Here is a 264,889-nt window from a genome sequence, read left to right as displayed (position 1 = left end):
TCCCAGGTTTGGGCTCTGGCCAGAAGTAAATGTTTGTGTGTGAAAATTTAAATCTCTTCAGCCATTTCAGGTATGAGAGCACCAAAGAATCATACTTTCCTCACTGTAATTATATTGTTGCCCCTCTATCTCCCAGTAGCAGATTCTGGAGCCTTGAAGGTTGGGATCCTGTTGGAGGAGAAATCAATGATCTAGAATGTGGGTATGGTTTACATGTAAGTTTGTTTTATTTACATGCACATACAGGTCCTGGAACAGAAGGTGTCAAATAGCATGCAGGGCAATCCCTTCTTCCAAGAATCTCAGCCTGCTTCCCAGGGATTAACTCTGCATCATGAATTGACTCCAATCAGAACAAACTTTCCTGTACTCACACAGCTCCCTCTAGTCAGAACCTTACATAACAAAGTGGCATTGGCCACTGTGGGGAGACAGGGCACTGGGCTATATGGACTATTGGTCTGACCCAGGGTGGCCATTCTTACATTAACAATGCACAGCACCAGCTTGTCTTCTTCAAATAGATGCAGCCGTGTATTCCACTTAGGTGTGTGCGTGCTCCACTGAGCACCAGAGCCAGAGAAATTGCCTAGCAGCACCTGTAGGAGGTGACGCTCGGACCTCATGACTGTGACCTGTCCCCTGGCTGTATGAGGCAGCACCACCCCAAACCCCCTCAGTACCTTCCTACCGCCTCTGGCTGGAATCAGAGCTCTGTGGTTGTAGCCTCACAACCTTGCAAATAATTTAGTTTTCTTGTTGTATATAGTTAGAAGTGCCTGTAGAATAAGTTGTAGTAGTTTGTTTCCCCTGGAGATGCCCTCACCAGGGCTTAAACATTGTCCTTCATGTGGAGGAGCAATTCCCACATGCGGTGCTTGCTCTGTCTTGGCAAGGTCCACCTCAAGAATCAGTTAAGAAATGGATTCAAGTGGCTCGAGACCTTCACCTGAAGCAGCATCTGCTCAAACAGGCCATGCAGCCTGCCTTAGTACTGAGGCCTTCATTGGGTTGGAGATCACCCTTGGGCTCCAAGAGCGCTGCTGCTTCACGTTCAGGAGCAGGGGCCTCTCCAAGAAATGGAAGAGCTGTTCCCTCTTGTGAACCAAGTGAACCAAGGAAAAGGTCACATAAGACCAATTGAGTCCACTCCAGGTCTTGGGGTGACTCTTCTGCCTCCCCCAGGAAAGGCGCAGACCAGCACAGAGCGGGTGCCAGTGCGCAGAATGGCATGATACCGCTAAACCTTCCCCGGTAACTAGTAGGGAGGTTAGAAACCCTGTACCATTGACTTCAGTTCTGGCCTCCAGGCGTCTGTCGAGTCCAGTACCAATGAGGGAGATGCTGGTACCAACAGTTTCCACATCGGTGGCATACCAGGCAGCCACAGACCACCTCTGCCTTTTGATTCTGATCTCTCCTTTGGTCCAGGACTTTGTCAGGGCTGTGCCAATCATAACCCCTCTGACTGAGCAAGCTGCTGAATCATCAAGTCTGTCAGCATCGCACCCCAATGCTCTCTGTAGTGAGGTGGAATGGTCTCACTTTGAGCCAAGGAGGAGGAACCGCTCTGCCTCTTGGTGAGCAGAGCCAGGCTGGGCCCACTCCTCACACCGGAAGCTGAGAGGCAGGACAGGACATATAAGAGGCAGGGCCTCCAGCTCAGTTGGGTGGGAACCAGGGAAGGAGTCTGATGCGTCTGCCTTGCTGCTGGGCCCTAGGCCACAGATCAAGCTGCACCAACCCCTGCTCCCGAGGAGCTGCCAGGGCTGCTGGCTGCCAGGGCTGCTGGCTGCTGGCTGCCCAAGGAGATGGAGGACCCTTGGACTGTGGTAGGAAGTAGCCCAGGGAAATCAGACTTTAATCCGGTTTTGCTGTCAGAGTATGAGTCAGCATGTTTCAGCAGGATCCCCACTGACACACTGGCAAGTCCCCACCACTGTTAGGGCCCCGGGCTGGGCCCCAGTGGAGTAGGGTAAGCCTAGGTCCCCCTATCCCCTGCTGCCAACACCACCTCTGGAGTGGCAGCCTCCCCACCTTAGGCTGAATGGCCTGTGTTTTTCTGCCATCTGCCCAGCCAGGGAACTGGGTTGTAGACTGTTACTGCCCTGCCCTGAGGACCAGGGTCCTAGCCCACTGATTTGCTAATTCTCCTGCTACTTAACTTTGATAGCTGTGAGGTAGTGAGGCAGAGTGACCTCCCTCTGAGCCAGAGGGGGAGGGACAACCACCAACCGACTACACTTGGTGGAGAACGCAGAGATGCTACCCCTGCAATAAGGGGTCAAGCACAACACCATGCCCAAACCATCCTTGAACCCAGGATGGAGCTGAAACAGCTCATCAAGTGGCTGGCTGAGAGCCAGCAGCAGCTGATGCAACAACTGGGGGCCCAGCAGCAGCAACTGCTCTGGGATCTGGTGGCCCAGTATCTTTAATAGCAACAGCAGTGCCTTCAGCAGCTCAGGCCCTGCTGCCTGGCCCCCACTCCGGAAGAGCAATGGCTCCTGTCGTCCCCATGATGCCAATACAGCTGTCTAAGATGGGCCTGACGATGACCTGGAGGCTTTCTTCGTGATCTTTGAACAAGTCACTTCGGTTGCTCGGTGGCCACCAATCAGTGGGTCACCCTCTTAGCCCCATACCTGACGGGTGGCTCAAGCGGCCTATCAGAGATTTCCAAGTGACCAGGCCCAAGACTATGGACGGATGAAGGCAGCCATCCTGGACACTCTGAATATTACTCCAGAAATCTTCTGGCATTAGTTCCAGAGAAAGGTCTACCCACAGGGCACCCAGCCCTGGGTTGTGGCCCAGAAACTAAAGGACGGGCCTGTTGACAGTGGCTACAACCCAAATGGCAATCTGGGACCAATGTGACCAAGCAAATCACCATGGAGCAGTTCGTCCATATCCCCCCACCCTGAGGGAGGGCCTGGGTCCTCTGACACTGACCTGCAATACTGAGTGTGGCGGTTGACTTGATGGAAGACTTCTTGGCCGTGGAGAGCCCTGTCAGGCCAGGAGCCCAGAACACTATGGGACCAGAGAGAAATTCCAGGCCGAGGCCAATTTGCAACTCAGACCCAGGGGTCATGATGGCTGAGGGAGCAGCACTCTTTGCCAGCCTGAATCAGCAGTTTGGGGAGCCACTGGACGCCCCAACAAGAGAGGGAGGCTTCATAACTGGAACCCGCCTACACACCCGACTAAAATGGGTTCAGCCAGGGCGCCTGGAACTGAGGCCCTGCTTTTCGTGTGGCCCCTTTGGACATGCACAATGGGAGTGCCCAGATATGGACTGCAGCTTTTGCTGGATCTACACTGGGGAATCCCACACCCACAGACAGCCCGCTAGAAGCTAATGATCCCTAAGGATATAGGAAGGATATGGGTCACCGGCCTCATAGACTCAGGCTGTGGGCAAAACCTTGTCCACCAAAAGATCGCCCTGACTCCGACGCAGCACTTAGAGAGATAAGGCTCCAGTGTATTCATGGGGACATGAATTCATATCCCAGTGCCCAGATCCCCCTGACCATAAACAGAGTGACCCAGGTGATGATGGTGGGATTGGTCCCAATGCTTGCCTACCCTGTCATTCTTGGACAAGACTGTCTGGAGATTGCAGAAGTGCTTCGGGCCGTGAATCTTGGCCGTGAATCCCGTACGCAGGTGGATGACCTCGAGGATGACCTCCTCGAGGAAAACAACAAGGGGCCCAGGAGACAGGACCCCAACAATCCATCTATTCCGACACCGAGCTGGAACCGTCCAGAGGAAGAGACCACATGGACATCGCCAGCAGACTTTAACCATAACCAAAGAGAGGACCCCACCCTCAGCTGGGCCTACAAATAGCTAGCCCGTGTCAACATAGAAGTGACCGAGCCCCAGCAGGCAGCCCAGTGGCCCTGGTTTGAGTTGACTGGCAACTTCCTCTACCACATCAACCAGGATCCCTGGATCCAAGAGACCCGAACCCAGTTAGTCATCCCCCAGGGCCACCAGAAAATTTGCCCATGACATGCCTGCAGCAAGCCATTTGGGGTAATGGAAAATCCTGGCTGGGGTCTTGGCTTGCTTTTTCTGGCCGGGAGTATATCAGGATGTGAAAGATTACTGCAAATCATGTCCTGAATGTCAGCTTGTGGCCGCACTGGGCGTGCGGAAGCCCCCCCTGGTCTCCTTGCCCATAGTCGAGACTCCCTTTGAGCGGGTCACTATGGACTTGGTGGGACCCCTCCCAGAGAGCAGTGCTGAGTTCCAATACTTCCTCATCCTTATGGATTATGCCACTCGCTTTCCCAAGGTCATTCCATTATGGAACACCACTGCCTGCACCATCGCAGCAGAACTCCTAAAGGTCTTCACCTGGGTTGGACTCCCCTGGGAGATACTGACCAAACTGTACCAAATTCACATCCAGACTGCTTCATCAGGTGTGTGCTCTGCGTCTATCACCCCCAGACAGATGGGCTGGTCAAACGCTTCAACAAGACACTAAAGGAGATGCTCCATATGTTTTCATAGGAGCTCCGCCAGTGGGATTAGCTGATCCTGCCCTTACTGTTGGCCATTAGGGAGGTGCTCTAGTCCTCCACAAAGTTCTCCTCTTTCAAACTACTGTATGGTTGAAAACTCCGAGGACTGTTAGACCTAATGAGGGAAGCCTAGGAACATGCTGTCACCAGCCCAGGGGCTCATACAATATGTCCTGCAGTTAGAGGGACGCCTGGCCCATGCTGGAGATCTGGCAAAGGAGAACCTGCGAACTGCCTAGAAGGCACAAAAGCAGACCTACAACCAGGGAACCTGGACTCACATCTTCGAGCCCCGTGATCAGGTGTTCCTCCTACTCACTTCAGAGGAGTCAAAGCTCCTGGCCCACTGACAAGGCCCCTATGAGGTAATTTGCCAAATGGGCCCGGTTACATATGAGATCAGACAACCAGAACAATGCTAGGGAAAAAAAATCTGTTATGTGAACCTCCTGAAGCCATGTCGAGAACGGGAAGGGCTGCTGATCACCTCAAATCATAGAATATTAGAGTTGGAAGGGACCTCAGGAGGTCATCTAGTCCAAGCCCCTGCTCAAAGCAGGACTAACCTCAGCTAAATCATCCCAGCCAGGACTTTGGCAAGCCACAGCTTAAAACCCTCTAAAGATGGAGATTCCACCACCTCCCTAGGTAACCCATTCTAGTGCTTCACCACCCTCCTAGTGAAAAACTTTTTCCTAATATCCAACCTAGACCTCCCCCACTGCAACTTGAGACCATTTATCCTTGTTCTGTCATCTGTCACCACCGAGAACAGCCTAGCTCCATCCTCCCTGGAACCCCCTTTCAGGTAGTTAAAGGCTGCTATCAAATTCCGCCTCATTCTTCTCTTTTGCACACTAAACAAACCTAGTTCCCTCAGCCTCTCCTCAAAAGTCTTGTGCTCCAGCCCCCTAATCATTTTTGTTGCCCTCCGCTGTACTCTCTCCAACTTGTTCACTTCCTTTTTGTAGTGGGGGGCCCAAAACTGGAGACAATACTCCAAATGTGATCTCACCAATGCCAAATAGAGGGGAATAATCACTTCTTTTGATCCGCTAGCAATGCTCCTACTAATGCAACCAGGGCACACTGCTGACTCATATCCAGCTTCTTATCCACTATAACCCCCACGTCCTTTTCTGCAGAACTGCTGCCTAACTCATCGGTCCCCAGTCTGCTGCTGTGCATGGGATTCTTCCATCCTAAGTGGAGGACTCTGCACTTGTCCTTGTTGAACCTCATCAGATTTCTTTTGGCCTAATCCTCCAATTTGTCTAGGTCGCTCTATATCCTATCCCTACCTTCCAGTGTATATACCACTCCCCCTAGCTTAGTGTCATCTGCAAACTTGCTGAGGGTGCAATCTACCCCATCCTCCAGATCATTAATGAAGATGTTAAACAAAACCGGCCCCAGGACTGGTCCCTGGGGCACTCTGCTTGTGACTGGCTGCCAGCTAGACATGGAGCCATTGATCACTACCCATTGAGCCCGAGGATCTAGCCAGTTCTCTATCCATTTTATAGACCATTCATCCAACCCATACTTCTTTAACTTGCTATTAAGAATACTGTGGGAGACTGTATCAAAAGCTTCGCTAAAGTCCTCTGGGTTGTCTTCACAGCATGGGGCATTTCCACAATTGACCTGTTCGCTACAATGGAGACCTGTTCTGCTCTTGGGGGTGGGGAGGCACCTCAGTCCGGGCTCCCTCTCTGATGACTGGCAACTGCGATGGCAGGCGACTCTCTTATACCCCAATGCCAATCATCTCTTAGTCATCCTCAAGCTCAAGGCAGATCGGGCCAAGCTCATTCTCATTGCCCCAGTGACAGTGCTGGCTGTGACAGTGCTGGTTCTCTGACTTTCTCATGCTGTCGATTCAGCCTTCCATACCAGTTCCTCCCCATCCGAACCTGCTCACTTGCATCCTGCACTCAGCTGCCTGCATCTCCTGGTATGGCTGCCACGTTGCTGAATAAAGAAGAGCACAAGTCCTGCTCAACAGTAGGAAGTCCTCTACCAGAATGGCCTACATAGCGAAATGGAAGAGGTTTTTGATGTAGTCTTGGCTCATGGGATCCAAATGATGTGGACTTCTATCCAGGACCTGCTGCACCTTCAGAGGCTTGTGCTTAGCTCATTGAGAGTGCATCTGGCAGCAGTCTTCTCTAATGCCATGGTGACAAGATTCCTAAAAGGGCACCCCAGTTTACATCTTCCAGTCCAAGAGCTGGTTCCCTTGAGGGGTCCTCCTTTTGAGCCCTACTGTCTCTTCCACTGCCCCTCTTGTGTCAGAAACTTTGCTGGTTGCGATTCCATCTGCCAGGAGGGTGTGAGAGATGAAGGTTCTGATGGCAGAACCTCCTTACACACAGTTCTCCCAAGAAAAGGTAACTTTACAACCACACACAAAACATTTTTCTAAAGTGGTCTCTCTGTTTCATTTGAACTAGGTGGTATATTTACCTGTGTTTTTTCCTAAGCCACATTCATCTCCGGAGGAGCAACATCTCCATACGTTAGATGTCAGGCAATGTCTAGCCTTCTCTCTGGACAGGAGTAAACCATTTCTTGCTTCACCTTGTCTGTTTGTGTCATATGCAAACTGCATGAAGGGGCAGGCGGTCTCTTCACAGACCATCTCTAAATGGGTAACATCCTGTATCAAGACTATATGTGAGATAGTTTCGGCTATGCCCCCTCAGCAAATATGGGCTTATTCAACAAAAATGCAAGCAACATCAGTTGTGCACCTCAGTGACATCTCCATTTTGGACATTTGCAGAGGTGCTACGTGGTCATCCACACATACATTGATGAACCATTGCGCCATTACCATACCATACCCTCCAGAGTGGATGCAAACTTCAGAAGGGCGGCTCTGCAATCCTTATTTAGACGGACACTGAGCCCACCTCCTGGGCAGGGTCACTGCTTGTGAGTTACCTCTGGAATACACGGATGCGTCTACTCGAAGAAGAAGCGGCTACTTACGGTAACTGTGGTCCTTTGAGATGTGATGTGGACATGTGTTCCAAGACCCATACTCCGTCCCTTCTGCATCATGGGCATTTGATGCAAAGAAACTGAGAGGGGTAAGGGCAGCACCATCTCCTATAGCCAGGGGATGGGTGTGGCCACAGGGCGCGAGCACTGCCCTCTGCGGGTACTGTTAGGCAGTTTCTCCAGCTCAGGCACACTGGGTGCGCACACATCTAAGTGGAATACTCGTCTGCATCACACTGCAAAGAACCACAGTTACAGTAAGTAACAGTTTCTTTCCAAGAATGTTTTTGAGGAAGAATAATAATTCTAATGGAGGGAATGTTCCATTGTAGGTGCAGTGGACAGCCTTAAAAATGTGGTTCTGAATTACAGAAGTGCTGAACCTCTCCCATGCCAGCTTGTGGGCAGATGTGTGTGAGGCAGAGACCTCAGAGAGGTCTTGATGTCAGCCCGTGAAGATAGAGATGGAGATCTCGGAGAGGCCTGTGCCCTGACATCTGTTCTGAGGCAGGATACATGTGGGTGAGCAAGCACCGTCCAAAAGTCTAAGAACGATGGTTGAGTGGCCAGAGCACTGGACTAGGCCTCAAGAGATCTGGGTCCATTCCTAGCTCAACCATAGATTTCTGTCAGATCTCAGGAAAGTCATTTACTCTCTCTGCTTCAGCTCCCTGTCTGTAAAGGGATAATAATTCTTCCCTGTCTTGCAGGAGTGCTGGGGGGATAAATGTGGTAAAGAGGGTGAGGTGCACAGAAGGCCATGTAAGTGCCTATGTGAAAAGGCCTGTGAATCAACTCAGCCCCTCAGAAGGGGAGGCAGGGAGTAGAATCCCGCAAGTGGGGAGAGTCACACTCATGTGCTTAGCCTGTCTTCGGCTCGATAACCATTTATATGGGCTTCTATGCTCCCTTCTTGAGTCACGTCCCTGCTTAGTCAGGGGCTCCCAGCCCTCCCTGCCTGAAGAGCTTCCTACCTAGCTCTCATTCCAGCTCTGTCCCCAGCTGGTCAGAGCTTTGTTATAAAGGGCAGTTGAACCTAGGGGGATGAGACCTGGAAGTACCTCAGAGCATGAGCCTCTGTTGCCTGAACTAAAGAAAAGCTTTCTTCATTGGCAGGATGTAGCAGACTCTCAAACGCTGAGTGCTCCAGCCCCGCCAGGAGGGACAAAGAGCCAGCGTGGGTTACACAAGCACTGAGTGTATCTGTGGGATGAAAGGACCAGTCCGGTGAGTTCTCCGCCCCTAAGGGGAGGACGCTGTTCCTTGAGGCAGTATGCCTCTGGGCTGGACAAAGACTCCCACCAGGCTTGCGGAGACCTCCTAGCTAGCCCGAGGAGGCAGGATTTCATCAAGGCTAGGATGCTGGGGAAGACTCAGACACCCAGTTCATCCCTGGCCATCTGTCCTGCAGGGGCCATGCACACGGGAGCCCAAGGCAAGGTGCTTCTCCCATGAGAAAAGAACTGATTTCGCTTCAGGAGCGAAGCAGCCCAATTTATGTGTTAGTCTGTTGATCCAGTAATGAGTCACTATAATAACTACCATAGCGACCCGACTTAGGATGCTGTGTAAAAGGCACAAGTTTAACCTTGTGGCCAGGTGTGACATTGCAGTTCTCTTATGTGGCTAGCACCACTGCCAACAGTCACTGGTAATGTGGCAATTTCTCTGCCCCATAACTCAGCCCTCCAGCCAGGTCACCATCGTAGTCCACCCCTTCCGAGGTCACAGTTATCCAAACTACAAGTCTAAAAATGCCTTTAACAGAAGAGAAATCTTTCCATCTTCGCTGGGCTGCTCCTCAGCCTGCCTTCGGCTCGATAACCATTTATATGGGCTTCTATGGTCCCTTCCTGAGTCACGTCCCTGGTTAGTCAGGGGCTCCCAACCCTCCCTGCCTGAAGAGCTTCCTACCTAGCTCTCATTCCAACTCTGTCCCCAGCTGGGCTTTGTCACCCCTTAAGCCTGGCCCTGTAAGGAATTGCCTGATTCCCGGGGGGCGGAGGGGGTCACTGAGCAAGCCACCCTGTTACGTACACCCACCCACTTACCCCCTTGCCCACCCTAGGGGCGAGTTCCCCTGCTGGCCAAGCCTCATTCCTTGTCATCTCATTAGTGTTGCCAGCTGCATGCTTGCCTGAGCATCTCCAGTCCCCATCAAGCTCACCCACCATAATTAGGAGGAGATCCTCATTAACAGCTGCTTGCACAGCCTATTCTGAAGCCACTAGCTTCTCCTGAAGCCTTTTTGCTTTTGCTGCTGCATTCCTGAGAGACTTTTCCATAAGGTCTGAGGACCCCCTTGTATTTGTCTCTACTTTGGCCTGCTTCATCTCTATGCCAACCATTCATCCTTCAGCTGCCTGCAACATCTTCTGGGGGGGACGTTGATTTAGTGTCTGCAAGGTCCACAGCTGTCACCACCACCTCCAACTTGCCTACCTCAAGAGTATTTGTGCCACAGGACATCTTTTTTCTCTACCTTCTTAGGGCCCCACCCCTCCTTTTGCCATCCTGCAGTTTCCTAAGGGGGCAGTGTCTTTTTATATGGCCTGCTTCTCTGCACCAAAGACAAATAACTCTTGTCCCCATCTTGGCACGAGGCCATGCTTGTACAGGTTCTCATGCCCTGCTCTCTTGGGTTAACCTCAGCACAGTTCATGCAGGGCCTTGCTCTTGTTATGTTTTTATCCGCAGGCATGGCTGACCGTACATTGTGCTCTGGCCTCTTAGCCCCTGAACAGCCTTTTCTTTCACAGCCCTTGTGACCACAGATGCTTTCCCTTTGCAGGATCTCTAACAGGTATTGCTGCTGCTCCTCCAACATTGCCAGGAACCTTTGTAGATCAACCTGCATTTCTCACTGCTTCTGTTCATTCTCTAGGAGCTGCTGGAGAACCACCTGGACCTGGTTTGTCTACTTAACATCCATCTGGACTTGAAGTGGAAACTCAGAGCAGCTCTGTCCTTCCACATACCCACTTGGGGGATGGACTTTTCTTCAGCAAACACAGCTTCTGCATATTTTGGCTCCATCACCCTTCCTTGATGGGAGGTGATCACAGATCCTGCCAACTATGTGAGTTTACAGAGTTGCCAGCACCCCATTATGGCCAGAGGTCAAAGTATGGCCCCTTGCCTCTGTTTTCCACTTCTCCAGGGACCTTAAATAAGCTCAACACCGTCCACAGGAAATTAAAACATTCCCTACATGGGGTCCAATTTTTCAGTCCTCAAGTGCACACTGGCTTCTGTTCCCTGATCATTTCTGTCCCCACCAGCTTCCTGCTGCCTTTTGTATTGGAATCACCTGATCCCTCTCAGGTGGGGCTGATCTTGTAATGAAGCTGCTTTAGTCCCAGGCCCTCCAGCCGTGAGCAAGCTCCCCTGTTACACTTACCCTACCTCATCTCACATCAAGAGAGGCTCTTGCAGAGTAGAGCAGAGGTAAGTGTCTTAGGTGTACAAACCTGGCCTCACTAACATCCCTGTTCAGATGGCACTTCTCAGAGACAGACTCAGAGGGGAGAGTGAGGACAGCCTGGGTAATGTCAAATGTGACACTTACAGATTTTGAAGATGAGCAGAAAAAGCAAGAGCTCCTCACAGAGAAGGATGGAGCCTGAGGTTACAGTTTGCATGTCGTCAATTTACTACAGAGGTGTAGGATGGGTTCTTTAACCTGAAGATGATCCTTTCCACACCACCATTTGGTAGCATCTCCTTTCCTCTGAGCATGTCGAGTATCGTGTACATACTGATCTGACAGCTGAGTGGACTGGCAGACCTTATTTGTGACATACAAGCATATTCTTTGTTGCTTGTTCTTTCAGCAAAAACCTCCTGCTCCACCTGGGCAGCCTTTGCTTGGACAAACAAAGAGGAATGATCCCCAGAGACAGAGCTGAAACTTGACCCATTTTAAGAATGCTGATGATGTTGCAGTGTTCTCTGGGAGAGGCTGCCACACTGTGGTCAACCTAACCTTACTTAACTGCTTTTGACATGCATGTGAAATTAAAGTAACCCTAAACACTAATGCTAACCCTTAATCCTGAATGCTAAATCCTAACATAAAAGTTAAAAACACAGTGAAAATATTGTATGATTATTTCAAAAATTCCCCCCCTAATTACTGAAACTGAAAAATCTTCAACTTTGCATTTGAAAATGTAGGTTTTTCCTTTTTGAGGTCTCAGAAATAGTAATATTTAGAAATGCTATTTTCACAGAGAAGATGAGAATGCGGGACATATATTCTCATGGAAAACAATGTGAAATCAGGTAATGTTTTGATTTTTTTCATTTTAAAAAATTCTCCAGTGAAACTTAGTTCAGTTAAAAACATAGATTTTATAAATCAACTTTTAAAATACCATAGTAAAATGTTCAGCTGAATAAAAAAATCTTAATTTACAAAAATCTATGATTATATGTGAAATTTTGGGTGATTTTTAGTTGTTTCTAAGCCTTCTTCCTCATTTCCCTGAACACTTGCAATGTTAAAAACATAGGTGAGGTTTTCAAAGACATTTCAGGAGATCTGGACTCCTACTGGGCATTCAGATCACTAGGGCAGCTTTGACAACTGCAGCTATCACAACTGGAGGTTGTGTCTACCTGTTAGGACAATATTTTCTCAAAGTGTTAATTCTAAAAAGGATTGATTCCCTAATAAATCTGTTATCACCACCCAGTCTCTAACTCTTCTTGGACACTCTCTTTTCATTTCCAGAAATAAGATGGGTAGCACTCTTTGCCCAAAAGTAGGTTTGTGAAGTCAAATGTTTGACTACTGGATGTCATGCAAGCTCCATCAAACATAAACAAAACATTAAAAGTGGGGATCTACAGTCCAGCTCTGTTCTTAATTCACCGCTTGCCCCTCTCCCACACATGAGCCCCTGATGAGCCCAGGTTTTATGGTGAGCTTTCCTTAAAAAGCTTCTGGTAAAATCTCACTAATGACAACTTCTGTAAAATTTTTTGGTTATGTTATAATTCAACATGCATTTCACAAATTACTGGGAACAACCACCAGCTTTGTTTTATTAAATGGGCATTAAACACATGGGGTGAGATGTCTTTCTGTGTTTCTAAGAGCTGCAGCACAGAATTTGCAGCCCAGGAGGAAGGGAAACTAAAATACCTTTACACGATCTTTGCACCCTCCCGATCCCATGTTGCTCCAGGATCTGGAGCAGTTCCTGCTGTAATTCAGCCAGCCCTAGGGTCTGTCTAAATTACAGCTACATGGCTGGGTTGCCCTGAGGTGCTGCTGAATCCTGCTCCTGACACCCCCCTCTCACCCTGAGCCTCACCCTGAGCCCCACCCCAGAACAATGCTTTGCAAGAAGTCCACAGAGAGCAGCCTTGTAGTGGTTTCCCTCAGTGGATGCACTGGGAGAAACCTCCCTAGCCAGAACTGTTTGATGATTTTAGCTCATTTTTGGACCCTACCATGGAAAAAATTAACCAAGGAAACACAACTGTTTGCCCTCCATCACAAAGTTGGGACTGTAATATAGTTGGCACCTGTTGCAAGACAGGACCACTATCAGTACAGAGTACTCCCCTTCAGCCTTTCATCGGCCCCTAGAGTATTCTCCAAGGTCATCTTGGTGGTGGCAGCCCACCTACCTTCTCAAGGCATCATGATTTATCCTTACCTGGATGATTGCCTCCTCAGGGTTCGATCCTTCGTGGATGCCCAATGAGACACTCAGGTCACTTTGGACCTGTTTCAGAGTCTGGGCCTGCAGGTCAACAATCAGAAATCAACACTGATACTGGTAGAGAGGCTGGAATTCTTTGTAGCAGATCTCGACTTTGTTCAAGCAAGAGAACTCCTACCTCACCACAGATTCCTGAGTTCCTCTTCATTGATAGAGGCAATACAATCCAGCCCCCAAACATCAGACAAGTGATGCCTCCAGCTCTTGTGGCACATGGCTGCAGGGACATCAGTGATAGCCCATGCCAGGCTACGCATGAGATGCTTGCAAGCATGGTTCGGGTCAGTTTACAGACTGACCAGGACAGCGTAAACAAATTAATGTCAATAACCGCCATGATCAAGCAATCATTGAACTGGTGGAAGAATTCAATAAATGTCTGTGCCAGAGTTCCATTTACCCAGCCTTCCCCATCTTTGCTCCTGACCATGGATGCATCCCTCATAGGGTGGGGCGCACATCTCAATGGCAATATGATTCAGGGCAAATGGCCCTCAAGCGAGATGTGTCTACAATCAATCTTATCCTCACCTGTCACAGATGGCACTTTGCTCACCAATGACTCTTCCGACCACTCTGGGTCTTCTATCACAGACAAGAGATGCACTCTCCATCCCAGTCTATGAGTCCTTCAGCTCAAAGCATGGCTCCTTCATGATTTCAGCACATAGGGACATCCTGCTTGGAGGAGTGCAGGAAGTGTTGTTACACAGCAGAAAAGGTAGTATGCACCATACCTATCTGGAGAATTGGAAGCAATTCCAAATGTGGAATCAACCTAAAGGTATCACCCCCAAATATAGATCCACCTTACGTATGGTCCTGGACTACATGCTAGCCCTCAAGAAATTGGGGCTCTCTGTGAGCTCACTAAAAGTCCACTTGGGAGTACTCTCAGCCTTCCACCAACTGGTGGATGGATACCCCATCTTCTCCCTCCCAACCCACAAAGAGGTTCCTTAAGGACATTGTGAACCTCTTCCCACAGCCCAGACTCCCTACCCCTCAATGGGATCTTAATCTGATGCTAAAAGTGTTAAAAATAATCAAACAGGTTGTTCCGGGGGTGGACTGGGGAGACGGAACCCTTTATTGCCTGCTTGTTCCACCTCAACACCGCGAGTGAGCAACGAGGGGGTTACTTTACAATTCTTTTATCCATAACAGTATGTAAATGTATACATTTTCAGCAATTCCCCATAGACCCTCATTTGGTTACATTCACACCTATAAAATGAATATTAACAACTACATAATTAATTATACCCACCCCTGTTTGTTGTTTACAGGATTACCATACAGAGGTCAGGCACATCACCTTAAAACCTACGCTTAAATTTTACACTAACATCCTTTGAAGTAAAGGCATGCCAGGGGGAGAAGGAAGATAATGCTTTCTTCCCACCAAAAGACCTTGCACAGAAATGGCGATAGACTCATCCCTTGCGCAGATGGCCAGGAAGGGAGGAGAAGAAGAAAGATAACAGACTAACTAAAATTCACACCAATTAACAGAAACAAGGTTTGCCTTTGCCTTCACCCCGTTCCCTGTAATTTAGGCCTGACCACTTGTCCAGCTTTTAACTCTTTACTCTCCTCCAAAAGGTTTTACAAGACCATCATTTGAATCTATGGTGACATGTTATTTAACTTACTTGTCCATTAAGATGGCATTGCTCATTGCCATCACCTCGATGAGACGAATTGGGGACATAGCAGCCCTGATGGCACATTCTCCCCTTCATGGTGTTCTTCCCTGATAAGGTCATGCTTCAGTCCCATCCGAAGTACATTCCCAAGATGACTTCTGCATTTCATATGAACCAGCTTATTCAGCTTCCAGCCTTCTATCCCAAACAATCTGGGGATGATAAAGAAGCTATTCTCCATACACTCAGTGTAAGGAGAGCTTTGGCCTTCTACCTGGATAAGACAAAGATGTTTAGAAAATCCCCCAGACTTTTCCTATCTATTGCTGATAGGTCAAAGGGAACAGCTATTTCAGCTCAAAGGCTGTCCAAATGGGTTTCAGGATGTATCAAACTCTGTTACCAACTGTATAATGCAACCCTCTCCCCTCCCCCCCTTGCAATACACATGTGCTCTACAAGGTCGATCTCCTCGTCAGTCACCGTCTTGAGAGGCATCCTGATATCAGAAATATGTAGAGCAGCTACCTGGGCATCTGCACATACATTTGCAGAATACTATGCAGCCACGGATGCTAAGTTTGGCGTCCAGTGCTATCATCCATAACACAATTGACTCCAAAGTCCCAGACTTCAGAAATGGGCACTGCTCAGGAGTCACATACCATGAAACACCCATAGGGACACTACTTGAAGAAGTAGTTACTCACCTCGTGTAGTAACGATGGTTCTTCGTGATGTGTCCCCCTGTGAGTGCTTCACAACCCATCCTCCTCCCCTCTACTTCGGAGCTTGATTAGTCAGTTCTTCAGTAGAGAAGGAAGTGAGGAGGGAATGCCCACACGCACTGCTAGCCTCCTGGCTGCTGGCGCAGGTGGTATGGACTGCTACCGAAAATCTCTGATCAGCAGCATGGGAGCACGGACATACCTATGGTGGAACACCCATAGTGGGACACATTTTGAAGAACCATCGTTCCTGCAAAGGTAAGTAACTTCTTCTTTTCTGTTCCTACACTTTTCTGCCTCTTTGAGGGACACACGGGAATTCTGCACATTTGGCCCCATAAGCAATTGGAGGGAGCCTGCATGAAATTCTTCCAGCTGGACAGAATAGAGGAGCTGGCAGGAGTACATTGACCTCTGTTCGGAGGTCTGTATTGGCCACTCAAGCCCCTCCTTGTAGAAACAGTTGAAAAATTGTGTTTTGTGGAAAAATTTGAAAATTACACATTTTTTTGAAGACAGAACACACAAATGTTTAGATTTCTGAAACTGAAAACTTTTTTCCAGTATTTGGTTTTTTGAGTTAATTGTTTCTTCCCATGCCCCTTATTTTAATCATTTTCATGGGGGGAAAAAGTTGGAGTTTTTGCTTTTTTTCAATTAAAATATCTGAACATTTTTTAGAAAACCAAACATTTTCCATAAAAACTTTTGTTTTTGAAAAAAAAATCCCTTTGATTGGGATAAATTGTTGAACAACGTTTCTGCTCTACATCCTAGGTTGGACAGAGGGTGACCTCTGCTGACCTTGGAACTAAGAACTAATTCCAAACTCTCTCTCTTGAGGAGGATCTGTCTGTCTTAGGTGTCCCCCTGTACAGGATCTTTAAAAGGAGGAGGACAAAACCAAGCTAACAAACAAAACCATGTCCCCTTTAAGAAGGCCTCCAAACCAACCCTAAGCAGCAGAGTTCCTAGTTCTCTTATTGTTCTAGGAGTCAGGCTGGTGAAGGAGCAGCTTAACCCACTTCATAAGGCTATTATCTCAGAACCCCGAGTCAGAGCAACCAAACTTATAGTCAGAAAACAGAATCTCTAAGGCCAAGGTTAGGCTAGTGCCCTGGAGCCTGAGGGGGCATACAATACATAGCAGCCAGCATGGCTTCTTGTCCCTCCCCCAGGCTCAGCTTCCTTTTCCTGTTTATATAGCACAGCCCCATGGTGAGGCAAGGTTCTCCTTGATTGTGCCTAGGCTCATTTGGCTGCAAGCTCCACACTGTCACTTAAAGGGGTAGTAAACCCTGCCACACACACACACACACCCTTTGAGGGGACCCATCAGTGCAATTACTGAGCATCCCTTCATCTTCCTCAGTCTGAGAAAATAAATCTGTTCTGATAGGACTTTCTGGGATGGTGTCCTAATTGGAACCTAAGTGACTGCACTGTTAAATACCATCAGGTGATGCAGCATTTGAGTCTTTTACCATGTGGCACCAGCACAGAGCCACATGATGGGTGACCAAGACAAATGGGATGCCAAATAGAATCATAGAAGATTAGAGTTGGAAGGGATCTCAGGAGGTCATCTAGTCCAACCCCCTGCTCAAAGCAGGACTAACCTCAGCTAAATCATCCCGGCCAGGGCTTTGTCAAGCCGCAGCTTAAAAACATCTAAAGATGGAGATTCCACCACCTCTCTAGGTAACCCATTCAAGTGCTTCACCACCCTCCTAGTGAAAAACTTTTTCCTAATATCCAACCTAGACGTCCCCCACTGCCACTTGCAATAGGTAGTATCTGAGAGCCTTCATGGCCCAGTGGATGGCCAAGCCTTCCTTTTCTAGGACTCATGTAGCAAATGGGGTGTTCATGGTCTTGGAACTTTTGGGAAAGAGCAGCACCCAGCTTAGTGTGAGGAATTAGTCTGTAAATCAAATGCTTGCATGAAGTCAGGGCTGTGGAACTGGTTTATTGCAGAGAATTTGTTGAATCTCCTGAAATGCCTAGTCACTATGGGGTGACTTCACGATCTGCCATGGGGCTGACTTTTTGATAAGCTCTGTGAGAGGTGCTGCCAATGAAGCAAGATTCGACACAAACTGTCTGTAATATCTTGGTATGCACAAGAAGAGCCACCCCTGTTTTTTCAAGCCTTGGGGTGAATATATTGATCAACACTCCCACCTTATCAACGAGAGATTGTACCCTTCCTTTCCTACCAGATACCCTAAGACTTGTTTATGTACTTAATCTCCTGCTTCCTTGTACTAAGAACTTCCTGCTTTCTTGCTATTTCTTGAGTTTACTGTCAGATTGGCCTCTTGTTGTGATTGCAGGGCTGTGACCAGGTTCCGGAGATGGTATGATGGGTTGTATATGCCACAATGGCTCTGAAAGCATTAACTGGAGAACTCAATTAGGGTACCTGAATGCCCTGGAAAGTGGGCTAGGCTCAGTTAAAGATGAGTCTCAACTGGGCAGGAGCTGGGTGGCTATAGTATGGGGAGGAACCCCAGAGTACAAGGGCTTCTGAGAGACAAGGAACAAACTCTGTAGTCCCTCTCTTGGCACTAGTGAGTAGAGAGACCAGCTGGGTTTAAGAGGAAGCCCAAGGGAAGCATTGGCCCTGAGAGCCTCTCTGTAGTAGAGCACTCTGGCATGAGGCCAGGAGAGAGAGATGGCAAGGCCGCCATGGTGAAGCAAGCTCCAGAGATGAGTCCTGACCTCCAGCGAGGAAGTCCAGAGAGGCATTCAGATGAGGAACAGCCCAAAGGGGACACTTAAGAAAGACACAAACTGGAGCCTGAGAAGGGCAAAGGTGGTTTAAGTTTGTATTTTCATTCTGGAATTGTTGGATGACATGGTGGGGGGGAGGGAAAGGAAATACTGCCGGCTCCTCCCCTGAAAGAAGAGTGAATCTGAGAACCTGTGGAGCCTGGGAAGACTGAGAAGTCAGGATGCCCCAAGACAAGGGTCATAAGGACCCTGAGGCCAGAGTCAGGGGCTGAAGATCTGACACAAGATCTTGGAACTATGTGTTGGACTTTTGTTTGTTGAACATTCTGTTACCTCAGCAGGGCCATGATATAAATGATCTGGCCAGAGGGTTGAGTCCCCAAGAAGAGGCAGACCACTGCAGAGCAAGCTGTCATTTGGGGGCTGTAGATGAGGCAATCCTGATACATCATGCCTAGCTATGTGGGGGCATGCCAGCTGGAAGTCCACTCTTCTACAGATGAATAACCCCGTCCCAAATGGAGGCCACAAATCATCTAAATAAGCTTCCATGTAGTGATGGTGATTATGTAATATCCAATCCATCAACCTCTGGAAGGTGGCCAGTGCCACACGTAACCCAAAGGGCATCTTGACAAAGTGGAACAAGCCTACCACGATAGCAAAAGCTGTTTTTTCCACTGGAGTCAAGAGAAAGAGGAATTTGCCCACCGCCCTTGGCCAAATTGAATGTGGCAATATTGGGTTTGGCTAAGGGAATCCAGCAAATCATCCACTCAGGGCATTGGGTATGTGTCAACAGGGGAGATGGCATTTGCCTGCCTGAAATCTACACAGAAACAGATGGCCTCCTTGGATTTTGGCACAAGGACCAGCGGACTACACCAAAGACTGGGAGTCCTCAATCACTCCCAGCAATAGCAACTTCCTACTTCCTGAATCAGTATTTCACGGATCTAATAGGACTTCTGTACAAGTTTGGCCCCTGGCTCGATGTGGAGCTAATATCCCACAAGAGAGGTCCATCCTGGTACGAGGAAGAATATATCATTGTAGGTTTCAGGTGATTACCCATTTGCCTGCACTGTTTGCTAGTTAGCCCCTCCCCCAGCAGCACTTTAAGAGTTTAGGCACCAGGAGCTGGTATCGGAGCTCCTTGGTTTGAGGATGTCTCCACCTAGCACAGCACCTCATTACACAACTCAGAAGAGGAGAAACTGTGTGCTGTGCAGTCTTTTGTGAGCACTCCACTGACAGCCACCCCCTGGCTAAGACCCTCCCAAAGGGTCTGGATTCCCTCAGTCAAGTCCAATATTGCCACCATGCGTTGGGCCACCATGACATCAAAAGCATCACTTGGGACGCTGTGATCTAGATCAGGAACTTGGTCTGTTGTGCCCCTTCCCTAGGTGTAAGGGGGTTTTGGCTGTTGGGAGGTCTCTCTCCAGGGTCCACACCCAGGGAACAGTCTCCTTTTGGCTCTGGGGAGTCATCTCCAACATAGGTGCAGAGTGGACCGGCCTTCCCAGCCCTCTGTCACTGGTTCCACGACTTTTGAGCCTTAAGTGAAATTTCCCAAAGTCTGACTGGATGACAGGGAACAGATCCCAGGCATCTTCTGTGTGCACTCCTCCTTGCCCTTCCAGGGTTTCAGGGAAAGATAGGATGGATACTCCTCCCAAATAATGTGTTTGTGTAAGCAGGGTGCCTTGCTAAAGACCATGAGTGTCAGCCAAATGGGACAAGGATGGTCTAGTCTTGTGGTCAGAGTAGGCGTCAGACCTAGTGGTCAGAACAGGCATCAGGAAGCAATGACTAGGTTGAGAGCTGGAGTCAGTAATTGGAAGTTGGAGCCAAGTGTCAAACTGGAGAGCAGCAATTGGATACCAGAGCTGACGGTCAAGCTGGAGTCAATAGTCAGAAGCCAGAGCCATAGGCCAAGCCAGAGATCAGCAAGGAGGGATTCAATGCAGGGACCAGACCGAGGCAAGGTTAGGTATAAGTCAGGTGTGACACACTGTACCTCATGTACACCCTTATAGTGTGATTTATGTATCATTCATGTTCACTCTTGTAGTGTAACTGTGTATTGTCTAATGCAAAGTATGTCCTGTAAGATGTTTTTGGAATGCTCATGACATACTAAACTGTTATGGTAGCATGTTTCCTGCAATGTCATGCGTATGTACAGATATGAAACTCTGCTATGTCATATCCCCAAATGTGTGTCTCACATGGCTTGAATAGATGCAGACAATCACAAAGCTGAGGTTCTACACCCCGCAGAGGCATGCATACAGGAACAATGGACTGGCCTAAGCACCTTTGAGCACTTTGGCTCAAGTGGAAGAAATCATGCCCATTGCCAGACATGGCCAATCACCTGACCGAGGGTTAGGAAACTTGTTAAAAGAAAAAGGCATCTTTGTCTCAAGGCTTTCCCCTGGAATCCATCTTCTAAACAACATCAAGGACTGGCAACTACCCATGGGGGTGGAGTGGTGAGGGGCCTGATTGCTAAAGGCTTCGCAGCCAGCTGTGGGCAAGCTAACATCACAGACTGAAAAGCTACTGAAATATTAATCTTAGTTTAGGATGCTAGTTACCTTTTAGTTGATTGTGATCAACTCCTTGACGCATTATTAATCTCTTGTTTTATATTAATCTGATTTATATTCACTTAAAATCTTGCCGTAGTCAATACACTTATTTCTTTGTTTTATCTAAAACAGTGCATGGGGTTTGAGTGTGTGTAAAGACTGCTTGGAGTGACAGAGCTGGTGCATATCAATTTCTTTGATAAACTGACAGACAAATGTAAATGAGCTTGCAGGGTGCAGTGTACCACACTGAACCCTGCCAGATGGCATTTCCCAGGGTTGCATCTGGGGCTGGAGGTATTTGCTGGGAGTCCATTCCATGAGCGGTTGGCCAGAAGCGCTCCTTCACTAGGCCAGGGACTGACTACTCGCAGGAGGTTGGATGTGGGCTGACCCAGGAGTGGGTGGTTCACACAGCAAAGTGGAGCAAGTCAGGGTACAGGAGTGAGGAATTGGAGTGACACAGCTACACACCAGTCCAGATTGCAGGAGTGGAATGTCACATCAGGAACAGCAGGACCAAGGTAACACGGGAGAAGTCACAGTGGTGGGCATGAGCATTGAGCAGCCAGCCAATCACATAGCATGGCCAATCAGGCAGCCTGTTGCAGGCTAGCTGTGCTGATGAAGCTATCTGAAGACTAGCTCTGCTGCAGGCCCTGATTCCTGACAGTACTGTCCCTTGAGGACATACTCTAGAGACCTTGGAGCCTGGTTTCTTGGGATAAGCATGGTGAAAGGCATTCAGGAGATCAGGGATATGGATGTGTTCTGCAGATTCCCATGAACATTTGTCTGGGCTGCACATGTTCCAGTCATTTAGATATTGTAGTTTTCTTCAGACCTTGTGATGGGACACTCACCTCTTGTGAGCGTGTCCTGTCAGTTGAGTGCAAATCTGAACACGCTCTCTGCTTCCAGCACCCCCTGTCGGCTGTTAGCCTCGTTGGGTGGGTTTTCAGTGGCCCAGATCACACATAGTCAATATGTGAACAAATAAACCCCTTCCAGGGTAAAAGGACCACCAGGGCCTATCATAGTGCCCTTGGTGGTATCTGCAGCCCTGTTTCTGGGCTCAGTTCTCAGCCCCTTCTGGGCTAGCTTTTCAAGTCCGTGTCTGCCCTGGTATAGAGCAGTGCCCCCAGGACTTTCTCCCTGGACACTCTAATTCCTGCCCTTCACTTGGGCCTCTTTAGCTTTATCCCCTTCTTGGGGCTTTAGGCAGCCCTGACAGTGGCTGGTGGGGGGACCTGGGCCCATCTACTAGTCTGGGTCCTGACCCAGTGACCCTATAAATAGCAGCCACATGCTGCTTTCTGTAATACTTGCTGTTGGTATTCCCAGGGCTACGTCCCACATAGCCCCTTCATCTTCAGCCTTACCTCAGGGCTGTCTATCTGTTCCCTACTTGAGCAGAGTCTTTCCCAGCCCTTCTCATCTGGACAGTCTAACAGCCTTCCAGTCCTTCCTCACCTGTCTGGTCCCAGCCAGCAACTGATATGGGCGGGCCCCACAGCTCCTTTTAACTGGGACTGCTGTGTTCTGATTGGCTACTTCCATGCAGCTTTCCTAGGCAGGCCTGGAGGACCCACCTTTACTGCTCCTTTTCCTGGGGCGGGGTGTGGTAGGACTATAAGGCCTCCTGCAGGGGGGCCTCAAGGGGCCTGGTACACCCATCACAGACCTGATAAGAATCTAGAATCTGCCGAACCACTTCGTGGCCCCGAACAATTATAGATGGTGGAGGGGAAGTAGTAATGAGTGGGAAGGGATTCTTGACTAGGGGTTTTAGAAGGGAGATGTGGAAGATAGGGTGTATCTTGAGGGAATTGATAGCTGTAATTTGACTGTAACTGGGTTAATCTGTTTTGTGATCTAGAAAGACCCCCAGGTACTTATGGTCCAGCTTTGCAGAGGGGGGAGTTGATAGCAGATTCTGGGTGTACAACCACACCTTATCCCCTCTCCCAAAGCCAGGATTTGTTTGGCAGGACCAGTTGGCATACCATCTGCTCTCCTGTTCTTTGTCCCCAGCCTGTGGGTGACCACAAACTTAAATCATGCAAAGAGGGACCAATGTGCCTGCTGCTGGTTCAGGTGCCTGGCTGTTTTCGGTTTTTATGATCCATCAGAACTTGGACCACGATCCTGCCCTCTCCAAAAGATGGTGCCATTCTTCAAAGGCTGCTTTGATGGTCAGCAGTTCTTTGTCCAGGATGTCATAATTCATCTTAGTGGAAGTCAGGTTTCATGAGTAAAAAGCGCATGGGTGTAGCTGATCATTGAGAGCAGCAGTTTGGGAAAGGACTGACCCTACCATGAAGTTTGAAGCATCTGCTTCCACCATACACAATTTGGTGGGATCTGTGTGGATCAAGATGGGAGTTATGATGGATCTCTGTTTCAAATTATCAAAGGCAGCCTGTGCTTGTGGGGACCATGAAAACTAGACTCCCTTTCACAGCAAGAGGAAGCCTTTGAGGGAACTGGCCAAAACAGAGAATCCTGGGATAAATCATCTATAAAAATAAGCAAAACCCAAGAAACATTGGATTCTGCGGACATCCTTCAGTGCCTCCCAATCCATGATGGCTGTCACCTTGCAGGAGTCCTTTGCCAGTCCCTTGGGTGAAATAATATATCCAAGAAAATCAGGGGTGTCCCAGTCAAATTCATATTCTTCTTGGTCAGATGACTAGGGAGGATTATAAAAACACTGCTCGAACATGCAGGAACACTTAGGAAGGAAGAATCCCATGCACAGCTATAGACTGGGGACCAACGAACTGGGCAGCAGCTCTGCAGAAAGAGACCTGGGGGTAACGGTGGATAAAAAGCTGGATATGAGTCAGCAGTGTGCCCTGGTTGTCAAGAAGGCTAATGGCATATTGGGCTGCATTAGGAGGGGCATTGCCAGCAGGTCACGGGAAGTGATTATTTCCCTCTATTCGGCATTGGTGAGGCCGCATTTAGAATATTGTGTCCAGTTTTGGGCCCCCCACTACAAAAAGGATGTGGACAAGTTGGAGAGAGTGCAGCGGAGGGCAATAAAAATGATTAGGGGGCTGGAGCACAGGACTTATGAGGAGAGTCTGAGGGAACTGGGCTTGTTTGGTCTGCAAAAAAAAGAGTGAGGGGGGATTTGATAGCGGCCTTTAACTACCTGAAAGGGGGTTCCAGGGAGGATGGGGCTAGGCTGTTCTCGGTGGTGGCAGATGACAGAACAAGGAGCAACGGTCTCAAGTTGCAGGGCGGGAGGTCTAGGTTGGACATCAGGAAAAAGTTTTTTATTTGGAGGGTGGTGAAGCACTGGAATAGGTTACCTAGGGAGGCGGTGGAATCTCCATTTTAGAGGTTTTTAAGTTGAGGCTTGACAAAGCCCTGGTTGGGATGATATAGCTGAGGTTAGTCCTGCTTTGAGCAGGGGGTTGGACTTGATGACCTCCTGAGGTCCCTTCCAACTCTAATATTCTATGATTCTATGAAATCAGGAAGGCCAAAGCACAACTGGAGTTGCAGCTAGCAAGGGACGTGAAGGGGAACAAGAAGGGTTTCTACAGACATGTTGCCAACAACAGGAAGATTAGGGAAAGTGTGGGCCCCTTAGAAAATGAGGGAGGCAACCTAGTGACGGAGGATGTGGAGAAAGATGAGGTACTCAATGCTTTTTTGCCTCTGTCTTCACAGACAAGATCAGCTCCCAGACTACTGTAAAGGGTGGCACAGAATGGGAAGGAGGCGAACATCCCGCAGTGCTGAAGAAACAGATCCAAGACTATTTAGAAGGATTAGACATTCACAAGTCCATGGGGCCGGATGCAATGCACCCGAGGGTGCTGAGGGAGTTGGCTGAGGTGATTTCAGAGCCATTACCCATTATCTTTGAAAGCTTGTGGCAACAGGGGGAGGTCCCTGAGGACTGGAAAAAAGCAAATATAGTGCCCATCTTCAAAAAAGGGAGGAAAGAGGATCCAGGGAACTACAGACCGGTCAGCCTCACTTCAATCCCTGGAAAAATCATGGAGCAGGTCCTTAAGGAATCCATTTTAAGGCACTTGGAAGAGAGGAAGGTGATCAGGAACAGTCAACACGGATTCACTAAGAGAAAGTCATGCCTGACCAACCTGATTGCTTTCTATGTTAAGGTGACTGGCTCTGTGGATGTAGGGAAGGCGGTGGATGTGATATACCTTGACTTTAGCAAAGCTTTTGATACTGTCTCTCACAGTATTCTTATCAGCAAGTTAAAGAAGTATGGGTTGGATGAATGGACTATAAAATGGATAGAGAACTGGCTAGAGCATAGGGCTCAACGTGTAGTGATCAATGGCTCCATGTCTAGCTGGCAACTGGTCACAAGCGGAGTTCCCCAGGGGTCGGTCCTGGGGCCGGTTTTGTTCAGCATCTTTATTAATGATCTGGAGGATGGGGTAGATTGCACCCTCAGCAAGTTTGTGGATGACACTAAGCTGGGGGGAGTGGTAGATACCCTGGAAGGTAGGAATAGGATACAGAGTGACCTAAACAAACTAGAGGATTGGGCCAAAAGTAATCTAATGAGGTTCAACAAAGAAAAGTGCAGAGTCCTCCACTTAGGAAGGAAGAATCCCATGCACAGCTATAGACTGGGGACCGATGAGCTAGGCAGCAGCTCTGCAGAAAAGGACCTGGGGGTAACAGTGGATAAAAAGCTGGATATGAGTCAGCAGTGTGCCCTGGTTGTCAAGAAGGCTAATAGCATATTGGGCTGCATTAGGAGGGGCATTGCCAGCAGGTCTCAGGAAGTGATTATTCCCCTCTATTCGGCATTGGTGAGGCCCCATTTAGAGTATTGTGTCCAGTTTTGGGCCCCCCCACTACAAAAAGGATGTGGACAAGTTGGAGAGAGTACAGCGGAGGGCAACCAAAATGATTAGGGGGCTGGAGCACAGGACTTATGAGGAGAGGCTGAGGAAACTGGGCTTGTTTAGTCTGCAAAAGAGAAGAATTAGGGGGATTTGATAGCGGCCTTTCACTACCTGAAAGGGGTTTCCAGGGAGGATGGGGCTAGGCTGTTCTCGGTGGTGACAGATGACAGAACAAGGAGCAACAGTCTCAAGTTGCAGGGCGGGAGGTCTAGGTTGGACATTAGGAAAAAGTTTTTGACTAGGAGGGTGGTGAAGCACTGGAATGGGCTACCTAGAGAGGTGGTGGAATCTCCATCTTTAGAGGTTTTTAAGATGAGGCTTGACAAAGCTCTGGCTGGGATGATATAGCTGAAGTTAGTCCTGCTTTGAGCAGGGGTTGGACTAGATGACCTCCTGAGGTCCCTTCCAACTCTAATATTCTATGATTCTGGCGTGGCAAATAGATAATTCCGGTGCAGTCTTTCAAGACTACATGTGCTGGTTATGAAGAGCTGGGTCTTCAGAGAAAATCAGAATGTTGTCAAGGTAGCTAATGTGACAAAGTGGTGGTGCAGCATAGTTCAGAGTTCATAAAAAGTTGAAAGCTGGCTGGAGCATTACATAGGCTAAATGGTATGACTAGCTAGTCATAGTGGCTGTATTGAGCATAAAAGGCAGTTTTCTACTGCATTTAAAAGAGAGTGATTCAGCTCAGTCTGGGCTGACCATGGAGGAGAGCAGTCAAATGCAGCAGCCTCTGCCACCAAGGCTCCATGCCACCAGGTCTGAGCCTCAAAGCCAAGCTGCTGGAAGCCCATCGACCAGGGGAACTGAATGCGATGACTCAGCATTGCCAGCGGAGCAGACTCGAGAGAAAGATCAGCAGGAAACACAGGAGGGATGTCAAGTCCAGCCTGAGACACCACCAGAGGGATTAAAACAAGGGTAGGCTGTGTAGGGAGTGCATTTATGGGTATCAGGCACTAGACCCTATACAAGGGCTACGATCCTGGGCTGGAATCCAGTGGTGTAGGATGGGTTCAGGTTTCCCTACTTCTCTCACTCTCATCAGTGGCTGACACTACCCTGATCTATTGCTTCTAGACAAGGCAGCACTTGGACTCTCACCAGTGGGCAACATTGCCATGAGCTGTTGCTGCTAGGCAAATTAGCCTTTGGACTCTTGCCAGTGGATGACACTACTCTGAGCCATAATTGCCAGAGAAACCAAACCATAGACTCTCACAATTAGGCATTATGCCCCAGATACTGCTGGCCCAGAGCACAGAACACCTCAACAGATCTCCTTCTGCCAACAAATGTGGGGATAATGAGTGGTAAAACAGGGCATACCTTGGATTAATCAGGGCCCCCTATGCTCCCATCATCCTAATTAGAGGGTTTACTGATGCCCCCAGAGGGTGATAATCATTACTGGCAAGGTCTGGTGGGTTATTGGTCCTGAAGAGAGAAGAGACCAATTAATAGTCTTGACTTCAACTGAAGAGTCCTTGTGTATGGTGGGAACCACATGGGCCTTAGCAAAATTCAAATCAATAAAGTTACCTGAGGCCACCAAGTTGACTAGGGCCTTTATGTGAATCTCAGAGCTTACTGGTAGTCAAATCAATAGAAGTATTTGGAGTTGCGACAGAAACTGACATGGGGAGGATGGGGGGAGGGGAGTCCTGCTGTGCCAACTGTGGCCTGTGGGTGCTAGGAACTACAGGAGGAGATAGAAGACCAGCTATGCCCAGACCTGCTCCTCAGGGCTGGGGACCTGGTGTTTCCCAGTCCCAGTTCCAACCAAGTCTTTGCTGGACATGTCAAGGCAAGATGGCCAGGTTTCCCTGAACATAAGCACAAGCCTAAAGCAAGGTGTCAGAGAGAGGCAAGCGAACCTGCTGGCTTGCAAGAGCTCTGCTGCCAGGGAAGACCTGCGTGGTTAAGGTGTCATGGGCAGGGTGGCTGGTGACCTTCAGAGAACTGAGATATGCTTGTGACACAATTCCATGAAGCAATCATTGATTCTAATGTACAAGTCAATCAGATCTTCAGACCTTACGGTGTCCCTGTTGTAAGGTCTGAAGGCTTGTCTCTGCAGTCCACATATGGTTGGGGTCATTAAAGATACTGGACATAGTTTGAATGAATTCCTCTAACACAGGAGCAGTCACCGTGATGGACATGAGCACTGAACACCCAGCAAGCTTCTGCTGCTGGCTTAAGAGCTCACCTGCTGGTTCCTGCAGCCAGTCAGGTGGCATGGTCAACCAGACAGCATAGTGCAGGCCTGTTGTACTGATGAGGCTTTCTGGAGACTAGCTTTGCTGAAAGCCCTGATTCCTGACAACCTTGGAGCGTTGATCAGTGCCTTACTAAAGGCCATGAGGCTCTAACCCTTGGAGCTTTGATCAGCCCAACAGTTTGAAGTCTTTGAATGGGTAATCAGTCCCTGGTGGTGATTGGCAGAGCTGAGCTAAGTAAGGAAGACTTGGTTATAAAAAGTTACTTGCAAGTTGAACTTGAGAGTTGTGTTCAGAGGCAGCTAACAGGAGAGTTTCAGAGTTGAGAGAGGGAATGTGAGTGGCTTTTCTTCCAGGTTCAGCACTACATTTGATATCAAAATGGCCAGCAATGGAACAGTGACCTGCAACAGATGTGCCATATTCTCTTTCCTGCGTGAAGATAGAAGGGATTTCATGAAGTGCAAATTGTGGCTGTTCTGGAGAAGAAGATTCTTGGATTGGAAGGGCAAGTAGAGACACTACTGAGGATCACAGAAGCTGAAAAGTTCTTAGATAGCCAGGTTTGGAAAACAACAGTTCCTAGGTTCAAAGAAGAATGGAGTTGGCCATGAAAATGGAAAGAGAGCAAGTCAGAGAGGAGGCCTGGGAGTTCATAACCACCAAATGCAAAAGGTCAAGGTGGGTTTCTACATGGTTGGAGACAAATGAGGAGAGGCAGGCTACGGAAGCCGACCATACAACTAGAAGTTTCAGATAGATACTGTTAGACCTGAAGCAGTTTTCAGCCCAATCGAAACCCACAATAGTTAACAGGCATGCATAACAAAACCCCAAGGACAAAGGCTAGTGTAAATGCTTGATAACTCAAAGACCAGATGCCCACTTAGTGATTCTCTCTTTCCATGAGAACAGCACATTCCTTACACCCCTGCCTCCACCCCCCTTGTGGTGTACCCTCTTATCTGTAAAGATTCCACCCATTTACCCCCCCCCCCAAGATAGTCAGAAATCCTTTGAGTAGAGTGTCTCTGCACGTATGTTTCTTTATCACCCCTGTTCTTTCTGAAAGGAAGAAGGTCTGTATTTGTAAGTAAATAGATAAAAGAAATGTAAATGAATTGTTTAAGTGAAAAAACCCCATATATAAGTGATCTTTGTAACACCATGAAGCTGAAGCTGATTTATCAGACTTCCCGGTATCCAGTATTATTGGGCTGCCTGATTCTTGGAGAAAATAATCCTTCGTGCTTTACAATACCATGTCCTCAGTGTGAAAACCATGGAAGATACCTCTGAAGAGCCACAAGTCCAAAAAAATGGAGAGATGTAAAGGACACACACATGGATGGTGGATGGTAGCTCAGCCCAATGTGTAAGAAAAATCAACCTTCCCAGCAAACCATGCAAGGAAGACAGACAATGCTTGTTGGAGATTCAATACATAGAAGAATTGAGAGAATATTTTGCAAGGGACAGGCAGACAACAGGACAGTGTACTGCTTTCCCAGAGGCAAGACATGAGATGTCACTCTCAGAATGTATGGGTTTCTGATGTCAATGGGAAAGGAAAGGTGATGGTTCATATCATTCATATCACTAATGACACTGCATCTCAACATATCTTGTAGATAGTAGATGACTTTAGGGAACTTGGAAGCATGCTGAAGAATGTCCAAGCAATCTTCTCTGAGATCCTTCCTGTCCCACAAGCAAAGGAAGACAGAAGATTCTGGACATGAATTATTGGCTAGGTAAGTGGTGTAGGGGTTTGGTTTTGTGGAACATTGGTCCACCTTCAATGGAGAAAGGAGGATGTATAGCTTGGATGGTCTCCACCTCAGTAGAATGGGGACCAATCTCCTCGGGGAAAGGATGGCTAATAGCAAAAGAGGAGGGTAAAAAGAGGAAAGAGATGAGCACTGAGCACAAAATCAACATGTGCTCAGAACAAAATGAATCAAGGAACCAAAGGACATGAAGAAAAGAAAATCTTGACTTGCCGATGGACCAATACTAGGAGCCTGGATAACAAATAAGAGGAATTGGATTTGCACATTTATGAGCATAAACATGGTCTAGTTGATATTACTAAAACCTAGTTGGATGATTTGCATTATTGGGATGTTAAAATCAATGGTTATATCCTATTTAGGAAGGATTGGATTAGCAAAAGGGTTGGGGAGTGGTACTCCATGTCAAAAATGGCATTACCTGTTGTGGAAGGAACAGTTTTATATACTCCATTTTTGTATCCTACTTTTATACTTAGTTATATATTCTATTTTATATTAAGCTTTTACGACTCCATCTTGTATGCTAAAGATTCCATCTTGGATTTTTAGTAGCTTTCTTAGCCTTGAAACAGATACATTTTGCAGATGTTGCAGGTTTTTGCAGCTCTCAGTAGATAACGGGGCATTGCTAGCTAGCTCTAAGAGATAGTTGTTATAGTAACCTGGTGCCCTGTTCAATTAGCAACATGAAGGAATTTCTTAGTATACCTTAATGAAGAAAAGGTTGAGCTAATGGAAATGTACCATAATACATCATCTTTTTCTTTGTTCTCTTCCGTCCGAATACTGTATAAAACTTAGTGATGTGAGTCTGTAAGGCAGAAGTCCTCGGGAGCCTTAGGGTGACCGACATGTCTCCGAGCTGCTCGTAATAAACTGCCTCAAAGAACTATGCACTCAAGTCTTTATTTAGGAGGGCCCTGAGCTTTCGTATGACACTATTTTCAAGTCATTGATAATATGAAAGAAAATGATCTTGAATGCTTATGGCTCAAAGTCCTAATAGATAAAGCACAAGATGGGGTATCAGTTGGTGTCTGCTGTAGACCCCCAAACTACTCTAGGGAACAGGACAACTAATTCCTTATGCACCTATCTACAATATGTAGGGGGAAAAAGCTGCATGATCATGGGGAACTCCAATTTGAGGGACTGGAGGTCTCAGGCACCTTCCCAGAAACTGATCACAGATCTAAAAATCAATGGTAGTTTAGGTATAAGTGATCATGACTTGATCACATTTATTAAATGCAAGCATAATAAAGTCCAGACCAGTGATATATATATATGTAACCCTTCTGCCAGACCGAGTCGGCAGCAGCAAGGGCCGGGTTCTATATCTAGGGGTCCCTCTTAATGATGCAACACCAAACTGGCTCGAGCCCACACCCAGTCACCTGGGAAATTACACACTATTCTCTGGGTGCCCCCCAAAGGGCAATACTTCCCCTCTTGCAAGCACAGAGACTGAGTGTAGAAAGAAGCCTTTTAATAGCAAAAGAGAGGTAACACAGCATTGGTTTGGGAAAACAGTGCAAACAGAGTTCATGAACTCAATGAGCCAAACCCCTCCCAGAGTACGGGGCGTGTCCTTCGCCTCTCCCTTCCTTCTTCCCCCTGTACTGACCGGCGTAGTTGCAATGTCCACCTCTTGGGTGTGGCTCCACCCCCTATGCCGCTCCTGTCTGACACAGGCTTGACCAGGCCCCCTCTGCTGCTGTCTCCTACCGCCTTCGGGCCTCGCTGAGTCCCCGACCGCTGGCAGCGACTATGCCTGTTTCCCACTGACTGCTGGCTCCAACCACACCTGGCTCCCACTGACTGCACCGGGCTGGCACCGACTGTGCCGGCCCCTCTGCCAACCTCCGACCGCACCGGCCCCGACTGTGCCAGGCTCTCTGCCAACCACACCGGCCCTGACTGTGCCGGCCTCTCTGCTGACCACACCGGCACCGACTGTGCTGGCCTCTCTGCTGACCGCTGGCCACACCAGGCTGGCACCGACTGTCCTAGCCTCTCTGCCGACCACACTGGCACCGACTGCCAGCCTCCCACCAGAGTTGCCTGGTTGCATTCTATGATGAGAAGTAGGAAGTGAGTTATAGAATCATAGAAGATTAGGGTAGGAAGGGCCCTCAAGAGGGCACCTAGTCCAACCCCAACTAAAATCATCCCAGTCAGGGCTTTGTCAAGCTGCAGCTTAAAAGCCTTGAAGGCTGGAGATCCCACCATCTCCCTAGGTAACCCATTCCAGTGCTTCACCACCCTCCTAGTGAAAAACTTTTTCCTAATGTCCAACCTAGACCTCCCCCACTGCAACTTGAAACTGTTGCTCCTTTTTCTGTCATCTGCCACCACAGAGAACAGCCTAGCCCCATCCTCCCTGGAAACCCCTTTCAGGTAGTGAAAGGCCGCTATCAAATCCCCCCTCATTCTTCTCTTTTGCAGACTAAACAAGCCCAGTTTCCTCAGCCTCTCCTCATAAGTCCTGTGCTCCAGCCCCCTGATCATTTTTGTTGCCCTCCACTGTACTCTCTCCAACTTGTCTACATCCTTTTTGTAGTGGGGGGCCCAAAACTGGACACAATACTCTAAATGCGGCCTCACCAATGCCGAATAGAGGGGAATAATCACTTCCCGTGATCTGCTGGCAATGCCCCTCCTAATGTGGCCCAATATGCTATTAGACTTCTTGACAACCAGGGCACACTGCTGACTCATATCCAGCTTTTTATCCACTGTTACCCCCAGGTCCTTTTCTGCAGAACTGCTGCCTAGCTCGTTGGTCCCCAGTCTGTAGCTATGCATGGGAGTCTTCCATCCTAAGTGGAGGACTCTGCACTTTTCTTTGTTGAACCTCATTAGATTTCTTTTGGCCCAATCCTCTAGTTTGTTTAGGTCACTCTGTATCCTATCCCTACCTTGCAGGGTATCTACCACTCCCCCCAGCTTAGTGTCATCCGCAAACTTGCTGAGGGTGCAATCTACCCCATCCTCCAGATCATTAAATAAAGATGTTGAACAAAACCGGCCCCAGGACCGACCCCTGGGGAACTCCACTTGTGACCGGTTGCCAGCTAGACGTGGAGCCATTGATCACTACGTGTTGAGCCCTATGCTCTAGCCAGTTCTCTATCCATTTTATAGTCCATTCATCCAACCCATACTTCTTTAACTTGCTGATAATAATACTGTGAGAGACAGTATCAAAAGCTTTGCTAAAGTCAAGGTATATCACATCCACCACCTTCCCTACATCCACAGAGCCAGTCACTTCATCAATCAGGTTGGTCAGGCATGTCTTTCCCTTGGTGAATCCGTGTTGACTGTTCCTGATCACCTTCCTCTCTTCCAAGTGCCTTAAAATGGATTCCTTGAGGACTTGCTCCATGATTTTTCCAGGGATTGAAGTGAGGCTGACCAGTCTGTAGTTCCCTGGAACCTCTTTCCTCCCTTTTTTGAAGATGGGCACTATATTTGCTTTTTTCCAGTCCTCAGGGACATCCCCCAGTTGCCACAAGCTTTCAAAGATGATAGCCAATGGCTCTGAAATCACCTCAACCAACTCCCTCAGATGTATTGCATCTGGCTCCACACCCCAGTCATCCACAAACTTGACCCTTTACCAGTGCAATCAGAATAGAAGACTACTCCACCTCCCATCTGTTACCAGGCTGGAACATCTGTCTGCCACCTTTGTGGAACTCTGTTTAGTTTAGGGTGCAGATTTTATCATAACAGACTAAGCACAGTTTTGCTGACATCTGTTCATACAATCGAAGGACAACATTTCATTACCCCAGCAGTTAACACAAAAGTGGTTTGTAGCCCAAAACCAGCCCTGCTAACCATTTCCCATTATGCTCAGCACCTAGGTAAGTTATGCTAAATATTTAATTGTATTCATGCAGATACAAAGCCCATGCATGATTGGAATAACTGAGACTTGGTGGAATAACTCTCATGATTGGAGCGCTGTCATAGATGGGTATAAACTGTTCAGGAAGGACAGGCCGGGGCGAAAGGGGGGAGGAGTTGCACTGTATGTAAGAGAGCACTATGACTGCTCTGAGCTCCAGTATGAAACTGGAGATAAGTCAGGTGAGTGTCTCTGGGTTAAGCTTAGAAGCAAGAACAATAAGCGTGATGTCCTGGTGGGTGTCTGTTACAGACCATCAGACCAGGAGGAAAAGGTGGATGAGGCTTTCTTTACTCAACTAGGGAAAGTTTCCAGTTCACAGGCCCTGATTCTCATGGGAGACTTCAATCACCCTGACATCTCCTGGAAGAGCAATACAGCAGAGCACAAACAATCCAGGAAGTTTTTGGAGAGTGTTGCAGACAATTTCCTGGTGCAAGTGCTGGAGCAACCAACTAGGGGCCGTGCTTTTCTTGACCGGCTGCTCACAAACAGGGAAGATTTGGTAGGGGAAGTACAAGTGGGTGGCAACCTAGGCAGCAGTGACCATGAGATGGTCGAGTTCAGGATCCTGAAGAAAGGAGAGCAGCAGGATATGGACCATGGACTTCAGAAAAGCGGACTTTGACTCCCACAGGGAATTGATGGGCAGGATTCCCTGGGAGGCTAATATGAGAGGGAAAGGAACCCAAGAGAGCTGGCTGTAATTTAAAGAGACCTTATTGAGGGCACAAGAGCAAACCATCCCGATGTGCAGAAAGAATAGCAAATATGGTAGGCGTCCAGCTTGGCTTAACAAAGATGTCCTTGGCGAACTTAAACACAAAAAAGAAGCTTACAAGAAGTGGAAGCTTGGTCAGATGACTAGGGAGGATTATATAAACACTGCTCGAACGTGCAGGAATGAAATCAGGAAGGCCAAAGCACAATTGGAGTTGCAGCTAGCAAGGGACGTGAAGGGGAACAAGAAGGGTTTCTAAAGGCATGTTGCCAACAACAGGAAGATTAGGGAAAGTGTGGGCCCCTTAGAGAATGAGGGAGGCAACCTAGTGACGGAGGATGTGGAGAAAGCTGAGGTACTCAATGCCTTTTTTGCCTCTGTCTTCACAGACAAGATCAGCTCTCAGACTTCTGCACTGGGTGGCACAGAATGGGAAGGAGGCGAACATCCCGCAGTGCTGAAGGAACGGGTCCAAGATTATTTAGAAGGATTAGACATTCACAAGTCCATGGGGCCGGATGCAATGCACCCGAGGGAGTTGGCTGAGGTGATTTCAGAGCCATTGGCTATTATCTTTGAAAGCTTGTGGCAACAGGGGGAGGTCCCTGAGGACTGGAAAAAAGCAAATATAGTGCCCATCTTCAAAAAAGGGAGGAAAGAGGATCCAGGGAACTACAGACCGGTCAGCCTCACCTCAATCCCTGGAAAAATCATGGAGCAGGTCCTTAAGGAATCCATTTTAAGGCACTTGGAGGAGAGGAAGGTGATCAGGAACAGTCAACACGGATTCACTAAGGGAAAGTCATGCCTGACCAACCTGATTGCTTTCTATGATAAGGTGACTGGCTCTGTGGATGTAGGAAAGGCGGTGGATGTGATATACCTTGACTTTAGCAAAGCTTTTGATACTGTCTCACACAGTATTCTTATCAGCAAGTTAAAGAAGTATGGGTTGGATGAATGGACTATAAAATGGATAGAGAACTGGCTAGAGCATAGGGCTCAACGTGTAGTGATCAATGGCTCCATGTCTAGCTGGCAACCAGTCACAAGCGGAGTTCCCCAGGGGTCGGTCCTGGGGCCAGTTTTGTTCAACATCTTTATTAATGATCTGGAGGATGGGGTAGATTGCACCCTCAGCAAGTTTGTGGATGACACTAAGCTGGGGGGAGTGGTAGATACCCTGGAAGGTAGGGATAGGATACAGAGTGACCTAAACAAACTGGAGGATTGGTCCAAAAGAAATTTAATGAGGTTCAACAAGGACAAGTGCAGAGTCCTCCACTTAGGAAGGAAGAATCCCATGCACAGCTATAGACTGGGGACCGACGAGCTGGGCAGCAGCTCTGCAGAAAAGGACCTGGGGGTAACAGTGGATAAAAAGCTGGATATGAGTCAGCAGTGTGCCCTGGTTGGCAAGAAGGCTAATGGCATGTTGGGCTGCATTAGGAGGGGCATTGCCAGCAGGTCATGGGAAGTGATTATTCCCCTCTATTCGGCATTGGTGAGGCCGCATTTAGAATATTGTGTCCAGTTTTGGGCCCCCCACTACAAAAAGGATGTGGACAAGTTAGAGACAGTGCAGTGGAGGGCAACCAAAATGATTAGGGGGCTGGAGCACAGGACTTATGAGGAGAGGCTGAGGGAACTGGGCTTGTTTAGTCTGCAAAAGAGAAGATTGAGGGGGGATTTGATAGCGGCCTTTAACTACCTGAAAGGGGTTTCCAGGGAGGATGGGGCTAGGCTGTTCTCAGTGGTGGCAGATGACAGAACAAGGAGCAACGGTCTCAAGTTGCAGGGCGGGAGGTCTAGGTTGGACATTAGGAAAAAGTTTTTTACTAGGAGGGTGGTGAAGCACTGGAATGGGTTACCTAGGGAGGTGGTGGAATCTCCATCCTTAGAGGTTTTTAAGCTGAGGTTTGACAAAGCCCTGGTTGGGATGATATAGCTGAGGTTAGTCCTGCTTTGAGCAGGGGGTTGGACTAGATGACCTCCTGAGGTCCCTTCCAACTCTAATATTCTATGAAAGTGCCCCCCCTTTCAGCTGCTGAGCAGGGAGAGTGCCACTGAGACACTCAGACCTGGCTTACATCTACTTGGTTCTTTAACAGGGCCAATTTCAAAAAGCTTAAACCAATTATGAACGAGATCAGCTGGGAGAAAGAATTTTATCACAAGAGTATGAATGGTAATAGGAAAACATTTAAGAACAACTTACTAAAGTGCAAAAAGCCACAATCCCACAGTTGAGGAAGAAGGCCATTATGATTAAAAAATTGACTTGGTTTAGAGGGGAGGTGAAGGCAGGTATAAAAAATGAAAAAAATAATATATAACAAATGGGAAGAAAGGGGAAGTTGATAGTAATAGCTATAAATCACCATAGCAATCAGGTTCCAGAGACCCCAAGGGTAAAACAGAGGGTCTGAGTCCGCACAGAATAAACTGCTTGTATGCAATGTTTCTGTGTATAAAAATATGTAAGGTAATGTTTTTTATGAAAGCTTGTAATGTTCTGAACTTGATGGTCGTTATGAGATATATGTATGAACTATGAATTTATGAATTTATATATTTTTTGTAAATATAAAAGTTTGCTCATAATTTGTGCTGAAACAATCAGCTCCATCTCACATCAGGGAGATGGTCAGCCAAACGGAGGGCTGCCTCCCCAAACAACCAAGATTAACTCAAAGCATCTAATATTGTCTAACCCAATAAAAGACAAGTGATGGTCTATTAAAGTTAATGGGAAAACAATGAAACAACTTGAAACTGAAGAGAAAACCCCAGTCTTGGGCTATGTCTACACCGCTGTGGGAAGTTGACTTTGTTTAATTCGACTGTCAGCAGGCAATTTTTAGAAATCGCAGCAGAGTGTACACACTACGCTGTTTGTGCTGGTCTCTTGCGTTCACACTGGCCAGCCTTAATTCAAATTAGAAAGCAATGCAATATGGGTAGCTATCCCACAGTGCAACTAGCCATGGTGGCTGTTGGGACGAGTGTCATTGTCCCAGGATGCAACACTGCTTCCCCACCTCTTTTATTCTCCCCCCCCCCCCCCCCAAACAAAGAGGAAAAGTATTTTTGCACCATTTTTTTACTCCCCGTGATCGCCATTGCTTCAGAGACATGGAGCCAACTCAACTCTGAACTATAATTGTGTGCGTGACAAGTACATCACGGCTTATCATCGATTATTTTAGAAATAGAGCAAGAAGGCGAAACAGAGACAACACCGATGCCACCGAGGCTACCCTGGTACAAACCATTGAGCAGAACAATTCCCAATTGCTGCAGGCTGTAACGTGTCATCTGCAGTCTGTGGAGCACAGGTTCTGGTGCAAGGAAACAGGCACAGACTGGTGAGACAGCATCGTTATGCAGCTGTGGGATGATGATCAGTGGCTGCAAAACTTTCGTATGCGAAAGGCAACTTTCCTTGAACTGTGCTCAGAGCTGGCACCATCCCTGAAGCGCGTGAACACTGGCTTGAGACAAGCTATGATGGTGGAGAAGAGAGTCGCCATCACTCTCTGGAAGCTGGCAACCCCCGACTGTTACCGCTCGGTTGGGAATCAATTTGGCGTCGGTAAATCTACAGTGGGCATAGCTGTGAATCAAGTGTGCAGTGCCATAAATAGACTTCTGCTACAAAGGCTAGTGACTTTGGGAAATGTGCAGGACATAGTGGAGGGGTTTGCTACAATGGGCTTCCCAAACTGTGGGTGGGGGGGGGCATTGATGGGACGCACATCCTCATCTTAGTGCCTGCACACTTAGCAACTGAGTACATAAACCGCCAGGGGTACTTTTCCATGGTCCTGCAGGGGCTTGTGGATCACAGGAGTCATTTCACAAACATCTATGTGGGGTGGTCTGGGAAGGTGCATGACGCTCATGTATTTTGTAACTCAGGGCTGTTCTCTAAGATGCAGGCGGGAACCTTATTCCCTGACCAAAAAATTCAGATTGGGGGTGTGGAAATGCCCATAGTGATCCTGGGGGATCCTGCTTACCCCTTGCTCCATGAAGCCGTACACCGGGCACCTTGACAGTGACAAGGAGTGTTTTAATAATAGATAAAGCAGTTGTAGAATGGTTGTAGAATGAGCCTTTGGGCATTTAAAGGGCAGATGGAGGAGTCTCCTCACTAGGCTGGACATGAGTGAGAAGTATCTCCCTTCTGTGATATTTGCTTGCTGTGTTCTTCATAATGTGTGTGAAGTGAAGGGTGAGTGGTTCCCCCAGGGTTGGGTTGTGGAGGCAGAAAGACTGGCCGCCAATTATGAGCAGCCAGATGCCAGCACTACGCTGAGAGCTAACTGCAGAGCATTTTGCATTAGGGAAGCTTTGAAAAGCAGGTTCTGCAATGAGATGTTGGACAGATTTCTATTCCTGTATGTTTTTTGCCTTTGGTGTACCCCTCCTCCCCCCCAATGATATCTGTGCCCCCCAAATCCCTCCTAAACAAGATATGATTGAATAAAGAAATGTGTTGAAATGATGCAAAACTTTATTTCTGAACATTCAAGTCATGGGGGAAGGGTATCCATTCACTCTATCAAGGGGTGGGGTGATAGCTTGCTGGCCAGCTATCAGCGTGGCCGCCACTGCTTTCTGCTTGCCTCCAACAGGGTGGAGGAGAGCACATACTGCATCCTGAACAATCTCCTCTGAGACCTCTTGGGACGGGGGAGGGTGGCAAAGTCCTCAGTTGAGGAGCATTATGGAGGGGCTGCAGCAGGGCTCTATCCTGTCTCTGCTCCTCCTGAAGCTCCACAAGCCGCAGGAGCATGTCTGCCTGATTCGCATGATTTCCTGCGTGGTGCTGTGATCATGCTCCATCATTTCTCCCTGACTCTCCCTGACCCTGTCCATGTTCTGTGACAAGGTCAGCCTCCATGCTCTTTGCTCTGTCTCTGTGGCTGCTGAGGCTGCAAACATGTCGTCTCTGCTTTTTTTTTTTTTTTTTTTCCTCTTCCTAATCTGAGACAGTCTGTCCGCAGCATTTCTTAAGGGTCAGTCCAGTGCTGAGGTGTCTACAGAATGAAAGAAAAGTAACAAGGTAGCCACAGTTAGCGTAGTGAAGAAAATGATACAAATGTAACAATTTAGATAATGATCCCATGATACAATGTAGCAAAGGATTTCCTCTCTCTGCTTGTATTTTAAACCCTTACAGAGAAGAACTGCGAACGGCATGGTGGTGGTGAAATCTCTGCTTGTATTGCAAACCCTTACAGAGGGGAACTGCAAATGGTGTGGTGGTGGTGGGGAAATCTTTGCTTGTATTTAAACCAAGACAGAGAGGAACTGCAGATACCATGGGGGGGCGGAGGGGAGGCTATGATTAAAACACAGATTTGCTGGAAGCAGCAGGGTACCAGCAGTGTTCCACCATGATGCTGGCTACCTTGATTGCTGCAAAGAATCCTACCGTGGAGGGAGGAACAAGGCAGCTCTCCCCTGAAAATTTTTTCCAGGGATATCAGATTACATACATTACATTTTACATGAGATATCAACTGATGAAAAACGTAGCATTTCTCATCACATAAAAAAACTGATCCCTGGGTAACCCCCCAGATCATTCACTGAAACGCCTGAGATCCCCTACATGCCCCACCACCCAATGTACAAGGACAGAAATGCTAATAAGAAAGAAAACTCACCAGATGTGCCTTCCCCGGGATCATTTGTGCTGTCCTGTGTGCTGGTGGATTGCTCGGGGGTCAGGAATAAGTTCTGACTTTTGGGGAGAACGGACAACCCGCTCTTCTGCACCCTGCTCTTCTCAGCTTCCTCCTCCATGGAGTCCTCATCGTTGATCATGGACTGTGACTTAGCAGAGGTATCGATATTGCGGGAGGCACCGTGGTGGGATGCCCATCTAGAATTGCGTGCACCTCATCATAGAACCTGCATATTTTGGGTGATGAGCCAGAACAGCTGTTAGCTTCCCTGGCTTTCTGATACAACTGGCGCAGCTTCTTTATCTTCACGAAGCACTGCTAAGCGTCCCTCTGGTGTCCCTTCTCCAGCATGCCCTGGGATATCTTCCCATAAACGTCCAGATTCCTTTTGCTGGCTCTGAGCTGAGAATGGACTCCTTGCCTCACAGCATGATGAGATCTAAGACCTCTGGTCGACTCCATGCTGGAGCGCATTTAGGCTTTACAGTAGCCATGCGGAGAACAGTCAGTGGCAAAGCTCTCTCCACGCTGGCTGCACAGGAAATGAAAATTCAATCTTCCTGGGTATTGAGGGGAGGGTACTTTTCCTGCTAGTGTGACCACTGAGCAGCACAGCACGACTGTCCAGAGCGGTCAAAACGGGGCATTGTGGGATACAGTCCGGAGGTCAATTAATTTGAATTAATTTCCTTTGCGTCTACACTGACACTAAATCGATTTAACAAATTCGAATTAGGCGCTACGTCACTTGCAGAGGTGGTCTTAAGTCAATTTTACAGGGACCTTAATTCGAATTAAGAGTGGTGCCAGAGTAGACGCGGGTGTAATCAAGGCAACTTAAGTGACTTTAAGTCAACCTAAGTCACCAGTGTAGACCAGGCCTTGGAAAACTAAGAAAGGAAGGAATTTTCCCCACCATGAATCACCATAGTCTGAGAGAAAGAAAGAAAAAACCCTTCAAACCCTGTTATAAGGAAATGGGTTTGAAATGAAGGCTATCCAAAAATTGAAAGCTATCATCTAGGTAGGGTGCTGTCTGTGAAATGCTGAATCCCCTCTGTGACAAAGGTCACTGGGAAACTGAGCAAATGCAACAGGTAACTTGTATTAGAAAAGAGATTTTTATTTAATATATGTGTAAAATCTGAGGTTGTGTCTTTATCTTTATTTTCTATATAACTTTTGTATTTGCTTCCCCTTACTATTTCATTTTTGAATCTGTGGTTTGTCTATTACATAATCCTTTTGTTCAGGGATTCCCATATGCCCCTCCTGAATTTCCCTATCACCCTCCCCAATGGTCAAACCAACCAACATGATGAACATATGAAGGATCAAGAATACACCAACCTGCCATCTGAAAGTTCAAGTGGTGTATCTACATCTGAATAGCCCAAAGCACAAATACAGCTATCTACTGAAAAAACAGTGTCTCCACAATCTAAAGGCAGTTCCTGATGTTTGTTGGTCAAAATTTTCCCATTTATTGAAGTTACAAAAGTTGGCTACTAGTGCATCTCTTGTAAAAATGATTAAGAAGGAAAGCTTCCTACCGCTACAATTGGTAAAACTGGAGGTGCTTGGTTTGCCAGACCAATCAGCAAAGCCAGTGCTGACATACTACATGAAAAGGCTGCAAAACACCAAGCCCCTGGACTGCATCAACCTGTAGAAAGCCTTATAAACCAGTCACTGTCCAAGCTAATTTTAGAAGTAATTAATAAGGCTGTTAAGAATGCTGGAGACACAACACAATTTATGCAAACATGGCTGTGACATCCAGAACTGGATTTACATCTTATCCGTCCCTCGGAACAGCATCTTCAGCCCCCCCTCACACAGCTGGCCTTCGTGTTTTCCACATGGGGGTGGGGAGGTGATGGAGGAGAGAGGGATTGGCCAGGCGCGGGAGAGAGTGGCTGTGGTGACTGCCTTGGCCAGTTTCAGGTGGGGGGAATATGCTCATCCTTGAGCTGCAGCTTCTGGCCTGGCCAAGGGGTGGGGCTTCAGGGAAAGAGGAGGATCAGGGCATTGGGGCCCTAGGAGAGAGGCATAGGAGCAGGGGGCAGGGCCAGAGTTCCAGTGCTCATGCAGGGCTCCCAAATTGGCTGGGGATTCCTGGGCACGGGCCCCATTGGCCTGTGCCGTAATCCACCACTGTTTAGGTACCCCTAGAACACCAGTGCTCCTAGGCACATGCCTACTGTACCTAATTGGAAATCCAGCCCTGATCACATCATACTTTCTATTTAAACAAGACATATTGCACATTACAAATTGGAGGCATATGTTAAGTTCATTGTCATTTGTTAATCCTGAAGTTGGACACTGGTTCTGAAGAAGATCAGCAAATTCTCGCTATCTTTCTGCAAGAAACTCAACTGACTGTTTGGAAGAATGTGGTGCAACAGTGAAAGACTCAGAAATTGAAAAAGTGTGCATACATGGCTAATGAATGTACCAATGCAAATGGGTGTCAAGTCATTGTGTATGTTATCTTGATGTCAGTGGTAGGCAAATAGATGCAGTTCTAGATCTTCAGGTTATAGAAGACACATTGGCTACATCTGTGAAAACCCACATCTTAGAAATGTTAAATGCTTGTAAATTGGCCCCCAAACAGATGGCTGCTTGTGTGTTTGATGAAGCTGCAAACTTCTCTGGAAGACATGATGGAGTACAAGCTTTGCTGAGAGAAAAGTGTAACCCTAATCTCTCCTATACACACTGCAAAGGCCATCTTACCTTCAGTACCCAGAAAAATAATGGAACAAATAATTAAGCAATCAATTAGCAAAAACTTAGAAGATAATAAGTTGATAAGTAACAGTCAGCATGGATTTGTCAAGAACAAATCATGTCAAACCAACCTAATAGCTGTCTTTGACAGGCTAACAAGCCTGTGGATGGGGAGAAGTGGTAAATGTGGAATATCTTGACTTTCTAGTAAGAGTTTTGATACTGTCTCGCATGACCTGCTCATAAACAAACTATGGAAATATAACCTAGATGGAATTACTATAAAGTGGGTGCATAAATCTTTGGAAAACCATTCCCAGAGAGCAGTTATCAATGGTTCACAGTGTGGAAGAAACGAGGCTTCACCCTGCGTTTTAGTTGAGGCTCATCAGAGATCTGAGACTCTTTTATTATTATAAAAGCACAAGCATATGCAAGGAGAGAGCCACTGACAGTCAGTAAGTGTCTCTACCTTCAGGCAGATTTTAACATATATTTATAACAGTGTTAGAATTACAGCATTCATTCTTCTTATCATTAGTCAGGTTACAGACATAAGCAAACTGCAGTACAAACATTTTCAGCTAAGACAGTTGATATTTTTCAGCACTGTTTACATTCTTTTCTTCTGCACTGTCTCACTCTCTGTTTTACCCCCTCACTTTACCCATAAGACATACTTTTCTTGACCAAAATTTAAGGCCTAAGCATTTTACTTCAACAACAGTTAAGCTAGAAGGGCATATTGAGTGGGGTCCCTTAGGGATTGGTTCTGGGTCTGGTTCTGTTCAATATCTTCATCAATGATTTAGATAATGCCATAGAGTTATACACTTATAAAGTTTGCAGACAATACCAAGCTGGATAGGGTTGAAAGTGCTTTGGAGGATAGGATTATAAACTGTTCAGGAAGGAGAGGCAGGGGCGAAAGGGTGGAGGAATTGCACTGTATGTAAGAGAACACTATGATTGATTGCTCTGAACTCCTGGAAGAAACTGGAGCTAAGCCAGTTGAGAGTCTCTGGGTTAAGCATAGAAGCAAGAACAATAAGGGTGATGTCGTGGTGGGTGTCTGTTATAGACCACCAGACCAGGAGGATGAGGTAGATGAGGCTTTCCTCAGTCAATTAGGGAAAGTTTCCAGTTCACAGAACTTGGTTCTCATGGGGGACTTCAATCACCCTGACATCTCCTGGAAGAGCAATACAGCAGAGCACAGACAATTCAGGAAGTTTTTGGAGAGTGTTGCGGACAACTTCCTGCATGTGCTGGAGCAACTAAATAGGGGCCGTGCTCCTCTTGACCTGCTGCTCACAAACAAGGAAGATTTGGTAGGGGGAGTACAAGTGGATGGCAACCTAGGCAGCAGTGACCATGAGATGGTCAAGTTCAGGATCCTGACATAAGGAAGAAAGGAGAACAGCAGGACACGTACCAGGGACTTCAGAAAAGCAGACTTTGAGTCCCTCAGGGAACTGATGGGCAGGATCCCCTGGGTGGCTAATATGAGGGGGAAAGGAATCCAAGACAGCTGGCTGTATTTTAAAGAAACCTTATTGAGGGCGCAGGAACAAACCATCCCAATGTGCAGAAAGAATAGCAAATATGGTAGGCACCCAGCTTGGCTTAATAAAGAAGACTTTGGTGAACTTAAACGCAAAAAAGAAGCTTACAAGAAGTGGAAGCTTGGTCAGATGACTAGGGAGGATTATAAAAACACTGCTCGAACATGCAACAATGAAATCAGGAAGGCCAAAGCACAATTGGAGTTGCAGCTAGCAAGGAACATGAAAGGGAACAAGAAGGGTTTCTACAGGTATGTTACCAAAAAGAGGAAGATTAGGGAAAATGTGGACCCCTTAAAGAATGGGGGAGGCAACCTAGTGACAGAGGATGTGGAGAAAGCTGAGGTACTCAATGCCTTTTTTGCCTCTGTCTTCACAGACAAGGTCAGCTCCCAGACTACTGCACTGGGCAGCACAGAATGTGGAGGAGGTGAACATCCCTCAGTGCTGAAGGAACAGGTTCAGGACTATTTAGAGAGATTGGACATACACAAGTCCATGGGGCCAGATGCAATGGCATCCAAGTGTGCTGAGGGAGTTTGCTGAGGTGATTTCAGAGCCATTGGCTATTATCTTTGAAAGCTGCTGGCAACAGGGGGAGGTCCCTGATAATTGGAAAAAGGCAAATATAGTGCCCATCTTCAAAAAAGGGAAGAAAGAGGATTCAGGGAACTACAAACCGGTCAGCCTCACTTCAATCCCTGGAAAAATCATGGAGCAGGTACTTAAGAAATCCATTTTAAGGCACTTGGAAGAGAGGAAGGTGATCAGGAACAGTCAACATGGATTCACCAAGGGAAAGTCATGCCTGACCAACCAGATTGCTTTCTATGAAGAGGTGGTTGGCTCTGTGGATGCGGGGAAGTAGTGGATGTGATATACCTTGACTTTAGCAAAGCTTTTGATACTGTCTCCCACAGTATTCTTATCAGCAAGTTAAAGAAGTATGGGTTGGATGAATGGACTATAAAATGGATAGGGTGCTGGCTAGATCATCGGGTCAACGGGTAGTGATTAATGGCTCCATGTCATAGCAGCCTTTAACTATCTGAAAGAGGGTTTCAGGGAGGATGGAGCTAGGCTGGTCTCAGTGGTAGTAGATGGCAGAACAAGGAACAATGGTCTCAAGTTGCAGTGGGGGAGGTCAAGATTGGATATTAAGAAAATCTTTTTCACTAGGAGGGTGGTGAAGCACTGGAATGGGTTACCTAGGGAGGTGGTGGAATCTCCATCTTTAGAGGTTTTTAAGCTGCAGCTTGACAAAAGCCCTGGCTGGGATGATTTAGCTGAGGTTAGTCCTGCTTTGAGCAGGGGGTTGGACTAGATGACCTCCTGAAATCCCTTCCAACTCTAATATTCTATGATTCTATGATTAAAATCCAGAATGATCTGGGGAAATGGTCTAAAGTAAATAGGATGAAGTTCAATAAGGACAAACGCAAAGTACTCCACTTAGGAAGGAACAATCAGTTGCACACATACAAAATGGGAAATGACTGCCCAGTAAGGAGTACTGCAGAAAGGGATCAGGGGATCACAGTGGATCACAAGCAAAATATGAGTCAATAGTGTAACTGTTGCAAAAAAGCAAATGTTATTCTTGGATGTCTTAGCAGGTGTGTTGTAAGCAAAATATGAGAAGTAATTCTTCTGCTCTACTCCATGCTGATTAGGCCTCACCTGGAGTATTGCATCCAGTTCTGGCAGTCACATTTCAGGAAAGCTCTGGACAAGTTGGAGGAAGTCCAGAGGCGAGCAACCAAAATGATTAAAGGTCTAGAAAATATGACCTGTGAGGAAAGATGGAAAGAATTGGGTATTGTGGTTGATGGCCGGCTTCCCCCTAGTGGGTCTCGCGCTCTCCGGCTTGTAGTGGCCCAGGAAGCTGCCCATCACCCCGTCTTCCCAGGGGAGGAGGTAGGGACCCGGGCCCACCCGCTCTTCCGGATTCCAGCCCAGGGGCCCTATGAAGAGCAGCTATGTGCTGCTGGTACTGTTTTCCAGACTGCACGCTCTTCCCCTGGGCTACTTTTCCCCCTCCTTCAGTCCTTCTGGCTTCTTGAGCCGGTACCTCCCTCCTGGCTGCTCCACAACAAGACTCTGCTCTCCAGTCCTCTATACAGCTTCACACTGCTCTGGTCAGCTCTGCTCAGCATGGCACTCCTACTTCCTCCAGCTCATGCACTGACTGTTTGGAGCAGAGGGCTTTTATGGAGCACCTGGCTAGTCCTTAATCAACCTCAGCTGCTCCTAATTGCCCCCTAATGGCTCAGTTAGGCTGTAGGAAACAAGGCCCTGAGCATTCTGGGACTCACATATCTCCCATCCACCATTCTCCTGCTGCCCTCCGCCTTCGCTATCTCACACATCCCCCCCCCGCTCAACACCATGGGGTTGGGCTACTTGGGACGTAAGGCAGTGCTGGCGTGACAGGGCGTCAGCGTTGCCATGTTGGCTTCCGGCCCTATGCTGCACCCGGAAGTCGAAAGGCTGCAGGGAGAGGAACCATCGGGTCACACGTGCATTCTTCTCCTTGTTGGTGTGCATCCACCGGAGCGGGGCGTGGTCTGTCACCAAGGTGAAACGTCTCCCCAGGAGATAGTACCTGAGGGTTTCCATGGCCCACTTAATCGCCAGACACTCTTTTTCGACCACCGCATACCTCTGTTCTCTGGGGAGGAGTTTCCTGCTGAGATACAGGATCGGGTGCTCCTCACCACCGATCAGTTGTGTGAGCACAGCCCCTAGCCCTGTCTCTGAGGCATCCGTTTGGAGGATGAAGTCCTTTTCAAAGTCTGGGGTTATCAGTACCGGGTGGCTACAAAGGGCTGACCTTAGGTCCAGGAATGCTCTTTCAGCCGCGTCGGTCCACTTCACTACATCTGGGCCCCGGGCTTTTATCAAGTCAGTCAAGGGCCCTGCTCTAGCGGCAAAGTGGGAAATAAACCTCCTATAATACCCCACGATCCCTAAGAATGCACTGACCTGTTTCTTGCAGACTGGTCGGGGCCAGGCCCGGATGGCCTCCACCTTGTCCCACTGGGGCTTTACCAGGCCTCTCCCTACCACATAGCCCAGGTATTTGGCCTCAGCCAGTCCTACTGCGCACTTAGGCGGGTTTGCGGTGAGGCCAGCCTTCCGGAGGGAGTCGAGCACCGCCTCCACTTTCCCCAGGTGCGTTTCCCAGTCGGGGCTATGGATGACCACATCGTCCAGATAGGCAGCCGCATATTTAGTGTGGGGCACCAGTAGGTGGTCCAACAACCTCTGAAAGGTTGCGGGGGCCCCGTGGAGTCCGAAGGGGAGGACGGTATATTGAAATAGGCCGTCGGGCGTGGAGAAGGCGGTCTTCTCCCTGGCATCTTTGGCTAGGGGGATCTGCCAGTAGCCTTTTGTCAGGTCCAGGGTGGTCAGGTAGCGGGCCTTTCCCAACTGCTCTACTAGCTCATCAATACGGGGGATTGGGTAGGCATCGAATTTAGATACTTCATTTAGCTTTCTGAAGTCATTGCAGAAGCGCAGGGTACCGTCGGGCTTGGGGTCTAGGACTATTGGGCTGGACCACTGGCTGTGGGATTCTTCAATCACCCCGAGCTCCAACATCCTTCTTACCTCCTTCCTAATCTCTTCCCTCTTGGCCTCTGGGATCCGGTATGGTCTTATCGTCACCTGCACCCCAGGGTCAGTGATGATGTGATGGTGGACCGCCGTTGTCCGACCGGGCTGCTTGGAGAAAACGTCCTGGTTCCGCTGGATCATGTCGATAGCTTCGGTCCGCGCTCAGGGGTTAATTCAGGGGATATTCTAACCTCCCCCTGTAGAGCATCTGTCTGGGGGGTCGCTTCCCGGGTGACCAGGCATGCTTCCCGGTCCCGCCAGGGCTTCAGTAGGTTAATGTGGTACAGCTGTACCGGCTTCCGGCGGTCTGGCTGTCTCACCTTATAGTTCAGGTCTCCAACTGCTTCTACAATCTCATATGGACCTTGCCAGCTAGCCAGGAGCTTGCTCTCGGCTGTTGGCACCAGCACCATCACACGGTCCCCTGGCTGAAACCTCCGTGCCTTGGCCCGTTGGTCATAGTAGGTCCGCTGGGTCTCCTGGGCCTTCTCCAGGTGATCCCGCACAATGGGAGTCACCCGGGCTATCCACTCTCGCATCTTTGCCATGTGCTCGATGATGTTTCTTCCCGAGTTGAGCTGCTCCTCCCAGTCTTCCTTGGCTATATCCAATATACCCCATGGGTGATGACCATATAATAGCTCGAAGAGTGAGAACCCAGTGGATGCCTGAGGGACCTCCCGTATTGCAAATATCAGGTAGGGTAATAGGGCATCCCAATCCTTCCCGTCCTGTGCCACTACCTTTCTTATCATGCTCTTGAGGGTGCGATTAAACCTCTCGACCAGGCCATCCGTTTGCGGATGATATACTGAGGTCTGCAGGGCCTGGATTCGGAGCAAGGTACAAAGGTCTTTCATTAACCTGGACATAAAGGGGGTCCCTTGGTCTGTCAAGATTTCCTTGGGGATGCCCACCCTAGCGAAGACCTGGAGTAACTCCTTCGCAATTGCTTTGGAGGTGGGGTTCCTTAATGGAATGGCTTCAGGGTACCAGGTGGCATAGTCCAAAATGACGAGCACGTTTCGATGGCCCCGCGCCGATCGTTCTAGTGGTCCCACCAGGTCCATAACTATTCTCTTGAAAGGAACTTCAATGATGGGTAGGGGCACTAATGGGGCTCACAGGTGAGGACGGGGGCTGTGTAGCTGGCAGTCCGGGCAGGAGAGGCAGTATCTTTGGACCTCCACCCGTATTCCTGGCCAGTAAAACCTTCTCAGAATTCGGTCAAGGGTCTTATCTACCCCTAAGTGCCCCCCGAATAAATGGCTATGGGCCAGCTCCAATACTGCCCTGGTATGTTTTCGGGTTACCAAGAGCTGCTCCACCTCCTCCTCACGTATCTGCGTCACCCGGTATAGCAGGTCGCGTTTCAGGATATAATACGGCCCTGGGCCCTTGCTCCGGCCCTCCAAGGGCATGCCGTCTATTTCCACTACCTCCCCCCTCACGTTCACATATAGTGGGTCGTTGGCCTGGTCCTGCCCAAAATTTTCCCGCAGGGGCCCCAACTGGCCCTCCCCTAGGGGCCCAACCTCTCCTTCGTCCCCAGGGCCGCTCCTGCTGGCACTGGGACCTGCCTCTAGGTCCTTGCTAGTTTGGGCAGTCTCCTGGCCTGCTGAACAGGTTCGCCTATTTGCCAGGGCAGCTTTCGGGGTCCCAGCCAGTATTCGTGTCCCTAGGCTTTTAGCGGCCCTTCTTTCCCGCTGGGATTTCCGGGGTCTCCCAGGGGGAGCAAATACCTCAGGAGCAAATTCGGCAAAAGCGGGGGCAGGGCCGGCTGCCTGTGCCTCGGTCTCCGTCAGGGGTCTGCCCTCCACCCCGGGCTCTACTGGGGGAAGTAGGTTCTTGAACCCAGGGAAATCTCTCCCAATCAAGACCGGATAGGGGAGCTTAGGGACCACCCCTGCTGTCACCCGGGTAACGTTCCCCTGGATCTCAATTTTCACGGGGACCGAAGGGTAGAAATTTACAGTCCCGTGCACAAAGGTTATCCCCGTGTGCTTGGTCCGAGTCATCTGGTCTCGCACCACCAACTTCCCAGAGACCAGTGTGACCGCACTCCCTGAATCTACCAGGGCAATGGTTTTGATGCCATTCATTCTTACCAGCCTGGTGTACCCATGGGGGGCCTCTACCACCCCTACCAGGCCGATGAGACTGCAACCCTCTCCGGGACCTCCAAGATTGCACTGCATGGGTTCGTCCCTGTTGGGGCACTGGGCTGCTATGTGACCCAGTTCCCCGCATCCATAACACCGGTATGACTAGTTAGTGACCCTCCTCTGTCCTGGGCTATTTGGTCGGCCACCCCCATCCTCGCCTCCTGTGTTCCCCAGTCCCCTTCGAACCTCTGGCCGGTCCTCAATGACTCGGCGTTCGGGTCCCGTCCTCTTGGATCTCCTGATCGTCCCAGAACTGGGGTTGGGGCTCGGTTTCTGGGCCTGCCATGTCTTCTCCCGGGGAGCTAGGGACAATTCACGGGCCGCCAACTATCTCTCCACCAGGGCGACCAGTTTGTCATAGGTAGAGGGGTCATTCTGACCCACCCAGGCTCGGAGGGCTGATGGTAACCCCCTCATGTACTGGTCTACCACTAGGAGTTCCACCATCTTCTCGGTGCTGAGGGCCTCAGGGCGTAGCCACTTCCGAGTCAGGTGGATTAAATCGAACAGCTGGGACCGGGGTGCTTTGTCCTCCTGGTACCGCCATTCATGGAACCTCTTGGCTTGCATCGCCACCGTCACCCCAGATCGGGCCAGGATCTCAGCCTTCAGCTGGGAGTAGTCCGCAGCAGCTTCCACTGCCATGTCATAGTAGGCTTTCTGGGCCTCCCCCCCTAGAAAAGGGGGAAGGAGACTGGCCCACTGGTCTCGGGGCCAGGCCTCCCGCAGGGCTGTCCTTTCAAAGGCCAGAAGATTTGCCTCCACATCATCCTCCCGTGTCATTTTCTGAAGATAGTTGCTGGCCCGTATAGCCTGCACCCCATCTGGGCTGCCCCCTCGCTCCACCAGGACTTTCAACTGGCCTACCACCTCTTGGAGTAGGGCCCAGTCCTGGGCAGCCTGGCTCATCAGAAGGCGGTTGGTCTCCTGCTGCAGTTGTACAGCCTCCCGCTGGGCCACCGCCTGGACCCGGGTAGCTTCCTGCTGGGCAGCTGTGGCTTGCACCAGGGCTTTCACCACACTCCCCAAAGCCTCCTTTCTCCAAGAATATTTCAGAATTAATACATTCTCATGACAACTCTGTGCAGTAAATAGGTGTTATTTTCTCCAGTTTACAGACAGAATAACAGAAGCACAAAGAGGGTTAGAGACTTGCCACAAATCTGTGCACAGTTGGGAATAGGACCTAGCATCCTGGGTTAAGCTTAGAAGCAAGAACAATAAGCGTGATGTCGTGGTGGGTGTCTGTTACAGACCACCAGACCAGGAGGATGAGGTAGATGAGGCTTTCTTTACTCAACTGGGCAAAGTTTCCAGTTCACAGGGCCTGATTCTCATGGGAGACTTCAATCACCCTGACATCTGCTGGAAGAGCAATACAGCAGAGCACAAACAATCCAGGAAGTTTTTGGAGAGTGTCGCTGACAATTTCCTGGTGCAAGTGCTGGAGCAACCAACTAGGGGCCGTGCTTCTCTTGACCTGCTGCTCACAAACAGGGAAGATTTGGTAGGGGAAGTAGAAGTGGGTGGCAACCTAGGCAGCAGTGACCATGAGATGGTCGAGTTCAGGATCCTGATGAAAGGAAGAAAGGGGAACAGCAGGATACGGACCATGGACTTCAGAAAAGCGGACTTTGATTCCCTCAGGGAACTGATGGGCAGGATTCCCTGGGAGGCTAATATGAGGGGGAAAGGAACCCAAGAGAGCTGGCTGTATTTTAAGGAGACCTTATTGAGGGCACAAGAGCAAACCATCCCGATGTGCAGAAAGAATAGCAAATATGGTAGGTGTCCAGCTTGGCTTAACAAAGAAGTCTTTGGCGAACTTAAACGCAAAAAAGAAGCTTACAAGAAGTGGAAGCTTGGTCAGATGACTAGGGAGGATTATATAAACACTGCTCGAACATGCAGGAATGAAATGAGGAAGGCCAAAGCGCAATTGGAGTTGCAGCTAGCAAGGGACGTGAAGGGGAACAAAAAGGGTTTCTACAGGCATGTTGCCAACAAGAGGAAGATTCGGGAAAGTGTAGGCCCCTTAAAGAAAGAGGGAGGCGACCTAGTGACGGAGGATGTGGAGAAAGCTGAGGTACTCAATGCCTTTTTTGCCTCTGTCTTCACAGACAAGATCAGCTCCCAGACTGCTGTACTGGGTGGCACAGAATGGGAAGGAGGCAAACATCCCGCAGTGCTGAAGGAACAGGTTCAAGACTATTTAGAAGGATTGGACATTCACAAGTCCATGGGGCCGGATGCAATACACCCGAGGGTGCTGAGGGAGTTGGCTGAGGTGATTTCAGAGCCATTGGCTATTATCTTTGAAAGCTCGTGGCAACAGGGGGAGGTCCCTGAGGACTGGAAAAAAGCAAATATAGTGCCCATCTTCAAAAAAGGGAGGAAAGAGGATCCGGGGAACTACAGACCGGTCAGCCTCACCTCAATCCCTGGAAAGATCATGGAGCAGGTCCTTAAGGAATCCATTTTAAGGCACTTGGAAGAGAGGAAGGTGATCAGGAACAGTCAACACGGATTCACCAAGGGAAAGTCATGCCTGACCAACCTGATTGCTTTCTATGATGAGGTGACTGGCTCTGTGGATGTGGGGAAGGCGGTGGATGTGATATACCTTGACTTTAGCAAAGCTTTTGATACGGTTTCTCACAGTATTCTTATCAGCAAGTTAAAGAAGTATGGGTTGGATGAATGGACTATAAAATGGATAGTGAACTGGCTAGAGCATAGGGCTCAACGAGTAGTGATCAATGGCTCCATGTCTAGCTGGCAATCGGTCACAAGCGGAGTTCCCCAGGGGTCGGTCCTGGGGCCGGTTTTGTTCAACATCTTTATTAATGATCTGGAGGATGGGGTAGATTGCACCCTCAGCAAGTTTGCGGACGACACTAAGCTGGGGGGAGTGGTAGATACCCTGCAAGGTAGGGATAGGATACAGAGTGACCTAAACAAACTGGAGGATTGGGCCAAAAGAAATCTAATGAGGTTCAACAAAGAAAAGTGCAGAGTCCTCCACTTAGGAAGAAAGAATCCCATGCACAGCTATAGACTGGGGACCGACGAGCTGGGCAGCAGCTCTGCAGAAAAGGACCGGGGGTAACAGTGGATAAAAAGCTGGATATGAGTCAGCAGTGTGCCCTGGTTGGCAAGAAGGCCAATGGCATATTGGGCTGCATTAGGAGGGGCATTGCCAGCAGGTCACGGGAAGTGATTATTCCCCTCTATTCGGCATTGGTGAGGCCGCATTTAGAATATTGTGTCCAGTTTTGGGCCCCCCAATACAAAAAGGATGTGGAGAAGTTGGAGAGAGTCCAGTGGAGGGCAACCAAAATGATTAGGGGGCTGGAGCACAGGACTTATGAGGAGAGGCTGAGGGAACTGGGCTTGTTTAGTCTGCAAAAGAGAAGAGTGAGGGGGGATTTGATAGCGGCCTTTAACTACCTGAAAGGGGGTTCTAGGGAGGATGGGGCTAGGCTGTTCTCGGTGGTGGCAGATGACAGAACAAGGAGCAACGGTCTCAAGTTGCAGGGAGGGAGGTCTAGGTTGGACATTAGGAAAAAGTTTTTTACTAGGAGGGTGGTGAAGCACTGGAATGGGTTACCTAGGGAGGTGGTGGAATCTCCATCCTTAGAGGTTTTTAAGCTGCGGCTTGACAAAGCCCTGGTTGGGATGATATAGCAGAGGTTAGTCCTGCTTTGAGCAGGGGGTTGGACTAGATGACCTCCTGAGGTCCCTTCCAACTCTAATATTCTATGATTCTATGATTCTATGATCCAGGCTCCAAATCTTCTCCTATAACACTAGAAAATCCCACTCCTGACACCACGTGTGGTTGATGGCCGGCTTCCCCCTAGTGGGTCTCACGCTCTCCGGCTTGTAGTGGGCCAGGAAGCTGCCCGTCACCCCGTCTTCCCAGGGAGGGGGTAGGGACCGGGCCCACCCACTCTTCCGGGTTCCAGCCCAGGGGCCCTATGAAGAACAGCTATGTGCTGCTGGTACTGTTTTCCAGACTGCACGCTCTTCCCCTGGGCTACTTTTCCCCCTCCTTCAGTCCTTCTGGCTTCTTGAGCCGGTACCTCCCTCCTGGCTGCTCCACAACAAGACTCTGCTCTCCAGTCCTCTATACAGCTTCGCACTGCTCTGGTTAGCTCTGCTCAGCAGGCACTCCTACTTCCTCCAGCTCATGCACTGACTGTTTGGAGCAGAGGGCTTTTATGGAGCACCTGGCTAGTCCTTAATCAGCCTCAGCTGCTCCTAATTGCCCCCTAATGGCTCAGTTAGGCTGTAGGAAACAAGGCCCTGAGCATTCTGGGACTCACATATCTCCCATCCACCACTCTCCTGCTGCCCTCCGACTTCGCTATCTCACAGTATGTTTAGTCTGGAGAAGAGAAGACTGAGATGGGACATAACAGTTTTCTAGTACATAAAAAGTTGTTACAAGGAAGAGGGAGAAAAACTGTTCTCGTTAATCTCTGCGGCTAGGACAAGAAGCAACGGACTTAAATTTTGGGGGAGTTTTAGGTTGTACATTAGGAAAAACTTCGTAACTGTCAGAGTGAGCACTGGAACAAATTGCCTATGGAGATTATGGAATATCCATCATTGAAGGTTTTTCAGAGCAGGTTAGATTATCACCTATCAGGGATGGTCTAGCCAATACTTAGTCCTGCCTTGCGTGCAGGGGATTGGATTAGAAGACCTCTCAAGGTCTCTTCCAGCCATATTGATTCTATAATCTACTCAACTATCACTAGTATGAGCTGCAGAATCTTCAAAAGACATTTAAAAAGCCATAATTTTAATGTCTTTGTTATATTCTTTTGTTCAACAAGAGTCCAAAAAGACTGAACACCTTGGAAAAAAATAGAAGACGCTCTGGGGCTGAGGTTTAAATTAGTCCAACCTAGGAAAACCTGCTGGCTTTCTCATGAGCGATCCTTGACTGTTGTCTTAAAATTACTGCAATTGTTATTATTGGCTTTTGAAAGCATCTACCAAGGTGGGACAGATCTAAGTAGTGAGGCTGGTGGACTACTTTTGCTACTATGTTCAGATTATTGCCATTCTCTCTCTTGTAAATCTACTGTTGAAACCATTTGGGTCATTAAACAATGCCATCCAGGTGTGGCACACTGCACCCCCATGTACACTCTTATGGTGTAATTGTGTATCATTTATATTCACTCTTATAGTGTAATTTTATATTGTTTAATGCAAAGTATGTCATGTAAGATGTTTTTGGAATGCTCATGGCGTACTGAACATTATTGTTATAGTAATATGTTTGTTGCAACGTCATATGTATGGTTATGAGGCTTCGCTATGTAATGTTCCCAAATGTGTTTTTCATAGCTTGAAGCAGATTCAGGCAAAATTCTGCAGAGCTGAGGAGCAGTTTGCACCTCACTAAGGCATGCATAAAACAAAGCAGCTCTTCCAGGAACAATGGACTAGCCTAAGAATCAATAAGGGGATACTCACTGACTCAAGTATGGAGGAAGCCGTACAAGGATATTGTTTGTCACCTGACCCTGAAAATTGGGGGTGCGGGGTGAGGCCCCAAAGGGGGGCAAGGGAACATGTTAAAAAGGAGAGCCATTTTGCAATCTCTCTCTCATCCACCTCCATCTACAAACACCACCAAGCAACTGAAATGCTGACCCGGCGGGGGGAGCCTGGCTCGGAAGGAATCCAGCCGGCCTATGGTTCTGAAAGTGTTAAGCTTAGTTTAGAATGTGTTTGGCTTTTGTTTTTCTTGATTGCATCTGACTTATTATCACTTAAAATCTTTCTGTACTTAATACATTTGTTTCTTTGTTTGTTTTATCTAAAGCAGTACATGTGGTTTAAGATGTGTTCACATTCCATTTGAAGTGCATATCAATTTATTTGATAAATTGACGAACATATGAGCTTGCAGTGGGCAGTGAGCAGCACTGAACATTGTAAGACAGCAGTTCCTAGGGTTGTATCTGGGATTGGGGGTGTTGGCTGGGGTAATACCAGTGCACAATCCCAAAAGTGGCTGACCAGTGGTGCTCACTCACTTAGTTGGGAGCAGTTTGCTTGCTGCAGGCTGTGCATGGGCTGACCCAGGAGTGAGGGTTCACACAGTGGAGTAGAGTGGGACAGGCTCCAAGAATGAGGGATTGGAGTGACACAATAATACACCAGTCCAGATTGCAGAGGGTATCTGCTACAACAGTAGTAGATCTTTGCCCAGCAATAGAAGCTACACTTGGATCAATAAGAGAGATATCTATTGAAAACATACTGGAAGAAGCAAAGACTGCAGTGACGAATGAGGGCACTTATATTGAATCCTTAAGTGAAGAGGACAAGAAGTGTTTGTTAAGCCAGCTGAAAAAGTACACAGACTTGATTCTTACAAATCTACAACAGCGACTTCTGGATTCTACTCAACTGCTACATAGCTTTTACAAATGCCTGTCTTATAAAACACCAACAGTTGAGTAGAGTGAGGCACTACCAACAATGGGCCCTCCCATGTGAACAGGACAGAATAGAGAATTTGAACACAGAGTGAAATCATATGATGAATGAAGATTTGACTTCAACTTTTTTTTTTGTCATTCCTAATGGCTTGACCTGATCTTTGTGCTACGTTTTCTTAGAATGAAAGAAGTAAGAATTCATGTCTTGCTACTCCCAGTCATAACAGCTACAGTTGAGCGCTCTTTTTCATCATTGAATAGAATTTTGTCTTCAGAAAGACGTTGCCTTTTGCCTGATCATGTGTATGAAATAATGAGCATATCAGTTGAAGGAGTGGATGTACCAGACACACGAGAAGCCACCAAAGATGAATGCACTGCATTTGAGAAGTTCATCAACCAAGCTGCACAAAATTACAACAAAAAACTAAGAAGGGTGTAGATGTAGTTATTTCATAGAAGGCTTTAATTTATAGGCAACTTTAATTTATGTGATGATTTTAAACCACAAGTTAAATCTAATAAAATGGTCATGAAATATTTTTGAGGACCTACTCCATGATTTTCCCAGGGACTGAGGTGAAGCTGACTGGTTGTAGTTCCCCGGATCCTCCTCCTTCCCTTTTTTGAAGCTGGGCACTATACTTGCCTTTTTGCAATTGTCCGGGACCTCCACCAATCACCACGAGTTTTCAAAGATAATGGCCAATGGCTGTGCAAGCCAACTTCCTCAGCATCTTTGGATGCATTGCATCTGGTCCATGGACTTGTGTATGTCCAGCCTTTCTAAATAGTCCTGAACCTGTTCTTTCAGCATTGCAGGCTGCTCACTTCCTCCACATTCTGTGCTGCCCAGTGCAGCGGTCTGGGAGCTGACCTTGTCTGTGAAGACAGAGTCATAACAGCTGCAGTCTTCCCTATTTGTGAGCAGCAGATCAAGAGGCGCATGGCCTTAGTTGGTTCCTCCAGCATTTTCACCAGGAAGTTGTCCATAACACTGTCCAAAAACTTCCTGGATTGTCTGTGCACTGCTGTATTGCTTTCTCAGCAGATGTCACCCAGATATCCAGCTATCACATCATCTCCCTTAAACCTGCATTCTTATTGAACCTGCTTCTACAACTACTACCTTGAGTTCCTCTTCTCCCACCTTTGTCCCTCTCCAATCCAATTTTCTACCTTCTGAACTCCAATGAAATGGGTCTGAATAAAATTACAAATTATCCTCTCCTTGGCCAAATCCCAGGGCTTCTGCTTCATTCTCATTCTCCTTGACTGCTCAATGACCTTTGACCCCCTACTTTTAAAAATTCTCTCTTTTTCCTTTTGAGGCATTGGTTTGTGATTGTACTTTTCTTTCTTCTCTGATCATACCTTCAGTATCTTGTTTGATAGGTTCTCTTCCTCCTCTCTTATTTTATCACTGGACATCCCCCAAGGCTCTTTCCTTAGTCCCGTCTTCTTTCTCTACAACGTATCTCTGGGTGCTTTCATCAACAAATATAGGTTTTGAATGCCATCTTTATGCTGACAACTCATAAATCTACCTTTCCACTAAAAAAACTGTCTTTGACCATCCAATTCTGCATCTTAGCTTGTCTTTCTGATGTTTCCTTGTGAATGTCCATCTTAAACTCAACATGGCCAAAACTGAGCTTCTGGTCATTTCTCTATCACCATGAGAACACCACTATTCTCCTAGTCACTGAGGCCTTCAATATGAGCATTACATTAAACTTGACCCTCTCTCTTGCTCCACATATGTAGGCCATGTCCAACTCTTGTTGTTTCTTTGTGTATAATATTTCTAAAATTTGGCCTTTTCTGACTGTCCAGCCAGCCAAGACCTCATTAACTCCTCCCAGCTAAAAACTATTCAAAACACTGCTGACGGGATTATGTTCCTTGCTTGATGCGCCGACTATATCACCCAACTCTTATGATGTTCCAGTGGCTTCCCCTTCTCCACTTCTTAAAGGCAAAGACTAGGTGCTTGAGTTTGAAGTTCCTTTACCATTTAGTGCAGCCCTATCTACTAACTTATTGAGCTATTGACTCCTTTGCTCTGCTAATGACAGCCTCAGCCACATTGCTTCTCCATTTTTCCCTCATGCACCTTTGCCTCGAATACTGCAACCCTACTATATGGGGAAAACCTTTATAAAGTTAACACCTTTAAATCCTCCTCAAAACCTACCTCTGCCATGATTCCTATACATCATCACCATCTATCAGTGGCTAGACAAGTGGCAAGCTGTGACTTCTGCTTTTCTGCCAAACCTTGTTTTAGCCATCTCCTTCTTCCAATCTCCCCTCACTTTGTCTTTTTTGTCCATTTGCTCTGCCCTAACACCTAGATTGTGAAATACAAAGAGTATGAGTGGGAACAACTCAAAGGAGGATAGCTGGAAGGAATCTTTCGGTCAGTGCATTTATGGTGCAGGTGGGGACTCTAGAGCTTGTGTCTCATGCAGGGAGCAGTCCCATGGGCTGAGGGGCCTGTCTTTAGGGGCTCTGGCAGAACTGATATCTTGGGCCCATATGTTTGGGGTACATGGTGGCTCTTGGGCCCATCTCTCAGTGAAAAGCAAGGCAAACAGGACTCTTGGCTTCAGAAGGCAGAGGTGTTTTGAGGGTCTGATGCTGGCACTGGCTGGGCCCATCCTTGCTGGGGCTCTGGATGCACAAATGCCACTAGGAGCAGTGAAATCCATGGAAAGGAAGGGACCCGAACTCCCCAGAGTGAGGGAAAAGCAGGCCCATGCCAGAGCTCCATCACGCCCCTTTTCAAGTCCACGCCCCTTCACCTGCCCCTTCCAAGCCCCTGACGCTTTTTCGGGACCACACCACTCTACCCCGCCCATCCCCCCTGCCTACTGGCCCCGCCCTCTCTCCCCAGACATCCCTCGCCTGCCCTGCCCCCTTCTTCCTCGCGGCGGCGCCTCAGCCGCAGCGGCCATTTTGTGGCGCTGCTCGGTCGGTGGCGCTGGGCTTGCGCGGGCAGGGGGCCCGGGTGGCGATTAGCGCTTCTCTAGCCCTTTTTCCGTACAGATTCCTCGGTAAGAAACAGGCAGCGTCCGGGCCGGCCTTGTTGCGGCTCCCTCCCAGAACGGCGGGGTCCTGTCTCGGGGGGAGGCCGGGCCAGGCACGGAACGTGTTCTCCCAACCGCACAAAGGGGGGAGGGGCAGGGACAGGGCTGAGGCGGCCCTGGGGCCTGGGCGGCTCCTTTTGCCCCAGCCCGGAGCGCGGGCCCCAGCGTGCCCGTGTCTCCGCACGCGCTCGCAGGGTCCCGTTGTCGCTCGGGGCTCGGCCGGCTGCGGCCTGGAGCGCTGGACTCCGAGCGCCCTGCTGCACTGCTCCCCGGGGGCAGATCCTGGCCCCTCCGCGGCTGAGCTGCGCGGCCCGGAACGGCCCGCGGGGCTTGCGCGGCATCTGCGCGGGGTAGGTGAGTATCTGCGGCTCCTGGAGTTCAGGCGCCGGGCGGCGCGAGGAGAGCGGGCCCGGAAAGGTCCACGGGGCGCTGCCGACTTAGCCCGCGGAGCCTCCCGGCGCCGCTGGTCACTGGTGGTGCAGCCCGCCCTGTTGAGCACCGCGGCCCGAGGCGGCGCGCTTGGGTGGGCGTGGAGTGATCTTGGTCGCGGACTCGGATCCTTGTTTTCTTCGCTCAGCAGCCGAGGCGGCTTCCGCGCCGTCCCTTTGTGCCGGGGCTGTTGAACGTGAGCCCTGTCCTGGCTCGCGCCTTCGGCTCCGGGGCCTCGGAGTGGAAACAGGAGCTCCCAGCTGATCTCTGGGACTGACTGTGTCTCTTGCCTTTAACGTGCCAGCATCTTGCAGACGTGAGTGGTGGTTCCCTCAGCGCGTGCAACGAGTGTTCTGCTGTGACAGTGACAACAAACTGACTTGAGACTTGGATGTCTCCGGGGGGTAGAAATAAAAGCATTTTTGCTTTTAGGTTGTGCGGGTGATGTTTGTACAGTCATAGGTCAGCTGGATACAAGGTGTAAGCACACACTTCTTTCTTGGTAAGCTGAGGACATCATTTGTGGAAATCAAATTATCCTCTGTGATTCACATTGTCTCATTGTTTCACTAGTTGTGTGTCAGATGATCCTGGGGTGCCTTAGCTCTAATTCACTCTGGTTTGAATAGACATCTTTCAAGAAATAAAACAAATCATTACAGCTTCTCTTACAGAGATAGCTGAGTTACTCAGTTCTGCTAATGGACATGGAACAGTTGTGGGCATCTTTCAGTGCTTGTAGGCTGTCTCTATTCTACTTACTATTGTTAGCTTTACAAGAAGCTTTTTGCTCTGTTCCATTTTGAGGTGAGATGTCAAAGTGAGCCTGTGGCCTTGGTGATATAAGAAGCTGTTCTGGAAAGATTATAAAATGTCTCAGTGTTTAAGTAGAAGAAAAAAAGCATTTAATAGGAAACGAATTGTCTGTTTATCACAAAAAATGACTGATTTTTTTTGAAAGATGTTTACAAAAACTGGCATTTACTTTAATCACTAATTGCTGAAAGGTAGTTCCCTAGCTAGCTACTACTTCAGCTTCACCAGGTTTGGTAAAAATAAAGAAAATGGACTTCAAAATGGATCCACAGAAAAATGCGTTTAGTTGTGTTTAAAGGGAGGAAAGCTGAGATGATGATGTACAGTGTACTCATTTATAAGAATCACTGATACAAGAATCTACTGAATATAGTGATCAAAACTTACTGGGGGAAAAATCATTCATATACTAAACAAAATACTCGTAAGAATCAGCTACTTTTAAGTATCAAATCATCTGGGGTGGAGATTATTCTTATAAAAGGAGTGCACTGTATTGCTTTCTGTTCCTGGAATTGTGTGTTGCTCCGCCTCCTATTTCAGATTAATGGGTACAGTGGGTCAGTGCACTAAGTTCTCTTTCTAGAGAACCTGGGTTCAAATTATTCTTATGTCCCCACCAAAAAAAGGTGGATTATTGATTCAGTTGGGCAGAATTGAAACAGTTCAAGAAAAACTAGAAACATAGGTAGTTTAGGTCAGAATTGAAGTGTATTGGTAATGCTGTATGGGAAGGTAATACATTTACATTTTTTTCTTCATTTCCCAGTGGACAGCTAACTCCCTCACTTGAGAACCAGCTTGACCATGGAAAAATATTGCTATGCCCCCAAATTAACGTGCAACTTTAAGTGTTATACAGATCTTGAAAAATAATTTCAGTTTATATATAGATATCACAACACTGATCCACAGTAGAGGGATACATGAGACTGTTAGTATTCGAACAGGATAGAATGTATTTTTGCATCTTTGAAAAATCTATGTTATCGATGGTTTGGGGTAATATATGGAGTTTTGCAGTACATAATGCTTCTGGCATGCCCAGAGCTATTACCTCAACATATTTTTATTAGTCTCTTAGTTTCTAGATACAGTAGAACCTCAGAATTAGGAACACCAGAGTTACAAACTAACCAGTCAACCACACACCTTCTTTGGAACTGGAAGCATGCAATGAGGCACCACAGAGATTTTTTTTTAAAAAAGCAAATACAGTACAGTGTTAAACGTAAACTACTAAAAAAATAAAGGGAAAACAGCATTTTTCTTCTGCATAGTAAAGTTTCAAAGCTGTATTAAGTCAATGTTCAATTGTAAACTTTTGAAAGAACAAGCATAATGTTTTGTTCAGAATTACGAACAACCTGCATTCGCAAGGTGTTCGTAATTCTGAAGTTCTACTGTAATGGTACAGAAGTTCACAAGTAGAAAGTTTTTGAGAAATGCTTTGGGTGACCTGGGATACTTAGTAAAACGTTGCATGTGCACAGAAGATCTGTTCTAAATCTGTGCTTAAATGGCCGTGTTTTGGTGTGAATGCAGTCCTTCAAGTTGTTGCATATTGTTTGTGTTGTACATAACTGAAACTGGCTAATTTTGGAAGCACAGAGCAAAGTCCTAATTTGGGGTTGTCTGGTGTTAAAAGAATTCTCATTTAAAAAAAAAGTTCGTTCTATTTTGGATATGTTTGTATTGGTCTTTTTAATCAAAAGCCTAATTTGTCAGAGTTCAGTTTACATTCCCTCTATACCAGTCCCTTTTAATTTCTGTGGTTCCTCTCCTTTTTCCTGAAGGGCCTTTTGATTCTTTAGCTTAATCAGAATGGTTGTGAATTGTTCTGGATTGAAAGCAATTGGTTTTCTTTACCCACAATTTTTTATTTTTTTTTAAATGTATATACTAGTTGTTCATAATAGGCACTGCATGTATTCACACATAAGAAATGTATAATTAGCTTAAAATCTTGATGACAGGTTCACTTTTTTTCTTAATGTATGTTTTCCTAAAAAAAGACCCTTTCTCACACTATACAGTACTTCTGGCTATCAGATAAATAGTTGCTGATGAATAAGGATAAGAATCTGTGACTTCCAGAGACCTCCATAAAATGATCCATTTCTGGAGACTGCGGGGACAGGAGCTCTGAGCCACCACAGATGGTAAGGGTCCCGGAGGTTGGGGGGTGGGAAGGGAGAAGGGGGGACAGCAGTTTTCAGCCTCAGCGGTGGACCCCTCAGCTCTGGCAGGCTGCAGGGATCCTGCTGCTGTCTTCCAGAGCAAGTGGTGGGGATCCTTAGCAGGGCAGGCAGCAGCTCTAAGCCACTGCAGGTAGCAGGGAACCCTGCTGCTGTCTGCCAGGATGGGTGGTGGGACCCCTGGCTTTGTACCGCCACCAGCGGCAAAGACCCCATGGCTCTGAGCTGCGGGCAGTTGGGGAACCTCGGAGCTGTGGGGTCCCTCCGCTGCCCCGTGGTGGCTCTGAGCTTCAGGGTCCCCATCACCCACAGCTGCTGACAGTGGGGGTTCCCCGAGTCACTGTGGGAGAACCCCGGAGTGCCGTGCTGCGGGCAGCAGGGGGAACCCCGGAGCTCTGGGGTCCCTCTGCCACCTACAACAGCTCTGAGCTTGCTGTGGGGGCTCCCAGCTGTGGCAAGGGAATCCTGCTGCCCCCAACCTCAAAACTTCCAGCTGCTGTGCTTCCCCCAGCTCCCAGCTGCTGCAGCCCCTCCTTCCCTGAGCAGCTCCCAACTGCCACCCTGTTATTTTCAGTAAAAGTCATAGATAGCTTATAGACTTCTGTGAATTTTTGTGTATTGCCTGTGACCTGTCCATGATTTTTACTAAAAATAACAGTGATAAAATCTTATCTTTACTGATTAATAGTTACTTGGAGATCTTTAAGCATAGATATTGACAAAAGTTCTGCCAAAATCTTCCAATTTTCTTGGTTACTTGTGATTCCTCAGAATAGAATTTTAATAATCTTGGTATAAAGCAATATGACATGGACCTGAATTTTATATGGTATTGTGATTAGATTTGTAATTCTGTAGACTTCATTCTAGGAGATGTGGGTTTACAGGAGATTGTTTCAGTATTGTGTGGAGGCAAGTGTTTTGCAAAGTGATGAGTCTCTGGAGTGTGGATTTTTTTAGCTTCAGCTGTTCTTCATGACCCTTGTGAAGATGTTGATATACGTAATTTTTGGAAGGATTGCTCATCAAAAAGTATTGTTTGGACTCAGTGGTTATCAATAGAAATGTATACTGTAAGTGAAAGGGTAAAACTTTACAAGTAGAGTTTGAGGACTAGGAGCTTTCACTGAGAAAAGTAATACCCTGCAAAATAACAGCAAATTGGAAATATTACACAGAATTTAACAAATTAATTCTGCCTGTTAATCTGTACTTTTTGTTAGGGCATAATTATGACTTGAAAACTAGTTTTCTATGGTGCTTTTGAACAATTAAAGTGACAACACATCTAACAGAAGAAGAGATCAAATTTTGCATGCTTGATGGATACAGCATGCTTCAGTATCATATGTGGTCTCAGAATTGAGCTTTCTTAATATATAATTTATTGTAGACTGCTGCTGTTTGTGTGGTATCTTTATTGATTTTTACTTTCTTTATTCCTCATAGTCTAAAAGTTCGTTTTACTTGGCTGTGCGGATATAAATAACATTTTAAAAAGTCCGTGTTTAAACTATTAAAAAGCATGGCATGGAGGGGTCATCATTACACTTACTGGCATGCACAGGGACTGACAGCTCGCGACCCCCCCCCCCAATAACCTTGCGACCCCCTGAGGGGTCACAACCCCCAGTTTGAGAACCCCTGCTTTAGACACTCAGAAACCTAAGTCACTTAGTCACTTCTGAAAATTTTCCGCTATTTCCTGCAGCTCAAACAAACACATCTTTACTGTCAGGTCAGTGAGTCTGTCTAGCTGCCATATCTTTGTGCCATCAATTTGTGCAAGCCTAACTAGCTTTCTTGTGCACACTTTTGACCAAACCTTTAAAGAGTTCTCCTCCCCATTTACCCACACTGAGGGAGCCGCCCATATCCTGGGAACTCAGTGTGGTCCTGTCAGTCTGATAGATCCTCTCTTTATCACCTGGCTCAGCAAGGTTTTGCTGAGGTTCAAGCCAGAAGAGCAATATGCTATTCTCTTATATCATAAGGATAAAATGATTCCAATACCCCACCTCAAATTCTTTTCCAAGCTGTCTTCCGACTTTCACGTAAATCAAGAAAATCAGTGTGCTGCTTTCCTTTCCCAAACTCCATTCTCTACCCTGGGAAAGCTAGGCTACACAACTTGTGCACTTGAGATCCCTTTCCTACTAGTAAGACAGTACAAAACCATTCCAGAAGTCACCATGGTTTTTGATAATTCCTGGGGACAATGGCATGGGGCCAGTCTATTTCCACACAAACTGTCCAAGTAGATCAGACTGTAGTTAGTTTGTTATGAACTGGCAAGTCTGTCCCAACAAAGTGTATTGGAGCCCATTCTACCACATATAAGACAGTCTGTTTAGTATGCCTTCAGAAAGTCTATGATAGAGACCTACAGAGCTGTAATCTGGAACTTAACTCACCCATCACCATGTTGTGCTATTACCTATCCTGTCTTCCAGATCTAATGACAGACATGGCAGAGTTGTTCTGCAGTCTTTTGGTCAGGACTTGTACCCTTTTCCTTTCTGATCTGGGAACTGTTAACTAATCAACAATGGGATCTGCAGAAACCAATACTTAAATGGTTACTTACCTTACTAAATTGTGGTTCCTTGAGATGTTCGTCCACGTGGGTCCCATTATGCACCCTCCTGCCCCCATTACTTGGGAGTCCAACTTTTTTGTTGGATACAGGATTAGCAAAGGAACTGAATTGCTGGTTGGAGCTGCAAACCCTTGTATGCCCTCAGATGTGTGGTATGAGGATGTACAGGGCATATGTACAGTTCCCACTGACACTGATGGCCAAAAGGTTCTAGACCTGCATGCATGAAGCCCCACCAGTGGGATTCACATGGATAATTGTATCAAAGAACCACCTATAAGGTAATCATTCTTTTTGATTTCTGTATTAGGTATTGCACTATTTAATAAGGTCATATATTTAGACTTTTTCTGAAGTGTTCATGCTTTAATTAAAAAATTGAATTCTGGTGCTCATAAAAAGATTTAACAGCCCAGCTCTAACTAGGGCTAAGCAGTTTCCCATTACATATCTGGCTCGATATTTTAGTACTACTTCACGTAGTGTCCCTATGGGCGCTCCACTTCAGGTGTCCTCACATCCTCAATCGGAGATTTCTATCAGCAATGCTTGTCTGGGTTGCGCATGTGTCATCCCCGTCTTACAGCGCCATTGGCATCTTGCACGGCGCACACGTGACCAGACCCCCCTCAGTTTCTTCTCAGCTGTCTGCGCTCTGTGATGGAGTGTCTTAACAATTAGATAGTCTGTATATAGTATTAGTTTAGTCAGTAGTCACTTACCTTTCACTGTTCACCCAGATTTAAAAAAAAAATTGTTTTCCCCCCTCGTAGTGTAGAATACTTTTTTCCTGCAGGGAACCTGCTATTATGCCTGGTTCACCAGGATTTAAAAGATGCACATCTTGCAGAGATGTGATAGCAGTATCAGGTGGATCGATGTCTGGGTGAGGGACACTTGCCTCAAAAGTGTACCCATTGTAAGAACCTAAAGTCCAGTGCCAGAAGGGACAGGGATCTCCACCTCAAACTCATTTTAATGGAAAAGTCGTTGAGGTTTCCTGGCCAAGATCAGAGGTGGATCTCATCGTCAGAGTCCAGAGGAGCTCAAATTGCAGAAAATTCTTTGTGGAAAAGAGCTTCAGCCTCAGAGACAACCGGCAAAAAAGAAGAGCACTTTGGCAAAATCTCTCCTGGCAATACCAACAGTGCCAAGATTAAGTATATATGAGGCACCAGGTTCTTCAGCAGCACTGAAGGACTTGCAACATTCTGGTGTGGAATTGAGTAAAAATAAGCTGGCCTCCTTCATTACGACACTGACAAAACATGCATCACAGAGACCATTTCACAGGTCAAACTGCCACCAACTGACTCTTTGGCACTGATGCTGACAGCGGCATCAATGTAAGTGACGGAGCCAACTCTGATTACAGCACTGATCACGATAATTGCACCGCCCTCAGTGACTGCACCGATGAAAATTTCGGTGCCGACATTGTCACTGGGACAAAAACACACTTCAAAATGACATACATGCATCTTTTTGAGGGCAGTAAACATCCACACCTCAGTCGCCGTCGTTTGGCATAGATGCCTCCCCAGTGCACATTGCACCTGAGGAGGTTCTTTCTCCCATACCATTTTCCAACGGGGATGAGGGAGAGGAAGGAGTAGTCTTCTCCCAACATTCCTCACCTGCCAGACCGACTCCTGGATCTCCAAAATAAAGATAATGTACCAGATACCATAGACAATTCTAGTTCAGACCACCCATACCTTTCCCAATGCAGTGGCCCAACTGGGATACATAGTCCGCCTATACAAGGGGTTACAGCAGACCCCACAGCTTTTATAGGGACAGAAGCAGATCTCTATTATGATCTATCCCACCCGTTTCTGAACCATTTCTGGAGACTATTGAAGAAAGGGTAGAAATTATTGAGCAGGAAACATCACCTCCAATGCATAGCTCATCTTCCTCACCTGATGAGGCAATAATACCTCCTACGACTGCAGATGACTTCAGGCAGTTTCAGGAACTTTTTAAAAGAGTGGCAGACAATCTGGAAATTCCACTCAAGGAGGTCACTGAAACGCATCACAAGCTGTTAGAAATTCTTCACATCGCTTCCTTGTAAAAAATCATCTTACCAATTGATAAGCCATTCAACAACATCTGGCAAACACCAGCAACCATTACACCAACTTGTAAGAGGGCGGATAAAAATCTTCTCTAAGTGTATGGAATTTCTTTTTACCCACTCCCTTCCTAACTCCCTCATTATAGAGGCAGTAAGACAATGGGACAAACAGTCCCATTATAAGTTTACACTGCAGGACAAGGACTGCAAAAGACTAGACCTATTTGGGTGCAAAGAGTACTCATCTGCTACGTTACAACTACATGTAGCTAACTATGCCACATTGCTCTCGAATTATGACTACAACAATTACTCCAAAATCATGGAATTTATTAATGATATTCAGGAAGAGAAGAGAGAGCAATTCAGATTGCTCCTAAACAAAGGCCATCTTGTGGCTAGAACTGCCTTACAGACTTCCCTCAACGTAACTGACAAAGCTGCGAGAACAACAGCCACAGTGGTGGTCATGTGCAGGACATCGTGGTTCCACTCTGCACTTGCTGAAAGATCTGCAATCCATGATAGAAGACCACCCCTATGATAAGGTGAAACTCTTTGCTGCAAAAACCTACAAGGTCCTACATACCATGAAGTACTCATGAGCCACACTACACACTGTTGGTATTTACACACCTGCAACAAAGAGAAAACAGTACAGATATCAGCCATATCCATGCAAGTACCAACAATACATCCACTAACAAACATTATGAACCATAACGTAACAAACAAAGATGATGGCAGACCCATCAACAAACCCCAGTATCACAATTGTCATCCACAGAACAATTTTGAAATCTTGGTTGGGGGTCTGAACAACCTCCCTCACCACTCAGTGCTAATGATACCAACCATCCAATTCACTCGTCTATGCCCTTTCCATCACTTATGGGCGTCTATTACATCAGACAAATGGGCATTAGAGATCATATACTCAGGATATTCCATCCCATTTACCACTGTACCCCTTATTTAACCCCCTTCCCCGTCCTCCTTCAGGGACCCATCTCATGAGCACCTATTACTTCAATTGTTGTTGTACCTTCTATTTCTAGATGCCTTAGAACATGTACCTACATAGCACAGAGGGAAGGGTTTTTACTCCCATTACTTTTTGACCCCCCCCCTCCCAAATGGGGGATGGAGACCCATTTTTGATCTCAGAAGGCTCAACGGCTCAACAAATTCATAAAGGTACAATGATTCAAGATGGTCACGCTATCTACTATAATACCAGCACTGGAACGGGCATTGATTTTCAGCCCTTGACCTACAAGATGCCTATTTTCATGTAACAATCCACCCAGCAGAAAGAAGATTCCTCTGATTTGCACTGGGAGAAAGCCACTACCAATACAAGGCACCATCCTTTGGCCTTTCTGCAGCACCAATGTTTTTTTTGGTATTTGGAAGATGCTTGCTGCAGGGGCAGGACGTCTATGCAGGCAAGGGGTAATGATATTCTCGTATCTAGACAACTGCCTGATAAAAGCACACAATCAAGCACAAGCTATTCAAGTTACCCAACTAACAATGTTATTCTTTCAAGACCTAGGACAAAAATTAACAAAAGTCCACTTTGAATCCAGTACAACTGGAATTCATAGGAGTACATCTGGACTCTCTAACTGCCAGCGTGTTGCTACTAGACAACAGGTTTCCTACAATAATCAATGTAATATCATTGGTGAAGAAGAGCCCGAACATAACTGAACGCCCATGTCTCCAACTCTTAGGACACATGGTGGGTACTACATTTGTGGTGCAACATGTAGGCAGCACATGTGTGGGCGTACAGGGGTGGCTCGCAACCATCTACAAGCCACACAAACACAGACTAAACAAAAAACTCATAATGCCGAACAGAGTCAAAGACCCTACAGTGGTGGACACAACCCACTAATATTCGGGCAGGGATCCCGTTTTCACAGGGTTAGGATTACCACGGACTCACCACTTACCTAAATTCTTCCCAAAGCCTCACAATAACACACAAAATGCATTATTATATAAATTAAATGTCAGATTTGCACTAGCTTTCTGTCTAGACAGAATAAAACCCTTCAGAAAATTCTCTAAACTTTTTGTATCCGTCCAAAGGCACAGCTATTTCCATACAGAGATTATCAAAATGGATCTCAGGGTGCATTCATTTATGCTACCAACAAAAGAACGTGCAAGCCCCCACAAGGGGTCAAAACACATTCCACCAGGGCACTGTCTACATCTATACCATTCCTCAGTAACGTAACAATCATAGACATGTAGATTAGCTACTTGGGCCTTGGCACATAGTTACACAAAACATGCCATTGATCAGGCTTCCAGATTGGATGTATTGATAGGTCTAACAGTACTCTCATCTATTCACCCAAGTACTCCCAAGTCCCTTCCGTCCTCTGAGGGGGCACTGCTCTAGAGTCACCTGAAGTGGAGCACCCACAGGGACACCACTCAAAGAAGAAAAGATTACTCATCCTGTGCAGTAACTGAGGTTCTTTGAGATGTGCCCCCTGTGGGTGCTCCCCATCTACTTCAGAGTTAAAAATAAGGACTTTATGGTAGAGAAGGAACAGGGGTCTGGTCGTGCGCATGACAAGCGAGGTGCCGATGGTGATGACGCATGCACAACCTAGATGAGCACTATCTAATCAAGGACGTGCCAACACTTGAAGTGGAACACCCACAGGGATGCAAATCTCGAAGAACCTTAGTTACTGCACAGGGTGAGTAACCTCATCTTCGTGGCAACATTATATAGACGTTTTCTAGGAGAGACTAGGTTGAGAACTCTAGACATATTCTAACAGGTGCCCTAAGGTAATGCAAAGATTAGTACATTATCGTCTTTGGTTCAGTGTTTATACACATGGCCCTAAATTACTTGCGTTCTGTCTACTCACCCAGCTACTGTTGATGTTAAATTTTACATGGATTGGGTTAATATTGCCTTTTCTGGTGCATAATTAGTTACTGCGGTTGATCATGCAAAGTGGGTAACTGCATATATATAAATGGTCAAACACAAGACAGAATGTGGGTTTTAAGGATATTAGATTGTTCTTTCCTACTGAGACACTAAAAGCAACAAACATAAAGGCTTTGTTTTACCTACTGTCTGTGCATAATTCCTACTGGAGCTGTGCTGTGCATCAAGAATATGATCCTGACTACTTAGACCCCACTATGCTGCAATTAACTCTTTGCAGAATGAGTGTGACATTCTTAACCTAGAAGAGTCAAATGTTTTGACTCTTTGGCTGAATTTGGTTGACTTGATTGGTTTGTGGGCCACTTGACATTCTTTTCTGCAGGATCTAAGCTTTCTTGTAACTAAATTTCTTTTTTATCATGGTGCATGGAAAACATACATTCCATTCGTGTTTGGAAACTGATGTTGTGATTTCTGCCTGAGTCTACAGACAACCTGAAACATGATTTGGAGGTGGAAACTCTCCTGCCCCAATTAATCTTATTGCGGTATTGGTTCTGAAACCAGTGACACTTCAGATGTAATCATTAACTATTTAATTGGTGATGGTTTTAGCAGATGAGATCTCTGAGGCAATGGAAGTGAAGGGAGACTGAAAATGGGAGTTGTTGCAGGAAAGGAAAAGTAGAATTGCTTTAGGAAGAGTTAACTGTTTCTAGACAAAAATTCTGTTTACAAAAACTGAAACGTTGGGTATTTAGAATCCAGAGTATGTTAGAACAGATTAGATTAGAGGGGTGTCAAACTCATTGTGGAAAGGACCAAATTCCATTTTAAAATTTTGGATCGGGGCATAAGTTTAGGATTCTGCACTCCTGTTTGGGGCACAGCAGAACTCTAACTAGGAACAATGGAAGGTATGCACAAAGAGCAACAGTGGTAGGTAGGTATTCTGTAGTAACTAAGCTTTTAGTTAACTCTTTCCAAAGCTCTTCTGACGTTGGTTCACCAACTGAGAAGAAGTGTGGAAAAAACATCTCTTTAGTAAAAGATAAAGTAATCAGTGGAAGTCTTCTAATATTTAAAGGTATAAAAATAAAAAATAAACTTATACATAGTATGTCTTTTAACAAGGATCACTCTTAACAAGGATCACTCTGAACAAGTACTAAGCCTCAATACTTATGCTTTCACATATAGAAGTTGGAGTTCCTGAAGATATTAACTGTATTATTTGGGGACCAAAAGTTATTCCTTTAGGTAACTTTCAGAACTTTAAAATACCTTTGTTATAGCATTGATATGACACTGTTTTTTCCCCTTCCTGTAGTCATAGGTTAAACATTTGGAATGTTTTCAACTATGTAAGCAACAGGTCTTTCCTAGATGAGTATTATAATCACGTAAGTTCAGCTCTTCTATAATAATTCAGTTAGTATTGCTCTTCTTAAATTTTAGAATTATTATAAATCCCTAATTTGACTCACTATATATCTTACTATAAAAGATCTATCAGTTAACATTTCTCCCAAATCAAACAAATAATGTTGGTATTCTTAAAATGGAGTACACAAATGTTTCAGATGCAGATTTGCTTTTGTAGACATCATGCTAGTTTGAATAATACAGGAGTAGAAGTTAACTAACGTACTCCTTCATAGTATGTTCTAACACATCTGTTTAGAAAAAAATGCAGCTAGCTCATATTATTCTTGGTTATTAAACTTGATTTTAAGGATTTCTGTTTTTGCATTTTTAATACAAGCTCACCGTGGGACTTCTAGAAAGTATTGATACAAAATCAGAACAAGTATCTTTAATTTATTCAAACATTTAATATATCTCTGACTGAAGAGGCTAAACAAAATTTTGTAACGGGTAGTGGGTACACCTTCCTTTTAAATCGCTCTTTGCAGTTCAGGGAGAGGAGGGTTTCTTTTATTTTTGAATTCCTCATCTGATGGGTTATACCTTTTGTTCCTTAGCCTCCACTTACATATTAGTCCCAGTCCCTGCATTCAGAGTTCACAAGTGAACCTCCCTCCCCTATCAAGGTAAGAGGCAAGGAGGGAAAGGAGGAGGCTGACTTCACCACAAATATCCTATAGTCTAGGGAAGGTGCAATGACATGGAAGCCAGGGGACCATGAATTCTGGTCTCACCTGATTTCTGTTCATATTTCTGGGAATTTGAGTCCTTTTATTGAGGAAGCTCTCATACCTTGTTCTAGATGGGCTGACAGATGCAATCATTTTTCCTCATTAAACAAGTCAGTTAACTGAGAGAATTCACATTGTGATAATCAGGGTAGGAAGGAGATCTCAAATACAATAGACCCAAATCTTACTCACTGAGATTCTCTGCCTCTCAGAATGAATGTGCCAAATCTGTGGCTTTAGCTATCATGTCTCTAACCACTAGATAACATGTTCCTTTGAGATACTGCTCTTTAGCAAATAACTCTGTAACTCACTGACAAAGTATATGCATTCAGTTCTAGTGGCTAGTTCGTTCACATAGCAGATAATCAGTAGTAGATTCATGATTTTTAAAGCCAGTAGTGACTATTGTGATCATCTAGTCTGATGTCTTGCATAGGACCGGTGAGAAAATTTCACCAGGTTAATCCTGCATCAAGCCCAATACTTGTATTTGGACAGAGTTTATTTTTTGAAGGTGAACTGATAAGGAATCTGCCATATGCTTGGTAGTTTATTCAGATCATTAATTATTCTTATTACTGGTTTGAGGTTTTTCCTTTTACTGCTTTAGCTCATGTGGTAGAAATCTTGATTGCGGATCTGAAGGTACTGGTTTCAAACCTCACTGACAACCAGTGTGATAGGTTCTATTGCATAGGATGGAACTTACTCATTTTCTTCATAAACATTAAAAAAAACTGGTTTAATAAATTGCATGGTGACAACATCCTTCAGTTTATGGCACAATGTGCAATAAGAGATTTGCTTCATACTGGCAGGGATCAGGGACATGGTAGGCAAAATCTGGTTGCTGGAGCACAGGCAAATACCCAGCTGTTGCTGCTGCCCCATCTCCATTCAATTTCAAGAAGCGCATGAGAAGCTGTAAGTATTTTGGGAAGTAAGTGACCGTGCAGACTTCAGAGGGTTACTTTGCCTGACACATTATGTTGATGTTGTTAGTATAACAAGTTGCTTTTGGTGTGCTTAACCATGTTGACTGAAAATAAAATGTTGAGCATGGTGCAGCCTCACACTCTTGGTGGCATCAACCATCCTGAAGAGTGGCTTTGGCAGTGTTGTTTCTCTGTTTGATATTCTAGGTAGGTTAACTTCATCACTTTCTGATCCTGGGGACCTACCCACAGAGGTACATCAACACTGTAAAAATTAGCAAGTTAAAACAAGCTTTATTTAGTGACGAGCTAAGGTTGTATCAGAAGATGTCATCCACACGAAAGTTATAAGAATGAGAACCAGAAGTAAGGGAATCTGTATTCTTTGCCACTTGAACAGCTTATTAAGGGTACAAAATTTTTTCGTCTTCTGATTTCCATTCTTTAACCTTTGTGTGGATGGAGTGTCCTAGTGCAACCTTTGATACAATATTAAGTCCATTTATTCCTGGCTGAATACTAGTGACATCAGAGCAGAAGTTTTGGAAGCATTCCTCATCCATTGCTAACTTTGCATATGCAGCAGCTTACCTAGTGATCTGTAGTACACCCTCTATCAGTTGCCTGGCTGGTTATTCCCTACTGTGATTACTGCCACCATTCCTTCCATGATAACTTTCTCAAAGATGATTTCCATCTCTACCCTGATATGACCGAAGTACATAAGTGTGGGCCTGTTGATTTCTGACAAGAGTCCTCTTCTTTCGAATAATATTTCTAACACAATTGTTTGTCTTTTTTGTCCAGAAGATACTCAACTCTTTATGAGCACCACATCTAAAAGACTTCCGTTTTCCTCTTGGCAGCAGCATTAGTTTCCCAGGATTCACATCCATAAGTTGCTATGGAAAACATTAAACTTTTCACCAGCAAACCTTCATACATTTTGAGATGCCACACTTTCACAAGAGAGGCCATGGCGGAGTGAGCCATCTCTAGTCATCTTCTGATGCAACCTTAACTGTTACTAAATAAAGTTTTTGTTTGTTAATAAACTGCCCTAGAGTTGCAATATGCATTTGAATGCTTAATATTTAAATTTACATAGTTACAAGCATGTAAGTGGTTTAGGAGCTTAAGTTCAGTTGATTTTCAATGAGTGTCTAAATCATTTTTGACAGTGGGACGAGGGGGCTTTCACATGCACTTAGGTACATGTGAAAATTTTACACTTAATTGTCACAAGAGGCCATTAGGGTTGCAAATAATATTAGGTGGTGTCTGTGGGTAAATACACTGTGTCATAAATAGTTGTCTGATACAGACGTTGCCTTTTCTCATCTGCAGGTGTGTATGTCATCACAGCATGGCTGTGGTCATCCATTTGCACGGTCTTCCGATTGTGGCGGGGGACCATGGACATTCACCACTTCTCTGGATTGACCATTCCTGATGGGGGCATGCATATTGTAGGGGGTGAATTGGGTGAGGTTTTCTTCATTTTTTGCCTCTGAGGAAGATGCAAGGTGTGTTATGATGTGCACATGAGGTACTGTTAGAGTCAAAAGTAACTCTTGCTGAGCAGTATAACAAAAGCAAAACATGATAGAACTGCCAATTTAGATATGCCCACCACCTAGTTCTGTGTTCAGTGCTAGGGTAAATTATCTATAGTACTTAATCCTTTGTGTATGAAAGCAACAAATATGTAAACCATGTTCTCCACTGCCAGTATGGGAAATGCATTCCAAATTAACTGTACCTAGTACAGTATCCCTGATGAACACCGTACCACCTCCACCAGTGCCTGCTATGCCATCTTTGCCACCAATGCCTTCTGTTCTCCCTACCTGTCCCACTTCCTGTACTTACCCTGCTTGTTCCTCCATTTCCCCGATGCCTTCCGTATTATCAGTGGTACCTGGAATGTCTCCTGTGAAAAATCCATCTGTAGCACCTTTTACCTACTGGAATAAATGGGTCTGGGATAGCAGCGAATGTGAACTGTTTGATTCTAGTATTTGTGGGTCTCAGTAATCCTATAAATCCTCTGATGAATTCTCAAAGTAGTGTGAAAACCCCTTCTAATAAGAATGTTTTTTATGTCAGTGTTCATGGAATGCTCTTTTTCTGCCATAAAAGCTGATATTAAAAGGTTATTTCCATGGGGTCTGTGTTGACACAGTGCATACGGAGATGGAGTACATAGGCTGAAATAACAGAAATGGATTAGATGAAGGTCTTGTCAACACAAATATTTATTTTGTGGCAAACTGGGGTGTGACTACCCTGCATTAGCCTGCCGATAGACTAAATGTCCATATGAACCATACTCGTGCATTAACAGTTCGTTAATACATTTTGTTGTGGTTACATATACTTATTTGCAGACTGGGTTGGAAGTAGTGGCTTTCCTGGTTCAGGTATTGGTGTCCCAAGGTTTGGAAGTGGTCCTAGTAATGGAATGGAAAATCAAATGTTGGAGGGGGGATTTCAGAACTCTGGAAATGGACCTAGTTAAGTGGTCCCCTTGCTTTGATAGTGCTCTTGAGCATTTAAGTGGGTCCCTGAGTTTTGAGAAGCCAGGGTCAAGTATGCCCTTTATTGTGTCAATAGATGAAATTCTTGATTTCTTTTATGATTACAAAGTGATCCCAGGGTTGGTCTCATTAAAATACCTGTCCGCGGGAATAGTAAGTGTTGCATTTGAAGCTTATAGTGAAGTAATGGCAGCTTTTCTAAGTGATAGGCCTATAGGCTTAAAAGTTAGACTTGTTTTAGAAAAGCTGTCCATGTTGTGTTCAGATTGCTGTTCACAGTGATGTGACTAATGTCTCCAGATTGTTTTTATTTAATTTACATATTAGAACCTGTGAATGGTTTAATTTGTAAATGTTTGTTTTGATTGCTGTGGCCGCTGGTTGGGTTCAGGACAGAGTGATGCTTTTAGTGATAACCAAGAAGTAACGTAGGTTGGGCATTGCAGCTGGGGAAGGTCAAACCTTGGAGTTGCATGCTTGCTCACTGGCTGCTCCGCCGCACCCCTGAACCCAGTGAGTGCAGTGGCTGGATCTTTGTGCTGCCATGGGGCCTTAGTGTGAGGAGATAGTACCGTGGTTGCTCCCAGACCCAGTATGCCCAAGGGAGCTGGAGCCAAATCAGAGTACCATTTCCACTGTCCCCCCCAAGTGTCCGTGTTTGTCCTCCACCTGTGTTCTGCAGAGCCGTGCACCAGAACATGGGTTACCACAGGGAGCAGACTAGGGATGCAGCTCCCTAAGATCAATCCAGAAATCTACCCCGTCTTATATTTGCTCAGTGCAACTGAGGAGTTGGCTCTACCCAGGACAGGAACCCAGTTTGGGAAATACACTGTGGGCATGGACAGTGATCAGCAAGAGGCAGGGGGCTCCCTTCAGGGCGAGGGTGAGGGCAGTGTGGTTGGTGGCATGTTCTACCTCCCTTATCATACAGCATGTTGGGGTGTGTGTGGGGCTCTCATACTAGTAAAACTTTTTTGTTAGTGTAGCTGGTGACTTACTCATCTGAGGGACTCCAGGGAACACTGCTTTTCTTAATTGCATCCCTGTAAATGTGTGTATTTGTAACACACATGCATGTGTATGCAAATGTGTGGCTGCTCTGACACAGTTATTCTTAACTAGTGAAATGTTAACATGAAGTTAGGAATTTATAATGAAAGCAATTGAGGTTATTAAACCTTACAGACTGTGTCTTCAGGCTGAATGTATGGAGGTCTAAAATTCTAATGCAGGGCATTCATGAAAGAGCTCTGGCTATCTATAAGCACACTCACCTGGGTTTTAAAATTGACATAGCTAAACACTGCTCTAATATTCTCATTGTAGACTTGCCTTTTACTATTAACCCTCACAGCATGATAGCCTTTGGCATGGAACTGAAAATCTGCTGATTTTTTTCTCTGTCATGAGGACATGGAGACAAATGTTTGGCAACTGTTTGCTTAGTCTTGCTTGGCAGAATAACAAATTCAAATCCTGTGGTGTTTGGAGTAGTCTCCAAAGGGAAGTGATGGAAGCCAAGTTGCTTGGTGTTTGTAAAACTAGAGTTTCCAGTGTACTAGAAAACATATTTAGGGAACAATCATAAATGGCGACCTGGGGGATTTAATACAATTTTGCTATCTCTACAGGTATTCAAATCAAATTCTAGTTATTAGCCCTGGTCTAGACTTACCTGGAGATTCGGCGGCAGCCAATGGGAGTTACGCAGGTTACACAGACTAGCTTGTGTAACTCCTGTCGACTGCTGTGCTTCCCTTCTGCGTGCTGTCTTCACTGCACTGCGCAGTGCTACGCTACTTGAGGGGTGGTTTTACTCAGTCGACTTCCTGATCTGTTGAGTGGGTCTACGCTGACTGCTCAATCGATCCAGAAAGATCAATCTGGCGGCGGTGACTTTGCTGCCGTCAGTATAGACATACCCTTAAAGAAATAGTCTTTTGTGGTGTGGGAATGGAAAGGAAACAAATATTTTACATGTACAGACTTAGCAGATCTGGGTTCTATTCCTGACTCGGCAACTGGACTGCTGTGTGACCTTGGGCAAGTTATTTCTCTTCTCTGTGCTTCTGTATCCACATCTTTAAAATGGTGATAATGACACTGACCTCATTTGTAAAGTGCTTTGAGCTCTATGGATGAAAAGTGCTGTATAAGAGCTGGCTATTATTATCGGTAATTAAAAATGGCAGTGTTCTTAAACATTTTACAATATTTAAATGATGTAACAATGTAATATGTTCCTGAACTTATTCAGGAGTACATTATGGAAATTTGCTATTGGCTCTATGCTTAAGTTTGTTATATTTAAGGTCAAGCTGTTGCTTTGATATACGTCGTCTGTTTTTTGAGTTACAATTATTTAATGACACCCTTTCATTCTGCCAATAAATAGTGTTGGTATATTGTACTGCTGAAGTATTTTTTTTTAAATGCAAGAAACAGAAGTTAAAACTTTAACAGTGCCCACAGGTTTACATACCTGCAGCACCAATGCGTATAAAACTGTCCAACCAAGTGCTTGCAGCATTTAAAACATTGCCATTACTATTATAGTTACACCACTGCTGAGCAAGTCCTGACAAAGGCTATGCCCACAATAGATTCAGTTAAAAAACATTGACGTTTTACTGTGAATTGGAACCTCCTGTGTTGTGGCTGCAGTGATGTGACTTGTCCTTCCCTTTGAGTCTGTCTCATCATCTTTTTTTCATTAATAACTTTGTGCTTTGTCAACTCCTATACTTCTCTCCCTCCAAATTATTCCATATGGGCCTAAGCCAGCCTTGGTTCTCTTTCATACTCTTGCTACACTCACAGAGCACTCACAAGCTCAGTCTAAATAGAAATGTTTTTAAAAGATTTGAAATTACTGGGTCTTCACCTGCTCCAGAAAACTACACCAATTTTATAAGATTACACTGTACTTGGTATCTACAAATAATCTATCTCTAAAATCCTGATATATGCATTTATGTTCCAAAGTGTAAGTTATAATCTCAGCCCATCTACACTACTCAGTGATGTTTCCTGCACATACATCTCTTTTTGTAAACACTTTGTCCTATTTGATGGTGTTGATGGCCTTTTTCTGGTGTGTTACTCCTTTTCTCCTGAGTGCAAGCATAGGGGTAGAAGGGATTGCAAAGGTCATCTAGTCTAAACCTCTACCAAAATGGAGGATTTGTTGTGTCTAAACCATCCAAGACAGATGACTATCCAGCCTCCTTTTGAAAACCTCTGGTGCAGGAGCTTCCAAAACCTCCCTAGGCAGTCTGTTCCATTGTCCTACTGTTCTTACATTTAGGAAGTTTTTCTTGAGATTTAATCTAACGAATGGAAGTAAAGATTTTACAAGTTATTAAATTAAACCTGAATTTAAAAAAATTAGCCTCTTTACCTAAGAAACAGTTTAATCTCATTTATATGTAATTTTTTCTCTCTCTCCTCCGACACTAATAACTACATGAAACTTTATAGACTAAAAGCCCTAATTGCTTTGCCACCTACTCACTAAACCCTTTAAGCTGTTTGAAGTTGGGAACCCAAAATCACAAAACTTTTGAATATGTAGAGAGTACATAAAGTGAAGTTTCTTCCTTCTCTATCCTTTATTTCTAATAGTTGCCTATAGAACACTGCCAATCACTATTCATATAAGCACTAGGCAGCTCAGCATCTTGGCTAAGCTCATGAAGAAAGAGCAGTCAAGTCCACTTTGGGGAGTGATTGCTGAACTTTGGCTGTCCGTTATAGAAGTCATTCTTCTAACTCAGGGGTGGGGAACGTCTGGCCCGTGGGCCATATACGGCCCGCAAAATGGTTTGGTCCGGCCCGCGGCGGGCCGTATAAGGCCCGCGAAATCATTTGGTCTGGACCTGGTGGCGGGGGGAATTCGGCGGCGGGGCGGTTTCACAGCGGCGGCGGGGTTCTGTGGGGGGCGGGGGGCAGTGGCCGCCGCCGAAACCCTGCCGCCGAAACCCTGCCGCCGTTTGCCCCTTTTTGGTGGCGGGGGGACTTTGGCGGTGGGCACTGCCCCCCGCCCCCCCCGGAACCCCGCCGCCGCCGTGAAACCGCCCCGCCGCTGAATTCTCCCCCGCCGCCAGGGCCACCATCAGGCCCTTGACATAAAAAAGGTTCCCCACCCCTGTTCTAACTCATCACAATTCCAGGATCAATTTCAGTGTTCTTAAGAGTGACACCTGGGTGTGGCAAATGTCACTTCACAGGATGACACGTGACTTGGTTGCCCAGTCCTTGCCTTGGACTAGGAGGGGATAGGACTTTCTGCTGCCTTCACTTTACTTGTGGAACTATTTAGTGCTATCATCACCATAGTCCTGTGCTAGTATCTACCTGGAAAGTAGGGCAGAGGCAGGTAGTCATTAAGTTATTTGCATTCTGGTAGTGCCTGGGTTGTGGGTCTATTGTACTGTGTAATGTGTAGAATACAGCTCCTCTGTCAAAGAGCTTACAGTCTAAAAGATAAACTGGACAAACACCTATGGGTATAGGTGTTACCAAGAGCTACTTATATATTGTTACAGGACTTGGGGGGAAGTGGGACACCAGGAGGAAGCACAAAGAGGAGGGTGCAACGGGGGAAGCCTCCTGATGTGCACTGAGAAAGTAGAGCAATCACCTAGTTATCTTAGGTGCTTCTACACGAACGCAAGAAGCCTGGGAAACAAGCAGGAGGAATTGGAAGTCCTGGCACAGTCAAGGAACTGTGATTTGATCAAAATAACTGAGATTTGGTGGGTAACTGACAGAACTGGAGCACTGTCATGGATGGATATAAACTGTTCAGGAAGGACAGGCAGGGGAGTAAAGGTGGTGGAGTTGAACTGTATGTTGAGAGCAATATAATTGCTCAGAACTCCAATATGAAACTGGAGAAAAGCCTGTTGAGAGTCTCTGGGTTAAGATTAGAGGCGAGAGCAACAAGGATGATGTTGTGGTGGGCGTCTGCTATAGACCACCAGACCAGGAGGATGAGGTAGACGAGGCTTTCTTCAGACAGCTAGTGACAGTTTCCAGATAACAGGCCCTGGTTCTCATGAGGACTTCAATCACCCTGACAATTGCTGGGCTAGCAATACAGCAGAGCACAGACAATGCAGGAAGTTTTTGGAGAGTGTTGGGGACAACTTCCTTGTGCAAGTGCTGGAGGAACCTACTAGGGGCCATGCTTCTCTTGACCTGCTGCTCACAAATCAGGAAGAATTGGTAGGGGAAGTAGAAGTGGGTGCTAACCTGGGCAACAGTGACAATGAGATCGTCGAGTTCAGGATCCTGACATAAGGAAGAAAGGAGAACAGCAGAATATGGACCTTGGACTTCAGAAAAGCAGACTGACTCCCACAGGGAGCTGATATGAGGGGCAAAGGAGTCCAAGAGAGCTGGCTGTATTTTAAATAAACCTTATTGAGGGTACAGGAACAAACCATCCCAATGTGCAGAAAAGATAATCAGGGAAAATGCAGGCCCCTTCCTGAATGGGGGAAGTAACCTAGTGACAGATGATGTGGAAAAGGCTGAAGTATTCACTAAGGTGAGGGGAGTGGTACATACTCTGGAGGGTAGGGATTGGATACAAAGTGACCTAGACAAATTGGAGGATTGGGCCAAAGGAATCTGATGAGATTCAACAAGGACAAGTTCTGCACTTAGGACAGAAGAATCTCATGTACTGCTACAGACTGGATCGACTGGCTAGGCAGCAGTTCTGCAGCAAAGGACCTGGGGATTACAGTGAACAAGAAGCTGGATATGAGTCAACAGTGTGCCCTTATTGCCAAGAAGGCTAACGGTATATTGGGCTGCATTAGTAGGTGCATTGCTAATAGATTGAGGGAAGTGATTATTCCTCTCTATTCGGCACTGGTGAGGCCACATTTGGAGTATTGTGTCCAGTTTTGGGCCCCCCACTACAAAAAGGATGAGGACAAGTTGGAGGGAGTCCAGAGGAGAGCAACAAAGATGATTAGGGGACTGGAACACATGACTTATAAGGAGAGGTTGAAGGAAGTGGGCTTATTTTATCTGTAGAAGAGAAGAGTGAGGGGGGATTTGACAGCAGCCTTCAACTACCTGAGGGCGGGGGAGTCTTGTGGCAGTTTGAGCTAGGCTGTTCTCCATGGTAGTAGGTGATGGGACTAGGAATACTGGTCTCAAGTTGCAGTGGGGTAGGTCTACGTTGGATATTAGGAAGATCTCTTTCACTAAGAGAGTGGTGAAGCACTGGAATGGGTTACCTGGGGAGGTGGGGGATTCTCCATCCTTAAAGGTTTTTAAGGCCCAGCTTGATGAAGCCCTGGCTGGGATGATTTAGTTGGGTTGATCCTTTTTAGAGCAGGGGATTGGACTAGATGACCTCCTGAGGTCCCTTCCAATCCTAATGTTCTATGATTCTATGATCTTCTAAGATTCTATGACACAAACTGTTTGTGAATTTTCTTTTCTTGCTTCTGTAGAATTTGTTCATTTTGTTCCTTGTCTCACTCCTTTTGGGGCCTGGTGCCGTTGTCCTAGACATATTACTTGGCTCCCTGTTACATACACTTTCACATGGGTCCCTGTCTTCCTTCTCTTTTATTGTGACTATTTCTGTTTCTTTCTCAAGCTGCTCAATCTCTTGTTCACAAGGATCATAGAGCCTGCTGGTTCCAACATCATTTTGCTTTTCCTGCTAAAGGAATTTTGCCCCAAACAGTATTATTTAATTAGCAGCAAAGGAGAAAATATGTCACTCACGTTTACTCCTTAAAATTGCACAAGAGCTCATTAAATTTCCATAGGACTCCTTGTTTCTCACTTCAGTAACTACTTATGATACAAAATATGGTTGCTCTTTTTGATTGATTAATTTTATATTTGTTAAGCTCCTGTATCTCTGCTGTTGCTCAGAGCTTTCCCAAGCCACAGCAGCAAAGTGATGTTCACATGATTCTTAAAAAGTGAAAAAAATCTTGTTTTTCTCTACTGCTTGGCAAAATAATGAAGATCAGCAGTTCGGTATAAAAGCATTATACAGATTCATAGCACAGCGCTGTATATTTGGTTACATTCATAACCATAGGGTAACTGGAAACTTTTTTTCTAATGAGAGCTTAAAAATACTCTTGGCATTGATAACTTAGAGCTCTCATCTCGCCATAGAAAGCCTCTTATTTGCTGCTGGCATGTGAATTTATCAAACCTTAATGCAGATTTAAAAACTGCAAATAAAAATACTTGATTCTCAATCACCTCTTAACTTACCTGTTAAGACCCAGGTTCTTTAATACCTTTAGTATGATTGATGTAATCAGATATCTAAAGCAGGGAGATGGGTTACATCTCTTGCCTTTCTGTAGTGGGCTTAGGGGAGAGAAATCTGAGCCTTTAATTGTGGTCTTTCTGAATGAAAAGATGTTCATTTAGTCTCCATAGTACAATGAACAGGATTTTTCCAATATTAGAATATAGGCTAAGCAAAATTTGAATAGGTTAGTTTGTGACTGTAGTGATTGAATTAGTTCATACCATGGTGAGCTGGACATAGCTAACATAATAGAATATAAAGGATGAAATGTTAGTGATTATGAAACATGGTAGAAGTTTCTGAATCAAAAATCATGGAATCCTAATAATGGAAATTAGAGAGAGAACCTAGTTGTCTAGTCCAGCCTTTTGTCAATGCAGGATTATTCCTTGTAGTATGTTCCTGACTGCTGTTCTTCTTTTATGCTTCACTAGGTTGCATGGCAAAATTTCCCTTCTGATACATATTATTTAAGTAGCAGTGGATGAAGAAGAATAAAATATAACAATCTTCTGTAAGTTCCAGTGGAACCATTTCATTGAAAAGGTACCAAACTTAGATAGACTTAAAGGTGTGTTACAATTAATAGCCTTCTTGAATTTTTATTCAGCAGACTTTTTGAAGATTTCAATTGACTCCTTGGATTGATATTTGCCATATAAATGTTAATTTTTCTCAGTCAGATTTTAGCATATATTTTTGTCAGTTTTTAGTAAAATGCTAGTCTTTCTCTTTTAGTCTTTAATAATTGTTTAGTGACAATAAGAAAATATTTATTATTGGATGGGGTATAGTTAACTTGACTTTATAATGTGCTTTATAATGGGAGCATAATACGTAGAAATGTTTGCATTTCTGAAGAAAATAATTTAATTTAGTCTTTTCCATACAGTTGTTCTGTTCTGGGAATCCTGGTCGTATTACAATACACTTTTTCATCTATTATAATGAGGTGTTGTCAGTGTGTTAGCAGTCAAGTGAGTCTAAGATCTGTATCTGTTCTTCTAATATCAATAGTGCATCAGAGAAATAGCATAAAGGTCTTGGAATTTTAAGCAACATGTAAAAAAAATAAATGGAAATTTGAGAGATATCTGCATATATTGACTTGGAGATGTATTTTGAAATTCCAAGTTTCAAAAAATAACTTTGTATAACTTGTAGTTTGAAATTTGTGTTTGTGAATGCATTGATATTTTACACGCCATGTATAAAAACCTCCCTCTTCATAGTCTATCAAGCTGGTCTGTGGAAGCCGCTGTTCTAAGACAGACATCATTACTTCTCTGTACTGAGAGGAAATAAACTATTTAGAGGTGGGAGAGGTTAACAACACAGGAATATAGGATGGAGTTTCTCAGACTTTTCCCACCCAGCACCCCTACAGCTGGTGGGTGGGTGTGTGTGAGATAGATCTTTGGGATCATGACAAGAAACAACTGTGGCTCCTTCTGGGTTAGAACATGCTGTCTGCTGTGTGTGCTTCCTCTTCCTGTTTGCATTGAGCTCTGCTTCAAGGAATCGCTGATTAGCTATGGTGAGAATCTGGTTGAGCACTGTCAGGAGTCACAAAGTGAAGCTCCACACAATTTTTAAGCAGTGCTTTCCTGGAGTACATTGTGGTGTATTGCAGTGGAAGAGTTGGTGAGAATAGGACAGCAGCAGGGTAAGGGAAGACCACCTCTTACTGATCCTCAACTTGCCTTTTGGAGTCTAGTATTTACTGGGTTTTGTCAATTTTCCTGTGATCTCCTGGCCATTGCTTTATGACCCAGCCAGTGTCCAGACCCACAGCTTGATAATTCCTGATTTAAGAGAATGGAAGCCTTCTCCAGTCTCATAGAAAACAATTTTATGTGGTGTTAATACTTTTTTTCTGTGAGACTGGAGTAGAGAATTAGTTCCTTTTTATTTTTTCCTACAAAGTTGTGGACTTTGTTTCTCATCCTCAAGCCCTAGGTGGTTGAAACAAAGAGCTTCTGCTGCAGAGTTAACAACTGAGGACAGTAGGGGGAGGAGGGGAAAGAAAACACCAGTGTTTAGGAGAAAGGGGACCCAGCTCTGCCTTAAGAAAACCCTTTTTTCCCCTCTGGATGAGTTGGACCCCTTTGTCACTAGCCTTTGTTGTCTTTTCTCTTTTCTCCTGTTGATCTCAGTGGGCTAGACTGCAGGTTGAGCATGAGAGTCCAAAAACAGACAACCTTCTGCACTCTCATCCTTATCTCTGCAAAACTGATAGATCCTTAGGTCATATGCATGTCCCTCATATTTTCTCTGGGCATGCACACCAAGCTAGAAAAAAACCCTGGTGGAACATTTACATTTTACTTTTTAATAGTGACTTTTCTGCAAAGTTCTTCTTTTGGTATCAAGATTTTTATAGGAAATTTTCTCCTTGTGCACAGCACTTTCATAGGCTTCCTGAGGGGTACTTCATTAATATGAATAACTGTTAGCAGCAGTATGCCCTTTTTCAGTCTTTTAATAATTTGGCTGCATTAAGAAAATATTTATTATTGGTTGGGGATAGTTAATGCATTTATAATAGGAGCAAAATGTTCATATTTCTGAAGAAAATCGTTCAGCTCATTGTCATCTCCATACATTTGTGCTGTTCCGGGAATGCTGGTCTTATGATACTCCTTTTCGTCTGCTAAGATGATGTGTTGAAATCTTATCTGCTTTCTGAGATTCTGGTATATTTAATGTGTTTCTTGTAGCATTGCTATCTACTAGTTATCAGAAACCGAAATAAATATATGACCTTGGGTTTCATAGGATGGAAAGTGTTTAATTTTTCTGCCCCAACATAGTCTAGAACTGGGGTAGTGAAAACATTTCTCTTATCTATGATGGGGTAAATGCATTTGAGATCAACCAGTTACAGATTCAGAAGAGGGAGGAGGGAAAAGAAAACGCCAGTGAAGAGAACAAATAGATGCTGTCAGGGCTATTGATTATGGTAAGCCAGTGGCTTCAGGTAAGTAATGTAAAAAGTTGATCAGAATAGCAGTCAGTCTACCAGCTCTAACTCAGCCCCTTTGCAAATTATTTATTTTAAAGCTACTCTTAGAAGTTTTTGATGTTAGCTGAAGTCAGAAAAGCTTGTAATTGGATGAATCAGTGTAGTGACCATCATTCTGCACTATCTCCTAGCATACTAACGTTAAGTTCTTGTTCTTGGTGTCCTGTCCTGCTGGGAGTGAGGGTGATTTGATGCTTCCCATGATTGTGTGTTGGGAAGTGACCGGCACTACTCAATGTTAATAGCTAAAAAACAGCTGTAACCATACTGTGGCTCCCTTTAAAAAGTGACACTTTGAAGAACAAATACTGAGAGATTGTGCAGGTTCATTTGAAGCTACACCACATATCCAGAAGAGGGGCCTTTCCTACTCCTTGAATCTCAATTGTTCTTCTTTCCCTCTTGGTTCTTGATCCTACTCTCACCTGCTGGTTGACTTTCTTGTGCCATCTTACTCTGGGCCCAGCACCAACTCTTGCCACTTATTTGACTCTTCTGCCCCTCCACGTCATTAAGATTCTCGTTCACTATGGGTCTGATCCAGTGGGAGTCTTTCAGTGGGAATTTGGTCAGGTACTATTTGCTGAGACTTGAGTATTGTCATCACCTCTCTCTCTCACCTCTCTTTCTCACCAACAGAAATTGGTCCAATAAAAGATATCACCACACTCAACTTATCTCTCTAATATTCTGCAACCAATACAGTTACAGCGACACTGCATGCTATCTGGATTGTTAGATGAGAATTTTTCTAATTACTTTTTTCCATTTGCTTGAGGAAGGCGTTTGTTCTTTTTGTGTTCTAGTAAAAATAAACTTTTGCTTTTAAAATACCTTTTTTCCCAAAACTGTTAATTTGAGGCTAGACTTTCAGAAGGGCTCAGTTCTTATTTAAGAACATAGCAGTTGCTAGAAAGGATCACACCACTAGTTCATCTTGTCCAGCATCCTGTCTCGGTTAACGGCCAGAACACATGTTTTAGAGGAAGAAACCCTGTAGTAGGCAGTTATGGGGAAATCTTCCCTCAGAGAAAGCTTCCTCCTAAGCCTCCATAGTTAGATGTTGCCTTATGCTACAATGTTTGAGGATTTATATCCTTTCCAAAGTTCTTGCTTGTTTTAAAAATGCTTACTATTATAACCCTGGATATTCTTACTTGTTATAAAAGTCTGATTCTTAATGGAATCCTACTAAACATTTGTCTTTATATCTCATTTCAATGAGTTCATGATAAAAGGAAACAATTTGATCAGTATGTCACCTTTCACTTTCATTGCATGTCCCTTTGCTCTTGTACTGTGAGAGACTGAATAAAAGTTCCTAATCTACCTTTTATTAGGCTGTTCCTTATTTTGTATACTTTGATCATCAGGTCTCTCCTCTAAGTTAAACAGTCTCCGTCTTTTCAATCTCATATGCAAAACTTTGAGTTACTTGAGCATAGAGACTGTAGGAGTAGGTTGTAGTCTGTATTGAATTCTTAGGTTAAAATGTTGAGGTACAGATTTCAGGAAAAGTTGCTGTTGAACTGGACTTTGCAATTAAGTGGACTTTGAAATTAATAGGCTACTAAGGTAAGACTTCCTTAGTGTGTTTTAAGTAGTACTGGAGGCATTCACAACATTGGTTGTCTCTTTTTTTTAATGGTTTCCAGTAAAATACAAGAGAGACTAAAAGAACACCACTATGAAAATATAGGAAAGGGAAATAACATACTAAATAATACCTTAGATCTGAATTGACAAAAATAAATCAACAGTAATAATTCTTAGGTCTAGTCTTTATTGCATCAATGATGATACCACTAGGAGGGTACACTGAAATGTGCAGAGAAATAATGAACTAATTCAATGTTTTCAGGAAGCTCATTAAAATGGCAGTTTGTGAGTGTATGTTAATTCTGTACATAATTAACTCTTGAAGAGATTCCTCCCCAGTTTTCCTGTTTATTAGATCGGTGTGTGTGTTCGTTCTGAAATTTAACATCACAAAACTCAACAGTTAGGCAATAGGGAAAGGCCATGTTTCATCAAGTTAAGTGTTCTGTATTCTTTCGTTCCTTTGTATGTTCTTGAAAGCCGTTCCTCTTCTGATATTGATTTTTCTTTTACACCATATTTTCCATAAATACAGTGAAAGTGCACTCTATGGGCTATCATGGGTAATTTTTTAACATCAAACTCTCCCCCTCCCCTGCTCAAAAAGATATTAGCAGTTCACTAAGAGTAACTCATAAAAATTTGGTTGTAAAGAATTTAATATTGATTTGAATCTCAGCCAGACACTAGCACTAGATTGTTCCTACTTAATAGGAAACATTGAGCAATGAATCTTTAAGCTAGTACTTTTTAAGCATTTAGATGTTTTGGATTTACAGTACATAGATTTATTTTTGTGTGTGTCTTTATTAGTGATTGATATTCAATTGCATTTTTCAGGGCAATAAAAACAGCGGTGTTGATATTTACAAAATGACAAAACATCCACCGAATAGAAGAGGGATCAACTTTGAGGTGGGAGCCCACTTGGAAGCCCGTGACAGATTAAAAAACTGGTATTTTTTTAAAACTTCATATTAAACTTTTTGTGATAGTTAATATATCTTAGAATGTTACGAAGTCTTGGTGATATTAGTTTTATTCTTCTCCCAAATGTTCATGGAATCCTGTTTAGTGGTTTATAGGGAATTAGTTCATTCATTTTATCTGTGTACAACATACAAATTATATAGCAACTATTTCAAAGTTGAGAATTTTTTTCAGCCCAAAATATCCAAGACGAACCTCACCGTGTCCCCATCCAGCAGTGTTTAAGCTCCTACCGGTTTATAAGACTTGCTGTCTTGTACTCATTTCTAAAGGTGGCCAAATACTGGATTGAGGGACTGAAAATAGGACTGTCCTCCTGAGGTAGGTGCCCTCGGCTGAGAATGCTGCTCTGTTGTCTGCCCACTGGAGTTTAGCAGTGAGGAAGAATATTTGTTGACCGTAAATGCTATGATGGAGCAAATGGACAGAGTGTATATTGGAGTATTTAGGCTTTATGGATAATTCTCAGTATCTTGAATTGTACTTAAGTCATAGGAAGCTAGCTCACTGGACAGGTGTTATCTGCTGGCCCCGCTCAATAAGCGTGACACTGCATTCTGTCTGCACTATCTGAAGTGTCTGAGTGATCCTCAAAGTCGTTCCAGATACCTCTAGAGTGCCCTATGCTAGTGAAATTTTGAGGTGAGAGACCCATATCTGAAGATAGCATGAAATGCCTTTTACTATCATCTGGGAATCTAAGAGCAGCATGTAGGTCCAGTATTGCCTCTGAAATTGAAAATCACTGGAACTAAAGATTTATCTTCTGTGAATGCAAGGATCAGTCACAGTTTTCACCAGTTTACTTCATATTTTTCGTTCTGGCTGCCTGCGTCAACTCCACGTTACGTGGATTGAGCCTTGCTTTCCTCCATCTTGGTTTGGCAGTAGGCAGTCAAGGTGGTTCTTTCAGTGCTTGTTTATGTCAGTTCCAGTTAGGCATGTGCGTGACTCATGTACAGCTGCTGGAAAGTTTTTTTTCCCCCAGTGATATCTGTAGGGTTGGCTCTGGAGCCCCCTGGAGTCGCACCTCCATAGTGTCCTATGTAGGGCTCTGCAGACCTTCCACCTACTCAGTTCCTTCTTATTATCTGTGATGGTTAGCTGGAATCTATCGCCTCTTGCTTTGCAAGGGTCTCTCCTCCAGTGTTTTCTCTTTCAGTTGTCTGTAAATCATTAGAATTAAGTGTTGGTAGTTAGTGAGTAGTTAGATTGATAATAGTTAGATTAGTATGATCAATACCCTTTTCCCTCCTCAGGGGCCGGGGCATGCCTTGGTCCCCTGATTTCGAACCTGGTGGGGCTTGTAAGAAAACCATGCCAAAGAGTGACCCACACAGTAAGTGTCTTCAGTGCCTTGGGGAGACACATCAGAAGGAGCGCTGCAAAATCTGTACAGACTTTCATCCCCACAGGCAGAAAGAAAGAAGCCAGAGGCTAAAGTTCCTTCTAATGGAGGCAGCGCTACAGCCATCCCCAAGCCAGTCGGAGCTCGGTCCTAGCTTCTCAGCATCGATCAGGAGTGCAGTTGGGTCAGTTCAGGACACTGTGCTGAGGAAGGAGCCTGGCTCGAGACCCTCGGCATCGCAAGTGGTCACCAGCACCGAAGATTTCATCAAAGCCACGGCATCGCTCTCATTCTCTGGTGCCTAAGAAAAAGCGGAAGAGTGCAGATAGCGGTTGCTCACCCACACTTAAGTCTTCTGTGCCGGGCCACCCAAGCAGTGTCGCTGCTGTGGCAGCACCATTGATTCCAACCCTGCAGAGCGGTGCATTGAGTCCAGTGTTGACCAGGGAAATAGGGGAGGAAGAGCTGCGTTCACTGTCTACCCTGTAAACCTTTGAAGTGGCTAGGGAGCTCATCGAGGACATTGAACTACCACCGTCATGTCCTGGTGAAAGACCATTGGCGGAAGTGCCCCTGGTGCTGAGACAGCACACGGCACCATTCACAGGGAAACCGGCTATGATGTCCTGCCATCTGTCGCTCCAGCACTGAGGGGCACCACACCACCTTGGTCCCCTTGGAGCAGGGGTGGCCAACCAGTCGGAGACGAAGAGTCAAAAAATAGATGTAGATATCGCAAAGAGCCACACCTCTCTTACCCTCCACCAAAAATTCACGCTGATGCGTCAATTTCGGTGGCAGCTGGTCAATTTCACTTACAATCTCAAAGAGCCGCAAAGAGCTGCATGCAAAGAGCTGCTTGCGCTCACGAGCCGCATTTATATAAGCAGAGAGCTGCATGGCTCACAAGCCACGGGTTGGCCTCCCTTGCCTTGTAGCGAGCACTCCGAATTGGACTCAGAGGCAGAGTTCTGTGTGTCGCAGAGGAGTCGGCACCAGAGCTGGGAGATGCCTCACCCCTACTCCATGCCTTGGCCTCTGAAGTGGCAGGCCTAATGCAGTGGCCATTTTGGACCCTTGGGCCTTCCATCAAGCCCATGGCCCGCTGTCAGGCTGATCTCTGTCTCTCGTGTTGGGGAGTAGATCTTTCCAGGCTCATTTGGAGACAATTTCGAGACCTGAGTCTGGTGCTGGCACATATGAGGAGCCAGTGCATGGCAACGAATACAGCATCGACACCAAGATAGACACTGACGGCACCGACGCAGAGGAGGAATGCCCGGCACCGCAAGACCCATATGGTGTGGAAGGGCAGGATACCATTCCAGTGAGGGAATCATCTTCCCCATTGCCGTATGAGACAGTGGCAGGCTCCACTCCAGCGCCATTGGCAGAGGACAGCAGGGCCCTCCAGGACCTCCTTTGCAGAGTTTCACAAAACCTGGGGATCCAGTTGGAGGAAGTCTCTGAAGCAGGAGAGGACCTGATGACAGACTTCTTGTTTCTATCAGGGCCCGCTAGGGTTGCCTTCTGCCTGATTATGACCACTGACAAAAACATGAAGGTACTGTGGCAAATCATTGCCTCAATTCCCCATACCCCCAAAAGAATAGAAAGTAAGTACTTTGTGCCAGCTAAGGACTACGAGTATGTTTATAGTTACCCACACCGAGTCTGGTCGTTGCTGCAGCGAATGAGAGGGAGAGGCAGGGAAACCAGGGACCCATACTGAAGGCCAAAGACCTGAAAAGGATGGGCCTCTTTGGCAGGAAGACTTATTCTACTGGAGGCCTGCAACTCAGGGTGGCAAACCAATAGGCCCTATTAAGTAGATACTCCTTTAACACCTGGGGTGCTATGATGAAGTTTGTGGAGTCTGTTCCCTTGGACGCCAGGAAGGAGTTCATAGCCCTGGTAGATGAAGGCAAAAACAACAGTTAAAGCCTCGCTACAGGGAGCATTGAGTGCTATGGATGCGGCGGATGGTGTCATAGCCTCAGGGGTTGCAATGCATTGCAGCTCATGGCTACAGGCCTCGGACCTCCCACAGGAGGTCAGACAAATTGTGCAAGACCTCCCCTTTGAGGGTCGGTCTTTATTTTCAGACCAGACTGACTCACGACTGCATAGTCTTAAGGACTCTAGGGCCACTCTCAAATCTCTGGGCCTGTATATACTGACACAACAAAGACGTCACTTTAGACCCATAGTGATGGTGGCTGCATTCATCAGACAACAGGGGATGCAAGTTTTAGATGACTTGTTGATCAAAGATCACTCCCGGCAGCAGGTACAATCGAACATAGAGCTAGTAACCCTGATATTTGCCAACTTAGGAGTCCTGATCAGTGTACAAATGTCAACCCTACTGCCTGTTCAACAGATAGAATTTATAGGGGCAGTCATAGACTCAAACCTAGCCAGGGCCTCCCTCACAGAAGCTCATTTCTGGCCTATGCTCTATCCTAAAGGAATGGAAATGGCACCCCCTGACCAATCAGGAGTTGTCTAAGACTATTGGGCCACTTGGCAGCCTGTACTTACGTAGTCTAGCTTGCCAGACTGCTCCTGAGACCTTTACAGACATGTCTGGCCTTGGTGTACCGGCAGTCCAGGGACAGCTTAGAAAAGCTTAGAAAAGCTTAGAAAAGGTAGCCGCTGGTGGTTAAACTGGGTGTGGTATGTGTGAGAGTTCCATTTTCAGACCCGTCCCCCACCCTTACCCTAGTAACCAACGCGTCGGACATGGGCTGGGAGGCCCATTTGGGCTCCCTGAGGACCCAAGGGCTGTGGTCACAGGAAGATGTGTTGACCCACAGCAACGTGAGGGAACTAAGAGTGGTACAACTTGCCTGTCAAGCCTTCAGACCTCATCTGGAGGGCAAGTGAATTGCAGTCAAGAGGGACAACACAATAGCGATTTTTCTATGTAAACAGACAGGGTGGTGCTCACTCCTCTCTTCTGTGTCAGGAAGCCCTTGACCTCTGGCATTTCTGTATAGTGAACGCAATATACTTAAAAGTCTTGTACCTACTGGGATCCCAGAACATACTTGTGGACCACCTCAGCAAGTCAATATCTACACACGAGTGTTCTCTCTGTCTGGACGTGATCAACGACATCTTCTGAAGATGGGGGATTCTCCAGATAGATCTGTTTGCAATGAGGTCCAACAGAAAATGTGCTCAATTCTGCTCTTTCCAACGCCATGATCTAGGGTCAATTGCAGATGCTTTCCTCATTCCATGGTCAGGTTGTCTTCTCTATGCCTTCCCCCAATACCTCTGATACACAAGGACCTTCTGAAGACCAGGAAGAACAAGGCACTAATGATCCTGATAGCTCTGGCGTGGCTATGACAACACTGGATTCCTACACTTCTCAAGCTCTCTGTAGAGAGCCCGATCAGTCTCCCACTAGTGCCAGACTTGATCATGCAAGACCACGGCCATCTTCGCTACCCAAACCTGCAGTCCCTGCATCTTACAGCATAGAAGCTCCGTGGCTGAACTAGTGGAAGATGGAGCGCTCGGAGCAGGTCAGGGAGATCCTTCTGGGAAGTAGGAAACCCTCCACTAGGGCTATCTACCTGGAAAAATGGAAGAGATTCTCATTTGGTCTAGACGAAAAGGCACCTCTCCGGAGATGTCAACAAGTCCTCTCGTCCTGGATTGCCTTTTACATTTGAAACATTAGGGGCTGATGATATCTTTGATTAGAGTCCACCTAACCGCGATTTCAGCTATCCATCCATGGGTGGATGGCTGTTCGATCTTCTTGAACCACATGGTAGGTTGCTTCCTCAAGGGCCTAGACAGGTTGTTCCCTCAAACGCATCAACTGGTCCGCCAACGGGACCTTAAATTGGTGCTGTCCGCACTGATGAGGCCACCATTTGGACCATTGGCGACGTGCTGTCTCTTGTATCTGTCATGTCAGGTAGCTTTTCTAGTGGCCATAACATTGGCCAGAAGGGTTTTGGAGCTGAGGGCCTTGACGTCGGAATCTCCCTATACAGTTTTCTTTAAGGATAAGGTTTGCCTGCCAATCTGAACGTAATTTCACAGATTCATTCAAACCAGGACATTTTTCTTCTGGTTTTCTACCCCAAACCACATGCTAGCAGCCATGAGCAGAGCCTTCTATATCGAAAGAACGAGACCTTTTAGGACGTCATCTCAGCTGTTCATCGCAGTGGCAGAAAGAATGAAGGGCCTCCTGATCTCTTCACATTGGATCTCGTCCTGGATCACATCATGCATCAGGGCATGTTATGACCTGGCAAATGTGCCTGCCCTGCCATTGACAGCTCACTCCACAAGGGTCTGGGGTGACCTCAACTGCCTTCTTGGCCCAAGTCCCGATCCAGGACTTCTGTAGGGCAGTGACGTGGTCCTCCATCCACACCTTTGCGGCGCATTATGCCATCACGCATCAAGCCAGGGAAGATGCAGCGGTCAGCAGCATGGATCTGAAGTCAGTATCACGTTGAACTCTGACCCCGTCACCTGGGGGCAGGAGGTTGCTTGTGAGTCACCTAATTGGAATCAACATGAGCAAGCACTCAAAGAAGAAAAGACGGTTACTAACCTGTTATAACTGTTGTTCGAGATGTGTTGCTCATGTCCATTTCAAGACCCACCCACCTACCCCTTTGTCGGAGTCACCCAGCAAGAAGGAACTGAATAGGTGGAGTATAGGCAGAGCCCTACTTAGGGTGCCATGGAGGCGCGACTCTAGGTGCCTCCAAAGCTGACCCTGTGGGCTTCACTGGGGGAAAAGCATTCTGGCAATTGTGCATGAGGCACGCACACACCTAAATGGAATGGACATGAGCAGCACATCTCGAACAACAACAATTACAACAGGTTAGTAACTGTCTTTTACTGTTTAATTGCAGAGATAGTACTCAGCTCTTTGCCCCTGTCAGCATACAGATCATACTGCAACCCAAATATCTCTCCATCTCCCTCATAAGTCTTGCTGATTCTGATTTCCAGCAGAACGAGGACAAACTGGAATTTCCCATGAGGACCCTCTCTGGAAGGATGATGTGCTCATTGACACCTTGTACAGCACTTGTCCCAGAACAAGGCAGTTGTATCTGAAATGCCTTATACATTGTTAGAAAATAGAGGAAATTAAAGACAGCAGATCTTAAATCCTGCTTGACTGGGTAGAGGTATGAAAGAATCTAGGTTGTCATGATAGTTTTGCAACTACAAATATTTAAGGGTATTTGCATCATGTCTTAAACTTCTAGCTTTTGCTCAGATTAGGAGGACTGTCTTGATTCAGTTCTATCCTGAATCTTTGTGCATCTATGGTGTTCCTTCCTCTCCGGCTTCGTCTTCACTAGAGAAATTTGGCATGGTGACCCTTGTGTAATTCCAAAGCCTGCCTGTAACCCATCTTGTGTACATGCAAAAGTACAGTAGAACCTCAAAGATACGAACACCAGAGTTCCGAACTGACTGATCAACCAAACACTCTGTGAAACCAGAAGTACTGTAAGCAATCAGGCAGCAGCGGAGGGGAGGAAAAAAAAAAGAAAGCAAATATGGTGCAGAGCAGAAACAGTCTGGGATCTGTGTTGATCTTGTAAGCCAAGGGTTCTGTTTCACCCCCTCTGACCTGACCCCACCCCACCTCCCTTGGAGGGGGAGGGAGAAGCTGTTTTCACACACCCCTGACCTCCCCTCCGAGCCCAGGAAAGAAAGCTGCTGAAGTTGAGCAGCTCATGCTGCAAGGCAAGGAACTGAAGGTTGCAGCCAAAGCCTGGCTGGGAGCTGGAGTGGGAGTCAGCTTTGCTCTGGAGGAGTTTTAAAGGGCCACAGCCTGTGCACCAATATGGCCCAAGCTATGCCCGTGGCTGCACTCCTGGATCCTGCCAGCACCTCTGGGAGAGCAAGGGGCAGGAGAGGAAGGGGTGCTGGCAGCAGGCTGGCACCAACCCCATGCGACGTGCTGCCTCTGGAGCGTGGCAAGCAGTGCATTGAGCAGGATGAGCCTTGGGGAGAAGATGGCTGAGGGCTGGGGTTTGTAGTGCCAAGGGTGTGGGGCAGGCCCTCCCAGTTCAGCCCAAAGGCAAGAAGCAGGAATAGGGCAGGGAGTTGCTTGCAAGCCAGGCAGTGCTGCCAGGTGCCACTTTTGCAGAGATCTCTCCAAGCCTCAGCTGGAAGACACTGACTGCAGGGTACGGTACCATTATGTTTTGTTCAGAGTTAAACATTTCAGAGTTATGAACAACCTCCATTCCCGAGGTGTTCGTATCTCTGAGGTTCTATTGTACTCCTACGGTATATATTCATTACAGCTACTATTTGGTTTATATTTTATTTAAGCCTTTGTGGTCCTCCACCGTGCCATACTTTAACACTTCAAAAATACTCCTGAGAACGTAAGAATGGCCATACTGGCTCAGACCAATGGTCCATCTAGCCCAGTATCCTGTCTTCCGACAGTGGCAGTGCCAGATGCCTTAGAGGGAATGAACAGAACAGGATAATTATCAAGTGTTCCTTCCCCTCTCATCCAGTACCAGCTTCTGGTAGTCAGGCTTAGGGATACCCAGAGCATGAGGTTGCATCCTAGACCATCTTGGCTATCCTCCATGAACTTATCTCATTCTTTTTTTGAACCCAATTGTACTTTTGGCCTTCACAGCATCCCCTGGCAATGAGTTCTATGACTATGCATTGTATGAAGAAGTACTTCGTTATGTTTAGTTTTAAACTTGCTGCCTATTAATTTCATTGGATGAACCCTAGTGATTGTGTTGTGAAGGGATAAATAATACTTCCTTATTCACTTTCTCCACATGATTAGTGATTTTTATAGACCTCTACCATATCTCCCCTTAGTTGTCTCTCTTCTAAGCTGAACAGTCCCAGTCTTTTTAATCTCTCCTCACATGGAAGCTGTTCCATACGTCTTCTCGTTTTTGTTGTCCTCCTTTGTACCTTTTCCAGTTCTAATACATCTATTTTGAGATGGGGCAACAAGAACTGCCTGCCGTTTTCAAGGTGTGAGTGTACCACTGATTTATATAGTGGCATTATGATATTTTTGTTGTCTTATCTGTCCCTTTCCTAATGGTTCGTAACATTGTTAGCTTTTTTGACTGCTGTTGTACATTGAGCAGATGTTTGCAGAGAGCTATCCATGATGATGCCAAGATCTCTTTCTTGAGTGGTAGGTTCTAAATTTGTATATAGAGTTGGGATTATGTTTTCCAGTGTTCATTACTTTGTATTTATCACTATTGAATTTCATCTGCCACTTTGTTGCCCACTCACCCTGTTTTGTGAGATTCCATTGTAACTCTTGGCAGTCAGCTTTGGACTTAACTATCTTGAGTGATTTAGTATTGTCTGCAAACTTTGCCACTTTACTGTTCATTGCCTTTTTCAGATCATTTATGAACATTTTGAACAGCACAGGTTCTGTTACAGATCCTTGAGGGAATCCCACTGTTTCTCTTCATTGTGAAAACTGACCATTTATTCCTACCTATTTCCTCTTTTAATCAGTTAGTGATCCATAAGAGGACATTCCCTCTTCTCCCATTACTGCTTAGTTTGATGCGAGACCTTGTCAAAAGCTTTCTGAAAGTCCAAGTACACTATATGGACTGGATCACCCGCCTCCATGTGCTTGTTGACTCCCTCAAAGAATTCTAATAGATTGGTGAGGCGTGATTTCCCTTTACAAAAGCCATGTTGACTGTTCCCCAATATATTGTGTTCTGATATTCGTGTGTCTGATAATTCTGTTCTTTATTATAATTTCAAACAATTTGCCAGGTACTGAAGTTAGGCTAACCAGCCTATAATTGCCAGGGTTTGCCTCTGGAGCCTTTTTTTTTAAATATAGGCATTATAATAGCTACCTTCCAGTCATCTAGTACAGAGGCTGATTTAAGTGAGAGGTTACATTCTGTAGTTAATAGTTCTGCAATTTCATATGTGAGTGCCTTCAGAACTCTTGTGTGACTATTGTCTGGTCCTGGTTACTTATTACTGTTTAATTTATAGATTTGTTCTGAAAGGTCCTCTATTGACACCTCAGTCTGGGACAGTTCCTGAGATTTGTCACCTAAAAAGAATGACTCAGGTGTGGAAATCTCCCTCACATCCTCTATAGGGAGGACCGACGCAAAGAATTAATGTAGCTTCTTTGCAATGACTTTGTCTTCCTTGAGTTCTCATTTAGCACCAGGATCATCTAGTGATCCCATTGGTTGTTTGGCAGGCTTCCTACTTCTGATGTACTTTTAAAAATAATTGCTATTAGTTTTTGTGTCTTTTGCTAGCTGCTCTTCACATTTTTTTTTGGCCTGGCTAATTATACTTGACTTGTCAAAATCTATGCTCCTTTCTGTTTTCTTGAGTAACTGCTTCCATTTGCTGCATGCCTCTTGGCTCAATTTTGGTGGGCTCCTCGAATTCCATATGTTCTCTGCTCAATATTGTAGGTCTTGAATCTAATGCTGACAGCTTCCCAGCTACTGACTATATATTTCTGAGATTCTTTCCCCCCTTTGCTGTGAACCTCTGTGAAATGGAGCAGGCAAGGTCTGTCTTTCATTATTTTGGGAGAGCAAAGTATTTGTTTTATTTTGTATTTGATTTTGCTGTTGCTCTAGTTGCAGCTGCTCTGCTCTGCTTCCTGACCAACTGACGCCAAGATTCATCCCATCATGATCCTATTATTTCAACAAAATTGCCATTTCATGGCTGCTGGATTGTGAACTGGACTTCATGTCCCTCATTGTACTTTAAAAATACTTTCAAAGTGCGATTTATTAGATCATATGTTCAGTAAAATTTACTGGGCTTTCAGGCTTTGTGCCCTAGAATACAGTGGGGCTTAAAGTTTGGGGAATTTAAATGAATGGCTGGAGGATACTTTCCTCTTGGCTGGGGAGTCGTTTCCCAGGCGGTCCTTGTGGGTGATATTCACTCTGGTTAGAGGAGTTCCTGAAATCAGTCCCAGGTCGTCTTTATGCCAGTGGGGAGTAGGTCACCAGTCTGTTCCTAACTGATTATATAGAGGCATTTATAGAGAGTGGTGCCTCCCTCAATTGCTCATGCCTTGAATTGCACAAATTAATGATGCACTTAAAAGAATACGTATTTCATATAGGTCCCATGTGAGAATTAGAAAGAAATGTATGAGTGCCTCTTGGATTTCTACGTAGATTGTTACCCCCACCCTGCATATCAAACCCTCGTCTTCTATTTCTTTAGAAATCCTAGGATGCTAATTGCAATATTAAAAGTCCACATTGAAAGAATTAAAATGATCAGGAAATGTAAGTGCATTTTCAACAACCGTATTATCCTATATCCATCACAAAATGTTAAATTGGTTAACTTTATTATCAGTTTTTCCATGCAGATCTTCTTGTCTTCCAGTTAGCACGAGTAAAGATTTGGCTTTGGGATTTTTCTGTATAATTGCTTTTTCCTCACAAGCTGTGTATTTTAAACAAAATTATCAGCTTTCAAATAAAGGATTTACAAGGTTGTTTCTTTTCTTTTGCATGCAGATACAGTAACTTTGTTAGTATTTAACAAGCTATTTGTATTCATTTGAGCTATGGTCAAGGGCCTTAATAAACTTAAAATATTACTTTTGTTGAGAACTGGATGTACTTGCAATTAGGTTTGAATAAAATATCCCTAGAGTACATGCTGTGTGTGTGTTTAGTAGTATCTTGTAGTCAGTTATGGCAGATTCTTAATACTGTTAAATTTCTTTAATAAATGAGAATTTGTCTAGAGAATTTTCACTTCTATGCCACTGATTGGAAAGTTAAACGTATTTCTAATTGGAGAAGTACTGGCAAGTTGGACACTAATTTTTTTTTATAAAACAGAAGACAACATAAAAATCTGTTTCACAGGCAAAAGTATTTGTGTTAAGTTATAATAGTGTTTTTAGAGTAAGAGATGTATTAATTAAAAGCACCATTTAGTACAGCTGCTATTGAAAGAGTTAATGTACAATTTCACTTAAATCCTTACATATGCTGCATTTTGTAGTGCGTGTTATTGCATTTTTCATTTCAGTTGACTTCCATGATTCTGGATTGTCTGTTTATATAGAGTAGCACATATCACTGCAGGTTGCTGTATATCCATCTGAAGTTGTAGGAAATGGACATTTGTATGTATTTAAGAAGTATGTGGTCATTTTAATTTAAAACTATATTATAATGCATGTGCACAATGAGCAGAGTAAAGGTTGCATTGTGTCATCTTGAAATTTGTGGTGTTTATAGCTTTGCTTGCCTAATCATGCCACCATAATGTTCTCTAAAGGCAGCTCAGTAGATTAAACCTTTTAGGTTTTTTTTAAAAGAAAAGTTAAAATGTTTAATGTGTATTTTACTGATCTGTGTGTCTGTCCCTATCCAGCCTTATCCAGGTGGCACTCTGGTTCTGCTGCCATGTGCAGGAAATACATGAGTTTACGTTTAATCAATGATACTGGTATGCATGCCTCTTCAAAATGTCTGATCTTTGTAGTTAGAAGTACTAGTGGAAAAGTATGGGAGAAAGGGGTGGCCTTGGTTGGTACTCTTTCTCCACGCAAAGGCAGATGAGCTAAGTATGTTGTAGCAAAAACGAGAGTCCTGTAGCACTTTAAAGATTAACATTTTTAATTTCTGCAGGCATAAGCTTTTGTGGGCTGCAACCCACTTCGTCAGATGTAAGAAACAGAAATCAGATAGGAGGTGTATATATATACATCCAAGGGTAAGGAACAACGATTGGGAGGGTAGGTGTTAGCAAAGTCCATTCAGTTAGAGTAGATGAGGCCTATTCACAACCATTGATTAGAAGGTGAGAATGTGTGAACAGTGAGAAATACTTCTTGTAATGAGAGAACCATTCCAAGTCTCTGTTCAGACCCAGTTTGGTTGTGTCAAGTTTGCATATGAATTCCAGCTCCGCAGTTTCTCTTTGAAGTCTGTTTTTGAAGATTTTTTGTAGAAGTATGGCAACATTCAAGTCCACTACAGAGTGCCCTGGGAGATTGAAGTGCTCTCTGACTCGTTTATGGATGTTACCATTTTTATGTCTGATCTGTGTCCATTTATTCTTTTGCGTACTGATAGTCTGGTTTGGCCAATATACATGGCAGAGGGGCATTGCTGGCACATGATGGCATATATTACATTAGTAGATGTGCAGGTGTGGCTGATGTGGTTAGGACCTGTGATGGTGTCACTAGATTCGATGTGCGGGCAGAGCTGACAACGGGGGATAGGTTTCTGGTTAGTGATCTTCTTGTATGGTGTACGGTTGCTGGTGAGTATTTGCTTCAGGTTAGGGGACTGTCTGTAAGCAAGGATAGGTCTGCCTCCCACAGCTTGAGCAAGTGAGGGATCATCTGCTAGGTTAGGTTGTAGATCCTTAATGATGTGTTGGAGAGATTTTAGTTGGGGGCTGTAGGTGATGACCAGTGGTGTTCTATTGTTTTCTTTGTTGGGTCTGTCCTGTAGTAGGTGACTTCTGGGTACCCGTCTGGCTCTGTCAATTTGTTTCTTCACCTCTCCAGGTGGGTATTGTAGTTTAAAGAATGTTTTATGGAGATCCTATAGGTGTTTGTCTCTGTTTGAGGGATCGGAGCAAATCCGGTTGTATCTTAAAGCTTGGCTGTAGACAATGGATCATGTAATGTGTCCAGAGTGGAAACTGGAGTCGTAAAGATATGTGTTGCTTGTGGTTGGTTTTCATTATAGGGTGGAATTAATGTGACCATCCTTGTTGTAGTTATACTCTGTCACTAACCATTTGATAAAATTAACTCACTACCAAAATTTTCTAAGAGCTAATTGACCCTTCTGAAATGCTTTTGGCATTCTCAGCTAGTAGGAAGGTCTCTTTGGTTTATCTGGACATGACATCTGAAGGGATTCATTTTTCAGTTCTTTTCCGAGATCTTTCCGCCTTTTATGAGTCCTGCTTGTTTGAGATGGAGAATGGTAGGGAAAATATGATTGTTTGATGATGTTTGTGTTGACTTTGAGGTCTGTCATCAGGCAGAGGAGAATAGGACATCTTTATTCTTGGGAGTAGGAGTAATTGTGTGTCTCTAGAGTACAAACGTTTTATGATTGTTTGTTGTGGCCTTCTGCCAAATGGATCATAGTGATTGAGATATCTTACAGAATTGAGAGGGAGCCATGCAGGCAGTGTGTTCTAGCTGTTGGCAGTATTTTAGATTTGGTTTCAGTAAATCTTTCATTGACTCTTCCTGTAAAGCAGGGAGCCTGGAGTACTGGGCCTGGTGCAAGACCCCTGTCCTTTTTGTGGAAGGGTGATCCCCAGCAGCAAACCCCATATGCAGTGCTTGCTTTGTCTTGGTGATAGCCACTTTAAGGAGCGCTGTTCAATTTGTAAATTGTTTAAAAAGCAGACTCGGGTGGCGTGGGGCCTTCGCCTCAAGCAGCACCTGGTTGAACAAGCCAAGCAGCCTGATCTGGTACTGAGGCCCTTTACAGGCCAAAGATTGCTCTTCGGCTTGGAGAGTGCTGCCTCCTCTCATTCTGGGTCAGGTGCCTCACCGAATAGACGGAGGAGCCATTCCTTGTTGTCAGTGTCAAGTGCGTGGGATGGTGCAGGTACCTCTGACCCTTCTCTGGTACAAGTGGGAAGGGCAGAAATCTTGTACTGTTGACTCCAGTTCTGGCCTCTGTGTGTCCCCTGAGTTTGGTACTGATGAGGGAGTTACTGTTACCAAGTGTGTCTGTGTCATCAGCATAACAGGCAGCTGCAGACCTCCTCTGTCTTTTGGTCCTGACCTCACCGTTGGTCCAGGATTTTCCCAGGGCTGTACCACCTATGCCCCCTCCAGTGGAGTAAGCTGCTAAACCTGGTGGCACTTCATCCAGATGCTCCCCTTCCTGTGTTGGGGATGGAGCCAGTACCGGAATTTGTGCAGGGGACCTTGACACTGGGACCCTCTTTGGCCCTGCTGCATTTGATACCACAAGTGCTCTCAAGGCAGCTCTTCCTTCTTCAGCCCCCTCACTGATGTCACTACTTTTGGGTGCTCCAGTACTGATGTCAGTCCCAGTGCAAACCACTTCTGGATCCGTCTTCCTGGCAATGAGAGCTGGTTTTGGCTTAGCCAACACCTTTGTCTTCATCACCAGATGATACCGTGTTCGTCTTCCCTTTCTATCCCGGATGATTATAAGACGTACCAGTAACTGCATCCCTGGGCATTGTTCCTCCAAGAGAACACAAACAAAGTGGTGGAAGTTTTACAGCTGCTGTCCTCAAGTGTGGGCTCTCCTGATCAATAATGTGTTCCTCCCTATAGCCGGTGGGAACCCCGTGGATTACACCAGCCTCAGTACTGCTGGTGGCAAAATGTATGGAGAAGCGCTACTTTGTTCATATGCGCGGATTCCATGTGTTCCCACTCAGCCCAGAAAACCCTGGTAGTAATGCCAGTAAATGGCAAGGCCTGGCCAGGGTAGGTTCAAGTTTACCCCTAAAGGATAGAGACTCCAAGTGACTGAATGTTGTGGGCAGGAAGATATGTACCTCATAGTCCATGGAGATAAGGAGCATTAATCAAGAGGCTTTACAGGCCAAGTATGATTTCCTTAATTGATCAGCCATGGCTACATTCAAGGAGCAGTTGGCCAAGGCTCACATGTGAGGAGTTCTGAGTTTTTGTTGTGGAGGGTTGGTTGGTTGCCTGAATGGCCCTGCAGTCTATTCTTGACATTGTGGACACCACAGTCAGGGTCATGGCTTCTGCAGTAACCAGGAGGAAGGTTTCCTGGTTGCAGAACACTGGGATTGCTCTAGCTGTTTCGTAAGCCATACAAGACTTGTACTTTGGCAGAATTTTGTTCTTGGACAAGATGGGTGACACCGTGCATTCCTTCAAGGATTCCAGGGCTACCTTGAGGTCCTTGAGAGTGTACATGCTGTTCATGTAAAGACGCCACTATGGGGTGCAGTAGCAATAGCACCCACAGCATTCCTTTGTGCTCTTTCCCCTGAAAAAATGTGACTACACTAGAAAGAGGGATAGATCCCACAATGCATGTCGTGCCTTCCAGGACTACATCGGACTTCAGTGGTTCACATACTCATGGACAATACCATGGTGATGTAATATGTGAACAAGTAAGGGGTGGGAGGGGACACACTCCAGCTTACTCTGTCTGGAGGTGATCAACCTGTGGCAGTTTTGCATTGAGTAGGACATCACTCCAGTAGCAGTCCATTTGCCAAGAGTCCAAAATCATCTCATGGACCATCTCAGCAGGGTTTTCTCCCTGAACCGTGACTGGTCCCTGACTGTGTTCTCTGGTTCAATGGTTCTCAATCAGGGGTACGTAGAATCATAGAAGATTAGAGTTGGAAGGGACCTCAGAACGTCATCTAGTCCAACCCCCTGCTCAAAGCAGGACTAACCTTTGTCAAGCCGCAGCTTAAAAACCTCTGAAGATGGAGATTCCACCACCTCCCTAGGTAATCCATTCCAATGCTTTACCATCCTCCTACTGCAAAACTTTTTCCTAATATCCAACCTAGACCTCTCCCACTGCAACTTGAGACCATTGCTCCTTGTTCTGTTATTTACTGCCATTGAGAACAACCTAGTTCCATCCTCCCTGGAACCACCTTTCAGGTAGTGAAAGGCTGCTATCAAATCCCCCCTCATTCTTCTCTTCCGCAGACTAAACAAGCCCAGTTTCCTTAGCCTCTCCTCATAAGTCCTGTGCTCCAGCCCCCTAATCATTTTTGTTGCCCTCCACTGGATTCTCTCCAACTTCTCCACATCCTTTTTGTAGTGGAGGGGCCCAAAACTGGACACAATACTCCAAATGCAATCTCACCAATGCCAAATAGAGGGGAAGAATCACTTCCCTCGATCTGCTGGCAATGCTCCTACATATGGAGCCCAATATGCTATTAGCCTTCTTAGCAACCAGTGCGCACTGCTGACTCATATCCAGCTTTTTATCCACTGTAACCCCCAGGTCCTTTTCTGCAGAGCTGCTGCCTAGCTCGTTGGTCCCCAGTCTGTAGCTGTGCATGGGATTCTTCCGTCCTAGGTGCAGGACTCTGCACTTGTCCTTATTGAACCTCAGCAGATTTCTTTTGGCCCAATCCTCCAATTTGTCTAGGTCACTTTGTATCCTATCCCTGCCCTCCAGGGTATCTACCACTCCCCCCAGCTTAGTGTCATCTGCAAACTTGCTGAGGGTGCAATCTACCCCATCCTCCAGATCATTAATGAAGATGTTGAACAAAACCGGCCCCAGGACTGCTCCCTGGGGCGTTCCGCTTGTGACCGGCTACCAGCTAGACATGGATCCATTGATCACTACCCATTGAGTTCGATGATCTAGCCAGCTCTCTATCTATTTATAGTCCATTCATCCAACCTATACTACTTTAACTTGCTGATAAGAATACTGTGGGAGACTGTATCAAAAGCTTTGCTAATGTCAAGGTATATCATGTCCACCCCTTTCCGCACATCCACAGAACCAGTCACCTCTTCATAGAAGGCAATCAGGTTGGTCAGGCATGACTTGCCCTTGGTGAATCCATGTTGACTGTTCCTGATCACCTTCCTCTCTTCCAAGTGCCTTAAAATGGATTCCTTGAGGATCTGCTCCATGATTTTTCCAGGGATTGAAGTGAGGCTGACCGGTACACAGAAGTCTTCCAGAGGGTACATCCACTCCTCTAGATATTTGCCTAGTGCTTTTTATGCAGCCTGTTATAAAACTAACGAAGTCAGTACTAACTAAAATTTCATACAGACAATGACTTGTTTATACTGCTTTATATGCTACAGACTGAAATGTAAGTACTATATTTTTATTCCAATTGATTTTATTTTATAATTATATGGTAAAAATGAGAAAGTAAGCAAGTGCTGAGACACTTTTGTATTTTTATGTCTGATTTTGTAAATAATTAGTTTTTAAGTGAAGTGAAACTTGGGGTACACAAGACATATCATACTCCTGAAAGGGATACAGTAGTCTGGAAAGGTTGAGTGCCACCACTCTGGGTCATCTTCACAACATGAGGCATCCCTGTGATCGATTTGTTTGTGATGAGGGAAAACAAGTGTCAACTATTCTGCTCCCTGTGGGGGCATCAGTCTGGGCTCTCTTTCCAATGCTTTCCACTGCAGCTTGGTCTTTATGCCTTTTCCCCTTATTTTGATCATTCTGCAGGTCATCCTCAAGCTCAAGGTGGATTGGGCCATGCTTGTTGCTCTTGTGTGGCTGAGACCGTGCTCTTTCTCAGACCACCTTGCTCTGTCAGTTCAGCTTCCCATACCGCTTCCTTGCCATCCCGACCTGCTCACTCAGGATCATGGCCACACCCTTTACCCTGCAATGAGCTCCCTGCACCTTTCAGTGTGGCTGCTACATAGCTGAATGAAGAGGAGGACCAGTGCTCGTCAGCTGTCCAACAAGTCCTACTCAACAGTAGGAAGTCCTCTACTAGAATGGTCTACTTAGCGAAGTGGAAGGGATTCTTGGTGTGGTCCTTGGCCTGCGGGACTCAACCGACAGGGGCTTCCATCCAGATCATCCTGGAGTACTTGCTGCATCTCCAGAAATCAGGCCTTGTGCTCAGCTTGCTGAGAGTGCATTTGGCAGCAATATCAATGTTCCATGTCCTAATTCAAGGGAAGTCAGTTTTTTCCACTGCCATGGTGATGAGATTTCTGAAAGGGCTTCTCTGCTTACATCCTCTGGTCCTAGAACCAGTCCCCTTGTCAGACCTAAACACAGTCCTGACAGCTCTGGTGAGTCCTCCATTCGAGCCCCATGTGGCCTGCCTGCTGCCCCTCCTGTCTCAGAAAACCACATTTATGGTAGCCATTGCTTCATCAAGAAGGGTTTGTGAGTTGCAGGCCCTCATGGCTGTGCTGCCTTACACTCAGTTCTCCATGGGCAAGGTAAAGTTGTAACCACACCCCAACTTTTTATTCAAGGTGGTTCCTCAGTTTCATCTGAATCAGATGGTCCAATGACCTGTGTTTTTTCCCTAAGCCTCACTCTTCCCCAGAAGACCAGCGCCTCCATGCTCTGGATGTCAGGCAATATCTTGCCTTTTATCTAGCCATGGCTAAACTGTTTGTGTTTTGCCTCACCTGTTCGTGTGATATGCAGATCACATGTAGAGGCAAGTGGTCTGGTCCCTGCATAAACCATCTCAAGATGGATAACATCCTGTATCAGGGCTGCTTACGAGATCACTTCAGCTCTGCCTTCTCAGCGGATATGGGCTCAGTCCACAAGAGTGCAGGCAACACTGATAGTGTTCCTCAGTGATGTTTCCTTACTGGACATTTGCGGGGCAGCTATGTAGTCATCCATACAGGTTTTATTGGACCACTTTGTTGTTACTGCATCTTCTAGAGCAGATCGAGGCCTTGGAAAAGTGGTCCTGTGATTCTTATTTCAATGGTCTCTGAGACCCGCCACCTAAGCGGAATACACGTCTGCATTTACTTGAAGAAGAAAAGGTTATTACTGTAACTGTGGTTCTTCAAGATGTGATACAGATGTGTATTTCACAACCAATCTTCCTCTCTGCATTGGAATTTCCTCTCATAGACTTTGGGTGTGAAGAAACTAAGGGGGACTGGGGTGGCACCATTTCATAGAGCCAGGGTAGGAGCCAGAGCCATGAGGTGCGAACGCCACCCCGATATGGGGTACTGCTAGGGAAAAATCTGTCTCCGGCACGCTGGGTGTGCACACACCTAAGTGGAATACATGTGTCTATCACACATCTTGAAGAACCAGTAAGTAACAAGTTTCTTTTTGAGATTGATTTAGGAGGAAAACCAAGATGATGTGGTGATAGCAAATCTTTCTTCATTTTGTAAAAAAAAATACCTTTGACTAAAAAGGTTTAATAAAGAACATCGGATACAGATAAAGAGTAAAAAAAACCCTACTTTTTATTTTCTTTAACAGGTTTGCAAAGCTGGGCACAACTCCAGAACAAAAAAAAATCTATTCTGAAAGGAGCGCGCCCCTCCTTTATTATTCAGCAGTATATATTTCCTATCCCGGCCGAAAGAATCCCTCCCTTCGTTCCCCATTGGCTGGGTACTAAAAGGTTTACACCTTTCGCGACCGCCTACTACATACATTGTCTTTTTCATACAAACGTCATTCCATGTTCATGCTAATGAACCAATTTTCTATGCAGGGTGTGCGATAATATTCTAACACCTCATTAAGCATGCGTCTTTTAAGGTGCCTTTTTGACCTTTTTCTAACGGGATTGTTTAATCAGGGGTTTTTCCTTTCAAGGAAGACAACTCCCGACTACTGGGCCCGTTAATTAACTTAGGTTGGCACATAGCCTTAGCAAAAGCAGGAAGGGGGTAGACATTGGTTTCTAGATCTTGTGGTTTGCCCTTTATCTGTATCCAGGCACTTGATGTCTGTTTGGCCTTCAACTTCTTCTTTATCTATTAGCCCCCCCTTTTCTTTTCTTTTTAAAGCATCTCTTAGGCTTGAAGCTGATTAAGTAACTTTCTAAGTTAATATATGCATATAGCAAAAATATTACTTTTCTATACCTACAACTATTTTATTTCTTTTAGTCTTTTAACTCTTTCAATTTGATACTGTTTTGCTAGAGTTTTATATTTTCTTCTCTTATTTAGTTTGTCTGGTTCTGTGCATAAAGAATTCTCTCATAGAGAACAAGAAATTGTTCTGATCAGATTAGGCTTTTCATAAAAAGGGTTGTAATTTTAGGGTTTGGTCTATGCTTTTTCTCTCAAGTGTGAGTTTGTTTTTCCTCCAATATAATTTGTTGGAGGAAGTATATTTAAGTATTTTTTCCTCCTCATGGAAGCATAGCTGATGCAGATGCCTCTCCCCGGTGGCTTTGAATGCTTCTGAAATTGTAATGGGGTCTTGGAGAGATTTAAAACTTGAGCATCTTTTTAACCATGTCAGTGAGGGTTTAGCCTTTAAAGATGTTGATACGTAGCCTCAATGTTGAGATTTTGGTTGTGGTCCCTTGTCACTAGCACGTGGTCAGCTTTAGTTATTGGATGGAAAGGGTATTGTGGCAGTCAGGGAGCAGTTTGAGCAATTATTAGGGCTGTCAATCACAGTTAACGTGAGCAATTAATTGGTTTTGAGTTAACTCGATTAAAAAAATTAATCACAATTAATCACAGTTTTAACTGCACTGCTAAACAATAATAGAATACCAATTTAAATATATTATAAATATTTTTGGATGTTTTTCTACATTTTCAAATATACTGATTTCAATTACAACACAGAATACAAAGCGCACAGTGCTGACTTTATATTATTTTTATTACAAATATTAGCACTATAAAAAAATAAACAAAAGAAATAGTATTTTTCTATTCACATCATATAAGTACGATAGTTCAGTCTCTATTATGAAAGTGCAATTTACAAATGTACAATTATTTTTTTACATAACTGCAGTCAAATATAAAACAATGTAAAACCTTACAGTCTACAAGTCCACTCAGTCCTACTTCTTGTTCAGCCAATTGCTAAGACAAACATTTATTTACGTTTACAGGAGATAATGCTGCCTGCTGCTTTTTTACGATGTCACCTGAAAGTGAGAATAGGCATTTGCATGGCACTGTTGTAGCTGGAGTTGCAAGGTGTGTCCTCTGGAATGGTGGTCGAAACATGAAAGGGCATACAAATGTTTAGCATATCTGGCAGGTAAATACCTTGCAACGCCAGCTACAACAGTGCCTTGCAAACACCTGTTCTCACTTTCTGGTGACATTGTAAATAAGAAGCGGGCAGCATTATCTCCCATAAACGTAAACAAACTTGTTTGTCTTAGCAACTCGCTGAACAAGAAGTATGGCTGAGTGGACTTGTAGGCTCTGAAGATTTATAATGGGTTTTTTTGAGTGCAGTTATGTAACAAAAAAAATCTGCATTTGTAAGTTGCACTTTGAAAGATAAAGGAATTGCACTACAGTACTCGTATGAGGTGATTTGAATACTATTTCTTTTGTTTATCTTCTTTACAGTGCAAATATTTGTAATAAAAATAAATTCAGCACTGTATACTTTGTATTCTGTGTTGTAACTGAAATCAATATATTTGAAAATGTAGAAAACACACAATTTAAATAAATAATATTCTATTTTTAACGGAGTGATTAAAACTGCAATTAATTGTGATTATTTTTTAATCTTGCTATTAATTACGATGAATTTTTTTAAATTGTTTGAGAGCCCTAGAAATTATCCTATTCTTGGGAGAAATAGGAGTACTGTCTATATCCATGACGTTCCTATCTGCATGAATGTCAGGCTATTAAGTGGTAGCTCCAGTGAGAGGTCTGCCTAAAGTTAATGTGTTGCTGATAGGTCCAGGATAGGTTCTGTCACTACTACTAATGGCTGGGTGGTCCCACTTGCAGTCCAGTATTTCTTCTGTCTTCTGAAATAGATCTGTCAACTGAGATGTGTACTGAACCCAGAGTGACACTTAACAGTTTATGAGGCTGTCTAATAATATGAAATAATCTGGGCCCGACCTCTTTTGTTGATCTGGATGAGTTTTTATTCATAGGAGTTGATCTACCCACTTAACATCTGAGTCTGTTGGAGGACTGTTCTTTCTTCTTGCTGGGTACCCCTGAAAGTAGGAAAGTAATCCTGCTGCAGCCAGAGCCCATTTAAACCTGTATTGGTTGGATTGCTTGTATACTGGTGATAATGTAGGAGGGTACTCAGTAGGCAGAGAAGGGCATGAAATTGGAGGGCAGAAGGAAAACATGGAAGAAAAGGAAATGGATATTATGAAGAGGAGTTAATATGGGTTACAGAGTTTTTGAGGGACAATGAGCTTGATAGGATATAGAAGTGGTGTAAAGAGAAAAGAATGTATGGAATTCACTTAGTAATCTCCATTGGAATAGAAAGAACATGGGTGTTCACAAAATAAGAAGTATCAAGGAATATCCTCTCTCTCTGAGACCTCATAGTTACACAGTGCAATCTGTGTGACAGTAGAGCATGTCTATATTATGGTGTGAGATGCAGACTACTGAGGATTCTGAAGGAGAAATTTGCCAAATTAGAGGATGTTAGAATTATTGAACTGAAAGGAACCTCGAGAGGTTCTAGTCCAGTTCCCTGCACACAAAGAAAGATTAAGTATTATTTAGATCCTTGCTGAAAGGTGTTTGGAGCCTTTAAGAGTAGGCTAGACAATGATGACTCCACAATCTCCCTAGGCAATTTATTCAAGTGCTTAACTACCCTGACAGTAAAGAAGTTTTTCCTTATGTCCAATCTCAATTACCCTTGCTGCAATTTAAGCCCATTGCTTCTTGTCCTGGCCTCAGAGGTTAAGGAGAACAATTTTTCTCCCTTCTTCTTGTAACAACTTTTTATGTACTTGAAAACTGTTATGTCCCCCCCCAGTCATCTCTTCTCCAGAATAAACAAACCCAATTTTTTCAGTCTTCCCTCATAGGTCATGTATTCTATAAGACCTTAATCATTTTTGTAGCTCTCCTCTGTGCTTTCTCCAATTTATCCACATCTTTGCTGAAATGTGGCACCCTGGACAAAATACTGCAGTTGAGGGCTAATCAGTGCAGAATAGAATGGAAGAATTATTTCTTGTGTCTTGCTTACAATACTCCTTCTAATACATCCCAGAATGATGTTTGCTTTTTTTGCAACAGTGTTACACTGTTCACTTCCGTGTCTCATTGTGGGAGATCAGAGGCAAGAGAGATGTGCAAGTTGAGTAAAAGCTCTCTGATTTAAACAGTGCATAAAGGTGAGAACATAAAGCAATTTTATAATGAGATTACTTGGATTATAATAGGCTGGTTATCATGGCATCAGTGCTGGGCAAAGTAGTGGAATTGCTGATTCCAAACTTTGTTGATACAAATGTAGATAGAATCGTAATTGGAAATAGGTAATTGTCAAAGTACAGCATCAGATTGGTTGGCAATATTACAAGTTTGAATGGTAAAGGTAATTTTTGCTTTTCTGTTAGGTGATTGACTTATTATTACATTACATCATGATTTAAAAAAAGTATGAAATCAATATTCTCCATATTAAATGAATTAAAAAATTCTAAATGGAAAAACTGTTGTTTATTGAGAGTTTGAGGTAAAGTGTATCTAACTGGATGTATCAGAGGGATTAACTCTTATCCCAGTGCTATTTAATATTTACCAGTAATCTGAAAAGAAATATAAAATTATTGCTGGTTAAGTCTGCAGATGACATGAATTGGTGGATTGGTAAATAATGGTGACTGGTCATAGATACTGAGTGATCTGGATCGCTTGTTAAGATAGGCACAATCAGATATTTTAATTTTAATACAGTTAATAGACTTGTATACTTACAAACATAGGTATGGCCATGCTGGATCAGATGCATGGTCCAGTTTTCGGTCCAGTATGCAGTCTCTAAGAGTATAGATGCTCCAGAGGATGTTAGAGAACTCCACAGTAAGCAGATCTCAGATAATCTGCCCTCTCCTTCCTTCCATACACGTTAAGTCACATTCTGATCTCAAAGGGTTAGTTATTGGCTTAAGCATCTAAGCATGAAGCTTAATATCTCTTCCAGAATTGTTCTTGTTTATATTATATATTAACTCTGGATATACTTTATATTTATATTCATATAAATGTCCAGTCCCTTTTTGAATCTTGAAATAAATTCTTGGCCTCAGGAGCTTCCTGTACATCTTCTTCTAATGAGTTGTGATTTTTCTCAGTTCTTAATTTCACTGGAAGTCCCCTTGTTCTTATATTTTTAGATAGGAAGAATAGATGCTCTGAATATACCTTGTCTAAACCATTCACTATTTTATAGACTTATCACGTCCCCTCTTATTCATCTTTCCAAGGCAAACAATCCCAATCTTTTCAATAACCCTTCATGGGAGAGTTCGCAGGCCAGTCTCATTTCCCTTCTGTGAACCTTCTTAAATTCTTCACTATGCTTTTTGAGGCGGGGTGACAAAATATTGCACACAATATTCCAGATGAGGCCATACCATTGTTTTATGTAAAGGTGTTAAAAGATTCTCTGTAGTATTCACCATACTAATTCCTTATGCATGCTAACATTTTGGTTTTTTAATTGCAACTGCACAGTGAGTTGAGGTCTCCATTTGAGCTGTTTACAGTGACACCCAGGTCCCTCTCTTGATTTGATACAGTTAATTTAGAGCCCTGTAAGGTATATGAGTAGTTTTAATTTTTTCCCTCCAATGTGCATTTATTGTCTTTTGAACTTCATTTACCATGATGTTACCCATTTACCTAGCTTGTTTGCGACTCTGAAGTTCCTCACAGTCCTCTCGGCTCCTGACTGACCTGGATAACTTTGTGTCATCTGCAAATTTTGCTCCCTCACTACTCACCCTCCTTTCCAGATTATTAATAAATATATTACACAACTCTGCATCTAGTACAGAACTTTATGACCTCCTTCTGTTAACTCTTTTGCCATTTTGAAAACTGATCTTTTAATCCTTCTTTTGTCTCCTACACAGTTTTTGATTTATGACAGTACTTTGCCTCTCACCCTGTGACTATATAGCATCTTTAATAGCTACTTGTGCGTGACCTTGTCAAAGACCTTGTCAAAGTCTGAATAAATTGTGGCAACTTGTTTCCTTTATCCACTACTTTATTGACAGATTCAAGGAATTCTAAATGATTAATGCGACATAATTTTTCTTTGTAGGAACAGTGCTGGGTTATACCTACGCTGTCATATGATGATCTTCCAGATTTTTTTTGTTCCATTTTTAACCATCATTTCAACCTATATTTTACCAGGTACAAATGTAAAGCTTATGGTCTGTAGTTCCCCACTTCACCCCTAGAATCTTTCTAAGAGGGCTTTAAAAAAAAAACCAAAAAAAAAAAAAAAAAAAACCCCATAGGAACAAAAACTCTAGGTCATACTTAGAGGGTGGGAGACTGTATCCTGGAAAACATAGACTGAAAAGAATTTAGGAGTCACTGTAGATAACCCCAACTGAAATGAGCTCCCACTGCAATGCTGTAGCTAAAAGGACTAATGTAATTCTTGGATGTATAAATGGGGAAGTTTTCAGTAGGATTAGAGAGAAGATACTGCCTCTGTATCAGCCTATTTATCATTGTGGGCCACCTACACAGCTCTCTGTGTTTATGTGGGCCGCATCCACACAATATATATATGCTACCTGTACATCTACAAAAAATAAGCCTTAGTATTTATCTGACAACAATGTGATTCAAATCGATATAATAGCATCTATTTCAACACTAGCAAATATCTACCAAGATCATTTTAAAGTAGCAAAATAAATCAAAACATTAACTATTTATACTTGGGGGGAGGGATGTGTGAATCAATTGGTTTCTATACAACAGTCAGAATTGTTGTAGGCTGTTGATCACTGCAAGATAATTGTGAATCCCTGAGCTCAGTGCTTCAAGAACCTGAAAAAAACGTGTGTAGTTGGGTTGTTGGTGATACTTCCAGCTGAAATAAATATTCATGCACTTGGTAGGACAGTGCTTAAATTGCACCCCTCACTGACCCAACTCCATTTTTAATTCTTTTTTTGCCGGGACTGTGACCCCATGCGATTCTGTTCACTTTAAGCCTTCCCTGAGCTCAGCTCACAAAATAGCTGCAGTGTCAGCAGAGAATCCTCCTCTGGACTATTGTGCTATAGTGCAGGGGCGGTGTTCGTGGTGTGTGGCACACAGCAGCTCTGTGCCCTGGGCATCTCTCTCACCTGGAGCTTGTCTGAAGTCGGCAGCCCTGCTGGGGGCTGTTGCTGCTGCTGAGGGGACATGGCATGCCGAGCTCCTGCTTCTGTCCCCTCCCACTTCTCTGTCCCCACTGTCCCCTGCCCCATCCTCCTTCACCCATTCTCTCATCCCCTTCTCTTCCTCCCACCCAGTCCCATCCGCGTTCTTCGCTGCCTCTTCCCTGCATCCTACCCTCCTTCCCCCATATGCCTCCTGCGGGCACTCACTGTTGTACAGAAAACAGGTGGGCGCTAGGACCTGGGAGATGGCATCCAGCTGCAGAGGCAGCAAGGAGCTGCCATTCTCTGCTGATTGGAAAAGCAGCTCTGTCCCAGCACTTATGCTCCTGCTTGGGCCTGGCTGCAGGGAGAGGGGACAAGTGATCCAGAAACATGATGCAGAGAGACACGGAGTGGGAAGGACGGAGGCCCCCTCCCCTGCAACAGGCTGAGCATAGTAAGCCTGCAGGGCAGCTCGGTGCTTGCGGAAATTTAGGAGACAGTAGCATGTGATCTCTCATGTCCCCCCACAAGCCTTGCTGCTGTTTGGAGAGGGAGCAATGCCCTCCGCCTCCCCCAAGCTACTCCCATGAGTGGTGATCAACACCCACTGAGTCATGGGGGACCCCTCACTAGCTTCTTCCCCAGAGATGGGACTTAGAGGGCAGTCTCCGGCTTTGTCTGTGAGCTCTGGGGATGGGCCAGCCGGCGCTGTCTGCTGCAGACAGCCCAGGGTACGCTAGAGCATGATCATCCCTCCAGGCAGAGCACGAAACGTTCCAGCATGGCTCTGTGGCACTGTCTCCCCCACATTTGTCCTGGCTCTCCGCTGCCAGGACCGGGGGTGAGGCAATCTGCCCGGCAATCTATAATTTTTTTTTATCACACAGCTGGACCTCAGTTGTGTCCTAATTGGGCCACTGGTATACTGCTTTAGTGAGGCCATTACTGGAATATTGTGTCTAGTTCTCCTCTTCGCACTTCAGAGATCATTGAAAAATTGGTGAGGGTTCAGAGAATACCTTAAAAACAAACAGAAGAGGTGTGGTCTGGAAAACTGCCCTGCAATGAGAGACTAAACCCCGACCAGGGTTATTCTATCTGCTACACAAGATCCACAAACCTGGGAATCCTGGATGCCCCGTCATCTCATGCATTGGCACTCTCACAGCAGGACTGTCAGGCTATATGGACTCTCTCCTCAGGCCCTATGCCACCAGCACTCCGAGCTATCTTCATGATACCACTGACTTCCTGAGAAAACTACATACAATTCATCGGTGATCTCCCGGAAAACATCATCCTAGCCCCTATGGATGTAGAAGCTCTCTACACCAACATTCCACACAAAGATGGACTACAAGCCATCAGGAACATTTTCCCTGATGATGATATGTCATACCTGGTAGCTGAACTTTGTGACTTTGTCCTGACCCACAACTACTTCAGATTTGGAGCCAATCTAAACCCTCAAGTCAGTGGCACAGTTATGGGCACCCGCATGGCTCCACAGTATGCCAACATTTTTATGGCTGACCTAGAACAGTGCTTCCTCAACACTCGTTCCCAAGCACCTCTCCTTTACCTACGCTACATTGATGACATTTTCATCATCTAGATCCACGGGAAAGAGTCCCTCGAAGAATTCCATTGGGATTTCAATAGTTTTCACCCCACCATCAACCTCAGCCTGGACCAGTCCACACAAGAAATCCACTTCCTGGACACTACAATACAAATAAAGGATGGTCACATTAATACCACCCTATACCGAAAACCAACTGACCGCAATACATATCTTCATGCCTCCAGCTTCCACCCTGGACACATTAATGATCCATTGTCTGCAGCCAAGCCTTAAGATACAACCGGATTTGCTCCGATCCCTCAGACAGAGACAAACACCTACAGGATCTCCATAAAACATTCTTAAAACTACAATACCCACCTGGAGAGGTGAAGAAACAAATTGACAGAGCCAGACGGGTACCCAGAAGTCACCTACTACAGGACAGACCCAACAAAGAAAACAACAGAACACCACTGGTCATCACCTACAGCCCCCAACTAAAATCTCTCCAACACATCATTAAGGATCTACAACCTATCCTAGCAGATGATCCCTCACTTACTCAAGCTGTGGGAGGCAGACCTATCCTTGCTTACAGACAACCCCCCAACCTGAAGCAAATACTCACCAGCAACCATACACCATACAAGAAGATCACTAACCCAGGAACCTATCCCTGAAACAAACCCCATTGCCAGCTCTGCCCGCACATCGAATCTAGTGACACCATCACAGGTCCTAACCACATCAGCTACACCATCAGGAGCTCATTCACCTGCACATCTACTAATGTAATATATGCCATCATGTGCCAGCAATGCCCCTCTGTCATGTATATTGGCCAAACCGGACTATCAATACGCAAAAGAATAAATGGACACAAATCAGACATAAAAATGGTAACATCCGTAAACCAGTCGGAGAGCACTTCAATCTCCCGGGACACTCTGTAGCTGACTTGAAAGTTGCCATACTTCTACAAAAAATCTTCAAAAACAGACTTCAAAGAGAAACTGCAGAGCTGGAACTCATATGCAAACTTGACACAATCAAACTGGGTCTAAATAGGGACTTGGAATGGTTATCTCATTACAAGAAGTAATTGTCACTGCTCACACATTCTGACCTTCTAATCAATGGTTGTGAATAGGCCTCATCTACTCTAGCTGAATGGACTTTGCTAACACCTACCCTCCCCATCGTTGTTCCTTACCCTTGGATGTATATATATGCCTCCTATCTCTAATTTCTATTCCTTACATCTGACGAAGTGGGTTGCAGCCCACGAAAGCTTATGCCTGCAGAAATTAAATTTGTTAGTCTTTAAAGTGCTACACGACTCTTGTTGTTTTTGTTGTATACAGACTAACACAGCTACCCCTCTGGAACTTTTCATTCTGTTGAGTTTATCAAAGAGAAGATACGACTTTGGAGGCAGGGTCTTTAATATAGCAGGAGAATGTATTACAATATTTATTGTCTGGAAGTTGAAGTTACAAAAATTCAAATTAGAAATAAAATACAACTTCAACACTGAGGGTAATAAACCACTTAAACAATTTATGAAGGAAAGCAGTTGATTTAATCACTTCTTGAAATCTTAATGGATGTTGTTTAAAAAAGGCAGGCTTTAATTCAGCCAAAAAATATTAGTCTCAGTAGTGTTTACTTGCATATTAGGGAAGAGTAATTCCCTCCACTACCAGTTAAAGTGTTATAGCCTATGTTATGAAGGAGGTCGTGCTAAATAATTTTAGATTTCGTAATTGTCAATAATTGTAATTTCTGGTCTTAAAATATCTGAATCCATGAATATATTTGAAGTAACTCCTGGATGAACTAACTGTCAGTATTTTTGCAGTGGTGGAGAACTGAAATTCAGAAGCCAAATCTGAGGGGTACAATACAGCCGGAATAGTATAATCCATATTGGTATAACTGTGTGATTTGGGTAGTGGTTATGTTGAAATACACTGAGAATGTAGCGAGAAATCCAGGAAGTACTTTTGCACAGATGGAAATAAGAACAAGTGTGCCATTAGAACAGAGGTGATTTGCCATTCTTTAAGATGTTGTGATTATATTTAAAAGTATAATTGTAGGCTGCATTGTGATCTTGAATTTCTAATATTAGTCTGCTTTACGATAAAATACCTAGTTAATTTAAAATCCTGTTTAATTCTGGAGAAAAGGAAGTCTGCCAATATCGCTTGGTAGGGAGCATCCTAAAATTATGTGCTTGTCTCTTGCTGCCTTTGTTGGAAAGACAGTGAGATAAGACACAGAAGTTTGTGGTTAGAAGAGAGATTTTATTTTACTGCTTGTAGAAGCTATACATAAAACAAATAACATAAAAATAGAGAAATTGTGGGAAAAGGCTGTTCCCATATCTTGAGGTCTCTGTACAACTACAGACTGCATAAGCATCATTCTTTTCACTTTTGCTAGTGTCAGCAGAATCACTAGATATATATGTATGGCCTTATATTGTAATCATCCTACCGATTTTTGAGACATCTTATTTTATTCTTGGCTTGAGTTATTTTAATGAACTCTTTATTTCCATAGGTATCCAGCTCATATTGAAGAAATTGACTATGAGGAAGGAAAAGTGCTTATCCATTTCAAACGCTGGAATCACCGGTATGATGAATGGTTTTGTTGGGACAGTCCTTATCTGCGTCCCTTAGAGAAAATACAGCTAAGGAAAGAGGGGTTACATGAGGAAGATGGATATGGTGTAAGTTGAAAACAGTATATTCAATGAATTCCCATTTTACAGCTAGTTACATACCAAGTATTTTATGCATACAAACCTATTAAGGGCCCTGAATGTAGCATATACTTGGCCAGATTCAGTTAGTGATATAGCTGAGTGCTGACAATGTCGTTGGTGTGATACAGACAGAAGAAAGCCCCTGCCTGAAGGAACTTAGTCTAAATAGAATGGTGTCAACTTTTCTTTTTTACATGTCTAGCAGAATACAAATTCTTTCTTATGAGCAAGTGCTGCTGCAGTCGCTGCCTGTTGAGGGGTATAGGGTGTTTTCCTTAATTTTTGCTTTTTTACTTTTAAGAAGGAGACAGTTCTAGTGTTTTAATGAAGCAATATATTTTAAATCCTCCTAATTTTTCCCTCCAATTCTTGAAATGTAAATTGTTACATTTTTTGTTTGTCTTTCTAGGGATTTCATATAAATGATCAGGTATTAGCTTGCTGGTCTGATTGTCGTTTTTATCCAGCCAAAGTCACTTCTGTTAACAAGGATGGTAAGTCCCAGCTATTTGTTTTATTGTACTTAATAGCTGGGTAACTTTAATTATGTTCAGAATTTCCTCATGCTTCCAGGAGAACATGGCACATCTCTGAAATAAAATAGTCATTTATACTACAGTATTTTAATTTTATGAAAAAGTTAGTTTTTCAATTCTGTAATTTCTCATTAAATGTTGTTGGTATGTAAAGTGAGTATGGTGTGAGTTTTTGCCAGTGACTAGCATGGGCTACCAAATGACCTAATTTGGGGAGGGGGAAGAAATCAATAAATTGCAATTTTTTTTTAGCCACTTCACATAATTGATAAAGAAATGTTGGCAGCATAGAATGGGCACAACATAATCTTTTTTGCCATTATAAAGGAGAGGATCCAGTTTGATGAAAGAAAAATTCTTTCTCTAAGATTCACATTAATGCTTTTACCCTTCATCTGTTTTTGCTATATTTGGCAGGCACAGGCTAAATAAATAAAATACAAAAATCTTTTTAAGTATCTGGGACCTTCTTATGTATTGCTAAATTGAATGCATCCTTCCATCTTCCTTAAAATGCAGTGGTCTGAGGTTTATTTTCTTTTTCAGAGAGACACAAAACTTCCACCAAAACTACCTCTGTATTCTTGATGAATGTGTCAGGCCCACTATTAAATAACTACATAAAAGTGGGAAAGAGCATAGACATGTATTTTTTGTTGAAACTTAAATTATTCTACGTTTAAATCAGGTATGCTTTACTTTCAGCAGAACACATTATTTTCCTAGTCATAGAAGTTGAAATTCAAATTTGTTCCCTACAGTACATTTCCTAGAAAATGTACTGTAGGGAACACAGTTTGGGAGCTCTAGGCTGGATCAGATAATAGAATTTGGTCCACTATAGTTTTTTAAAGTGTCAAACAGTGAAACTTGCATCACTTTCTTTAGTCTGTTCAACAACTTAGTAGAGCTCTCTCAAGATTCTTTGCTGTGGACATCGCTAAGACATTATGCAGAGTTACAGAATAATTCTCAGCCTAATGATTCTTAATATAGAAATGTGAAACTCTTGTGTTTGACACACTGCTAGGCAGGAACAGAGTTTAGGTATATATTTAGCCTCATAATTACTAGGTTCTTCTCCTGCCCAGCAGGATATAATGAGTTTATAAATTCATACATAATAGTACAAAATTCACACACAATAGTACAAAAAGCATTTTAGTTGCAGAAAGCTTAAGCAAAATATATTCATCACCAATTGCAAAACCTCCATGAACACATACAAAATGCATTTAATTATTGCAGATTCTACAGATTAAACATAACAGGATCAATTTCTACTTGCTGCACTCCCTGCCTTCAGTGACACTACGTGTGTGAGTTCTGTAAATAGGAAGAAATTGCTCATGTTCCTTAATTTGACTTTGATCCCCTTTGGATCTTTAGTCTCAAAATTAATTTCTTATGTTGATTTTTCAGTTGAAAGCATGGAGCCTAAAAAATAACTTCATAAATTCCAACGTGCATGCTTTCATGTGTTTTGATAGTAAGCTGCTTACACATGATTTTTATTAGTAACCTCATTCCTACATTAATATAGATTAAACTGGAAGAAGTAAACTGTATCCTCCTTTCATACATGTTTCATGAAAGATGTTGTCTAATGATTAAGGACATAAATCTTCTTAACCCTAAAAATGAATTTTTATTTAGAACCAGATATGCATCTCTCGTACTGGTGTGCTCAGTGTTTATTCTTTGAATAATTATCAAAATGTAAGTTAAATTACACTGTTGATCAGGATGTGTTCTCAAATTTTAGGTACTTACACTGTGAAATTTTATGATGGAGTAGTTCAGACTGTCAAAAATATTCACGTCAAAGCTTTTTCCAAAGATCAGGTGAGAAATGTTATTTTTATTTTTTAAATTTAATTCTAAAAGTCTATTTCTTAAATCTGAGAGATTTGTTCATGTTTGCATCAGTGAAAAATCCATCAAGTGAACACTTAGCTTATGTATCACGTATCTATGAAGAGGTGACTGGCTCTGTGGATGTGGGGAAAGCGATGGACGTGATATACCTTGACTTTAGCAAAGCTTTTGATACGGTCTCTCTCAGTATTCTTATCAGCAAGTTAAAGAAGTATGGGTTGGATGAATGGACTATAAAATGGATAGAGAACTGGCTAGAGCATAGGGCTCAATGAGTAATGATCAATGGCTCCATGTCTAGCTGGCAGCTGGTCACAAGCGGAATGCCCCAGGGGTCGGTGCTGGGACCGGTTTTGTTCAACATCTTCATTAATGACCTGGAGGATGGGGTAGATTGCATCCTCAGCAAGTTTGCAGATGACACTAAGCTGGGGGGAGTGGTAGATACCCTGGAAGGTAGGGATAGGATACAGAAGGACCTAAACAAACTGGAGGATTGGGCCAAAACAAATCTGATGAGGTTCAACAAGGACAAGTGCAGAGTCCTGCACTTTGGACGGAAGAATCCCATACACAGCTACGGACTGGGGACCGATGAGCTAGGCAGCAGTTCTGCAGAAAAAGACCTGGGGGTTACAGTGGATAAGAAGTTGGATATGAGTCAGCAGTGTGCCCTGGTTGCCAAGAAGGCTAATGGCATATTGGGCTGCATTAGTAGGAACATTGCCAGCAGATCTCAGGAAGTGATTCTTCCCCTCTATTTGGCATTGGTGAGATCGCATTTGGAGTATTGTGTCCAGTTTTGGGCCCCTCCACTACAAAAAAGATGTGGAGAAGTTGGAGAGAGTCCAGCAGAGGGCAACAAAAATGATTGGGGACTGGAGCACAAGACGTATGAGGAGGGACCGAGGGAACTAGGCTTGTTTAGTCTGCAGAAGAGAAGAATGAGGGGAGATTTGATAGCAGCCTTTAACTACCTGAAAGGGGGTTCCAGGAGGATGGAGCTAGGCTGTTCTCGGTGGTGGCAGATGACAGAACAAGGAGCAACGGTCTCAAGTTGCAGTGGGGGAGATCTAGGTTGGACATTAAGAAAAAGTTTTTCACTAGGAGGGTGGTGAAGCACTGGAATGGGTTACCTAGGGGAGGTGGTGGAATCTCCATCTTTAGAGGTTTTTAAGCTGCGGCTTGGCAAAGCCGTGGCTGGGATGATTTAGCTTAACGTTAGTCCTGCTTTGAGCAGGGGGTTGGACTAGATGATCTCCTGAGGTCCATTCCAATTCTATGATTGTATGATCACTAAATATGATACCCATGGGGCAGAAATGGAAATGAAAAAGGGCAATTTATGATATGGTTTATGAAGATTAAAGCTTGCTGCTCCTTGTTCTCCCAAAAAATAGGTCTTGAAACAAAGATGTTCTCTGATCTCTGGTTAAGGCTACTTTCTTGGTTTGGTGGAAGATTCAAAATGAATACATTCTAGGTTTATAGGGGAATGTTTCAAATGTGGCCCAAGTGTCTTTCTTACTTTAAAGAGTAATATATCAGTAGAAACAAAACTGCTAAAGTTTTCTGTTTATTAAAAAAAAAAAAAAAAAAAAAAAAAAAGTGTGTGTGGGGGGGAAATCATGCTTTTCTCATCCAATATAATACTACCGCAGAATTCACTCACCTATAATCTGACTACCCTCCAGTGTCAACTTCTGTAAAGCAGGACCCCTCCATGAGGGAGGATTCAGGGCCCCTACAATGAGTGGTCTATGCTTTTACTTCATAGCTGTGTGAGAGGGATACATTTTTTCCTCTTCATCCACCTTCTTCTTCCATGGAGGATCACTTCTGCCTGATAAAGCCCTTCCCTATTCAAAGTGATTAGATCCTTTAGCAAGGGCAGAAACAAGAAAAGGGCCACTGTTTCCCCCCCCCCCCCCCTCCCCCAAACTGGTCGGTGTGATAGCCAAATGAACCAGTCCTCATTCACTGGTCGGGGGGGGAGGGGGGCTGTTATACACCTTCCTTCCCATTCCGTTAATACACAAGGTCTTATTAAAGATCAAGAAAGACAAGGCGAGGGTCATCCTTATTGCACCCATGTGGCCCAGGCAGCACTGGTTCATGACGCTCCTGGAGCTGTCAGTTGCCCCTCCCCTGAAGCTACCAAGGTGGCACGACCTACTTTCCCAGAACCAGGGCACCTTCTGCACCCGGACCTGGAGTCTCTCCACCTGACAACGTGGAGGCTGAATGGCTGAGCTTGGAAGAACAAGCTTGCTTGTCTCAGGTGCATACCATACTGATGAATAGCAGGAAGCCCTCCATGGGGTCATCATATTCGGCCATGTGGAAGAGGTTCACTTGCTGGGTTGCAGCATGGCAGATTATGCCCCACCAGGCGCTGATCCAGGTGGTCCTAGACTACTTGTTGCACCTCAAACTTCAGGGTCTAGCTACTGCCTCGTTAAAAGTGCATCTGGCTGCCATCTCAGCCTTCCATCCCCTGATTCGTGGGAGATAGTTCTTTTCTCACGTCATGGTGAGATTTCTGAAGGGCATAGATAAGCTCTACCCACAGGTCAGGGATCCTGTACCCCCCGGGACCTGAATTTGGTCCTCTCCAGACTCATGAGGGCACCATTCGAGCCTATGACAACTTGCTCACTTCTGCTACTGTCATGGAAGGTGGCCTTCCTAGTAGCTATCACCTCAGCTAGGAGGGTGTCTGAAATCAGGGCACTCACTTTGGAGCCGCCTTATACAATTTTTATAAGGCTTCACCTGGCCTTCTTGCCCAAGGTGGTTTCACAATTCCACACCAAACAGGATATTTTCCTGCCAGTAGTTTTTCCCAAAGCCGCACGCTTCTGAAGAGTACACTGGATGTACGCAGAGCCCTGGCTTTCTACTTGGAGAGGACAAAGCCATTCTGTAAGTCTACACAGCTATTCATCGCAGTGGCCGAAAGGATGAAAGGCTTACCTGCCTCGTTGCAACTAATTTCCTCCCGGATAATCACCTGCATACGCTTCTGCTATGAGCAGGTGAAGGTTCTGCTCCCAGGCAACGTTGCAGCTTACTCCATCAGAGCTCAGGCATTTTCTGCAGCATTCTTGGCGCCAATGCCTATGCAGGATCTATGCAAAGCTGCTACGTGGTCGTCATTCATACCTTTACATCCCACTATGCTATCATACAACAGGCTAGAGATGATGCCAGATTCAATAGGGCGGTGTTGCAGTCAACCAACCTGTGAACTTTGAACCCACCTCCAAGGTACTGCTTGGAAGTCATCTACAATGGAATGGACATGAGCAAACACTCAAAGAAGAAAAGATGGTTACTTGTAACTGTTACTTGTAACTGTTGTTCTTCGAGATGTGTTGCTCATGTCTATTCCATGACCTGTCCCTGCTGTCGGAGTTGATGGCAAGAAGGAACTGAGGGGCATAGGGCTGGCAGCGCCTCATATACCGTGCCATGCATGCAGGTCTCCAAAGGGTGCCGAAGCTGGCCCTACGGGATCTGCTAAGGGGAAAAATTTTCCAATAACCGTGCACAGAGCATGCACGCACCTACAATGGAATGGAAATAAGCAACACATCTCGAAGAACAACAGTTACAAAGTAAGCAACTGTCTTTTTCTGTGCCTGAAGCCAAGAATATGAATAAAGACATGAAAGATTTTGCCCTTCAAAAGGGCAACAACTGACATTTAGAGTTGTTCAACAATGCAGAAGAAGTGGTAAACATCAAGAAAAGTGACTTTTTCAAATAAATACAGGCTACTGTAGACTGAGACCTGGACTTTTTGATATCACAGGTTATTGTAAAAAATTGGCTTCAGTTCAGAAAATAAGCACTTGTATTAGTATACTGAATTTCTTCTTTTGATTAACATAAATACTGTACTATTGTATTAATAAACCCATCAACAGATTTTAAATACAGTACAATACTGTATTTTATACTGTATACAGTGTTAATTTAAAAGGCGATTAAAATTAAACAGGAAACTGATAACAATAGTAGCCTTTCTGTACATCGTAAAAGTGCCCATTTTACAGCAAACCTTTGAAGAGACTACCTCTTAGAAGCGACCACTTTTTCTATCTTCCATGAGTGATCGCTCTTGGCAGGTTTTACTGCAGCTCTCTGCCTATAATCTTAAATTTTAATTTATGGGTTATACTGGCATGACATATGGACCTGTTTCTTGCTTACATATTTTGCTTTTTTATGGTTATGTTAAACACAAAGAAAAATTAATTTCAAAATGCAAAGAATCGTGCATTTTTCACTTCCTGTTGTCTCTATTTTAGAATATCGTGGGTAATCCTAGACCTAAAGAAAGAGGTAATGAAATCCTTTCATCTCCTGAAAAACGGGAGAAGTTTAAAGAACAGAGGAAAGCAACAGAGAATGCTAAGAAGGACAAGGATGAAAAGGCATTAAATACAGAAAAAAGAGCTAAACAACCTGATAAAGAAGGAAAATTAATAGTCATCTCAGAAAAAGGAAAAGTCTCTGAAAAAAATATACCTAAGAATGGGAAAGAAGACAAAGAGAATATATCAGAGAATGATATGGAATATTCAGTAGATGCACAAATTGAGAAGAAACCTGAAAATGACAATGTGAAGAGTCCACCAGAAAACATAAAGGAAACTAAAAGAAAACGTGGTAGACCACCTATTACACCCCCAACAGGTTAGTACTTAAAATGTTCATATTTATGCAGTATTCTAGAAATTCTTGTGGGTAATCAGAGATGCTGAGCAGCTCAGCACTGCATTCTTTTCTAATTTGAGGAGTGGGGATCTTTATGTTCTAAGTAAGTTTGAATAAATGTTGCTGTTACAGCACTTGTTTTAGCTGATCATCACTGTGGCAATGATAGAGTGCAGCTCATTCACTACTAACCTCGGGTCATGACAACCAGCAACATGTTTGGGTTGTGTTTAAGTGACATTGGTAGAGAGATCTAAAAATGTAGTCATACAGACATGGTTTTTAAGGCAACAGTTGCAGAACTGATATGTAGACACACTAACATGACAATATGTGATGTAATAAATAAAATGATATGATCAAATGAGTGTGTTTACTATAGGAGTCAATCATGATATGCTAAAATAAGAGGAAAGAAAATTACAGAATTATATAAATATTAATACTTGTTTTTTATAAAGCTCTGAAAAAAGTGTCATTTTTTTAAATATACAAATTTGAGTATTTTAACTGACTTTATTGGTATATTTAGTCAAATTTCCTTCCTCTGGTTTTATCTAAATTTGTAGAGCAAAGTTCTCAAACATTGCAGCCAATAACGTTGGAATTAAGAAGGCGGAAAATACCTAAAGGAGGGGAAATCCCATCAAAACGCCCTAGGGTTGAAAAAAGCTTGTGTGAGTATTTTTAGTACTTAACTTACAATAGTTGTTTGTCATTTTATAACATTGTCCTTTCTATAACATTGTCTTTCAATTTCAGTTTTAGATAGTTTAAAAGCTGTGTGTGTTCTATAGGGAATCTGTTGCAATGATGTTAATTTACATTGGGCATTAAAGTGTATCAATGTTATGTTGTAAGTAGTCCCCACAAAAATCTTGAAAGAAAGATTTCATAGATTTTAAGACTAAAAGGGATCAGTGTGTTCAAATCTGACTTCCTAAGTAGACCAGGCCATAGAATTTCACATAGTGATTCCTGAATCAATCCCAATAAGTTGTGGTTGAATTATAGCATATCATTTCAAAAGTCCTCCCGTCCTGATTTAGAGATTTCAAGTATAAAGAATCCACCACATTCCTTGATAAATTATTCGAATGGTTAATTACCCTCACTACTAAAAATACTTTCACCTTATTTCTAGCCTAAATGTATGTAGTTATGTAGTTTCAACATCTAGCTGTTGGATCTTGTTATGCCTTTGAATGAGCCCTCTATCGGGTATTTTCTATCTATGTAGGTACTTCTGTAATAAAGTTCGCTCTGAACCTTAACATGCCCTACAAGATTTAAATAGCTTAACCTCTTTTTAGGTTATTGAAAAGATGTTTGAGGTTCACTGAAATGACACCACTGGGGGAGGGAAATCTAATATTTTCTTTTGAGTGATTGTCCATATGCACGTTCCGCTGATGATGGTGCATATTTGCCTCATGTATTGGAGTTTGGAGTACTTTTGGCCAGCAGTCTATGATGCACATTTGCTCCAAGAGTCCTCTTGCTCTGCATCAAGGATGTAGAAACGTGGAGTGCGCCAGCTGTCACTTAGTTCTACACACCACTCTGAGATTCTAAATGAAGTGGCTTGCTGATCCTGCAACTGTCAGCAACTTTTTGCTTCTCTTCTAATCTTACGGTTATGGTAGTTTTGAGTAGTATTAATAGATAAGTCTCCAAGTTATTCTTGGGTCTCAGGGTGGCCTCATGAGCTCTCCTCGGTTTAAGTACTGTCTGGCATGCAACAAAGCAATACCAATAAACGATGAGCACATTAAGTGCCTTTATTGCCTTGGAGCATTGCAAATACCTGGGAAATTCTCAATTTGTAAGTCGTTTAGTGCCCTGACAGAGAGAGAACAGAGAAGTGTGCTTACATGAGAAAGTCTATGAGACCAACCTCTGATCCTGGGTCTTTAGGAGAACTTGCCCTGCCCCCTCTTCCCCTCCCTTGGGTGCAGTCTGTTGGAGCTGAGGAATGACATGGGAGTCTCCTTATCCCACAGAGAGCTCTGTCTTCATCCAGATCCACCAGGAAATCGGTGGACAAGACTTAAGGTGTGGGTAGGCCTAATGGGGGATCTCCCACCTGTAAAAACTCCCCTCAGCACTCTTCGCCCTCAGAGACTCCCCAGTCTTTTGTAGTTCCTGTGCAAGCTCAGTTCCATATTGGTCCATCGGAACTGGTAACAAGCTGACACTAAGCAAAATCAGAACCTCTAAAGCCTCACTTCTCCAGAATCTTGGCACAGATATCAATCCATGTCATGACTGTGGAATTAGCAAAGACCTCTGCGTTGAAATACAAGGTACTGCCAGCCTGGGCACCACAGTTGGTGTCTGTAGACGCAGTGTTACGTCTGGCTACACCACTGCACCAGCTGGCACTGAAGTTTATGGCACAGAGACGTGCTCATCATGCAGGCGCCAGAGTCACCTCTTTCATCTGCTTCAGTGCCATTTGCAGAACTAAAACTATGTTGACAATTTCTGTCCTGCTGCCTGCTAGCCTTACTATTCACTCCACGAGCCATAGCTCTTTCTTTGGATGTAGAGTATTCTCATCAGCCTCATCTGAGACTTCAAGTGATAACAGAGAACTTGGATGTGAACTGTACTCTTCATATAGGGGATCCAGACATTCCTCCAGAGAAGGATACTGGAAGACTCAACCAACACCACAAGGTCCCTGGTTTCTCACACCATGGAATAGCCTTAGGATAGAACGCAGAAATCTGTGAGATTATTTCCACCAACCATGACAACACAAGCTGTGCCAGAGCCAGCACCTCCCCACACCCCATCAGAACAAGAGGAGGACTTAGAGGTCGCAATTACCAGGAGATATATCTGCTCTGGTGGACCTGTCGTCCCACAGACAGTCTCTCAACTTGATGACTTTGGGGATTCCAAGAAAAATTTGAGGATTGTGCAGACTCTGCAAATCCCTATGGAAGAAGTTCAGGAACAAACCTACACATTGGTGTATATACATCAGTTCTTCACACCAGGAAGGATTGCTTTTCTGATGAATGATGATGGATTCAGTGAAAGTGTTGTGTCAAAAACACCAGTCCACAGAAGCTGCTGCTTCTTGTAAAATGGACAAAAATTATCAGGTTCCATCCAAAAGGGCTCAGTTCTCTTATGCACTCCCAGTGCCACCTTCACTATTGGTAATGAAGGCCAATGAAAAATTCCATCACTATAAATCAACACCCAGAGACAAGGATCCAGAGAAACTAGATGTATTGACTTGAAAAATGTAGTCACTGGCGACCCGTCAGTTTAGGGTCACCATTTACCAAGCCCTGCTGTCCTGCTGTGACTTTAGGAATTATGAAAGAATGCAGGTCTTTGTGACAAACTTCCCTCAGACCAAAAGGTGGGGAGTACTTGGGAAGAGTCTCAGAAAATGATCTTGTGGCTAAGGTGAGCAGCTCTGGATGAAGCAGATATTGCCACCAGATCAGTGGCAACAATCATGATGCAGTGTGTACCCTTCCAGGCATCAGCTGGATATGCCCCTCTATGTCCCCTGAGTGCTATAGTACAGTCTTTCCTGCAGTGGTGGAAGAACCCTGTGAATGCATGCATTGGGAGCCTCTTTCAGCCTCCCCTGCCATCCAGAACTATAGCAATAGACACTTTGCTCAAAGCATGGGGAGTACACATGAGAAACCTTCGAGTGCAGGGTCTCTGGACCCTGAGAGAGACAAGGAAGTATATCAATCTCTTGGAGCTCTGAGTGGGACGCATGGCTTGCAAGTCCTTCCTTCAGTACATCGGGAGCAATTGGTCCAGTTTAATGGCAGACGATATGACCATTATGTTCTGCATCAACAAGCGGGGTGAGGTAAGATCCTCCCAGTTCTGCCAGGAAGCCGTCAGATTATGGAACTAGTGCATCAAACATTGTGTTTCTCTATTGGTCATACCTCTACCTGATGTACAAAATACTTCAGTGGGCAATCTCAGCAGATATTTCTATACCAACAAGGCCCTTAGTTTTTATTGTTTACTGTTTTTGTCCAATAAAATCCCAGGTTTTACAAAAGCTATTATTGGATATATATCAATATTTCACCTGAATGTTAGACCACTCGCATACATGAAAATACTGATTGTGTTAAGGAAATTAATTTATTAACAAACAAACAATGTAAATATACTGATCTAAATGTAAATCCGAGGCCATCCCTTAAAGTGTAAGGCACTGTAGTGGAAGATATACACACGAATGTATGTATGTTTGTGTATGTCAGTGTTCAAGTTCTTTATTTAAAAAAAAAAAAAAAGGCATGGAACTCCCTAGACCCAGCTCCCTGCTTCGGAAGTAGAGATGGCAGGTGAGTAACCAGGTAACCTAGCTGCCATCTCTCTCTCTCTGGAGTGGGCCCAATATAGGTGAAGGAAGTAGTGTGAGGAGATGACCTCCTTGCCTCCTCCACCTCGTCCTCTTCCTAGCTCACTCCAGAAGGAGAGTTGGTGGCTGGGTAACCTGGCCAGCCCAGGTTACCCAGCCGCCATCTTGCTGTTCGGAATGGGGAGCTAGGTGAGAAGTACTCTTACTTTTCTTCATTTGTTCCTTTATTTTCTTTCTTGCTGTCCCCCAATTTTAACCCTGATATGTACTCAGAAAACTGAAGTTAATTTTTGCACCAGTTTTCACATTAATTGGAATAAACACAATAAGTTTCCCTAGAAATTTTAATAAAAATAAAAACTGAAAATGAAGGGTTTTTTGTTTACCAAACACAGGTAAGAGATCAAAGATTCTACACTTTGGGACATCTTTTCATGCTGATGCTACACCTGGATAGTCCTGTATGAACATGAGATGATCAGAAAAGTCAGACATTCTGTCCCAAGGGATGTGTGAACCCAGGCTCCATAGCTGCTACTTTCCTGATCCTGTAGTTGGGAGTCTGATGTATGCCTGTCCCCTAATTTCCACGATCCCTAGAGTGCTCTGCAAGATCAAGGATCAGCTTGGCTGAATCCTGCCTGTAGTTGTGGTGTGGCTGCGGCAGCTTTGGGTCCCCAACATCTTGAACCTGTCAGCCTCCCAGCCCAAAACCTTACCTTTGTTTCCAAATCTCTGATATTGTAAAACAAGGGGAAAGTCCCACATGTGGACTTGAGGTCTTTTTATCTTAGAGCATAGAGATTGGATAGTTGTTGACTTGCTCCTCTTCAGTCAGGAATATCCTCATATGACACTTCCTTTTGGCGCCCAGGATTGTGGGTCACATTTTTTACCCTCTGCCTCCAGTGTGAGGGAGTTCATTTTGTGATAACTGGTTGTCAGCTCTTGTACATCGCTAGCCTTTCAAATACTCACACTCTCATCAGGACTTTCTCAGTTCTGTTTTGCTTTGCAGGTTAACATTAAGTGCACCCCAGTTCTCAGACCCCTGTTGAAGAGTGTTCACCAGTAGCATCCAGACCCTGTCACTAAACTGTTACCAAAGAGAGAGATATCTGGAAGGTTATAGCTGAGGATCATGTCCTTTATAATAACACAACACTGTAGTCTAAAGTAAAATCCATTTTCTAGAGACTAAAACTTAATATGCTGCAACCTTTGTCTAAAGCAGTTCCTTACCCTCAAAGTCTTTCTGCAAAGCTTGCTGATTTTTAGTGAATCTAGAATTAATTCCTTTATAAATCACCCCCCTCTGTCAGAGGTGTCCCTCAGTAAAATAGATACAGGGGTGTTGTCCTTGCACCCCATTTTAGTCTGGAAGACCTTCAAAATGTATTTCTGTTTGTTCTTCGGTGTGCTAGTGCCATATTGAATTCAAATCTCCCTGTCAGCCTGTGTTTCCTGTTGACTTGATATGCCAATGTAGTTTCTGTTGTTTTTGGCTTGCTGTGCTTAATTTACATTTGACAGAGAGAGAACTGCCTTGCTTCCTCTTCTGGAAGGAACCTATTTCTTCCTTTGGGTTCAGACTTTAAAGATTAATAGTAGGTATACATAATTTCTCCTATGGTATTAATATATATACACTTCACAATATTAATGATCACCATGTCAGCAGCTTTCATTTGGTACCTTAAGTGACATTACTTATGAATAAATACTATGACAACAATAGGCTAGGTCTAGTGATTTGGTCAGGCCTGACAGGAATTGTTTACAGAGCAATGATCTCTTTGACATTTGGCTCTGAGGGACTCTTAGTGTCACACTTCATAAATAGCAGGAAGGACTTCACGAGGGAAACTTACCTGGAGAAAAGGACATGGTTTTCTCATTAGTGTCAGTGGAAGTCCATCACTCCTCATCACTTCTTGATATCTTGAATTCTGAATTATGCACAGGACATAAAACAAAGTAATTTATCCTTGAATTCAGTCAAGGTACACTTGGCGATGATCTCGGCCCATCGTTCACCTTTAGACAGCCATACAATCTTCTCCTATCCAACTGTGGTCAAGTTCTTCAAAGGCCTGATTAAGGTATTCTCATTGGTCAAGGACCCTGTCACTCCATGGGCCTTGAGTCTGGTACTCTTGGCTTTAATGAGAGCATCCTTTGAGCAGTTACCAACAGGCTCCCTCTTGCATATGTAAATGAAAACCTTTTCTAGTTGCCATCACTTCAGTGAGGAGGGTGCTGCAATCTTTATTTTCTAAAAGACTTCAAGTTCCCACCTCCATTATGTAAGATCATTGCTTAGGCATCACCAGCAATGGAATATGTGTATGGGCAATCACTCAAAGGAGAATGGGAAGTTACTTACCTGTTCAATAACTGGAGTTCTGATTATTAGAGGTAGAGGCATAAATGAGCTGCAGGTGTTAACCACATAACCAGTACCTCACTGTCAAGCTTTAATGTTCCATGATTGACAGTCTGTTACACAATGAAATTGAACTTATAATGCTTTTTAGCTCAGGAAAAGTTGAAAAACTCTCCAGACAGCAATGAAAGAGACCAAATTAGGAGACGATCTTCAAGGCTTTCCTCCAATGGTAGTCATGAGATTGTAAATACAGATGTTGTTACAACAACTGTAGCTGAAATTGGACCTTTGAAAGATCCAGCATCTAGTCCAAAGGAATCTGAGGAACGTAAGTACTTTGTTGTAATGGTATGCTCGTGGGTCATTATGAGGGAGCGTTGTTTAGTCATACGTTGTTGACTGTGTGTGTGTGTTATGTCTGTGCTGCACCAGCTTTGTGCAGGTAGCTGACACAGCAGACGTGGCTCTAACTGCCCAAGAAGACCACAGACTTGGTTCAGTAGTGAAGGTGCTCGGCCAGGTTTATTGTTGACGATGCACAGTAATAGCACCCCATAGACTTCAGGGATCCTAAGACATGTATACCTGTTATAAAGGACCAGCTCAGTGAGTGTGGGACTTTGTGCTCCCTTTTAGGCCAGACAAAGAAACCCCTTTTATACACCGATATAAACAAATTTATAGTTATCATCCTTTACCTTGTACATGTTGGTTTGATCAAAACATCTCTATCCATCAGTATCATCCTAACCTTATCCTTAGGAAGGCTCAGTGTGTTCCTATATCATCTTCAGGGAGTGTGTTTATACCATAATTCGGTATCGGGGTGTTCTGATCCTATCCTTCTGGAATGTGTTTATATGGGTGACCTGTGCCTAGCACTTCTTAGGAGTATTTGCATTTTTGCCAAGTTCATGTATCAGGTATTGAACCTGCAATCAGTCATCTGCTTTGTAACAAGGCCTGACTTTTGTTCATAGCCTGACTCTTGCTATCTTTGCTTTATATCAGCAAGGCCTGATTTTAGTTTAGGCCTTAGGCCTTACACCAGGCTCCTTAAAGCAGGCCTCGTGTCTCAGGTTTTCTCTTTCTATTACAATTATATCTAATCACTAAGATGAAGTTTAAATGACTTTCCCTTGCAAAGAAGATTGATGAAAGCTAAATATGAAATCAGTTTTATGTGCAGTTGATACATTGGAATTCACTTGAACTGGGGACAGATTGTCCAAAACCACAAAGCTAGTCACCTCTTCATAGAAGGCGATCAAGTTGGTCAGGCATGACTTGCCATTGGTGAATCCATGCTGACTGTTCCTGACCACCTTCTTTTCTTCCAAGTGCCCCAAAATGGATTCCTGGAAGACCTGCCCCATGATTTTTTCAGGGACTGAGGTGAGGCTGACCGGTCTGTAGTTCCCCAGTTCCTCCTCCTTCCCTTTTTTTGAAGATGGGCACTGTATTTCCCTTTTTTCAGTCATTCGGGACCTTCCCCAATCGCCAATTAACTCTGCACCCTCAGATGCATTGCATCCAGTCCCATGGACTTGTGTATGTCCAGACTTTCTAAATAGTCCTGAACCTGTTCTTTCAGCACTGAAGGCTGCTCACCTCCTCCCCATTCTGTGCTGCCCAGTCCAGTAGTCTGGGAGCTGACCTGGTCTGTGAAGACAGAGGCAAAAAAAGCATTGAATCTACCACTCCCCTCACCTTAGTGTAATCCACAAACTTGCTGAGGGTGCAATCCACCCCATCTTCCAGATCATTAATGAAGATGTTGAACAACACAGTCCCCAGCACCGACCACTGGGGCACTCCGCTTGTTATTGGCTCCCAACTAGATACCGAGCTTTTGATTACTACCTATTGAGCCTAATGGTCAAGCCTGCTTTCTATCCATCTTATAGTTCATTCATCCAACCAATACTTCTTTAACTTACATTCTCCCACAGTATTCTTATCAGTATCACAAGCTTTGCTGAAATCAAAGTATATCATGTCCATCGCTTTTTTTTTTTTCTCTCTAAGGTTTAAGGGATCCCTACTGGAACTGCTAGAACCCTATAGAGTATTTATTCATTTATTAATTAATGGCTGTTGCACCCTAAGAACCACCATCATAGACCAGCACCCCATTGTTAGGCACTTTACGAACACCAAACAAAATCACACTAACTGCCCTTAAAGTGCTTACATCGGTTTGGATAGATGCTTTATTCCTTTTTACAACCTTTCTCCCCCCATATTAGAACGATCTTCAAGTACTATATTTCACTCTCTCCTTTTGTAGAATCTCCACCAGATACTTAAGTTACCATCGTGTAATGAGAACTGTACTGTATAAATACCTTGATGGAGCCACTCCATTCCCTGCCTGATTTTCTCAGGAAATCCAACCTATTAAATCCTATTGGGCTTCCTGGTCTGCTGGAATCACTAGATGTGATAGTCAAACGTTAAGAGGGAAGGGAGTTGAGGTTTAGTTTCACTCATTTCTGTTATCCACCTAAGACAGAAATTGGTGAGACAAACACATCTGCTTTTGCCTTAAGTCTTTAGCATCTTGCGATGTAGAGCTGTCTTTTCCAGTACTATGGCTATCTAATGTTTGTTTTGATGTTTATTTTGCTCCCACAAACTCCTTTTTCTTTCTTTCCCCTAGTTCAGTTAGAAATTCCTGTTGAATCTGACCAAAACTCCTGTGAACAAGCATCTCAATCATCCGGAGATATATCACAGCCCACACTGCTTGATGTGAATAGCAGTTTAAAGGAAGAAAAAGTTGCGGACTGTGAACTTTCGTTTACACCTTCTGAAACCCAAGAGCAGTCTGCTGCTACAGGTTCCTATTTAGATTTAACAAATTTGAAATGTGTCACCTTCTTTGTATTTTTGTGTATTTATGATACCACTGATAATAGGCACCCTTTTTCTTTTCAAACATTTCTTCTCTGTTACGTTTACCCGAAAAAAAGGGTGGGAGGAAGCATTTCTCTGATTGCTGGATAAAGGAAAAATATGTGCTTTGAGTTCTGATGCTCTGAATTTTGCTATTACATGTTTAAGTTTTAAATTCTGAACAATTTTCTGCAAACACCGTTCTAATTTTACATTTGTAATTATTGGGTTTTAGCTATGTGAAAGGTAGGGTCACTTCAAAGTCTCTTATATCCAATAACCATACGATCATGATTAATATATTTGTGTTTTGTGATCCCAGATTAGATTAAACTGACCTTTAAAGCAATATTAATTTCTTCCATATATTCCTCTCCCCCCCTCCCCTTTTGTTATCACTGCAAGGAAGCGGTAAGGTTGTTGGGCTATCCTAACTGCATTTCCACACTGTAATATGTTTTGATTTCCTTAAACTAACCTTAACTTTGAATTTTCTGCAGTTATAATTCTTTTTTGTGAGGATAATTGCACAGCTTTTCAATGTTTCTTTACCTTAAACATAATAGTATGTACTTTCAATCTTAACTCCATTTTAACTCCATTAGTTGTTGTCTGGGAGTTTCCTTGTTTTATATTTTATAATTGTTAGACTTTTCATACATAAACTGTAAACTATAGGCCCCAAGACAATGTCATCCTGTAAAATTTTCAGTTATTTGATATGCAATTTTAAAAATGAACTTTTAGGCCTGTTAGATCCATTCATTCCTGTTGAGAGCAATGGTAGATCATGTCCATTTTGAAAGAGAACAATTTTTATTGTGTGTCCCTGAAGAAGACTAGTAATCTTCAGCCTTTGACAAGCTTTCGATTACAAATAATAATGGAAGGGAAAAATCCTACCTGTCACACCAGATCCACTCAATGTGCCAATCCACTCTGTGCCAATGTTTATATTGATAGATGACAATACAATAGAATTTATAAATCCTGAATGATCTCATTTGATGCAGAATATTCAATTTCTTCTTCGAGTAGTGACTCTCTGGGTTCTGTATGTGTGTCTGCATCTCTGCACTGCTGATCAGAGAACTTTGGTAGCAGTGTCCATTGTGCCTGCACATGCGCTGTGCCACGAGGCCATCAGTGGGCATGGGCTTAACCCTCTTCAGTTCCGTCTCAACCTCCCCTGGCTAGAGACGGAGCATTTAGTAGTCGTTAGCAGATGAACTTCTCTTTCAAGTGTTAATCTTTACTTTGCAAACTTCCCAGTTTGTTTTTTTTATCTTTTTATTTGGCTGTGCCATTTTAAAAAAAAGAAAATCAAAAGAATAGACTTTGTTATACATCGACCCCAGCAGAGAGGAACCCCCTAGACAAAGGTATGCCCAACTATCCAAGCTTCAAGTGTCGCATTTGCAGTGAGGCTCTCCCAGTCACAGACAAACACTCTCAGTGCATTTGCTGTCTCGGTGAAGGCCACAATAAAAGCAAGTAATCCCTCTGCCAACAGCTCTGACTGAGATCTCGCAAAGACAGAGAGCTTCGCCAGAAGATCATCTTTATGGAGGTGGGCTCTCCAACCCCAGCCCTTGGGTGGGCATGAGTCTTCACCACCTCCTTCTACATCAAAGGATAGCGGGTCTAAAAGGTGGTCAGGGGACTCCTCTCATAAGTTAAAGAAGAGAGCTGGTAGCGCCATCAGTGAGCCCAGAGATAAAAGAAAGCTATCTCCAACGTACTTGTTATCCTCGGCACCGCCAGCACTGAGACAGTACGATGCCTAGGCCTTCAGCACCACAGAGAAGCCCACAGACTCTTAGGGCCCAGGCAGCGAAGTCACGGCACGCAAGCTAAAAGGGCGGACAACCTAAGACATTCCCAGTACACAATGCATTATTGGTACCACCAGCGACACTGGCTGGCATATTCGGCACAGGAGAGGTCGGCAGGGGAAGATACCGATCACCAGCACTCCCGCTGACGTTGGGTGATGAAGACCAGCTGGTGCTGGAGAATCCACCTGTACGCACCTCGGTACTAGGATTCTTGAACCGTGTTGTAGTTGTTCTAGACACAGTTCCTTGCTGCCGTACCTGGCCCTGCTGCTGTCAAGTGAGGGTTTGGAGAGTGAGCCAGATGAGGCCTCCATGTACTCCTTCCAGGCTCCATACGGGACCCGTTACCAATAAGGTGTGGGAATGTATCGCCAGGTGGTACCTCCACCAGACCCTATGTCACCGCTTTGGCATTGGCAACTAGCTTTGGGAGCACCAAGTGTGGCCCAAGATCTCTCCTCCCCCTCCCCCCATCCTCCTGACATGCTCCCTTGGTAGCAGCATTGAGAGCCTCAATCCAAGACATGGAGGAGCAAGAAGAGATCCAGAGGAAGAGGCTGTACTTAAGGCCATATCCTCCTCATCTCTGTACGACGCAGTTATGCCATCACCACCATTTATGCTGGATGACTTCAGACAGTTTCAGGAGCTGGCAAAAAGGGTAGCTGATGCCCTTCACATACCTGTTGAGGAAGTTAAGGATGTTCACCATGAACTGATAGACATTTTGTATGCCTCAGCTACCTCCAAAATCACTTTACTGGGTAATCAAGCCATTTTAGACATGGCCAAGATAATATGGTAAACCCCTGGCCTCAGTAGCTCCGACTTGCAAGCGAGCAGACGGCATATTATGTTCCCGCTAAGAACTCAGCATTCCTTTTTAAGCACTCACCACCCAGCTCCCTTGCTGTCGATGCGGTTAATTCCCGAGAAAGGCAACACTATGCATGAAATACACCATATGACGGATTGGAAGTGCCTGGACCTCTTTGGTAGAAAGGTATATTTGTTGGGTCTGTGTGCAGTTTTGGATCGGAAACTACCAGGCACTACTGTCAAAATATGACTACACAAACTATAGTAAACTCAGTGACTGTATTGAGAAACTGCCAGAAGCCTCTCGGGACACTTTTAAAGCCATCCTCCAAGAGGGACAGTTAGTGGCAAAGACGGCCCTACAATCAGCCTTAGATGCAGACAATACAGAGGCCAGGACAGTATCCCTGGAGATGGTGATGAGGCAGGCGTCATGGCTCCAGCTATTGGGATTCCTGAAGAAAGTGCAGACCACAGTTGAGGATATTCCTTTTGAAGATATAAATCTCTTCGCGGAGAAGACCGACGGGTCGCTACACTCCTGAAAGGACTCCAGGGCAACTCTCAGGTCTCTGGGCATCAATACACCAGGACAAAAGAGACGTTTTAGTGGTCAATATCAACAGAGACCATACCTGGCCCAATTTACGCGTCAGCACAATTAATTGCCTCACAGAAAGAGAAATAAATTCTCTCTAGATGCAAGTCTTCTGAGCCACATCCCTCTATCCAGGCACCTACTCAGAGGCACTTGTGACAGGCAGGTCGAGGCGCCGCAAGACCACTCCCAACTGCCATATACCTTGTTTGGCCACTGTTTGGCAGCGTTCCACAGTGCCTAGGAGCATATAACCACAGACAGATGGGTCCTGGAAATCGTCAAGTTTTGTTACTCAACCCATGTCACTTCAAAGTGACAATTAAAAAAAAAAAAAAAAAATTAAGTGCTTATGTGCAAATGCTAGAAGTCTAAATGCTAGAAGTCTAAATACTAAAATGGGTGAACTTGAGTGCCTTGTATTAAATGAGGATATTCATATAATAGGTATCACATCAACTTGGTAGAATGAGGCTAATCAATGGGACATGGTAACACCAGGGTACAAAATATATCGGAAGGACAGAATAGGTTGTTCTGGGGAGCAATAGCACTATATGTGAAAGAAAGCATAGAGTCAAATAAAATAAAAACCTTAAATGAACCAAACTGTGCCATAGAATCTCTATGGATAGTAATTCCATGCTTGAATAATAATATAGTAGTAAGAATATACTACTGATCAAGATGGTGATAGTGACAGTGAAATGCTCAGGGAGGTTAGAGAGGCTATAAAAATAAAAAACTCAATAATAAGGGGGGATTTCAATTATCCCCATATTGACTGGGTACATGTCACCTCAGGACAGAATGCAGAAATAGTTTCTTGGCACCTTAAATTACTGCTTCTTGGAGCAGCTAGTCCTGGAACCCACAAGAGGAGAGGCAATTTCACTTAGTCCTAAGTGGAGCATAGGATCTGTTCCAAGAGGTGAATATAGCTGAACCGCTTGGTAATAGTGACCATAACATAATAAAATTTAACATCTCTGAGGGAGTGGAGGGGGGAACCGAAGCAGCCCACCATGGTAGCATTTAATTTCAGAGAGGGGAACTACACAAAAATGAGGAAGTTAGTTTAACAGAAGTTAAAAGGTACAATGCCAAAAGTGATATCCCTGCAAGCTGCATAGAAACTTTTTAGACACCATAATTGAGTCTCAATTTAAATGTATACCCTAAATTAAAAAACATAGCGGACCAAAAATGTACAACTATGTCTAAACAACAAAGTAAAAGAAGCAGTTAGAGGCAAAAAGACATCCTTTAAAAAGTGAAAGTTGAATCCTATTGAGGAAAATAAAAAGAAGCATAAACTCTGGTGTAAAACTATAATTTGAAAGGCCAAAAAAGAATTTGAAGAACAGCTATCCTAAGACTTAAAGTAACAACAAAAAGGGTTTTTAAGTACATAAGAAGCAGGAGACCTGCTAAACAACCAGAGGGGCCACTAGAGGATCAAGATGCTAAAGAAGTACTCAAGGAAGATAAGGGTATTGTGGAGAAACTAAATGAATTCTTTGCATCAGTCTTCACAGCTAAGGATGTGAGGGAGATTCCCAAATGTGAGCCATTCTTTTTAGGTGATAGATCTGAAGAACTGTCCCAGATTGTGGTGTCATTAGAGGAGGTTTTGGAACTAATTGATAAACAGTAATAAATCACCAGGACCAGATAGTATCCACCCAAGAGTTCTGAAGGAACTCAAATGTGAAATTGCAGAACTACTAACTGCGGTATGTAAACTATTATTTAAATCAGCTTCTGTACCAGATGACTGGAGGATAGCTAATGTGACACCATTTTTTAAAAAAGGCTCCAGAGGTGATCCTGGCAATTACAGGCCAGTAAGTCTAACTTCAGTATCAGGCAAATTGGTTGAAACTATAGTAAAGAACAGAATGATCAGAGACAGAGATGAATATGATCTACTGGGGAAGAGTCAACATGGTTAATGTAAAGAGAAATCATGCCTCACCAATCTACTAGAATTCTTTGAGGGGATCAACAAGCATGTGGATAAGGGTAATCCAGTGGATATAGTGTACTTAGATTTTCAGAAAGCCTTTGACAGGGTCCCTTACCAAGGCTCTTAAGCAAAGAAAGCGGTCATGGAATAAGCGAGAAGGTCCTCTCTTAGATCAGTAACTGGTTAAAAAGTAGGAAACAAAGGGTAGGAATAAATGGTCCAAGGTCCAATGGTCCAAAGGGTAGGAATAAATTGGAGAGAGGTAAATAGTGGTGTCTCCCAGGGGTTTGTACTGGGACCAGTACTGTTCAACTTATTCATACATGATCTGCAAAAAAGGGGAAACCAGTGAGGTGGCAAAATTTGCAGATGATACAAAACTATTCAAGATAGTTAAGTCCAAAGGATAGTGAGAAGAATTACAAAGGGATCTCGCAAAACTGGGTGATTGGGCAACAAAATGACAGATAAAATTCAATGTTGATAAATGCACATTAGAAAACATAATCCCAACTATACAAAGAAAATGATGGGGTCTAAATTAGCTGTTACCACTCAAGAAAGATCTTGGAGTCATTGTGGACAATTCTCTGAAAACATCCACTCAGTGTGCAGCGACAGTCAAAAAAGCTAACAAAATGTTGGGAATCATTGGGAAAGAGATAGATAATAAGACAGAAAACATCATACTGCCTCTTTATAAATCCATGGTACACCCACATCTTGAATTCTGTGTGCAGATCTGAATGCCCCATCTCAAAAAAGAAATATTGGAATTGGAAAAGGTATGGAAAAGGACAACTAGAATGATTAGGGGTATGGAAAAGCTTGATTAGTCTTGTTATTACCAGCTCACAGATGCTTTCTGAGGTTCACACTAGGAAACGAACACTATTAGAACAGAGATTAGTAAAATGGGGGCTTTTCAGCTTGAAAAAGAGATGACTAAGGGTGGATATGATAGAGGTCTATAAAATCATGACGGGTATGGAGAAAGTAAATAAGGAAGTGTTATTTACTCCTCCTCATAACACAAGAACTAGGGAGTCACCAAATGAAATTAATAGGCAGCAGGTTTAAAATGAACAAAAGGAAATATTTCTTCACACAAGGCACGGTAAACCTGTGGAACTCCTTGCCAAGACTATAATGGGATTCCAAAAAGAACTAGATAAGTTCATGGAGGATAGGTCCATCAATGGCTATTAGCCAGGATAGGCAGGGATTGCTGTTTCCCAGGGTCTGGGAATGGTCAATGGGATGGATCACTTGATGACTACCTGTTCTATTAATTCCTTCTGAAGCACCTCACATTGGCCACTGTTGGAAGACAGGATACTGGGCTAGATGAACGATTGGTCTGGCCCAGAATGGCCGGTATTATGTTTCCTAACCCCTCCACATTCCCCTTCCCCATCCCTCTTCAGGGACCCTTCTCACAAGAGTCTGCTAAGGCAGGAGATACATAGCCTTCTCCAACTATGAGCCATAGAACTAGTACCTCAACGTCTCTGAGACACAGGGTTCTTCTCTCGCTATTTCCTAATGCCCAAAAGGAAGGGAGGTTGGAGACTGATCTTGAACTTCAGAATTCTCAACAAGTTTATCAAAGCTCAAAAATTCAGGACAGTTATCTTGTCGATGATCATTCCCTCATTGGAACAGGGTGACTGGTTTTCAGCCCTTGAACTACAGGATGCCTATTTCCATGTCTTGATATTACCAGCTCACAGATGCTTTCTGAGGTTCACACTAGGAAACGAACACTGTCAGTGCAGAGTGCTGCCCTTCCAGCTGTCATTGGCCCGAAGGGTGTTCTTCAGGCTCCTCTCAGTTGTAGCCGCCCGCCTATGTTCTTGAGGGATTATGATGTATCCCTATTTGGACGACTGCCTATTCAGTGCCCAATCGCTACGTGAGGCATACCGAGATACTGAAGACGGGTATGTGTGCTCACAAAACTAGATCTCCAAATCAGTGTCCAGAAGTCGACCCTGCTACTCATCCAGTGCCTGAAGTTCATAGCGGCTGACCTTCTTTCTCTGCAGGCCAAGGCCTTTCTTCTGCAGGACAGGTTCCTTTCCTTGGTATCGCTTATAGACACAGCTCAACACAGCTCTCAAGTGTCAGCCAGAATCTGTCTCCAAATCCTGGCGCATATGGCACCCAGCACCATGGTGGTCCTGTATGCTAGGCTCTATGTCTCATGCCTACAAATGTAGTTCAGCTCGTGCAAACCAGAAAGGGACAAGTCTGCAAAAACCATTGTCACTGCCGCGCGCCTGCTCACCTCATCCCCATTCTGTGTTGCCCAGAGCAGTAGTTTGGTAACTGACCATGTCTGTGAAGACAGAGACGAAAAAATGCATTGAGTACGTTAGCTTTTTCCGTATCTTCTGTCACTAGGGTGTCTCCCCATTCAGTAAGGGGCCCACATTTTCCCTAACCTTTTTTTTTTGTTGCTAACATACCCGTAGAAACTCTTATTTTTACCCTTCATGTCCCTTGCTATCTGCAACTCCAGTTGTGCTTTGGCCTTCCTGATTTCCCTCCTGCATGCTCGAGCAGTATTTTTGTACTCCTCCCTAATCATCTGACCAAACTTCCACTTCTTGTAAGCCTTCTTTTTGTGTTTTAGCTCACTGAATATTTCTCTGTTAAGCCAAGCTGGTCACCTGCCATATTTGCTATTCTTTCCGCACATCAGGATGGTTTGTTCCTGCACCCTCAATAAGGTTTTTTTAAAATACAGCCAGCTCTTTGACTCCTTTCCACCTCATCTTAGTTTCCCAGGCGATCCTGCCAATCAGTTTTCTGTGGGATTTAGTCTACTTTTCTGAAGTCCAGGGTCCATATTCTGCTGCTCTCCTTTCTTCCTGTCATCAGGATCCTGAACTCTACCACCTCATGGTCACTGCTGCCCAGGTTGCCACCCACTTCTACTTCACTACTAATACTTCCCTGTTTGTGAGCAGTAAGTCAAGAGGAGCATGGCCCCTAGTAGGTTCCTCCAGCACTTACACCAGGAAGTTGTCCGCGGTACTCTCCAAAAACTTCCTGGATTGTCTGTGCACTGCTGTATTGTTATCCCAGCAGATGTCAGGGTGATTGAAGTCCCTCATGAGAACCATGGCCTATGATCTGGAAACTTTCGTTAGTTGTCTTAAGAAAGCCTCATCTACTTCATCCTCCTCGTCTGATGGTCTATAACAGATGCCCATCACAATATCACCCTTGTTGCTCTCGCCTCTAAACTTAACCCAGAGACTCTTGACAGGCTTTTCTTCAGTTTCTTATTGGAGCTCTGAGTAGTCATATTGTTCTCTTACATACAGTGCAACTCCTCCACCTTTTTCCCCCTGCTTGTTCTTCCTGAACAGTTTATACCCATCCATCTTGTGCTGACTCTGTCAGTCTATTCCTGTCTCTCAAACGAGTTGTATTTGTGGAGATGAAAGCAAAAAGAGGTTCTTCATTTACTTTTAAAGCTGAATTGATTCATTCCACGAATAAATCATCCAAATACCTCAAATGACCCAATGGGAAAGTCTCTTAAGTTATTTGTGTTTGAGAGTTCAGCTTGGATACCTCACTGAGCAACCATGTTTTCAGACTGCTTTTAGTGTTGTGAGCACACTCTTAAATCCTAGAAATTAGAGATCGAAATGATCTACCATCTCATGAAAACGCAGCACTGTTCCCTATTATTTTCATCTGTTGTTTGTACAGCTTATTTCTTGTGTCCCAAGGAATAGAATTTCCATCTCTTCATTTTGGGAAAATATTCTAAAGTCAAATAGACTGACTTGCTTTCATTCTTATCCTTGTCTGTGTGTGGTGTTGGTGCTGCATGCTCAGCTCTGGGATTGCTCTGTAGTGTGCATACAACACATTAAAAAATGTGTATGTGACTTAAACTTTAATAATAACTTTTAAACATAAAGCTGTTTAAAAATTGGTGTCTTATCAGTTACCTACCAAGAATTGAGTTCATTTGGTCTTTGATCTTGACAATTGATGCAGCCACAGCCATCTAAAATAGTGCTTCTCAACCTATATGCCATTGTGGGTTGCATATTCAGCTCTCTGTCTTATGTGGGCCGCATCCACACGATATATATGCTACTTGTTTGGCCGTGAGGATGTCACATGGGCCACAACTGTGTGCTGATTGGCCATGGGTTGAGAACCACTGATCTAAAACATGATAAACTGCACTGTTAAGTATTGCTAAGTAATCCAAAATGTGCATCTCTTGTAATACTTATGATGATCTATTATGTTTAATACGGACAAAATACTGCTTTATGAAACTTAAATTTTAAATTCTCTCTTCGAGTGATTGCTCATATCCATTCCAGTATAGGTGTGTGCGCGCCCCGTGCACAGATTCCTGGAACTTTTTTCCCTTAGCAAGCCCCATAGGGTCGGCTCAGGCGCCCTCTGGAGTACCGCGCTCATGCCGTGGTACATAGGGTGCTGCTGACCCTGCAGCCCCTCAGTTCCTTCTTTCCGCCTGTGACGGTCACACGGAATGTCTGCCTCTTGCATTCAAACGTAAGTAGCATTCCTTAGTGTTAGCCTTTATTGTTAGAGTTTTTTGTCTTGAATAGAATAGTTAACAGTTAGTTAAAGGTAGCTAGTGCCCTTAGGGGCCAGAGCGGAGCCATGCCTGGCTCCACAGGCTTTAAAGCCTGCACTCAATGTGCAAAAGCCTTTCCTGTCAGCGACCCTCATGATCGTTGCCTCCGATGCCTTGGGGAGCAACACAGGAAAGAGAAATGTAAAATTTGCAGGTCCTTTAAACCGAGGACCCAAAAGGAGAGGGACGCCCGGTTAAAGGCGATCCTCATGGAGTCCGCGCTTCGGCCGGACTCCGAACCGTCGCGCTCCCCGACGGCACCGAGCGTTTCCTCGGTGCAGAGCGCTCCGCCGGCACCGACATCACCGGCATCGAGTGCATCGGCACCAACGAAGAAGAAGCGGCGCGAGGCCGCGCACATGGACTCCCTCCTACTACTGGGAAAGCAGAGGGCCCGACAGGAGATGCCCCAGCCACGTGCCACGGAGAGTACTCCGGCACCGGCATCTCCTCGCAGAGAGCCTCCCCCGACTCCTGGGGGTGGGGGAGCACCTCTGCAGGGGCCGTCGACACTGGAGGCTTTCGCTGCGGCTCGCGCCCTTATGGGTCTGACTACGCCTCCGTCCCCCCCTCGGCCAAGGGTTCCAGGACCGGTGTCTCAGGGTAAACCCGCGTTGGGTTACCCTGGTGGGTGGAGGAGACAGGAGTCGAGGTCTCCCCCCAGACGGCCAGGGAGGGTAGAGAGTGCGGGCTCCCCTCCCAGCTCCGACTCCCAGTCGTCGAGCTTCGCGGCACCGAGGGCGGTCCAGGGAAAAACGCTCGAGGCGAAGGCAATACAGTTCCGCCTCGAGTGGGGACCTGAGTATGGACTTTGGCACTCCGGTGCGGAGCCTGACTAGACATCGTTCCCCTGCACCGACTGCCCCGATGCAGACCAGTCTGCCTCCCGCGGCACCGAGACTCATGGCGGCATCGAGAGCCTTGGCACCATTGGCACCGCCGGCACCGTTTGCACCGCCTCCCCCGTCGACACTGCCTGTTGCGGCACTGTCTGTCTCGGCACTGAGCCCAGTGGCACCGACCGTCTTGGCACCAAGCGCCACGGCGCCGACGTCACCGTTCCCGATCTAGGTCTGGGAAGTACCACTGCAAGTCGTCTAGGGGGAGGGGCCGTGACAGCTACAGCTCTTCCAGCAACTCCTCCCCTCACAGGCACCGCAGATGCCGGCACCAAAGATCCTCTTCATCTAGGAGCCGCTCCCCTTCCAGAGCTCATAAGCACAGGCGGAGTGGCTCGGGCTCTAAAGGGGGAAGGATGGAGCTAAGTCAGCAGGCTCCTGCACCAGCACCTGCATGGCCCCAGGGCCCCTGGCAATGGCCATATTGGGGGCCGTGGGGTACTCAGATGGGGCCAGGGACCACTTCTGTTCATACTTCGGTGGCCCCACCACTGGCCCCCACAATAGACCCACAGGAGGGTCACCCCTCTGAGGAGGGGTCTGACCCAGAGGAAGGGCCTTCCACAGGACCCATTCCACAATCTTCCTCCTCTCCAGATTAGACGGCGGCCAGAGACACTAGGGCCCCCCTCTTTGATTTCAGGGGCCACCAGGACCTTCTGAGGAGGGTGCCTGATAATCTCGGTCTGGAGATTAAGGAGATGTCAGAGGAGGAGGATCCTTTATTTGGTGTTTCAGACACAACAGGCCCATCACGCTTGGCACTGCCTGTTCATGAGAGGGTCATGAAAATCGCAAAAACCCTCTGGCAAACTCCCTCCTCAGTAGCTCCCACCTCGAAAGGGGCTGAAAGGAAGTACTATGTTCCAAAGGAGGGGTTTGAATTCTTGTATACTCATCCCGCTCCAGGTTCACTTATAGTGGATGCAGTGAACCAGCGGGACCGTCAGGGTGGTCAGGGTAACACTCCTAAAGACAAGAACAGCAAAAAGCTGGACCTTTTTGGGCGCAAGATGTATTCCACTGTGGCCCTACAACTGAGGGTAGCCATTCACCAGGCCCTCATGGGAAAATACAATTTAAACCTCTGGTCCTCGTTACAGAGGTTCTCCTCGGGGCTGCCCCCCGACCAGGCCACGGACTTCGCCACGGTAGTACAGGAGGGAGTGGCGGTGGCTAGGCCGGCTCTGCAGTCCACCAGTGATGCAGCGGATACAGCCAGCAGGGCGATCGCTTCGGCCATTGTCATGCGCTGCTGCTCTTGGCTCCAAGCCTCAGGTTTGTCCCAGGAGGTCCAACAATCCATTCAGGACCTTCCTTTTGACTATTCCGGCCTCTTTTCGGAGAGGACCGATGAAAAGCTACACGCTTTAAAGGACTCTCGGGCCACCCTGAGATCCCTTGGACTTTATACACCTCAGACCTCGAGGCGCCAGAACCGGCCCTAGGCACAGAGGCAGCAGCAACCTCCACTGAGGCTGCCCCCTAGACCTACTCAGCCCAGGAGGGGTAGGGAGAGGTACCAGGCGCCTAACCGCCGCGACCGGCAGGGACCCCATCAGGTGTCACAACAAGGCCCTAACAAGGGCAATGTACCCCATAAGAAGTTTTGACGGGGTGCACGAGGGCGGCACTTATTTCCCCCCCCCCCCCCCCCCCCCCCCCCCCCCCGGGATCAGTCCAAACCCTTTCAACACAGACTCCGGCCATACCTAGCCGAATGGGAAGCCATCACCACCGACCAATGGGTCCTCGGCATAGTTCGCAGGGGCTATGCACTACACCTCACGGCTTCCCCCCCCCACATTTTCCCCCAACCCAGTCCCTCTTCAGGGACCCATCTCACAAGCAACTCCTCATACAAGAGGTCAATTCCCTCCTCATGCTAGGTGCGATAGAGGAGGTTCCTACACAGGAACAGGGAAGGGGATTCTATTCTCGGTATTTTCTAATCCCCAAGGCCAAGGGGGGCCTGAGGCCTATCCTGGACCTACGTCGCCTGAACAAGTTTATCAGGTGAAACAGATTCCATATGGTTTCTCTAGCTTCCATCATTCCCGCCCTAGATCCAGGGGACTGGTATGCCGCCCTCAACTTGAAGGATGCGTACTTTCATATAACCATCCTTCAAGACCACAGGAAGTTTTTAAGGTTTATGGTAGCTGGATTCCACTACCAGTTTTCTGCCCTGCCATTTGGCCTCTCATCCACACCAAGAGTGTTCACAAAATGCATGGCAGTGGTAGCGGCCCACTTGCGCCGCAAAGGGGTCCAGATTTTCCCCTACCTGGAAGATTGGCTGATCCGGGGCAAGTCCAGGGCCCATGTCAAGGACAGCCTGGCCCTTACCTGCGCCACATGCACCAGACTGGGGTTGCTCATCAACGAGCAGAAGTCTACTCTCACCCCGGTGCAGCGCATAGAGTTTATAGGGGCCATATTAGATGCACGAGAGGCCAGAGCCCTCCTTCCTCAGACCCGGTTTGAGACCATGACCGCCATAATCAATGATCTCCACAGGTCCCCCACGACGACAGCCAGGCATTGCCTTCAGCTGTTGGGACATATGGCGGCATGTACTTATGTGGTGAGGCTGGCTTGCCTCAAGTTAAGGCCTCTCCAGGGGTGGCTGGCCTCAATGTATGCACCGGCTAGACACAGGCTAAACGAGGTAGTGACGGTTCCCGCCCAGGTATTGTCCTCCCTAGATTGGTGGAAGGACCCAGGGGAGGTGCTGTGAGGTGTTCCGTTCAGGGACCTGGCTCCCTCAGTGATATTAATAACAGACGCCTCGGACAGTGGGTGGGGAGCACACATCAGCAGAAACCTGAGCACCCAAGGGCTATGGTCAATACACGAGAGAGCCCTCCACATAAACGTCAGGGAGCTCAGAGCAGTCTGCTTGGCCTGCAAAGTATTCATCAACTTCCTGAGAGGCAGGATAATCCAGGTCCTCACAGACAACACGGCGGCCATGTTTTATATCAACAAGCAAGGGGGAGCACGCTCATCGGCCCTTTGCCAAGAAGCCATTCGTCTTTGGGATTTTGCCGTGAGGCACAGTTTTCACATTTCTGCCTCTCCCCTCCCGGGGGTCAGGAACGACGAGGCAGATTGCCTCAGCAGGTTGTTCTTACCCCGACACGACTGGTCACTGCACCCGGAGGTGTGACTTTCATCTTCCAGAAGTGGGGGGTTCCCCAACTGGACTTGTTCGCGTCGTCCTGGAACAGGAAGTGCCCGAGGTTCTGCTCGCTCCGAGGTCGCGAGACGGGCTCCCTTTCCGACGCGTTCCTCCTAGACTGGACGGGGCCCCTCCTGTATGCGTTTCCCCCCATCCCGCTCCTGCCCAAGGTCCTCTTGAAAATCAAGAGGGACAGAGCGGATATGATACTGATCACGCCAGTGTGACCATGACAGCATTGGTACAGTATGCTGCTCGACCTGTCTATCGACACGCCGCTCCCACTTCCGAGGCGCTTCGACCTGCTCTCACAAGACCAGGGTCGCCTGCTGCACCCGGACTTGGACTCCCTCCACCTGACGGCATGGAGACTCTGTGGCTGACGGAGGGAGAGAGAGCCTGCTCGGCGCAGGTCCAACATATCCTGCTGGGCAGCAGGAAACCTTCCACTCAGGTCGTGTACCGGGCCAAGTGGAAGCGTTTTACTTGTTGGGCGGAATCCCAGGGTGTCCCACCGTCCAGCTCGCCCATACAGGTGATATTGGAGTATCTACTCCACCTAAAGCTCCAAGGCCTGGCACTGGCATCCCTGAAAGTGCACCTGGCAGGTATCTCGGCCTTCTATCGGCCGATGGAGGGGGCGTTCACTATTCTCCCACTCCATGTCAGTTAGGTTCCTCAAAGGTTTGGAGAGGCTGTATCCCCAGGTCTGTGACTCGGTGCCTCCCTGGGATTTAAACCTGGTCCTCGCCATGTTAACAGGACCCCCCTTCAAGCCTATGGCTACATGCCCGCTGCTCGTCCTGTCTTGGAAGGTAGCCTTCCTGGTGGCCATTACATCGGCTAGGAGGGTCTCTGAGCTTAGAGCTTTAACATCAGAGCCCCCCTACACGGTCTTCTATAAAGATAAAGTCCAACTGAGGCCCCACCCAGCCTTCTTACCCAAGGTGGTGTCTCAGTTCCACTATAACCAGAGTATCTTCCTCCCCGTGTTTTTTCCAAAACCACACGGTTCGGAGAAGGAGCGCATTCTCCACCCAGTGCATCTCCACCTGTATTAAAACATGCTACGAGTAGGCGAAGGTGCCGCTTCCAGGACCTGTGACAGCGCACTCAACCAGAGCTCAGGCGTCATCCACGGCCTTCCTGGAACGAGTGCCCCTGCAGGACATTTGCAGAGCAGCGACCTGGTCGTTGGTCCACACCTTCACGTTCCACTACGCCATTGTGCAGCAGGCGAGAGAGGACATGGGCTTCGGCAGGGCTGTGCTGGCAACAGTGGCTCAACGCTGACTCCTACCCACCTCCAAGGTATGGCTATTTAATCACCTATACTGGAATGGATATGAGCAATCACTTGAAGAGAGAAAACAGGGTTACTTACCAGTAACTGTTGTTCTTCGAGATGTGTTGCTCATATCCATTCCAAACCCACCCTCCGTCCCCGCTGTCGGAGTCGGCAGAAAGAAGGGACTGAGGGGCTGCAGGGTCAGCAGCGCCCTATGTACCACGGCATGAGCGCGGTACTCCAGGGGGCGCCGGAGCTGACCCTACGGGGCTAGCTAAGGGAAAAAAGTTTCGGGGATCTGTGCACGGGGCGCGCACACACCTATACTGGAATGGATATGAGCAACACATCTCGAAGAACAACAGTTACTGGTAAGTAACCCTGTTTTTCCTGAATTTCTGGTTATGTTTTCAGCAATAATGTTTCATGTGACTGTTACATTAAACTAATTTATATATAATTTTAAAGGATAACAGTCATATTCTGTTACTGTATTTGAATTCTCAATAAATGATTGGGAAAAAAGATTAAAGATTCCTGCTCTGTGGATCTCATGCTTCAGTGGGGTGACAGATTAGTTGATGGGCATTAACTCAGTCATGAGGCATTCCAACTAGGATGTGAGCCAGATTGGTCATCAGCTGTTGTGACAGCTAGTATCTGTTTTTGCTTCTGTCTGTGAACAGGGTCAGAATCGCTCCACAGCTATTTTTGCTGCTTGGTACTTCAGGGGATGCTTGACTCTTAGCAGTTGGCTTCTGATTTTAAAAGTGCCTCCTTATTCTTTCCAATATTCTGCTGTGAAGTTCCTACTGCTGTTTTCTAAAATTATGCTTGAAATGTGTTAATTTGGACATGCATCAAGGATTCAGTCTACTTAGCACTTTTGATCTTTTTTTTCCTAAACAATTTTAGTCATTTTGGCCTTGGTTTTCAGTTGAGGACAAGCAGCCTAGTCTCTTCAAATGCAGAAAATGTTTGCCCCAAATTGACAAAAGTGCTGCATATCCTGCAGCTGCATGCGTCACGATTCCTCCCAGAGTATCATAAAAGTTGTCAGCTCAAGTCAGTGAATCCGGGCCAGCTGGCTGCCTTAGAAGAGAATAGAGTCAAGTAAACTTGTTGCCACAGCCAGAAGATCTGTGCTGGAGACTGGCATTTTGACAGATCATTAGATATAGGTCCAAGAGAACCATTTCAGTATTTCAAAGTTACACTTTTCCACACTGGGTAGAGTTGAAGGGCTGAGTTCACCTCTTGATCCACAGGCTTAATTTTAATTAGTCTTGAAAACTGAGGAAGTTCCAAAGGAATGGAAGAAAGCAATGTCCTATCAATTTTAAATGAGTAAACAGAATAACCCATGTAACTATAAACTACTTACCTGAAGATTGTGTCCTTTGACGATACATTGAGCAGTAGATTGAGTGGTCAGTGGGTGGGTGAGTGGTAGAATTCAGAAGAGTTGATTTATTTTTCTTCTATTTGTATGAAAGGTAATTTAAGGATAAAAAGTTACTGATCCTTATAGTCTGCATGTTTTAGCTTGTGCCATTTATTGGTTAATATCCTAATAACTTAGCTGAATGTTCTAAATGAAATAGGATCTGCCACAAGCCAAAGGTTCAAGATATATTTATATGATTTATACATTGGTGATCTGTGGCAGAAGGCCAGAATTATGGTAAATAATTTTTATTTTTGTTTTCTATGTCATAAGAACCCCAAAATAGATGGTTGGATAGATAAAGGGTTCACACTGACAGACCTCAATAGTCACACAAAATTACTTGTTTAGAATATTAGGTTCATTTCCACTCAGTGCTCCAGAAAAAGGTGGAACCTCTGAAAGTTCATTGCCAGTATGTCCTCTAAAAATATTTTACTGCCTCCAAATTGGGTAATCCTGATAATCTTGTGCATATGACCAGGAATCACAATAGTTAAGGTCGAGTTTTTCCTTGGCTGTTGTGCATGTGTCTGAAAAGGGAGAAGAGAAGCTTCCACCTCTGCACACACTCCCTTCCTACCATCAAGCTTGGGGGGAGATTATGCTTCCTTGGGGTACAATTCTTTCCCAAAGTCTCCCTGGGTGGAACAGTTGCACACCAACTTTATATTAATTCTCCTGGGCAAAGAATTGCTTATGGGCATTATTCTATGAAGGGGAGAAAATACCTGTATGTTGTGATAACCTAAACTTTGTAGTTCGAAATTCTGGCATGTTTGAGTATTTCCTGTTGTTTCTCTAGAGTTTGAATAGATTCTTTTGTGCCCATTACATTGCATCCCTTCTCTCACCTGCCTCCAGCTCACCCTCAATTGCTCTGTTGCTTCCTCTTCTCCAAACTTAAGATTATCAGATCAATTAGGTGCACCAAGCTTGGATAATGAACTCCTGACAGTCTCATCATGACAATTGTATAATAGTTTCCCTTGTTATCTTTATAATATTTTTTGATGAAGCCTGAGACCCAAGTGGTCCTCCTTGCTGCAATTGAAAATGGTTTCCCATCTTCATGTTACTGCTAAATTTAATCAAATTTCCTTCTACTTTTTTGTTTTATTCTTTATGAATACAATATTTTAGGATTTGGTGTCAACAAATTTTGCCATTCCAATAGCGTGGCCCTATTGTCTACATTTGTTGAAATTATCAAAATGATTTGAAATCACTCACTGTCAGGAAGTTCTTACTGATACCAAAGCTACATTTTGCCTTTCTTAATATTTTTTTCCCCCTTTCTCCTGTTTTTTTCCCTCATGTACAATCCTAAAAAATTCCTCTTCATTCTTGTTTGCTCCCAGTAAATAACTGCAGATTGTTAAATCGCCCCCACTTTTCTCTTAGCCAACCTGCTGTGTATGTGTAAGCTCTCCTACTTTCCTCATAAATGTCTGTCTAGCAATATTGAGTTCTTATGTTCCTTTTCTCTCGCTGAACTCCTTCAGGTTTTTCAGTTTCTTTTAGATAAAGTAGTACCCAAAATTGAGTGCATTTCAAATGCAGACTAGAACAACTTACTTCCTGCTCCATTCCATGATGGCATTGTGTATTTAACCCTGAATTTGCATTTGGTATTTTTGTTACCTCATATTACAAATATTTATCCAAATTATTTTTTGTTCTTATGTCTAGCTCATCTTGGCAGTAATGCTTCCCAGCTTCCTCTCTTCCAGTGACTGTGTCATTTCCTCCTCCCTCCCTCCCTCCACTCTTTTCTGACCATATTTGTTATCTTTTGGGGTCCTTTTGTATTAATTCTGTGTCCTTGTTGATGTTTTCAATTCCTCCCAATTTAATGTTGTTTTTTTTATTAACAGGCTGCTTAATTCCGTTTCCAGTTCATTGAACTTGTTAGCTCTGGATCATTCTATACTTCCCCTTCCCCAGCTTGAGATATCATGATTTAATATTATCCTTCGTGGAGTTTTTCGTAGTAAAGTATTTGTTTTATCTAAATGCTTTACTAAAATCTAAATACACAACATGAACTGCAGTGCCTTCATTCACTAACTTTGCATTTCTGTTTAAAAAAAACACAAAGTAGTCCCTGAAAAAATTATTCTTTATAAACTCTCTCTATTTATCTCATATGTTTCCGTTAGCCTCTAGATACTTAGTGATTTTATTTTACTAGTGATGTAAGTTGGATTTTTGTGACGATAATTGCCAGGATCATTTTTTTCTCTTTCTTTAAATTGTACTGTGTTTGCTTTTCTCCAATTTTCAAGTACTCTTCCCACTTGAACACTTTTTTAGATATAGTTGTCAGCATAACAATAAGTTCAAACCGTTTTGTTTTGTTAATCAAAATGTTACTTTCAAGACTACAATAATTCCCAGTAAAAACATAAGTGAAAATTTTTGTTTGAAACATTAGAATAGATGGGGATGACCTGTCATTTCCTGGCCAATGCAGCAGTGTTCTGTATAGAACATACTCTAGTTTGAAGACTTAAACAAAGTCTTTCCCAGCAGCTCCATTGAGAAACTAATACATAGTCTAAAACATCTCTGAGTAGGAAATATTTCTTGAAATTCATCCTGAATTTACCTTTGCTTAATGTCATGCCTTCACATTTACCCTGTGCAATTTTTAAAAATTTTTGTTAATAAACCTGGTTTACTTGAAGGACAGTTCTGACTTTTCCCTCATGGTAGCACCACTCCACAGCTCCTTAACTTTAACAGATATTTACAGTTGGATATAAAATCAGGAAATCTGCATGCCCAATCAGTTATATGTTAGCAAGCAAAAAATGTTTCTCTTGACCACTGCTCTAATATAAGATATTAATGTTTTAAAATAACTTGATAGAATATGCTATTACCATTTTAAATGAAACATGTTTTGGGCCCCCCAATACAAAAAGGATGTGGACAAGTTGGAGAGAGTCCAGCGGAGGGCAACAAAAATGATTAGGGGGCTGGAGCACAGGACTTATGAGGAGAGGCTGAGGGAACTGGGCTTGTTTAGTCTGCAAAAGAGAAGAGTGAGGGGGGATTTGATAGCGGCCTTTAACTACCTGAAAGGGGGTTCTAGGGAGGATGGGGCTAGGCTGTTCTCGGTGGTGGCAGATGACAGAACAAGGAGCAACGGTCTCAAGTTGCAGGGAGGGAGGTCTAGGTTGGACATTAGGAAAAAGTTTTTTACTAGGAGGGTGGTGAAGCACTGGAATGGGTTACCTAGGGAGGTTGTGGAATCTCCATCCTTAGAGGTTTTTAAGCTGCGGCTTGACAAAGCCCTGGTTGGGATGATATAGCAGAGGTTAGTCCTGCTTTGAGCAGGGGGTTGGACTAGATGACCTCCTGAGGTCCCTTCCAACTCTAATATTCTATGATTCTATGTTGTGTCTGTATCATGTAGTTTCCATAGTGTGCAGCACTGATACTACTGTGCTGCAAGCTTCAGTGATATCTGCCATTGGCCCAAGTTAGCTAAGTTAAGCAAAGGCTCTATAATATATAATGTTCCCTATTACAGAAAAAATTGGTTCATAAAAAATTTTGTTTGGAGATTTGAATAGTAGTTTGTCATCCACAATAAGGAAAGCAGTCCTCAGGTTAGTCCCTGCCAATGCTGTTGATCTCAAAAGCAGCTAATAGCATCAAAGCTTTGTTTGTTTCATAGCTAATACAGTATTTTATGTTTAAATACATGTTAGTGTCTAAATTTTTTTAAGTTTAAATAATCATTTGATAAATATAGCAAAAGCATGGGGGAATCTTATTTGTTTTGTTCTTACAGTAACAAAAACCTTCAAGAGAACAGATGATTTTATTGCTTCAAAAACTGCGACTGTTGACCAAGATCACAAGTTTAGATGCAAGTTCTTGGACTGTTCAAAATCATTCCGCAAAGCCAAGTTGCTGCATTATCATATGAAATATTTTCATGGAGTGGAGAAGGCACCAGAACCACAGCAGAGTCCAGTAAAAAGAAATATTCAAACAAGAGGTTCTTTGGCTTCTGAAAAAGCCAATCAAGGAAGTTCAAACAGAAGGCGGACTACATCTGGTTTGTTGTGTAAGTATGCTGGCTAACTCTTCATTTCTAAAGAGCATTCTAGTAGCTAGAATGAAAAGGAAGATAAGTGGAAAGCATTTCGGTTATATGATAGATATTAGACAAAGAAGGGTTCTTTGGTTTCATCTTCGGATTCTTCTTTTATGTTTCTCACTGAACTGAGATCTTATTTAGAAACATAAGTACAAATGGTATCATTTAACAATATTTTGAGATCAGAGATTATGAAACTCACTCTGAGTTGATTCCGTCCTCCAGAAACTGATTTATCCTAGCAGCTTCTTTTCCTCCTCTTTAGCGATTTATTCCACTACTAAACCTTTGTGTGTATAACTCCAAAAAACAAACAAACACCTGAATTACTGGAATCCTTTCATTTCATTTTTGCTTGGCAATGTCCTTCTTCCCCAAACAATATTTTTAGAAGAGGAAAGGACAAGAAAAGTTCTTTCATCAACCAGTCTAAATGTGTAACTCATTTCTTTCTCACTCATCCGGAAGAAGGGATAAAAGTAACTAAAAGTCCAATCTCACTTATGATTTCTGTGGTAATTACTGTCTTGCTTGCTGGTTGAACTCTGACAAGAATCCTGTTATGCACGACTACAAGTGTAGGAGTTGAGTTCTTGTGAAAGAATTTTGTGTAATTTACTTGAGTTGAAGAGGGAAAAATCAGAAAGGCATGGGAAAATGCAAGATTCTCATTAGGTTACACCCACTTGTATCCTTCAAAACTGAATCTTGTTGGTTGTCTTCTGCTTTGTTTTTGTTCTTTGCAGTGCCTTCTTTCTTTCAACAATGTGCTCACTAGAATTATGCATGATATTCCAGATAAAATATTTCTAGTGTCTTACATAATACCGGAGTGATATTTTAGGTTTATATTCTGTATTTTTGTATCTTATGACCTTGTTGTTTGGAATAGATATTCTTACTTCACTTTAGTGGGCTATTTTTTTATTGAGTTCCACTTAAACAGTAGTTTTTATGGATTTTCTTCTCCTCTTAGCCCATATTTGTAAAATCAGTATTTCAAAATATATCTTATCGTACCACATCATAGTGCGTAGGGATAAAGACAAGGCTGCAGTGTACACCTAAATTCTGAATTTCCTTGCTTTTCTTAGTTTAAAATCTCAAATGCTTAATGTTGCATTAACATTTTATAAAATTAATTATTTTATACAGTTAAATAACATAACTCACAATATTTTTGTGTAACTAATTAAAAAGCAGGAACTAGTTATTTTAAACCAATATTAAATCAAGATGTATATAATTTTAAACTCCTCCTAGTGTGATCTCTATTTTTTCTTAATGTAGATCTTGCAAAGACAATGGTTCCTCATTTGAGATGCTGCCTCTCCTGTTCATATATCACTTACCTACCAGAAAGTAATTTTTAGTACCTTACAAAACTAAAAATTCTATGTTCCAAGTAGTTTTACATTTTGTTCCCCCTTCCCCTTCCCCCCTCCCCCCAAAGAAAAGAAAAAAAAAGAAAAGAAAAGTATATTTCAGTGGTGGACTAAGTGTAGGCAAGATTTTCCTTAAACGATTTAGTGGGGAATGCTTTTAATGATACCTACCCTCTATAGTTTAACTATTGTACATAACATTTAAATGAAGTTTAAGTATTGGCAGAAAAAATATTGTGAAGAACTGCTAATGCTTAAGAGAATGATTGAGATGGGCTTCTTCTGCTTCCTGTCTTGTCTGTACCTTGTTCCTACCTTATATGATCTGGCCCTGAGCTGCATTTCTAGTTATTTTAATAACTTGATCTACAGAAATTCTAGTCTACTTTTTTGTAATATTTCTTGGTTCCTCCTTGATCATCCCAGCCTCTGAGAACTTGATGTCCTCTTAAGTTATTCTTGAGCGAGAATACAGGCCATCTCTTGTGTATCCAGATGCCTGAGGAATGAACACCTCAGTGTTACCGCAGTTTCAGCTTAATCAGAATTTACATCTATGTGTAAAGGACTCAGTTATTTTAACACAAGCTCTTTTAATTGTTGTTGCTGTCCTGATACCAGAAGTAATGGAAAAATTAAGTGTTGTTTTAAAATAGGATACATTCTGAGGTTTACTTATCCTCCTTCAGGTTCTCATATTGCTATATTATGTGCTTCATGTTCTAAACTTTCCTTTCATCTCTTTAAAGTTGTTACTTGGACCTGCTGCTCAATAAGATAAAGAGCCTTCAAACATTTTATAACTATTTAAGGTACCTTTGGAAGTGTCCCTGATTTCAAATTTCTGTTTGTCAACAATGTATATAGTCCATTGTCCTTTGTTAACATTTCCCTTTCTACAATATTTTTGCCACAAAATAAAAATACCAGTTGTTTTGAATATAACCACCCAAAACTGCCAACCCAAAGCATTAAAAAAATCCTGAGTATACCATAGGTGCCTTCAAAGGGAGATTTTAAAAAATAACAATGTTGGGGTTATTGTTGTTTGTCTCTGGGTTTTTGAGCCTTAACTACAATCATCGGCAAGCATTTACTGTGGAGTTTGAGTTCTTCACCACTCCTGCTGTCTTTTTAAAAAGAGAATGTCAACTTAAGTTTGCCCTAAAATGTAAATGCATAGTTTTAATAAAACCTTAAAGAATACAAATTTCTACATGTTTAAAAATTCCAAAGAAGACTATTTAAAAAACAAAATAAAATAAAAACTTCCCTGTAGCGTTCAAAATCCAAATCTTGCATTTCTACGAATCTGAAAAGGAAACTGACTGTGAACAAGAGTGTAATTGTAATTGACTTTATTGCTTTTCATTGTCCAAATTGTGAGGAGCAAAAAAGTAAACAAAATATAAAAACAGGTACATTGGTATCTATTTTTAAATTGACTCTCTCCCTTTAACATCTCTTCTCCCTGATTTCCAGTGTTTTGCTCTGTCATCTGCTAAAGAAAAAGACTGGAAATGATTTGCCCCGCATTATCCTGATGATAGCAGGGAGCACTCTGGCTGCAGCAGCAGCACGAATGACAAAATCTGTCTTTAGCTTTTATTGCTGTTTGTTATAGGGGAGGGGAAGGTGTGCTGTCACTTGTTCCATGTTTTAATGAGCTCCATTCATCTGCACAGATCTGATGGATCCGTAGATAGGTGGGTGCTTGATAAACCTGAGATGCACTCATCAAGAACAGATCTCATAGGCAGCCACTCTCTTGGTTTAACCTACCAGAGAGCACTGTTTGCCATGAACTATAGAGGAGGATAGTGATGACTGTTCAGTACTCTCCCCTACTACTTAAAGGCTGCCATTAGCAATCCCTAAGGGTGATGCTACTTATTTGCCATCCCTGCAAGGGTGACCTTCTGTTTGGGGGAACTGGGGCAGCCACTACCAGGTACCCCTGAGGAGTAGAAGAGAGCCACAAGCACGCCCACATTCCTCCTCTGGTACCCTGCTTCAGAAGGCATCTTGCACAGTACAAGTGATGTGCAACTCCCTTCTTTAACAAGAGGTAGAATGTTATGCAGAGAGTACGAACACCAAGCTTCCTGTAGTTGGAGCTATGGGATAAATTTAAAATCCACCTGAAACCCATGCAGAAAATAATATGATTAGAAAATAGAATTTGACTTAGTTGAGAACAGGTTTCTTTCCACTAAAGACCTATTTTCCCAAACTGCAGTTACAAACCTCAAATGTGCAATAACAAGTCATCCATCATCCAGCTGTGTGTCTAGTTGCAAGGCATAATTGTATCATATTTAGAAATATTTGTCTAGGGCAGATTTCATGAGACCACTCCAAAGGTTCATGCTAAAAACATGGGTTCTCTCTGAATCTACGGTAACAAATTGAATGCTAATCCCACAACAGGAGAAAGGCTTGCTCAAGTGATGCATAGAAATAGAAATGGGATGGTGGGTGATATGATACCATGTGAAAGCCCTAGAATAGGGTAAAATTCTATATAAGGGCATAAGAACACTAAAATTTTAATTCTCTCTTCGAGTGATTGCTCATATCCATTCCAATATAGGTGTGTGTGCGCCCCGTGCACAGATTCCCGGAACTTTTTTCCCTTAGCAAGCCCTGTAGGGTTGGCTCAGGCGCCCCCTGGAGTGCTGTGCTCATGCCGCGGTACATAGGGCGCTGCCAACCCAGTGGGCCCTCGGTTCCTTCTTTCCGCCTGTGATGGTTGCTGGAACGTCTGCCTCTTGCATATCGCAAGTAGCCTCCCTTAGCATTATAGTGCGTTTCTTTGTTAGTTGATTGTTGATAAGTTAGAGAGTAGATAGTGCTGCCCTTAGGGGCTACATTAGAGCCATGCCTGGCTCCACTGGCTTCAAAGCCTGCACCGTGTGTGCAAAAGTCTTCCCTGTGAGTGATCCTCACGATCGCTGCCTCCGATGTCTCGGAGAGCAGCACAGAAGAGAAAAATGTAAAATCTGCAAAACCTTCAAGCCGTGCACCCAAAAAGAACCGGACGCCCGGCTGAAGGCTATCCTGATGGAGTCCACGCTCCGCCCGGACGCTGAGCCATCACGATCGCCGGCGGCACCGAGCGTCTCCTCGGTGTGGAGCGCTCCGACGGCACCGGCACCGAAGTCTGCAGTGCTGAAGAAAAAGAAGCGGCCCGAGGCCGCCCGCATGGACTCCTCCCTGCGACCGGTACAGCAGGGAGCTAAATAGGAGATGCCCCAGCCACGAGCCGTGGAGGTTACTCCAGCACCGGCATCTCCTCGCAGGGAGCCTCCCCCGACTCCTGGGGGTGGGGGAGCGCTCCTGCAAGGACCGTCGACGCCGGAGGCTTTTGCGGCGGCATGTGCCCTCATGGGCCTGCCCACGTCTCCATCCTCCCCTTGGCCGAGGGTTCCAGGACCGGCGTCTCGAGGTAAACCCGCGCTGGGTTGTCCTGGTGGGTGGAGGAGACAGGAGTCAAGGTCTCCCCCCAGATGGTTGAGAGGGTCGAGAGTGCGGGCTCCCCTCCTAGCTCCGACTCTGAGTCGTCAAGCTCCTCGACACCGAGAGCGGTCAAGAGACAAATGCACAAGGCCACGCCGTTTCAGTTCCGCCTCGCGCAGGGGTCGTAGCTCCGTCTCCAGTACCTCGGTATGGAGCCTCCCTCAGCACTGATCCCTAACCCTGGTCCACAGCCTGGAGCGATCTCCGCCTCTGACGCTGGTGACAGTGCCCATCTCTGCATCAAGTGCTTCGGCGGCACTGCCTGCTCCGGCACTGCGGAGTCGGTCACGCTCTCTCTCGGCTTCACGGAGACATAGGCGTCATCGCTCCCAGTCCCGAGGTGGGAAGCGTCGCCACAAGAGGTCGAGGCGCAGTAGGAGATCTATATCTAGCTCCTCCAGCAGCTCATCCCCCCAATGGCACCGGAGACGTCGGCACCGGTGCTCCTCGTCATCGTCGTCTCGGGGCCGCAAACATCGGTCTAGCGGCTCCGGATCCCAGTCACGCCAGCCAGACAGGCTGCAGGCACCGATGCAGGCACTCGCGTGGCCCCAAGGCCCCTGGCAGTGGCCGTACTGGGGGCCATGGGGTACCCAGATGGGCCAGGGCACCATGTCCATTCACTCTTTGGAGGCCTAGCCAGCACCCCCGCCTCCGGGTCAACTGGATGAAGGTCACCCCTCTGATGAGGGTTCAGACCCTGAGGAGGGTCCCTCCACGGGGCCCCTCTGACAGTCCTCCTCCTCCTCCCCAGATGAGGCGGCGGCCAGGGACCCTAAGGCCCCCCTCTTTGACTTCCGGGCCACCAGGACCTGCTAAAGCGGGTGGCGGGCAATCTGAACATGGACCTTAAATAAATGTCAGAGGAGGAGGACCTCCTCTTTGGGTCATCTGGCTTGGCAGGGCCATCGCGTGTCGCCCTGCCGGTGCACGAGAGGGTCCTGAAGCTTGCAAAGGCCCTCTGGCAGACCCCCTCTTCTGTGGCCCCCACCTCCAAGGCTGCAAAAAGGAAGTACTATGTCCCTAAAGAAGGATTTGACTTCCTATACACTCACCCTGCCCTGGGGACACTGGTTGTGGATGCTGTCAACCAGCGTGACCGGCAGGTCGGCCAGGGCAACACCCCTAAAGATAAAAACAGTAAAAAGCTGGACCTCTTTGGCCGTAAGGTGTACTCCACGGCGGCACTGCAGCTGCACGTCGCTAACCACCAGGCGCTCCTTGGGAGGTATAACCTCAACCTGTTGTCCTCGCTGCAGAGGTTCCAGTCGGTGTTGCCACCAGACCAGGCTGCGGACATTGCCACTGTGCCAGGAAGGAGCGGCAGTGGAAAATGCGGCATTACACTCAGCCAGTGATGCGGCGGATGCCACCAGCAGCGTGATGGCTTCGGCCATCGTCATGCGCCGCTGCTCCTGACTGCAGTCCTCAGCTTGTCCCAGGAGGTCCAGCAAGCCATACAGGACCTCCCGTTCGATGGGGCTGGACTCTTCTGAGATAAAACAGATGAGAAGCCCCATGTCCTGAAAGACTTGCGAGCCACCCTAAGGTCCCTAGGGCTTTACACCCCGCAGGCCGCGAGACGCCTATCTCGGCCTCAGGCCCAGAGGCAGCCACCGCCTCCACCCAGGCCAGCCCCCAGACCTGCTGAACCCAGGAGGGGTCAAGATCGCTACTGAGCACCCAATCGCCGTGACCGCCCGGGGTCCTCGGCGGGGCCCCAACAAGGCTCAAGCAAGGGCAACAACAGAAATAAAAGGTTCTGATGGTGTGCACGAGGGTGGCACTCCTTCCTTGCCCCTGGATCTCTCCCGGCCCTTTGCCCACAGGCTCCGGCCATACTATGCCGAGTGGGAAACCATCACCACGGACCACTGGGTCCTCAGCGTAGTCCTCAGGGGCTATGCCCTCCAGCTCACGGCATTCCCCCCCATCCCGTCCCTCTTCAGGGAACCCTCTCACGATCAACTCCTCGTACAGGAGGTCAACTCCCTCCTCCTGCTCGGAGCTGTGGAAGAGATTCCTCCACAGGAAAGGGGAAGGGGAAAGGGGAAGTACTCACGATACTTCCTCATCCCCAAGGCCAAGGGGGGCCTGAGGCCCATATTAGACCTCCGCCGTCTGAACAGGTTCATCAGACGCATCAGGTTCCACATGGTTTCCTTAGCCTCCATCATTTCCACTCTAGATCCAGGGGACTGGTATGCTGCCCTCGACCTCAAAGATGCATATTTTCATGTTATTATCCTCCCCGGTCACAGAAGGTTCCTCAGGTTCGTGGTAGCTGTCTGCCACTACCAGTTCTCAGCCCTGCCCTTTGGCCTCTCTTCAGCCCCCAGGGTCTTTACAAAGTGTATGGTGGTGGTGGCGGCCCATCTCTGCCACAAGGGGGTCCAGATCTTCCCATACCTGAACGACTGGCTGATCCGGGGCAGGTCCAGGGTCCACGTGAGGAACAGCCTAGCACTCACCTGCGCGACATGCACCAGACTGGGGCTGCTCATCAACGAGCAGAAGTCCATGCTCACCCCGATGCAGCGCATAGAGTTCATAGGGGCCACCCTGGATGCCACCCAGGCCAGAGCCCTCCTCCCACGGCCTTGATTCGAGACCATGGCCGCCATAATTGCCGATTTACACAGGTCCCGACAACATTCAGGCACTGCCTTCAGCTGTTGGGACGTATGGCGGCATGCATGTATGTGGTGAGGCTGGCTCGCCTCAAGCTCAGGCCTCTCTAAGGGTGGTTGGCCTAGGTGTATGTACCAGCCAGACATTCACTAAACAGGGTGGTCACGGTTCCCACCCAGGTACTGTCCTCCCTGGACTGGTGGAGGAACCCAGGGAAGGTTCTGAGGGGTGTCCCCTTCAGAGACTTGGCTCCTTCAGTGACTCTGATAACGGACACCTCAGACGTGGGATGGGGGGCCCACATCAGCAAAGACCTGAGCACCCAGGGGCTCTGGTCACTGGATGAAAGAGCTCTCCATATCAATGTCAGGGAGCTCAGGGCAGTCCGCTTGACCTGCAAGGTCTTCCTCAGGTTCATGAAGGGCAGGATGATTCAGGTCCTCAAGGACAATACGGCGGCCATGTTCTATATGAACAGGCAGGGGGGCGTGTGCTCCTCGGCTCTTTGCCAGGAGGCTACTCGACTGGGATTTTGCTGTGAGGGACGACTTCCACATCTCTGCCTCTCACCTCCCCGGGGTCAGGAATGACAAGGTGGACCGCCTCAGCAGGTCGTTCTTACCCTGCCACGACTGGTCACTGCACCCGGAGGTGGTGACTTCAATTTTCTGGAAGTGGGGGGTTTCCCAACTGGACCTGTTTGCGTCGTCCTGGAACAGGAAGTGCCCAAGGTTCTGCTCGCTCCGAGGTCGCGAGCCGGGCTCCCTCTCCAACGCGTTCCTTCTAGACTGGCCGGGGACTCTCACGTACGCGTTTCCCCCCATCCCACTCCTACCCAAGTCCTCTTGAAAATCAAGAGGGACAGAGCGGACATAATACTGATTGTGCCAGCTTGGCCGCGGCAGCACTGGTACAACATGCTGATCGACCTGTCCATCGATCCACTGATGCTGCTCCCGAGGCGCTACGACCTGCTCTTCCAGGACCAGGGTCACCTGCTGCACCTGGACCTGGACTCCCTCCATCTGACGGCATGGAGACTCCGTGGCTGATAGAGGGAGAGAGAGCCTGCTCCATACAGGTCCAGCAGGTTTTCCTGGGCAGCAGAAAACCTTCCACTCAGATGGTGTACCGGGCCAAGTGGAAGCGTTTTACCTGTTGGGCGGAGTCCCGGGTACCCCACCGAGCGGTTCGCCCATACAGGCAATTTTGGAGTACCTGCTCCACCTGAAGCTCCAGGGTTTAGCACTGGCTTCCCTGAAGGTGCACCTGGTGGGTATCTCGGCCTTCCACCAGCCAATGGAAGGATGATCCCTGTTCTCCCACCCCATGTCAGTCAGGTTCCTCAAAGGGGTGGAGAGGCTATACCCGCAGGTCCGTGACCCGGTGCCTCCCTGGGATTTGAACCTGGTCCTCACCATGTTGACAGGACCCTCGTTCGAGCCCATGCCTACATGCCCTCTGCTCGTCCTCTCTTGGAAGGTAGCCTTCCTGGTGGCCATTACCGAGATAAGAGCATTGACCTCGGAGCCCACCTACACGGTCTTCTATAAAGATAAGGTCTGACTGAGGCCCCACCCGGTGTTCCTGCCTAAGGTGGTGTGTCAGTTTCACTATAACCAGGATATCTTCCTCCCATCTTTCCTAAACCATACGGTTCGGAGGAGGAGCAGAGATGGCACTCGCTGGACGTCAGACAAGCCTTGGCCTTCTACATCGAGCGGACCAGGCCATTCCGGAGGTCAACGCAGCTGTTCGTGGCAGTGGTGAACTGGATGAAAGGCTCACCTGTCTCCACCCAGTGCATCTCCACCTGTATTAAAACATGCTACGAGTAGGCGAAGGTGCCGCTTCCAGGACCTGTGACAGCGCACTCAACCAGAGCTCAGGCGTCATCCACGGCCTTCCTGGAACGAGTGCCCCTGCATGACATTTGCAGAGCAGCGACCTGGTCGTCGGTCCACACCTTCACGTTCCACTACGCCATTGTGCAGCAGGCGAGAGAGGACATGGGCTTCGGCAGGGCTGTGCTGGCAACAGTGGCTCAACGCTGACTCCTACCCACCTCCAAGATACGGCTATTTAATCACCTATATTGGATTGGATATGAGCAATCACTCGAAGAGAGAAAACAAGGTTATTTGCCAGTAACTTGTTCTTCGAAATGTGTTGCTCATATCCATTCCACACCCACCCTCTGTCCCCACTGTCGGAGTCGGCAGAAAGAAGGGACTGAGGGCCAGCGGGGTCGGCAGCGCCCTATGTACTGCGGCATGAGCGCGGCACTCCAGGGGGCGCCTGAGCCGACCCTACGGGGCTTGCTAAGGGAAAAAAGTTCTGGGAATCTGTGCACGGGGTGCGCACACACCTATATTGGATTGGATATGACCAACACATCTCGAAGAACAACAGTTACTGGCAAGTAACCTTGTTTTTCTCCTTTACTTTCATCTGCTTGTTCTTATTTGAGTAGTGTCCCTATGGGTGCTCCACTGTACATGCACTTGTGTCCCTGTGCTGCTAATTGGAGAACTTTGGTAGCAGTGTCTGTTCGACCCGCACATGCGCTGGAACAGGGAGATGGGTTTTCGGCCCTCGACATGCAGGATGCCTATTTTCATGTGTCAATCCTACCTTCCCACAGATGGCTCCTCAGATTTACCCTGGGCCAGAACCATTACCAATACAGAGTGCTCCCCTTTGCCCTGTCATTGGCTCTGAGAGTATTCTCTAAGGTCCTCTCCATAGTGTTGGGTCACCTATGATCTCAGGGGTTATGATCTATCCGTACTTGGATAATTGTCTCCTCAGAGCCCGTTCATTGCATGAGGCCCACCAGGTCACCCAAACTGCTGTAGACGTGCTGGGCCTACAAATCAAAAATCGACGTTCACACCTGTATAGTGCCTAGAGTTTATAAAAAAAAACTATCTCAACTCGTTACAGGTTCCACATTTTGGCCAAGCTCATAGATGCAGTACAAACTAGCCCTCAGATATCCGATATATGCACTGCTACAGACTGGTGACTGACTGGCTGGACAGCAGTTCTGCAGAAAAGGACGTGGGGGTTGCAATGGACAAGAAGCTCAATATGAGTCAACAGTATGTCTTTACTGCCAAAAAGGCTAATGGCATATTGGGCTGCTTTAGTAGGAGCATTGCCAGCAGATCAAGGGAAGTGATTATTCCCCTCTATTTAGCACTGGTGAGGCCACATTTGGAGTTTTGTGTCCAGTTTTGGGCTCCCACTACAGAAAGGATGTGAGACAAGTTGGAGAGAATCCAGCAGAAGGCAACAAAAATGATTACACATGACTTACGAGGAGAGGCTGAAGGAACTAGGCTTGTTTAGTCTGCAGAAGTGAAGAATGAGGGGGGATTTGGTAGCAGTCTTTAACTACCTGAAAGAGGGTTCCAGGGAGGATGGAGCAGCTTGGCTGTTCTCAGTGGTAGTAGGTGACAGAACAAGGAGCAATGGTCTCAAGTTGCAGTGGGGGCGGTCTAGGGTGGATATTAGGGAAAAGTTTTTCACTAGGAGTGTGGTGAAGCAGTGCAATGGGTTAAGTAGGGAGTTAGTGGAATCTCTATCTTTAGAGGTTTTTAAGGTGCAGCTTGACAAAGCCCTGGCTGAGGTGATTTAGTTGGGGTTGGTCCTGCTTTGAGCAGAGGGTTAGACTAGATGATCTCATGAGATCCCTTCCAACCCTAATCTTCGATGATTCCATGATCAGCTAGACATACGCCCCAGAAGTTTGAGGCAGTGGTTGCAGGCACGTCTGTGATATCTCATGCCAGACTTCACATGAAGTGCCTCCAGATGTGTTTCAACTCGGTCTACAGGCCAAACAAAGACAGATTAGACAAACCTCTATCACTGCCCACCAAAGTGAGACATTCCCTGGACTGGTGAAAACACCCAGCAATGTCGGTAGGGGGATCCCCTTCTTGCAAACTCCTCATTGTTACTTCTCACCACTGGCGCAACCCTGATGTCACTTACCGGAACAAGAAATGTTCACACTACTGCTCCAGAGCAGGAATAGATCAATACACCTTAGGGAACGTTGTCCTTCTTCCATGGGAGAAGGACTTTCTCTGTGCCTTCCCACGTTCCCTCTTCTATTGAAAGTCCTGTTAAAAATGAGAGAGAGCAAATGTCATACTGATTGCTCCCTCCTGGCCGAGACAGACATGGTACCCTTACCGGTCTCAACTGGCGACGTGCCCGCCAATCTCTCTTCAACCCATTCCATACTTCCTCTCGTAGAACGAAGAACACGTTCTCCATCCCAACTTGTGGCTACTCTGACTCAAGCCTGGCTCCTTCATTGTTCCAACACATAGGAAGAACCTAAACTTAGTACTAAGGAGCCTGACCTAGGCCACCCTTCAAATTTATGGCTACTTGTTCACTCACATACCTGTCTATGAAGACAGCCTTCCTGGTGTTGATCATCTCGGTGAGAAGAATAGGGGAAATAGTGGCACTGATGGCACACCTCCATATACAATATTTTTTGGGGACATGGTTATTCTCAGACTGCATCCGAAGTTCATGCCAAAGGTGACCTTATCTTTTCACATAAACCAACTGATTCACCTCCCAACCTTTTATCCTAAGCCTCACGGTGATAACAGGGAGGCTATACTGCACACATTAGACTTAAGGAAGAGCTCTGGTCTTTTACTTTGAGACAACAAAGGTGTTTAGGAAATCTAAGCTTTTCTTCTCCATTGCGGAAAGGACTAAAGGTGCAATGGTACTATCTCAGATACTCTCCAAATGGGTCTTGAACTGTATAAAAAACTATCAGGTTCGTAACGTAATACCTCTATCCAGAATCTGCACATACTCCATGAAGTTGGTTTCCTCCTCTGTCGCCTTTCTCAGGAATGTCCCGATCTCAGAAATCTGCAGGCAGAAACCTGGGTGTGTCTGTATACCATCACACAGCGCTATGCAATTACCAGGGATTCTGCTTCCTAGACCATCTTCAACTCCATTGTATTGTCATCCATCATAGACTCTACCCTGAAGCCCCAGCCTCCCATTAGGGATACTGCTCAGCAGTTCACCTCCAGTGGAGCACCCATAGGGACACTGAAGTAGAAGAAGAGGAAATTACTCACCTTATGCAGTAACGATGATTCTTCGAGATGCGTCCCTGTGGGTGTTCCACGACCCCTCTCCCGTCATCTACTTCAGAGTTCTTGTCCAAGAGTGTGTGGTAGAAAAGGAACTGAGGGGTTTACCCACACATGCTGGTTAGCATCTCAGCAGAGCACGAGGGGGGATAGCATAGTGCATGTGTAGGCCGAACGGACACTGCTATCAAAGTTTCAGCAGCACAGAGATGCAAGCACACATTCAAGTGGAGCACCCATAGGGGGACACATCTTGAAGAACCATTGTTACTGCACAAAGTGAGTAACTTCCTCTTATTTCCTGTGTGACAGACTAGTGGTGACATGAAATTGTAAAACAGAAACTTTTGTACCTGATTTTCTTTTTGTATATAATGAATTTGGGTAGGTCAGACTAGTGAAGACATTAAATATCTGAAGTTAAAATGGGAGTGATTTAATTTATATGTTAATGTTTATCTTAAACATGAAGTGAATATTGATATTAAAGATTTTTTCATGTTGAGTGGTATGTAGTTTTGGAAGAACTCATTTGGGCCAATTGTATTTTTACTGATTATAGATTGAGGGTCCTGTATTACAGTGCAGGAACTCATTAGACTTATAAGGGCTCCTGGCAGTGCTTTAGAATTATTGAATTAATAAGCTGGCAAAACAGACCATTTTTCATTCAGAGGCTTTTAAACCCATATTCAATTATCTTACATCTTTTTTGGGCACAAAAGTTGTTTAAAGAAATGCAAAACTGCTATAATGTTGCTATACTGGGGGAAGCGAACCACAAAGAAACCATTTAGGTGAACTCCAGTCTCTGCATATTAGGGAGCAACGCAGAGGCAGTTTTTGTGAGGTGGTTGTGTTCAGGGAGTTTACTCTCTTCACCAGTGCATGATACCTGTGTTGGTGCATCTGCATTGGTGCTCTGGCACTAGCTTCAGATTGAAGTGTAAGCCAGATTCTTTCTAATTCTCCATTCTATCAACCGTATGTGAGATTAAAGAAAATATAGCCATAATATCTATTACTATTTTTATGGGGGACCTTCTTCTTTGGAGAACCCTCTGTTAAGGCCGATTTCAAGTAACAACCATTGGAGCTCTCCCTGTGGCTGCTGTTTCTTCCTGTGTGCCCATCTGAAAAGGGTCATGGAGTTTGTTCATTCCTGGTGTATCAGTTTTAAAAGACTTTAAACTTATACCCTCCTGTTCAGTGGCATAATGATCCTTGAGAGTTGAATTTGATATTAACTGAGCATATAGGTGAGCCCTTTTTGTTGTGGGATTTTAAATTTCTGTGAAAGTTTATTCTTAGCTGCCAACTTGGCCAGGAGGGTCTTGGAGTTGCAGGTGCTGATAGTCAGCCAATTTGACACCATGTTCCAAAATCACAAGGCGATACCCAGGTTTCACTCCAGATTTCTGACCAGATAGGACAGGACTTTCATCTCAGTCTGTTAGTATCTCTGCTGGTCTGTTTCCCAAAATAATCCTGGGGGAAGAGCTGGCTATCTGTTATTTAAACATAACTAAGCTGTTCAGAAAATTAAGCAGGCTATTTGTGGCATTTATAATTAAAACAAAAAACAGCTAGACAGCTAATGGCTGTCTGATAGATAAGACTACGCATGAGGTCATGTTATGAATTAGAGAGTGTTCCTATACATGAATATTTCAACTCTAACTCACCTGGGCACACAGCAGCTTCAGTGGCATGTATCTGCAATAAGAACATAACTGCCATACTTGGTTAGACCTGTCTATCTAGCCCACTATCCTGTTTCCGACAGTGGCCAGTACCAGAACTTCTGGGAGAGTGAAAAGAGTAGGACAATTCTGGTTTTCTCTTCCTGACTTCTGGCAATGAGAGGTTTAGGGTCGCCCCAAGCATGGGGTTGCATCCTTGACCATCTTAGCTAATGGTCATGGGTGGACTTATCTCCATGAATTTATTTAATTCTCTTTTGAATACAATACTTCTGGCCATCACATCTCCTGGCAATGAGTTCCACAGGTTAATTGTGTGTGGTATGAAAAAAATACTTGTTTTTATTAAACCTGCTGCCTATTAATTTCATCAGGAGACCCCTGTTTTGTATTCTGGAAAAGGGTAAATAGCACTTCTTCTCGAGTGATGTCCCAATGGTTTCTCCACTTTAGGTGTATTCACATCTCTTGTGCCTTTAATCTGAGATTTTTGGTAGTAGTGCCTGTTCGACTTCTGCATGTGCCCCATGCTTCCTCATGCCCTGCTCTGTGGCTATATAAAGCTACATGGGTGAACTGCCAACAGTTCTCCTCAACCACCTTAGCTTGAGACAAGCGTTACTGTGCCTCACTATTTGAAGTTGACAACTTAGTCTAGTTACCTTTCTTTAATTTATTCTTTCTTTCTTTTATTTGCTGTGTTTTATTTAGGTGTTTAGGGGGAACTTCTCTCAATCCCTTTCCCCTTTAAGGGTGGGGAACCTTCCCCTTCGAGATACTGTTGTCTGGAATATGCCAGGCTCTCTTGACTTCAAGCAGTGTCTCTCTTGTTGGGAGGCTGTCCTGGTCAGTGATGGGCAGTCTTGTTGTATCTGCAGCTTGGGAGAGTCTTATCCCATATGTCCATTTGCTCTGCTTTTAAAGGCAGGGCAAGGAAAAATTGGGTTTTAAAACGGTGACTCTTAATGATGGCGCATTCCCTCCAGCCAGCCTCAGATCCTGGCCAAGAGCTACTCCCCTCCCTTTTACCCCCCACCGTCCCATATAGGTCTCTGAATGAAGACATGTCCCTGTCAACTTTGGCACATTCACCTGGGTCTACCTGAGGTAAATCCATGGAGAAGATGCTTAGAAAGAGGAGCAATTCTCCACAGAAGAAGTCTACCTCAAAAAGGCCTCGATCCCTGCAAAGCAAGACCGCTGTGGAGACATCTCATCCCACTCTGGTACGTCTGAGGCTTCAGACACTCTCGGTACTGGTCCTGTGTCAGTGGTTCCAGCCTCATCTAAGAAAAAGGGCTATAAGCATACCTCAGTACCAAGAGTTTTCTGTACTGCATCAACAAAGCATTCTGTCTCTAAAAGGAGGATACCCACAACTCCTTAGGTAACCTCTGCATCAAAGTTGACCACTAAGATGGCCTCGTACAGGGAAGACACCACAATTCATATATGGTCTTGTTCCCTCACAAGGCACTCTCATCAGTAGCAGCTACTTTGGCCAGAAGGGACTTGCTGGAACAGCATATGCCCTTCGGACTGACAACTGAATGGGGCCTCATTCTTCAAACTCATCCTGTACTGCAGGAGTTCAGATTCCTTAAAGACTTATTTGTTTTGGAGGAACCAGAGTCAGCCTTATTAGTGATTTACTGAAATGTTATCAGTACCGAGACAGGCACAGTTTCCGAGGTGGGGCATTTCTCTACTACCGCTTAACTCTCAAACACTTTCAGAGTGTGCTGGAGCTGCCCCTCTTGATGAAGAAGAATTCTCCTTAATCCAAGATTTCCCTACTCTTCAGACAAGGGATTTCCCGCCTGATGATTTTGAAAAAAGGGGGGAGAGTTGTATCAAAGATGGACCTGTGTTCCCCCTACTTGGTTCAAACTCCAGTAGATGCCACCCTGATGCTTTTGGGCACTCCAATCACAAGTGGCCATACTGGGATCTTGACCTGCACACTGACAGCAGTTTTCCCATACCCCTAGTCTTGTGGGGAATTGCTGAAGTAAGGGAGTGTCTTTTCCCCCCCCACTTCAACTATCCCCCTCCTTTACATCAGGCACAAGAAAACATTTGAGTAGTAGGAGGCCAGGGCAGAGGCTACTAGGCAAACAAATATTTCTTCATCTTCCCCAGATGATGTGGTAATGCTTCCCCAACCAACTATGGATGAGGACTTCAGACACTTCCACGAGTTATTTAAACATATTGCAGATTCCTTACAGATCCCCTTGGAAGAGCTCAGGGAGATTCAGCATAAGTTCTTGAATAACTTTCAGCGGACTTCCTCTATCCAAGTCGACCTGCTGGATCCTTCCAAATCCAACTGGAAGACCTCTGTGATAACAGCACCAGCATGTAAACAGGCTGACAAGAAATATTGTGTCCCAGCTGAAGACTCTGAATTTTTGCAAACCCATCTAGCCTCAAACTCCCTGGTTGTGAAAACGGTGGGCAAGCATGGCACACAACACCACATGAAGGCCATGCCTTACGGTAAGGACCAAAACGCCTTGATCTTTTTGTCAGAAAAACTTCAATTTAGGATTGCAAACTATCAAGCTGTCATGTTGAAGTACAATTACTCAAATTATGCCAAATTCACCACCTTTGAGTATCTGCCAGCTGATCGGTGTGACCTGTTTCAGGATGTTATTAATGAGGGTCATCTGTTAGATAGAACATTGCTACAGGCCTCCTTGGATGCAGCCCCCACTGCAGCTTGATCCATCTGTACAGTAGTGGTCATGTGGAGGGGGGGTGGTCCTGCCTCCAGCTGTCTGAATTCCCAGAGAAGGTCCAAAACATGATTGAGAACCTTTCCATTGATGGCCTCAAGCTATTTGCTGAATTCACTGATGAATCCTTGCATAACCTTAAGGATTCCAGAGCAACGTCAAGATCCTTTGGGATTTACACACTTACAAACAAACAAAAGTTTAGTAGATTCCAAATGACTGAAAGATCCCACCGTGCTTCATTCCTGGGATTCCAGAGACCTTATAAACGACCCAGAAAGAAGTCATGGTTCCAGAGGAAAAGACTACCTGCTTTCTATGCATCCACTACTGATGCCTTATCGTCTAAGCATCAGTTTTGAGGGGCTGGTCGAGGGCCTGGAACAACCCCCAAAACCAAGCTGTCTCTACACCATTCTACCCACCTGTTGGAGAATGTCTCCCCCACTTTCTGTCTATATGGGAGAGAATCATATCAGACAATTGAGTGCTAGAGGTTATAAGATTGGGGTACACTATCCATTTTACCTCCCTCCCTTATTACCCACTCGCTTCCCTGTCCCTCTTCGGGGACTCCTCTCACAAATACCTCTTAAAGCAAGAAGCAGACTCCCTTCTGTGAATAGGTGAATGAAGGGAGTGAACAACTGAGAGTGGAGACCACTTGTAGATCTAAGACTTCTAAAAAACTGTGAAATCACAAAAATTCAGGGTGGTATCTCTCAGAACTTTAATTCTGTCATTAGAACGGGGGTGGATTGATTTTCCAGCCCTAGACCTTTACGGTGCTTATTTTTGTATGGCAGTTCACCCATCTCACAGATTGTTCCTAGTCTTTTTCAGAAAGTCAGTATTGAGTGCTGCTCCCATTTGGCCTTTTGTGTGTCCCAGTGATGTTTTCAAAAGTGCTGATGCCTGTTTCACCTTTTTTTTTGATGTCTGGGAGAAACAGTTTTTCCAACATTGATGATTGGTTTCTCTAGGGCAGTCTTACAATGAGGTTTTTGCCACCATAAAGATGATGAGATCTTTGGTCCTTGAGCTAAGTTTGCAGCTCAACATCAAGAAATCCTCTTTGAGCCTAGTACAAAGAATGTAGTTCATAGGAGCATCCTTAGATGTTATATCAGCCAGGGCTTATCTTCCCTCCAGCAGCTTCTCGGCGTTAGCAGATCTTGTCTCAAAGATTCCAATCAGCCCACAGATGTCAATAAGAAGTTGTCTTCAATTACTTGGACATGTAGTAGCCTACTCCTTGTGACATTATATGCCAGGCTAAGCCATCAATGTTTCAAGAGCGACACAGGACTGTTTATACTCCAGACAAACACAGCCTGAACAAATTGGTGCTGGTCCATTATCAGGTACAAGACTTTCTTGGTGGAAGGACCCAGACAATATCTGTGCCTGGATTCTGTTTGTTCACCCTCTTCCCTCTATCACCATAACGCCTGATGGGCTGGGAGGTACACTTGGGGACACACACCTCTCAGGACAAATGGTCTGCCAAAGAAACACTGCTGAACACCAACCTCCTTGAGCTCAGTGTTACCCAGGGTTTTCAGAACCCAAAGCAGTGGTAACTTAACTATTTCACTCTGGGTGGTGTCAGAAATAAATCAGTGGGAACACAGCGCTTCCGGCTGATGAAAGATTGATACAAATAAGTGTGCTCTTATGTAAAACTACTATTTATTAGCTATAAGCACATCCTAAATAAATTACCTAAAATCTGAGATGGTATTGAGTAACTAACAGCAAGTCAATGATGGCCAGTCACTTCCCTGCTGGAGAATAGGATGTCAGGGTCTCTCAGGATAGCTCTAGAGAACTGCTCCAAAGTACACTCTATTATCTAGTCTTTTTATAACTAGCTTTTACAAAACACATAGTTACCCCTACTGGTTCATCACTTCTCCTAACTGAAATAAACTATTGATCAATAAAACATCCCTAACAATCTTTAGCCATAATAAGCTTCTGTGTCAAAGGCCCAAACTCAAGGTCTCCATCCACTTATTTTCTTGCAGTCTCATAATTTGTTGACTCTTTTCTCCCCTCCTCGCATTCTGATTAGCAGAAACCGCAAGCCTGCAGCTAATGTTTGACCTTGCCTCCAAAAACCCTTCTTGTCCAAGTTAACCCTTAACTGTGTGGTGTTCTATTTTAATTAATGGTGGCGGAGTGCACACAATATGACTCTGAGTAGCTTGATCAAATTCTGGGTTATCACACTCCTAAATTCCAGGGTAACATGAGGGATGTCAGAAATGCCTTATTTACTTTGTCTTTGTCAGGATCTTTATGGAACTGTTTCTGATTAGACAAGCAAAGCTTGAATGTTGTATATCAACTGACAAGGAGGAGCCAGATCCCATTTCCTTTGTGCTGAAGTGGAAAAGCTCAGGAACTGGTGCATCCTTGGTCCAACCTAAAGCTCAGGAACTGGTGCCTGTTGCATCCTGATTTTGGCAGCTTACCTTCCAGGGATACAAAACAGGTTAGCAGATGACCTCAGCAGGCACTTCTTCCAGGACTACAAATGGTTGTTGGATTCTCACTCAAATCTTTCTGACTTAGGAAATTCCAAAAATTAGACCTCTTTGCCACTGTGACCAACAGGGAATTCAAACATTTTTGCATAAGGGGGGGATTGGTTCCTCTCTTAGGGAGATGCACTCCTTATTCCATGGACAAAAGGCCTTCTATATGTTTCCCCCAAAACTTCTGATTATGAATCTGATAAACAAGATCAAGCATGACAGAGCCAGGATCATATTAATAGTCCCAGTTTGGTCCAGACAAATATGGTACCCTTACCTGATGCACCTTTCCTTATCTTCTTTACCAAGATGCTGGTCAAATTCTTCACCCCAATCTGAAGATTCTTCATTTGAAAGCTTGGCTCCTCGATGGTTCACAAGATTAAAGTTTAATTGTTCAGTGGAGGTATAACAGATCTTATTGAACAGCCAGAACTATTTCATGGGACACTTACCTCCACAAGTGGAAAAGCTTCAGGCTTTGGTGTGTCCAGAGAAGTGTTCCACCCCTTCACTCTTCCCTCACTGTCATCCTTGATTACCTCCTAGAGCTAAAAAAGACAGGACTGTCTGAGTTCAGTCAGTATTCACCTGATGGTTATAAAAGCCTTTTGTTTTCCAGTTAAGGGATTCTCAGTCTATGCTCATCCTGTAAGGTTTCTCAGAGGAATGGAGAACCCTTTACCCCAAGTTAAGGAACCCACTTCTATCTGGGATTTGAATTTAGTACTTAGTTGCCTTATGGGGCCCTTCTTCTCCTTTTGTGCCAATGGCCACCTCTTTCCTCATTCATTTATTTTGGAAGACAGCCTTTTTGGTGGTTCTCACCTCTGCTCAAAGGATTAGGGAAATAGGGGCTATAAAGGCAAACCTTCTATTTACAGTACTTTTCAAGCACAATGTTTTTTTATGCCCACACCATAAATTTTTGCCCAAGGTGTCAACTGAATTTCCCATCAGCCAGGTTATTCATTGTCCAGTTTTTTTCCCCAATGCCACATCAACCAGAGAATAGAATGTTTTACACATTTTGGATGTTAGAAGGACATTAGCCTTTTATTTGGACAGGACTGCAGACAGTTCATAACTACTGCAGATAGGGCTAATGGTTCTGCAATTTCCACCCAGAGACTCTCTAGGTGGTTTTCTGATAGTGTTATATTGTGCTATGAATCAACAGACAGAGCTTCATTCTATCATGTTGTCCCATTCCACAACAACTCTTTGTATATCTGTGGCATTACGCAAGAATGTTCCTGTTCTGGACATTTGTAAGGCTGCCACTTGGACTTCCATATGTTTTCTAAGCATTATGCTGTGATCCAGATTTCTAGATCAGATGCTGCCATTGGAAACGCAGTATTGTCTTCAGTCTTGGACTTGGTCCCAAAGGGCCCCACGGGGCTCCAGCAGAGGGTGTACTGCTCTGTAGTCACCTGAAGTGGAGCACCCATAGGCACTCTACTCTGAGAAAAAGAGGTTACTCACCTTGTGCAGTAACTGGAGTTCTTTAAAATGTGCATGCTTATGGTACTCCACTACCTGCCCTCCCTCCTCTCTGCTTCAGGGTTTCCGCTGCGGACTTTGCAGCAGAGAAGGAATTGAGGGCAGTTTGCCCATGCAATCCTTTATAGCCTTGGAGCGGGCCATGAGGCAGTGTAGGGTGCATGCATAGACCAAAGGGTGTGAGCAACCTGAAGCGGAGCACCTGTGGACATAGCCATCTTGAAGAACTCCAGTTATTGTACAAGGTGAGTAACCTCTTCTTCTCTATTCACTTTTTCCACACAGTTCATGGTTTATAGCCCTCTACCATATCTCCCATCAGTCGTCTCTTTTCTGAGCTGAGCAACCCTAATCTTTTTAGTCTCTCCTCATATATATGGAAGCCGGTCCATTCCTTTCATAATCTTTGTTGTTCATCTGTGAACTTTTTCCAGTTCTACCATACTCTTTCTGAGATGCATCCTTCTTTTATATCTGTAGCGTTACTACATGCAACTTGGTTCACATTTTTATGAATCAGTTTTCTCTTTGATGCATTATTGAGGGCAGAGGGTGGTTTTTGGAGAGCAGTGCTTCAGATACTATTAAATAAACAGAACCCTTCAGCCTGGTCACTGTTAGTTTGCTACAGTGGCACTCTGTGGAAGAAATGTTATACAGGAGAAAAAAAGGACTATTTATCAATAAGAATTCTTGTGTGAATCTGTTGGCTCTACAGAGCCATATTCACCCTCCCTCTTCCTTTCTGCTTCAAAATCCAGGTACTTCAGGAGGTAGAGAGTTTCTGATGAATGATGAGTGGGGAATGTATTTATACCAAGGGTTCTCAAACTGGGTCACGAGCTATCAGCCCCCCAGGCATGCCGGTAAAGGTGGCATGGCATGGCACTTTTGGGGGGAGGGGTCATCACAGCCTGAAATATTGTCAAAGGGGGTCCCAGCAAAAAAAGTTTGAGAACCCCTGATTTATACCCTCTGTATATGGAAAGCTGTGATTGAATGTTATGCACAGCCTCCAACAACTGCTGTTTATAAACTACTAAATGATCTCAATGCTAGGCATATAAAACCTACACTGTAGCTCTGTGGAGGCAATACATTCAGACAGCAAGAATTATTGCTGGGAGACTTTTGAAACAAAAATATTAAAACATGCAACTCACTTTTATTTTGTTTATAGATGCTCCTCTTCACATAGCCCTAAGGAGTACGCCACATAGAGATGAAAAAATAGAAAAGAGAAGAACTTCAGCTCCTTCCTCAATAAATACATTAAATGCTCACCGACCTTCCCTTAGAGAACAAAGCAAAGAGAATCATATAGACAGATCACACCAGAAACCTCAAGAAAGGGAAAGAACTGAAAATGGTATGGCTTCTTAGCTGGTCTAACATGGGATTATGATGGGGAACTTTAATGCAATATAAGGAATTGTTATAAATGTTGGCACATAATACTTTGGCCTACCTTAATTGTCCCCAACAAGATACTTTTGTGTTGGATAATGTTGATGAGAATGTTGAACAGTATTTTTCAGTGTTTCTTAGTTTTTTCAAATATTAGTTCTTAAATAAGAGCTCTTCCTCACAAGCCAGTTTCCTTTGCTGCATTCTTCTTAGAAATCCTAATAATTTGATCATGGAACTCCATTCTTTTCCATAGAAATTATTTGTGGTGTCACAAACTGTCAGTTATTTCAAGATCTAATAGGCATTGAAAATAAGCTGTGTGAGAGAGCACTTAACTTCAAACATAGATGTATTTGGTAATTAGCAAGTAAATATGTCAAGACATGTGAATGACGAAATTATGGTTTTTCAGATTTAATGGGTAAAATGTATACTTCGTATATAACTCCTTAACCAGACTATATCACTCAGTGTGAAAGTTCTTCTTTCACTGTAGCTGCGTGAAAATAATGAGACAAAAACACCCTATCACCTGTGGGTGAACACTTTTCACAAAGTGATCACTCTGTCTGACCTATCAGTCCTCATCCTCAAAATCTGCACAACACATTGAAAGACAAGCCTCGGAGCTTAAATTCATAACTCTGCTAGACACTAAAAATCATGGACTGAATAAAGATACTGGATTTATGGCTTATTACAACAATCCATAACCCACTAACCCTTTCTTTTTGTCCTATGATTGCAGGGATGTTAACAGGCGCCTCTTGAATGGTCCCTTAGAATATATGCTTACTACTTATGCTGAACAATCTGTTCCACCTTTCATTTTGCTGTAATGCTGGGAGTACCTTTCCCAGACCAGATCTACGCTACAGACTTATATCAATATAACTATTTTGCTCTGCATGCCATGCAGTTGTGTCTAGCTGACCTGGTTCTGGGGAAGGGTTTGAGAGGCAGTTCAGCCACTCTCACTGATGCCATACTTTGTGTCTTCTAACTGTCCAGTCCTATAGGAATTTCAGCAGCTTCAAAACCAGGGTTGGTTTCGACATCCACTTCCGAATATAGGAAGATGAACTTCCTTGGTGTGTCTGAACTGGGGTTATCAGTGCCTTTGGTTCAAGCTGTTGTGGCACCAAGGAAGAAAAAACATATGGACAGATTGGCCATGGTCAGTAGTGCCAGTTCCTGTGCATCCAAGCTATCGGATCCGTCTGATTCAGACAAGGACACAATGGTTCCATAGTGGAAACCTGTCCTGTCTTCATTTTCATTAGCAAGGGAGATATATTTGTGTATAACTCCAGGTCCGATATCCAACTCGTCAAACCCACTATTAGTTCCTGCTTTGGTGCCATCTACATCCTTGGTTCCAGAAAGCTCTGTTACCATGGCAGCCCATGTTCACTATTCGGCTGCAGTTCAGGCTTCTAAGAGGAAGCATGCTTCTCTGGTTCCAAGATAATCTTCCTTATCTCTGGTTAGAAAGAAGAGACCAGAAGGAGTTGCTGGTCTCTCTTCTGTACACCATATGCTTCCTCCTCTCAGAATCCCTACAGGATCTCTGTGAAGAACCAGGTCTCCTCCAGATCTTCAGGATCTGTTGTTGGTCCCCAGTGCACTCTATCTAGGATTCAGATCCCTACTGAGAGGAAGGATGAAAAGACCTCTGGCTCAATTTGTACTACCCTTTGGCCTGCCTCCTGTAGTCATGTTAACAAACTGGCAGTGCTGGGGCTCGTGGCCTTATTGGGGGCCACCTCAGGAATTTTTCAACTATCCTGTGTGTGAGTGGAATGGTAATGCTTCATCTACAAAGGATCTAGCAGCCTGGGGATCCTTGGATCGAACTTCTCTGGATCCATCAACATTACAGGCAGTGATGCCTGAAATGCTGTCTGAGGAAGAAAATGAGGAGGGTAGCTTAGCCCTCTTTTTGAACTAGAGTATAGGGAGATGGACTATGAACCCGTTTTCCACCAGATGAACATGTGGCAGTGGCATCGGCTTCCTCTCCTTCTGAGGATGCTTCACAGTTCCACAATATAGTGAATCATATGGTGTTCACTTTGAATCTGCCTACAGAAGAGATTTCGCACTTGGTATTCAATGTTCATGGTGCAACTGTTAAGAGTAGGTTGTTACAACCAGTTAAATCCAACTCATTAGTGGTGGCTGCTGCCAACAGGGCAAGATCTGCATAATCTGATCCCATTCTAGCCGATAGAGGGAGAAAACATTGACTTGTTGGGGAGAAAGGTATTGTCTTCCTTCTTCTTCAGTATTAGGGTGGTAAATTATCAGGTGGTCATAGCCCACTACCAGCCCCATTAATGGGGGAAAAATATTATTTTTACAGTTCCAGAGGGGTAGCCGTGTTACTCTATTTTTAGCAAAACGACGAGAGTCCTGTGGCACCTTAAAGACTAACAAATTTATTTGGGCATAAGCTTTCGTGGGCAGAAACCCACTTCATCAGATGCATAAAGTAGAAACTTCAGTTTGGTAGGGGGGGGTGTGTGTATGTATGTATGTATGTGTATGTATATATATTACAGGACTTGCCTGCTGACACCCAAAGATTGGCAATTGGCATTTTAACAGAGGGCCAAAATGCCACCAGACATTCACTTGAGGCCTCTTTTGATGCTTTGGACTCTGCTGCCAGAGAATTGGTGTCAGACCACATTCTCCATCCAGCCACAGCTTAAAAACATCTAAAGATGGAAATTTCACCACCTCCCTAGGTAACCCATTCCAGTGCTGCTTCACCCTCCTAGTGAAAAATATTTTCCTAATACCCAGATCTCCCCCACTGCAACTTGAGACCATTGCTCCTTGTTCTGTCATTTTCCTGTATGATATCCTGATCCTTCTCTGTATTGACAATATCTCCCAACTTTGTGTCCTCCTCAAAGTTTATTAGCACACTCCCACTTTTTGGGCCAAGGTCAGTAATAAAAAGGTTAAATAAGATCGGTCCCAAAACCGATCCCTGAGGAACTCCACTAGTAACCTCCCTCCAGCCTCACAATTCCCCTTTCAGTATGAGCCTTTGTAGTCTCTCCTTTAAGCAGTTCCTGTTAGTCCCAATCTGATGAACCTCTTGTGACTTGTCAGACTGACACTTGCCAACCAGTGAGCTATAGATAGCTAGCTGTCTGGGGCAGCTGCTGGAGGAGTAGAACTTGCAGCTGACAGAACTTCAGTAAGTCTCCCCCTCTTGCACCTTTCCAAAATAGCAAGGGACACTGAAGGTGCAGGGAGAGGAAAAGACAGAGCTAAAGCTGTGTAGGGACAGAATGAAGAGTTGCATTCCTGTGGCAGCTGCCAAATCACTGTTGCTTAACTGAGAGTTTGTTTGATGAGCCAGACTGGTTAAGGATGTGCACATGCTGTGGAGTGTGTTAAATTAGGTGTGATACATGCTGCCTATGGTGGATGGGTTACTAGTGTATCTATGTGTAGGAGATGGTTGGGTGTTTGGATCTATTGGCGTCACTATTTCCTGTACTTTGTGGTTTTGCATTATCTGTGAAATCGTTTGAAGTGCATAGACTGTCCTCTAATAGTATTTTGTGTGTAGGAAGGGGTTTATGATGTGATATTCCATTCTCCTTGGCCTTAATCATTTTGATTACTAATAATCAGAAATTGAAATAATTTTTTTAAAAACTTCATTGTGATTGGCATATACTGAGGAGTTACTCAAATGATATAGGTCTCCTTTCCTTTATATTATGGTTGCATTTAAGTGTGTCAACCAGGTCAGGGCCCCATTGTTATAGAGACTACATACACACAGAAAATGACGGTTTCTTCCCCAGAGAGCTTACAATCTAAAATATGACATAATAAGTGGTGTAGACCAAAAAGGGGACAGGTTCAGAGCAGAAAGATGCGTTAACAAACAATAGAATGTGCACAATTCTTAGCAGTAAAGTAAGTTCCTGGCTGTGCCATGTGTTCCCTGGGGAAAATCACTTAATCTCTGTGTTCCTCACCTTTAAAATGGGAATAATATCTTTTTTTCAACCCTTGTCTAAGCTTTTCAGGGCAGGGACTTTCTTATACTATGTATGTGCAGCATAGTGTTATGTATGCAATGTTGGTTGAGGTCATTATGTGCTACTACTATACAAATAGATAATACTGTAATTTGTATTAGTCACTCTTTAACTTTAGTGCTACTGAAAAATACTTGAGCACATAGTAAGAGGAAAAAACAACAATCAGCAAAAGACTGTTTTTCTTTTTGCATCTGAGCTGTCCATAGTTGCATAAAATACCATAGATCTAAGTACAAATGTATATGATACAGAATGGGAGCTTAATGGTGAACTGTCACTTCTAAAATAAACTGCAATTTTATCTAATTTCAGCTGTTAAAGACAAAGAGAAGAATAAAGAGAAGAAATCCAAAGACTGTGTAAGGTCAAAGTCGAAGAAAAAGAAATCTAAGTCTGGTAAAATACATTTTTTCCATAAAAAATGGCTATAGTTTTTTAGTTTGCCTCTCTCTTACCACCAGGTTAAAGTTTTTCAATGACCAGTGACAGCGTATAGGAGAGATTGTACTGTTTTGTGCTTGAATTACCACCAGTTCTGATATAATAAAACATTAAAGGTGAAGTGTGAATAGCATGGCATTCCCTTGCTGATTGAAGGGCACAGACATTGAGTTGGATGGCTGATAAGAAGAAACAAATGAATCAATAAATAAATTGATGCCCAAGGACAACTTCTCCAAAAAATCCTCTCCCAAAAAAAGCATACAAATCAGTGCACCTGAAAGAGATGAGGTGACAATGATATTTTTTTCTTTTCTGTCGTTCTCAGTAAGAGCTGCTGGATGCTGATCACTTTTGAAATCTGGTCACTTTGTTTAGTTGTCTGAGAGCTGAGCTCTTTTGAAAATGTAGCCTTACTTGTGGGTGTTGAACAATTTTTAAAATCTTCAGACATAACACTCCCACTGAGGTGATTAGAGAAGTTGACACCTGTCATAGCTATTGTTCTTTGACTTTGTATCAGTGTGGATCCCACTGTATGTGTGTATGCTCTCATGTGCACAAGATTGGATTCTTTTAAATAGCATTGTACTTCAGGTCTGTGCCTGTGCCACCTCTGTGTTTCCATGAAAGGGCATAGAGGGCAGAGGAGTCTATCCTCCTCTGAACTGTCCGTGTGTGTCAGATGGAACCCAGCAAGTATTTGACCCACTACTTCTACAGAGCTTCAGATTCTATCCCTTTTCAACTAGCTGGTGAAGAAAATGTGTATTCACCCCTCTTCTTCCTTGTTATCTTTCATTTGGACTTTCCAAAAAAAAGAGAGAGAAAAACAAGACTGCCCCTGAACAGCAGGGTGAAGCATTTTGCACCAATATGATGGGCTCTAAACAGTCAGGGTTCAAACCCTGCCTATCCTGTGATGGTCTCATCCCTCTCACTGATGGATACAACCATTGCCTCTTCTTCCTGGGGCAGGACCATGACTGGACCGGTGGTTGGTGTGGCAGTAGTTTTCCTCCAGGATTTGCAAGTCTAGGGACACTCATCTCAAGTCACATCTGGTCAAGCAATCCTTATGTTTCATTTCAGACCCATTGGTACCAAAAGAATCTGGATCAACCATCATTCTGCAAGCAGGTACCACATCCTGGAACCAGGCAATGAAGAGGGTATCATCAAAACTGGCACCATCAACTTTAGTGCTAGCATCCATGATTGCCAGATACTTGGGCATAGCTGGCTTGACACTGGCTGTCTTGGTACCAGCAACATTGGTGCCAACAGCCTCAACATTGAAGCCAGGACCTATGCCTTCATTGCTGTGAGAAGGCAATCCTGAGAGACAGTTTTGCACAGAGTATAAATGAAGATCCAAACAATATGTGGGGTCATCCCACAAGGAGTGCATAAAACATCCATTGCCTCCAAGTCCTCTGGGAAGGTGGGAATGGCACAGAGTGGAGGAGCCCTGGCTTTGATGCCAATATCAGCACCCACAACTGAAGCTATATAGGCCTGAGGATGTCCGCCATTTCTAGATGGCACCTGGCACTGGATCCAGTGCAGAGGCTACCCCACCTTATGTCACAACTATTTGAAGAGAGTTACTCATCTTCATTCTCACTTGTTACTCCTCCCCAGCAAGGCTGCCTCTCTGTTGTCTTCAGAGAATGCCCCAAAGACAGTACTGGAGGTCACTGTTAAGAGTTCCACTCCAGGTGAAACGGGAGTGGCATTGGGCCAGCCAGTCTCAACCAGGGCAGCATACCTACAGCTTCCAACCTAGGTCATGCTGTCCTTATTCAGCATTTTAGTCATGTTTCCCAGAACAGATCCCCCTCTTGTGCATCCACAATGAGGAGATTCTGCTCTCCAGCAGCATCATTGGCCACATTTCCAATACCAGAGTCTGATGTTAGCCATCATGAGTGGGAAATAGCAAATGTCAGCATCTCCATTTAAGGAATCATCTTCATTGCCTGATGAGGAAGTGACAGCAGCCCCTATCCCAGTGGTTGAGAACTTCAGAGCATTCTAGGATCTCCTATCCCACATTGCGAATAACCTGAACACTGAAACCATAGTATTCCAGAAGTCACACAAGCTTGTTCTATATTCTAAGCTCAACAACTCTGGCCACAATCGTCCTCCCCATCAATGAGGACATACTGAAGCCAATTAAAGAACTCTGTCAAACCTGGGCCATTCTCCCACTTCTAAATAAGTGGGAAAAAGAGATCAGGTGACCCCAAAGGGCTCTGAATGTTTTTATGCCCACTCAAACATAGGATCTTTGGGGGGCGTCCACAGTTCAGGACAAATTTACTCCTCAAAAGGTACTCCCCCATACAAAAATCCAAAGAAGTTAGACCTCTGTGTGAGTAAAACATATTCCTCAACTCTACTTCAAGTCCAGGGCGAAGTACCAGCCTTCCTCGAAAAATAACTGCCTGAAAAAACAGATACAGGACTATTTAGAAAGGCTAGACATACACAAGTCCATTGGGCCAAATGCCATGCAGGGTGCTGAGGCAGTTGGCTGATGTGATTGCAGAGCCACTGGCCATTATCTTTGAAAACTCGTGGCGATTGGGGGACATCCTGGATGATTGGAAAAAGGCAAATATAGTACACGTCTTCAAAAAAGGGAAGGAAGATCTGAGGAACTACAAGCCGGTCAGCCTCACCTCAGTCCCTGGAAAAATCATAGAGCAGGTCCTCAAGGAAACCATTTTGAAGCAGTTGGAGAAGATAAATGTGATCAGGAACAGTCAGCATGGATTCACCAAGGGAAAGTCATGTCTGACCAACCTGATTGCCTTCTGCAATGAGATGACTGGGCATGTGGATGTGGGGAAAGCAGTGGACGTGATATACCTTGACTTTATCAAAACTTTTGATATGGTCTCCCACAGTATTAATTATCAGCAAGTTAAAGACCTATAAGATGGATAGAAAGCTGGCTAGATCATCAGACTCAACAGGTAGTGATCAATGACTCAATGTCTAGTTGGCAGCCAGTAACAAGCGGAGTGCCCCAGGGGTCGGTGCTGTGGCCTGATTTGTTCAACATCTTCATTAATGATCTGGAGGATGGGGTGGATTGCACCCTCAGCACGTTTGCAGATGACATTAAGATGTAGGGAGTGGTAGATATGCTGGAAGGTAGGGATAGGATATAGAGTGACCTAGACAAATTAGAGGATTGGGCCAAAAGAAATCTGATCAGGTTCAAAAAAGACAAGTGTCTTTTAGGTCAGAAGAATCCCATCCACTGCTACACACTGGGGACTGAAAGGCTAGGCAGCAGTCCTGCAGAAAAGGACCTGGGTGTTACAATGGACAAGAAGCTCAATATGAGTCAACAGTGTGCCCATATTGCCAAGAAGGCTAACAGCATATTGCGCTGCATTAGTAGGAGCATTGGCAGCAGATCAAGAGAAGTGATAATTTCCCTCTATTCAGCACTGGTGAGGCCACATTTGGAGTATTGTGTCCAGTTTTGGACTCCCCACTACAGAAAGGATGTGGACAAATTAGAGAGAGTCCAGCAGAGGGCAACAAAAATGATTAGCGGGCTGGAACACATGACTTATGAGGAGAGGCTGAGGGAACTCAGCTTCTTCAGTCTGCAGAAGAGAAAAGAAAGGCGGGGGATTTGATAGCAGCCTTTAAAAGGGGGTTCCAGGGAGGATGCAGCTAGGCTGTTCTCTGTGGTGGCAGATAATAGAACAAGGAGCAATGGTCTCAAGTTGCAGTGGGGAAGATCTAGGTTGGATATTAGGGAAAACTTTTTCACTAGGAGGGTGGTGAAGCACTGGAATGGGTTACTTAGGGGGAGGTGGTGGAATCTCCATCCTTAGAGGTTTTTGATGATTTAGTTGGGGTTGGCCCTGCTTTGGGCAGGGGATTGGACTAGATGACTTCCTGAGGACCCTTCCAACCTAATCTTCTATGATTCTATGAAAGATCCCAGAAGAAAACAGGAAGGAGTTGAAAGAAATCATAAAATGCCACATAGTCAGGCAGCTGTGGATTAATCTGATGAAGCCATTTGGTCAGTGGCCAAGACTGTCACAATGAGACAGGCTTCTCGGCTGTTAGAGTTCAGAATGCCCAAAGAGGTGCAAGCCACTATTGAGGACTTGCCTTTTGGTGGGGATTGAACTCTTCAATCAAAGAACTGAGGAGGTGTTCCACTCCCCTAAAGACTCAAGGGTTGCACTGCAGTCCTTTAGGGGTTTACTTCCTGACTTGCTATCGGAAATCATATGTATCAGCCCCTGCAGAGACAAAGAAGGTTGTTATACTCTCATGGCTGAAAACTTGAGTGCTTGCCTTGGAAAAGATCTGGGTACATTAGAAGACATCCATCCTTGACCTTCTCAGTTCTTTGATGGAATGGACTAGCCTTGGGATGTTAGGTCACATGCATGCACACCATTTGCCAGACTTCACCTGCAGCCCTCACAGCTTCTCAGGTCTATCTACTCCCTGGCAAGAGACCGGAATGATAGGAAGGTTTCAGTACTACCTCATGTTCTTGCAGACTTTACAATGTGGCTAGAACCCAAGAACATATAGAGAGGGATATTGTTCTCAACTCCTTCCACAACAGACTTTAATCACAAGTGTATCAGGGAGAGGTTGGGGAGCCCACCTGGACCACTTACAAATGCAAAGGACCTAGTCCCTGGAAGACATAGGACTTCACATAAATGTTTCTACTTGGCCTCTGAAATTCCCCAATAGCTCTTTACCTCAAGAGAGTCAGCCATGACCTGATGAATTTCATAAGCAGAGAATCCATGACTAGTCATCAGTAGTCACTGTGAAGATTCATCATAGAGCCTATATTATATGTTTGGGGGGTTTCTCATGATAGATCTATTAGCCACCAAGGACAATGCCAAGTGTCAGAAATTTTGCTTCAGAGGAGACATGGCCTGGGTTTACTGCCTACTGCTTTCCCTCTGCAGTATAGTCCAGGTCTCCTTTATACTTTCCCACAGATTCCTGATACCGAGAATCATTTCCAAAATCAAGAAGCAAAGCCACAATCATTCTGGTGGCTCCATGATGACTTGAGGTAGTTTTGGTTGACCTGCTGTAAATGACTATTCAGCCACTGATTCAGCTTCCAGGCTGCCTGTACCTGATTTCACTGTGCCATAGTCAGATACTGCATCTAGACCTGAAGTCCTGCGCCTCACAGCCTGGATGTTGGCTGGTTAAGTGTCATAGTCTGGGACTACTCTAGAAAGTTCCAAGAGATCTTGATACAGAGCAAGATGATGTCCACAAGAACACTTTAGTCAAAATTGTAGATGTTCTCTATCTGTGTGGCCCAGCAGGGCCTGCACCATGTGCAGACTTTAGTACCACAGATCCTCAGTTACTTGCTGTATCAGAAATATTCTGGCATTTTGTTCAGCTCCAGTAAAATCCACCTCACAAGTGATCTTGGCTTGCCATCTGCCTGTACAGTCATGCTTAGTCTTCTCTCAGTTCCTCAAGGTCATGTTATATACTCACCCACTGGTCAGAGAACTTGGTTTTGCCTGGGATCTCAACATAGTCCTCTTGAGACTCCTTTGAGCCCCTTTCATAATGCTGCATATGACACACAAATCCCTTGGCAGAGAGTCCCCTATTCTCGGCAAACATCTCTCACTTCAGAACTGACAAACTTGTTGCACCAAACACGTTTTACGGGATATCCATCCACAAAGAATAACATGCAAGATATCTACAGAAAGCTTGTAACTTGTCAAGATTCATAATTATTGCAAGATGTATGTATGGTTAATATTTAAGAAATAATGCATTTATATTGAAAGTAAGCTTTATGGACATGAAGGACAAATTAGTCACCAGAAGATAATGTGTTTGTGATGACGTATTTGGGCAAAAGGGAGTTGTCACCCTGATCTGTTTGGCTGGTGATGCAGTTCAAGGCTCTCTTGTTTAGCTTTGCTCAATACTAAGACTTTGAATGAGAAACCATCAGAAGCAACAACAAAAAATGTAAACAGCTTAAAGGTGAAAAAGAAACTTTACAACAAGCACACTCTCATTTCTAGAGTTTTGTTTCACCCTGTGTATGAATAGAAACAATAGGCTGCAGGAAACAATCACTGCAGGAAAAAATATGAATGGGTTGAAAACCCTCCTCATGGCGTATGACAGGCCACCTGGTTAAGGTGTCAAAATGCAAAACAGAAACAGCTAGGCCATTGAGTGGGGTGAAGCCAGATTTGTCCGTGTCCCCTTAAAGTGGAATCTATTATAAAACGGCGTGTACTCTAAATTAAGAAGTTATGGCTTATCATTCTTATATGACATTTTAGAGGGACATGGTTGTGCTGAAACTATCACCCCAAGTTCATCTCAAGGTGGTTGGTCGCCGAATTCCATCTGAATCGGTCCACCTATCTGTTTTCTTCCCGAAACTCCACTCTTCATCAGGACAGATGGAGTTGCATGCACTGGTCATTGCCAAAGCCTTACTTTTCTGTGCGGACGACCAAGCCATTCGGAATGTCTCCCTGTTTGATTTCTGGCTGTATTCAGCCCTTCCAAAGGCCAGTCCAGCTCATCAAAAAGAATATCTAAATGGATAACACAGTATATCTCACTGTGATAGCAGTTAGATAATGTACCTCTCTGTAGTGAGGGGGTGCGGCCTCCCTCGGAGACGGATAGGGAGGGACAGCCTGAACCCTGGTGGGCAAAGCCAAAACAACCCTGCCCGCACCACCGGAAATTGTGGGGTGTGACAGGAAGTATAAAAGTTGAGCCAGCGAGCTCAGTTTGGATGGAGCTGCTAGAGGGGAAGGATGTCTCTCCACCGGTGCTGCCGCCCCAGCTGGACTACTACCCCGCTGGGGAACTGCCCACTGCCTGAGCCCCAGAGGAACTATCCAGAGCTGCTAGCCCACAACCTGGAGGAGTTGCCGCCAGCCTGCGACCTGGAGGAGTGCTGCATGCTGGGAACGATCTAGAGGAGCTGCTGACTGCCTCAGACACTTACCCCTGGCTATGTAACCTGAGGAGACTGGAGGCACAGGTCCTCCAGGGAAAGAGGGAAGGAAGTAGCCCAGGGGAGCCAAACAACTGTCCGGTTGTGTGCTGTCTTGCAGCCACGTCAGCGAGTTGTGGCTGGAGCCCTGCTGACCCAGTGATAGAGCCCTCTGCCACTGATAGGGACCTGGACTGGGACTCAGTGGAGTCGGGGGGCCTATGTCCCCCTTACCACACCACCCCTGGGGTGGTCGCCTCATCCCAGCCTGTAAAGCTTTAGAGGCCTATCTATTGCTTGCTTGTTTTCCCTGTCGGGGACTATAGACTGCTTGTGTGCTTTGCCCTGCCTTGCTTAAAGACCTGGCTATTGACTGCTGGCTTGCCCTGCCTAGGGGTCTAGACTGCTTATTTGCCCTGCCTTGCCTACAGGCAGGGCCATAGACTGCTGACTTGACCGGCCTAGGGCTAGAGACTGCTTGTTCGCCTCGCCAAGCCTGAAGGCCAGGGGCTATAGACTGCATAGATGCCTGTAACCTGCAGAAGGACCAGGACTTCTGCCCAAATACTAATTCTCTCTTTTAGTGTCTGCACCCACAGGAGCACAGTAGCACGGGGGTGTGGCCTCCCTCCCCAAAAGACGGAGGGACGGCCTGATGCCTTACAAAACTTTCCCACTGAATATCAGCACTCACTCTACCAAAGCTCAAGCAACATTCTCTGCCTTCTTCAGAAATGAGCTAATTTCTGAAATGTACAGGGTGATATAGAGTAACCCACTAATTTTTGTCCAGCATTATCCATTGGATGTAGTTGCCAGGGCAGATGCCAAGTTCAGGAGAGCAGTATTGCAGTCCCTGTTGCACTGAAGCAGCTGATACTCACTATCCCATCGTCCAGAAGGGATATTCCTTGCCAGTCAAATGGAATCCACACTGATACATACTCAAAGAGGAAAGATTATTTACCCAACAGTAACTGGTTCTTCAAAATGATGATGTCAGTGTGGAGCCGAAGACCTCCCCTCCATCTCTCCTTTAGGAGTCCTCAGTTAATACGGGCTTCAAGTTGTTAGGGAGCAAAGGGAGAGTTGCATGTTTTTTGCCTTTTAATCCCTCACACAGGAGCATGAGGAGGCATAGGGTTCATGCATAGCCCCATGCACTGCTATGCACCTGAGGCACATGTGCTCTTGCAGTGGGATCCATGCTGATTACAACACTTCAAGAACCAGTTAAGTAACCAGTCTCTTCAGGCTGTCTCCAGTCTCAGGCAGATATCACTGCATTGGTTTATATCCAGTTGACATTTTGAATGTTTTGTTCACAGCCATAAGGGTTAGTAACTTTTTATTAATAAACAGCTTAGATTGTGAAGTACTGGCTTGCTGAGCCAACCCAATCTGACCCCTCATATTACTGCATTTATTCTGGATATATTCTCTCATATGCAGCTTTCTTTTTTTCTCTTCATCATTCATGACTCTCTTGTCTTGATAAAATAGCACATAGACTTTCTATAAACAGTAAAGAATGTATGGAAGATAACCGTGATCTCTAATCACAAAATTATCTTATCACAAATACTCTCTCCTGAATAAATTTTTAAAGCAACACAGTCAACCAAAAATCACACTTCTGTCTTAATGGTTTTTTACCTTCCTTTGTTCCCAGTAACATCAAATTCAAAAAAGATCTGGGAAGACAGAGGGGGATTTTTTTAGTTCTTCTGTGACATTCCCACAGAGAAGTCCACTGTAGGATTCGCAGCCTAGTCCCACAGTCACAGAACATCCTTTTGAGCAGTAGCTGGCAGTTGAGAGGTGTGCAGTTTTGAACCCAACATTCCATGGATTGAGTGTATAAAACCCCTCACTCCCTTTAAACACTACTCTGTTCTTGTCTAAGAACTTCCCTTCTTTTCTCTACAGCTTTAGTTTTCATAGAATATATAGTATATATACTACAGCAGGTAATGTGATCTGGTGGCTAGAGCAGGTCTTGTCTGTTTAGACCGTAAGCTCTTAGAGGACCAGGGATTGTCTCTGTGGGTACATCTGCACTGCAGTAAAAGGCATGCAGCACAGGTGTGGCTGGCCTGGGTCAGCTGACTTGGGCTCTTGTTGCAGGCCTATACAATTGTGGTGTGCAGGCTGGATCCTAGATTCTGAGACCCTCCCCACTCACAGGGCTTATAGCCTGGGCTCCAGCCTGAGCCCAAACTTCTCCCCTGCAAATTTATAATCCTGCAGGCTGAGCCCCTCAAGTCTGAGACAGCTGACCCAGACTCTGAGACTAGGTGCCATGGTTTTTTATCACAGAGTACAGATACCTACTGTGTCTGTACAATGCCTACCATAGTGGTGTTCTGATCTCAGTTGGGGCCTCTAGGCATACCATAACACAAATAACTATTACGTGGCATAGATAGTTAGATTAAAAAGTCTTGGTTTAACTTTAGTAGCTTTGGCTATTTTCTGTCTGTTTTTTGCTGGGCTTTGCATTTCCTCAGATCTTGCCTAAAATGGCAGATCATCTGAAAGATAGGTTTTAAGAGGTCATGAAGGAGCAAAATGGAGTACATAGGAGAAGTAGCTTGTCCAAATGTTTGCCTTCACAGATCCACAATAACCCTTCCTCCCCTCTCCTCTGCTTTGGAGCCCAGCTAGAAAAAAAGGCTTCTGCAGTCAAAGAGGAACTGAATTATTGTTATGAAGGGTGTATGTAGGATATTTAATTATTAAAACCAGAAAAGAGTCAAAAAGTCTCAGTGTAGGTGTAGTATCTGAAACTAGTTTTCACTCATTTTTTAAAAAATAACTAAATTTAAAGTTGCCAGTGTTCCTTTAATCTTCAGTTGACATCAGAGTTCATGCAACAACATCTTTAAGTAGTTTCCCTTCACATACGTCAAGCAGAATCCAAAGGCTACCACTCCACCCTCTTTTTGCCTTCATATGTGCAGTTTTCTGCCCTGGAAGCCACCATTCTTCCACTCCAGGAGGACAAGACAGTAATGCTATTAGAATTTCTAAATGTTCAACTTATAGATCCCGACTTCAGTATTGTATTTAGTATTGTATTTTCCCCCAGTACTAACATATTTATAATTTTACAGAATATCCTGACAGTGAAGAAAATATTGACATTTCCCAGGAGCTTTCGCCCCAAAAATCAGTCATCACCACAAGATATAATTCTTCAGATAGATTTTATGCCCATCTAAGTATACCATTATATGTCTCTGAGTCTGAGCACCATAGAGACAGAGTGAAAGTAAATGGTAAGATGATATCAATTGTGGCTTAATAGTTTTATGTTTAAGAATAGTAAATGTGAGTAAAAGCAAAATGTAGTATGTCATGGCAAATAGATTTAAGCAGCACTAGTGGTGTAAATTCACCTATACCAATTCAGCTCTGTTATATTTACACTTCCCTGCCATCCAGAGGAAGCTAAACCTAATTTACTTGCCTAGGCTATCTGCTGCTGCTTGCTTTTTTTCCATTTCACTCAACAAAAAGTATGGTAGATGCTTGTTTGCAATAACACCTTGTAAGAGCAACCCTGGTAATACTTTCCCTATTGTGAATTGTCGAAACTCCCCATAACAGCAACAGCCATGTGGGAGCAACATAGCAAAAGGAGGATACCAGTATATTGCTACTAATGAGCATCTACTGTATCTGTCTCTCCTGGTCACCTTTTGCTCTTTTTCATAAACTCAGTGTGTGGTTTACATCAGAAGTAGCCTTTGGCTGGTAAATAAATAAATTCTATTAAGTTTCCATGTATAAATAGTTTATAAAGAGCTAATAAATTAATAGATGTTTATAAACATGCTATATAAAGAGTAGTATGTGCTATAAGCACATCACTAGAAGGTGTTAATAGTTGTAAATCATGGTAGTTCTTCAAGTACTTGCCCCAGTGTGTATTCCACAAGTCATGTATGCATGCATTCCATGTGCCAGAGACTGGAGATTTCTAGCAAATAATATCCATTGGTTGGTGCCTGGGCAGTTGCTTTCCTTGTGCTTCGGACCGAGTGCATAAGGGGCAATGCAGACCAATATCTCTCCAGTTCCTTCTTGCCACTGTATGTTCCGAGTCAGAATCTGTGTGCCTGAAACTTCTTTATAGCCTTCTTATCTATAAATATATGTTGTAAATAGTTATTTTATTGGTTGTAATTTTTTTCTAGTTAATATAGGGTAGGTTCTTCCCCACCTCGGGGATCATATCCCTTGGGAGAAAGACTGTGCCTGGAGTTCCAGGGTTTAAGAACTGTTTCTCCTGCCCCTGTTCCTCCTCTGTCAGCACTGAAACTTGGAGAGACTCACGTTGCCAGCCTCTCCAAACTCATTAGAGGCAAGAGCTCCATCTAAGGAAACATTATGGAGAAGGCCATCCACTGACCATCATGTGCTTGGATGCACCAGATCTGTCTGCACCCACTTCCAGGATCCCTTGCACTCCAAGATGAACTGAAACCTTTACCTACCCAGAGGATATTTTTGCCTTACCCTATCTTCACACTACTCTCCTTTTGGGTCTGGTCCTCCTCAGCGACATCTTGACACCAGAAGAAGAAACTATCTAGAAGAGATGTGGATTCTCCCCTATCCCTTCCACTAGTAAGAGCAGATATCAACTGGTACCATCGGCACACCAGTAGAATCTTGAACCCACCTTCTCATTGGCTGAGTTCAATGTACTAGACAAGCCTTTGCCTCATAGGGAGGCTAGCCCAGACAGAGGCTTCAAGAGATCTTGGAGCCATCTCCTTCCAGATATGATTACCCAAGGAACCAGTGCTTTGGGACCCTACTTGACCAGTTGATTTTTCATACTGAGGTCCATGGGATCCCGAGCCTAGGCACTCCAGGTCCATGCATGAATCACACCAACCCTGTCCTAACTAACACCAACTGACTCTGTCGGAGTTCACGGAGGAAGAAATTGAATCAGATCATACAGTTCCAACAGGGGTGTCATCCTCTTCTGCCGACGAGGCAGTTGTTCAGCCAACATCACCAGATGACCCTAGGCAATACCAGGAGCTGTTGCAGTGGGTGGTGACCGAGCTGCAGATCCCACTAGAGGAAGTTCATGGCATTCAGTATAGGCTTCTGGACACCTTACAAACCTGTGGCCCTCGTAGTCAATTAGGCCATTGTAGAACTAGGCAGGGCAGTGTCCTGCATCCTGTACCTCAACCCCAAAAAGGGTTTTGAGGTGTTACTCAACTAGTTACTTACTCAACTAAAACCTTGATGCTTCAGGTGATCTCCTCAATCAAGGTTCACCTTACAGCAATATCGGCTTTCCACCTACAAGTGCATAACTGGTCTGTTTTTTCACATGAGATGTCTATCTGTTTCAAGGGCCTAGAAAGATTGTGCCCCCAAGTAAGAGAACCTGTCTCTTCCTGGGACCTGAACCTGATCTTATTGGTACTTATGGGACCCCCGTTTGAGCCACTGGCAACATGCCTTTTATTATACTTTTCCTGCAAGGTGACTTTCTAAATGGCCATTACTTTGGCTAGAAGGGTCTATCTTCTGATAGAAGGGGTTCTCATAGAATCTCTTACAGATTTCTGAATATCCTATACCACAACACTGCTGATTCCCAGATATGTGTGTGCGCCTCTCATCCGGATTGTGAACAAGAAATTTGTATATTTCTTGCATCAGGATTAAGTTCTATGGTGAGGACCACAGATTCTAAATTTTTGTAGAGTGGAGCCCCTTGAATTTTGAGATTTATTAAATTAATGCCAATTCATAAATCTTTCTACTTAGATAACATATATAGGCACAATTATTAAAACAAATGCAAATAGTACATACAGTTTTAGGTTTATTAAAACCATTTTTATTTTAAATTGTTACAGTATAATTTTAATGTTAAATATAACAAAATGCAAGCACTAGACAAAGTACAGTTGAATGTCAGTTATGAACACCTCAGGAATGGAGATTGTTTGTAACTCTGAAATGTTCGTAACTGTGAACAAAACATGGTTCTTTCAAAAGTTTACAAGTGAACATTGGCTTAATACAGTTTTGAAACTTTACAATGCAGAAGAAGAATGCTGCCTTTCCTTTATTTTTCTAGTAGTTTACGTTTAACACAGCACTGTGCTGTATTTTGTTTTTTGTTTTTTGGGTTTTTTTGGTCTCTGTTGCTCCCTGATTGGTAATTCTGGTTCCAAATGAGGTGTGTGGTTGACTGGTCAGTTCGTAACTCTAGTGTTCGTAACTGTGAGGTTCTACCATATAGAATACTAACCATCAAACAAAAAATGGACTAAAAAGTTTTCTATTCTCTATGTTCAAAAACAGCCACAAAGTTTTGGTTTTTACAAATTCTTAAGAGGAAGAGCTGTAAGTAAAAAGGAGATAAATATAAAAAGTGATGATTGTGTGAGTGGGTTGAGAATAACTCCATTTGCACTACACTACATGTATATGTCTGATAAAAGTCAGGATGATAACTCAAAGTAATTAGCAAGATACTAGCTTCCTGGAATATCAGGAAATAACATAGCAGCAGTGACCATTTTGTTAAGGTTGTGTAACAGTTCACTCTTTAAATCCCTGTTTTCAATAACTCATATCTTTCTGGGACTTCAACGTTTCAGGCTGAATTCTTCCAGATTTGGTTTCTGCTCAGAAGTAACTCTTCATTTTTGGAAATTTTGAGCAAAAATATTTTAACTATTTTTGTACGAGGAAAGGAAGCAAGATAAGCATCCCCAGTATTTGAAATCAATGAAAGTTAGGTGCCGCCTAAATACCTTCAAAAATCTGGTTCTAGGTTTCTTGCCTAGTTTCCCAGCTCCTGATGGGTGCAGAAGAGGGGGCTTTCCTCCTGCAGTATTCCTAAGGTGTGCATGATTCATGGCATTCTGTTGCTGTCTAGGGTACTGCTCATGCTTAAAACTGGCACATGCTGAAGTCCTTTGCTAGATTGGGGCCAGAGTGCACAGTACCATGCAGGTCTGCATCCTTGTCAGAGAATTCCATATAATAGAGTTTACACAAGCTATTTAAAAATTTTTGCCAGCCAGCACAATTTAGTAGTCCTGAAGAGTGAAGCTCCTTCTTCAGTCAGTTTTCCATCATAGAATATTAGGGTTGGAACGGCTCTCAGGAGGTCATCTAGTTCAACCCGCTGCTCAAAGCCATCTTTTTTCAATTAAAAAACCCCCTAGGAAATTCATGTTGTAAACATAAAGGTTGCATGATTAATGACTTAAAAAAAAATTAGAAAACTAAGAAATGGTTGCATGCACAATCCTGACTCTGCCATTTTGTGTTAGTCTTCAGTTGCCTGATGACCTGCTGTTTCTCAAACAGTGTGATATAATATACTTTTTTCTGCAACTGTAGATACACAACAGCTTATAATAATACATACTATTTATGCATGCCAGACAGTCCATAAAAGTCACACTTACACAACATACAATTTATTTAGTAAAACATATATAGGAATAGTGAAACTTTGGTTACCTATATAGATGTCCTAAGTTGGCAGCTAAGTTATCTTTTATAGTTAAGTGTCAGCTCCTGAGTTGCATCTGAAAGTCTGTGCTGATGGTTGAATAGAAAAATGTATATTTACACAACAGTTACTAGAATTTAAACTTAAATGAGAGAAGAAACAAATCAATGTCAGTAAAGATGTATTGGTCCATTCTGGCAAAAATACTAGTGTAAGTAAAATAGATGAAAAATATGACAAGTTGTCCTGTGTCTGGGGTTGTACAGTATTGGTATCATTGCATTTGTTTAAATAGTATGTTTTAATGTAATTACAAATTGTACACAAAAGAGAGCAGAGTTAAGTTTGCTTGGGCAACCTTAGCCCTAGCATTTTGTGACTTCACTATAAACTTAAAAATCAAAAACATTGTTTCTGATATTGAAGGTATATGATGGGCTCAGTTGTTCCCAACTTTGTGTGCACAAGAAGGAGAGAGTTCAAAGTCTTCCTTCCACTCTTTGTTTTCCTATGTTGGGATTGGGGCTGGGTCTGTGTTGGTTTTGGACACTTTGTGATTAGTGTGAATACCAGTGAGACATGATATGCCCGATTTGCAGATTAATAAGATTTAATGTGCAAGGTTTTTTATAAATATACTAGTTAGATACAAAGCCTAAAATTAACTACAATATATTATACTTACTAAGCCTGGAGAGCTAAGCAGTTACTTAGAAGACTGTATACAGGAACGGCTTTTTTTAGGGGCCCTGCCAGGGAGTCAGTGGCCTCTGGTCCAACCGGCAGCACCTCCTGCGGAGTCAGGTGTTGATGGAGCGCCCCCCTTTGTTTAAGTGGTAATTACTTATACCCTTTAATAAACAACCTTTACCTAATTGTTTTGTTTTTAATTATATATGCTAATTACCTACATTGGGTTTTTACCCTTAAGTACATTTTATTTTTACCATAATAATTGGGGTTGTTAAAACAAAATTTGGTGATAGGAGGGACGGAGTAAAAGTATGCCCCTTAGCAATAAAACAGTGTACAGACGTTTAAGGATAGCTTAAGGATAGTTTAAGGATAAAACAGACGTTTAAGGATAGCTTCTTGTTCCCATCACTGTCATTTATGTGCAGCTGCAAGCATACAGTACCTGTATTTTGTCTTATGTGTCGTGCTATGCAGAAACTGAGACATTTATACTGTTATTCAGTCTTTGCCAACTAAAAAATGTTATGCTACAGGGGGTCAGAATAGCCAAGCAAGCAACTGAATGCTATGCTAAGCCTGTAGGACAGGCTTTACAACATTAATATTTACTATTAATAACTTAAATATATTTTTTGATACTTTATAAACTACATTACACAATTTTAATACAGCAAAATTGCAATAACATTTATTTTGGGCAGGATTAGCATTTTTTTAATAAATTTTATTAGTTGCAACTTGGGTACATTGCGTGCGTACACAAACACAACCTTGTTCAATGTACACAACGGTAGAATTAATGCTATTATTGGGTAACAAAGCATATTGACAATTTTATACATTTAATTTATTTTTTTACAAGGGTATGTAAATTGTGTAAGTGTTTTTTTACAAATATATTCCAGTTTTGATTCCAACACGGCTTCACGTGTGCAGCTTTGTAAACTAACCAATTGAGGTTTTTGTTTTGTTTTTTAATCCCCATGTTAGGTGTTTAATAGGCCATAACACTTTACTTTTTACATTGTGGCCTAGGGGGAACTACTCTGTGTATGTTTATGATGCAAGCAGCTGATATTGTCATTACATATGCTGTAATTACTTGAGCCTGGGCATTTACTGTGAAATTTAACATTTTTTACCAATGACTTAAGGCCCTTTTTTGGGTGGTGGCATTATTTTAAATTAATTTTTTTCTTTTATTAGGCAGGACTTTACTAAGTCATTGTTGGATGAGACCTTGACCTATTTGTTGTGCCCAAAGTTGTGCTTGTATGCAACCTAAAGCTTTGGAGGTAGCATTTATTATAATTTTTGTGAGATTTAATAGGCTTAGGTGTGCTTTTTTATTATTTATTTTCCAGGGTATTAATATATTTTTAAGTAACGCTTTTTCATATCCCAAACTGAATGTGTGTACACTATGGGATTTGATAGGGCTCCAAGGCTTCTGCCTAGGATGCTTAACTTGTTTGTCAAAACTTTTTTAATTAATTGCATTTAGCACTCCTGCTGATCATAGAATCATAGAATATTAGAGTTGGAAGGGACCTCAGGAGGTCATCTAGTCCAACCCCCTTCTCAAAGCAGGATTAACCTCAGCTATATCATCCCAACCAGGGCTTTGTCAAGCCTCACCTTAAAAACCTCTAAGGATGGAGATTCCACCACCACCCTAGGTAACCCATTCCAGTGCTTCACCACCCTCCTAGTAAAAAACTTTTTCCTAATGTCCAACTTAGACCTCCCGCCCTGCAACTTGAGACCGTTGCTCCTTGTTCGGTCATCTGCCACCACCGAGAACAGCCTAGCCCCATCCTCCCTGGAACCCCCTTTCAGGTAGTTAAAGGCCGCTATCAACTCCCCCTCACTCTTCTCTTTTGCAGACTAAACAAGCCGAGTTCCCTCAGCCTCTCCTCATAAGTCCTGTGCTCCAGCCCCCTAATCATTTTGGTTGCCCTCCGCTGCACTCTCTCCAACTTGTCCACATCCTTTTTGTAGTGAGGGGCCCAAAACTGGACACAATATTCTAAATGCGGCCTCACCAATGCCGAATAGAGGGGAATAATCACTTCCCATGACCTGCTGGCAATGCCCCTCCTAATGCAGCCCAATATGCCATTAGCCTTCTTGACAACCAGGGCACACTGCTGACTCATATCCAGCTTTTTATCCACCGTTACCCCCAGGTCCTTTTCTGCAGAGCTGCTGCCCAGCTCGTCGGTCCCCAGTCTATAGCTGTGCATGGGATTCTTCCTTCCTAAGTGGAGGACTCTGCACTTGTCCTTGTTGAACCTCATTAGATTTTTTTTGGCCCAATCCTCCAGTTTGTTTAGGTCACTCTAAACTCTATAGATGCTTCTATACCTTTCAAAATATAATAAAAAAGGGTGAAGTAAAAGTATGCCCCTTGGCAATAAAACAGTGTACCCCAAACGTTTAAAAATAACTTCTTGTTCCCATCTCCGTTATTTATGTGCAGTTGCAAGCATACAGTATCCGTATTTTTTCTTACGTGCTGTGCTATGCAAAAACTAAAACATTTATACTGTTGTTCAGTCTTTGCCAACTAAAAAATGTTATGCTACAGGGGTCAAAATAGCCAAGGAAGCAACTAAATGCTATGCTAAGCCTGTAAAACAGTGGTCAAGCAGCTTAAATTGTACTGAGCCTCCAACAGTCTGCACGACAGACCTATATCAATATAACTACGTGTGAAAAATCCACACCCCTGAGCAACGTCTGACCTCACCCCCATGTAAACAGTGCTGTGTTGACGGGGGAACTTTTTTCATCGACATAGCTACTGCCTGTCAAGAAGATGGATTAACTACACTGACGGGAGAAGCTCTCCCGTCAGTGTAGGAGCATCTGTACTAAAGCTCAGCCGCGTGTGAGGAATACATGCTGTGCCCTGTGACTGTGTGGTACAGTGACCACTCCTGGAGACATTGCGCCTGTTGGAAGGACAGTGGCGCTCCCAGGGGTGCAATATTCTACAGCATGATCTCCTTCTATGGGCTATGACTTTGAAATCTGTAATTGAGCTCTTGTTATCAAAGCCGTTACAACTCTGGAAAAATTGAAACATTGATAAAGAGCCTATTTAAATTTTTAGACGTTCCTGTGGCAACATCAGTGGATTTTAAAATAACACTTTTGATGAGGAAAAAAATCTTCGGTAATATCAAAGAAGTTAAACTTTTGTTCCCTCCAGATACTCCAAAATCTAGCTGCAAATAGAACCACAAAGTCTGCCCCAGTTTCAATAAATTTAGACCTTGAAGACACAAACTTTGGTTAGTTGTTTGCATAGAATTGGCCTCCTCTGAAGATGTGAACTCCTCATTCCATAAATAAACATACTTTTCTTCCAGATTGTGGTTCTCACTTCTGCTTTTCTACTGAAACTAGGAACAGATCTCACTTAAAGTGTGGAAGGAATCTTGTGACTTTGGTTTTGTTTTGTTTTGTTTTTGAGACACTTTCAGATATGTTTTGGGGACTAAAATCTTAAGAAGAATTCTGAAGGTTTTGAAAAGGCAAAAGGTATTTTGATATAGCTATTAATTAGCAGATATGACTTTGCTAACTAGTAATATACAAATTCAACAAATACTTTCTAAGCCTACTACTGTACAATTACTTTAAACACAGAATCTTCAACATATTTTATAGTGCCTGCAGTGCGTATCCCCAGATTTACAGTAATTTAGAATGGCCAACCATTTGGCTTTTTTGGTAATCACTCTGACAGATTTATTCAATTTAACTCTTTGACAGAGGAAGATACCTTGAGCGAGTCATCTACAGACAGTTTGCTTTGGAGTGATGATGACTGCAGTCAGGACATTGATGTAACCACTAACCCTGATGAAGAACTCGATGAAGAAGACAGTGACTTTGGGATTGTTCGATGCATTTGCGAAGTGGAAGGAGAAAATGACTTTATGATTCAGGTATATGATTGTAGACTGTGGATGTGCAGTGAAGTAAATGCAAATACAGGAAAGGATGTCATCTGAAGCCCAATAGTGCAAGAAACTATGTAGGAATATGTGAGAGTGGATCCCCCATGAAATGTATTATTGCTGTCCACTGGAATCTCAAAAAAAAAAAAAAAAAAATTATCAGTTTAGCAGGAGTGAGCAACTGTTCTATGGTAGCAGGTGAATAAATTATACTTTGGTAGTTCACATCAAACTTCATGTTCTATGTAATTTCATTAGGAAGAATCACCATTTAATGTTATCTTTTTCAAAGTTTGAGCAAAATATCTAGTTTTGAGTTAAGGACGATTGGGAGGAGGAAAAACTCTGTTCCTACTTTGTTTTTGTTAAAAAAAACAAAAAAACAACAACTTTTTTTTAACAGCTACAGCAAAAATCGATGAAGTTTTTAATTTGTCATGTCTTTGAAGAGAGTGTTTGCTAGGGTAGGGAATAAATATTTTAAAATAAAAATGTTAAGTGATTTATTTGAAACCTCCCCCAAACTTCTAAGCATGCTCAGAAGCTATTTATATGCTGGTTATAAAGCCGTGCGTCATGAGGTGGCACAATGTACATTCACCAGACCTGGCCTATCCAAAAGGATTAGCAAGTACAGGGAGTCAGTGCGTGACTCAATTTACGTGAGGGATATTATTAAATGCCTTAGGAAAATCCTCTAAAAACAGGTTTTTTTAAATCAGGCAGGAAAAAATCTTGTGGTGTTTTAAGGAGAACCTGCTCTTTTGGGTGTGGGAGGGTCCTGCAATTTCTGCTGCATTATTCTGCACATCCTAAGTTTTCACTTTTTTGAAGAGCCATCTATTCAAACTGGATATAGTATCCTTTCAACCCAGTTTTCAAAAAACCTATCTCAAGTCACACAACAGCAGCAGCAAATGTGGAACTTCCCTTGCTCTATAAAATATCAGCACAAGATTCTATACTTGGGTCTTCAGGGAGCTCCCCTACCTCTTAAGTGCTTTGATCCTCTGAGGCACTCATACATTGTCAGGTGAGCGCTACCTACTGAATGTTCACCAACTACGGACCATTCCAGCCAGTTCCCTACTAACTTCAATCAGCAAAAAAGCGCCTGGCAGGTGGTGATGTGATTTTAACTGTTGCTCCAGCTCTGTTCACCACTGCTCCTTTGGCAAATTGCCTGGTATTCTCTGAATTTTGGCCAGTGGCAAAAATAAAAATTGAATCAGTTCTGTGGAGTGATTTGGGTGGCTGATATTTGGGGCTGGAGCACCAGCTGTTGACAGACTCTTGGCTCTCTTTTTGGGAAATGGTCTGTTTTAGGAATGTTTTTTGAAGTTCTCTGACTCGCTTTTGAATTCCTAAACCCCTCTAGTTAGTTTGGCTTGGTTGTAAGGCTTCAAGTCAAGTCTGTGCTACCTGTTGGCTTGTAAATGCACTCAGTGTAGTCTTTTACCTTATGTCTTATACTTCTTAATGCTTTGTTGATTGGTCATTATCTCTGACTGCTACTTTGTAATTCTGTTGAATGCAAAAAGGGGACTGGAAAGAAGCTCAACAATTTGAAAAGGTTGTTAGAGTGGCTGGAATATGTCTCAATATCAGACATGGCTGGTGTGCTCTGCACTTGGGAGAGGCATTTGGCATGAATGTGACTAGGTATATGGGTTGTATGTGTTTTGAAAGGATCATCTGGAATCAGTCCTAGCGGCCACCGTCACAGATGCCTGTAATTCCAGCCTAGGGCTGTTTCTGTTGACACAGACCTAGCGGATCTACTTCGCTAGCTGTATCAGAGCAATCCGAACCATCCATTTTGAAGCGGAGGTCTCCAAAGTAGTGATGATTTGATACCCTTGGTGCGTTGATGTGCCAAGTCAGTAGCTGAGCTCCAACTCATCTACTGAAAAATGGGGTTCAGGAGGCTCTGAGAGAGAGAGTCAACTGTCCTTCGGTGCATCACCTCTAAAGGCTTTGACTCCAAGTTTTTCCAACCAAAGGTTGCAGATACCCTAATCTAAGTAGGGAGCAACATTTGGAGAAACTTGATCAGCTGTGCATGTTGACAGAAGTACTCAAGTGTTTCAGGTTAGTCATTTGGTGTCAGAATGGCACCGTATTCAGCACCTGACACCTAAGTCTGTCAGAGCATTTGGTGGTGTTTATTCCAGCATCAGTATCTGCCGTAGAAGTAGGATTCATCTGTGCAAGGCAAGCTGGTCTAACACTCTTGAATAAACTTGTATGGAATATCTTGGTTCAGCTGGCATTACTTGCAGAGCAGTGGCAAATCTTGTATTACACTCATCAATGCGTCAGGTTGAGTGGAGATAAGTATTTACTCACTAATGGGGAGAATTCTTCAGAGGCTAGATATAGTTCTGCGACAGAGGAACACAAACCCAGTTATTCTCTAGAGGATCCAATATCCCTTTGTTCCCTCAAATGTTTAAAGCAGCTGACTTTGATTCAGTTTCTGTCCTCAACAATCAAGTCTGCTCGGTAAGTTGAGTGGAAGCCCTTTCTTTGCCTTGCCGTCCTATTTCAGATGAATTGCTGAAGAAAGTATGGAAGACACTGCAGACTTTTCTCCCCAAGTGGCAGAAAAGAGATACACCTTACCCTGACATGCCAACAGCTGTGTCTCTGCGATAGATCTTGAATGGAGTGTGGGTTAGGATAGGAATCCCAAAGAACATGGGATAGGACACTGAGTGTATTGTGACATAAGGATTAATGGGCAGAGTTTAAAAGTAGCTGATTTGCATTAGCCTTGCAGGAAACCAGTCTGGGACATAGGAGGAGAAAGAAAAAATCAGGCTGTCGGTTGGAAGTATTGAGCTACGTTGAGGGAAGCTGGCTGCCTGCCTTTTAAATACTCCTAGGTTGTGAATTTCTCTTGTTGTAATGTTTTCATGTCTTTACAATTAGAGACTGTTTGTTTTTAATCCCGAGGCAAAGGGATTTGAGATCTTTTGCTTACCTTTACACCCGAGCAGGGAGGATCAGTGATTGCTTTTATTTGTTCCTGATTCAAGGGGTTGAGAACTTTTGTTTGCCTTGATCCTAAAGAAAATTGAGACTGGATATAAGTTAAGACATGATAAAAACTAATTGTTTTATTTATCTTTTGGGTTGCCTGGATTCTTTGTGGGTGAATGTGACCTTTTGGCCAAAATTTTTCACATCAGTAACGTGCACAAGCTTGGGTGCTACAGGGGGAAGACCAGACAAGACTCTCAGCAATGTGGCTTACAGCTCTAAGATTTGGTTCTTGGGTTCTTTTGGTAGGTAAGTTTACTACAATTTGCTGCTGTTGCTTCCTTATGGGTCCTAGGTCATACTAATTGTCTTAACTTGGGCCACCCACTACTTGTATGCATGTCTCTTCAGTCTTGATAGGAGTTTTCATATCTCCTACCAGTGATATCAGACTTTCTGACCCAGGAAGGCTTTTGCATGCTGCATCCCAATCCAGAATAGTTCCACCTCACATCTTGGATCACAGGATGCTGACTTACCTAACCTGTACTGTGGAAATGAGGGAAAGCCTATAACAGTTTAGGAAATTACATGTTAAATATTTTTCTCAGATGTGGAAAAGTTTTCACCATAAGTAGCAGATAAGCTGTCTCTGCAGTCTGTTTTCATATTATGTAACTTAAGGCTTCTTACTGTAGTTAACATTTTTCAGTCTCTCCTTGTCTTCAGCCAAAGTATACCTATCTGCCATCTCAGCATATTGCCCTTCTGTTGATTATAAATTGTTACTATTATTTTTTAATCTCTGCTGTAAGACCATGTTTGTGCAGTCCCAGTAAGGGCTGCTGCTTTTTCAAGTGATGGTTCCTATGTGGATTCTGCCGTGCGTGCACACGCGCGCGCATGTACCAGAGCCAGAACTGTTGAAAGCAGTATCGGTCGACCCGTGTGCACATCTCGTGTTGCCCATGTGGTACGTCCGAGGTCTTATAAGTCTGTGCGGGTCGACTCCCCCTCAGTTTCCTCTTACCGCCTCATGGCTAAAGTAGGAACTCCATCTTCTCCTCGTAGATTCTGCATAGCAAGTAACGTTTTATTATAAATAGTTATTAGCTCTTAGTCTTAGCATAGGTAGTGTTAAAAAAAAGTTTGAAAGTTAAAAGTTAGCTAGAAGTTAGAATTAGATAAGTCTCCAGGTTTCTTCCCCACCCCATTTTTGTGGGGAGTATGCCAAAACAAGCCAGTTTTAAAAACTTCACCACGTGCCCTCGGTCCTTTTCGGTAAGTGACTAACACCAACGCCGTTTATGCTGTTTGGGAGAATCCCACATAGTTTCACAGTGCTCTATTTTTCACTCCTTCCCTTTGAGAACCCGAGAGGCGAGACAATTTAGGCTTCACAAGTCCCTGATGGAAGAAGCCATGCACCCATGTGTGCACCAGGAAGTGGCACCAGCGGAACCGCCGCAGTGCCCATCAGAACCGACGACTCCAGCAGCTGCATCGGGACCAGTGGCACCAACAGCACCAGCCAAGTCTCATAAGAAAAGACATGGTCACGGGCACAAAGGCGGATCACTGAGAGGGACCACTCCTAAACATCGTGTTTCTTCCCTGAGCCACTCCAGGCAGCAGTGGATGCCGCAGATACAGCGGCACGATCCCTAGCTTCAGGTCTTATATTAAGGAGGGACTCATGGCTTCAGACCTTCACATTCCCTAAAGAGGTCTAAACGTCCTTAGAAGATTTGCCATTCGACAATCAGAAATTATTTAGTGATAAAAACAGATGAAATCCTACACTCATCAAAGGACTCCAGGGCTACCCTTCGCTCTCTGGGCCTCTATACTCCGGCCCCCACATGGTTTCAACACAGGCGAGCATACCGACCCCGGAACCAACTTAGATCCACTTACCAACTTTACCAGCCTTCCTGTCCATGTCCACAAGAGCAACAGCAGTACCACTGCTAATGCTCACAACGGCATAGACATTCCCCTGCTACCGCTCCAGTGGCCTCTACCCCTCATTGACGCCAAGACAGCACTTTGACTTGCACACACAGATCCGCGAACCTCTCCCCCATCCAACCTCAAGCCCTTTCACTTGCTTCAGAGGTTGTCTTACCCCATTTTACAAAAACATATCACCACCAACCAGTGTGTCCTAGACATTGCACAACAAGGGTATTCCATAGAATTTCAAACCTTTCCGCCTCATCACCCACCACAGGCCACCAAGGTGGATGCAAATCAAACTCCGCTCCTGCACAAGGAAACGTCGTCTCTACTCCAAAAAGGTGCCATAGAGCAAGTCCCTCCCAGATATCAGAACCACGGATTCTACTCCCACCACTTCCTTGTTCCAAAAAAAGGCGGAGACCTCAGACCCATTTTGGACCTATGGGCACTCAACAATTTCATCCATTTCCAAATGGTAACGGTGCCTCAGATCACCCTTTCCCTTCAACGTGGGGCCTGGTTCATGGCTTTCAATATGAAAGATGCTAATTTTCATGTCGGCATCCACCCTGCCTATCTCAAGTTTCTCCACTTCCAAATAGGGCATTCACACTACCAGTTTTGCGTCCTCCCTTTTGGGATAGCCACTGCCCCACGGGTATTCACAAAAATTTTCGCAGTAGTGGTGGCATACATGAGACGACTAGGTCACGCATCATTCCCCTACCTAGACAACTAGTTACTAGTGGCATCCTTGCACAAACGTCTGCTAGTGACCATTCAGATTTTACAAGGCCCATTAACCAACCTCGGTGTATGTATCAACAAGGAAAAGCCCCATCCTCATCCCTACCAAAAAGCTCACGTTCATTGGAGCTGCTCTAGATTCTTGAGTGGCATGAGTGTTTCTCCCCAAAGATTGCTATGCTGCCCTCACAAACATCAGTACACAACTACAATACCATCCGCACATGCATGTTCGTCTTTGTGTCTCGCTCCTTGGACACATGACAGAATCCACATAAGTCACCCCACATGCTTGACTTCATATGCGCTGCCTGCAACATTGGCAATGAACAGTTTACGATCTCTAAAATGACCACCTGAACAAACAGGTTTCCCTCCCCCCTCGAGTGCTAGCCTCTCTGAAATGGTGGCAGGACCCAACCAAAGTCTTGGTAGGCATACCGTTCCACCAGCCTGAACCAGATACTACACTGGTGACAGATGCATCCCTCGTACGTTGGGGCACCTATGTGTAGGGCTGCACAACACAAGGACTGTGGTCTCCCATGGAGGCACGGATGCATATCAACATCCTAGAAATGAGATTGGTCCTACGAGCTTGACACAACCTCCTTCCTCTGCTCCAGGGCAGACATATTGAGTTTCTAACGGACAACATGTCGTCAGATTTCTACATAAACAAGGGGAAGCCAGATCCCTATCTCTGTGCCAAGAAGAAGTCTGCCTCTGGAATTGGTGCTTGCAACATAACATTACATCACGGGCAATGCACTTACCTGGGACAGACAATATCCTTGCAGACAAACTGATTCACTCCTTCCATCTCTCTCACGAATGGGAGCTCCATGACTCCATTCTCCACAACATCTTTCAACAGTGGGGAGCCCCAATTTGGGACCTTTTCACCTTGATGATGAACAGCAAGCTCCCCCTCTTCTGCTGCAGAGGCTCGCTGGGAGAGGAATTGATGGGGGATGCCTTCCTCATCCCATGGATGTCAGATCTCCGATGCGCCTTCCCACCCATTCCAGTAATTCCTTGGGTGCGCTGCAAACTGAAACAAGACTGGGCACAGGTCATACTCATAGCTCCATTGTGACCCAGACAACACTCGTTCTCGGACCTGCTACACCTCTCAATATCCTTGCAGACAAACTGATTCACTCCTTCCATCTCTCTCACGAATGGGAGCTCTATGACTCCATTCTCCACAACATCTTTCAACAGTGGGGAGCCCCAATGTGGGACCTTTTCACCTTGATGATGAACAACAAGCTCCCCCTCTTCTGCTGCAGAGGCTCCCCCCCCCGATCTCATTTCCCCTCCTGCCGAATCTTCCTACCTATCTGGTTTCCAATCCTGCCCCCCGTCCCCTATGCTTGGGGCTCGATGCCTAGGAGTAAGAGGAAACTGTCTTTTATGTTACCATATTTTCAGTCTTTGATTTGCAGCAGATTTTTATATTGATAACTTCTGCCATGCAGTTACATGTTATTAGGAGCTGAGGAACTGGGGTTGTGGCAGCTGCATGGCACAGTTAATACTGAGAATGTGTAGGAAGTTGTTGGGAGTGAGATAAACAATTAACTTTGGGGTTGTTCTAAAATAATCAGCAGTGAAATAATGTTTGCAGTTATCAGATTTAGATGTCAGACTTAATGCCCTATAGAGAGGAATTGGGGAAGACCACCTCTAAGTTTTGTTTCAGGATATCTGTGGACTCAGGAAAATATAACTTCACTGCTCTCCTATTCATAGATGTGATGCAGGCCAGCTGACAGCAATTCCGGGCGCAGGGCAGAACAGTGAGTGGCCTTCTAGAAAGGGATAGCTGAGGTTTACGACCATGGGCAGCAGGTGAAGCTTCCCCTGTCTCGCCTCTTCTGCCCGCAGCCCCGCCCACACTCCACCCTTGCTCTGCCTCAGGCCCCACCCTAGGCCTGCTTGCCACCACATCCCCTCTTGCCCTGGGCTCAGCCCCCCCCGTCTCTCTTCCCTCAAGGCAGCGAACAACAGCAGGGGAGCTCAGCAGAGAGGGAAGGGAAGAGGGACGCAGCAGGGAGGGGAGTAAACAGGAGGGAGGGATGTGGGGTCAAGCAGGGCCTTGGCTGGGGCCATGGCTGAAAGAGGCAGGACAGGGAGTTAGCCTCCCTGAGAGGAAGTTTCACCCACTGCCCATGAACCAGTCCCATCTGCCTGGGCCTTTTTAAATCACCGGGCTCCACTCCCCCCCCAGAGGGACCTGTGTGAGGGCTAGATGTATAATTTATATGCTGGAGTACAACTTTCTGGTAAGAGGTGGATTCTGTGGTAAATTGTATTATTATAAAACACAAAGGCCAACATGTGGTGTATCAGTGCCTTACTACTTCATTTTGGATGTGTCTATTCCAGAATCTTCTGGAAGGATGCGTTTTTTGTTTCGGGGGGGGGAAAGGGGCGTTGTTTTGAACCAAAAGCTTTTAGTGTTGAACTAATAACATTGGTTCACAAAAATAGTGAAAGTGGATTGCTGTGGCTATCTGTCATGAGGAGGTGGTTGCCTGTCCAGGAGAGTGAAATTGTTTATACTTCAGAGACATGCCCACAGACATGGATGAAGGTGTTTAGTGTGTGGCTGGCTTTGTTATGGGAATTGCTTTAATTTGGAGAAGTCCATGGTGGTTGTGACAGCTAGTGGTGTTGGGTTATTTTCTCAGGTGCATCGCCTACATTATAATAAAAATTGGCTAGGACATCAAATCTTGGTTTGATAGAAACACTTATTTGTTTTAAGTAATTGCCTCTTTATCATTGTCTTGTCTGGGGACTTGTATAACCGAAGCATATGGGTTTGTATTTCTCCATCTCTGGATTCACATACTCAAATGTCTCCTACTTGAGTCGGCCAGCTTCTGAAAATTTCTGTTGTAGAAGGGTACATCATTTGATGGTGTATATGTATTTGTTTTTCATTATCCTATTGAGGTATTGGGGAGCAGGAGGAGGAAGAGAGGGGAGTCTCTTCTTTATTGGGTACCAGCCAGTTTTTGACATTGCTTCTTGGTGCATTCTAGCTGAGGTTAGTCCTGCTTTGAGCAGGGGGTTGGACTAGACCTCCTGAGGTCCCTTCGAATTCTAATATTCTATGGTTCTATGATTCTATTTTTATTTCTGAGTCATCCCTCAAGCCACTTACTCTTGAAGAGTGAAAATCCTGTGCAGTTGGTAACTTTAAAGAAGAAAAAATTACTTGCCTGTAAATCTGCATTGTTGAAGATACCCCTCACAGGATTCTCACTCATACCTGTACTTTACCGCAGAATTTGGATGTTCAAATTCGGAAGTGTCTTCTGTATCTGCCCTCAAAGCACTCATTTTATGATTTGTTAATTGTGGGCACTCTAAATGCGAATTAGAACAGAAGAAAATGCTGCCCTTTTTTACCACTCTGAAAGGAACTGGCTGGAATTTTCTGGGACCTCTGAGGTGTTTGTTGTTGAGCATACACATTCCAGGGATCCCTTGTGTCAAAACACAGGTGTCTTGGGGCATCAAAAACATAAGAGCTAGGGGAGTTCGTGCATGACTGTCACTGGAGGTGCAAGACCTGGAGTAGGACTTCTGTGAGATCTTATCTATAAAGGTAGAATTGCAAGTAAGTAATATTTCCTCCCCACTCTGTTCATTTCAGTGGATGTAGTAAGAAGTTCAGTGCCATTAAGCATGGACAGTATCTTCATTTTTCTTTTTCTTAACAAAATTGATTAGATACATAAATTATATGCAATCCTCATATTTCAGTTAAAATAGCAAATAGAGACTGGTGCAGCTCCCTTTGAAGCCGACAGTAAATCTCCCATTGATTTCAATTGGAGCAGTATTGGGCCCAGTAACAGGAAATACAAAAATTAAGGTTTCAACTGTACCATGTACAGTTTAATATATAGCATAAATTATTTAACTTTTGTGTCTGAAAACAATAGTTACAGAAAGATAACATAATGTGTGCTTTGCATTTAAATAGTACATTTGTGTAGCAAAAATTACTAAGTTAGTAGTATTACAAGTGAAACAAAATCTATTTAAATATGGAGCTGTGTCAAATTGTCACTGGTGCTTAATCCTGGTCTCTCCTTAACTCTGGAGGGGCACAGGATTTTGCTGTTGGAGCTACGTAGGCAGCAGTTCTGCTTTTACACTGATCACCCTTTCATTGGAATAGAACGAGCCTTTCTCATGGGGCCTACATTCTCAAGGTAAGGTCTGGACAACAATTAGGACCAAATAGAACTAGCCTGCATATACTCTTCTGGGTTTACGTCATGAATTTTTTTTTTTCTTAATTTTGTGGGGGTTGTGGATCTTTGTTTTGGTGTGCTTTTTGTTTTGTTTTAATTCTGGAAGATGTAGAGGAGCTCCACATACCAGCTTGGGAAAATTCACTCCTTATCTCCTGTGTATACATATTTAATTTATTGCATGTTTTTTTAGTCATATTGCCCTCCTTTCCCCTTGTCGTCCACTTTTTTTTCCTCTTTCAAAACTTCTAGCTCCTTTATTTTAGCTCATTTTCCATTACTAATCTATATTCTGGCTCAATCTGCTGCCTGTAGCAAGGTAAGCAAAAGTGGGAAGCACTGCACAGACAGTTAAAATGGGATAACGAGCATCATGTGTCCTTCCATGGGACACTTTGAAATATCTGGTGCAAATTTCTGCTTTTTAGAAGAGTGACATTTCAAAACATTCACTTGAGTTAAATCAATTGTCTTGAAATCTGTAGCTGGGTATTTTGCCAGTGTGGCAGATTATGCCTTTGTGTATTCTTCATTTATCTCTGTTGCACACATGTATTTTTAAAGTCAGGAGGCCAGCATCACTGTTGTATAAACATCATCTAAAACCAAAGCAGGTTTTCCCTTGTTCTTTATATAGTAATACTGGGCTCATGACAGTCTCCCCAGCCTGCCTTATCTCACAGTCTCATGCTTTGATATCTCCTGATTCAGTATATAAGATCAAACAGAAGGTCTGTAGGTCTTTTTGTGTCATTTTTATAAATTTGCTATAATGCTTTGAAACACAATTAATATACTTCTTTCCTTGTTATTTGTCATGATCTTTCTCTTTTTCCTTGACTTCTCTTTCCTTTTGTTTTTTATTCTTTTTCGGTGTCTGCTTTACATCCAATTAAAGGTGTATAAACTAAAAACCACTTCTATCTGAACATGTTTTGTTTGTGATTGCTACCAGTAATCCTTGAGATTCCCAGGACTGAAAAATTGAAGAAAAATATTTTTCTGTCTGTTAGTTTGTTGCATTGTGTAATAGTACCTGATACTATTTTTAAATCATGCTTTAAAGCAGACTGACTTTCAATTTGACAGCACCCTTGTAACTTTTCTCCCCTCTCCCTTCTTGGGCCTAGCTACACTAGCACGTTTCCTGAAATCTCCCACCGATGCAGTTCCACAGTTGTGTAGCAATTCCACAGGGAATTTTACAAAATGGCTAGTTTAGACAGGGCCTGGCGCTCTCCTCTTTGTTCTTGACACTTCCTTCTTTGGCTTCCTTTTTCATCTGCTTGCTCTCCTTCCTCCTATTATCCCCCTTTATCCCCTTCTTCCCCTTAGGTTTTCCTATGGCCTCTCCCTTGGAGGAATTTCTCTGTGTTCTTTTCCCTTTGCTTATTAGGGAGAATAGTCTTTGTCCCTGTTTTGGAAGGAGTGCCTTCCTCCTTTTCTTTTCTTGGATGTGGAGTCTCTTCCACTCCTGACTGGTCTTTCTCTTGCCCATCTAACCAACCACCACTTGTGAGAGGAGGAGCTACTTCCTTCCTCCCTCCTTCCCTCCACTGGCGTGTGTTCTACCTTTTATAACCCTCCACCCCATCCTCCTTGGCTGGTCTGTCTCCTTCCTCTTCTTTCCACCACTCTTTCCCTCCAGTTCTTAGGGTGAGGGAATGCCTCTTCTTCTATTCTCCCCATTTTGTGAGAGAGAGACTCCTTAATCCCAGTCTCCTTGGAGGTATGGTATACAGGTCTTCCCATCTATTTGGAGGCAAAGGGAAAGAGATACTCTTCTTCCACATGCCCCCTCTCCATCTTTGGTGTTGTCTGTCCCCCCCACCACCACTTTTCCATGGTCTTCTCTGCCTCTGTCCCAAGGTCACTGGACCTAATCATGAAACAGGGTTTTCAGAACCTGCTGGTGCTTTCTAATGTGCTTTGCAGTGACGTGACGTATTCTACTCCTAGATAGAAGAGGGGCAGCTACAGCGCTTCCCTGCTTATTGGAAGTCGGAAGGGCAACTTTAACAAGAAATAACAAAAACACCCTAAATCCAAAGGACATGTCTAAACTAGAGGTTTTACTGCAGAGGTAAATTACAGACATTTGCAAAAGGATAACTTGAGTTAATTGGGAGTCAGTTCACTCAAGTTAAAACAGGACCCAAACTCTAGTCTAAATATAGTCTGTGGCCCTGTCTACAAAGATCCTAGGGACAATAGACGTGTTTCTCAATCAAGTTAGAAACTGAAAACTAATCTTAATGCCCTTGTAGGCACAATTCAATACTTCTACAGTTGTTTGAGCTGGTCATTTTGAACTATTTGGTCAAGCTAATTTGATTAAAAAACTCCTTCTTTGTTCCTGTCAATACGGCCTGTGCATTGAGAGTTCAGCCCAACCATGCAGGGAATTAGGGAGAGTCAGGAAGCGTTCTTTGTCTTGTGCCTCTCTGTAATAACAGGCCTATGTAAAAGGAAGAATTCAAAACCATGGCACACAGTCCTGTAAATCAAGTTCCTCCATGTGCAGTTTTGTCCCACTTCTACTATCTATATGATTATCAAACTAGATTAGAAACTCCTTAGAGCAGAGACTTTGTTATTTTATTTATCCGTAAGGTCCTTTGCATCCCATTTGAGACTGTATAAGTGGGATGAGTGGTAACTTCCAAGAGCTGTTGTTTGGAAATCGCAATTTGGCTACTTTTCATGGTAAAAAAAATGACTGAAACAGAGCTTGCAGCTGCAGCCTTGTCTACACTAGAAAGTTGTACCCCTTAATACTGGTATAGTTTAATACTGGTATAACTTTCAAGTTTAGACCAGGCTTGCATGTCTCTGCCTTCAAGGTATCTTCACCTTTGATACTACACTTGGATTGTGATGGTCTGAATAAGGATTAAATGAAGGAGACTCAGCTGTCCTCTCATTTCTGGAATTTTTTAGGTACATTGGTAGGGGAATCTTACTTGTACTGTGGTTGCCCTTGCTTTATTGGATCACTTCTGTTGGTAAGAGAGACAAGCTTTTAAGCTACACAAAGCTGCTCATCGGGTCTGGGAAAGCTTGTCTCTCACAAACAGAAGTTGGTCCAATGAAAGATACTATCGCACCCACATTGTCTCTTTAATATCCTGGGAACAACACGGCTACAACAATGTGCTCATCTGCTAGAGAACTTTGGTCTCCAGGCGTATCAGTTTGCCACTTTTTTTATGATCTCTGATTTCACTCTAAAATGGTTGTGATTTTATGAAAAAAAATAGTGGGGAAGGTGGAAATGTCAGTGTAATTAATTTAATTGCTGTTCTTAAAATAAGACACTAAGGAGATCAGCATGTCTTAAGTGTATTGGCTTTTTTGTTACACAGACACTACATACATACATACCCACGCATATTAATCTTACTAATTGAGGTAATCGTATTGAGGTTTCATTTGTGTTGATGTGCAATTCTTGACTTCAAACAGTGTGAAGAGTGTCTGTGCTGGCAGCATGGAGTCTGTATGGGTTTACTGGAAGATAATGTACCTGAGAAATATACCTGCTATATTTGCCAAGATCCTCCAGGTACAAAGATTTCTGAGGTCACAGACCCTTCTAATATATGTAGTAATATTATTAGCTTTTATATCTATTCTAAAGAATATATGTATAGTTTTTGTTCTTATACCATTAATTTTCTGCCCTATTGGTTTTTCCTTTTTAGATGATTGGATTTTTTTTTTAAAGGTGGATTTAATTTGCTTTCATTTGTCATTGTTTAATCAACATTGTTCAGATGCATTATGTGAGAACCATAACAGGAATTGGAATTAAATGTGTATAATTGTGAAGACAATCTGCATAGAACGTATATTTTGCTGGTAACAAAGATTTAAGTTGGAGAGTACTATCTGACTGGAAAATACAGATCAAGTTGTCTCATTTTTCAGTTTGTCTTGTTTTTGAGCTCTCCTGAATTTTAAATTGTTTGAGACTAATGGTAAATTGTTGTTGACTAAGTGCTAAGAAACTTTATGTAATGCTATAGTTTGAACTTAATTAACCAAAGCAATTAATTGAAATAATGTTTCATTGTTAAAGATAGTAAATAGAATAAAAATGGAATTACTTAATATTGCATCATTTTGGTTATTTAATATTTATGGCAGTGGTATTTTCCAGCACAGGCCTCTGAGCACGTGTCAGAGTGATGAGACCTGGGCCTGGCTGTGTGTTGTACAAATCACCACTTATGTTTTAAATATGCCTCTGTTGATGGCTGTGACTATGGCTGTCTCATCAACAGCAGTCCTGTAGACTCCTTTAAGGCTGATGCCCATACTACCTCATGAAGTTAGCCAGCAAGAGGCTGTTTCCTAACAGCCATCACTATCTTTTCTCTGCCCTCCCTTCACCTCTGAAATGCACTTGTGATCCACTTTTTTATTTTTTGTTAGAACATACACACAGTAAGAAGCCATCCAAATAAATTCCTCTCTGTCGTACACAATCTGAATTGTTTAGATTGTATCATCCCATACTTTTTTTTTTTTTTTTTTTTAAATCCATTCTGGAAATTTTATAATCAAGATTGTATGTGTTTCTAAAAGATATGCTCTATTCATACAGGAATTAATTTAGGGAAGTCTTATGATCCGTGTTATATAGGAAGTCAGACTAGATGATCCCAGTGGTCCCTTCTGGCCTTACAATCTATGAATTAGTAATTCCTTCAATTAATAACTCGCGACAAGTTTGCTGAATTTTTGGAGAAGTTTAAGAGGTTTTGGGCTTGTCTCTCCATATCTCTTAATTGTGAGAGCCTTGGATAACTGCAAGACTCTCTCCCTACTGTCCCCAGAATCTCCAGGCATTTGTGTGTTTTGTTCTCTGATCCAGTCCCTCTCAGCTGCTTAGAAAGCTATTTACTGTTGTTGTATTGCTGTTGTTGAAGGATATTATCAAGACATCATTTAGTAAGTGGTGGATGCCAGTCAGCTATGGAAGTTCACCCCTGTTCAATTCACAGGAGTGCTTGGTAGTTGCCTCCCTGTCTCAGACCTTTCCTCTTTAAGCACAGTACACTAGAAGGCCTTTTGACTCCAAATGGGTGACATCCTGGATAGGATTCAGTCCGTCCTAGGGCGTTGAGGCTGTCAGTGATGATGTGACTGATCTGGATATTTTAGATTAGGATGAGTTGACATTCATTTTTTGTCGTAGTTGGCAGCTTTTCCTACCAATGATCATGTATTGTTGTCTTATTCACTAAGGGATGTTGCTAGTGTGTCTGGAACTTCTTTGCAGTGGTTCTAGTCATATCTACAAGACCTCACGTTGTTACTAGACAGTGTATGTCATTACGTAGGGATTTGAACTGCTGCATCCCTTAAGAGTCTGTCCTGTTTACCATGAGATAATATCTTGTATTGGATCAATTTCTGTTGGTGAAAGAGACAAGCTGTTTAGCTACAAAGATGTTGTTTCACCCATCTTGTCTCTAATGTCCTGGGGCCAACATGGGTACAATAATACTGCAGATGTCCTCTTTACCATGTTGTTTAGCATTTGTATTAGGTAAGGTCTCTGAGTGAGTTCCTCTCTAAACTTTGGGTGATCGTATCGCCATAGTGATGGTATACAATTGTACATCTGCCTGCCTGCCCTGTGGACCCTGATAGCTTGGTCTGTATCCTGAAGGGAGGCTTGAATGAGATTAATTACTAGGTATGTCAGAACTGACTCTCCACAAACTGGATGCGTCAGCCAAGCCTAGTGATTAGAAATTATTGTTATAAATGAGCTGTCTTCCTTCCCATCCCTGCTCGTTGAGAGGGCATGTTTGGAAATAGTCATTTTAGTTTACATTAATCTTGACATTATTTTCATACTATATACAATATGTGTTTCCATGGATAGGGAGTGGTTGAAAATATTTTGCCTTATTTATCCCGTAATGACCATCCAACAGCAATACAGGGCTTTGTGACTAGGGCTCAGCGATTATAATTCCCCCTTAGTAGGACTTCCAGCAGGGGTTCTTCCACTTTTGTGTGGAATGGAGTAGCATAGCCAGTGACCACACTGAGCAATGATGTTCATATCATGCACCCCCTCTGCATTCTTATACCTCCTGCCCATAAAGCTGGGCATTGATTTTAAGTTGGCCCTGTTGGCTGTCATAAACCCCTAATGGATATTGACCTAGCTATATTTTAAAATTCCACTGGGAGCCTCCTTTACATAGGTCTATGCTGCAACGCTATTTCTCTTTTGGGCCTTATACTGTCAGGTGACATTTTCTTTGCCCTGGTGTTCCCCAGACTGTGAAATATGTTCTTCCTGGAGCACCTACTGCAGCCCAATCTCTCCTCTTCAAAAACAAACTCACTTTTATTGAATAGTCTACTTTTCAGAGACCGACTGTTTTTAATCAGTTAGCACATAGACACAATGCATCTCCAGCCCCGTCCAGCTATTTTTGCTTGGCTTCTTAATTTCTTAATTTAATTTATTACTACTGTATTTATCACATCTATTTTATATTGTGACAACTCAGTTGCATTTCAGCTGTTTCTGTGCTACGCCAACCTCCTCCACAAGGGGTAGCTTTATTAATCGTATATTTGTATGAGTTTTTATAAATTTCAATGACTGCATCTTGGTACATGCATTCTACTTATAAAATGTGACCAACTAGGCATCAAAGAAACTACTGGTGATGGGGAAGTTCACAGCCCTGTGGTATATTTGTTTGTCTGTCCACAGACTCTTTAAAATCATTTGCACTTAATTATATAGTGAAGATTTACACCTGAAGATTTAGTTACTGGAATGTGCAGCACAATGTTGATAAGAATACATTTTCCTTTAAGTCAAAAAGATGATGTCCATCAATTGCAAATGTCTGGCTTGGAAGTCCTCACTCAACACTGCTGCTTTACCCTTGGATAGAATTCCCTGAACTGGGGCAAGGTGTCATATATACTTCCCCACTTCATATGTTCCTCCTGTCTTTGGTGGGAGGGGTGTCAAATAGACCCTTTTACTAATGCCATTGTTAAGAAAAGTTACTATTAATAAGCTGTTGCAAGATTTATATTAGTAGATATCAAGCTAATGACAACTATTGCCAGTAATGTTCACGTACCAAAGTTACCTTAATGATTATTTTAATCCACTCATTACTGTTGCTTTAGGTCAGAGGTCCAGCTTAAAATACTGGTATGAGAAGGAGTGGTTAAGTAATGGTCACATGCATGGCTTAGCATTTCTAGAAGAAAATTATTCCCACCAGAATGCCAAGAAGATTGTAGCCACTCACCAACTTCTTGGCGATGTGCAGAGAGTGATAGAAGTACTGCATGGACTGCAGCTGAAGATGAGCATTTTACAGTAAGCAGTGTTTTGAAGTCTTAGTTGGCATGCACTAGATGTGAACAGATTTCAAAGAGCAGAAAAATAATTGAAAATACAGATTTATTTTGATTTTGCATACTATTCCATGGATATATAGGAATATAGTTTGATTTGATGAGTTGTGATTTGTTTAAAAAAAAAAAAAAAAAAAAAATGGAACTCCTTGGTGCAGGGAAACTATTTTATTTTTATATATATATCTGTATCTCTCTCTCTCTATATATATATATCTATATACATAGCTATAAAAATATTAAAATTAAAAAAGGGATATGTGGATGAGTGTGGATGTATATATACTCACATGGAAGTATGGAGAAAGAGGGCAAGCACACAAAATATATAGAAGAAAACACTCTTCTAGAATATTTAAACATAATACAGAAAGAAGGTAATGGATGATAAGTATATACTACTTATGTCAGTACACTTGACAAATCTATCTTCTCGATTGCAATGCTACTAAACCATATTTTTGCTATTGGAAACATTTTTTCACCCATCTCCATTATTGCTCTATTATATGTAGCGGAATGAGAACATTCATATCTCAGCAGCCTTTCAGTGGCTTATCCGCCACATTATAATTTATATGAGCTTTATCTGGTTATTACAAATAGAAAAATGGATGGTTAATGACCAATTTTTTTCTGCATTTTCTTTGAGTTCAGCAAAATTTTTTCAGTTTTCTTAATGTTCTGGGGAAGAAAAAAACCTAATTCTTCTAACCTCAAATCTATCCGTTTCAGAGTGTGATTTCTTAACTGTTTCTCCATTCACCAATCAGTCAGTCACATAGCAGCAGCCATTTGGAAAGCAAAGCTCTTGGTGTCTTTGGCCACCTTTAGAACATCTTCCCCTTTCACCTCAATCTGTAATGTCTGCAACATGATAATTGCAATACCTTATGTGTTTGAACAGTGGTTTGCAAACAACAAAAGAAAGATATGAGATCATGCATTGTGGAAATATTATGTAACCTTTCATCATGAGATCCCTTAATCACGTCTGGAATACTTTCCTATTTAGTAGGAAGGAGGTAGAGCTTAAATATCTCAGGCTCTTTAGGAGCTTTCTTCCCTAGAGTTACACAGCAAGGGAGCATGAGAGTTTTAGATCTTCATATTCTTTAGCTATGGAGCACAATATCTGGTGTATGACACTAAGGTATGGAACAATGCATGAGAGTGCTTTGCTTATTATGGATTTTCTTCCTTTTGGCTTCTACCTTGTCTTGATCTTGTTGTAAGTTTTTGTACTAAATTAACTCCCAGTTTGTCATAAAATGCATCATTAAAGGCTCTCCAAGAGATTTCTAGATTTGAAGAAAGAGTATCTTGATACTGGTCTACAGTTCAGAAAAACCTCTTCATAACCTTTGAAAAAAATTTTGGAGAGTGTTCTTCAGCATTCCTGAAGAAAAAGGGTAAAAATCAGTATTGGCATTGACAGAATCAGTGTAGTGTGAGCCAGCATTCAGAGGGTGTTAGTGCCTGTGGTTAATATTAGTTTGTTCCTTGGGTGCTTCACTTTCAGATGTTTCTCCTGTCTGCAATAGGCCAATCCATTTTAGATTGACTTGTTGATTTTCATGTGAAGCTTAACTTCTGCTTTTTGAGCCACAAAAATTACTTCTAGGTGTAGTGGTGCATCTGGAACTAGATTGAAAAGACTTATGTATATAGGTAAGCCTCCTAAATTGAATGAATCAATAGTTGACATCACTTCTAGAAAGGTGGACGCTGTCATATTTTGACATCCTTATTCTTATTGGAGATGGGGGAATTATAGCCTTTCACTGACCAGATTTGCTCTTCATGCAGATCTGTTTTGTTTAAAAATACTTGTCACAGTTTGGGGTAACTGTCCCTCCATTGTTTGTTCAAGGGGTTTCCGTTTAGGTCTCAAGCCTCTAGCTGTGAACCCTCGTTGAGCCAGGACCCTTATTCCTCTCTACCAGAGCAGGGTTTTAGGCTTTCAGCACCCTCTGCAATTCACTGAGACAATTGATACAAAAGTCTCTGGGCCCATATTGTTTGGACCATTTCAAACCATCTCTTTGAAGTTTTCATGCTTTCAAGGTCTGACCTAATATCCAGATAACATTTATAAACTTGAAACACTAGTCTTCAAAGGTGTTACATGTGATAGCAATATCTGTCATAGGCATCAGCAATTGTCTCCTACAACATGTGGAAAGGAAAGTTTTTAGCCTTTACTCTAGCATGGATTTCAAAGGAATTTTTCAATTGTGAAATTGTGCCATGTTTCATAGAAGATAAATATAGCAGACAGCTCAGCTGCAAACATCTTTAGCCCAGTGTTGTCCATTAACCAGGTCTTCAGAGAGCTGTTTGCATATGTTTTTGTCTCTGGCCCTTTATTCTGTAAAGACAAGTCTTTGATATACTGTGCAGTGGCATTGGGATCTCAGTTTCAATTACTTCAGATTTCAAATTAGATGAATACTTCTCCAGGATCTCCTCTAATATTCTTTCACTGAGTTAGCCCAGGCTGTCATTTTATTTTCTTCTAGTCTGGGCCTGTTTCGAGTCAATGGGAATAATTTGTGCAGACATTCCAAAGGTGCTAAATATTTTGCTTTCCTTTTTGTTGCTGTCGACACCTGATGGATAAGTGAAGGAACTCAATGAAAATTATAGAAACTAATATTCATGTTCCTCTAAAATTCTTGGTTCCTCATTTATACTTATTGATAAGTATACCCGGTTGGCCCTACTGCTGGCACAAATGATTTCAGGGTTATTCTGTGCTATTGAACCTGATGGAATTTTAAGTAAACTAAAAATGAGAAATTGTCTAGAAAGGAGTTTAGTGGGAAGGTCTGGAGTTCTAGTGTACACAAAGATAGGGTTGGCTAGGTGTGAAATTGCTCCAACAGTATAGTTAAGTAATGAAATAATTTGCAAAGGAAGGGTCATTGAGGAATCAGTATAGACATGTATGATTAGATTTATAGATTTAGTTTGAAGGACAGTTCTATACAGGTTACTAGAAATGAATTAAAATGACCCAGAAAGACCTTTCTAGGGCTGTGATCTGAGTGTTCATTTGACTTAAGGAGTTTGCATTTGAAGTGCCTGCTGCCTGTTCCTTTTTTACAGCTTGTTTCTTAACAGTAAATTAGAGTTTATCATATGAATGGCACATGGATAGGAACAAAAAGTAAATATCAACTAACTTTTCCAGTTTTTATTAAGTAATGAGTTACTTCTTTCCGTGGTGAAATCACAACATATTTTAGAGTAATAGAGAAGAATATTTGTCAAACAAATCACAATGCACAAGTAATTCCTGACATGCTCATCAGATAAATATATTTCCTGCTGGGAAAATTTCTTGATCCCAGACTTTATACTGAGTTCATTTTCACAAGTTTTTTTTAACTATTAATACATGAGAGAATTGTTATTGAAAGATTTTTTTCCTCTCCTAGAGAATTGCAAGGTGATTTAAAGACAAATACTGGGTGTGTTGTAGGGTGTTTGGGGGGGAAGGTGGTGCGGGGAGCATCGTGGGTGTTGTCTTTTTTTTGTTTGTTTGTTTGTTTGTTTGTTTTTTTTGTAGTCTTGTAATCTAATATTTGGCCGTAATTTCTGGTGGTTCAGTCATACTAGTCTAATGAAATTTGTATTGATATTTGTATGAAATAGAGGACTGTGTCAGCTTAGTACACACATACATTAAGCACCTGTTTTAGAGCATTCACCAAAAACAATTTCTCAGTTCTAGTGTTTTTAAAAATGTCTTTCTTACAACCAAATTAAAATAATAAAAATAAATTTCTGCTTCCATAAAGGAAATTCATAGATGATTCAGGTGATGTACCAACAACTGAAAATAATTTCTCTGCATTTATTTAACACATTTAAAAAATTGAAATTTAACAAAAGCATTTACACCACAAAAAATGGTGGTATGAACATGCCAAATTTGAAATAGCATCAAATTGCACTCTGCCTGATACAATTAAACAACTAAACAGTAGTACAGGATAACTAATGTATGCTATGGCATTAAGCAGAAAGCATTATTAAAAATAGTGACGCTAATGAAAAAAGACGTTCTTGAAATATACTGAATAGGCTTCACTGGAAAGTGAAATCTCACTCGAGAATATTTAGGGAAGCTTACTTGTGAGGAAGTTCATCAGTTCTCATGTGTTTAAATAGAATGTTCTCGTTTTACTTCTTTGTAAAATAGGATAATAAAATAGCTCTGTCATTTAGAAAGTTTAAATTTAAAAGTGATTTTTACTTGTTTTATCTATAAACAGAAACAAAGAGCATCCAGACTTAAAACTTTGGTGTCATCCTTGGAAGCATCTTACAGTGGATGAAAAAATTCATACGAAACACATCATTCACATTGAAGAAAACTGCTGCAAAGAAGAGGCCGTAAGTTACAGAACTTTCAATGGAGCAGTTGAGAAACCTTCAACCATTCCTTCTATGGAGGAATCCTATATTACCAGTGAACACTGTTACCAGAAACCTCGGGCCTATTACCCTGCTATAGAGCAGAGACTGGTTGTGGAAACCAGAGGTTCAGCCATGGATGATGGAGTGAATAGAATAAGAGAGAATGGAGATGATGCCCTGTCAGAGAGATTTGGATGGAATCTGGACAGAGAATTATACAAGTTGGAGAATGAGTCCAAACATACTTACCCTAAGGTATGTTGCACTGGTATAGCCTTGTTTCTCTATGGCATTTATTTTTACCAGGCTAATCCAGTATGCCTTGTATATGGTTTCTGAAAATCCTTGACTGCTTTGAGTATTATCTGTGTTGATCTCCACTTCTGTTTCATATTAATTTCATGCTCCAGGGTCTGGAATTTTGTGGTCATCAGTGTCCATTGAGGCTGCACACGCTCTCCCTGCAATCTGAAGACATATTGCAAAGTGCTGTTTCAGCCATACTTCTTACCATCTGTGGCTTCAGATTGGCACTGAGTGATGTCTGCCCTATCCCATATAGTAGTTCATCCTTTAAAAATATCACCTTAGAAAGTACATTTTATAGTATTAGTTTACTAACTGGTTTGTTAAGGTTTTATGTCCTATTGGCAGCTTTAGATGTTGACCATTGATTTGACTGGTGCTGTCATTGATTTGTTTGTCTAGCTCTACAGTTGAGGCAAAGGCATGAGGGTTCACATACTCTTCCTTGTATGACTTATCCTTGTCACTGATTGTCACATGAGATGCCTTTTTAGTTGTTGTTGTGAGGAGAAGGCCTTATCCTCGGCAAGTGCTTGGTCTGCTGGTTCGTCCTAGCCTAGACCTGATGTGCCAGGAACACTGCTCCAGGAGTTGAAGCCTGAGATGAATCTGTAAAGGTGACTTCAGAATCAGAACAGCAGAACACTCTGTTCCAGTCCTGGGGAACAGCAACACACCTTCATTGGGTCCTCAGTACCAGGGCAAAGAGTTCCACTTCCTAAGTGGACTGTTCCTGGTCTCTGAGACAAAGCACATCGGCCCTCCAAGTGTTTATTCCTTCTCCTGACCCTGGGTTTTCGAGGCAAATCTCAGTTTCACACCATAAGAAGACAGAAAGCATCAGTCTCCTGCCTTGGAGATGAGAGAGGAAGGAAAAGAGGAGGAGCCATGAGTCTTATGACTGATACTAGTGTCAAAGCTTCAAGTCCAATAGTGCAGTGTCAACCACACCGTGGAGAAGCCAGCTGTATTGGTGCTGCTGTCCTTAGCACCGGTGATATCACAGGGTGCATCTTCTCTGGTTCTGACTCTGGTGCTGGTACTTCCAGTGCTGAGGGACCAGCCTCCAGAGCTCTCTGAACTAAACATTAGTGGTGCCAGAACCAGTGTTGGCACAAGCTCTGTTCTGTTGATCTGTCCATTTGGCAGTACGAACTGGAGCCTCTTCAGTGTTGCAGAGACCTGCTCCATGTCTTAATCTAGCCTAATTTTTCCTCTTGTCTTTTCTTTGTTTGAGCGCAAGGAACTCTTTTTCTCCATTCCCTTAAGACTTTTTTACTACATGAATAAACTGTCTATATCAGAAATCTCTTCCTCTTGCAGGTACTTGTAGGCTGTGATCAAGTCATCTTTAACCTTCTCTTGGGTAAACTAATTAGATTAAGCTTCTTAAGACTCTCACTAAAAGGTATGTTTTCCAAACCTCGAATCATTCTTGTAAGAGCCCTTTTCTAAATCCTAATTTTTCAACTTCTTTTTTGAAGTATGAACACCAAAACTGGATACAGTATTCATGAAACGGTCTCATTAATGCCATATACAGAGACAGTCCTTACTCTTAGTTGATATTCCTCTGCTCGTATAGCCAAAGTTCATGTTAGTGCTTTTAGCTACAGAATTGCACTGGCAGTTCATGTTCAACTAATTGTCTACCATGACCCCTAATTTGAGGAGCAGGAAGCCAAGGTGGAAAAAGAGGTCACCCTTCAAACACCTATTTCCACCTCATCTCTAGACAAGGTGGTCATGCCTCCATATCTTTCCATTGTCGATGACTTGTGCGATTTCAAGACCTTATAAAGAGGGTAGCTAATACTCTTCAAATTCTACTCAGACATTAAGGACTCAGAGCACAAATTGCTGGACGTCGTCCAGTCAGCAACATCCTCCTGGATGGCATTACCCATTAACAAGGCACTCTTGTATCCAGCTAAGACAGTGGGACAAACACCTGCTACCAGTCTACCAATGTGTAAATGAGCAGATAAGAAATACTATGTTCCCCCTAAGTACTCTGATTTTTTTGTTCTCCCACTCTCCACATAACTCCCTTCTGATGGAAGCAGTAAATGAGCAGGGTAAGCAGTAAATGAATGGGGTAAGCAGCACTTCTCTGAGTCTACCCTGTGTGATCAGAACCAAAAGAGACCAGACCTTTTTGGACAGAAGTACTATTCATCATCAATCCTGCAATTTAGGAGCAAGAAATATCAGATGATCATGGCCAAATATAATTTTGCAAACTATAATAGATTTACAGCCTTTATTGAACATATACCGCAGGAATATAGAGGACAGTTCCAGTCCGTCATTTCAGAGGGCCAGTTATTGGCCAGAACTTCTCTTCAAGCATCCTTGGATGCTGCAGACACCACTGCTAGGTCCATCTCCGTAGCAGTAGTTATACGAAGGGCGTCATGGCTCCAACTTTCTGGGTTTCCGAGGGAAAGCCAGAACACTTTTGAGGATCATCCCTTCAATGATTGTAAGCTATTCTTGAGACCACGGATGAGTCCTTCCACATACAAAAGGCTCTAGAGCTACTTTACAATCCATAGGCATATATACAAATAAGAGAAGATTTGGTAGTTAATATTCTGCTCAGTTCTTGGGATTCCATAGGTCCACTGAACCTCCCAGGAAAAGACAAATTCCAGAGAAAGAGGGCTGCATACCTGCCTTCTATGAGCATCCCATGATCTTCAAAACAACACTTTTGACAGGTCAGTCGAGGGTACAGATCCTCCCATACCTCTGATTTTCTAGCTGCATCTGTTTGCCCACCTCCCTTTTTTGGAGATCACCTTCTCCATTTCCAACATGCTTGAAGGATCATAGAGGTCATAACATTGGTCTGTACAATCCATTTTATACCCCTTCCTCCCTTCCATCCTCCTTTCCCATCCCTCTTAAGGGACCCCTCTCACAAGCTTTCATTGATATAAGAAGTGAACTCTGACCTTCAGTTCAGAGCAATAGAGGAAGTCCCACCTCTTCACAAGGGCAAACAGTTTTACTCGAAGTATTTCCTTGTGCCAGAAAAGGACAGTGTGGAAACTATTCTTGGATCTAAAACTTCTAAATAAGTTTGTAAAGCCGTAAAAGCTCAGGATGGTGACTGGCAGCTATAATTCCTTCACTGGAGGAAGTGTATTGTTTTTTGGCCCTTGACCTACAAGATGCCTATTTCAATATAACAATACATCCATTGCACAAGAAATACCTACGCTTCACTGTAGTGTGGCAAGGTGGGCTTGTTTTGCCCCGTGGGTCTGCGCTCCTTACGGCTTTACCGGTGGTGCAGCTGGGTGGGAGCGGGGGGGGGGGGGGGGCCGGTCCCGCCCTCTACCCCGGGCCCCGACCCAGGGACCCTGCGAGGAGTAGCCTCAAACAGCTTAGTCCAAGGGGCTACTACCTTCCCTGGGTCGCTCTTCTGTAGCCCCCCCGGCTTGTGGCTCTCCTTCAGGCTCTCCTCCGGTCTCCACACCTTGCAGCAGCTCTGCTCCTCTACTGACTCCACACCTTGTAGCAGCTCTACTCAACTCCCTCTCAGCTGCCCCCATCTGCCTGACTGGGAGGCTTTTAACTGCTGGGGCAAGTTCCTTGATTGGCCCCAGCTGGCCTGATTGGCCTAATTGCCCTGGAGTGGCCGCAGCTGGATCACCCAGGGAACAAAGATTTGCTAAGCCTGGGGCTGATATATGCCTTCCAGCACCCTCCTGTAGCCGTCAGGGCTGGCCCCGTCACACATCCTCCCCCCCTGCTCAAACCCACCGGGTTGGGCAACTTGGGACGTCATACAGTGTACACGGGACAGGCCATCGGCATTCCCATGGTGACTGCCCGCCCGGTGTTGTATGGTGAACCGGAAAGGTTGCAGGGACAAGAACCACCTGGTTACCCGTGCATTTTTCTCCCTGTTCCAGTGCATCCACTGGAGGGGAGCGTGATCAGTCACAAGGGTAAAGTGGCGCCCCAGCAGGTAGTAGCGGAGCGCTTCCATAGCCCACTTGACTGCGAGGCACTCCCGTTCTACAACTGCGTACCGCTGTTCCCTAGGGAGGAGTTTCCGGCTGAGGTACAATACAGGGTGTTCCTCGTCTCCCGCCATCTGCGAGAGGACCGCACCCAAGCCCACCTCAGAGGCATCAGTCTGTAGGATGAATTCTTTTGTAAAGTCCGGGGCGAGGAGTATGGGGTCACTGCAGAGGGCCGTCCACAAGTCTGTAAAGGCCTCTTCGGCTGCAGTGGTCCATCGTACCATCTCTGGGCCCCGGGCTTTTATCAGGTCTGTCAGGGGGCTGGCTCTGGAGGCGAAATGCGGGATGAATCGCCGGTAGTACCCCACCACACCTAAAAATGCTCGGACCTGCTTCTTCCGGTTAGGCCGGGGCCAATTCTGGATAGCCTCTAGCTTATTTAGTTGGGGTCTCACCACACCCCTCCCTACGATGTCTCTGAGGTACCGAGCCTCAGCTAGACCTATGGCACACTTGGTGGAATTGGCGGTGAGGCCGGCCTGCCTCAGGGTGTTCAATACCCCTTCTACCTTCCTTAGGTGGGTTTCCTAGTCTGGGGTGTGAATGACTATGTCGTCCAAATATGCGGCTGCATAGTCGGCATGGGGGCGCAGCAGCTTATCCATTAGACGCTGGAAGGTAGCTGGGGCCCCATGTAGTCCGAAGGGGAGGACAGTGTACTGGAACAACCCGTCTGGTGTAGAGAACGCGGTCTTTTCCTTTGCCTCTTCGGCTAGAGGGACCTGCCAATATCCCTTGGTCAGGTCAAGGGTAGTTAAGAACCGAGCCTGGCCCAATCGATCCACGAGCTCATCTATTCGGGGCATGGGGTATGCATCAAACTGAGAAACCTCATTGAGCCTGCGAAAGTCATTACAGAACCTCGTCGTGTCATCAGGTTTAGGCACTAGCACGATTGGGCTAGACCACTGACTATGGGATTCTTCTATGATCCCCAGGTCCAACATTTTCCTGACTTCGGCCCTAATTTCCTCTCTTGGCCTCAGGTATTCGGTAGGGCCTCATCGTAACCCTGGCTCCGGGGTTTGTGATAATGGGGTGAACAATCTCCATTGTTCGTCCTGGCTTAGTTGTGAAGACATCCCGGTTTCGGGCTACCACTTCAGTCATCTCAGCCTTCTGGTTTGGTGTTAGGTCTGGGGATATCTTCACTTGTTCAAGGGGTTCTACGTCCTGGGTTAAGGCCACACATACTTCCCGAGCCTTCCAGGGTTTTAATAAGTTGATGTGATAAATCTGTTCTTGTTTGCGACGCCCTGTTTGTCGTACCTTATAGTTTGTCTCCCCCACAGGCTCAACCACTTCGTAGGGTCCCTGCCACTGGGCCAACAACTTGCTTTCAGCAGTGGGGACTAATATCATTACCTGGTCCCCTGGATGAAATCGTCGCACTGTAGCTTGACTGTTATAGTGGACCTGCTGGGCCCGCTGAGCTTTTTCCAAATGTTCTTGTACAGTGGGGGTGACTTGGGCTATCCGGTCCCTCATCTGGAGCACATGATCAACCACGCTCTTCCCTGGTGTGGGCTCCTCCTCCCATATTTCCCTGGCTATGTCCAGGATTCCCTGGGGGTGACGTCCGTATAGTAATTCAAAGGGGGAGAACCCTGGGAGGCCTGAGGAACCTCCCGAATGGCAAACATGAGGTACAGCAGCAAGGCGTCCCAGTCCTTCCCATCTCAGCTTACCACCTACTTTATCATGGCCTTGAGGGTCCTATTGAACCTTTCTACAAGGCCGTCTGTCTGAGGGTGATAGACGGAAGTCCATAGGGCCCGCACATGTAGGAGAGTACACAAGTCCTTCATCAGTTTTGACATGAATGGGGTACCTTGGTCCGTTAATATCTCCTTGGGTAGCCCCACCCGGGCAAAAATCTTCAGTAGCTCATTCGCAATTACCTTCGAGGTAGTATTCCGCAAGGGGACAGCTTCCGGGTACCTGGTGGCGTAGTCGAGGACAACAAGTATGTGTTGGTGGCCTCGAGTTGTTTTCTCCAAGGGACCCACTAGATCCATGGCAATCCTTTCAAATGGGATTTCAATGATGGGGAGGGGCACTAAAGGGGTCCGTAAGTGAGGCTGGGGGCTGTGTAGCTGGCATTCCAGGCTGGTGGCACAGTAGCGTCAAACCTTCTCATGTATGCCCGGCCAAAAGAACCTCCTTAAGATTCGGGCCAGTGTTTTCTCTACCCCCAAGTGCCCTCCAAAGAGATGGCTGTGGGCCAAGCTCAGCACAGCTCTTTGGTGTTTCTGGGGCACCAGAAGCTGGAGCACCTTCTCTCCATTTACTTCCGTAGCTCAATACAGTAAATCCCCCTTTAGCATGAAATACAGCCCTGGACCCTGAGTTTTCCCCTCCACAGGCACTCCGTCTATCTCTGACACGTCTTTTCTGGCATTGACGTACCTTGGGTCTTCAGCCTGGTCTCGGCCAAAGTTCCCTCCTGCCGATCCGGGTTGTTCAAGATCCAAGGGACCCATTTCCACCTCTGCTTCCGGTCTGGTGTGATCTGGTTCGGGGTCCGCTTCGGGCCCTTCCTCTCTCAGGGCAGCTTCTCTAGCTGCGGCCCGGGTCTGCCTGCCCACCATGGCTGGCTTCAAACCCTGGGCCAAGATCCTTGTACCCAGTGCCTTGGCTGCCCTCCTTTCGGCCCTGGTCTTTCGGCCCTTCCCTGGGGCCGGGAACAGATCCTCAGCAATCTCGGAGAACATCGGGGGGTGGCTATCTAGGGAGGCCAGTCCATTAGCTTCAAGGCCCTCCCCTTCCCCTGACCCCTCCAGGGGAAGTAGGGTTCCAAACCCTGGGAAATCTCTTCCTTTGAGTACCGGATATGGAAGCCTAGGAACTACTCCTGCTGTCACCCTGGTGACACCTCCTGGAACTTCGATATCCACTGGGACAGTTGGGTAGTAACTAATGGCCCCATGAACGCAAGTTACTCCTGTGCGTTTAGCCTGTGTCAATTGGCTGCGCTTTACAAATTTCCCAGAAATGAGCGTAATGGCGCTCCCGGAGTCTACCAGGGCCAGGGTCTTAACTCTGTTTAACTTCACAGGCCTCGTATACCTATGTGGGGTTAGGGCGACCCCCACCAGGTGGATTAGGCTGCAGGAGTCTGCCCAGGTACCCAGGTTACATTGCATGGGTTCCTCCGAATTGGGGGATTGGGCAGCTATGTGTCCCTACTCCCCACATGCACAGCATCGGTAGGAGGCCCTAGGTACACCTTTATCCTTTGGGCTAAGGGGTCTAACCCTATACTCTCTGCCCATATCTCCCCATCCTTTGGTAGCCTCCAGAGGGCCCTCCGTTTCCCTCATCTTCCGCCGAGTCTTCCCAGATTCTCGGGTGTCCGGATCCCAGGAACTGGGGTAGGCCTTTTGATCCGGGGTAAGTCCTCTCTGGTGGGTCGGATAAGACCCCTGGCCGTTACCCGTCTCTCTACTAGAGCAACTAGTTCATCGTAGGAAGACGGGTCATTCTGGTCTACCCAGGCGCGGAGGTCCGGTGGTAGTCCCCTCATGTACCGGTCAATGACGAGAATCTCAAGGACCTTCTCTGGCCGGTGGATCTCTGGTTGCAGCCACTTCTGTGTGAGATGGGCAAGGTCGAATAGTTGTGATCGCGGGGCCTTGTCTTCCTGGTACCTCCAGCTGTGGTATCTCTGGGCCCGCACAGCCATTGTTACTCCCGCCCGAGCCAGGATCTCTGTTTTTAACTGGTGATAGTCTGCTGCAGCTACTGCGGGCAGGTCATAATAGGCCTTTTGGGCTTCTCCATACAAAAAGGGGGCGAGGATACCAGCCCACTGGGCCTGGGGCCAAGCCTCACGGGTGGCGACCCTCTCAAAGGTGAGGAGGTATCCTCCACATCATCCTCCGCAGTCATCTTCTGCAAATAGCTGGTGGCCCGTAGTGTTCGCATCCCCTCTGGCCCAGGAGTGTGGGAGGTCAGGGTCTTCAGGTGGGTCACCACTTCTCGCAAGAGGGCCCGGTCCTGGTTGGCCTGGCTGATCAGCAACTGGTTAGTCTCTTGCTGGAGCCGCATTGATTCCTGCTGGGAGGCTATCTGAGCCCTGGTGGCCTCTTGCTGGGCCGCCGTGGCTTGTTTGAGGGCCTTAACTATGTCCTCCATTATGGACGGGGTTTTTTTTTTTTTTTTTTCTCTTCGTCTTCTCTATCTCTAGCCGCTGCGCACAAATCCCACTTCTGACACCAGTTGTGGCAAGGTGGGCTTGTTTTGCCCCTTGGGTCTGCGCTCCTTACAGCTATGCCGGTGGTGCAGCTGGGTGGGAGCGGGGGGGCCCGGTCCCGCCCTCTACTCCGGGCCCCGACCCAGGGACCCTGCGAGGAGTAGCCTCAAACAGCTTAGTCCAAGGGGCTACTACCTTCCCTGGGTCGCTCTTCTGTAGCCCCCCGGCTTGTGGCTCTCCTTCAGGCTCTCCTCCGGTCTCCACACCTTGCAGCAGCTCTGCTCCTCTACTGACTCCACACCTTGTAGCAGCTCTACTCAACTTCCTCTCAGCTGCCCCCATCTGCCTGACTGGGAGGCTTTTAACTTCTGGGGCAAGTTCCTTGATTGGCCCCAGCTGGCCTGATTGGCCTAATTGCCCTGGAGTGGCCACATCTGGATCACCCAGGGAACAAAGATTTGCTAAGCCTGGGGCTGATATATATGCCTTCCAGCACCCTCCTGTAGCCGTCAGGGCTGGCCCCGTCACAGTAGGCAGGATCATTTCCAATACCAAGTACTTCTCTTAGGCCCTAAGGTGTTCTCTGAGGTGCTGGCAACAGTAGATCTTACATCCATAAAGAAGCAATCCTAATTTTCCTGTATCTCAACAATTGGCTACTCAAAGCCTGTTCCTTTGAAGCAGTGCTATCTTCCACCCAGACGGCACTTGCTCTTTTCTAGGAATTGGGTCTCTGCTGAATGTAAAAATAAAATCCCCATTAACTCCTGTAGAAAAGATAGAGTTTACAGAGGCATACTTGGATTCATTGACAACCAGGGCTTACCATCACACAGACAGACTTGTAACTTTGTTGGCACTGGTACGGACGAATCAGAGGAGCCTAAGTCACGATAAGAAACTGTACAGCTCTTGGGTCACATGGCAACTTGCACCTTCATGACCGTTCACCCGCTGCTTCTAGGGTTAGCTTAAAATGACCTTTTCTCCAGCCAGAGACACTTTGGACAGGCATGTGATGGTTCCTCTCCAAGTGAGGATCTCCTTAGATTGGTGGAAAGATTAGCTCAGCATCTGTGCAGTTCCCTTCTGTCTCCCAGCTCCGTCATTAACTATGACAACATCACTATTGAGATGGAGAGCCCACCTCAATGCCCTCACAACTCAAGGCAGATGGAAACTTGTCTCTACATCAATCTGTTGAAACTCAGGATGGTCAGAAACACCTGCTTTCATTTTCTACCCCTCAGGGCAAATCAATCAGAGTCATGGCGGACAATGTATCCTGCATGTTCTGTATCAACAAGCAGGAAGGGACAAGATCCCCTCTCTGCGCGCCAAAGCCATGAAACTAAGCGATTTGGTGTATATTCCATAAGATCCAAATTTCAGCTATCTCCCATGTATTCAGAACACTACAGCCGATAGTCTCAGCAGACAAGTCTCCCAGAACTACAAATTGGAGCTAGACTCTCAAATACTCCACACTATATTCCAAAGGTGGAGACTTCCAGAAGTGGCTCTCATTACCACCTCCAGGAACAAGAAGTGTCTTCCATTCTGCTTAAGAGGGGGTCTGGGCCACGACTCTTTGGCAGGTGCCTTTCTTCTATTTTGGCAGAGGGGTCTGCCTTATGCATTTCCTCCAGCACTACTACTACTTACAGTAATGAACAAGATCAAACAGGACAAAGCCAGTGTTATCCTTACAATATTGACCCGGCTGAGACCAGGTTGGTATCCTCACCTGCTTCACCTGTGCATCCAACTGCTGTTCAAAATTCTGACCATTCCTCATCTCCTCTCCCAGGATGTGGGTCGTGTGCTTCATCTCAGTCTAGGATTCTCTGCCTCAGGGTGTGGTTTCTTGATGATTTGAGGGATTAGAATCTTCCTGCACTGCAGAAATGCAACGGGTGTTACTGAACAGCAGAAGTCAACCCATATTAGTTACCTGCAGACATGGAAGAGATTCTTCCTTTGCTGTTGTCATCGCTCTGTGTCTGAATCTGTGCCACTCTGTCATCCTGGATTACATGTCTAAAGAAATCAGGGTTGAGAGTTAGGTCAGTTAAGGTCCATTTGGCCGCAATATCCGCCTTTCAGCCTCCAGTGGAGGGGGTCTCCATATTTGCTTACCCTGTGTTGTCTAGATCTGTGGTGCGCAAACTTTTCCAATCATGTCCCCATTACCATTCATGGAATTTGTCGTACCTCCACTTCCATAATTTGTAATCTGAAACTTTTTTGCAGGGGCTCTACCTTGAGATCTTGCTGCCATAATAGCGAGAGTGGGATAAAAATTCAATAAACAATGCGGGAGCAGGTGGGAGTGGGTGTTGCGGGGCAGGATGGGAGCAGGATTAAAAAAATAATCCACCTACACTGCAAACAACATGAATGCCCTGGCCAGCAGTCGCTGATTTCCAACTGCCCATCTTTGAAGGCTGCGCCGATGCCAACAGCAGCACAGAAGTAAGGGTGGCAATGCTCCAACTGCTTACCTCTGTGCTGCTGCTGGTGGTGGCGCTGCCTTCAGAGCTGGGCGGCTGGAGGGCGGCTGCTGCTAACCGGTGTGTTCATGTTGTTTGCTGCATGGGAGGACTTTTTTAAAAATCCTGCTCCCGTCCTGCCCCGCAGTCCATACCCACTCAATTTTAACTTGTCCCTGCTGTTATGGCAGTAATCCCAGTTTCTTTGGGTTGAATGGACACTGCTAATGGCAAATTTCCAAGGGCTCAAAAGGCTCATAGAATCATAGAATATTAGAGTTAGAAGGGACCTCAGGAGGTCATCTAGTCCAACCCCCTGCTCAAAGCAGGACTAACCTCAGCTATATCATCCCAGCCAGCGCTTTGTCAAGCCTCAGCTTAAAAACCTCTAAGGATGGAGATTCCACCACCTCCTTAGGTAACCCATTCCAGTGCTTCACCACCCTCCTAGTGAAAAACTTTTTCCTAATGTCCAAACTAGACCTCCCCAACTGCAACTTGAGACTGTTGCTCCTTGTTCTGTCATCTGCCACCACCGAGAACAGCCTAGCCCCATCCTCCCTGGAAACCCCTTTCAGGTAGGTAAAGGCCGCTATCAAATCCCCCCCTCATTCTTCTCTTTTGCAGACTAAACAAGCCCAGTTCCCTCAGCTCTCCTCATAAGTCCTGTGCTCCAGCCCCCTAATCATTTTGGTTGCCCTCCGCTGCACTCTCTCCAACTTCTCCACATCCTTTTTGTAGTGGGGGGCCCAAAACTGGATACAATATTCTAAATGCGGCCTCACCAATGCTGAATAGAGGGGAATAATCACTTCCCGTGACCTGCTGGCAATGCCCCTCCTAATGCAGCCCAATATGCTGTTAGCCTTCTTGACAACCAGGGCACACTGCTGACTCATATCCAGCTTTTTATCCACTGTTACCCCCAGGTCCTTTTCTGCAGAGCTGCTGCCTAGCTTGTCGGTCCCCAGTCTATAGCTGTGCATGGGATTCTTCCTTCCTAAGTGGAGGACTCTGCACTTTCTTCAAGGTCCATATGTATACCAAACACAAGTTAATGGATATTTCTTTTAAGTTGCACTTAATCAATCTGCTAATAAATATTTAGTGTTTCCATACAGTTTTTGAAAATGCTTATTTGGGGGGTACGGGCGGGAAGGAGTGTTGCTAACCCTGGAACTTTGTGAATTAGTCTAAACTGCCTCCGTCAGTAACCGGAAAGGCAGTGCTGCTCTAATATTTTTGACTGGGGAAGAGGTCAGTCCCAGACTGGAAATCAAGTAACAAATCTTCTGTTTAAACAATCTCTCTTTCTGCAGTGTCAGACTCAAATTCTTTTGTTCTTGAGTATTTTGGTTTCTGTTTTAAATGTTAGTGTTTTTGTGCCTCATCTAAGAGTGTGAAAGTGATGCAGCATCTTTGTTGCTGGTAAAGAGTTTTAAAATTCTTATTAGTAGACAACTTGGAGTATAGAGACCTTAATATTGAACTATCTTGGCATTTTGACAGGCTAACAATGGCTGTCAAATAACAAGGATTCTCAGACTAGTTATTGAGAAATAATAAAATAATTCTGCAGATCATAAACACAGAAAAAATAGAATGTAGGGAACTGCACAACTGTGGGAAACTATACCATTCGCTTTAGTAACTGTAAAGATCCATGCAGCCTGATTGGCTGAAGTATTTCCATTTCACTATGATAAATACTAACTTATTGGACCTTTATCAGGTAAGAGAATGTGTATCTAAGAAAATCCCTTCAGAGGAAGCTATTGAAATGAAACTGCTGGAAAAAGACAAGGAAGGAGTTGTGAACTCACAGCTGCAGTGGCAGCTTAACCTTCTAGCCCACGTTGAGTCTCTACAAGATGAAGTTACACACAGAATGGATTTCATTGAGAAAGAACTGGATGGTAAATTAAAAGTATTTTCTTTCACAGATTAAACAGCATGTACATTTTTGTCCCATTCACACTATGCTGTTTCTATCCAAAATGTATTGGCTTGAGATCTGAGTTGTATTTCTTCAGATCTACAAAGATATCAGCATCATTTTATCAAATTAGCCATGTGTAATAATTGAAAGTTGTTGTGTTTTTGGAGTAAATTTGGTTTTGATTTAGTCACTGGAGCATAAATCCACTTTTGCAATGTGATGAAAACTTACTTTCTTGTAAAAAAGATTTGCGGTGGGCTCATATCTTGATAAGTATATATACAAATAAATACATATTCAAATAAATATTCAGATTGAACTATTCATGTAACGTATTGGTTGAGAATTTAATAATACCAATACTCAGCTGTTGTGTTGTATTTTTTATGAAAGGATTTAAATTTAGTAAATTTTAAATAAAAATACAGTTTTAGCCCCTGATGCCACAAACACTTATGCACATGCTTAACTTTAAGAACATAAGTAATTCCACTGAAGTCAAGAGGCATGTTTGTGTGAGTGAAGTGTTACCTGCTTAATCATTTGCAGGATCAGGGTCTTAATTTTCAATATATACATATTTTAACCTATAGCAGTTTTGTAAAATTCTTGGAGCAGTACAGGTTCAAGAAGGCACAAAGGTGGCTTGAAGCCACCATAGCTGCCCCACTCCTTTCCCCTCTGAATGTTAGTTCTCTGCTGCACCACTGAGAGGTGCAGCACAGAATCTTACCCTCAGTGGGAGGAGGGAGGAAATGGAAAAACCCTGTGGGACTACACAGCTATTATGCATTACTCATAGTTGCACTCTTGCTGTATAGTCTCTCTTAATGGTGTAGGTCATGACATCTGACAGTTTCTACTTCAAAGGTTTGGCGTATTGAATAGGATGTGGGGAGGCTTCTCAGCTGTAAGTTAGTCCTAGCTTTAGGGATGCATTCCTTCCCCACTTTCTAAGTGTGCTGCCAGACTCTAACCCTGATTTGTGTTTGCAAAGCAGCTTATGCTATCCCTGAAATCTAATTGTTCATAGAAGCATCTTGAAATGCCTGTCAAAAGTATGCTTCAGAGGGTGACAGAAATTTTAAACAGGGAGACAACTGGAGCTACCTTCAACTAAAAAGTGCTGAAACGTTGATATAGAAGAAACTTCTCAGATAAATTTAATTTCATTTAAAAATAACAGATGGGGGATTTGCTACCAATGTTGTTGTTGTTACAGTGTTTCCACTAACAACATTTATCTGTTGTTGAGTTAGAGTTAGCCAGTTGGAGGAAAGAGGGGAAGTGTCCAAAATGTCCTTAAACATTGCAAACACCTTTTTCTCATGGTCTGGTAATACAGATGTTCAAATGTAATTTTACCAGACTTAACCCAAAAAGTTCACCTTTAGGCTTAGGGGGAAAAATAAGAACTTTCTACTGAAAATTTCTTGAACTATTAAATATCTGTAATCAGAAGCTTAGCATAAAAACGCCAGCTTAGCCATAACATTAGCATCACTATCTCCATGTCCTTTATTCAGAAAGATTTTTAAATATACAAGTAGTCTGTTTTTAAAAAGGGCCAACAAGGTAGAATATCATTTACATTCAGAGCTGGCATTTATGCTCAGTGAATGACACACATATACAGTCTGTGTATAAAATTGTGTCATTATATACAAACATGCATGTTATAAAAATTTAATCAGTATGAGTTTAGGTTGTTATACGAGCTGGCTAAAGTTTATGCTGATTAAACCCTTTATACCACATTCCACTATTATATATTCTGGGTCTTTATAGAAAAAATATTTTAGAAAACCTCCAGGAAGTTTTTAAAAATCTTATTGGGACATTTTTTGTATCATTTGTCCTGTAAAGCCAAAGCCTTAGTTACTTTGAATCCGGAAGGGGAAAGAAAGTAAAAGTAATCTAAAACTTCTCCAAAAACAGTCCAAAATACTTTTTCTATACATAAAAATGTTGTGATTTTAAAGTCTGATATTTTGGGTCCCACTAGAAAGCTGGGAAATCTCCCCTATCTGGTTATATAAAACCCTTGTTTCTAGCTCAGTAGTGTGGTGAGGTGTCACTTTTACCACTTAACTGGGATTGGATATTGTGCACCTTGGTCCTCAAGCAGTATGATTTTAATCATTACCCCCACCCCCGCCCCCTCACCCCTGGACATCAGTGGGTTTTGCCTTGCAGAGATTGAACAAATTGATTTAAGCACCTAGTAGCTGTGTAGGATACCAAAAGCTATTTGGGAAGTTTATTTTCTCTGATTTCTAAAATATTGTATATGTTAAAAATACTGTAGTTTCTCTGTCAAAATATATTGATTTGAAGAACTCTTAGTTTTAAGACTTCGAAAATATGTATGTATATATTTGCCAGCTAATTAGAATAGTGAATAGTATTAACTTTTTTTTCTCTTTCTTTTGCAGTTTTAGAGAGTTGGTTGGATTACACAGGAGAGCTGGAACCACCAGAACCACTAGCTAGACTTCCACAACTCAAACATTGTATAAAACAGCTTATTACAGACTTAGGCAAGGTGCAACAAATTGCTCTTTGCTGCTCAACATGAGACTAGAGAACTCTTGAAATTGCTGTTGAATATGAACGTGGAGTGTCTGACACAAACAGCTCTATATATTTAAATGAAATTGGCATGCTGATTGCATGTGATGCAGATTGACTTCAGGGATTTGTGAAGAAGTGTTACTGTTCCAAAAGCAGTAACAAGGTTATCCTTATCTTTTGATCATTTGGGGTTTACTAGGTAATTTTAACAATATGGAAGGGAATTTTACTCTTTTCTTCAAGGGTAGGAGCAGGCTGACAAATTATACTCTTAGATTTTTCACTTCTTATGGCAAGTTGTTGAATGAAATAAACTTTTGTGCATAATTAAACTGACTTAAAATTGTGCCACTGAAGCTAAAACAGAGTTCTAAGAGCCAAAAAAGTTTAGTTGACAAAGGTTGTAAATTATGTTCTACAGAGTTTATTTAAGTGACTTGTATACCAGGTCAGGTTATGCTTTATTCCTACTGGTTCATGCACAGCACAGTATTTAATCAATAGGAGACATTATAACCATTTCCAAGCATAGTAAATATGAATGTCCATCTTTAATTGTAAACTGTTACATTGCAAGTAATACTGACCTAAAACACCCTACTTCTGTTAATTTAAATAGAGGTAGCAGAAGGTCACAGTTGGGTTGCACTTAGTTTCATAGTAAATGATAATGACCTGATAAATATGGAAAACAATCACATGACTTTACGGTACTGGGGAAATCCATTTACATTGTGCTTTTTGTGCATTCTTGAACTTTTAAATTTGGCCATACTGTGCCTCCTGAATTAGTGCTACTGGGGCACCCTTGCGACAGTACACAGTGCAGTGTCTAAAGACGGGAGGCGTACCAGAAGTCCAAACATAAGGTGTGTGATAGACATTATATAGTTTTCTACCCATTTGTTAATTGCCATTCCGGTTATATTTTGAATTGTAGACTTTTTTCAATATTCTCAATGTGCTCATTGTAAAGACTTATTATGAATGTGTGGTTTTGGGAATCAGTTCATTTTATATTTGTGTAAATGAAGCCTCAAGAGCTACGCATGAGGTACCGTCCTCACAGTGAGTGAGGAATTACGTTAAACAGTATACGTTCTCAAAGTCTCTTTTTATACTTCGTTTTAATTTTCTAGTTTGTATTATTTTGTGAGATCAAGGTGAAAATGCTGCTTAAGTTGAAGATACATTATACAGTACCTTTTGAAACGTTGGTGTATTGTATTTAATATGTTACAAGTCTTTTACCTGCGGATCATATCTCCATAAATAATGATTGCGATTTTAGTTTTTCTTCCCAAATATTGCTGAGTGTAACTTCACCGTGGAAAAGAGTAACTGTTTTGCATTGAGAGGGTGTCCTGAAAAAGCAGGATTTTTTTGTTATCTTGATCTTTCCTATAGTTCTATCTGTGATGGTGCCGCCAAAGGTTAAAATTAAAGCACAGTTGTAACTGAAAGACCCATAAGTGTACAAATTGTTAATTATGAATATATGAATCTGTAAAGTTTATATGCTGCAAAAAATAATGATTTACTATGTAAACTTGAAATATCCACTATCATCTAGGAATAACAATATTTACAATGAATATTTTGATCAGTTTAGTTCCTTCAGAAAATGGAATAACTAGGTTACTCAAGGTAGTAGTTAAGGCTTTTTATGCCAAGACTCATTTCAGGGAATAATTTATGTTTCACAATTTTATGGCACTAGTTGGTATATAGTGAATTTGACATATGTACAGCAGTAAAATAAACTTATTTTGCTGTAACACAGTTGGAATAAAGCTTACATGATCTTAAATGTCACTTTGCTTTCTAAAGATAAAAACAAATGCTTAAGCCATGTCATTCCTCTTAATGACATCCTAGTTATGAGTAATACTCTCGTGTAGCTCTATAACACAGCAGTAACCAAAAGATAAGAAGGGTGTCTGAACAGGGGTTTTAAACAACAATTGTGAAGTTTTTATCAGATGACCATTTTACCAGTAAATTATTCCCTGTTTGAAATCTGTATAATGGGCACTCAAACTGGAAAATCATTAAATATGTGTACATTGTTAACAAATCAACTCTGTTACAGTTTAAAGGAATGGACTGGTTAATCTCCAAGTAAGTTTTCTCTCCAGAAATGGAACTTTCCCTTTTGCAAGTAACTGGTTTTGGAACGTTTGTTTTAAGTTTACTTTGCCAGTTAATTTTTGCTCATGGCAAAGAAAATTCCATTTGGTGAATCTAATAGCAATACTAAAGGTTTTGTTTTCCATTAGCAGAATGATTATTCAGTAGGGAACCCCTTGCTGATGAAACAGATCTGGATGACTGAAAATATTTATTTGAAATAGGTTAGTGATTTTTACATTTAGGAAAGTTTCTGTATTGTATTCTGCCTGAATTGTTTTGTCCCTATTTTTGTAAGTTTCCACATTTTAGCTCTCCTTATTTTTGACCAGCACTATTTTGGTCTGGCAAGTCACTTTTGTTGTTTCTTTAAATCACTGGTAAGTGAATGCAACATGGAGCCTTGATAAAATGAGCAAACATTGCACTGTGGATACATAAGTATGTATGTCTTTGTTTATGCACTATTAGAAATGAGGGCGTTGTATATAGAATTTTGCTTTGAAGCAATATTTGCAAAACTTGAAAACTTCTGTATCTTGGTGTTTGGAATAAATAAATAGGTTTTTGTTGGTTAAATGTTAAAGTCTATTTTTGTTTCAATTTAATCATTATTCAAGCTAGTTATAAATTAGAAAGATAATTTTTGATCTTTAAAGACACTAGATTGGTGAGGTAATTTTTTATTGGAGCAACTTTCTGTTTGTGAGGGAGACAAGATCTGGAGCTTCCACAGAGCTCTTCTGAATTAGATACTGTAGTTTAGCTGGAATAGTACTGACCCGATACTTGCTAGATTGATCAGTTGCTAAAAAGGCCTCCTCAAAAATGTCATGTATAAATTTTCCCAATAAATAAACTGACCTTTTCTTTACAGTGTAGTGCTCAAAGGGGAATATTTTATAATATTTTTTCTATTTAAGATCCTACTGGAAAAAAAAAACCCTAAAAATATTAAAACCAAATATTTATAAATCGGTTCCTTCATTGCTTGCCAACCAGTGCCTGACAGCAGGAGTTGAAGTCTTCTTCAAGTGCTTGCTCATGTCCATTCCAAGTAGGTGTGCGCGTGCTGCATGCACAATTCACCGGAAAGTTTTCCCTCAGAAGTACCTGCAGGGTCGGCTCTGGTACCCCCTTGTGTCGTGCCGCTATATAGGGGCCTGCCGACCCTCCACCGCCTCAGTTCCTTCTTACCACCCGTGACCATCACTGGAACTGCTGCTCTTGCCTAGCAAGTGCTTCCCTCGTATCAGTGTTCTTTCCAAGTACCTGTAAATAATTCTGTAGTTCATTTAGTTAGCTGTAGGTAATTAGTGTAGTAGAGTAAATGTCTGTTTATCAGATTGTTAACCTCCCCTTCCCTCTGGGGATGGGGTATGCCTGGCTTTAAGCCCTGTGCGTCCTGCTTGAAACAAATGCCAAGGGACGACCTGCACTTGGCCTGTCTCAGATGCCTCAGGGAGTCTCATCTAAAAGACAAATGTAAGATCTGCAGAGGTTTCAAGCCTAGCACCCAAAAGGAGTGCAGTTATGGAGATCGCTCTTCAACCTGCAGACCAGAGAGCAGGCTCATCGACGTCAGTGAGGAGTGCCGCAGCCTAGACGAAGGAATTGGTGCAGAGAAAGGAGACCGCACCGAAGGAACCCCAGCACTAGCAGACATCCCTGGCACAGAAGGAGCCTTGGCACCGGTCCCCAGCACTGAAAGGCTCAGCACGGGCTGAAAAGTGGCACCGCTCCCATTCCCTGGTGCCGCAGAGGAGGAGCGGAGACAGGGGGCGCTCCCCAACACCTAAGTCCAAGCCTAGGGAGGCTACTGAGGTGCATCCCGCGCTGGAACACCTGAACTCTCAGCCTTTGACCTCAGTGCTGTTGACTTCGGGCCAGAGGAGGGCCTCGTCAAGTCCAGCGCCAGTGGTCTCCCCACAGGGGGAGAGGGGAGAGGAAGATATTCAACTTCCCTCCACTCCAGAGACATCCGAGGCAGCCAGAGACATTATCAAAGAGATGGCTCTGCCACCTCCTCCTGACTGCCCTCAAGATCATGATCCTGTACTGAGGAGACCAATGGTACTGTCCTGGGGCAAGCCAGCCATGATGGCGAGGTAGAGGTCCTCATGGCCCCAGTTACTGGCACCGCAAGGCAACGCCCTCCCATGGTGGCCGAGGAGCAAACAGCTCTCATCTGACTCCAAGGCAGAGTCATACACCTCATGGAGAAGCCGGCAGCACAGCAAACAACACGGGCATACTCCAGAGCCGTGGGAGGCACAGCCGTTTGTGGTACAATGGGCCCTGCAGTGGCAGATGCCATCTCAGTGGCTGTTTTGGACACATTGGGTGTACCATCAGGCCCAACAGTCCCTCTCAGTAAGGTCCCACTCGTTGTCTTTGAGCACAAGAGACTGGCCCTCCCACTTCGCAGCAAGTGCCTTGCGCAGTGCCATAGAGAGCTCGGACCCCGACACCGGTGCCCACATCACACACGATTCCGGTATCAAGGATGAAGAATCAGGTCAGGACTCATCAGGTGTACAGGACCCAGGGGTCAGAGCATCATCATCCTCTTCACTGGATGAGGCGGTCGTGGGGGCCCGGCCTGCGCCAGTTCCAGAAGACAGCAGGGCGCACCAGGAAGTAACTGCTCCAGAGGGTTGCTAGAAACATGGGCCTTCAGGCAGAGGAGATTACCAAGGGAGGGGACCCCATGGTGGATATTCTAAAACCTGAAGTCCTTCTAGGGTGGCTCTCCCTCTCATAAAAACCATCAAGGACAACACTGTGGCTCTGTGGCAGACTCCCGCCTCTCTGGCCCCAATGGCCAAATGGCTGGAGAGGAAATATTTCCTCCCCACAAAAGGGCACGAACATTTTTATACACATCCACCTCTTGGGTCACTTGTGGTGGCAGTGACTAATGAAAGGGAGCATCAGGGGCAGCAGGGTGCCACTCCTAAAGCGAAAGAAGCCAAGAAGCTGGACCTCTTCGGGAGGAAAGTTTATTCCACCGGGGGCTCCAGCTTAGGATAGCAAACCAACAGGCTATCCTTAGTAGATACGCTTTCAGTTCTTGGCTCTCTGTGGAGAAGTTTGGAGACGCACTGCCCCCGACACCAAGGCCGAGTTCGATGGGCATGTTAAGGAGGGAAAAGCAGTCTAAAAGACTTCACTTCAGGTGGCACTGGACAGTGGCTTCCAGAACAATGTCATCAGGGGTGATGATGAGACAGAGCTCTTGGCTCCAGGCTTTAGGGCTGCCTCAGGAGGTGCAAACCACCATACAAGATCTCCCATTTGAGGGCCCAGCCGTTTTTTCTCTCAGACAATAAACTGCAGTCTAAAGGACTCACGAGCCACCCTGAAGTCCTTAAGGCTCCACACACCAGGACCACAAAGGAAACACTTTAGGCCACAACTCTTTCCCTGCTTCTACCAGGGCTCATCCAGGCGGGACACAAACTGCCAAGGGGGTAGAAACAATAACAGACGAAGGCCTCAAAGTCCCCCCTCTGACAGAAGCTCTGGTCGCCTGAGACAGTCCTTGGGAAACAAGCAGAACTTTTGACGGCGCGCCTGAGGATGGCATAGCATTCAGTTCCCCGGATCCACCCCTTTTATTTTCACACCGTCTATCCCATGTTCACAGTGCATGGTCCCGAATTACCTCAGATTAGTGGGTTTTTCACACTGTGAAACTGGGATATTTTCTCCAGTTTACCTCACACCCACTCTCCCTCCCCTTCCCTGTCTCTCCCCAGGGACCCCTCTCATGAGCAACTCCTGCAAAAAAAAAGGTGCAGGCGCTTCTGGAAGTTGGAGCGGTGGAAGAGATCCCTCGGGATCTCAGAAGGAAGAGAGTTTACTCCCAGTATTTCCTAATCCTGAAGACCAAAGGAGGGCTCTGCCCTGTCCTCGACCTCCGGAACCTCAACAAGTACATGAAGTTGAGATTTCGAATGGTTACTCTGGTCTCGATTATCCCTTCTAGGGATCTGGGTGTTTGGTACGCCGCCCTCAACTTGAAAAACGCATATTTCCATGTTGCCATCTTACCAGGTCACAGGAAATTCCTTTGTTTTACTGTGGGTCAAATGCATTACCAATTCACTGTCCTACCCTTCGGACTCTCAGCAGCTCCCCGCGTTTGCAACCAAGTGCATGGCAGTGGTAGCGGCATTCTTGAGGAAAAGAGGTGTACAGGTGTTTCCCTACTTCGACGACTGGTTAGTAAAAGGATGAAAACAGCTCATCAGGACCACATTCGACAGATTGGGTCTTATTCTCAATGTTGAAAAGTCAACTTTGATTCGGACCAGAAGAATAGAGTTTATAGAGCGGTGCTGGATGCGGATCTTGCCAGAGCCTTCCTTTCACAATCTCACTTTTGTGCGCTGCAGGCCCTCAGAGAGAACCTGAGGCGGTACCCTCACACAACAGCCCGGAACAGCCTGAGGCTGTTCAGTCATATGGTGGCATATACATATGTGGTACAGCACGCAAGGCTGTACCTCAAACCTCTACAGAGCTGGTTAGCCACAGTGTACCAGCCGGCTTGCCACAGCATAGACAGTATGGCCGTCCCCCCCCCCATCAGGGTTGGAATCCCTGACCTGGTGGTGCAACCCAACCAATGTACGCGCGGGAGTCCCCTTTTCAGCTCCGCAGCCATCAGTTTGCCTGGTGACGGACATTTCAGTGATGGGCTGGGAAGCCCACATGGGACAGCTAAGAAAACAAGGCCTTTGGTCCCAGTCAGAGCTCCTTCTTCACATCAACATGAAAGGGTTGAAGACAGTATGTCTTCTGAGATCATCTGGACGGCAAAGTGGTATTGGTCCTTACAGACAACATGACAGCAATGTTTTGTATAAACAGACAGGGTGGAGCTCGCTCCTCTCCCCTGTGTCAAGAACCCCTCAGACGCTGGGACTTCTGCATTGCACGATAGATACACCTGGAGGTCTCATACCTGTCAGGAGTTCAGAACACGTTAGCAGACAACCTCAGCAGGTCTTTTCTCACGTACGAATGTCTATTCATTCAAAAGTCTTGAACACCATCTTCCAGAGGGGGAGAATTCTCCAGATAGACTTGTTTGCCTCAAGGTCCAACAGGAAGTGTCTCCAATTTTTCTCCTTTCAGAAGCACAGTCCGGGATCAATAGCAGATGCCTTTCTCATCCCATGGACCAGCCAGCTGTTCTACGCTTTTCCTCCTATCCCACTCATTGTGAGGGTCTGCGAAAGATCAAGCAAGACAGGGCATCAGTGTTCCTGATAGCCCCAACCTGGCCTCTGCAGCACTGGTACATCTTGCTATTCGACCTTTCTGTAAACAGTCTGGTCACCCTTCCAATGTTACCGGATCTTATCACGCAGGATCACAGGTCGCTTCTCCACCCCAACCTCCAATACCTTCATCTTATGGCCTGGAGGCTTCATGGTTAAATCCCCTGGAACTCGAATGCTCAGAGCCAGTAAGGGACATGCTCTTAGGCAGTAGGAAGCCCTCCACAAGGGCTACATATCTGGCTAAATGGAGAAGATTCTCGGCATGGGTCGCCCACAGGAGCATTCAAGCCTAATCAGCCCCAATCCCCGTGATCCGGGACTATTTGTTGCACCTGAAACATCTGGGCCTATCACAGTCATCAGTAGGTTCACCTGGCAGCGATCTCAGCCTTCCATCCAGAGGAGGCAGGCTGCTCAAGTTTTGCTAATGTAATGGTATTGCGGTTCCTGACGGACCTAAACAGACTGTATCCCCCTACTCACCAACCAATCCCTCCATGGGATCTCAACCTTGTTTTATCACATTTGACAGGACTCCCATTTGAACTTCTGGCATCGTGCTCCCTTTTATATGTGTCCTGGAAAGTAGTGTTTTTAGTAGCCATCACTTTGGCCAGAAGAGTCTCCAGGCTCAGGGCGCTTACGTCGGAGCCGCCGTATACCATGTTTTTTAAGGATAAAGTTCAATTCTGTCCCTACCCAGCATTTCTACTGAAGGTGGTATCCCAGTTTCACGTAAACCAAGATATCTTCCTCCCAGTCTTCTACCCTAGCCACATGCTAACAGTCGGGAGCATAGACTGCATTCCCTGGACATCAAAAGGGCATTAGCCTTCTATATAGAGAGAACTAAACTATTCAGAAAGTCCACCCAGCTCTTCATGGTGCTGGCAGACAGAAAGAAATGCTTTCCAGTTTCTTCTCAGAGAATTTCTTCATGGATCACTTTGTGCGTCAGGATTTGCTGTGACTTGGCGAACGTGCCAGCTCCCAAGCTTACAGCTCATTCGACGAGAGTCCAGGCCTCATCAGCAGCCTATTTGGCCCAAGTTCTGATTTAGGACATTTGCAGGGCAGCCACATAGTCCACCATCCACCTTCGCTGCTCATTACGTGATCATTTGACAAGACAGAGACAATGTTGCATTCGGCGGAGCTGTGCTTCTAGTCTAGGTCCTTGAGCTCCGACCCCTCCTCTTTGGTCTGGCTGGGGAATCACCTACTTAGAATTGACATAATCAAGCACTCCAAGAAAAAAAGACAGTTACTTGCCTGTAAATGGTGTTCTTTGAGGTATGTTGCTCATGTCCATTCTATTACCCAGCTGCCTACACACCTCTGTCGGCGCCAACCAGCAAGAAGGAACTAAGGAGGCGAAGGGTCAGCAGGCCCCTATATAGAATGTCATGGTGGCGCGACTCCAGGGGGTACTAGAGCCAACCCTGTGGGTACTTCTGAGGGAAAACTTCCCAACGAACTGTGCATGTGACATGCGCACACCTACTTGGAATGGACATGAGCAACACATCTCGAAGAACACCAGTTACAGGCAAGTAACCATCTTTTCTCCTATGAGAGTTGATGGCATCACAAATATTTGTATCATTGTAAAGAATACAGCAGGAGAAACACAGAACACTGTACTTAAGCTTCAATCAGGGTGGATTGATTTAAATTAAATTGATTTAAGTTGCCAGTTTTAATCATGATTTAAATCAGCATGCAGGAAACCGTGGTTTAAATAATCAATTTTAATCTTGTTTTGCATTTGTACTTGTTTACCTAAAGAGAGGTCAATTCTTAATGGCTAGTAACCATTAAAACATTTTGATTTGTAGCTAAAAACAGCCTTTACAGTAAATTTGGTACATTTTTACTAAACAAGAGGATATGCTGTGTCTATACAAGTTTATTAAAGCAACTATGTAGCTTAATATATATTTAATCAGATTCTTAATTTTTACATTTTTTTATGGTTAGAAAATGGTGAATGATGCATTTTTCATTTACCAGATAAATAATTTTTTTAGTCATGATTTGTTTCAAGCTGCATTTGGATGGAAATTGCTGTTTTTGTGATTTTTTTTAAATTCATTTGATTTTTTTATTAGTGTTCTAAATCTTACCTCTAAAATGTTCTGGATATATCTTTTTTTTCTTCGAGTGCTTGATCATGTCTATTCCAGGTCTCGTGCATGTGTGTGTGCGCGTGTGCGCACCACATGCACTGGAGATTTTTCCCTCAGTGATATCTGTAGGACCAGCTCTGGCGCCCTCTGCAGTGGTGCACGTATGCGCTGGTATGAGGGCACTGCCAGCCCCTCCTCCGTCTCAGTTCCTTTGTACCACCAGTGACAATACTGGAATATACTTGCCTCGGCAAGCCTTCTGCCAGTGGTTTCATCTGTAGATTTAGTGTACGTAGTTTAAGTTAATTAGAGTTAGTAGTTAGATATAGTTGTAGTTAGTTCCATGGGAACATAGCCCCAGGGGCGGAGCATGTCCCAGTCCCCAGGCTTCAAACGATGTGCTTCATATAAGAAGCCCATGCCCATAAACGATCCTCACCAGAGCTGCGTATAGTGCTTGGGTGAAACCCACATTTGAGATAAGTGCAGAATCAGCAGAAATTTCAGACCCCCACACTAAAAAGGTCCAGGACATCAGGTAAGAGCACTTGGGATGGAGTTTTCTCTCAGACCGGATTCGGAGCCTGGCTGCTCAGATTCCGCACCCCAGCACGTCGGCATCAACTCAAAGCACTCCGCCAGCACCAAGTTCATCCCATCCCCAGTCACCATCCCCCGTGCCAAATAAGTGGCACAAGAAGCTTCATGCCAGAGCCTTGGCCCCTAAGAAGGACAAACAGGGAGTGGGGGATGAGCTGAGATTTGCACCAGCTGCTCATCTTCCCAGGAACTTGGGTTGGCTACAGCCTCACCCATTAGAGCTCCTAATCCTCCTCGGGACCCACCACTGACTCCTGGCAGCGGTAGGGGTACCTGGCATCTCATGGTGCCATCGAGGCCTTAGGCCTTTCAAGGACTTGCTCTCGCTCCTGGTGCAGCTCACTCCTCAGTAGGAGAGACCGCCACGCTGAGACCTCATGGCAGCTGGCCAAGAGTGAGCTTGCCTGCACAAATCTCTGACATCTTGACACTACTCTCCAACCCCCCCATTAGTCACTGACACAATGGCTTGGACCATGGCACTTCAGGAACCTGTGGGGATTCCCTTCTGCAGCAGGGTCACAGTTGCACCATCCATCTTGGAAAAATCTGAGAGATGCTCAGCGACAGTGTCACGCCCGCCCCCAGACTTGAATGAGGAACCAGACTAAGCTGCCGGGCTTAGCGGTACCCTTGGAAGAGGCTACCCTGGCTACAGAAGAAGTCACCCACTCCACCCTTACCTGCCTCATCATCGTCATTGCCTGATGGGGCGGAAGCGGGTGTTTCTGCCACAGTCCTGCAGGATGACTTTAGAACACACCAGGAGCTACTCAAGAGGGTATCCGCGAATTTGGGCGTGGAGGCAGAGGAGCTGAAGGAGCCTACTGATGCACTCTTTGATATTTTGGCAGCAGCAGCCCCTTCCAGAGTTGCTCTTCCCATCCATGAGGGAGTTGTCAAGGCTTTATGGCAAACCCCCTCCTCTCTGCCCCTCACCTCTAAAAGGACTGAGAAAAAATATTATGTGCCTGCCAAGAGTTCAAATATCTGTACTCTCACCCATACCCAGAGTTGCTGGTGATGTCAGCTGCCAACAAAAGAGACAGACAAGGGCAGTCAAGCTTAACACCCAAGAACAAAGACACGAAGAAGCTGGACCTTTTTGGCAGAAAGATTTATTTGACTGCTAGCCTCCAGCTCCACATATTGAACCAGCAAGCCCTGCTGGAAAGATAAGATTATAATATATGGCATTTCATGGCCAAATTTGCTGACTCCTTGCCCTAGGAGTCTAAGCAGGAGTTTGTGGCTATTTTGGAGGAGGGTGAATCAGTGGCCTGAGCTTCCTTCCAGGCAGCCTCTGACATGGCCGACTCACAAACCAGAACAATGACGTCAACTGTCTCTATGCAGAGGGCCTCATGGCTATTGCCATCTGGCCTATCTGTGGAGGTCCAACAGTCCATCCAGGACCTCCCTTTCGATGGTGTCGCACTGTTCTCTGACCAAACAGATGCCAGGCTGCACGGCCTAAAGGATTTCAGGGCCATACTCACCTTCTTAGGCCTATACACTCCATCTGCATCCAGGAAACATTTCAGACCCAAGCAAATGCAGCAGTTCATGGACCAGGCCAGGAGTGAGCCCTACAAGAAAAAGAACGAGGGGAGTAAGTGAACTCAAGATCAACCCCGTGCCGGCGCTTCCCCAGTCAGGCTCAAGCTGCTATCCACCAGGTGGCAGGCAGGCCTTTTGAGGATGTGTCTGGGGGCGGTCTAGCAGACTTAACCCAGCAGCCAAACATCCCCTTCTCCTCAAACTGCCTTTCACCCTACCTTCCTGCATGGGCAGCTATAATATTGCATAAGTGAGTGTTAAGCACTATTACAGTGGAGTACACCCTTCAGTTTATTCCAATCCCTCCTTCCCATCCCCATCCGTCTTCAGGGACCCTTCTTACGAGCAACGTCTCGTTCAGGAGGTGCAAGCTGTCCTACGGGTAGGGACCGTACAAGTTCCCCTACAACTAAGAGGGAAAGGGCCCATATTGGACCTATGTCACCTCAACAATATCTCAAGGAGCTGTGGGTCTGTATGGTCTCCTGGACCTCCATCATCCCCTCACTGGATCCTGGAGACTGGTACAGCTCCCTTGACTTAAAGGATGCATGCTTCCATATTTCCATTTTCCATGCACAGATGGTTCTTACATTTTGTGGTGGGAGATAACTACTACCAATTCACGGCCCTCCCATTTGGCCTATCAACAGCACCAAAAGTGTTCATAAAATATATGGCAGTAGTTATGGCCTACCTCAGATGAGGTGTACAAATTTACCCTTACCTCGATGACTGGCTCATCAAGGATCACTCAGCTCAGGTCCGGCATAGTATCACAGTAGTCTGTGCCATCTGCCAAGAACTAGGCCTGCTGATAAACCAACAGAAATCTACATTAGTACCTGTGCAAAGAATATAGTTTGTCAAGGCAGTCTTTGACTCTACCTGAGCCGAAGCATTTCTACCACAAGCCAGACTTTAAACCATGTCAGACCTGATCACCCAGGTCACAGTTCACCCCCTCAACACAACGAGAGTTTGCCTCAGACTGCTGGGTCACGTGGCAGCATGTATCTACATGGTACAATACGCAAGAATGTTCCTCAGACCCTTTCAAATGAAGCTAGTGTCTGTTTATTCCCTGGCAAGACAAAGCCTGGATGTGATCCTTACAATCCTGACTCAAGTACTTGCCTCATTGGATGGTGGACAAACCCTGCCCACATAGCAAGAGGGGTTCCCTTTGCAGCCCCCTGCCCAATGTTCTCCTTGGTATCGGATGACTTGGACCTAGTGTGGGGAGCCCAGCTCAGATCCTTCAGGACCCAAGGCCTCTGGGGTCTGCAGAGGAGCTGACATTACACGTAAATGTCAGAGAGCTCAGGGCAACCCATCTAGCCTACAAAGTGTTCCTTCCCCAGATGTCGGGAAAGATAGTATGGGTGTTGACAGACAATACGGAATTAAGGTATTATGTCAACAAGCAAGGAGGAGCGAGATCCTCAGCCCTCTGCCAAGAGGTGCACTCTGTCTGTGGGACTTCTTCCTGGAACATATGATCCACCTCAAAGCCTCACACCTCACAGGGGTCAAAAACATGTTGGCAGATCACCTCAGCAGGTCCTTCTCTTCTCACCACAAGTGGTTCCTGTAGTCAAGGTTGTCTTCTAGAGGTGGGGAACTCCTCAGGTAGACCTATTCACAACCAAACGGAACAGGAAACATCACCATTTCTGTTCCCTACAAAGACCCCACAGCAGCTGACTTCCCAACACATTTCTCCTGTAGTGGTCAGGAGGCCTGATGTATGCCTTTCCACTGATCTCTCTCGTCCACAAAGTCCTCATAAAGATAAAGAGGGACAAAGCGTGAGTCATAATGATTGCTCCAGCATGGCCCTGTCAACACTGGTTTGGCGTGTTGCTGGACCTGGCAGTGGGAGCCTCTTAGACACTCCCGGACTATCCAGACTTGATTTCACAGGATCATGAAAGGTTGGCTGTTACATCCAAACCTTGCCTACTTACATCTGATGGCGTGGATGCTTCATGGTTAAGCGTTGAGGAGCAGGCTTATTCCACTCAGTTTCAGAAAGTCCAGCTGGAAAGCAGAAAACCCCACTACTAGAGCAACTTGCCTTGCAAAGTAGAAATGCTTCTCCTGCTGAGTGGCAGAATGAAACCACTCCCCGACCCAAGTATTGTTGCAGTCCATTCTGGAGTACTTACTGCACTTGAAACATCAAGGTCTGGTATTACCAGCAATCAGGGTACACCTGGCAGCTATCTCAGCCTTTCACCCGCATATCCAGGATAGATCAATCTTCTCCCATGAGATGACAGCCAGATTCCTGAAAGGCTTGGAAAGGCTCTTTCTGCAGGTCAGAGACCCAGTTCCCCCATGGGACCTCAGCCTAGTTGTGTTCAGACTCACTGGGCCTCCCTTTGAGCCGCCAGTGAGGCCTGGGCTCTGGTTGAGTGCGCTGTCACAGCTCCTGGAAGCAGCACCTTTGCCTGCTCGTAGCAGGTTTTGATACAGGTGGTGATCCAGGTGGAGATGTGCTGGGTGGAGATAAGTGAGCCCTTCATCCAGTCCACCACTGCCACGAAAAGCTGCGTTGACTTCCGGAATGGCCTGGTCCGCTCGATGTAGTAGGCCAAGGCTCGTCTGACATCCAGCGAGTGCCATCTCCGCTTCTCCTCCGAACCGTGTGGTTTGGGAAAGAACACGGGGAGGAAGATATTCTGGTTATAATGGAACTGAGACACCACTTTAGGTAGGAAGGCTGGGTGGGGCCTCAGTTGGACCTTATCTCTATAAAAAACGGTGTAGGGAGGCTCCGAGGCTAACGCTCTGAGTTTGGAGACCCTCCTAGCCGATGTAATGGCCACCAGGAAAGCTACCTTCCAAGAGAGGATGAGCAGAGGGCATGTAGCCATGGGCTTGAAGGGGAGTCCTGTCAACTTGGCGAGGACCAGGTTTAGATCCCAGGGAGGCACCGGGTCACGGACCTGGGGATACAGCCTCTCCACCCCCTTGAGGAGCCTGACTGACATGGGGTGGGAGAACAGGGAATGCCCTTCCATCGGCTGGTGAAAAGCCAAGATAGCTGCCAGGTGCACCTTCAGGGAAGCCAGTGCTAAACCCTGGAGCTTCAGGTGGAGCAGGTACTCCAAAATCGCCTCTATGGGCGAACCGGACGGTGGGACACCCCGGGACTCCACCCAACAGGTAAAACGCTTCCACTTGGCCCAGTACACAACCTGAGTGGAAGGTTTTCTGCTGCCCAGCAGAATCTGTTGGATCTGCGCCGAGCAGGCTCTCTCTCCCTCCGTCAGCCACAGAGTCTCCATGCCGTCAGGTGGAGGGAATCCAGGTCCAGGTGCAGCAGGTGACTCTGGTCCTGTGAGAGCAGGTTGTAGCGCCTCGGGAGCGGGATCGGCGTATCAATTGACAGGTGGAGCAGCATGCTGTACCACTGCTGCCACGGCCAAGCTGGCACAATCAGTATCATATCTGCTCTGTCCCTCTTGATTTTCAAGAGGACCTTGGGCAGGAGTGGAATGGGGGGAAATGCATACAGGAGGGTCCCCGTCCAGTCTAGAAGGAACGTGTCGGAGAGGGAGCCCAGCTCACGACCTCGAAGCAAGCAGAACCTTGGACACTTCCTGTTCCAGGATGACGCGAACAGGTCCAGTTGGGGAACCCCCCACTTCTGGAAGATTGAAGTCACCACCTCCGGGTGCAGTGACTAGTCGTGGCGGGTAAGAACGACCTGCTGAGGCGGTCCGCCTCGTCGTTCCTGACCCCCGGGAGGTGAGAGTAAGACGTGAAAATCGTGCCTCACAGCAAAGTCCCAAAGACAAGTGGCCTCCTGGCAAAGAGCCGAGGAGCGCGCTCCTCCGTCTGTTTATATAAAACATGGCCGCCGTGCTGTCTGTGAGGACCTGAATCGTCCTGCTCCTCAGGAATTTGATGAAAACTTTGCAGGCCAAGCAGACTGCCCTGAACTCTCTGATATTTATATGGAGAGCCCTCTCGTCTGGTGACCATAGTCCCTGGGTGCTCAGGTCCTTGCTGATGTGGGCCCCCCCCCACCCTCATCTGAGGTGTCCATTATCAGAGTCACTGAGGGAGCCAAGTCTCTGAAGGGAATGCCCCTCAGAACCTCCCCGGAGTCCTTCCACCAGTCCAGGGAGAACAGTACCTGAGCGGGAACCGTGACCATCTTGTTCAGCCAGTGTCTGGCTGGTGCATAGACTGAGGCCAGCCACCCTCGGAGAGGCCTGAGCTTGAGGCAAGCCAGCCTCACCACATAAGTACATGCTGCCATATATCCCAACAGCTGAAGGCAGTGCCTGGCTGTCGTCGTGGGGGACCTGTGAAGATCGCTGATTATGGCGGTCATGGTCTCGAACCGAGTCTGAGGGAGGAAGGCTCTGGCCTGGGTGGCATCCAAGGTGGCCCCTATGAACTCTATGCGCTGCACTGGGGTGAGAGTAGACTTCTGCTCATTGATGAGCAGCCCCAGTCTGGTGCATGTGGCGCAGGTAAGAGCCAGGCTGTTCCGCACATGGGCCCTGGACTTGCCCCGGATCAGCCAGTCGTCCAGGTAAGGAAATATTTGGACCCTTCTGCGGCGCAGGTGGGGCTGCAACCACTGCCATGCATTTTGTAAATACTCTTGGCGCGGACGAAAGACCAAAGGGTAGGGCTGCAAACTGGTACTGGTATCCAGCTACCATAAACCTTAAGAACTTTCTGTGACCTGGAAGGATAGTGATATGAAAGTACACGTCCATCAGGTCGAGGGTGGCATACCAGTCCCCTGGATCTAGGGCAGGAATGATGGAGGCTAGGGAGACCATATGAAACCTGGTGCGCCTGACAAACTTGTTCAGGCGGCGGAGGTCCAGAATTGGCCTCAGGCGCCCCTTGGCCTTGGGGATTAGGAAGTACCATGAGTAGAATCCCTTTCCCCGTTCCTGTGGAGGAACCTCCTCTATTGCACCGAGCGTGAGGAGGGAGTTGACCTCTTGTATGAGGAGTTGGTTTTGAGAGGGGTCCCTGAAGAGGGACTGGGTAGGGGGAGATTTGGGGGGAAGGCCGTAAGTTGTAAGGCATAGCCCTTGAGGACTATGCCAAGGACCCATTGGTCTGGTAATGGCTTCCCATTTGGCGTAGTAAGGCCGAAGCCTGTGGGTAAATAACTTGGAGCGATCCAGTGGGAAAGGAGGCGTGCCACCCTCGTGCACCCCGTCAAAACCTTTCGTTGGGTGCATTGCTGGGACCCCGGAGGGGGCCCTTGTCGGTTGCGGCGGTTGGGCGGCCGGTACCTGTCCTGACCCCTCTTGGGCTGAGTAGGTCTGGGGGGCAGCCTTGGTAGAGGTTGCGGTTGCCTCTGGGCCTGAGGGCGGGTCTGGCGCCTCGAGGCCTGGGGGATGTATAGCCCTAGGGATCTCAGGGTGGCTCGTGAGTCCTTTAGGGCATGGAGCTTTTCGTCCGTCCTCTCAGAGACGAGGCCGGTGCACTCAAAGGGGAGGTCCTGAATTTACTGTTGGACTTCCTGTGACAGACCAGAAGCTTGGAGCCAGGAGCAGTGGCGCATGACGATAGCCAAAACGATCGCCCTGCTGGCCTTATCTTCTGCGTCACTGGCTGACTGAAGTGCCACCTTAGTCACCACCACACCCTCTTGCGACACAGTGGCAAAGTCTGCGGCCTGGTCCGGGGGTAACCCCGAGGAGAACTTCTGTAGAGAGGACCACAGGTTCAAATTATATTTTCCCATGGGGACCTGAAGGTTCGCGCCCAAAAAGGTCCAGCTTCTTGCTGTCCTTATCTTTAGGGGTGTTGCCCTGGCCGCCCTGGCGGTCCCGTTGGTTCACTGCGTCCACTACGAGCGAACCTGGAGTGGGGTGCGTATATAGGAATTCAAACTCCTCCTTAGGTACATAGTATTTTCGCTCAGCACCCTTCGAAGTGTGGGCCACTGAGGAGGGGTTTGCCAGAGGGTCTTGGCTATCTTCATAACCCTCTCATGAATGGGCAGGGCCAGTCGTGATGTGCCTGCTGCCTCAGAGACCCTGAAGAGGGGGTCCTCCTCCTCCGACAGTTCCTTAATCTCTAAGCCGAGATTGTCAGCCACTCTCACCAGGAGGTCCTGGTGGCCCCGGAAGTCAAAGAGGGGGGCCCTATGGTCCCTGGCCACTGCCTCATCCGGAGAGGAGGAGGAGGACTGTGGAAGGGCCCCTGTAGAAGGGCCTTCCTCTGGGTCAGACCCGTCCTCTGAGGGGTGGCCCTCCTGTGGACAGGTTGGTGGGGGCACTGGTTGGGCCACCAAAGAGTGAATAGAGGTGGTCCCTTGGCCCATCTGGGTACCCCATGGCCCCCAATATGGCCATTGCCAGGGGCCTTGGGGCCATATAGATGCAGGCATAGGAGCCTGCTGAATCACGTCTGCGTCGTCCCTTGGAACCCGAGCTGCTTGACCTATGCTTGTAGGTCCTGGAAGGGGAGTGGCTCCGGAACGACGACAATCTCCGGTGCTGGCGTCTGCAGTGCTGATGAGGAGAGGAGCTGCTGGAGGAGCTGTAGGTGGAACGCCTCCTCCATCTGGAAGACTTATGGCGACACTTCCCAGATCTGGAGTGGGAACGGTGACGCCTACGTTGTCACGGTGCAGATCGTGAGCGCAATGTATCATGCGATGCCGAGGCGGGCTCCGCACCGGAGTATCGGAGCACAAACTGAGGTCCCCGCTCAAGGTGGAACTGTACCGTCTTCGCCTTGAGCGTTTGTCTCTCGACCGCCCTTGGTGCCGCGGTGTTGAGGAGCTCGACGACTCGGAGTCGGAGCGAGGAGGGGAGCCCGCACTCTCGACCCTCCTCAACTGTCTGGGGAGAGACCTCGATTCCCATCTCCTCCACCCACCGGGGAACCCAATGCGGGTTTACCCCGAGACACCGGTCCCAGAACCCTCGGCCGAGGGGGGGACGGAGGCGTGGGCAGGCCCATGAGGGAGCATGCCGCGGCGAACACCTCCAGTGTTAACGGCCCTTGCAGGGGCGCTCCCTCACCCCAAGGAGTCGGGGGAGGCTCCCTACGGGGAGATGCCAGTGCCGGAGTACTCTCCATGGCACGTGGCTGGGGCATCTCCTGTTGTACCCCCTGCTGTCCCGGTAGCAGGGAGGAATCCATGTGTGCGGCCACTGGCCGCTGCTTCTTCCTTGGTGCCGACGACGGTGCCGGTGCTGATGGAGCGCTCCTCACCGAGGAGACGCTCGGTGCCACTGGAGAACGCGGCGGGTCGGAGTCTGGACGAAGAGCAGACTCCATCAGAATCGCCTTCAGCCTTGCGTCCCTCTCCTTTTGGGTCCGGGGCTTGAAGGACCTATATATTCTACACTTATCCTTCCTATGTTGCTCTCCGAGGCATCGGAGGCAACGGTCGTGAGGATCACTCACGGGAAAGGATTTTGCACATGTGGTGCAGGCTTTAAAGCCCGTGGAGCCGGGCATGGCTCTGTTCTAGCCCCTAAGGGCACTATCTTACACAACTACCTAATCTACTAAGAAAAACAATTAACAAGAATGAATAGCAATACTTGTGGTATGCAAAAGGCAGACGTTCCAGTAACCTTCACAGGCGGAAAGAAGGAACTGAGGGGCTGCGGGGTCGGCGGCGCCCTATGTACCGCGGCATGAGCACAGTACTCCAGGGGGCGCCTGAGCCGACCCTACGGAGCTAGCTAAGGGGAAAAAAGTTCCGGGAATCTGTGCACGGGGCGCGCACACATCTATAATGGAATGGATATGAGCAATCACTGGAAGAGAGAACTTACCCAGTCACCACCCTTACTCAGCACCTAATTTGCATGCTGTTCATTGGTTGTATGAGGGAGACTGCACAGATGATGGATTACTTGGCCCAACTGACTCAGTTCTTCAAAACCACAACACAACCAGTGCACACAGTAACCCCAAACACATACAGCCCTTCAACACAGCACACACCCCTCATTTACCCACTGCACAAATCTCCCAACACAAATCACAAAATCCCACAGAACAACTCCCCAGACACAAATCAACACAACCACCCACACAAAACACACAATAAACCCAAACACAAATAGCCCCTCACTGCAGTGCAAACCCTTCATTTGCTACCCATACAAATCCACATAACTCCCCCAGCACACTATCCACACACACAACAGAACCAAAATATACAACCTCAAACACACAGCCTTCGACCACTGCATGCTCCCCTCATTTGCCACCTACACAAGTCAACACACATTTCCCAGCCCAATCCACAAATAGATCAACAAAACTCTCCCATCACAACACACACACTTGCCCACCCTCATTCACACTTACATAAAACCATAATTGTGGGTCATCACTGGTATTTTGATAAGAGATTTTACTGTGCTTGATGCTGCACACAAAATTTTCTCCCAGAAGTGGCTCTGAGAATCACTTTGCTCTCCATTCTACACATAGCATACTGCTCAGAGCAGCTGCAACAGCAGACTTGGTGATGTGAGAGCAGCCATGATGGGGATGAAAGAACATTTATGCAAAGAGACATGGGACAAAGGAGATAAGACTGGCACTTCCCTGGGTCTATGGAAATACAAATAATATAATAGAAACTAGAAGATGTAACAGGAGAAAGAAATGGAGAAAATTCAACTTCTCAGAAACTGGGCCTTTTTCAATTTCACACCAAAAGTCCTGCTGAGGCATTGGGCAGGGCCAACTTATCTGAACAGTATGATAAGAAAAAGGGAGCATAGGCTAGTATTAAAATGCTTTCAGCCCTCAATCATCTTTCCAGGGCCCCAGTCTCCTCTCCAAGCAGGCTCAAAACCTTAAGCACATTTAAATTTTTCACTTGCTCTTTTTTCTTCTTCTCTGGCGCGCGCCGCCGCCCCCCCCCCCCCCCCAGTTTCATTCTCAGTCACCTGTAACATTGGCCTGCAATTCATGGATTGAAAGGCCGAAAGAACCACTATGGTGTAGCCTAATCTGCACAGGACAGAAAATTTCATCAAGTGATTCCTGAATCAAGCCTTGCTGGATGAGGTAGAACATCTCTAGAAAGAGGCCTCCAGTCTTGATTTAAAGATTTCAAATTATGGTTAATAATCCATTCCTAGGCAAATTGTACCAATGGTTAATCACCGTCACTGTTAAAAAATCTGTGGCTTATTTCTAGTGGTATTTGCTTGGCTTTGGCTTTCAGTCATTGGATGTTGTTGATTTTTTTTTTTCTGCTAAATGACAAAGCTGTTCACGATCAGAAATCTCTTCTTCATGTGAGTACTTGTAGATTATGATAAAATCACACTCTAGCCTGGGATAAGCAAAATACATTGAGCTTATGTTTCTCACCGTAATGCAAGTTTACCAAACCTCAGCTCATTCTTGTAGCACTTTTCTGAACCCTTCCAGTTCATCAGCATCCTTTGTGAAATGTGGATGCTAGAAGGACATGCATTATTCCAGTGCTGGTGTCACCAATGCCATTTTACAAAAGTAATTCTGCCTCCCTGTTCCTACTCAGTGTTCCCCTTATTATACATCTGAGAACTTCTAGCTCTCTTCTCCACAGCATCACACAGCGGCGTTCCTCTTCAGTTTGTTCCATTAACACCTGAGGGTATGTCTACCTGAGCATATCTCCCAACCTGGGTAGACAGACTCCCACGAGCTCTGCTCAGCTAGCACACTAAAAATAGCAATGTGGATATTGTGGCATGAGGAGCGGCTTGGGATAGCTGCCCAAATCCAAGCCTGCCAGACCCCTTGGCACCAAGCTCAGGTGGCTAACCAGAGTCATGGCGTGTACTGCAATGTCCATGCACGCTGCTATCTGTAACATGCTAGTTCAAGCAGAGCTAGTGTACGTCTGTCTACCCCGGCTAGGAGGCATGCTCCCAGCTGCAATACAGACATACCTTGAGTCCTTTTCAGTGTTACTGCTGTCCATGATACAGTCCCCCATTGCAGGCATTTGCTACTGGATCTCATGGGACCTTCCCAGCTCCTATTTAAATCATAGAATCATAGAATATTAGAGTTGGAAGGGACCTCAGGAGGTCATCTAGTCCAACCCCCTGCTCAAAGCAGGACTAACCTCAGCTATATCATCCCAACCAGGGCTTTGTCAAGCCTCACCTTAAAAACCTCTAAGGATGGAGATTCCACCACCTCCCTAGGTAACCCATTCCAATGCTTCACCACCCTCCTAGTAAAAAACTTTTTCCTAATGTCCAACTTAGACCTCCCGCCCTGCAACTTGAGACCGTTGCTCCTTGTTCTGTCATCTGCCACCACCGAGAACAGCCTAGCCCCATCCTCCCTGGAACCCCCTTTCAGGTAGTTAAAGGCCGCTATCAAATCCCCCTCACTCTTCTCTTTTGCAGACTAAACAAGCCCAGTTCCCTCAGCCTCTCCTCATAAGTCCTGTGCTCCAGCCCCCTAATCATCTTGGTTGCCCTCCGCTGCACTCTCTCCAACTTGTCCACATCCTTTTTGTAGTGGGGGGCCCAAAACTGGACACAATATTCTAAATGCGGCCTCACCAATGCCGAATAGAGGGGAATAATCACTTCCCGTGACCTGCTGGCAATGCCCCTCCTAATGCAGCCCAATATGCCATTAGCCTTCTTGACAACCAGGGCACACTGCTGACTCATATCCAGCTTTTTATCCACCGTTACCCCCAGGTCCTTTTCTGCAGAGCTGCTGCCCAGCTCGTCGGTCCCCAGTCTAATTGGTTGGTCTGTAGCCTCAGCACTTCCTCAGAATGTCACTACGTTGCTTCTCTAACTGTGCTGTTGTGGCTCAATAGCATGGTTTTGTCCTACCTGAAAACTACACAATGGCGTTAAGTGCAAGAAAAGCTACCATTTATGGGAGCAATTACTCTGCTCAGTGAAATGTGCTCCTGTAGTCAGAGTATGCAATGGCATGAAAAACCTGGGACTTGATACCCAGTATTTTTTGGATTTTGTATCTACTGAAATAGGTTTTCAATATCATTTCAGTCTTTTACTAATGAGCTGCATTGCCCTGAGCAGAGCAATTGTTTAAAGGGATGATTTCAGTCACTATCTCTATGGACTCATTTGCCCTTCTTAAGCAGAATTACTTGAACAGCTGATAATATTATAGTGTCACTTTGTGTGCTTTCTTTCATGCAAGAGCCTTCTGAGGTAACAACGGGCAAAGAACAGGAAGTTTGGACAGAGCTCTCCTCCATTGGGGCAGGAGCAGAATTTAAATCTGTGTAAAGTGACATCTCACTGGGTGGCTGTGTTTTACTCACCATCATTACACATCTGCAGCTAGCTACAATGCAAACCTGCTATTAAACCTTACAGATGAATAAATTAATTCTTAGATACTGTCTGTGGAAGACTTAAGAACTCTAGACATCATTACCAGATCACTGCTCATGCATTCAGGTGGGAGGATGCCACCTGATTACATTTTGATTTCAGTCAGGTTCAGCTATCAGATGGAGTTCAGAAACATCTTATGCATGTTTCCCCCTCTCCGGGCCTTACTAAAAGGGCACTATTGAGGAATTTTCTATAAAAAGCCAGATGCTTGTCCTGAAAAATGTTTAGTCAAAACCCAATTACCTTAGAAATGTAGGGCCGGCCAGGCCCTCAATAGGTAATCTGGTCCATCACCTGTGCTGAAGCAGGACCAGGTATGCCTAGACAATCCTTAGAAGTTGTTTGTCTAGCCTGTTCTTAAAAACAGCTTCGCTATGTAACCTAGTGCAGTGTTTAACTAGTCTAGAAACATGGCAGCAGGTGACATCAGTGTTTGCGGTGGGCTCCCAAGCAGCTTCTGTAAATCCTGATTT

The 264,889-nt window shown here is 44.8% G+C and overlaps 1 protein-coding gene across 6 annotated transcripts; it reads left to right on the top strand.

The window, feature by feature from the left end:
- Window positions 1-59,787: 59,787 nt before the first annotated feature.
- Window positions 59,788-244,041, top strand: PHF20 (PHD finger protein 20). Of its 6 annotated transcripts, none has more exons than XM_067546843.1 (20): window positions 59,788-59,881; window positions 63,196-63,321; window positions 89,385-89,500; window positions 119,873-120,044; window positions 120,490-120,574; window positions 122,382-122,461; window positions 126,811-127,198; window positions 127,789-127,896; window positions 134,120-134,299; window positions 136,634-136,813; window positions 157,359-157,637; window positions 180,029-180,217; window positions 184,647-184,730; window positions 194,916-195,080; window positions 203,792-203,967; window positions 217,419-217,518; window positions 221,133-221,328; window positions 225,650-226,049; window positions 238,560-238,743; window positions 241,202-244,041. In XM_067546843.1, the coding sequence occupies exons 2-20, from the start codon at window positions 63,319-63,321 to the stop codon at window positions 241,342-241,344; spliced, it is 3,228 nt and encodes a 1,075-aa protein (XP_067402944.1). In that variant the 5' UTR covers window positions 59,788-59,881; window positions 63,196-63,318; the 3' UTR covers window positions 241,345-244,041. The 6 variants fall into 6 exon arrangements, with proteins under 6 accessions (XP_067402944.1, XP_067402949.1, XP_067402948.1 ...); XM_067546846.1 differs by lacking the exons at window positions 59,788-59,881; window positions 63,196-63,321 and adding exons at window positions 72,780-75,556; window positions 84,355-84,466; XM_067546848.1 differs by lacking the exon at window positions 134,120-134,299.
- The last annotated feature ends 20,848 nt before the right edge of the window (window positions 244,042-264,889 follow it).

Source organism: Emydura macquarii, unplaced genomic scaffold (genome assembly GCF_026122565.2).
Source record: "Emydura macquarii macquarii isolate MOO-44397 ecotype Brisbane River unplaced genomic scaffold, CSIRO-AGI_Emac_v2 contig_1170, whole genome shotgun sequence".
NCBI classification, from domain to species: domain Eukaryota; kingdom Metazoa; phylum Chordata; order Testudines; family Chelidae; genus Emydura; species Emydura macquarii.
This window is presented reverse-complemented; position numbering and strand designations above follow the sequence as displayed.

Excerpts from the sequence above, each read along its gene's own strand:
- PHF20 (XM_067546843.1), top strand. Across the intron at positions 89,501-119,872 it reads CGTGACAGATTAAAAAACTG|GTATCCAGCTCATATTGAAG; the intron begins GTATTTTTTTAA and ends TTATTTCCATAG. Across the intron at positions 134,300-136,633 it reads TCCAAAGGAATCTGAGGAAC|TTCAGTTAGAAATTCCTGTT; the intron begins GTAAGTACTTTG and ends TCTTTCCCCTAG.